We start from the raw sequence: 288,358 nt of genomic DNA, 5'->3' as shown, positions 1-288,358 counted from the left end.
GGAAGATTTTTGAGATTTTGCTAGCAAAACTTCCGTTCCTGGGCCAACGTGGACGTCGACCCAAGTGTGAGATCAATCAGCCTGCTGTCCTCAGAGAATACCTGCTACAGGTAAGTATCTTTGCTATATATGTGATAGCCAGTCACCCAATCATGTGTAATCAGGAAGTGCGGCAGAAGTATTGGATGCTGGGGAGCTCCATATGGTATGCCTAACAGAATTTATGGCTAACTGAGTTCGATTCCCACTTCAGGCACAGGCAGCTCCTTGTGACTCTGGGCAAGTCACTTAACCCTCCATTGCCCCATGTAAGCCGCATTGAGGCTGCCATGAGTGGGAAAGCGCGGGGTACAAATGTAACAAAAAATTAAAAAAATTAAAAAATTGTAATGTTGTGTATTATGTATTATATAAGGTCTCCTGATGAAGTAATAAAAAGAAACACAACCTGTGTTGGGACCAGAAAAAAAGTTATGGGACCGGAAGATATATAATATATGGTGGATGAAATAGATGCCAAGCATTCCACAGTTTTTCTTTTTTCTTGTTTCTTCTTTGGACTAATGAGTTCTTCTCGAAACCCAACAAAGGATTTGAAAGCAAGCTAAAGGAAGTGCTCTGTTTATTATTATGGGACATCTCTGATTCAGGCGAATAGAACAGAAAGACAGTGAGTGTTGAAATGGTTCATCATTTTGGAAATCTGGAACACTGTGAGATGAGCTACAGCTGGTTTTCGTTTGAATGGTACTGGGGATGAGCGATTTGGGAAATATATAATAGGGAGAAACTGCTGTGAGAGTGTGGGGCAGAGAGTATTTTATTGTTAGATTAGTGTGGTTTTCATAATAAAAATTGTTAAATTAAATGCACACAATGATGTGGGTGTAGTATAGTCAAATATTAAGAAGAAATATTGTATTAGTCAAACAATAGTGGCAATGAATATTCATGAGACATTTGCATGCACTGCCTCTGAGGTTTGGGTACCACTGGCCTATTCCATAAGAAAACTTAGGTGTACATGTTATATATAATACTAGTGAAAACCCACATCAACGTGATGTAGGCATGAACATTTATGACATCTATGGCTTCTGTAAATGTTAGCAGTTACATGCAACATTTACATGTGTAACTTACAGTATTCTGTACGTAGCCCATGTAAATGTTGCCCCTGCTTATGACCAGTCCATGCTGTCCCCTGTGGACACATGGCAATGCCATTTTAGCATGTAATTACAGAATACCGCTTGGGTGTGCTACTGCCATTTATGCACAGAAGTGGACACTTACCTGTGTGGATGACAGTATTCTATCCATTTAAGCACTCAAAAGATGCATAAATTTAGGTGAGAGTGTTGCTGCCTAGGTGAACACTTGAACCCAGGGTTGCAAAAGCACAGGCAAATTAGGCACATCCCATGGGCCCAAATATGTAGGGGGCCCTGCAAGATGTGCTTAGGACTCAGGAGGTTAAGTGACTATTTTCTGGAGTTTTTCAGGACTGTACAGCTTATTGCACTAATCTCTGACTGGCTGGTGTGCCTATGGCAAAATGCCTAGGACTGCCCAATGGTAGGGGCCACCTGAAGCTGCTCCTGCCTGCAGGACTGGCATCCCTACTTTCCTCTCTCCATCTCCACTTCTCTCCCCCCCCCCCCCCCAACCGGCCCAATATTTCTGCAACCCCTCCCCCCGTCTTCTCCCTGGTGTTGTGGCAGGTGGGCGGCAGTGACAGAGGTAGCCCTGAAAACTGGCTGTCTCCCGCTGGTTGGGCCTTTCCTCTGCTGCATCCTGCCTCGCTGATGCAACTTCCTGTGGGCAGGACGCGGAAGAGGAAAGCCCCCCCCCCCCCCCCCCAACTGGATACAGCTAGTTTTCAGTGCTGCTTCTACTGTTGCTGGCCACCCACTTGATTATACATCAATCAATAGAGCTGAAAAGGGAATATTATGCACCATACCATCTTTTTTCATTGTTGCACTGCACGATGGCTCAAATACCCCATCATCTTGGGCATAGTGTGCTATTAAGCCCATTACGAGACGTGTGAAGAGCCCTCGTTGAGAAAATGGGGGAGAACCCATATATTTCAGATCAACTAAACATTCGGGGGAATGGAGCATTTAGCCCGGGCTGGGATAACCTCCTGTTTAGGCTGTGGGAACAGAAGGGGATTTCCCTTTTGGAACATGTGTTAGGGAGAGAGGGTGAATTGCTTTCTTAGAGTCTCTGAAGGGTCAGACTAGCCATTCCTGCAGTGTCCATTTTGCTTATGCACAACATAAGTATTATGTGATGTCCCTGGACAGATCAAAGTTAAGGTTAAAGGTGGGTACCTTAGTCCGGAATTTTTTATGGAAGTTTCAGATCAGGGCCTTTCTGTATCGAGACTTTACAAGGCCCTGGCAAAACTCCATTCAGGTTAAGATTTTACTGATTTAAAGGCTAGATGGGAGTTAGATTCGGGAGTCTATTTGGGGAATTGGGATATGTTGGCTACTCTTAGGGGTTTCTTCAATCTGACTACTGAAGTGAGACTTAGGGAATGTGGGTATAGAGTGATCCTGAGAGTGTATATGCCCAAAGTGCAATTAGCTCATATGGGAAGCAACAGAGATTCCACGTGTTCCAAGTGTGGTCATCACAGACATACCTTTTTTCATGCAATCTGGGCGTGTCCTAAGGTTAAAAAATTTTGGGAACAGGTTAGGAGATTCTTGATACGTTTGTTTGACCAAGAAGTAAAGGGGTTCCTAGAGCAGCTGCTGCTGGATGTGCCTGAAGTGTCCCGGCCCTTGTCGAGACATGCTTGCTTGTTAAGCAGGAAGGTATGTTTGGTGGCTCGGAAAACCATTTTACAATATTGGATGATACCGGATCCTCCGGCGTTTTGGCATTGGAGGAATCAGGTGCATCTCTTGGCTACATGGGAGGCAAGAGAGGCAAAGGGCACTATCCATCGCAAAAAGCACTTTTTACTTGTCTGGGACCCGTATTTGAACTTACTGAACCCCCGAGGCCGCAGTCTCATAGTCAATAATTTATATAGCATCTAGGTTGTGTCTGCTCCGTTCGATATTAATTACACTCAGCTTCTTTGGGGAGTGGGGGAAGGAGGGAAGTTGGATTATTGTGTGAGGGCTGGATTTCACTTTTATAAGAGGTAGGGGGTAGAGGGGTGAGATGGGGGGGTCTTTAGGTTTGGTTTGGGGAGGGAGGTGGGTTGGAGGTTTCTGTTAGTGAATGAATTAGATTTGTTGGGTTTGGGGAAGTTTGGAAGAGGGTACTATGTTGTACAAGGCTATCCGAGGTGATGCACATTTTTTTTTTTTATAAAGTATGGTTTCTGAATGCCTGTACTTTCCTGTTGCTGAGAATTAGGTGAGGCTGGGTTAAGGGTGGTTTGGAGGGCAGGAATGTTAAAGCAAGATGATCTTCTTAGAGATATTTGGTGATTAGGGGTTGTTATCTATGATGCAGTTAATAAAGAATCCACAAAGCGTGGAGAACTCAAAGAAGACCCACGGATACTTTGTAAAACAAACAAAAAAGTGGGCACAAAACCACAAAACCAGGAGTCCCAGAGACTGGATCACAGTAAAGCTAAAACCAAATTTTATTAATTAGTATATTTGACTCGTATATTTGATGCATCATATATACACAAATGAATATGCTAATATGGAGGAAGGAAGGAAGGAAGGGAGAAAGCTGGCTTTTTTGGGATTAACTGTAATGGTTATTCCCAAAAAAGCCAGCTCTTTCTCCCTTCCTTCCTTCCTTCCTTCTTTCTTTCCTCCTTATCCAGCACTCCCTCTTCTTCTCCAGTAATATTTCCCCACCCCTTTCCCATGCCATGCCAGTGTTGACCTTAGAAATGCATAGGCTCTGTATGTAGATCCTTCAAGAGGTAGTGTGTCATGATTTACGCTCTAAAACCCTTTCTGATGTTTTGGTGCCACCTCAGTAAGGCCAATACATAATCTCTCCACTGCAAAACGCTATACACAAACTTGTGCAAAAACACACTCATAACCTTACCAAACCATAACAGCACTAATTCCAAACACAGGACAAGCTACAACCTTATACATGGAAAGGCAGCACTGTAATTACACTGGGCTCTAAAACACCAGTACACTACCTCGTGAAAAAAACAAAACAAAAAGGGCTGCAAATACTACACACTAGCAGAATACTGCACCTTGATCACACAGAATTCAAAAATGCGTGGGATAAACATAAAGGAATCCTGTTCAGAAGGAATGGATCCTCAGAAGCTTAGCGGAGATTGGATGGCAGAGCCGGTGGTGGGAGGCGGGGCTAGTGGTTGGGAGGCAGGGCTACTGCTGGGCAGACTTCTACGGTCTGTGCCCTGAAAATTGCAGATACAAATCAAGGTCAGGTATACATAATAAAGTAGCGCATATGAGTTTATCTTGTTGGGCAGACTGGATGGACCGTACAGGTCTTTCTCTGCTGTCATCTACTATGTTACTATCCAGCTTATTTTTGAAAGAGAAGGCCGACCATCTTCCGACACAAATCGGGAGATGGCCGGCCATCTCTCAAGGCCGGTGAAATCGGCATAATCGGAAGCCAATTTTGGCTGGCCTCAACTGCAGTCCGTTACGGAGCTGGCCAAACTTCAAGGGGGCATGTCAGAAGGGTAGCGAAGGCGGGACAGGGGCATGCCGGGGCATTTTTAAGAGATGGGCGCCCTCGGCCGATAATGGAAAAAAGAAACGTGTCCCTGGTGAGAATTTGGTCCACTTTATTTGGTCCCTTTTTTTTCAGGTCAAAGTCCCAAAAAAGTGCCCGAACTGACCAGATGACCACCAGAGGGAATCGGGGATCACCTCCCCTGACTTCCTCAGTGGTCACTAACCCCCTCCCACCCTCAAAAAAAACAACTTTAAAAACTTTTTTAGCCAGCCTCTATGCCAGCCTCAAATGTCATACTCAGGTCCATCGCAGCAGTATACAGGTCCCTGGAGCAGTTTTAGTGGGTGCAGTGGACTTCAGGCAGGCAGACCCAGGCCCATTCCCCCCTACCTGTTACACTTGTGATGGAAAATGGGAGCCCTTCAAAACCCACCCGCAACCCACTGTACCCACATGTAGGTGCCCCCCTTCACCCCTTAGGGCTATGGTAGTGGTGTATAGTTGTGGGGAGTGGGTTTTGGGGGTGCTCAGCACCCAAGGTAAGGGAGCTATGCACCTGGGACCAATTTGCGAAGTCCACTGTAGTGCCCCCTAGGGTGCCCGGTTGTTGCCCTGGCATGTGAGGGGGACCAGTGCACTATGAATCCTGGCCCCTCCCACGACCAAATGCCTTGATTTGTTTGTTTTTGAGATGGCCGGCTTCGGTTTCCATTATGGGTGAAAACCGAAGCTGGCCATCTCAACATTTATGTCGAGATTTGGCCGGCCCCAACCGTATTATCGAAAAAAAGATGGCCGGCCATCTTTTTCAAAAATACGGTTGGCTCCGCCCCTTCGTGGCGCCATCCTCGGAGATGGGCGTCCTTAGAGATGGGCGTCCCCGGTCGAAAATGCCCCTCCACATTACATGAAAAACACATGACACAAGGAACTAGAAATCAAAAAATATGAAGGCAAAATACTGAACTGGAAAGTTACCTCAAGAAGTCAGACTCGGCATGCAGCAATACTAGAGAAATTGAAACTTACATGCAAAATATCACAGATGCACATTTCCAAAAGCTGACATATTCCAATTAATACATTCTGAATAAAATACTTTTTTCTACCTTTGTTGTCTGATCATTTAGTTTTTCTATTCGCTTTGGTCCCAGTGTCTTCTGTTTTATGCAGTGTCTTCTTTCCATTTGATATTTTTTCGCTCATGTTCACCATCCTCCTGTGTCCTTATGCGTCCCTGTCTACCATCTGTAGCCCTGTCCCTATCCTTCCTCCAGTTTCAGCATCTGCTCTCAAAGTGTTCCAATCCAGCTCTTAAATTCAGCAGTTTTCCCTCCATCCATATCCAGCATTTCTGCACAACAGGAGATAGATTGGCCTTGAAGGGGGAGACAAACCAATTGTGTTTGAAATTTTTCCAGGTTATTGGACCCCTGCACACTAAAGTAAATTCTGACTTTAAAATAAAGTCCAAACTTCTCAACTTTCAGGCTAGAGGTTATTGGACCCCTGCACACTAAAGTAAATTCTGACTTTAAAATAAAGTCCAAACTTCTCAACTTTCAGGCTAGAGGTGAGATACCAGATTCTTCTCTTAAATTTAATGCTTATTGCTTAATTAATTAATTAATTAGCCCTGTGAAACCTTTTCTTTCTTTCTATCTTGTCCTGCCAAGCTCTGATTGATAGGAAGAGAGAGGAGAGGCTGTTAAAACAGCATTGAATTCATTTGAGACTCAAAAGTAACATTTTACACAGCTGTAATTATTGGGAATATTTAGATTAAAAAGTTATATTCTTAGCCAATTTTAAAGGTTAATTCAATTGGAAATTCTTTGGTCCTGGTCCCACCCAGCTAGAGAATTCCCTTGATAAAACAGCAGTTAGCTGACACTTGGGGACTTATTGTGAGACTAAAAGATACAACAAAACGCTATGTAGAAAATGATGAAGAAAAAGCCAATTTGCTAAATAGATACTTTTGCTCTGTTTTCACAGAAGAAAATCCTGGAGAAGGACTGCTAGGGACTGGCAAAAGTACACCTGAGAATGGAGCGGATAGAGCACCGTTCACGGAAGAGAGTGTTTATCAACAACTTGGAAAGCTAAAGGTGGACAAAGCCATGGGACCGGACGGGATCCACCCCAGGATATTGAGGGAGCTCAGAGAGGTTCTGGCGGGTCCTCTTAAAGATTTGTTTAATAAATCCTTGGAGACAGGAGAGGTTCCGAGGGACTGGAGAACGGCGGAGGTGATCCCTCTTCACAAAAGTGGTGATAGGGAAGAGGCTGGAAACTACAGGCCGGTAAGCCTCACTTCGGTTATTGGTAAAGTAATGGAAACGATGCTGAAGGAAAGGATAGTGAATTTCCTGGAAGCAAATAAGTTGCAAGATCCGAGACAACATGGTTTCACCAAAGGGAAATCGTGCCAAACGAATCTCATTGAATTCTTTGACTGGGTGACGGGAGAATTAAATTAAGGACGTGCTATGGACGTAATCTATTTAGATTTCAGCAAAGCTTTCGACACGGTTCCCCACAGGAGGCTCTTGAATAAACTAGATGGGCTGAAGATAGGACCCGAAGTGGTGAACTGGATTAGGAACTGGTTGACAGGCAGATGCCAGAGGGTGGTGGTGAATGGAGTTTGCTCGGAGGAGGGAAAGGTGGGTAGTGGAGTGCCTCAGGGATCGGTGCTGGGGCCGATTCTGTTCAATATATTTGTGAGTGACATTGCCGAAGGGTTACGAGGTAAAGTTTGCCTTTTTGCGGATGACACCAAGATTTGCAACAGAGTGGACACCCCGGAGGGAGTGGAAAACATGAAAAAAGATCTGAAGAAGCTAGAAGAATGGTCTAACGTTTGGCAATTAAAATTCAATGCGAAGAAATGCAAAGTGATGCACTTAGGGAGTAGAAATCCAAGGGAGACGTATGTGTTAGGTGGGGAGAGTCTGATTGGCACGGACGGGGAGAGGGATCTTGGGGTGATAGTATCCGAGGACCTGAAGGCGACCTGAAGGCGACGAAACAGTGTGACAAGGCGGTGGCCGTAGCTAGAAGATTGCTAGGCTGTATAGGGAGAGGTGTGACCAGCAGAAGAAGGGAGGTTTTAATGCCCCTGTAAAAGACGTTGGTGAGGCCCCACCTGGAGTACTGTGTTCAGTTTTGGAGGCCATACCTTGCGAAGGATGTCAAAAAAATGGAAGCGGTGCAAAGAAAAGCTACGAGGATGGTATGGGATTTGCGTTCCAAAACGTATGAAGAGAGACTTGCTGACCTGAACATGTATACCCTGGAGGAAAGGAGGAACAGGGGTGATATGATACAGACGTTCAAATATTTGAAAGGTATTAATCCGCAAACGAATCTTTTCCGGAGATGGGAAGGCGGTAGAACGAGAGGACATGAAATGAGATTGAAGGGGGGCAGACTCAGGAAAGATGTCAGGAAGTATTTTTTCACGGAGAGGGTGGTGGATGCTTGGAATGCCCTCCCGCGGGAGGTGGTGGCAATGAAAACGGTAACGGAATTCAAACATGCGTGGGATGTGCATAAAGGAATCCTGTGTAGAAGGAATGGATCCTCAGAAGCTTAGCTACAATTGGGTGGCAGAGCAGGTGGGGGGAAGAGGGGTTGGTGGTTGGGAGGCGAGGATAAGTACATAAGTACATAAGTACATAAGTAGTGCCATACTGGGAAAGACCAAAGGTCCATCTAGCCCAGCATCCTGTCACCAACAGTGGCCAATCCAGGTCAAGGGCACCTGGCACGCTCCCCAAACGTAAAAACATTCCAGACAAGTTATACCTAAAAATGCGGAATTTTTCCAAGTCCATTTAATAGCGGTCTATGGACTTGTCCTTTAGGAATCTATCTAACCCCTTTTTAAACTCCGTCAAGCTAACCGCCCGTACCACGTTCTCCGGCAACGAATTCCAGAGTCTAATTACACGTTGGGTGAAGAAAAATTTTCTCCGATTCGTTTTAAATTTACCACACTGTAGCTTCAACTCATGCCCTCTAGTCCTAGTATTTTTGGATAGCGTGAACAGTCGCTTCACATCCACCCGATCCATTCCACTCATTATTTTATACACTTCTATCATATCTCCCCTCAGCCGTCTCTTCTCCAAGAGCCAGAGCCGGTGATGGAAGGCGGGACATGTGGTTGGGAGGCAGGAAAAACTGCTGGGCAGACTTATACGGTCTGTGCCCTGAGAAAGACAGGTACAAATCAAGGTAAGGTATACACATGAGTTTATCTTGGGCAGACTGGATGGACCGTGCAGGTCTTTTTCTGCCGTCATCTACTATGTTACTATGTTACTATTTCTCCTCACTCCCCTCCCCTCCATCCATTTGCATGTACATCCTCTGTCTTCCCTCCCCTCCATTCATGTCCAGCATTTCTCCTCTCTCCCTTCTCCTCCATCCATGTGCATCTCCTTCATTTGCCTTTCCTTCCCTCCATCCATGTCCAGCATTTCTCCTCTCTTCCCTCCCCTCCATCCATGTGCATCTCCTTCCTGTCTTCCCTCCCTTCCATCCATCCATCCATCCATCCATCCATCCATGTCTAGCAACTCTCCATTCTCCCCTGCCCTCTCTTTCATCCATCCATATCCAGCAAATTTCCTCTCTCCCCTGCCCCCTCCATCCATCCATGTCCAGCGATTTCTCTTCTCTCCCTTGCTCTCCTCTCTATCCATTCATGTCCAGCAACTCCATTCTCTCCTGCCCTCTCCTTCATCCATCCATATCCAGCAAATTTCCTCTCTCCCCTGCCTCCTCCATCCATCCATGTCCAGCAATTCTCCTCTCTCCCCTGCCCTCCTCTCCATATCCAGCGATTTCTATTCTCTCCCCCTGCCCTCTCCTCCCATTCATGTCCAGTGATTTCTCTTCTCTCCCCTGCCCTCTCCTCCCATCCATGTCCAGCGATTCTCCTCTGCCCTCCCCCATCCATGTCCAACAATTCTGCTTTGACCCCTCCCCTCCCATCCATGTCAAGTGACTTCCCCAGTTCCCCCTTTTCAGCCCCTGAGTTCAGTTCCAACCCAGCTCCTCCTTCCCACCTTCAGCTCCCCGACAGCCCTCCTCTCCGTTCCTGCCGCACTGTGATTCAACCTTTTAATTTAAGTCGCAGCGAAGGCACTGGAAACAGCATAGCGGGCTCGCCTCCAGCCTTTCCCTTCCCTCTCAGTGTCCCGCCATCGTGGAAACAGGAAATACATCATCAGAGGAAGGCGGGATACTGAGAGGGAAGGGAAAGGCTGGAGGTGAGCCTGCTGTGCTGTTTGCAGTGCTGTCGCTGCAACTTAAAATAAAAGGTTGAATCGCAGAGTGGCAGGAACGGAGAGGAGGGCTGTCGGGGAGCTGAGAGAGGGGAAGGAGGGGCCGAGAGCTGCTTGCAGCCAGGTTGTGCTGGCCCTGCGTTTGGGGGGGGGCAATGCTCCCCCTTGCCCCCCCCCCCCCCCCATGCCCTGGCTTTAAAGTCCTTAGCCATATATGGGCAGCCATCTTCCTCGCAGTGTTACATCTTTTTACAAAATGATAAAGGGGCTGGAACTCCTCTCATATGAGTTAAGACAAAACAGGTTAGGGCTCTTCAGTTTGGAAAAGAGACGGCTGAGGGGGAATACGATTGAGGTCTATAAAATCTAGAGTGGTGTAGAATGGGCAGAAGTGAATTGAGTTTTCACTCTTTCAAAAAGTACAAAGACCAGGGGATACTCAATGAAATTACATGGCAATACTTTTAAAACAAATAGGAGGAAATATTTTTTCATTCAAAGAATAGTTAAGCTCTGAAACTCGCTGCCAGAAGATGTGGTAACAGCTTTTAGCATATCTGGGTTTAAAAAATGTTTGGACAAGTTCCTGGAGGAAAATTGCAAAGCCTGTTATTGAGATGGACATGGGGGAAGCCACTGCTTGCCTTGAGATTGGTAGTATGGAATGTTGCTACTAATTGGGTTTCTGCCAGGTACTTGTGACCTGGATTAGCCACTGTTGGAAGCAGGATACTGGGCTAGATGGACCATTGGTCTGACCCAGTATGGCTATTCTTATGTTCTTAGGTTCCTATAGTCCCTTTGCTCTTAGGCCTCACCTACTTTCAGGGCCTTAGGCTTTTCCTCAGTTTCCTGGTGTAGCATTCACTTTGGGGTCTTATTTGCCCCAGGTTGGGAAGCCAGTTTAATCCTCCTGGATATCCATGTCCACAGCTTCTTGGTCCAGCTTTCACTTTGGGGTCCTCTTTGCCTCAGGTTGGGCAGCCCACTTACTTCTGCTGGTCATCTGTGAGAGAGTTCCTTTCACTCACTGGAATGGGGCTTTTTCCTCTGGTTCCTCCTCCTTCTCTCTCCACCCCTTAGTTCCCTCCTTTCTACTGTAGGAGTTCTCAAACACTCCTCTTTTGGAACCCCTTCCTTCCCTTTATTGGCAGATAGGGGTTTAGGGAAATTAGAAGTTTCTCCCTTTAGGTGACTTCCCTGTTTCCTAGGGCAATGTTTCCCAACTCGGTCCTGGAATACCACCTTGCCAGTCAGGTTTTCAGGATATCCACAATGAATATACAGGAGATTGATTTGCATTCAATGGAGACAATAAATGCAAATCAATCTCATGCATGTTCATTCTGGATATCCTGAAAATCTGACTGGCAAAAGGGTACTCCAGGACTGACATGGGACACACTGTCCTAGGCAACATTAAACCCCTGCCAATCCTTGGGATTATGCACTGGGTTTTCTTCCCCTCCCTAGCTCTAAGTCCCTCCTAAGGCTCCTTTATACAACCCAAGTGGGGAGAAGTGAAATGGGTAAACTTTGACTGCTCATCCCAGCACCACAGTGAACATGTCAGAATATGTACAAGGAGAGTATGTGTATGCAAACACAGGGCATGTGTCTTTGGCCCTTATTTTAGAAGTTTTCCAACATTTAAATGGTAGTATTTAAACACCTTGAGAAGCTCAGATGTTTAAATTCCATTTTAGAATAAGGGCCTTTCAGATGTCAGGAAGACAAGTGCAGCCAGATGGCATGGGAGTGTGGGGACAGCAGGGAGAGGGTGTGGTCTGGATGGGATGACAATACAGATGAACATTCTCTATTTGTGTGCCAGAAGAAAGATGGGGTAGTAATGTGTTTTGGGCCACAGACAAGATAAACAGAAATCCCTTTTGGTTTATAGCACTTATGGGATGACCCTCAACCTCCACTGCATGCAAGTCTATCTCATGAATATTCATTGTGGATATCTTGAAAACCTGACTAGCTGGGGTGCCTCCAGGATCAGGTTTGGGAACCCGTTCTAGTACCTTAATAGAGCCACAAGAGGTCTCTGCTATCCTTATGGAGCAGAACCCAAGAGGTCTAGGGACTGTTTACCAGTGAAATAGAATATTACTTAGGGCTACCAAACAGGAGGAGCAACTATAGCAAGGAAAGAGGACATAATGGCCACATCACTTCCGGAGCCTACAACCACATAACCTCCAGAGCCCAATAAATCTGAAACCAGAGAGCCCAAAGAAACAACAACAAATGAAATGCAAATATCACCAACACCACACCCGAATTAGAATACTAAAAAAGTACCATTGAGGCTTACAGACTATCTGCCTGACATTTAAAACCATTTCAGGTATACATATGTTATACCACCTTGTATCACCTCATAACTTGTGTAATGAGTTTATCTCTTTGGGCAGACTGGATGGACTGTACAGGTCTTTATCTTCCATCATCTACTATATTATTATGTTTATATTTAATTGGCCAGAAATGGATCCTGGCCAGTTAAATGGCCCTTAACTGGCTATCCAGGAGTATTCACTTGGAGATAGCTGGTTATCTCCCACTGAATTTTGCCAGTTAATGCTTAGTGGATAGCCAGTTATATTGTGTGATATAACTGGCTATCCGTTAGCTACATTTGGCGGTCAAATTAGGCCACCGAAATAGCTGGAATATCTTTGGCCAGTTTAAACTTAACTGGCCAGCGCTGAATATTGACTTGGCCAGTTAAATTTATACTGGCCAAAAAAACACCCGGATATTCAATGCCAGTCACTGGAAATGGCCTGGCATTGAATATCCAGGCTCAGCACCGACTGTGGGAGGCAGCACGACTTCTTCCGCAGTCTGAATATCAGCCCCTATGTGTGCTAAAAGGTCTTGGTAGACATGTGTTTAGATTTGTCAGTTCTGACAGAGGATTCTAATAAGTTGTTAATTCTACAGGTTAATGTTACAGGCATAGTTAGAGAAAGTGTGCTCTGTTGCAGAAGTATTTGAAGGGAAGGGGCAACAATTTCCATTACAGAAAAAGGACTGTTTATGAGATTGGGATGATGTCACTGATAGTTGCTAAATCCCTATCCAAAGCTGGCCTAAACACTTTCATTTATGCTGATGAAATCACCATATTCATCCCTTTTCATTCCAACCTTGCTGAAATCTCTGATAAAGTATTCACTGGCATGAACATCCTAGCCTCCTGGGCCAATGCCCTCAAAATGAAACTGAATTAAGAAAAAACTCAAAGCTTAATCCTCTCTTCAAGACACTCCAATCCACTCCCAACCACCCTAGTCACCCCCGACATCACAATTCCAATATCTGACAACTTGAAAATCCTAGGAGTAACATTAGACAACCATCTAACTCTAGAAACTCACGCAAAAACAATCACGAAGAAGGTGTTCAACATGATGTGGGTATTGAAAAGAGTAAAACCATTCCTCCCCCAAAAAACATTCCGCAATCTGGTTCAATCAACAGTACTCACCCATGCGGACTACTGCAATAGTATCTTCATTGGTTGCAAAGCCCACATTCTAAAAAAACCTCCAAACTGCCCAAAACATGGCAGCCAGACTCATTTTCAGTAAATCACGATTCGAAAGTGCAACACCTCTCCGGGAAAAACTCCACTGGCTCCCCATTAAAGAACGAATACACTTCAAAGTCCACACACTGATCCACAAGATCCTCCACGGAGAATCTCCAAGTTACATGACCAACCTAATCGACCTTCCAGCCAGGAACAGGTCCAAATCCTCACGAACATATCTCAATCTTCACCTGCCTAATTGCAAAGGTCTCAAATACAAAACCTACTATGCATCCAACTTCTCAGTTTTAGGCAGTCAACTCTGGAACGCCATACCAAGATTCATCCGAACTACAACCGAACTTCTAAGCTTCCGAAAGCTGCTGAAAACATACCTCTTCAAACAAGCCTATCCAAACAACCCAACTTAAGTTATGACTCTAAACCACACCACTAACATTAAACATACCTCAATCCTTCCCCCACATCTCTTCCTTTTACCCTTCTCTACACAACTGTATTATCTAAATGACACTTTTTACCCATACATTGTATTACCTCTTTGATACTTTGTACCCTCAAATTGTGTTATCCCTGTGATACTCTGTACCTATACATTGTAAGCCGCACTGAGCCTGCTATCGAGTGGGAAAGAGCGGGGTAGAAATGCTATAAATAAATAGTTCCGCCATTACTGGCCATTTCTGACATTAGTACCGCTTTGTCTGTAATACTGTGGAATTGGAGCATATTTAAATAAAGCATTGAAAGGCCTGCAAGTAGAGAGTTGCACAATGTTGAAACTGATTGTGTAAAGACCTTCTCTCTGGTATTGGTGAAGCATTTAATCTTCAGCAGTAACAGTATTAGATGAACTTGGGACTTGCAGAGAGCAGAAAGATAATTAAGAGTTCAGATGATGGCTTAGATAGAACTGGGGCACAGTCACTGAGGGTTTTACAAGTCTGATCTATAATTTTGCTGCCTGATTTATATGGTAGTTTTGAAAAGAGACAGTAGTTACTGAATAATTTTATCCATATTACTGTCTTATTAAAGCCTAGGCACAGGAAAATAAATGTAATTCAGTGTTTTATAGGCTGGTAAATCAGGCAAAATAACACAGGGGTCCTTTTACTAAGGTGTGCTGAAAAATGGGCTGCGTGTTGTGGACGTGCACAGATCTATTTTTCAACTCACCTGTAAAAAAGGCCTTTTTAAAAATTTTGCCGAAAATGGACGTGCAGCAAAATAAAAATTGGTGCACGTCCATTTTAGGTCTGAGACCTTACCACCAGTCATTGACTTAGCGTTAAGGTCTCTCGCGTTATGCGGTAATTGCCTACACGCATCAAGTCAGAGTTACCGCCCAATTTTCACCACACGCCAGAAAATAAAATATATTTTCTGGTGCCTGTAGCACATCAAAAATGAAATTAATGGACGGGCCACGTGGTAGCTGGGCGATAACTCCAAATTGACGTGCATTGGGTGTGCATAAGCGCCTATGTGGCATAGTGAAAGGGCCCCACAGAACGAGGCACAAAATAGACATCACTACATACCAAGTTAAAAATACAGTCAATGTATATAATGACGACATGACACGTGTTATGTGACCCGTTACCAATAATGGGAACCACAATAAATAATGCATGTTACTGTGCATTAACGTACATTATACCTTGATAAATAGACCCCAACATGACAGACAGTAGATCACATAAGCAGTCAGTGGCAGAGTGGTAATCTCAGGAGCCTACCTGACACACAATTCATCTGAGTCCAAGGTCACTGAAAAAGAATGTTAAAAGAGAATTTGAAAAGAAGCTTGCCGTACAGACAAAAACTCATAGCAAAACCTTTTCAGGTACATTAGAAGCTGAAATTGTGTCAGGGAGTGAGTTGGGCCATTAAATCATCAAGAATTTGTTCTGATTTACTGAAAAACTTAAGGAGTTGCTGACAAAAATCAAATAACAGTGGAGTAAAAAGAATATTAATCAATTACAGGGCAATTCTATAACTGGGTGCATGCAGTTACACACAACTTGCTCACATAATTGGCATTTTAATTGGAAGGTTACATGTGCAAGTGCACCAAGCACTAATTTAGAATGGAACATTTAGGCACAATAACATGGAGTGGAGGACTAGCCTAATGGCTAGTGCAGTGGACTTTGATCCTAGTGACCTGGGTTCAAATCCCACTGCAGCTCCTTGTGATCTTGTGCAAGTCACTTAACTCTCCATTGCCCCAGGTACAAAACTTAGCCCTCTAGAGACAGAAAAAGTACCTTCATGTGCTGTGTAGCTCTAAGAGTGCTATAGAAACAATTAGTAGTATGTAACCATAAGGAGATATACACTTGGGTGGGAAACAGGCATGTCTCCTACTAGTGTGTACCTTATAAAAAAAACTGTAAGTTGTGCAGAGTTCCTCTTGTGTTTTTAAAGTTTATTTCTTTATTTATAATTATGCTCTTATAGGAATTTGTTATTAGATACTGAATGATTTTATTTTCATTTACAGTGACTCACTGCCCCTGATGCAGCCATTTTGTTCTGGCGAAACATGGCCATGTCAGACATTTTATGTTGAAATTCTGGGAGCTTTTAATCTTTTAATAAAAACTGTGTTTTTTTACAAGGTCTGCCTTGTTGTTTTATCTTCCATATCGGATTTAGCGGACCGCCTACCTTGCTGTTTTTTGATTATAGAATTGGTGCCAAGTTATAGAATTGCCCGCTTACAGTCTCAGCTTAGGCTTGGACTCTCCCTTACAGGTGACTCTTGCTGCACTTTAGTATTCAAGAAATGCTTCCTTTCTTCCTTTCTCCTTCACTCCTTGCCAGTGATGCACTACCTTATTCAGTCAACCTCCTTCTTCCTCAGTGGTGCTGATTCAAGCAAATTCTCCAAGTATACCTCTGTAGTTCAACAGCTTGGCCAGCCAAAGACTCTTTCCCCCCTTCTTTATAGTACAATGCCTGGGGGAGCCAAAGACAAAGATTATTCTGGGGATGGGGTTCTATACCAGTCCCAGTTTCCCTCAAAAAGGGATCTGCTTCTACAATTACCTCACTGGCCAGGAACGCCCCTTCCCATGTTATGGAAACTACAAGGGTGTAAACAGGTCACAGCACAGCACCTTAGTAGAACCACTAAAGGTCCCTTCTATCTAAGGGGCCCTTTTACTAAGCTGTGTAGGCGCCTATGCGTGCCCAACGTGCTCCATTTCGGAACTACCGCCCGGTTACCGTGTGTCCCGGGAGGTGATTTTATTTTTTACACACTTCCAGTACGTGCGCCAGAAAATATATTTTATTTTCTGTCGCACAGTGCTAACCGGGTGGCGGCAAGGTCTCAGGCCCAAAATGGACACATGCCAATTTTCATTTTGCTGCACATCCATTTTTTGTTTTAAAAAAAGGCCTTTTTTGCACGCATGCTGAAAAATGGACCTGCGCACATCCAATACACGCGTCTATAACAACACAGGCCATTTTTCGGTGCACCTTAGTAAAAGGACCCCTAAGTGTAGAGACCATTTGGGTTCTGCTCCATAAGGATAGCAGAGACCTCTAGTGGCTCTACTAAGGTACTGGACTGACTTGTAAATACTCCAGTAGTTTCTGGAACAGAATGAGTCCTCTCTTGTCCCTTGAAGTAATGGTAGGAGGAGACCCCTCTTTGAGGGAAACTGTAGGTGCTATATAACCCAAGTCCTGTTTGAATTTCTTTGTCTTTGGCTCCTCCCTCCTAAGCCATCGTACATTAGCAAAGGAAGAAGGGTCTTTGGCTAGCCCAGCCAATGCAGCTGGAGCAGAGAAGAGGAGAGAGCAGTAACAGAGCAGCAAGGGCATCTGCACTAGCCATTTGCCCCCTCATTCTATAACTTTAGTGCCTAAATGTAAGTGCTATTTGCACACTAAAATGATAGAATACCAACATTTACACAAGAGACTGTTAGTACTAGTTTGGTGCTATATCTTTAGCATGTAACATGCTTAGCACATAAGGAGGTGCATGGGCAAATCCCACATTTACACACGTAACTTACAGAACACTGTTATTCACTAAGATGTAACATTTAGGCCTATTATTGACAAGGCATGTGGGTATGCCCAAATGCTGGCTTGTAAATGCTGTTGTATGCTAGTACACTATAACAGAATCTGAGCACCCAGATGCTGATATAGAATTAGTGCTCAGAGCACTTCCTCCTAAGTGTAAACTGGAATGGGGAAACTAGCCCACCACCACTACTGTAAAGGAAGAAGCAGGGGTGTAGGCAGACCTGCCATTTTGGGTAGGCCCAGAGTTAACCTGGGTGGGCCCTTCCCACCCCCACTCCTACCCCTGTACATACGTATAATATAGTTTTTTTTTAATGACCCGACGTCTGCCCATTTCTCTCTGAACCCCCTCCCCCGGTCCTAACTCAGAGTCGTTGCCTGTCGCAATTCCTATAGGCAACCTGCGCTGGATCTGCAGACTTCTCTCTACTACATTCCCACCAAAGAAACAAGAAGTGACATAATTGAGGGCAGAACATGATAGAGAGAAGCCTGCAGGGCTGGCGCAGGATGCCTATAGGATGCCAGCTCTGAGGTAGACCGGGAGGGGGGATTTCAGAGAGAGACGGGCAGATCATTCTAAGCGAGGAACAAAAATTACATACTAAGTAAAAAAAAAAATCACAATACAAGACAACAAAATCTCTACTATAATAAAAGGCACCTTCAACGTTCTGAAGCTGACTCTGTGGCTTCAAGTGAAGGGTTCGTTAGGATCGTTAGGTTTGTCGCTCTGTCACCATTTCTGTTGGCCCTGCCCTCGCGCCTCTGATAGGTCCACCGCCCTCGACGTCATCACGTTTTGACGTCGAGGGCGGCGGACCTATCAGCGGCGCGAGGGCGGGGCCGACAGAGATGGTGACAGAGCAACGAACATGAAGAAAAAAAACCCCTTCACTTCAGCCACGGAGTCAGCTTCACCAAGTTGCAGGTGGGTGGCTGGAGGGGAGGGAAAGATAGGGGGCAACTACCCTGGAACAGGGAGGGAGGGAGAGAGGGGGGGAAATGATGCTGAAACTAACTTGGAGGGGGGCCAGACAGACACAGAACTGGGATGGAGAGGGGGAGGGAGGGGGGACCCAGAAACTGGGAGGGAGGGGGAGAGGGGGGGAAATTATCCTGGAACAGGGTGGGTGGGTGGGAGGGAGGGACAGTGGACCCTGGAACTTGGAGGGGGGGCGGACCCTGGAACTTGGAGGGGGGGCCGACCCTGGAACTTAGAGGGGGGCCAGGCGGACCCAGAAACTGGGATGGAGGGAGGGAGGGGGGACCCTGCAACTGGGGGAGGGGGGGAACGACCCTGGAACTGGGTGGGAGGGAGGGAGGGAGAGCAGACACTGGACCTTGTAGGGGGGGGCGGACCCTGGAACTGGGAGGGAGGGGGCCTCATTTCCTGTTTCTGCAAGGGCAGGACCAGAGCTGAGAGAGAGAGAAGGGTCGAGCCTGCATGCCTGTTACTGTTGCTGCCGACCGCCATAAACCCAACTTCGTAAGTGAAGTTGACTTTTAAAATTTGGAGGTAGGGGCCTGGAACTGGAAGGAAAGGAGGGAGGGAGGAAGGGAGGGACGACGACACCCTCATGCATGTGACGTCGCATTCCGTTGCCTGACAACTCTGCAGCATTCCTTTCCAGTGATTGGTCTTTACGAACACGGAAGTACTTGACGTCATTTCAGGAGATGGATAGAGCAGGAGCACGAATGCTTCAAGGTTTTACTTTCACGGAGTCAGCTTCAGAACGTTGGAGGTACTTTTTATTATATAGGATGTAGATGATAGCGTCACTAATCAAACCAACAACATTGCTCGTATATTAATTAACTACTTTCAAGGTCTTTATACAGACAAGATCTCTGTTCTTTCTTGGATAGAGTCCATTTGCCTAAGCTTGTCCTGGAGGTGGTGGAAGCACTTAATAAACGCATTTGGCTAAGGAATTACAATTAGCCATTAAGGGCCCCTTAAACCAAGCTGGGACAATTGGGGGCCTGCGCTGGCGTTGGTGTGTGTTTTTTATGTGTGCCGAGACCCCCTTTTACTGCAGTGGGTAAAAGGTAGGTCTTTCTTCTGGAAATGGCCGTGTGGCAAGCATGCAGCCCTGCCCAATCGTATATACTAGCACAGCACTACAAAAATAAAAATATTTTTGTAGTGCTGGATATGACAGTGCACTGGGGTGGTATTTCTTTTTTTTTCGAGCAGTAAGCCTGCGTAGGGCTTGCCACCACTTTGTAAAAGGGCCCCTAAGTCTCTCAAGGACTACTCGGCCCCAGGGAATGACGGTTATTCAGGGGAATTTTACAAATGTTTACACACACAACTAACGGGGCCCTTATTAGATTACTATGCAACGGTAGTGGAAGATGGGCACTTTCCCCTTCATGAAAATACTGCGATGATAACCCTGATTCCTAAACCACACAAACCTTGAGATAGGGCAGAGTTAAGTACATAAGTATTGCCATACTGGGAAAGACCAAAGGTCCATCAAGCCCAGCACTCTGTCTCCAACAGCGGCCAATCCAGGCCCCAAGAACCTGGCAAAAACCCAGAATTTAATAACGATCAATGGACTTTTCCTTCAGGAATCTGTCCAGACCCCCTTTAAACTCAGCAAGGCCAGCTGCCGTCACTACCTTCTCCGGCAATGAGTTCCAGAGTCTAACCACACGCTGAGTAAAGAAAAACTTTCTCCAATTTGTTTTAAACCTACCACATTCTAATTTCATCTTGTGTCCCCTGGTTCTATTATTGTTAGAAAGCGTAAACAAACGCTTCACATCTGTCCGCTCTACCCCACTCATTATTTTGTAGACCTCTATCATATCACCCCTCAGCCGCCTTTTCTCCAGGCTAAAGAGTCCTAGCCGTCTTAACCTCTCCTCATAAGGTAGTCGTCCCATCCCTTTTATCATTTCCGTCGCCCTTCTCTGCACCTTCTCCAATTCCTTTATATCTTTTTTGAGATGAGGCGACCAGACATTAGCTGGGACTTTTTGTTTAAGTCCAGTCCTGGAGTACCTCTTGCCAGTCAGGTTTTCAGGATTTTCACAATGAATATGCATGAACTTGATTTGCATATACTGCCTTCATTATATGCAAATCTCTTTGTATTATGCTGTGATTTACTATCAGGCTCATTTTCAAAAGAGAAAAACGTCCAAAAAGTGACATAAGTCTGTGTTTGAACGTTTATCTCACAAAAATGTCCAAATCAGTATTTTCAAAATCTGTTTTTAGATGTCTTTCTCTGAGGTCCGTCTGAAGGACGTCTAAATCTCAAGGGGGCGTGCCGGGGTGTGTGTGTTCAAGGCAGGACTTGGGCGTTGCTAAGATTTAGACGTCTTTCAGCCATAATGGAACAAAACAAAACGTCCAAGACTAAAACTTAGACGTTTTGAGCTAGACCTGTTTTTATAAAAAAAAATAGCTACAGTGGGAATTGAACCCACTTCCCCAGGATCAAAGTCTGCTGCACTGACCACTAGGCTACTCCTCTACTACACACAAGAAGTGCCCCAAGTGACCAGATGACCACTGGAGGGAATAGAGGATCACCTCCCCTTACTCCCCCAAATCAGAAAACATTTTTCCAAACAGCATTTTCAAAAGAAAAAGATAGACTTTCTTTTTGTAGAAAATGACCTTTCCAGTTCAGAATTTGGACGTTTTTGTAAAACGTCCAAATTCTGATTTAGACGTTCTATCGATAATGTCCATCTATGTATGTTAGTATCAGGCTCAATTTCAAAAGAGATAGATGTCCAAAGAGGGACATAAGTTGGCATTTGGACGTTTATCTCACAAAAAAAATAAGTAAATCAAAAATGAAAAAAATAATAATATTAATTATACTACCGTCTAGCGTTGAAAAACAATGAGAATATGGAAAGGTAAATACTAACATGTATATAGTCAAAATGGGTGAAACAGCATAAAGTATAAGATCATATAAAACATATTTTTGGAAAATTGCGTAGACAATAAAAAATTTGGGAAATCAACATAAAATTTAAAAAGGGGACAAAAATAACTAAAGATGAATAATAAAAATAATAAAAATAAACAAAAATAAAAAATAGGAAATAAAAAGACAAAATATATACCTGAAAACATAAAAAGACAAAATGTGCCTAAAAAATAACTTTTATATATATGTATTTTTATATACATGTTTTTTGCTCACTTTGTTGTATTTACCCATAGACCCCTGACGCAGGCCTCTGAGGCCGAAACATGACTCGTGTGGGGTCGTTATTATTGATTTGAATAAAGATCTTGTTCAAGAAACATCATCTGAGAGAGGAGTATTTTGGATCCACTGTTTGTTTGCTTGACTTTCTTTTCTCTCGTGGAGAGGTCACCTTCTGTAGGTGTTAAATACAAGGCAAGACCATGACTGCATTTATTCTAAAGCATGCAAAAATATGAGCAGATACAGTATCTTTGGAAAACAATAGAAAGAAACCTTATGAATAAGACGGATAGAAAAATTGACATTTTAAGGGCAGCAGAAGTCCTTCTGCTTGAATACATTACAATTATAATAAAGTACTTCATAGAAATCCACATGAGATTGCAGAGGAGCCAATTTAGGAATAATGTCAGGAAGTACTTTTTCACAGAGAGGGTGGTAAATACCTGGAATGCCCTTTCACTGGAGGTGGTGGAGATGAAAAAGGTAATGGAATTCAAAAATGCATGGGATAAACACAAAGCAATTCTGTATAGAAGGCATGGAACCAAAGGAGCTTAATGGTGATTAGATGGCAACAGCAGTAATTGGGAAGCAAAGCCAGTGCTGGGCAGACTTCTAAGGTCTGTGCCCTGATCATGGCTGGACTTCTGTGATCTGTGCCCTGATCATAGCTGGACAGATTCAGCTTCAGTAGCTGGAGACTTCTACAGTCTGTACGCTGATTACAGCTGGACAGATTTGGATGGACTGGAGCTTCAGTCACAATTTCAGAAATTGGAGAGCAAGGCCAGTGCTGGGCAGACTTCTATGGTCTGTGCCCTGAAAATGGCAAGGAAAAATCAGGATCAAGTATACATATACAATAAATCATCATACCTTATGCTATGAGTTTATCTTATTGGGCAGACAGGATGGACCGTACAGGTCTTTATCTGCCATCATCTACTAATATTACTATGATACCATGTCACATGTAAAAAATATCCATTTGCATGAAAAATCGTCTATATTAAAAATACTCCTGTGTCACAAAAAGAGAAATGTTCCCAAATCTGCATAAGGAATAACAAACGAACCGCAGAATTATAGAGAATAAGCATATATTTCTGTCTCACTGCATCACAGGGTGCATTTCTATCCCTTTGTCTCTCATGGTTACTGTATAGTAATGATTTCTCGTGTTTCCTGGGACTAATGCTGTAAGCCCACCATGGATCTGATAGGAAAGGTTTTGTTAATGCATTCCCCAGCTTCTGGCCACTGCCTACACAAACAGCTGCTGGTGTTATTTCTCTGCCATCTGTTTTAAGCTGACAACTTGTAGTGTGCCTGCAGCACTGGAGGGTTCATCTTTTTGTGGTTGCCCGAGTCTAGAATACCAGCTTCAAAACACAGCACTGATTCTTCCTCCCCCCCCCCCCCCCCCCCCCCAGATTTTCCCTCTCACTCTCCCTTTAATTTTCCCCTCCCAGTGGTGTTGGCTGGCATTCAGATAAGCACATGACTAATGATTACCATAAAAACATCAGTCCACATCCTGTGCCATTATGGCCTATACAATGACATTAAAACTGAGTAGCACCAAAGGCAGTGAGGGCTGCCTCTCACTGGAGGTTACTGAGGCTGATTTTTTATTAAGCTTTTGGTGTAATCATGGGCCCTGCTGTAATCTAAGGAATGCAGCTGCAATAAAAATTATACTGCCAACTTGGCTTTTTTAAAATGAAAACACAATAGATCATATTAACATGTCGTGCAATTAACAACTGTGATGAATGGTTTACTACTCTGCCAGTGATGATTACAGCTGTGTGCCTTTAAAAACTTGTCTACACAGTAAACACATTGCTAAAAATGCTTTTCCATCCCTGATGCCCACCCCACCCCCTTCCCAGAAGCAGATTTCTGTCAATTTTTTCTTCTGAACTTTGCCCCTTTTTTTTTCAGTTTTGTCTTACTTAGGTCCTGGTAGATTTGACTGGAGGAAGTCTGCAACCGTCTTGTTTCTCCCTAATTGATCCCACCCGTGGCCCTTCCACCTGGCTCTGAGCCAATACAAACCTGCATTCTGGAAAACAAAAAGAAAGTCTTGGCTACAAATTTATAAATAAACACAAAAACAGGACCAGCGTAACCATTAGGCAGTCACCTAGGGCAATAGCTTCTGAGAGGGTGCAAAGACCAGCAGTCAAAGCAAGCAACAGATCCCCACAGCCACTCTAACTCAACCAACCACTGGCACATCCTTTTACCTGCAGGGAGAGTGCATACAAAACAAAGATTAATCAATAACGGTGTGACATTTTACAAGAACTGTTCTGAGAGGGTTGGTGTTGGGAGGCTCATGATTCTTGAGTTTGATTATCGAAATCTCAGGGGTGGAGGGAACTAGGTAGGGCTTAAAAGTTAATTGAAGGGTGGGGGGAGGTGTAAGGCTGAGGATTTGTCTAAGACTCCTGCACATCCAATACCCATGCATTGGTTTGACTGGCAGCCACATTTAAATCATATGCAGGAAAATTATTTTTTGTAGGAATTCTAATAAAGCTATAGAGTGAAAGCATGTAGACTATTATCTAACCAAGAGGGGAAGAAGATTATGTTTCTGCAGTTAGGTATAGTTGTTTTACATAATTAATCCCACATGCTCTGGCATGAATTTTTCAATCCTTATCTATCTACTCTCTCCACATTTTGCCCCTCCTACCAGATGGAAGTGTACCATAATAGAAAACTTTATTCTTTGTGTATTGAGCAGTATGCAGCCTGTGTTGAGGGTGAGATGGCAAAGCGGTGACCACGGGCAGCCCCAGAATTGAATCTAGTTTTCTAGAAACTTCTATTGTTTGCAGTGAGTTTATCCTAAATTTTGAAAATAAAATAGGGATCTAGAATAAGAGACTTAACCAAGACAGCAAACAAAATAGGAAGAGAACCCTTTTCCAGCCACAGCAGTAATAATAATAAAAAAAAAGAAACCTGGAAATGTAACCAAGGAATAGGAACAGGCTGGTATAATGTTTGCCCAAAGGGGTTAGGAGGCTTCTACCCAAAGCATGGTATCTAGCTTCTGTTTATGTATTTTTAATCAGTCCTAAGCTGCTTACAAATATGCGTAATTACATCTTGTGCTTAGCTTTGCAATAAGATTTAATAACTCTGCTTTCATTTCCTCTGGCACATAGAGACTGCATTTATTCTGTTCCTTGGATACAGCGACTGTGTGCATTGCTAGACAAGTGGGGCTAGATTCTATATATGGCGCCTGAAAAATCCATGCGGAAAAAATACGCCTAGGCATATTCTCTATAACACGCCTATAATTTATTGAATGGGCTTAAATTTCCACATGGTATATTGAATACGCTGAACACTCTCCATGTGACCAGATTTGGTCATCTCCATTTAGGCCATGTTTCCCTTGCAGGCTTATTTTTGAAAGAGAAGGGCACCCATCTTTCAACGCAAATCGGGAGATGGGCGTCCTTCTCTCAGGGTCGCCCAAATCGGCATAATCGAAAGTCGATTTTGGGTGTCCCCAACTGCTTCCCATCGCAGGGATGACCAAAGTTCCCGGGGGGCATGTCGGAGGTGTAGCGAAGGCGGGATTGGGGCGTGCCTAACAGATGGGCGTCCTCGAGCAATAATGGAAAAAAGAAGGGCATCCCTGATGAGCACTTGGCCGACTTTACTTGGTCCATTTTTTGTTACGACCAAGCCTCAAAAAGGTGCCCAAACTGACCAGATGACCACCGGATGGAATCGAGGATGACCTCCCCTGACTCCCCCAGTGGTGACTAACCCCCTCACACCCTGAAAAAACAACTTTAAAAACTTTTTTTGCCAGCCTCAAATATCATACTCAGGTCCATCACAGCAGTATGCAGGTCCCTTGGGGGGAGGTGTGTGTGTGTCAGCGGAGGCATAGTGAAGGCATGGACATCCTTCTTTCAAACATTTTGGATATCCTGAACTGCCCCCCCCCCCCCCACAAGGATGGCCAAATTTCAAGGGAGTGGCATGGAGGAGTGGCCTAGTGGTTAGAGCACTGCTCTTGGAATCCAGAGATGGCCAGTTCAAATCCCACTGCTGCTACTTGTGATCCAAAATCCAAATAAATAAATAAATAAAGGGGGTGTCAGAGGCATAGCAAAGGCATGGACGTCTTTCTCACAGAAACATCCACATTTTGGACGTCCCATCGCAGGGACTGGATGTCCTTCACCCATACTCCAAAAAAAAAAAAGACGTCCCTGACGAGCACTTGGACGTTTTCACCTGGACTTGTGTTTTTTTAAGGTTGTAGATAGCTATTATACACGCACTGGCTTCCCGTCCTTAGGAAAGAAATCAAGCAGCTCATTTGCATGTGATTTCCTTCATGCATGCCCATTCCTTTCCGAATCGCTAAGGGATCGGAAAGGGAAGGGCTTTTTCCGTTCAGTTAGTGCATCAGTTAGTCCACTGCAGTGCCCCCTAGGGTGCCCGGTTGGTGTCCTGGCATGTCAGGGGGACCAGTGCACTATGAATGCTGGCTCCTCCCATGACCAAATGAGTTGGATTTGGTCGTTTTTCAGATGGGCTTCCTCGGTTTCCATTATGGCCGAAAACCGGGGACGACTATCTCTAAGGTTGACCATCTCAACATTTAGGTCGACCATCTCACAACGAGTGACACAGACTGCACATACTGCAGCAGGACATGTTTATCTACTCCTACCCTAGCTGAGATAACATTTAATCGTCTCTCTGATCTCATGTGCAACTTTCTTTAAATTAGTCACCTTATTTTCTAACTCCTCTTACTTGTCTTACCTATCTATAAGTTCCATCTTTTGCTTATACCCTATGCTGTCTATTAAAATGTGCTATTACATATTGTGTTGACATTGTAAGTAGTATACTATGCTATACTTTGTATTGTTATTTGAATATCTTTACTGCTGTAATTGTCTATTACTTATGTTTGATTTATTCTTACTGTACACTGCCTTGAGTGAATTCTTTCAAAAAGGCGGTAAATAAATCCTAATAAATAAATAAGTATTTAAACATAAGTAATAGACAATTACAGCAGTAAAAATATTTAAATATAAAATATAAATATATATATAAATAAGATTGACCAACATGGAATTTTTGTTTTCAATATAGCAATAGTAGGTGTGCAAGGGACTTGAGGCAGGGCATGAGGCAGAGCAAGGGATGGGCATTGAGCAAGAAGTCAGGATTTTCTCTGTAAAAAGTTGGCAACCCTAATGTGATCCCATTCTCTGATTGTCAGTACTTTTGGGTTAGTGATTTCTCGAGCGTGTGAGCCCATACCGCCTACATAGGGGCTCACGCACTAATGGGAAAATTACTGCATGGCTATTAATGGGGAAAATTGAAAAATCGGCCATTTTACCATGGTGGTAAAAATGGTCTTGGCGCATGGGAATGATGTGTAAAAATACGCTAAGGCAACGTTTTACTGCAGCTTGGTAAAAGGGCCTCCATACGTGTTCCCAATATAAAATGAGAACTTCACATATATTTTTCCAGCCTGCTCTAACCATGCTCCCTTGAAATCCCTGCTTCCAGGCCACCTTCATTAGCTTTCTGAAATCACCATTTAAAGGTGTTTGCGATCTACACATGAAAACGCCAGCACATCCTTGTGTAGATGCTTCTAGAATTACCTCCTTTATCTACGTACATATTTTCCCTCTCTGTCTTCTGGAATGTCATTTTTTCTTAAAGGATAGATATACCCATCTCTAAGGTCGACCTAAATGTTGAGATTTGGGTGTCCCCGACCGTATTATCGAAACAGAACGAAGCCACCTTGTTTCGATAATACGGGTTTCCCCGCCCCTTCGTGGGGACGTCCTGCGAGGATGCCCTCAGGAAAACTTGGGCGCCCCTGTTCGATTATGCCCCTCCACATGTAAATCCGGACACCTATATTAGGCGCAGAGCGTGTGTACACTATAATAATATGAATAGATTTTAGAAACGCCCATTCCACGCTCATAACCACTCCCCCCTTTCAATTATGTGACTTGGAATTTACACGCACCATGTCACAGAATACACTGAGGGCCCTGTTTACTAAGCCGTGTTATAGGTGCGTTAGCATTTTTTATGCAAGTGCAAGGTGCGTGTTATAGGTGCGTTAGCATTTATTATGCAAGTGCAAGGTGATGCATGTGGGAAAAAAGAACCCGAATTATAGCTACGTCATGCAAGGTTCCACGTTAGGAGTTACGAACCAAGAAAGGGATCTGGGTGTCGTCGCCGTCGTCGATAATACACTGAAACCTTCTGCTCAGTGTGCTGCTGCGGCTAGGAAAGCGAATAGAATGTTGGGTATTATTAGGAAAGGTATGGAAAACAGGTGTGAGGATGTTATAATGCCGTTGTATCGCTCCATGGTGTGACCACACCTTGAGTATTGTGCTCAATTCTGGTCGCCGCATCTCAAGAAAGATATAGTAGAATTGGAAAAGGTGCAGAGAAGGGCGACGAAAATGATAGCGGGGATGGGACGACTTCCCTATGAAGAAAGACTAAGGAGGCTAGGGCTTTTCAGCTTGGGGAAGAGACGGCTGAGGGGAGACATGATAGAGGTATATAAAATAATGAGTGGAGTGGAACAGGTGGATGTGAAGCGTCTGTTCACGCTTTCCAAAAATACTAGGACTAGGGGGCATGCGATGAAACTACAGTGTAGTAAATTTAAAACAAATCGGAGAAAATGTTTCTTCACCCAACGTATAATTAAACTCTGGAATTCGTTGCCGGAGAAAGTGGTGAAGGCGGTTAGCTTAGCAGAGTTTAAAAAGGGGTTGGACGGTTTCCTAAAGGACAAGTCCATAAACCGCTACTAAATGGACTTGGGAAAAATCCACAATTCCAGGAATAACATGTATAGAATGTTTGTACGTTTGGGAAGCTTGCCAGGTGCCCTTGGCCTGGATTGGCCGCTGTCATAGACAGGATGCTGGGCTCGATGGACCCTTGGTCTTTTCCCAGTATGGCATTACTTATGTACTAATGTACTAACCATGTACGTGCGTTAACAGTGTATACACCTACAATATCCTTATAGGTGCCTACACAGTTAGCATGCACACTAATTGTAGGCATGTTAAAAATGCTAATGTACCTTAGTAAACAGGGGCCTTAGTGAGTTGTGCACATAAATCATAACTAATGCCAGTTAGTGCTGATAATTGTTTGTTAACATCCAATTAACAATGCTGATTAGCTAGTTAACCAATTAGGGGCCCTTTTACAAAGGTGCATATGAGCCTACACACGTGCAGTGTGTGTCAAATCATCATTACTGCCCAGCTAGCATGTGCACTTGGTGGCAATTCTGAGTTTGGTGAGTGCTGAAAACATGCAGTAGAAAATAATTTTCTATTTGCTACTGCGGCGGTGTCCCTGGCAGTAATCGGCAGTTGGCACGCGCTGGATGGTTACCATGTGGGTAATGCATAAGTCCTTACCGCCAAGTCAATGGGTAGCATTAAGGGCTCAGGCTGTAAATAGATGTGCGCTGGTTTTCATTTTGCCGCACATGGACGTTGGGCAGACTGGATGGACCGTACAGGTCTTTATCTGCTGTCATTTACTATGTTACATCCATTTCCCGCCCCCCCCCCCAAACTTTTTTCTAGATGCGCTGGAGAAGTGGTCCAGCGATCGTCCAATACATGCGTCCACACTACCGCAGGCCACTTTTTGGCACACCTTTGTAAAAGGGCCCCACAATTACATACATTGTTATAGCATATGCTTCGATTTCTGTGCAGAAATTAAGGAGCAATATATAGAATTTTGGGGGTGGTGCTCACAGGGCATACACAAAAGGAGAGTCTTTTTTTCTCAAGTCAAATCGATGTAGTACGTGCAGTACTTCAGAATAAAAAATAAAGTCAAGATAAATAATTAGAAAGCAAAATGTTTTGTTTTAAATAAAGAAACTACAGTACTACATTAGGGTATTGAACCAGGTTTTAGGGGCCTTTTACTAAAGGGTTGACATGCGGCAACAGGCTTGCCACATGCCAATCCGGAACTACCGCCAGGCTACCGCAGGAGCCCGGCGGTAGTTCTCATGCCCAGCACATGCCATTTACAGTGCTGCAGGATTTTTTTTTGATTTTTGTACCGCCAGGATAGTGGGTGGCAGTAAGAGCTTCTCACCAAAATGGCTGTGCGGTAATGGTTCACTTTCCACACAGCCATTTCTTTTCCTCAGAAATGGACAACCTTTTACCCATTGTGGTAAAAGGGGGTCTGCACTAGCATCAGCATGTGTTTTTCATAGGCGCTGAGGACCCCTTTTACCGCAGCTTAATAAAAGGGGTTCACCAAGTGCGTAGCTACGTGGGGCCACGGGGGCCTGGACCCCCATAGATTTGGTCCTGGACCCCCCTGCCGATGACCCTCTCGACCCCCCTCCTCCCGCCAACCATCCCCCGCCATCGCTGTGGGCTACCTTTGCTGGTGGGAGACCCCAACCCCCGCCAGCCGAGGTCCTCTTGCTTCCCGTGGAAAGCTTCGTTCTGTTTCTGACCCACTGCAGTAAAAGGAGGTCTCAGCGCACATCAAAAACACACGCTAATGCAAGTGCAGACCACTTTTTACTGCAGCTTAGTAAAAGGGGCCCCTAATGTTTTAACCATTTTTATTTAGGAAAGAGGGGGAGAATTTGTTTTTAGAAGGCTCTGGTTGGGTAACTAAGACATTATCCAGCTAAATCTGATGGCTGAACATTGAAACCTGCTAATCACGAGATGGGTATATCTATCCTTTAAGAAAAAAATGACATTCCAGAAGACAGAGAGGGAAAATATGTACGTAGATAAAGGAGGTAATTCTAGAAGCATCTACACAAGGATGTGCTGGCGTTTTCATGTGTAGATCGCAAACACCTTTAAATGGTGATTTCAGAAAGCTAATGAAAGTGGCCTGGAAGCAGGGATTTCAAGGGAGCATGGTTAGAGCAGGCTGGAAAAATATATGTGAAGTTCTCATTTTATATTGGGAACACGTATGGAGGCCCTTTTACCAAGCTGCAGTAAAACGTTGCCTTAGCGTATTTTTACACATCATTCCCATGCGCCAAGACCATTTTTACCACCATGGTAAAATGGCCGATTTTTCAATTTTCCCCATTAATAGCCATGCAGTAATTTTCCCATTAGTGCGTGAGCCCCTATGTAGGCGGTATGGGCTCACACGCTCGAGAAATCACTAACCCAAAAGTACTGACAATCAGAGAATGGGATCACATTAGGGTTGCCAACTTTTTACAGAGAAAATCCTGACTTCTTGCTCAATGCCCATCTCTTGCTCTGCCTCATGCCCTGCCTCAAGTCCCTTGCACACCTACTATTGCTATATTGAAAACAAAAATTCCATGTTGGTCAATCTTATTTATATATATATTTATATTTTATATTTAAATATTTTTACTGCTGTAATTGTCTATTACTTATGTTTAAATACTTATTTATTTATTAGGATTTATTTACCGCCTTTTTGAAAGAATTCACTCAAGGCAGTGTACAGTAAGAATAAATCAAACATAAGTAATAGACAATTACAGCAGTAAAGATATTCAAATAACAATACAAAGTATAGCATAGTATACTACTTACAATGTCAACACAATATGTAATAGCACATTTTAATAGACAGCATAGGGTATAAGCAAAAGATGGAACTTATAGATAGGTAAGACAAGTAAGAGGAGTTAGAAAATAAGGTGACTAATTTAAAGAAAGTTGCACATGAGATCAGAGAGACGATTAAATGTTATCTCAGCTAGGGTAGGAGTAGATAAACATGTCCTGCTGCAGTATGTGCAGTCTGTGTCACTCGTTGTGTGTGTTTGTGAGACTAAGAAGTTAGTTACTTCTTCCATTAAAGGCCTGGTTGAAAAGCCAAGCTTTCACCTGCTTCCTGAAGTAAAGATAGTCTTATGTTAAGCGGAGCCTTTGAGGGAGTGCATTCCAGTCTAATGTCTTTCGGAGAGGGTGTGGTTAGGGAATACCTCTTGAGAGGACCATAGTGTCCTTGGAGGTGTGTAGAGGGTCATTCTGTTCTTCAAGTACTCGGGGCCATTTCCTTTGCCTTGAAGATCAGACAGAGTTTTAAATTTAGTCCTTTATTGTACTGAGAGCCAATGAATTTTTTGCAGAAATGGTGTGATGTGGTCACATCGCTTGCAACCTTCTATGAGTCTTGCTGCAGCATTCTGAATCAATTGGAGCTGGTGCAGACCCTTTGTTGTCAGACCTTGTAGAGTGCATTATAGTTATCCAGTCTTGCTGTTAACATGGCATGCGCAACTGGGATAAGATTTTCCTTCTCGATGTATGGAGAGAGGCAGCGTAGTTGTCGCAAATAGTAGAAGCAGCTCTTGAAGGTTGCTTAGATTTAGAAACATAGAAATATGATGTCAGATAAGGGCCAAATGGCCAATCCAGTCTGCCCTTCCTCAGTACCCACTAGCTTCTCCTTTTCCTAAGGGATCCCACATGCCTGTCCTACATTTTCCTAAACTCCGACACAGTCCTCTTCTCCACAACCTCCACCAGGAGGCCATATTACGCATCTACCACCCATTCCATGAAATAGTATTTTCTTAGATTCTTCCTAAGCCTATTTTTTTCTTAACTTCATTCTATGCCCTCTCATTCCAGAGTTTTCCTTCATTTGGAAAAGGCTCACCTCCTGTGCATTAACGCCACTGAGGTATTTAAACGTCATATCCTCTCTCTCTCTCACCTCTCTTTCAGCGCATACATGTTGAGGTCCATGAGCCTGTCCCCATATGTTTTATGACAGAGACCGTTTATCAGTTTGGTAGCCACCTTCTGGACTGACTCCATCCTGTTTATATCATTCCGTAGGTGCGGTCTCCAGAATTGCACCTAGTAGTCCAAATGGGGCCTCACCAGAGACTTATACAAGGGCACTATCACCTCTTTTTTCCTGCTGGTCATCCCTCTCCTTATATGCCCAAGCATCCTTCTGGCTTTGACCATCACCATTACCTGCTTTTTTTTTTTTTTGTTACATTTGTATCCCGCGCTTTCCCACTCATGGCAGGCTCAATGCGGCTTACATGGGGCAATGGAGGGTTAAGTGACTTGCCCAGAGTCACAAGGAGCTGCCTGTGCCGGGAATCGAACTCAGTTCCTCAGTTCCCCAGGACCAAAGTCCACCACCCTAACCACTAGGCCACTCCTCCACCTTAAGGTCTTCGGACACAACCATCACCAAGTCCCGTCCTTCTTCTGTATACAGAAGCACTTCACTCCCAATACTGCACTGTTCCCTTGGATTATTGTAATCCAAGTGCATGACCTACATTTCTTAGCATTAAATCTTAGTTGCCAATTTTCAGACCAGTCTTCAACTTCGCTAGATCCTTCCTCATACCATCCACACCCTCCAGGGTGTCCACCCTATTACAGATTATTACAGACAGCCCTTCTGAAATATCACTCATAAAGATGTTAAAAAGGGCCAGCCCGAGAACCAATCCCTGCGGCACACCACTGATAATATCCATTTCCACATAGCTAAAATCCAAGTACACCACATCTAGTGCCCCTCCCATGTCTACCTGTTGGGTCACCCAGTCAAATAAATCAATCAGATTCGTCTGACACGACCTGCCTCTAGTGAAGTCATGCTGCCTCTGGTCCTGCCATCCATTTGATTTGACTCATGATCCTTCATTTTAGAAGCATTTCCATTAGTTTACTTACCACTGAGGTCAGACTGACAGGTCTGTAATTTCCAACCTTCTCCTTACTTCCGCTCTTGTGCAGAAGGACCACATCCGCCCTTCTCCAGTCCTCGAGGACCACTCCAGACTCTAAGAAGGCATTGAAGAGGTCAGACAGTGGAGCCACCAGAACATCTCCAAGTTCCTTGAGCACCCTCAGATTTATCCCATCGGGCCCCATTGCTTTGTCTACTTTTAGTTTAGTTAGCTCCTCATGAACATAGTCTTATGGGAATCAGTCCTGGTCTAGCACACATCCATCCCCCTTAGCATTTGTTTTCTGCGGTTCTACCCCCAGTCTTTCATCCGTGAACACAGAACAGAAATAATTGTTAAGCAGTTTAGCTTTATCTTTATCGGCTTCTATATATTTCTCTCCCTCAGCTTTGAGCCTCGCAATGCTATTCTGGCACCTGCTCCTGTCACTTATATATCTGAAAAATGTCTTGTCCTCCAATTTTACTGTATTGGCTATCTTTTCTTTCATTTGTCACTTCACTTTCCTGACAACTTTTCCAGCTTCTCTTAGCTTTTTCAAGTATTTTTGCCTGTCTTCCTCTTTCTGAGTCTTCTTGTAACTTGTGAAAGCTAATCTTATTTCCCTTACCTTTTCAGCTACTGCATTCAAGAACCAGAGCAGCCTTCTTTTCCTCTTATTAATTATTAATTCTTAGGGAATTTTCCAATTTTTCAATTTTCCGTCTCATATTAGTTGTGTCCTTTATTATTGTTGTTTGAAAATCCTGAATTTGAGCAACATCTCTTCCTTGTGCCTCAATTTTGTCCATAGTTTGTTTCACCCCTGTATCTACTATTTCCATTTTCTCTTCTACTTTAGTTATTCGTGTATCCAATACTTGAATTCAAGAACATAAAGTCTTACCCAGGTTTGCAATCAAAGCCCACAAATTGTCAAGCGTAACTTCAGATGGTTTCTCCTCCAAAAAGCTAGGAATAAGTGGAATTTGTACCTCGTCAGTTGATATAGCTTCCCCTGTAGCCAAATGATCTCCCACAGCTTCAGTTGATTTCTCTGCCGCTTTAAGGAAATGAAAACATTTTCAGTTCCATCACTCACCAGCGTTTGTACTTGAGGACCCAGACGTTCCTTCTCAGCTTCAGTTCCCGATCGCAGAGATGACACCGCCGTCACCGGGGAGCTAGTACTACGGGGCTGTGGGGGAGGAGCTCTTTGGTCGGGGCTCAAGGTCACATCCAGCACTAGCGCGGCTCCTGGGTCTCCACTCACCCCTGCTGTCATCAACGTGCCACCTACCGACCCTCCAGACACTCCGGACCTCCGAAGAAACAGCTAATAGAGCCTGCCGCTGTAGAAGGAGGCCGGCCTGGAGTCCCCACGGCTGCCTGCTTCCCTCTACGTTTCGGCATTCACATGACTCGGGACAAAGTAAAAAACACTACCAATCCGGTACAGGTTCAATCCCGATCCCTTTGCTTCTAATCGACCCCGCAGCAGGGATGCCCCAATTGACGTTTGGCATATTAAAATCACCTATCAGTAATACTTCCGCTTTCCTAACTATCTTATGGATATCTTCAATTAAGTCTCTGTCTATTTCTTCTGACTTTGAAGGTGGCCTGTATATTACATCAATGTAAATATATTTTCCTTCCCTCTTACCAGTTTAACTCACAGCGTTTCTTCCTTACCCCATACATCCTGCAGTTCTGTCACTTGGATATTATTCTTAACATATAATGCCACTCCTCCACCCTTTTTCCCTACCCTGTTCTTCCTGAACAGATTATAGCCAGTTATAACTACATCCCAGTTATGGTTCTCCATGAACCACGTCTCTGTGACCGCCACTATATCCAAGTCGGCTTCTATCATTGCAACCTCTAGATCTAGGCATTTGTTTACCACACTACAGGCTTTTGTATGTAAGGCTCTCCAGATGCTACCCTGTTTTTCCCTTTCTACAAGGATATTTGATGTCTTACCTTCCTGAGGATTGCTAATGATTTTGGGGCTTCTCTCACCCACCCCAGCAAATTTAGTCTCTCTTCAGTACTTTAGCCAGCCTGTTATGAAGACACTTCGTCCCTTTCTTGAAAGATGGACACCATCACCGCTCAGTAGCTCAGGGAAAATCATCCCATGGTCAAGGAAACCGAAGCACTCATGTCGGCACCATCCACACAGCGACACAGCGACAAATGAGTTTCCCTCATTTGGCCTTTACTTTCAACAGGAAGAATCGATGAGAACACCACCTGTGCACCTAAGTGCTTTACCTTCTGACCCAGAGCCATGAAGTCACATTTGATATGTTCAGTAGGATACCTAGCAGTATCATTTGTGCCCACATGGATTAACAGCATAGGATAGTGGTCAGTAGGCTTTATGAGTCTAGGCAATCCTTCCTCTACATCTCCAATCTTGGCACCAGGCAGACAACACAACTCCCTGGACATCATGTCTGGTTGGCAGATGGGCGCCTTAGTACCCTGCAGAAGAGAATCACTGACCACCACTACCTTTCGCTTCTTATTGGCCACAGATCTGGTGGCCTTGGATTTTTGATTGTTGTTTCCTCCTGTTCCCGAAATGTTTTCAGTTCTTCTACCTCCAGGGCTGTGAACCAATTCTTCAGTTCAACAGAAGATAGAGTTGGGGGGGGGGGGGGGGGGGTTGATTTTGCAGGATTTGGTGACCTGTGTCCAGCTGTCCTCTTTCTGCACAAAATCTTCTCTCTGTTTGCTGGTGATCCTGAGTGTTTCATCATGCATCTCCAGGATGATTTTCTGGTTGTCACAGATGTGTCTTGGTTTTGCCATCTCCTCTCTTAGTTCATGTACTTCTTTCATGAGGGATTCAATGTGAATGCATCTATTGCATGAAACCAGAATGTTGTCTTGGGCCAAGCATTCAGTCTGGACAGAAGCAGGAGCTGTAATGACAGCCTCAGCTGTAAGGGAATGATGTTTCTTTGCCATACTACAATTGTAGGAGCTATTTGTACCTGTGGATACAAGAAATGGAGAGGCCTACCAAAGACCCAACCCTATTTTTTTCCTTCACCTGTTCAGTAAATTACTGGAAGCAGGTAGTTTAATTGTAAACTCTATAGAAATGAGTATGACTTCTTGCCCCCTTTTGAAGTGGGTAAGACATAAGACATAAGCATTGCTACACTGGGACAGACCAAAGGTCCATCTAGCCCAGCACCCTGCCTCCGACAGTGACCAATCCAGGTCACAATCACCCGGCAAGATCTACGGAGCAAAGCATTTTGTACTGCTTGTCCCAGGAATAGTTGATTTTTCCCTACGTCCATTTAATAACATTCTATGGCCTTTTCCTTCAGGAAGCCGTCCAAACCTTTCTTAAACTCTGCTAAGCTAACCGCCTAAACCACATTCTCCGGCAACGAATCCAGAGTCAAATTACGTGCTGAGTAAAGAAAAATGTCTTTTATTTGTTTTAAACTTACTGCACTCCAGGATAGCTTTCTTAGATCTACCTGCATAATAACTTTTTATGGACATATTCATTCTGCTATATTAGTTCGACCATACCCTCCAGCAACAGATTCCTCAACTTGTGTGCTGTGTAAAAACAAAAAAAAATTCTACAATTTGTTTTGAGTCTGCTAGCTGTTAATTTCATGGAGTGAGATTTCACTCTGCTCCCTCCATCCTTCTCACTCTCTTCAATCTTCAGGTGACTCCAGTCTCCTCTTTTTGCTATCTTGGAGTCATTCTATATTCCCAATTATCCTTTGAACAACAAATTTCTCAAGTCATTAGAGTAGGTTTTCTTTGGTTGCATCGCCTTCATTCAGTCAGTAAGCTTCTGGATTTCCCATCAATGCACACTCTTATTCACACATTTATCATCTCACTACTCGACTACTGCAATGCCGTTTATGTTGGTCTTCCTCATAACCAACTTTGCTGCCTCCAAACACTACAAAACTCTGCAGCTCGACTTTTACTGGAAGCTAAAAAGTTTGATCACATCACCCTTTTGTATGTGCAGCTCCATTGGTTACCTGTCCCTTACAGATATTGGTTTAAAATTCTGATATTGACCTATAAAACTCTACACTCTGGTTCTCCCCCCTACCTATCCTTTGTCATCATCCCCTATACCCTGGCTTGCGCTCTTCACTCCCTAGATGCATTTAGTTCTTCTCTCTACAAGATTAGCCCATGAAACACTAGATTCTTCCTTGCTCCTAAATTATGGAATAACCTTCCCTTCCTCTTAGATTGGAACGCTCCCTTTCTAGATTCAAATCTTGCCTGAAAATTCATTTTTTTCAATTAGGCCTTTAATGTACCTATAGATAGCTCCCATGATTGATGGATTGTGCGGTGATCCTGAGTTTACTCGATCTTGGACTGCTCTACTAATGCATAAGCTTGGATGACTGTTCTTCTGTGTGTTTGTTCTCTATCCTATCTGTGCCTGGAGTTCACTTTCTGCTTCTTTTTTAAACTCTTTAAAATTGTGAACCATCTTGACCTATCTAATGTAAAGGCAGTATGTCACATAATAAGTAAACATAAACATATTTTAGTGTTGTTTGAAAAGTTAAATGATCATCTCTTATTTTCCGTGGTTTAGCTAGGACTGAATGGATCTCAGGCGGAAAAATTTAAGATGGGTTCCTCTATAATGCCATCTCTTGGCAGTGGGGACCGGGGGTGGGGGTGGAGGAGGAGAAACCCCTTCAAAGCTCCAGTAAACAAACCCTGCAAAAAGCAAGCACATTCCATGTCTATCTAGCTATCTATAAACTGTCATAATACTAGAAATAGAAACTGAAATACAAGATATCAGAGATGCATATTTCCTAAAGCTCATGCATTATAGTTAATACTGTTTTCTACCTTTGTTGTTTCTCTGTCTCTTTTTCTCTGTTTTTTTTTTTCTCAACTCTTTCGAGGGTCTCCTGTCATTTTGATATTTCTTCTCTCTATGTCCACTATCCATCTTTTGTCTCTATCACTGTCCTCCCCCCCCCCCTCAGCACTTACCATCTCAGTGTCCTTATCCCTCCCCTGTGTCCAGCCTATCTTCTCTTTGTCCCTGTTCCCTCGCTTATCCAGCTTGTCATATCTCTCTTTTCCTTATTCCACACTCCCCACCCCAAGCTCAACGTCTCTCCCCCTTGCCCTCCACAGATTGGCATCACTCTCCCCCTCCACTGGTTCAGTGTCTCTCTCCTGCAGAGTCCAGTCTCTTTTCCCTCCATTTACTCCAAGGTCCAATTATCTCCCCACCCTACACCCACTTTCTGGTCTCTCTCTCTCTCTCTCTACTCACCCCCTTCTCTTACCTTTACTTTTCCAGGTCTCACTCTTCTCTCTGCCTCAACCCCCCCCCCCCCCCATCACCACCACCACGCAGGTTCTGGCATTTTTCCTCCTTTCCCATTCAGGTGTGGTATTGTCCTTCTCGCCCACAGGTCCTGGTTTCTCTGTATCCCACCCTCCTCCCCCTAGGGCTATCAAAATCCGCAACAGGCAGCCAGCAAAGGTTGCAAGGTAAACAGATTTCCTCCAGCCAGCACCACCTAGGTCTTTCCACTGCCGCATCCGGCTCACAGGAAGTGACAGCAGAGAGGCAGGATGTGGCAGTGAAAAGACCTAGGTGGTGCTGCCTGGAAACAGTCTGTTTACCTTGCTGCCTGCTGAGGATTTTGAGTGCCCCCCCCCCCTTGGGATGGGGATACTGGACCCAAGGGGGGGGGGAGACAGAAGGCGAGAAATGCCAGGACGTGCGAGATGCAGGAGGGGGGGAAGAGAGTGCAACAGCAGGTGGCCACTACCATTTGGCAGCCCTGGGCATTTTTGCCAGGCTTGCTCTATGGTAGCTATGCCTCTGCTTTTTTAACCATTCCACCTCAATAATGGGAAATACATGTTGACAGACATGCCAAGTCATACACATTGGCGTGTGACGCATGGATTTGAGTCCTATCTCCAGATAACACATTTGAATTCCCTGATCTCACACATTGGCTCCCACATCCCTGCTTCCTGGTGGTGGTTTGGCATTTTTCTGTTCACCCTTTCCTTCCTCTATTCCTGCGGTGAGGCCACTTTCATTTTCTCCACCCCCATGGTCCTCCAAACTTGCTTTAGACTGGTAACACTGCAGAGGCGCTGCTGCTTCCAGCCAACATGGGACCTTTCTTCTGCTCCATCTTGTCTCTTCTGATGCTATCTTCACTTTCTGGGGGAGGGACATGATAGAAAAAAGAATCCATGATTGTCGAAAGCAGCAGTGTCTGTGCAGCGTTACTGGTCACAAGCAAATTTTTGGAGGGTCATGGGGGCAGAGAAAGCAGGAGAAGCTGAGCTGCGGGAGAAGGGGGAAGGAAATGGAGAGAGAGAGAGAGAGAGAGTTGGGGGATAAGAGAGGAAGAGATGCCAGGATTGGGGGGGGGGGGAGCGAGAAGCTAGACCCACAAGGAAGGAAACACAATAGGATGGAGGTATGAGAGAGGAATACTTGTAAAACCCCTGGGAAGGAAGACAAGAGAGAGAGATATACTGGCTAAACCCCTGGGAGAGAGGACGAGAGAAGGAGAGATACTGGCTGGGAGGAAGGGGGAGGACAGGAGAGAATGAAGTGAGAGAGATGCTGGCCCAGGGGCAAGTGGGGGGGGGGGTATAGGGACACAGAGGGGTGATAGTGGACATGTGAAAGGGGATAGGTATACAGAAGGACGGACAGGGCAAGAATAGGGACTCATAGAGGGAAGATGCTCAATATGGCGGGAGGGTAGGGGCAGGTATAGACGCCAGCTCTGTGGGTGCCTGAGCACCCCCAATATTTTTTTATCTAAGTCTGTAGATTCTCCAGCCCATTTATGTGTTGTTATCATCAGTGGCTGAGATACCTTGTTTGACTCCTGAGGCAGGCACGGTTAGCGCCGAAATGCAGGACTGCATCGAGTCTTTGGATTTTATGCTTGAATAAACCTGCTGTTTGGATATACATTTGGTCTACCCCCTACTTCTTCTTTTTTTTGTACATTATATTTAATATCATGTTCAATTTGTATTTTACTGGTCTTGAAACTTAGAGGTCCTTTTACTAAGGTGCACTAACCGATTTAGCACGCGCTAACTATTAGCGTCTGCTAAATAAAAAATCCAGAGGAATATAATAGCATCTTATCATTTAGCGCATGCTAATCATTAGTGTGCTCTAAATCCATTAGCACACCTTAGTAAAAGGATCCCTAAGATTTTTCTTTTTTTCATTTCACATTCAGATGTTTTTCATTTTTCGCTTTTGTATTTTCGTTTTTGTTGTTTTTAATGTGTCACTTGTGGGGTGTGATGTCTTTTCTTTTTCTAAGAGTTTGTACTTGGTGTTAATCTCTATAAATAATTAATACATTTTGTATAGTTTGCGATGACAGTCCAGATGGCTTATGATACAGCACTGTATGTGAACGAGTCTTGGTTTTGTGCTAAATTGAGGCTGGTTTTTTGTCGCTATAGAAACATGTGGCACAATGAGGCTCGATTTTTCCAAATTGAGGCTTTGATTTCCCAGTGGTCAAAGGTGACATAGCCTTGTTTAAAACTACATCAGAAACTTTCAGGTTTTCAAAGACTGTTTGCTAGACCCACGCCGCACTCCATGTTGGTAGAAGTTTTAGGTAAGAATATTTGTTCCTATTTTTGGATTCACTGTTGCTTAATTGGGAATGTCTGCACTAGCTATTTTTTTAACTGTATATACCATTTTGAGTGATTTGATCGCTTACATAAACTCATTGCACCATGCTTCAATTTTACATATTAATACCTATATGGTACAGTTAATAGCTTTGTGATTCTTGCCCTTTGACAGCATTTATTTGCCATATGCCGCTATCCCAATGGAATTGAACATGGGCTCTTTCCTCTTTTTTCGATGTTTGATTTAGTGGCATATCTCGGTTTACCTTTTGGAATTGATGTTAGAACTATTCTCGATTTTGGTTAGGCTGTCTGTTGATTGATACTTTTTTTATCAATTCACTACACATTGAAGCATCTTTATTAATTGTCTTTTCTGTGTTTTCACTTTCAATTGACAAACCTTTCAGGCTAGGATTGCCTTCGGTTTATGACACTAGTATGCCTCCTTTTAGTGGACATTTCTCTGTTCGTTTCTTTTCCACAATTAGTTACTGTGATATAATCCACTTCTTCTCACTAGTTTGTTTGACATACACACCTTTTTTAGTTTATATTAAGTTCTTGAACATCCATTTCACTTGTCTTATATCATTTTACACGGGCATTTTTATATCATGCACACATGCAATAGTCAAAAGGAGAAGTGGCAAATGTTATAGGTGACTCTCAGAAAGAGACCAAGATGTGACATTGTTCAACATAAAACCTTGGTTAAGGGTACACATTGCATTAATGTTTAGCACAGGGATGACCAACCTGGGTCCTCAAGGGCCACAATCCAGTTAGGTTTTCAGGATTTTCTCAATAAATATGCATGAAATCTATTTGCATGCACTGCCTCCATTGTATGCAGAAGGATCTCATGCATATTCTTTGTGGAAATCCTGAAAACACGACCTTATGAAGGCCGAGGTTGGACACCCCCAGTTTAGCACATCAACTGCCCTGCTATAAAAATGTTACTGCACACCACTGCTTCCTAACTATTAAAAGAAAGGTCTTTGATTAGCACAGTCACTGACCCTGAAACAAGTCTCAGAGCCTGGAAAGCAGATGGAAAGCTACAAAAGAGTACAGGTACCGGACTCTGTCTTCCACCACTGCCTGTATGGAGCAGAATGAGGATCAGGAGAAGAAATGCTGCATAATCTAGCAGAAACAGAAGAACAATCAAGGTAAAGCTTCTCAACACCTGATATCCCTCTGGGGGAAACTAGTTTTACACTAAGAACTCTAACTAAACTAAGAGAATTATGAGTAGAGTTACTAAAATATGCTGCTGTTAACATGTATTTTACTACTGACTAACTCGTACTGTTTAATCATGGGTCCCTTTCTGTGTGGTGGGATCTAGTTATTAATATGTGTTATTTTACTACTAACCTGAATTATTAACAGTAGCACTTGTTAGTATATATAGCTCTTAGATAGGAGAATACTAAGGAGTGTCACTGTTGTTATTTTAGTTACATATTACTAACTGGCATATACTTTTCTGTAAATAATTATTTTGAAGCAATTATTCCAGTTGCCTAAAATCCAAGTTAGAGAATGACATGGGGATTGGCATAGGCGTAGACTGGGGGGGGCGAGGGGGGGCAGTGCCCCCCCAAACGACGCGAGGCGCTGCCGCGCCATTAGTTAAAAAAAAAAAAAAAAAGTTAAAAAAAAAACAAAAAACACATGCAGGCACGCGCTCCTCTCCGTCCGATTGGCTTCCCTGCCCTCTCTATCTGCGTCCCGCCTTCCTCTGACGTCATTTCCTTTCGGGCGGGACGCAGACAGAGAGGGCAGGGAAGCCAAGCGGACGGAGAGGAGCGTCTCCGTCTACTCCTCTCTCTTCCTCCCTCCCTCCGGCGCAGGCAGCAGTCTTTTCCAGCGTTCCTGGCAGCGGTAGCGTTGTACACGCTGCCTTTGGCTCTGCCCCGAAGCCTTCTCTTCAAGTTCCTGTTCCCGCATAGTTTATTTTATTCATAATTTATTAATTGAAATGTCAGCTTTTTGAAATGTGCATCTGTGATATTTTGCCTGTAAATTTCATTTCCTTCCTCCATATTAGCATATCATTTGCATATGTATATATGCAAATGATATGCTAATATGCTCCGCCCATTTTTTGCCCCCCCAAATGAAACAGTCAAACTACGCCTATGGGGATTGGGGACACATTTTGTCCCCGTCCCCATGGACACTGTCCTCGCCCCATCCCCATGGGATCTGTCATCATCTGCACAAGCCTCGAACACTTATGATTTTATATTTAAATCTCTTATTAAAGTATAAAAAGAACAATATTCTGTACAACTGTTGTTTATAAATCACAAACAGAAAACAATAATAACAATGAGCAACTGAAATAACCGCCCTCTCTCCACCACCCTCTACCCTTCCAACCCCAACAATATCTGACTTCTACAACCACAAGGAACCCTAATCCACCCTGTTAAAATGTCCAGGGGTACAAAATACAACCCGCTCTGTATGCGCTAGCGGGGGAGAAGTATGCACTATGAAGCACTATTATGATTTTTTAAATCTGTGGATGAATAATAAGTCATCAACAATCTCAGGATTTAGACTAGCTCCTGTGACTTTCACAGTCTTAGAAAATATCCTCTCAGAAGTTGTGTTAGTAGCAAGAATGCACAGGATCCCCAATGCAAGTTTTGACAGTGTTGGCCAGCACTTTTGCTTGTTTTTCCAAAAAATCAAACCATTGTCTTCTATATCACATGAACAAAAATAACTGCCCACTTCATTAACAGTAGCCTTCAAAGGAGGCGTTGTTCCATAAAAGTCACTCAGAAAACTGTTAACATCCATTTTCATTTTTTTTGGAGGGGGCTTTTCCACAGATGCGATGCTTTCTGGGAATGTGGATTGCGGAGATCCTGAGTTGTTGATGTTGATGGATTTGACCATTTTGATCTCGTTTTGGTACAACCTGGCTGAACAGGAAAATAAGTGTCAATTAGGTGTTGGAAATGCTCCTTGATGCCAGCAACAGTGGATGAATCTGTTGCAGTAACAGTACGATGATTGAGCAACTGGGCAGATGATGGAAGGATGTTGCAGATGGTAGGAGTCTGATCAGCAGACGAGACTTTTGGTGCTGTATCAAAGGCAGACAAGATACAAATGATGTCATTTAACAGTGCTTCATTTAAATCCAAGAGCAGCTTCTGCAGTTTTTTGTCATTGAATTCAGTTGCCAGTTGTCTAAGATGTGTTAAGTTTTCGTATATTGATACTTGCTGTTCCATCTAGTTGCAACAGCCAGGGCCACCGAGAGACTAGGCAAGGCCCCCCCGCCGCTGCCGCTCCGTCGCTCCACCCACCACTGCAGTCTGCGGTCTCACCTGCCTGCCTCCATGGCTCCGGGCCCCCTGCATTCAAAGCGGCAGTCGCAGATCGCCTCTCTTCTGGCCTTCCCTCCCTGTGTCCCGCCCTAGTCTGATGTAACTTCCGGTTTCCGCAAAGGCGGGACACAGGAAAGGAAGTCCCGAAGGGAGGTGATCTGTGACTGCCGCTTCGAATGCAGGGGGCCCGGAGCTGAGGAGGCAGGCAGGTGAGACTGAGGACTGCAGCGCCGGTGGCCTGACCCCGGCGCCGGCCCCCCCTTGGAAGCCCGGGCCCAGGGAATTTTGCCCCCCCCCCCTCGGCGGCCTTGGTAACACCCTGTTTAAGGCTAGTTTCAAGCATTTAGAGAATGACATGGGGCCAAAGTTTGTCCCTGTCTCACGAGCTCTGTCTCTGTCCCCGTGGGTTTTGTCCTAATCACACCCCGTCCCTGTGGTTAACTGCGTGTCCCCATCCCCATGTTATTCTCTAATCCAAATTGTGGAACATATTTATGTGGACTGATTTTTTGACTGTGAGACGTGCTCTGGGAGTTTAGATTAAAGTGCTAGCTGGCCTCCTTACCCTGATAGTCTAGGCCAGGGGTGGGAACCTCGGTCCTCAAGGGCCACAATCCAGTCAGGTTTTCAAGATTTCCCTAATGAATATGCATGAGATCCATGTGCATACAATGGAGGCACTGTATGCAAATAGATATCATGCATATTAATTGGGGAAATCTTGAAAAACTGACTGGATTGCGGCCCTTGAGGACCGAGGTTCCCACCCCTGGCCTAGACTATCAGGGTAAGGAGGCCAGCTGGCACTTTAATCTAAACTCCCAGAGCACGTCTCACAGTCAAAAAATCAGTCCACATAAATATGTTCCACAATTTGGATTAGAGAATAACATGGGGATGGGGACACGCAGTTAACCACAGGGACGGGGTGTGATTAGGACATTTGTACACGTCCTTTTGGAGAGGAGTAAAACCAGGTTGTTCCGTTTTTCAAAAAAATTTTTAAAAGAGAGAAGACCCAAGAGAGTTCCTTCTTATTACCTTCCTTGGAGTACACATCCCAAGCCATACTCTCTGAGGTTTTAAAGACCCCTGAGGCAGGCCTTTGGGCCGAAACACGGCCGTGTCGGGTCACTTTTAATGTTAATTACGTCATTTTTTATGTGAATAAATAAACTAATTGGTATCCTCGTCCACTCTCCTCACTTTTTGTTTTTATATCTCACGGTTCCGTGAGGATTTTACCTCCTTTTTGTTTTGTTTTATATTTCTTCAAAAAATAAAGGTCATTTTTGGTTGAGCCAAAAGTCTATGCTAAACTGTTAGGGCCTGTCTCTCTTCCCAGCATCATGCACTCTCCCTCAATGCTCCCTCACAGCCTTATCATACCTTCACAACTTTTGTCTTCCCCTCCAATTGTGATTCCCACCACACAGCTTCATTCATCTTCCCAAGCACTCCTCCATAGCCTCACTCATCTTCCCCTGTGATCCCAATATTCCTGCTTCATTTGTCCTCCCTGTGGCCTAAATGCACAGAAGGTGAGTCTCTTTCAATTGAAAGAAAACTCTGGAATGAGGGATAGACACGGAAGTAATCTAAGGAAATGCTTCTTTATGGAAAGAGTGTGAATTTGTGGAATGGCCTCCTGGTGGAGGTGGTAGAGACGAAGACTGTATCTGAATTCAAACAAGTTTGGGACAAGCATGATCTCTAAGGGAAAGGAAGGATAGTAGATGGCATGGAAGGCCAGATTGGATAGGCCATATGGAGGCATATTTTCAAAGCACTTTGGGAGGCTAAGTTCCATAGGTTTCTATGGAACTTTGGGAGGCTAAGTGCTTTGAAAATATGCCTCATGGTGTTTATCCACCTTAATTTTACTATGTTTTCTATGATCCTATTAAAGGGGAAGGGCGAGCAGTTGCACTGGGCTTCCATTTTCCAGAGGGCCCTAAACCTACCTGAACCTGAAGAAGACATTCCCCCTCCACAGTTGCTACCCTGGATCCCAGCATATCTAACACCGACCTTGCAAACAGTATGAATCTGCCACTGGCCAGAAGCATAACAGCATGGATTTGCTATAGGTGACAACAGGATGAGTCAGACGAGTAAAGCAGCATGGAGCCAGGAAGAGGATCATGTGGTAGTCTAGGAGTACACTAAAATAACAAACATATTTGGGTGTGGATATATAATCTCTAGATAAGAACACAAACAAAAATCCACAATATGAAAATGTTCAAAAAGGTATTGATGAAAAGAAGGAAAAAGCCTCAAAGAGCTCAAGAATCATATAGATTTGCAGACCTGAATGGATCAAAAGATCCTCTCTTCATCAGCGGCAAAAAACCTTCCACATTAATATCTTTTGAAAAATTAAATGTCTCTTTTTTATTATTGTTGCAAAGCTAATCCAAAACTTTTGCAAAATTAAATGTCTTGTACTAGCATCAACAGCACTTCTGGTTCTAAATGCCTGACACGTCAGCCAAAAATCCACAAAATGGCCCCCAATATATACTGGAACTGACGTCAGACGCTAATACTCTCTTGGCCTATCAAATTAGAAAAAAATGACACCACTCTATTTGTGCATTCAATCCAATCGGCTCAAGGGAGCGCAATCTGAAAATCCATTTCTGCTCTTGTTGTAACAAAACCTGCTGACGATCAATACCTTTTTGAACATTTTCATATTGTTGTCTAGGAGTAGCCAGCAAGTTGATAGAGGGGTGGCATCCCTATCTACTCCATATTTGCCTGCAGAATGGCCTGGTTGCCCAGTTTCAAGAAAGTGACTTTGAGGCTAGTCCTGGATTTGGAATTAGAAACTAAAGTGGAGGAGTGGCCTAGTGGTTTGGGTGGTGGACTTGGTCCTGGGGAACTGAGGGACTGAGTTCAATTCCCACTTCAGGCATAGGCAGCTCCTTGTCACTCTGGGCAAGTCTCTTAACCCTCCATTGCCCCATGTAAGCCGCATTGAGCCTGCCATGAGTGGGAAAGCGCGGGGTACAAATGTAACAAAAAAAAAAAAGCAGTGTGGTATTTGCAGTTTCTGATTCTACTCAATGCAATCAGTGTGGCAGGTTCCATAATGTGTCAGGATGGGGTTGTCAGAAATCCAGCCCTGGCTAAAAATCTCACTCCTGTAACTGGGTTGCTCTGTGCTTCTGTTTTGCATTGACCAAAGAAATGCACAAAACTCATAATTTTGTGGGATAAGAGGTTAAAAGCCATGAGTGACTCAAGTGTTCCTTTCAATGGCCTGAGCTTATTTGGCAGCTCTCTAAATATTGTATTGCTGTTTTCTTTATCTGACCATACAGGGCAAGCTCTGCCATTTCAATGTTTTTCCACTGATTTACCACAAGAGGTCAGTGTATTGCTATCTTGGAAGGTGGGTTACCTCAGCTGTGTAATTTCCTTGTACATTGAGTTCTGAATGTTTTAGTTCAATGGATGATTTTTATGCAGTTCCTTATTACTAATCAAAGAGCAGAGCAATTTATTTGAAAGCGTCCCATCTCTCTCTGTATAAAACGCACCTCCAACGTTCTAATGAAGCCGGAAGCCGGAAGTAGTGTGTAGTTGTGTAGATCGCTGTTTGCCCATGAGTGTCTGCCCCGCCCTCGCGTCACAACGTGATGATGTTGAGGGCGGAGCAATGACACCGAATCGCATCGCTCACCCTACGCACATCACACGCAACAGCTGACCAACCACAGGTGGGAGGGCGGGAGCACAGCGGCGAATTGATGGGGCAGGGGAGACAAAAGATTCGCCGGGTGCCAGGAAGGGGGGGGGGGGCACGGCCAAGGGAGAGAAGAGCATCGGTGGGGGCAAGGGAAAATGGAGAATCGCTGGGTGGCTGGAGGGGGGGCCACAGGAAAAACTAGAATCACTGGGTGTCTGGAGGGGGGCAGGGAAGAGAGGACAATCTCTGGGTGGCTGGAGGGGGGGTAGGGGAGAGAGGACAATTGCTGGGTGGCTGGAGGGGGAGCAGGGGACAGAGGAGACTTGCTGGGTGGTGGGAGGGGGGCAGGGGAGAGAAGAGCATCCCTGGGTGGATATGGGGGGGGGGGGCAAGAAAAAAGGATAATCGCTGGGTGGCTGCAGTTGGAGCAGGGGAGAGAGGAGAATCACTGGGTGTCTGTAGGGGGGGCAGGGGATAGAGCAGACACACTCGCACCCAGCAGTCTCACTCTGTCACAAACACATTCACTCTCTCTCTCACACACAGTCACTCTCAAACATACACACTCATTTGTGTCAGAAACGGGCCTTTTTTACTAGTGTGGATATAAATATCATGAAATCAAAACTGAATATCACTAAAACAGCTTCACAAATTATGTAGTTGGTGGAAACAGCAGTAATAAAGGCTGTATTTTGTGCTCATTTTTCTACACCGTTCAAATAAATTAAAAAGCTGTCAAATAAGTAAAAAATAAAAAAACATCTTTTGTCCTCCACCTTATAAGGCACTGCCTATCAAACCGGAACAGCTTTTGACTTTTCACAGATGGACCACACATAGGCAGTCCATTATTTCTAATAATCTTTTACTATACAGTAGAATACAGTAATACATGGCCAAATTCCAGTTTACTGATGGGTTCATTTTAGCTGTTGTTGTAATCTGCTCTGGGAAGCCTGGTGTTATAAAGGTATGAACTAAAAATTAAACTCTCTTTTCATTGGGGCACATGGAATCACATCTTCACCTTATCCCTTTTGTACAAATGGATTATTCTGTTTTGAGCAGATTTCAGGGACAAGTGTTTTTTATAAGTCAAAATAATAAAAATAAATATTTTCTTTCATGCAGATCTCTCATTTGTTTAAATGTAACTAAATGGACTATAAGTCCCTAATGCAGTCCATTGGTTTTCTTATATTTTGTCCTTGTGATGACTTACACTGTGCCAAAACTGGAAATACAGTGAGACAGGATAACAGAATTCAGTAACATCCAAAATGTATTAATTAACATTATAATTGTGTTCGCATTTGGGTAATAACTGAGAAAATGCTGTTGAAAACTGACTTGAAGAAGAAATAAATATATATCACAGAACTGGACAATGTTGGCACATTTAGACTGACTCTGGACTTCTGCATGAAGGTAGCTCTGCCCTCATTATTTAATATCTTTCTTTTAAAATAGTAGTAATAAACAATATTAAGTGCATTTTTATAAAATACCACTGCATTCCACAAGACTTAAGGAGCAAGTTCCCACAAACCATCTTTCTCTTTTGATCTAGGTAAAGGGAAAAAAAGGATTTTAAATGCTCCCATGTTTCAACCTAATTGATGTTTAATGTGGGATATAACTGCCATAAATAAATAAATAAACAGATTTTGAGCACCTGATTCTCATAACATGATATCTGTTTTAGTGGCCTTTCAACATGAGAAAAAATCTCTGCACAAATATATCACATGCTAGGGTGTCCCCTCCAAATGACACACATTACGATTTATAACAAATTACTACTCTACTTATGAAAAGTTATTCTGTTATTATACTTCCTCTGTGTACATCCGTATGCTGCACAAGCTGGCATGTTTGAAAGTATAAGTGAGATTAAATAAAAATGCTTCCAACAATAAAGAATGACAACATGGATGCAGCAGCTCATAGGTTTGTTTGCTTTGTTTTGAGTGTACGCAGAATGACAACTGCGCAGGGAAGAGGAAACATAGACTAATCTAAGTGGCTTCAACTTTTTGACATCATGTCATCTCCTGTCAAACCTCCTTGACACTAGAGATCCCATGCTACTTTGGGATTTATTTATCACATTTGTACCCCACATTTTCCCACCTATTTGCAGGCTCAATGTGGCTTACATCAAACCGTAGAGGCAATCGCCAAATCGGTAAATATACAAATACAATATAGTGTAGTGATCAGGGAGCATCAAAAGAACAGGGTATACAGGGAAAAAGGAGGGAAGGTTAAGAGTGTCCAAAATGGTCCATTAATTTGCTGTGTTGCAGGATGTAGGGACGTATATATATTGAATCCTTGGAATAGGCCTTTCAAAAGGGCTGCTATTATAAAAGGAGGCAAATTGAAAAAAAAATGAAAATGAGCAGTTGCAAAGGCTGAGTTTAAATCAGGAAGTTGAAATCCATAACCCCATTCCATAACCAAGAAGCAGATGTAAGTTCAAGACCAGAACTGGCCACAATGTCTCCAGTTTGGAGCTGAGTAACTTGGCATCTCTGAACCCTTTTCATTATCATCTCGCATTCAAGTAACTTGGGAACTGCAGATCCTCATCAAACCTACTGATGCATGTAAAGCCTGAATACAGCACTGAGGACTGGATTATCATCAACATTCCATGCAGGTGTTACATTTGATACATGTATAGATACAATACAGGCAGTTGAATCATGGATTGTGATCAGAACCCATACAGGTATCATACTGATGGGTGCATTGGGGGTGGCAAACCCATATGATTTGTCCCTCCCTGGAAACAATGAAGAAGCTTGCTCAATATTGGGGGTGCTCAGCACCCACAGAGTTGGCTGCTATGAATGCATGTACAGCATGAATACAGCACTGACAGCTGAGGAGGGGATTCTCTTCAGAGCTGTGGTATGTGAAATCAGGTGAACTATAGCTCACCTCTGATGCCAATTTCAAAACAGAACAGACATTACCAAAAATCCAGGATTAACTGGGTTTCAGGACTAACCTGGGGTCTCCCTCCTTCCTTTCCCTGCCCTCTCCCCAGCGTAGAACCAGAGTCTCCTGAATCAAAAGAAAAGACTATCAAATTTAAAATTTTACTAAGTGAAAAATGACTCCCAGGGATCCCAGTTGAAAGCCTACCATTTCAAACTTTTAAATATTTTATTATGTATTTTAAATAATTGTTAACAAAGAAATCTTATCTTACCTGAATTTGTGGTGTAGTGTGCTAGAAATATGTCTGCCTTAAGCAGTCAGTTCCAGGTGGGAGATTTTAGCAGCCCTGGATTGTTGCGAAAGCTAACCTGCAAGCAGCACTAATTTCAGTGGGTAGAATTTAGGAATAATGAACACCACACTGCTGTGGGATGTAAGTTCAAAAACAGGAGTAGCTGAAAAGTCTCTCTCCTGGAACTATGTAATTTGGTAGCATTTGATTCTCACTTTTTTGAAATAAACTTTTTCCATGAAAAGAAAGAAAGGCACTTCATTTTGGTTGTTGTTTTTTAAAAAAATTTTTAAAAATTGAAAATAGAAGCACCTTTCACTTCCCAGCAAACTTTAGTAGAATTATGGAAACAAAGCTGAAGGGGTGTTTTACTAAAGCTTAGCTCAGTTATCTGCAGCAGGGCCCATTTTATTCCTATGGGCTGTGCTACAGATAACTCGAGCTAAGCTTTAGTAAAACACCCCCTAAAACAGTGAAACCATGTAGGGATAAATTTCTCTGTGGCTGCTATTTTAAAAGTAGACAAATCGTGTAGGGGAAAGCCTGTGTATTGCTGCTGAACTGCTTGTCCCTTTAAGACAACTTCAAACTTTCTCCAGAAACACCCCTGGCTGGGTCACATTACATCCTTTTCTGCTGCTGGGAAGTGTGTGTGTAAATATGTGACTAAGAAGGTTAGCTGTTCATTCCTATAAGAGCTCCGGGCAGCTTGTTTCTAAGTTTTCTAGGGCTGGATATGTTTTTGTTCTGTGTTTGCTTAAATTTTTACATGATTAATTTAAAGGAGAGCATTAATGTTTCTCAGAAATCAGCATCAATGTCTTGACAATTTGGAAATCAAATGAATTGAAAGGCCTGTGCTTTTGGTAGGTTTTTAGGGGGGGGGGTGTTCTAAGGGTCTTACTGCCAGAATGAAGCTACTCTGGACTTTGGGCTACTTCCTCGTCTTGATGGGAATTGGCTGTGATGCCCAAATTGTCTTCCCCTTGAAGATGTCATCAGCCATGGTGAAACAGCCCTGGAGACTTGTGCCTGTGAACTCATCCCAGCAGCACGAAGCTGGGGGTTTATCTCTGGCCCTGGAACCTGGAGCCAAAATCAACTTTTTAGTTATGGTGGACAATCTACAGGGAGATTCGGGGAGAGGGTACTACCTGGAGATGCTGATAGGAACTCCACCTCAAAAGGTATGCAAGGGATGTGGTGGGGTTGGGATGACTGAGAACTTATATAGGGGAGAGGGGGTCTTTACAAATAGCTACATAACACTTTGCATTATTGTACTTCAGTTCCTTAGGTAGTGAGGAGACCTCCTTTAAAATACTTTTTCAGAGGTATTTGTTATATCTGTTGTCTGAGACCAGAGAGAGGAAGTAATGAGATCTCTAGGCTCTGTGTAAAGGTCTCACCCATTCCTCCTTCATTTGCCTTGGAACAGGTGTGTGTTTGTTGGTTTGTTTCTTTTAAGAAGGGGGGATGGGTCTGTGGTTGATGTTCTTTATAAAGATTCTCCAAAGATTTCTTTCTTGTCTTATGAGAGCTGAAAAGATTCAGAGTCGATGTGAAATGAGCCAGGTTGTAATGTAGTAACTTTTTTTTTTTTTTTTATTGTTGTTCCCCCAAACCTTTTGGATGGCCTTGGTAAGCCAAGGAGTTTCAGGAAAGGCCCCAGAGGAGGTCCAGAAGGGGGTTATTGCTATCCCGGGATGGGTATTGTGAGGTCCAGACTGGAAATAACAGTGGGGGTACCTGGTTTCTGACTTTAGCTCTCTCCTGTTTCTTCATTCCCGCTTCCCTTTTAGTTCCTGTGTAAACAAGCTCTGTTTTTACATCCTCCACCCCAATAACAGAGCCCAGAAAGAGAGAACCAAATTAACTTTACTGCTTTGGAAACACAGCTTCTCCTTATAGGTCAGGGGTGCTTAATCCTATCCTTGGAACACACCTAGCCAGGCAGGTTTTCTGGATATCCACAATGAATATGCATGAGATAAATTTGCATGCACTACCTCCAATCTATGCAAACCTCTCTCATGCATATATATTGTGGGTCTCCTGTAAACCTGACCGGCAAGGTGTGTCTTGAGGACTGGGTTGAAAGCCCCTGCTATAAGTGTTACACACCCTGTGGTAACTCATAGGCTATGGCTCCCAGTCCTGTACACTCACTCTGGCCCTGCCTTGACATGTGGGTTGGGGGAGGGAGATGATTGGAGGGATGCATGTATATGTATGCACAGTTGTCCTTGGAAGCTGTGTGTTTATCTCTCATATTGTTACTGTGTCATGAATCAATATACTTGTTTTAGGACTGGTAAAATGAAAGGAACTGTATGTTGAAGATGGGAAGAGATGAGTCAGTAGATAAACTGAAAAGTTCTAAATGACTAGGTCCTGAGTGGGGGGTTGCCATATCAGTCCACATGAATATGTAGAAACAAAGGTGAACAAACCAAGTGGTAGGAGTGGACTTTGCACTGCTAATGCCCCTGATGTGGCATCAGGCCAGCTAGCCAGTGGGAGACTGCCTATCCCACTTGTCACTTTTAGTTTTCCTTTCAGTGCTTGAGCTGACAATTTGCCAACATTTTCTGCTGCCTTATTAACACCAAGGAGGGAGGATTTGCAAGTGAAATAGTTAAGCTCTGGAACTCATTGCCAGAGGATGTGATAACAGTGGTTAATGTATCTGGGTTTAAAAAAAAGGTTTGGACAAATTCCTGGAGGAAAAGTCCATAGTCTGCTATTGAGACAAACATGGGAAGAAACAGTTTCTGGAGGGAACATAAAAGTAGCCATATTGGGTCAGACCAATGGTCCATCTAGCCCAGTATCCTGTTTTCCAAATAGTGGCCAAGCCAGGTCACAAGTACCTGGCAGAAATCCAAATCGTGACAACACTCCATACTACAAATCCCAGGGCAAGCAGTTGCTTCCCATGTTTGTCTCAATAGCAGACTATGGACTTTTCCTCCAGGAATTTGTCCAAACCTTTTTTTTAAACCCAGATACATTAACCACTGTTACCACATCCTCTGGCAATGAGTTCCAGAGCTTAACTATTTGTTGAGTGAAAAAATATTTCCTCCTATTTGTTTTAAAAGTATTTCCATGCAACTTCCTCAAGTGTCCCATAGTATTTGTACATTTGGAATGAGTAAAATATCGATTTACTTGTACTCTTTCTACACCTCTCAGGACTTTGTAGACATCAGTCATATCCCTCCTCATCCGTCTCTTTTCCAAGCTAAAGAGCCATAACCTCTTTAACCTTTCCTCATACGAGAGGAGTTCCATCCCCTTTATCATTTTGGTCGCTCTTTGAACCTTTAGGAGTGGAGGAGTAACCTAATGGTTAGTGCAGTGGGCTTTGATCTTGGCAACCTGGGTTCAGTTCTCATTGCAAACTCCTTGTGACCTTGGACAAGTCACTTAACCCTCAATTGCCCCAGGTACAAAAATGTAGATTGTGAGCCCTCTAGGAATAGAAAAAGTACCTGCATATAATGTGTACAACGCTGTGTACATTCAGTTGCGTTATACAAATGATTAGTAGTAGTAGTAGGCCAGAGGTCTCAACCCAGTTCTCAGGACACATCCTGCTAGTCCAGTTTTCAGAATACAAATAATGACTGTGCATCAGAGAGATTTGCATACAATGGAGGTAGTGTATGCAAAGTTATCTCATGCATATTCATTGTGGATGCCTTGAAAACCAGACTGGTTTGATGTGTCCCAAGAATTGGATTGAGAACCTCCTGCTTTTTTCATTCTGGTACCTCAGTGGTTCCCAAACCTGTCCTGGGGGAACCCCCAGTCAGTCAGGTTTTCAGGATATCTATATTAAGTATTCATGAGAGAGATCTGCATGCAGTGGAAGAAATGCATGCAGATCTCTCTCATGAATATTCATTGCGGATATCCTGAAAACCAGGTTTGGGAACCACTGTGGGACTTCCTAGGATTTTAACTTGATGGCCGTATTTGGGGTGTGGAAGAAATATTAATTGCTGTTGAGTTGGTAACCCAACTGTACAAGAAAAACTACAGGATATCTGTAGCTAAGAACAACAAAGGAGAGCTGTTAGGCAAACATTTAGAAGATATGGTAAGCCTCTGGTCTACTTTTGGCTTAACGAACCATGCAATTTATATTTATTTATATCCATTTGTAATGGAAAAACTTGCCATGTTATGAGATCAGGCTGTCAAACAATCCTAGTTTCTCCCCTATTTTAAAACCCTTCCTTTTCCAAAAGCCAACTAATGTTCAGTGTCTCCAAATGGGTTATTTTTGTGCCTGCCATGACGATAATGACCCTCACTCATAAGCCAGGAAATGATGTCATTCTCAAATTTACTGCTAACATTCACCGTCATTCTAACATTGTGCCATAGAGAGTTTTCTTCTGGAGCTCATAAGATATTACATGTATAGGCTACTTATCCAGGTGTGTTTGAATTTCTTTTTATTTTGATCAGGTCTGTGGCACCCAAGCTGTTGGGAAATATTTCTGCATCCTTCTGCCACATTTTCTTGGTCTTGGACTGCATTTCTTGGCTCTTGAGGATCTTTTCTGTCCGTCCACAATTCAGAGTAATTACTTGGGACTGATCTCTCTGATTAGTGCCATTCTGGTGCCTTTTCCCTTTTTATTACTATGTTCTGTTTCTTCACATCTAGTGTTTTATTTGTAGGAATGGGGATGCGATCATAAATTAATTTCCCATAATTCTTTTAGGGTCATCATCCCAGTGATTTTCTGGTACAGCAATATTATAATGTTTCCAAAAGATTGCCACCTTGGCATTTTGTATAGAAATTGTATGTCATCAGAACTTCACTGCAGTCTACAAGATGACTATTTCCAGCACTTAGTTACATAATTTACAGATGTCTGTTTTACCAGGGTTTTTTTTTTTAATGCTTCCTGTAAACAATTTCACTTTAATATGCTCAGTCACTCATCCTTAGGATTCAATTCACTCTCTTTAACCATTCATGGGTCCAGTTTTGATCAAGTTCCTGGAGTAACACTTTGCATTTGCCACTTGGTTTTTCCTCATTTACTGATCTGATTCCTTGAAGAGCTTTTTCTCTTCCTTCACCAATTTTGTTGCTTCCTTGCCTTTTGGTTCTGGTGCATTCTCATTCATTCCTCATCGGAATGCTTAAGTTCAGTGATGGAGATCAATTCTGGATGCTTATTTTCATATTTCAAAGCCTTTTGTGCATTTGGATGTGATGTCACTGTTAAGTAAGCATGGGAGCCTATGATTTTAGCTCAGGAAGTATAATCATTTCTAGAAGACCCATTTCTCTTTTGACTCGGGGAATGTACAGTCGTGGCATAAACAGATTCTTATAAATGACCTTGTGGGCATGGGTGTTTTCATATTTGTACATCTAGTTGTTCAAGGTCTTTAAGAGGCCATTCTGCAATTTCAAAGCTGTATAAGAGGGCAGAAATTGCCATCTGATTAATGGCTTCTATGTTATTCAGTGATATTAAAACACTCTTCAATATCAATTTTAGTCTCCTGTAGTATTCTTTATTGATCTTTTCTCTCAGTGATATATGCTTGATTGTTAATTCTTTCTCCACTCCTAGATATTTATACACACCTTCCTGTTCACGTTTCTTTATTTCACAGTGTTCAATCAAAAGGATGTTTTCCTCTAAAGAAAGTTGTATTAGCACATTTGTCCAAACCAAAAGTCATATTTGTGTCATCTGAGAACCGTTTTGCTACTTGGAGTTGTTCTGCTAATAATTATAAATTACGTGAAGGCAGCTCTATGGTTCCATTGACCAACAGTAGGTGTGACGTAACCTCTGGATTGTTGCCATCTTTAGGAATAAGACTTAGGTGTTGTTCAGTGATGGTTGAGGCTCCTTCTGCTCTATTGGGGCTAGAGGGAATGGAAGTGAAGTGAAGTGAAGTTCATCACATGACAGTGTGCAATGCTTGTCACCAAGTCACTGGGTTGACCCCCCCAGTCCTGTTTTTTTTTTTTTAACAAAATCCAAATTAGAAGTCCATATGTGCAGTGGAGTAAACCCAGGACTGAACTAATTTAGCATTGTTCTTCCCAACCTTTTATCCATCATTATGCCATTTAACGCTTAAAATTTCCATGGCCCTAGCCTAGACTGACCCCAGATAATAAAGACAAAATAACACATCACCATTCATTTTCTTTTCCTCCTTAAATTCCCCCCCCAACTTACTAGTTACCCAAAACATGGAGACAGCAGCAGCAGTGGTTGTAACAGGACAGCAGTCACCACAGGATCCCATATATCAGTTTGCACTCACAGACCCTGATTCTATTCATAGACGTTCCATCTAACAAAAAGCCCATACAGTTCACTGACTTACAGGTCTTTTGACTGGGCATAGGTCACAGTGGGAGTCCAGAGGGAGGCAGAGTAGCCCTTGTATCTGTGATGCCATTTGGGGTCCCAACCCATGTTTGGGAACCACTGGTTTAGCCTACCCCCGCTGACATAGAATTGGTGGCAATCCTATGAGATACCAATGTGAAGAACACAGGAGAGAATCCTGGGGTGATATCCTGCTGCCTCTACAATCCAATAATCTCAAAGTTGCCAAACAGAGTAACATAGCAATAGCCAAGGTCAGAAGGATGCTAGAAAACATGAGAAGGGGAATCACCAGCAGCGAAAGGGGAAGAGACTTCAGATGTATGGGCAGGAGGGTAGGGTGTTGAGGATTTGAGTAAATGGGGGAGGGAGGAGAGGGCCATAATACCTGTATTTCAATTCCACCCCACCCACTTTTGTGTACATGCACGTGCTCCCCACCCCTCACTGCACTCATATACTTGCAGCCAGCTCATCCTCTCCACACACACACTGTATATATGTACTGTATATACATACATATATACACACACACACTTGCAGCTAATTGGCCATATCCCCCATGTACACTTCCAGCCAGCCAACTGGCTATGACCTTCTCCCCACATCAGTGGCATAGTCGCAGGTGGGCACAGGCCCACCCAGTGGTGGTGGAGAACCTCTGCTTTGGCTGGTGGGGATCACCAAGCTTGTCAGCTAAAGATTCTTGGCATCTCTTCCTCCCCTCCCATGCTGGTGATCCAAAGTCTCACACCCTCTTCTCCCTCCTGGCCAGTTTATACCTTTTAAACACTTCAGTTCTTTGCTGGCAGCGAGCAGCAACTCATACATGCTGCTGCACTTGCCTCAGAGCCTTCACTCTGATGCAGCTTCCTTTTTCCACCTAAGTAGGACCACATCAGAGGGAAGGCTATTGTATTTTCAGCTGAAAACAAAGCATGACTGAAGCCAAAACCTAAATTTGGTTGGCCTATATCCCCCCCACACACACACATAAACTTGCAGCCAGCCAGCCACACTTCCATTGGCATGGCTAGGACTGATTGGGCCCCAGGCAAAAATTTAAGATGGGCCTATAATAACACCATCTCTCCCAAGGTAGTGGGGATCAGGGGGTGGTAAGGAGGAACCTTTTCTGAGCTCCAGTAAACAAACCATGCAAAAAATAAACACATTCAAGGCCTATTTAGAAAACCTGCCGTAGTAATAGAAAGAGAAATGCAAGCTATCAGGCTCATTTCCCAAAGCTGACAAATTACAATTGATAGATTCAGGAAAAAAAATGCTTTTTTTCTACCTTTGTGAGCATGGGGGGGGGGGGGGGGGGGGGGGGGGGGGGGGAAGGGAAAGGGGATGGTACTTGATATACCACCTTTCTATGGTTTTTGCAACTACATTCAAAGCAGCTTATATAATATATACAGGTACTTATTTGTACCTGGGGCAATGGAGGGTTAAGTGACTTACCCATTACTTTAGACCCAGTGTCTTTTCAGTTTATTCTTAACTCTGTTTCCTGTGTCTCCGTTCCCTTTGAAATTTCTTCTCTTTCTAGGTCCACCATCCATCTTCTTTCCTTATTAGTCCTGTCCAGAAACTCATCTGTGTCCCTGTCCCTATCCTATCCCATATTCAACATCTGCCATCTGTAGCCCTATTTTCCTCCCATATTTAGAATATCTTCTCTCTGTACCTATCTTTAGTTTGTCTAGCATCTCTTCTCTTGTGTTTCTGTCTCTCCCCATGTTCAGCTTCACACCAACACATCAGGGCCAGCATTTCTCTCTCTCTCTCTCACTCTGACCCCCTCACTCCATTGGTCCAGCATCTCTTCCTTTCATTTCCCTTTCCCCTTTTGGTCCAGAGGTCTTCCTTTCAAGACCAGCATCTCTCCATCTCCATTTCGCATGGATCTGGCATCTCTCCCTTTCTCCCCTCTCCGCATGAGTCCAGTGTCTCTAGCTCCCCCTCCCCCACATTCTTCCAAACCTGTGCCAGTGGTGAAAACAGTAAGTCTCTGGCTAGCCACCAGGGCTTTTCTTCTCCTGCGGCCTGCCCACAGGAAGTTGCACCGGAGGAGGTGGGGCGTGGCAGAGGAATGGCCCTGGTGGGGTTGGCCGGAGGCTTACCTAGTTTTTATTTGTGGGTTTGGAAGACTGGGAGTTAGGGATTGGGTCTAGAGAGATGCTGGGTTCACAAGATTGGGGAGGGGGGTAGAGGAAGGGAGAGAGTGATGCCAGACTGCAGGGTCAGAACACAGAGGGCACTTGCCTCCTATGATTGGGCGGCCCCGGGCTTTTTGCTGGGATTGCTCAATGGTACCTATACTCCTGTACCCATCCTCCACTGAAGAGAGACCAATATACACACAAAATCACTTACAGAGGAGCTACATGGCCACTGGTGCCTTAATGAAACCTTACTATGTGCCTTCACATCCAATTTCCCCGCACAAACATTCATCAGTTGGCAAAGAGAGGAAAGAGGAAACTCGACATTTTGCCACACTGTGTGCACTTTTCAACTTGTTTTAACCTATTTTACCTTCTGCCACATCAGCTCAGTCAGAGCCTGCCCTGCTCACTCCCTGCCAGTAATAACCTGGGAGTTCCAGCAGGCTGACGCTCCATGGCCCTTCATTTCTATAGGGGATTGTCATCTATTGAGTCCTATTCTGCTCATAGCAGGACAGCCCTTGGTAGGGGGTCTGCTGTTAGGATTAGGATTCATGCCTATCACATTCCAGTCTGGTGCTATCTCCATTGCTAGATGGCTGAGATACCCTACAACCTTAGGAGATGTATTCACAGCCTGGGCCATCGCAAGAAAAAGGAGGTTAGTGTGAGTGTCTGAAGCCTCATGGCACTGATTTATGACCTTATTTGTGCTGAATACAGGGTGGTTGTACTCAGTTTAGTAGCGCTATAGAAATGATTAGTAGTAGTAGTAGCAGCATCCAACATGGGAAATGACATGGCACAAAAAGCCCAGGCCACTCTTTTGAGCTCCTGACAGAGTTTTTCTGCTGTATAGGGGGGTGGTGTTTGTAGCCTGAAGACTTGAATGCTCACTAGAATAGGGGCATACCTGTTTATAGCTGATGGAAGAGGAAGGTGTGGTATTTCTTACTGACAGAACTATTTGATCTCTAAAAATATAAACTGCAGGATGAGGAAACTTTTGTCAGTGGTTAGTGAAAGTAGTCATTAAGATTCCCCCTATCTGATTCTATGTTTTATTCTAGGCGATATCTCAAAATGTTGAAAGTTAGCTGCTTTCACTATTTATGGAACAAAACGAATCAGGGGCACTGTTATCCTGTTTGTTATCGGAGCCCCCTCCAGGCGTAAAGCAGGAACAACCCAGATAGCTGAAGAGCAGATTCATAAAAGGAGATTTATAAACAAGGTGTGTACAGTGTGCCAGTTGTAGATGGGATACCCTTCTATCATCAATAATGTAAAACTATAAGAGGATTTGTTTATTTTATTTTTGCTACAGCTAATACTGGGGGAAGTGGAGCAAAATGCTGCCAAACGTTCGACTGTGTGAATTGCAGCAGTTGGCTCTGAGCTCACCACAACTTGGAGGATGTTCTATTCTGAGATTTCTATTCCGCTTTTAACTTGCGATTCAAAGTGGATTACAGAGCAAAGAGATATCTCAACTGGATAGAATTACATTAAAATCAATAATCTAATCTTAATTTTAAAAAATCCATCTAAGTAATTTTGATAAAACATAACATTAAGAAGCGAACAAATAAGTTTTTAAGATCTTTCGAAAAGAACTGTAAGGAGTAGTTAAGCGAACTGTTGTAGGTAGACTGTACCATGTTTTTGTGCCTTGGAAGGCAAAAGAATGTTCCTAAACAGACTTCAGTTGCATGGGTTTTACATAAAGGACATCAAGAGGCAGATTTTTTTAGAATTCCTTAGATGCCCTCTATGACTTGGGAATATAAGCAAGTTTCTTCCCATAACTGAATTGGCACCATAAGCACATTTATAGACCAGACAGGCTATTTTAAATTGAATTTGAGGTTCTAATCTTAGCCAATGTAAGTTTTTTTCAACAGGGGGCTAACTTTACAAAACCTGCCTGATCCAAAGATTAATCTAGCAGCTGTATTCTGCAGAAGTTGGAGTCGCCACATTTGTTTTGTTTATGCCACAATATAAATAATTACAATAATCCAATAATGGAAGCAAAATTGCCGGTGCTATTGTTCGAAATCCACCAGGGCTTAAGGATACCCTAATACAGGGCCGCCGAAGGGGGGGACAGGGGGGACAAAAGGGCCCGAGCCTCCGCAGTCAGGCCCGCCTGCCGTCGCTCCCGAACTAACTAACCTTAAACGCCTCCTTCCTTTCCTTTCACCACCTTTGCGGCAAGCAGCAGCAGGGCAGGCCACTCCTTCCTTCCGTGTCCCGCCCTCGCCTGACGTAACGTCCGTGAGGGCAGAGCACGGAAGGAAGGAGAGGTCTGCCCTGCTGCTGCTTGCCGCGAAGGTGGTGAAAGGAAAGGAAGGAGGCGTTTAAGGTTAGTTCAGGGCCCGGTAGCGGGTGGAGGGGGGGCCCGGCGACCTCAGGTGGGGGGGGGGCCGGCGGCGACAATGACCTCGGGTGGGGTGGGGGTGGCCTTGTCCCGGGCCCGGCTCTGGCTCTCGGCGGCCCTGCCCTAATAGCTCTCAATTTCCTTGGATGAAAAAAGAATCTCCTTACCAAAGCATTAATCTGGTAAAATAGCTTAAAAAATCAAACGTTCTTGGTATAATTCTATCAAATTTTAAAGAAGTACCTGAGGAAAGATTTATTATTTCAGAAGAGACCTTCTTCTGGTGAACAAACCATACTAACTTTGTTTTCTGCGTATTAAGTTTGAGCATCATTCGGGATATCCTCCTGGGTGGATGGTTCTGTATCACAACCTATGAAATACTTAACTTTTGACCAAGTTGACTGTTCAACTTGTGCTTCAGTTTAAGACTGCAGAGATTCAAAACGTTCTGGGTGCGGTCCATGCCTTAGGCCCAAAGGAATAGGTCAAGCTAAAGGGATACCATGAGGCAACAGAATGATGCAATGGACCTGGGTGTTGCCTTAATTTTGCATTAGGAAGGATTGTGGTTTAAATTTGGGCAGGGGTTGTCAACGAAGTCCTCAGGACATACCTATTTTCAGGGTATCCTCAATGAATATGCATGAAATACATGCATATTCAATCTCGTGCATATTCATCGTGGATATCCTGAAAATCTGGCAGGGCGTGCCGTGTCCCAAGGACTGGGTTGAGAACCCCTGAATTAGGGAAATTTTAAGAGGAGTGGAGGGAGGAGATGGAGAGGGAGGGAGGAGACGGGAAGGGGAGAGGGTCTTGTGCAATAAGACTAGAATGATTATGTGCATTTTTGGTTGTTTTTATTTTATTTTTTTTATTATTCCTGTTTGTATAAGATTATTGTTCATGAGGATCTTCTTGTACAAACATTCTGTTTGTTGCTCAGCTTTTCAATAAAAATATGTTTCTAAAAAAATAAAATAGTTGATAAAAATAAAGTATGAAAAATGTAAGAAATAGCATGCTAGGGCAAAAAGAGATGAATTTGAAATAAAACTAGCAACAATACAGGGGAGCCTAGAAGCAGGCAAATTGCACTTTTTGAATTGTCGGGCTGTACATGTCTGTAGTAACATAACGTCATGGAGCAATATGAGCAGATGATGCAGATTTAATTTTAGATCAGTAAAGATTTGAACCAGCAGCCAAAAACTTCTTTGAAAAGCTTATTTTCTTGAGACCCTGATGCCTGTCATGGGATATCATGTGATACTTTAGTGGACTTGCTTAAGGAGGCGGTAAAGTGTCAGCTGAGCAGGGGCACACTTTTCCTTTCCCTTCTTCTCTCTACAGTACTGAGTGTACGTGGCTGATGAAGGATTTAGTGCAAAGTCCTATGATACATCCCATCTGTCAGCCAGAGACCAGTTGCCTGCAAGATTTTTCCTTAACCAGGTTGCTTTTTTTTTAATGTTGTCTTTTGTGCTCTATATTTAGGCACAAAATCTGTAATACCTAAATCGCAAGCAATACTGATGTGTCTGTTGCCTGAGCCTTTGATCTCCTAGGTCCCCTATGAAACTTTCCACACAGATCCACTTCTTAAACCCTCCCATCTTCATTTGACAGGGTGTATGTTCCATTGCTGGGAAGTAGATTGCCCAGAACAAGAGAGGTATCTTTTAAGTTCCTACAGGAAGACAACTTGGGTTTAGCCCTCACTGTTATATTTAGGGTGAATCCAAGAATCATTCATGGGGTGGTAATAGATGTAAGAGACTACGTGGGAGATTGCAGGGGCGGGATCAAGGAGGGTGGTGGAACTACTTTTGGGAGGTGGAGATGATGAAAAGCTGAACAGCTGAGAGTTTGAGTGATCCAAAGTCTTTTGCATGATATTTGTATAGATGAACTATATCAGAAACCTTAAAGGCTGAAAGAACACCCTGTGAGTTTCAAAGAAGGAAACCAGGAGCTAGGGGAACTGATAGGACCCTTGGAGTTTTTTCCACAACTGGTAAACAGAAGACCTTTTGGAAGAGAGAGCCCTCACCCTGAGAGGAAAAGGGGCTATTAGACAGGATTCTCTGGCAGAGGGGAGCCAAAAGGGAAGAGTGATCTCTCTTTGGGAGTGAAAAGGTATCGGCTTGCACTTTCGGCAAGCGGCACTTTGGGTATGGGAGATTTGGCTTACACCGTAAGCAAGCGATGCTCTGGATCTCTCGGCCTACATTTTCAGATAGGCAGTGCGGGAAAACACTTCAGTAGGACTTATAGTTGTTATGAAACTTGGAGGACACTGGATTCTTTGGAGTTTGTGATAGCTGCACTGGAGCAGTGTAATCTGGGGATGTAATACATAAGATTGAGAGCACAGGAAGTGTGCATCTCATCTTTTCAATGCTTTCTCTAGGAAACATGGGGGACTGCCAACACCTTTCTTTCTGCCACATGCAGTCCAGCAAGGCACTCTGCACAGTGCAGCTGGAGTGTGCCTGGCAGGGGGAAGAACGTTGACTAGCCTCTGTTCACTTTGGAACAGGGGTTCTCCACCCAGTCCTTGGAATACACCCAGCCAGATTTTCATGATCATCTACCCTTCCACTCCACTCAACATTTTATAGACCTCTATTGTATCTCCTCTCAGATGTCTTCTGTTCTTCTCCAAGCTGAAGAGCTGTAGCTTTTATAACCATTCCTTATAGGGAAATTGCCTCACCTATTTATTATTTTTACCGCCCTTCTCTGTTCCTTTTTCTAATTCCATTATATCTTATTTGAAATGTAGTGACGAGAATTGCACACGATATTCAAGGTGTGGTCGCACCTTGGAGGGATACAAAGGCGTTATAATATTCTCAGGTTTGTTCTCCATTCTGTTTGCTTTCTTAGCTGCTGCTGCTGCACACTTAGCAGAAGGTTTTAACGTATTAACAATGATTTGGATGGGATGGAGTAGAGCTGTTCAGGGGCTTTGTTGTTAACTTCAGAAATGTTATTTATTTATTTATTTTAGGCCATTTATACCCCGCCTTTTGCCACAGTTTTGCAGCCCCAAAGCGGCTTACAATGAACTATTAAATAAATACAATACAGTGCATAGTGAAGTCAGGTACAGTTACAATACATTAGGAAGAGCAAAGGAGCAGGGTAAGAAGGGAAAGGAACTAAGATGGATGGCAGAAATCTAGGTGAGCCAAGAGGGATGATGAAGAACCAGGTGAAACAGAGTGGCTCGATCAGGTCCGGCAAGGCGATCCAAACGGGACCTGCAGCAATGTCCAGGTAGCACAGACAAGGCACTGAAGAGACAGCAGTAGCTTGCGGCAACAATCACCAGAGTTAATGGGCAGGATCCAAGATGGTGGTTCAAACGGACCTCCTCCGCCGCACCAACCAGAACAAGGACAGTGCTGGGCAGACTTATACAGGTCTATGCCCTGAAATGGCAAGGATAAATCAAGACAAAATCTACATATGAAGTATCACATACCACATCTAATGAGTTTATCTTGTTGGACAGACTAGATGTGACCGTAGTGTACTTTATCTGCCATCATCTACTGTGCTATTATGTCACTTCATTAGGGGTCCCGACCCATATTTTGGGAATCCCAACCCTAGGTGAACTTTGAGCTGTGCATTTCCCCTTCTGCCCCCCCTCCATGTCCAGCATCTCTCCCATATCATCCTTGTCTCTTACCTCTGCCACCACTACTACCCTTCTTCCGTCTAGTTGCCCTGAAGTCCTGTAGAGCAGAGTGGATGGTGCAGGATATCTGAGCACAGGCACATACTCAAGCTCTGCTAAGTCCTGCTCCCTCTAGCAATATTGGAGGGGGCGGGACCCAGCAGAGCTTGAGCATGTGTCTGTGCTCAGAGGCTGTGGGCTGTGCAGGCTGCTTTACAGGGCTTTAGGACAGCAGGGGGTAGAGAGAGAGGGTGCCAGCGGCAACAGTGGCAGAGGGGAGCAAGTCCTTTCATGCCAGGTTGCCACTTCCTGAACTTTTCCATCCTAGGCAGATGCCTAATCCATCTATTGGCCATGCTGGCCCTGCGCTGAAGTGGAGGGATGGAGAAGGTATCAGAAAGTTTATGACATAGTGTCTAGGTTTACCAACTATGTCTTAACTTTCGGGACAGATGACCTAGTCTGGTTTTACCCTACTGGTTGTCAAAATGGAAGAAAAATGATGATAGTTGACCACCAGTATAGCAGAAGAAACTTTATTGAGAAACAGTAACTCAATGCGGCCACATTTTGGCAGATGCCAGCATCAGGGCTGTAATTTCTAAAAATAGATATACAAATAAAAATATATCAAATAATTATAGAAATAAAAATATACATGTATTACAAACATATCTATAATATAAACTGTTAAATAGTGGATAAAATATTGAATACAAAGCCATAGTGGTGAACAAAAAGATATCACAGATAAAAGCAATCAAGTATTGTTTTACCCCACTGCCTGCATTGCTTTTCTATGTAAATCAACAGTGAGCATGAGAACTAACAGTCTATGCAGATCATGGGATATAACCCGGATAGGATGTACCTCATTTTTCATGTCTGGGTTTCTAAAAATTAACTCTACCAGGGATTTTTAAGTTGGGTCTTTGAGACTTTCAACCAGGTTTTGTTTAAATTAATGCAGGTGCAGCAGAAAATCATTTTGCTTGGGAAGGCCAAACAAACCAAGCTCAGTCCTGGCTCTCTCATCTCTCTGGCTGCTGATGCTGTGGGGTTCAAAAATTTGGTCGGGCCATGGACCCTATGGCCCATGCTGTTCCATTGCGTATGGGTTAATGGAAATATGAAATTAATCTTCTCCTAAATCATGAGTATACTGATGTTTCACAGCTATTTACTAGAACTGTCTGGGATATTGATGGGAGATGAGATTGCCATGATATTTCATGAAACTGTAGGTAAATCTTCATCCTTGGTGACTTTAGTTTCAGGTCCCTAGGTCCTTCTCCCCCCCCCCCCCCCCCCCCCCACCCCTCCATCACACTTCTTTGAACGATTCTATAAATATACATATTTTAGATGACATACTTTTATGTTTAAATCATCTTTATTGAATAAGTTATGCACAAGAAAATATATCACAATTCAAACTGTCCCTAATCTTCAGGGTCATGCATGAGTGAAACATTGAACAAACAATAGTTCTCAAGAGAAAGCAAAATCCTCCTCACTCTACCTACACTGCTGGCGATCCAAATAATGAGACACAAGATTAGAGGAAAGAGACATCATTGAATGAGGATCCTGCTGCATGCATCTGGCTGTAGAGTTGCCTAAAATCACTCCCAAATATGTTAAAACTTCTCCCCCTTCATGGAAGCAATGTTAGCAACACCCAGATGTTCCAGCACCAACAGGGATTATGCCACTTTTCCAATGTTGGGGCGGTAGGCTCCTACCAACAAAGTAATACTATTGTCTTCCCAATCAACATGGCTTGGCGGAGAACATTCTTCATGCCTGCAGGCATGGGAGACGGGACTGCAAAACACATCAAAGAGAACCAATGGATTGAGGGGAACTCCTACATCACCACTCGGCAGAAATAGACTGTAGCTTCTGGGAACAAAATTGCAAGACCCGGGAGCAAGTCTAAAACATATATGACTCAGGGACACCAGGTCCTCGTGACATTTCAGGCAATCCTCATAAGAACAAAAGGAGGCTTTATAGGCCAGATGAGGCCAGAGAAATATAGTGTCTCAGCACAAAGTTATATTGTAATTCCCAGAGCAGAACATTTGCAAGCAAACGTTGAACCCTCAGAACACAAGCTTTCACCTGAGTAGGCGTTACTTCCTTTGCCAGTTCTGTAAACCACTTTGTCGCCATTTAGTATAGTCGAGGTCCTCTGTGGTGTCCTGCAGATACCTGTGATGGTACGACAAAGGGACAGGATTCTGAGAACCCAAAGTAAGCACTGAATTGAGAGTATCTTGCATGTCCTTACAGAGATTTACCCAACCTAAGCTGCGAATGTAATAGATCAGCTGAGAATATGCAAAACAGTCTGTAGGTGGTAATGAATAAGCAGTTTGTAACTCCATAAAGGGTTTCAATTTGCCATCATCTGTCGAGAGTTGATTGAGGTAATGAATACCCAAAGATCACCAATGGGTGAACACTCTAGATTCCGTGTCAGGTGGGAAATTTGGGTTCTGAAAAATGGTGAGATAAGGAGTCACAGCAGAAGAGAAAGGATGTTACTTACAAAGCCACCGCCAGGTGGCATGGTCCGAAACCTGAATCAGATTCCCTCTTAAAACACTGGAGGATTTTCTGGGCATAGTATGCAGCAACCAGCTGAAATGTTTAGTGGAAGAAAAAGAAATTTCTAGAGAAGTAACAGAAATTCTCAACTCCATGAAACCAGTCATTAATTTGTCTCATCACAGTTAGATATCTCAAATTTAGAAGCCCCAAACCCCCATGAGCTCTAGGTTTCTACAACACCGTAACTTGAAGTTGGGTACGCCTGCCCTGACAAAGAAAAAGTTGGAGTGCCTGATGGAATGAGCGTTTGTCTTTAGCTTTCAAGTAAAGTGTCAACCAGCAAGGAACCAGCATCATGTTGAACAAATGAATCCGTCCAAGCAAAGTGATAGGATAGGCGCACCACGGTTGTAACAATTGCTTTGTAATGTGAAACCATTATTAGTCAATTTACAGCTTAGACAAATCAGAGGGGATACAGACTCCCAAATATTTAAACTGATCATCTGCCCAATGAAGCGGGAATATACCCACCCAGTACAAACATCTGGAGAAAGTGGAAGTGTTAGGGATTTGGTGAGATTTAGATGAAAAGATGCCACAGTGGTCAATGAGGTGGAGCAGATGAGGTAAGAATCATTGCAGCTCCCCCAAAATCAATAAGAAATCGTCAGCGTAGTCTAGTATTTTAATCATTTGCCCATGCACCTGGACACCAGAATTCCTCCGAATTATGAAGTACACATAGTAGTAGTTCAAGGGATAACAAAAACAATAACGGGGAGAGGGGACACTCCTGTCTTGTGCCATGCTGTATGGGAAAGGAGGAAATGCAGACACCATTAACCAAGAGAGCTGCCTGGGGATCCGAATACAGAGCAAGGACCGCATGCAAAAACCAATCCTGAATGCCAACATAGCGCAAGGTGTGAGCAAGAAAAGGCCAGTGCCCTTGGTCAAACGCCTGTTCCACATCCAGGCTGGTCAGCAAAAGAGGCTCACCTGTCAGTCGCCCCTGCATCATATCTAACAAAACTTTCCACACATTAATGACCAACTGACGACCCCTAACAAAGCCTACTTATCACCACAGATAACAGAAGGTAACAAGGGCGCCAAGCAGTCAGCCAGAATCTGATAGGATTTTTATATCAACGTTAATCAATGAGATTGGGCGTTAGGCCTCAGGCATTCAAGCCTGTCACCCTGGTTTTAAGTAAAAGGCAAATATTGAAATGTTGTGGGAACTGGCGGACAGCAATGACTGAGTTATAGTAATATAATAAGGGGTCATTCAGTTGACACTGTAGTAGCTAATAGATTCCCCAGTAAAACCATCTGGACCTGGGGTAGAACAAAGTTTCAGGGCATGAATGGCCCCTTGAAGTTCTTTAGCCATCAAAGGGTGGTTCAAGATGACATAGTTTTAAATAACAAACTTTATTTTGTATAAAAATCAGACAAAAGATTGCAGATTAATACTGTCAAGTACTAAGCATGATGTAAATAGGAACAACAAACATAGTTTGAAATGTCTATATGCGAATGCCTGGAGCCTAAGAAATAAGATGGAAGAGTTAGAATATATTGCACTAAATGAAAAATTAGATATAATAGGCATCTCTGAGACCTGGTGGAAGGAGGATAACCAGGGGGACACTGTTATACCATGGTATAAATTATATCGTAGTGATAGGGTGGATCGAATTGGTGGAGGGGGTAGTATTGTATATTAATAAGAGCCTTGAATCAAATAGATTGAAAATTTTACAGGAAACGAAACACTTCTTGGAATCACTGTAGATTGAAATTCCATGTGTAAAGGGGAAAAGGATAGTGATAGGAGTGTACTACTGTCTGCCTGGCCAGGATGAACAGATGGATACAGAAATGTTAAAGGAAATTAGGGACTCAAACAAACTGGGGAACACAATAAAAATGGGTGATTTCAATTACCCCGATATTGACTGGGTAAATGTAACATCGGGGCATGCTAGGGAGGTAAAGTTCCTTGGAGGAAATCAAGGACAGCTTTATGGAGGCGACGAGAGGGAAAAATTCTAGACCTAGTCCTTAGTGGAGCACATGATCTGGTGCGGGAGGTAATGGTGCTGGGGCTGCTTGATAACAGTGATGATAATATGATCGGATTTGATATTAGCTTTGAAGTAAGTATATATAGGAAATCAAATACGTTAGCGTTTAACTTTTAAAAAGGAGACTATGATAAAATGAGAAGAACAGTGAAAAAAGAAACTTAGAGGAGTGACTGCGAGGGTCAAAAATTTACATCAGGCATGGATGCTGTTCAAAACACCATCCTGGAAGCCCAGGCCAAATATATTCCGCGTATTAAAAAAGAAGGACGGAAGACCAAACGACAGCCGGCGTGGTTAAAAAGTGAGGTGAAGGAAGCTATTAGAGCTAAAAGAAAATCCTTCCGAAAATGGAAGAAGGAACCGACTGAAAATAATAAGAAACAGCATATGGAATGTCAAGTCAAATGCAAAGCGCTGATAAGGAAGGCTAAGAGGGACTTCGAAAAAAAGATGTGTTGGAGGCAAAAACACGTAAAATTTTTAAAGGCATATTAAAAGCAGGAAGCCGGCAAAAAAATTGGTTGGACCGCTAGATGACCGAGGAGTAAAAGGGGTGATCAGGGAAGACAAAGCCGTAGTGGAGAGATTAAATGAATTCTTTGCTTCAGTCTTCACCGAGGAAGATTTGGGTGGGATGCTGGTGCCGGAAATGACATTCAAAGCTGATGATTCGGAGAAACTTAATGAATTCTCTGTAAACCTGGAGGATGTAATGGGGCAGTTTTACAAACTGAAGAGTAGCATATCTCCTGGACTGGATGGTATTCATCCCAGAGTACTGATAGAACTGAAAAATGAGCTTGCAGAGCCATTGTTAGTAATATGTAATTTATACTTAAAATCGAGCGTGGTACCGGAAGATTGGAGAGTGGCCAATGTAACGCCGAATTTTTAAAAAGTTTCCAAAGGGGATCCGGGAAATTATAGACCGGTGATTCTGATGTCGGTGCCGGGCAAAATGGTAGAGACTATTATTAAGAACAAAATTACAGAGCATATTCAAAAGCATGGATTAATGAGACAAAGTCAACATGGATTTAGTGAAGGGAAATCTTGCCTCACCAATCTACTACATTTCTTTGAAGGGGTGAACAAACATGTGGATAAAGGTGAGCCAGTTGATATTGTGTATCTGGATTTTCAGAAGGCGTTTGACAAAGTTCCTCATTAAATACTCCAGAGGAAATTGGAGAGTCATGGGATAGGAGGTAGTGTTCTATTGTGAATTAAAAACTGGTTAAAAGATAGAAAACAGAGAGTAGGGTTAAATGGTTAGTATTCTCAATGGAGAAGGGTAGTTAGTGGGGTTCCCCAGGGGTCTGTGCTGGGACCGCTGCTTTTTAACATATTTATAAATGACCTAGAGATGGGAGTAACTAGTGAGGTAATTAAATTTGCTGATGACACAAGTTATTCAAAGTCGTTAAATCACAGGAGGATTGTGAAAAATTACAAGAGGACCTTAAGGGACTGGGAAACTGGGCGTCTAAATGGCAGATGATGTTTAATGTGAATAAGTGCAAAGTGATGCATGTGGGAAAGAGGAACCCGAATTATAGCTACGTCATGCAAGGTTCCACGTTAGGAGTCACGGACCAAGAAAGGGGTCTAGGTGTCGTCGTTGATGATAAATTGAAACCTTCTGCTCAGTGTGCTGCTGTGGCTAAGAAAGCAAATAGAATGTTAGGTATTATTAGGAAAGGAATGGAAAACAAAAATGAGGATGTTATAATGCCTTTGTATCGCTCCATGGTGCGACTGCACCTCGAATATTGTGTTCAATTCTGGTCGCCGCATCTCAAAAAAGATATAGTGGAATTAGAAAAGGTGCAGAGAAGGTTGACAAAAATGATAAAGGGGATGGGACGACTTCCCTATGAGGAAAGGCTAAAGCGGCTAGGTCTCTTCAGCTTGGAGAAAAGGCGGCTGAGGGGAGATATGATAGAGGTCTATAAAATAATGAGTGGAGTTGAAGCATCTGTTTAAGCATTCCAAAAATACTAGGACTAGGGGGCATGCGATGAAGATACAATGTAGTAAATTGAAAACGAATCGGAGAAAGGCTTTCTTCACTCAACGTGTAATTAAACTCTGGAATTCGTTGCCAGAGAATGTGGTAAAGGCTGTTAGCGGAGTTTTAAAAAGGTTTGGATGGCTTAATAAAGGAAAAGTCCATATACCGTTATTAAATGGACTTGAGGAAAATCCACTATTTCTTGGATAAGCAGTATAAAATGTTTTGTACTTTTTTGGGATCTTTCCAGGTATTTGTGACCTGGATTGGCCACTGTTGGAAACAGGATGCTGGGCTTGATGAACCTTTAGTCTTTCCCAGTATGGCAATACTTATGTACTTATCTATATATGTGTAACAACTGTAGGGCCAGTTGCCTTTGTCTGTTGCTGGTGAGGACCAAACCAAGCAGATCGTAAAGAAACAGCAACACAGAGGAACATGAAACAATAATAGTGTAGAGGGCCACAGATAAAACTAGGTGGAGCCAGAATAAGGAGGAAGCAACTTTATTCAAAGACCCGACAAGGCTTGTGTTTTGGCAAATGTATGCGTCAGGGGTCAGGATGTTGTTAGGACAATAAAAGCCTTTCTGTATAGGTTCCACAATCACAATGGTAAAAAGTCATTACCCTCCATAAGTAAGACTTCTTTTAAGCTCCTTCTCTGAGAGTCATTAACGTTACTTGATGATTACTGCAGGTGAGGACTGCTAGCAGCAACCACCAGCTCCCTTTGATTAGAGTAGAGATTCTAAGTTGCCCAGATCAAGGCTGGAGACTTTGGGACAGTTCTGGATTTCTGACCACGTCATCATGATACATTATGGAATTTGGAGCACTGATTTCAATGGGCAGGATCAGGCACTACAAATCCCACGCTGCTTTAGGATTTAAGTTCAAAACCAGGACTGGCAAAAATAGTCTCCAGCGTAGAACTGGGTAACTTGGCATCTCTTTTAGAGCAGCTGCTGGTGGTTGTTGCTAGCAGTCCTTACCTGCAGCAATTATCAAGTAACATTGCTGACTCCCAGAGAATGAGTTTAAAAGAAGTCTTAGTCTAGAGTGTATTGACTTTTTACCACTGGGTTTGTGGAGCCTATACCAGAAGACTTTAAGGGGGCCTTTTACTAAAGGTTAGCTTGAGTTATCTGCAGCATGGCCCATAGGAATAAAATGGGCCCTGCTGCAGATAACTCAAGCTAATCTTTAGTAAAAAAAACAAAAAAACCTTAATTGTCTTAACTACAACCCGACCCTGACAAAGGCATTCACCGAAACACAGGCCATGTCAGGTCCTTGAATAATGTTGCTGGTGAGGGACAGATAATGGTGGATGGAACACCACCATGGAAGCATGTGAGCTGTGGAGACCATGGGAGTTGCGGAGTGGACAGATATAATTTCGTGGGGATAGGGAAGCAAGAAAGTGTCCTCTCTCATTGCAAGATCCTGTGACTTAAAATATGTAACTGCGCCTTTAAATATAAGTTTGCAGCACAAAAAAACTGTGTATTTTTAAGGCTTATTGATGGTAACGTACCACATAGCACCCTAGTAAATGTAGGCATCTTTTGCTTTCCCCTCTAATGTTCTGTCTGCTGGAAGTTTTGTGGAACGTGGGTGACACCAGTCAAGCCTACAGAAATGTTATCATGACATAGACTGTGCTTATAGAAACAGAGAATATGATGGCATATAAGAAACAGAAGGTCAGTTTATTGCCAAAATTCAATCATGCCCAAATTCATTCCTGCTGAAATGCCACAGACATTAAAGTGTCCTTTTCTAGTACAGTTAATCTGTTCCCCTCTAACCTGTCAAATGGTGTTTTTTTTTTTTTACTATTCTGTTGTGTGCAGGATAGATGGTTCTTCATGGGCTAAATTTAGCACTATTTGGCTTGGTCTTATTTTCTAATACTTTCAGCACCTGTATTTTATATTTTGTTGGAATTTCTAGTGTTTTCAGTACAAGAAAGTCCATCTAGTCGAGTGTTCCCAAACGATCTTCATGCCTCTATTTGCCCAATCTTTCAGGGTAACCCTGAAGAATATTCATATGAGATTTGCTTGCACTGTCTCAGTATATTCAAATTCTATGCATATTCATTAGGGCAGTGGTTTCCAAAGCTGTACTGGGCGCCCTCTAGCCAGTCAGGTTTTCAGGATATCCACAATGAATATTCATGAGAGAGATTTGCATGAAGTAGAGTCAGTGCCTGCAAATCCTTCATGAATATTCATGGCTGGAGAGCCCCCAGGACAGGTTTGGGAACAAGTGCACTAGGGATATTTTGATAATAGATTGTCTTGAGGGATGGGGTGAGGTCCAGAGACTGGTATGGGATCCCCATCTGAGCTTCAAACACAGGCACTACTTCTGTGAAGTCCTAGAATATCTTTAGTAGAGCTGAGGAAATTCCTATTGAGTTCCACATTCAAAGGGGAAAACAGCAAGAAAATAAAGAAGAAAAGGTGCTAGAGAGATGTTCAAACAGACCTCCATATATCTCTCCTTAACAGATGAACAGCCAGTCTCTTGCCTGGGAGTGAAGAAGAGCAATCCACTTCAGACTGACTGACTGGTTTTCTGGTGGTAGAAATTCTGTTTAACTGAAATTATTTCCGTTTTGTTCAAAAAACATATGCTGGTGCAGACAAGCACTGTGTCTCACCAGAAGGTGCCAAAAGAGCCTGATTAGCAAGATGTGTGCCAATAATAACATGCAATAACTGTGTGAAAACATGGCATCGGCACAGCTCGAAAATCTCTTCTTTGGCTGCAAGCACTTCTCAGCAGATGGGCTGCTAATGTAATTAGGAGCCTTTGAGTTAAATGAGGCATTATTTAAATCGGCTGCTAATTTTCCCATCTATTAACCTGCTAAATAAAAAGCTAGACTTGGCCAAGTGATTTTTGGCTGTTAATCACTAAGCAGCAGAGAGAGAAGCTGTTTGAATTTTATTGCTTGGATGTAAACATCTAGTGAATTGCTTTGGGTAAAGTTTATTATCACTGGCAGGTGCCTGCCTGCTCCAAAAGCGGGGATGAATATGGGCAATCAGCTTTCTTAAACCTTTTGGGTGGGTGATGAATTTATGCTGGCCCTGGATCAGATTTTGAGAGAAGCCAAGTGTAGCCCATCCCAAAAGAGAGATATTTACTGTCCCAATGAATGAGGTTGAAGGTCAAAGACTGAGATATTTCTGATAGTGTATCCGGAGTATAAATCTTCAACCTGTCACTATCAACTGGCCCCATGGCTTTTGGCCTTAATCTGTGAGGGGATCTACAGAACACTGCCCCTCTCCCTTAAGGAAAGTCCCTCTGATAGCCTGGGCCACCTTAAGAGCAGTGCCTCCAATAGCTTGGACCACCTTAAGAGTACAAAACCCACCCTAGGAGGAGGTAAGCTGGTAGGGGTGGAGCCGATGCCCATTGCCTGGGAGTATAGAAAGAGCCAGGTTGGGGTTAAGGAGGCCCAGGGAAGGAAGAATGTAAGCTTCAGTCTATGCTCTGACTGAATACATCTAGTTACTGTGACTTGGCTGAGGTAAGCCAACCTGGTGCTTTTGTTAAGGCTTGCAAGCTTTACTGCGATCTAGCTGGAGCCAGACCTGGATCTCTGAGGGAAAAAAAGAACTATAGGCTGTGTTTGTGGCAACCCTGGCAGTCACAACTTGTGTTAGGCCTTCTGCTAGAGGCTTGCTTAATAACTGTGTTTCCTAAACAACAGAGGTTTACCCATACTGTCTTGGGCCCTGTGAAGGAACAGACCCAGGGAGTTCTGTAAGTAAATGCCTATTTTGTGTTCAGCCCTTTTGTCCGGCTGCATTATTTCTTCAGCCCACTCCCAACCCTCGCTCGGGGTCTTACACTGTCCTTCCCCCAAGAATCACCCACAGTTTGGCCTTTATGTTACCCCACCTCCCCTCACAGCAGTCCATTGTTTGGCCTCCCTCCTTACCTCATGTTCCCCCTTTTCAGCAGTGCAGCTCCCGGTGGCGGGACCTGTGCTGTCCTTGCAGCTCTGTCTTATCTTTGGCTCCTTGCTGAGGCTCTTGAATGTGTGAGAAGAGGGGCTCACTGCATGTGTGTGAAATCCCCTTCCTAATGCGTGTCTCTTGTGTACAATGTGTGATACCAGGGCCGCCGGAAAGGGGGACAAAATTCCCCAGGCCCGGGGAGGAGCAGATGCACTGACGCAGGAAGGTAGGGGCTGGCTGTGGCGTTCCTGCACCTGGCCCGACTCTGTCTCTCGGCGGTCCTGTGTGATGCCAATAATTTAGTCTGACACATAGGTGAATGATGTCATCCCGTGACATTGGGACAAAACAGGTCTCCTGGATCTCAGAACTCAATGTAAAGTTTGTCAGCATGCATGGCCCTTCTTACATGCCACAGTCTCTGTTTTGTGTCTTTCCACTCTGTTGATCAGATGTGAAAATGAGGTGTTCTTATTTACATTTAATTTATAACACTCACTTTTTCCAAATCCGAGCTCAAATTAAATTACATTCAGGTATATACATTTATCTCCCCGCCCAAGTGAGCGTACAAGCTCAGGGTCGCTGAGAGGGAGGTGTGGGGGGGCAAGAGTCCCTGGGTCCGGTCTCCAAAGTGGGGCCGCAAGGCTTCCGGAGGTAGGCAGAAGGTTCTGCTCTCTCGGTCTGTCTCTGTCCTGCTCCTGTGTATTAGGACCCAGGTGATTCTGTTAACTCAATAAAGCAGGACCTGGCACACAGGAACAGGAGAGTGACAGACTGAGGGAGGAACAGACACAGGAAGGCAAGGGGGACGGGACGGGGGCAGTGGCCTGAGTGTAGGGGGGGAGGACGGCCCTGCCTTGGACCCAGCTCTGTCTTGTGTCGGCCTTGTACAAGCTAAGTTGTACCTAAGTCAATGGAGGGTGAAGTGACTAGCCCAAGGTTGCAAAGAGTGAAAGTAAGAGAAGTGGGACTAAAATTCTACATTTGGGACCTGATAAAAGCTGGACTGCCAGATTCAGATCAATTCCGCTTAAATAGGATGTACGGTGGATCCACCTTTAATCTGTCTGCTTGTGCAGCTGTTGCTTCAGAGCTGCCTATATGATAGCCACAGGGAACCCACTGGCAAAACTCAGCTTCATTAAAAGAACGTAAAATATTAAAGTTTATATGCACTGGAAAAAAATCAAGACCCAGTCAGCATGCCTAGAATCAATAATTTACTCTCAAAAACATTAGGGACTGGGTAAAAGCCGGCTTCTTCTGATATGTTGCCCTGGCTGCGTTCTCCTTTCCCGAGCAGGCAAATATTTTTGAGTATTTACTTGTGCTGCCCCTGCTATGAGCTTTGAGTTTTGTTTTCTTAACATTTAAGTTGGATCCTGAGATTTTCTCCAGATCTCCAGGATATACCTTCCTTTCTCAGAAGCAACCTGCGCTGGGCCATTCAGAGGCAGGGAAGGAAGGAAGGAGTACTGCCAGTGTCAGCTGCTGTCTGGTCCAATCAGTGGTGTGCTGGTAAATGTTTAACAACAGGCTCTCTCCATGGTCCCCCTCTGTGCCCCCCCTCAAATTGCAGAGCTGGCTATGGCCGGGGAGAGAGCCTGGGGGAGGGGGTGGCAATGCATTCCTCCAGGAAAAAAAAAAACTTTTAATGTTGAGCACCTGATTCTCAAAGTGAACATATTCCAAACACTCACTAATGAAAATAAAATGATTTTTTTTCTACCTTTGTTGTCTGGTGACTGTTTTTCTGATCATGCTGGCCCAGTATCCGATTCTGCTGCTATCTGTCCTCTTAACTCCATTTCCAGGGCTTCCTTTCCATTTATTTCTTTCTTTCCTTTCCGCCTTTCTTCTTCATTTCTGGTCCTCAGCTTCTGCCTATTTTCTTCATCTATGTGCAGTTTTTCTCCTCTCTTCCTTTTCCCTCATCTCATCTCCTTCCTCACTCTTCTCTCCCCTCCATCCATGTCCAGCATTTCTTCTCTCTCCCCTCCTCTCCCCTTCCCTCCATCCACCCATGCCCAGCAGTGACTCCCTTTTCCCCCCTGCCACCCCCTCCCGAGTTGTTTGGCGAATTCTCCTCCCTCTCTCCCTCCCGATCCGGTCCCTCATCGCCTCACCAACCGCTTGTTCTTCGAATTCTTCGGGGCAGGCAGTCTTGCCTGCCCGCTTCCAGCGCTGACTGTCCCCCGCTGCAGATTCGTGCTTCAAAATGGCTGCCGAGACTTCAGCAGAAGTCTTGCGAGGCCGCCTCTGGAAGTCTCGGCGACCATTTTTAAAGCGTGAACCGGCAGCGGGGGACAGTCAGCGCTGGAAGCAGGCAGGCAAGACTGCCTGCCCCGAAGAATTCGAAGAACAAGCGGTTGGTGAGGCGGTGAGGGACCGGATGAGGAAGGAGGGAGGGAGGAGAGCCAGAGCCGGCTTGCTATTTTCAACAACCGGCTCACAAGCCAGAAGAAAATTTAACAACTGGCTTTTGCGAGCCGGTGCGAGCCGGCTCCAGCACACCACTGGGTCCAATCTACATGCTGTGGTTGCAAAATATCTGCTCAGTGGTCTCCTTTCTCCCTCCTCATCTTTTCCCTACTTGAAGCATGGGATTACCCACTTATAATAACCAGATCATCAGTCATTTTAACTCTCTGCATAGAAAAGACTTATTTTACTGAGGGCAAACTGGTTTAAAAATATAATACCTCATCCAACCTCTTCCAGGCTATACTTGCAAAGCTAAACAGGGTGTTTGGATGGAAGACTATCAGCCTCATTTTTGAAAGAGATAGACGTCCAAAAAGTGACGTCAGCATTTGGACGTCCATCTCACAGAAATGTCCAAATCAGTATAATCGAAACCGTCAGAAGGACGTCCAAATCTCAAGAGGGTGTATCGGGACGTGTTCAAGGCGGGACTTGGGCATTCCTAAAACTTGGACGTCTTTCAGCCATAATGGAACAAAGCAAAACCTTCCAGCACTAAAACGTAGACGTTTTGAGCTAGACCTGTTTTTATTACGAATAAGGCACAAAAAGGTGCCCCAAATGACCAGATGACCACTGGAGGGAATCAGGGATGACTTCCTCTTACTCCCCCAGTGGTCACTAACCCCCTCCCACCCCCAAAAAGTGTGTTGAAGAACATTACTTGTCAGCCTCTATGCCAGCCTCAGATGTCATACTCAGGTGCATTACAGCAGCATGCAGGTCCCTGGAGTAGTTTAGTAGTAGGTGCAGTGCACTTCAGACAGGTGGACCCAGGCCCATACCCCCCACTACCTGTTCACTTGTGGAGGGAACTGTGAGTCCTCCAAAACTCACCGGAAACCCACTGTACCCACATATAGGTGCCCTCTTCACCCGTAAGGGCTATGGTAGTGGTGTACAGTTGGGGGTAGTGGGTTTTGGGGGGCTCAGCACACAAGGTAAGGGAACAATGGTCAGATATGTACCTGGGAGCATTTTACGAAATTCACTGCAGTGCCCCCTAGGGTGCCCTATTGCTATCCTGGGATGTCAGGGGGACCATTCTACTAAAAATGCTGGCTCCTCCTATGCTCCAATGGCTTGATTTTGGACATTTTACACTTTGACGTTTTTTTCCCGAAAATGGCCGAAAAACAAAGACGTCCAAATAAAAAAACTTCCAAATCACAGGACGTCCATAGTATTTTCGAACACAAAAGCTAGACGTCCATCTTTTTCGAAAATGATCTTCTTTCCTGTTCGGAATTTGGGAGTCTTTTGTAAAACGTACAAAAACTGATTTAGACGTTTCTTTCAAAAATGCCCCTCTATTTGTCATAGACAGCCCAAAAATGTTTAATTGTTATTTAGGGTTTTTTTTTCTTGTGTCTCAAATGGGTTGTAAACTGTAGAAATGATAGCACATTATCTAATCTAATCCATATCTTATATACCTTGCTTGTCATGAAACTGCTGACTTTTTGGAGGAAAACAGAGCTGTCCCATATAGCACTACAATTGGCTACATTATCTACTCAGAAATTCAGTGACTTTGTAGGAAGACTAAACATTCCTGTACTATCGCCATGAGTTTTCCATTATTTTGTAGGAGGATTGAGTTTCTGTTTAGGGTAATTTGGTGTTGGTTGCATCCCAACCCTTCATGTTATGGTAAATTTGGGGGGTGTGGGTACCACCAGATACAATGAGAGATTCCTTCATTCTCGCTTTCTTGCCAGCCTTATACTGCTGTCAGAGCTTACGACACAAAGAAGCTGGCATACCAGATGAGACATAATGGGACCCTGTCAGTTATAATTAAAAAAAAAAAAAAACAATAGTCACAAGTGTTATTGTGAGAGGGACAATAAGCCAGTGTCTGCACAGAGTTTCTGAGTCTGGTTAAGCAAAGAGGCAGTGAGTATGGCTGGATGGCCTCTGAATGTTCCTATTGGTTTACTGGGAGAGAGTGGGTAGTGTATGTATTTGTGCAATATGCAGTTTTCCAAGTAGACAATTGCCCACTTCTTCACTGCATACCACAGATGTGGGTAGCATGAATAAGCTTACAGCATGGTTTGTGTCAAGACTTTTTTGCCAACTAGTCACCATCCCTGTCCTGAGGCTACGAGCCAGTTCTGTTTTTCTCTCAACTATGTGTGGTCCAGAATGCAGTGAGATGGTAGTAAGACAGCATCTCTTCAGGAATTCATTCCTCTCCTTATCGTTAGTTCATTCTGTGTCAACATGGTATACACTCTAAGAAGCATGGTATCATGGAGGGAGTTAAACTCTAGAAAGTAAACAATGTGTTTCTCTGTACACTTTGCATTGCTGATAATCAGGTGAAAATATAGGGTAGCAACAACAAAAAAAAGTATTGTTAAGGCTTTTATTTTATTTCTTTAAGTGTTTATAAATTGTAAATTTTATATCTTTATTTTACAGATCATTAGGTATGCTGCAAGAGTATGAAAAATTAATGTGTGTGTGTTTTCATGGCCGAAGGCCTAGTGCTTGGTCCCTTTTCAGGTTGAATCGATTGTACAGCTTTGAAGTTGTCAGCAGAGAAAGAATCCAAAGTAGGCAAAAAGGATAACAGAGTATTCAGGAAGTGGTGTTTTTTTGGTATTTAGCATGCACTATTGGGCACTTAGCATATGCTAAGCTTTAGTAAAAGGGCCCCTTAATTTTTTGTTCCTGGCCGTCTTAGAACACATGTTCTAATATCCAGGCAGTATAACCTCACACTAGAGAACGACACGGGGATGGGTTCATGCGGTTATAGGTACAGGGGCGGGGACAAACGTTTGTCCCTGTGTCATTCTCTATTGTGCATTCCTGCTACCCGCACGTCTTCTGAGAGGACATTTTCTATTGCAGGAAGGATTGTGGAAGACAGGAGATCTAGACTAAATCCTGAGATTGTTGATGATTTATTCATCCACAGATTAAAATATCATAACAGTGCTTCATAGGGCATATTTCTCTCCCACTAGGGCATACAGAGTGGGTTGTATTTTGTCCTCCTGGATATTTTAACAGGGTGGATTAGGGTTCCTTGGGATAGTAGAAGTCAGATATTGTTGGATTTGGAAGGATAGAGGATGGTTGGGGAGGTGTGTGTGTGTGGGGGGGGGGGGGGGGTTATTTCAGTTGCTTGCTGTTATTTTCTATTTTGTGATTTATAAACAACAATTGTATAGAATATTGTTCCTTTTTATACTTTAATAAAAGATTTAAATATAAAATCATAAGTGTTCAAGGCTTGTGAAGATGTGGACAGAGCCCATGGGGACAAACTTTGTCCCATTGTCATTCTCTAATGCACAGGATCCCCCGTGCAAGTTTTGGCGAGCACTTTTGCTTATTTTTCAAAAAATCTGAAGATCGTCGTTGCATCACTTGAACATAAATAACTGTCCAATTCATTAACAGTAGCCTTCAAATGGAGGCATTGTTACATAAAAGTCACTCATAAAACTGCTAACATCCATTTTCATTCTTTTGTAGAGGGCCACATATTCGATGCTTTCTGAGAATGTGGCTTGTGGGCAGTGGTGTGCTGGTATATGTTTAACAGACTCTCTCTCCAAAAAAATGAAAATAACAAAACCCGAACACCCATAGATATGTATATAACTGTATTATACATTCTATTGGTAGAAATTATATAATGCAGGCAGCAACCAATTTACAAATAATATTAAAACATACAATATTTTTTTACTGTAAATTCCAAATGGCCAATTGATTTTCACCGCACTATGTATCTGTAGCCAACCTATGTTTGCTATTCATCCCAATCTAATAATTCTTTTCACAGGCTGTTTCTCATCTTATATACCAATATACCCACTACTGGGAAACTGGAACAAGCTGGACTGTTACACATTCCTACGTGGGCACTATATTCCAGCACAGTCCTTCACCTCAATCGCACATGCAGAACATGGACAGACCCTCCACTGATACAAAATAGGGGGCCACAAGAAACATGCAGACAAAAACTAGAGACCCCCCCCCCCCCCCCCCCCCCCCAAGAAAGCCAGATTCTATGAGTAGTGGAAATACTGGTAAAAATAACAGAAATGCATTTTCTTCCATACTCTGCTAAATACAAAATTAGAAAAGATATATATTTGCAAAAAAAGCAAACAACCATGAGCAGTATATCCCCCTTTCATTTCCCTCCCATCCATTGGGAGCATGTCCCCCTCTCCTCTCCATTCATTTCTATGTGCTACATTTCTCCCTTTTCCCTTCCCTCCATGTACGATATGTCTCCCTCTCGTCCACACGCAGCTTGTCACCTTGTCTCGCCCTCTCGTCCACATGCACCTTTGGTGCTTGTCGTAAGAAGATAAGTGTTGCTATATTGGGACAGACCGAAGGTCCATCAAGCCCAACATCCCGCCCCCAACAGTGGTCAACCCAAGCTGCAAGCACCTGACAAGATCCCAAAACAGTAAAATAGACACTTGACAGGTCATGAGGCTTAAGGAAGCTGGCCACTCAAATATCATCATTCTTACTAGTTTTGATTGCAGTCTAGATTATTAACGGTAAAACAAGGTAGAAGGGTCACATGTTGATTTGGATTAAGGAAAAAAAAAAGATCTATTCTGGAAGGTTTGAAACCCATAAGGAAAAACTGAGGAGTCAAGTTTTTCAGCTAGTAGGTGGATATATCCTTGCACTACAGAGATAACTGGTCTAACTAGATAAGTCAATGGATCTTTTTTGCCATCACTTTTGTTACCAAGAAGCCCAGTTGACTTCATATACCACCACAATCTATTTTAAAAGGGTTTTTTTCTTGAATATAAATGGACTCCCCCTCCTCTAGTTAGATAAAATTTAAGCTGTGTACAATCAAGCAGAAACATCACCATCTGCCCCATGTGTTATGTGAATAAACTGCTTACTTACATGGTGAGTTCGCTCTTACTTCCCGCCAGTGGCATAGCGAGACCTAATATTTTGGATGGGCCCAGAGCTAACTTAGATGGGCCCTTGCATGACATGGCACTCCACTCCCCCCCCCCCCCCCCCCGGAGATATAAAGAAATTATCAACATTACTATTACTTATCACTACTTATCATTTCTATAGTGCTTCTAGATGTACACAGTGCTGTACACTTGAACATGAAGAGACAGTCCCTGCTTGACAGAGCTTACAATCTAATTAGGCATCTGCCCGCCCATCGCTGAATCCTGTCCCTCCCTGGTGTACCTTATAGGCGTCCCTGGCACCTGCAGTGATTCAATTATTGCTACCTGCGTTGGCCCTGCAGGCTTCCATCGGCTGGGTCCCGCCCTGGTTTTCATCATTTTCTGTCTGGCGTGTCCTGGCTGATGGAAGCCTGCAGGGCCAATGCAGGCAGCAATAACTGTGCCCACCTAGCTACGCCACTGCTTTCTGCCAGCCACAAAAGTAGGTGGCCGCAAGGCCAGACACTGCATCACGCCTGCTAGCCATGAAGGCAACAGCAGGCTGCATTCTTCTGGGAGGCAGGACTCCACATCCTAGGCCCCAGTTCTGCAGCACTAAGACCTCGGCTGAAGGATGAAAAAGATTTGCCAAGCGCATGCCATATGAACTTATCACCACTGCCACCATCATCCTCTGTCACTTCCCTGGCATCTTGGCCAAGGAAAGCACGCCCTTTCCCACAATATCTAGCTGAGTGCGAGCCGTCTGGCTTACTTCACTCACCCATCCTGTCCTAGGCTGCGTTTGGATGCCATTCTCTAAACAACTTATGACATTTTATAAAATATTATAGAAAAATGTACAGGAATTAGAGAGAATTGAAAGTCTTTAATTACTCACCCACCATCACAGCATCAGTTATCAGTTGTTATGTTATAACAAACTTACAAAATCTAACATCAGTACCTCTTATAAGTAATTAGACTAATTATTTAAAGAAGAGAAAAAGAAGGAAGGAAAGAGTTTGTTCCTCATACAAAGGTCACAGAACAGAGAGAAAGCAGAGAAAGAATGAATGAATGAAAGAAAGATGCTTAGATATAGAGAATTAGTTTCTATGACGGGGGCAGAGCACCCCTTCGGGAAAAACCATAGGCCATTGGACGGATCTGAAACTCTCTCTCCAAGCATGCCTAGTTTTTCAGAGTTCCTTTGTCTGCAGCATGGTTTTATAGGCTGTGGTGAGCATCCACCTCTCCTCTACCCTGGACCAATCATAGGTGCTGCATGTGGGCTGGAGACTTGTAATTGGAACTTTCATATGTGCTGGAGGCTTGCAATTGGTCCTTGCCATTCTTCTTCTCAGTAAATTACTTTTGTAACAGGATATACCAGGTATCTGAGTTGTCTTAGCAACATGAGACCCAATCAGAGCAAGTGACCAGCCAGAAATTCCTTCATGTGGCTGATAGGAAAAGAAAGATGGAGGATGGGAAATAATGCAGTATACATGAAGTAAAACTTTATAGCTTATAGCTAAAATTATAGACAATCCACATTCACTCACTTCTTGCTGCATATGTAATCATCCCAAGTCTAACCGGTGCCTTTTGGACATCATTGTTCATGCAGCCATCGCCGCCACCTTTGTCTCTCCATTTCTTTCCTTTCCTTCTTATTTTCTTCCCCAGCTAAGCGCCTCTCAGCCGCTGGATCGTCCAACGTACACCCACCTTGGGAACTGCAGCATGAACCTTTCCTGCTGGGAAACAAGCCGGCCGGCCTACCTACCTACCAACTGAGGAAGCTTGTCCCTTCTCTCTCTCATCCACGCAGCTTGTCTTCCTTCTCTCCCTCTCTCATCCACGCAGCTTGTCCCCTTCCTTCATTTCCTCTCATCCATGCAGCTTGTCTACCTTGTGCAGCATGTTTTTCAACCCCCCCCCCCCGCCTCCCGCTCCTACCTTACAAAGCCCTGGTAGTTCAGTGGTCAGCTGGGGCAAGAGTGATCCTCCCATGCTCCTGCCCATGCAGTCTCCACTGTCTGTACAGAAAATGGCTGCCATGCGTTCCCGCAGCAATCTTGCGAGACTGCTGCGAGTTCCTACGTCAATCTCGTAAGACTGTCACTGAAATGTATAGCGGTCACTTACGGAGAGTGGAGATTGTATGGGCAGGAGCGTAGTAGGATTGCTCCTGCCCCAGCTGATCTTGCACAACAACGGTCTTGCAAAATTTGAGAAAAAACAACCACCGGCTCTCACAAGCCAATGCGAGCCAGCTCCAGCACACCACTGGTTGTGGAGGATCCTGAGTTGTTGATGTTGATGGACTTAAGCCTTCCATTTCGATCTGGTTTTGGTACATCTCTTCTCAGAGATTCGGTTGCCTGTGTTTTTACATCATCTATGAAAATAATTGGATTGTCTTTCAGACATATGTGTGTGTAGAAGAGAAGAAACACTGTGTAGTGGATGAATACGGAAATAAGTGTCAAGTATTGGAAATGCTCCTTGATTCCAGCAACAATAGATGAATGTGTTTGCTAGGATGCTTGAGCAACTGGGCATATGAGGGAAGGACATTGTAGATGATAGGAGTCTGATCAGCAGACAAGACTCTTGTTGCTACATCAAAGGTTGTCAAGACACATATGATGTAATTTAACAGTACCTCATTTAAGTCCAAAAGCAGTTTCTTTAGTTTTTTTTTTTATTGTAACCCCAAAAGGTTAAAATTGTTTTATTTGCCTGGGGCGCTCAATTGAAGAAGCAGAGCCGGTTCCTAAATTGGAGGTGAGATGGCGTGGGACAGAGGAGAAGTGCTCCTGTGCACTCTCCTGGCGTTTTTTGTTTTGTTTTGTGCCGGACGGGCCAGGGGAATGTGGTGCTTCGCACGCCTGTAGCAGAGGCGGGAGGAGAAGAGATGGCAAAAGACAGATGCTGGCTCGTGGTAGAGCCGTTCATCAGGCGCGTGCTCAGGAATAAAAGAAGATATTTGTGAAATAAAAGAAAAAGAGTTATGAAAAAATGCTTAGTTTATGCTGTATTGAAGTGTATGTTTTTGAAATGTCAAAGGTGTTGTAAAACTGCATTTTCATGTTGTTTGAGTTGGTTTAGTGCAGAGGCTCATGGCTCTTGGCTTGAGACAGAGAGTGACATGGAGAGTGTTCTAAACTGTTGATTTTGGCAGTTGGGTGAGTATTTAGTTACTGGAAGGACCTATGTCGAGAGAGTTCGTCCAGAAAACTTAAAATAAATAGCTTAAAATTTCAGGAAAATTTTAATTTGAGATTTGAATTGGTGTGTCTGTATGAGGACTGGTTATACTTAAGTTAAAAGAGCCCCGCAGTTCATTTTGGCTCTGAGATGTGTGGTTGAGAGACTGAGCTTGAGGTAGCCTACTGAATTTAAATTATTTCTATGTTACTGTAACTCAGTTATAGAGGGCTCAGAATAAAGAAAAATTATTTGTTTGAATCTGGTGTGACTATAATCTCCATAACACACCTTCAGAAAATAATCAGAGTACAGAGGAGCTTTAAAGGTGACATCTGACTCTGTTTATTAACATTGAAGTCTGCTGATCTCCTCTGAGAAAAAAAAATTACTTACTTTTAGAGTAATTAAATTGAAGCAAACATCAGGTAGTGATGTGCTATTAAAATCTCAGAGATAATCAAAGATTTTTAATGCCTGGATTCTGTAAATTTGGGGGTCTGGTGTAAATAAAAAAATATATACTTATTCAAAAAGTTGGTTTCATATATTTAAGTAACTATTGAGGTGCCAACTTTGACTTTTTTAAAATTCATTTTGTGACAACTAATTGAGGGTGGGTTCTAGCTTAGGGATTTCTAATTATTAATTCATTTTATTGGGGTAGCTAGCTTAAAAGGAAGTCAAGTGCTAGTTTATATATTAGGGAATAGGTTCTTTCCATTTGAGTTCTTTGAGATTAGTGTAGTAGGTGTCTGGATCAGATCTACTATCAAGTCTGTATGAAAAGGAAGCGATGGTACCCAACTGAAAGGAAGGCCAAGAAAGAAGACTAATTCAAGAAAGCTGGAAGATCTCAGCTAAGTTATCATCAGAATTTAAGAGTAATAAAAGAATAAAAAACAAAAGACTGTGAAAGTAATTCTGCAGTAGTAGAGAAGGGGAGATGATAAAAATATATATATATACTCACCCGCTTCAGCTGAAGTAGCTGGAACTAACTGGAAAAAAAATATATACACAAAGTATCATTCTTATGATCTAATTTTAATTCAAATAACATTAATTGGATAAATTTTATGTAGAACATTGCTATACTTCTCTGATAAAAGTTTCTTTGTGGAAAATTTCGTAATTATCTTGTTTCACTGCAAATTGATACAGTGGGGGAAATAAGTATTTGATCCCTTGCTGATTTTGTAAGTTTGCCCACTGACAAAGACATGAGCAGCCCATAATTGAAGGGTAGGTTATTGGTAACAGTGAGAGATAGCACATCACAAATTAAATCCGGAAAATCCCATTGTGGAAAGTATATGAATTTATTTGCATTCTGCAGAGGGAAATAAGTATTTGATCCCCCACCAACCAGTAAGAGATCTGGCCCCTACAGACCAGGTAGATGCTCCAAATCAACTCGTTACCTGCATGACAGACAGCTGTCGGCAATGGTCACCTGTATGAAAGACACCTGTCCACAGACTCAGTGAATCAGTCAGACTCTAACCTCTACAAAATGGCCAAGAGCAAGGAGCTGTCTAAGGATGTCAGGGACAAGATCATACACCTGCACAAGGCTGGAATGGGCTACAAAACCATCAGTAAGACGCTGGGCAAGAAGGAGACAACTGTTGGTGCCATAGTAAGAAAATGGAAGAAGTACAAAATGACTGTCAATCGACAAAGATCTGGGGCTCCACGCAAAATCTCACCTCGTGGGGTATCCTTGATCATGAGGAAGGTTAGAAATCAGCCTACAACTACAAGGGGGGAACTTGTCAATGATCTCAAGGCAGCTGGGACCACTGTCACCACGAAAACCATTGGTAACACATTACGACATAACGGATTGCAATCCTGCAGTGCCCGCAAGGTCCCCCTGCTCCGGAAGGCACATGTGACGGCCCGTCTGAAGTTTGCCAGTGAACACCTGGATGATGCCGAGAGTGATTGGGAGAAGGTGCTGTGGTCAGATGAGACAAAAATTGAGCTCTTTGGCATGAACTCAACTCGCCGTGTTTGGAGGAAGAGAAATGCTGCCTATGACCCAAAGAACACCGTCCCCACTGTCAAGCATGGAGGCGGAAATGTTATGTTTTGGGGGTGTTTCTCTGCTAAGGGCACAGGACTACTTCACCGCATCAATGGGAGAATGGATGGGGCCATGTACCGTACAATTCTGAGTGACAACCTCCTTCCCTCCGCCAGGGCCTTAAAAATGGGTCGTGGCTGGGTCTTCCAGCACGACAATGACCCAAAACATACAGCCAAGGCAACAAAGGAGTGGCTCAGGAAGAAGCACATTAGGGTCATGGAGTGGCCTAGCCAGTCACCAGACCTTAATCCCATTGAAAACTTATGGAGGGAGCTGAAGCTGCGAGTTGCCAAGCGACAGCCCAGAACTCTTAATGATTTAGAGATGATCTGCAAAGAGGAGTGGACCAAAATTCCTCCTGACATGTGTGCAAACCTCATCATCAACTACAGAAGACGTCTGACCGCTGTGCTTGCCAACAAGGGTTTTGCCACCAAGTATTAGGTCTTGTTTGCCAGAGGGATCAAATACTTATTTCCCTCTGCAGAATGCAAATAAATTCATATACTTTCCACAATGGGATTTTCCGGATTTAATTTGTGATGTGCTATCTCTCACTGTTACCAATAACCTACCCTTCAATTATGGGCTGCTCATGTCTTTGTCAGTGGGCAAACTTACAAAATCAGCAAGGGATCAAATACTTATTTCCCCCACTGTATCTGTAAAGAACAATAAATGCTAAATCTTACTATTTAACTCATTTTTATTTCTGAGTTAAAAATTTTTTTTTGAAAATTTCCTACCCTATTTATTAGGAATAGAGGTATGGAGGGGTTAGTTTAATACTTGTGTACTTTATCTCCCATTTAGTTTAAACTCATCTGAGGTATGTATTGGGTAAAGTAGGGTGAGTTTGAACTCTTGAGAGTGAGGTGACATTATCATTGAATTCAGTTGTCAGTTGTCTAAAATGTGTTAAGTTTTTGATACTAGCATTTTAAAGATGCTGTTTCATCTAGTTGGAACAGCCTGTTTAAGTACATACATAAGTGCATAAGGCCAGCATCCTGTTTCCAACAGTGGCCAATCTAGGTCACAAGTACCTGGCAAGATCTCAAAAAAGTACAAGATCCCAAAAAAGTACAATACATTTTATGCTGCTTATCCTAGAAATAAGCAGTGGATTTTCCCCAAGTCCATTTTAATAGTGGTCTATGGACTTTTCCTTTCGGAAGCCTTCCAAACCTTTTTTAAACCCTGCTAAGCCAACTGCTTTTACTACATTCTCTGGCATTTCTGGCAACAAATTCCAGAGTTTAATTACATGTTGAGTGAAGAAAACTTTTCTCTGATTCATTTTAAATTTACTACTCTGTAGCTTCATTGTGTGCCCCCTAGTCTAGTATTTTGGGAAAGAGTAAACAAGCAATTCACATCTACCCGTTCCACTCCACTCATTATTTTATAGACCTCTATCATATTTCCCCTCAGCCGTCTTATCTCCAAGCTGTAGAGCCCTAGCTGCTTTAGTTTTTCCTCGTAGGGAAGTCATCCCATCCCCTTTATCATTTTTGTCGCCTTTCTCTGTACCTGTTCTAATTCTACCCTATCTCTTTTGAGATGCGGTGACCAGAATTGAATATAATATTCAAGGTGTGGTAGCACCATGGAGCGATACAAAGGCATTATAATATCCTCCTTTCTGTTTTCCATAACTTTCCTAATAATACCTAAAAGCTGACATATTTCAATTAATAAATTCTGAATAAAATACTTTTTATTTACCTTTTGTTGTCTGATCATTTACTTTTTCTATTCGCTTTGGTCCCAGTGTCTTCTGTTTTATGCAGTGTCTTCTTTCCAGTAGGCTTCCCTCTGCTCCCCACCCTCCCAGTCCCATCCATCTCTTGCTCCTTCCCTCTGCTCCCCACCCCTCCCAGTCCCATCCATCTGTTGTTCCTTCCCTCTGCTCCCCACCCCTCCCAGTCTCATCCATCTTCCCTCTGCTCCCCACCCCTCCCAGTCCCAACCATCTCTTGCTCCTTCCCTCTGCTCCCCCCCCCCCCCCCGGCGAGGTCCAAGATCGTGACTCCGTGTAGCCCCCTCTCTTCCTCCCTCCCTCCGGCGCAGGCAACAGTCTTCTTCAGCTTTTCTGTGTTCCTGGCAGCGGTAGCAATGTACATGCTGCCTTTGGTCTGCCCCGGAAGCCTTCTCTTCAAGTTCCTGTTCCCACCTATGCGGGAACAGGAACTTGAAGAGAAGGCTTCGGGACAGAGCCGAAGGCAGCATGTATGTCGCTACCGCTGCCAGGAATGCTGAAAAAGACTGCTGCCTGCACCGGAGGGAGGGAGGAAGAGAGGGGGGTAGACGGACACTCTCCTCTCCGTCCGCTTGGCTTCCCTGCCCTCTCTGCGTCCTGCCCGAAAGGAAATGATGTCAGAGGAAGGCAGGACGCAGACAGAGAGGGCAGGGAAGCCAAGCGGACGGAGAGGAGCTCGTGCCTGCTTGTTTGTTTGGTTTTTTTAACTACTGGCGCGGCGGCGCCTCGTCGTCATTTGGGGGGGCATTGCCCCCCTTGCCCCCCCCCCCCCCCAGTCTACGCCCATGGTTTCAACGTATCATCAACAATGACACCGAGATCCCTTTCCTGGTCGGTGGAACCTTGCATTATGTAGCTATAAATTGGGTTCCTCTTTCCCACATGCATCACTTTGCAATTGCTCACATTAAACATCATCTGCCATTTAGATACCTAGCCTCCCAGTCTCGTGAGGTCCTCTTGTAATTTTTCACAAATTTTTCACAAACCTCTTGCGATTTAACAACTTTGAATAACTTTTGTGTCAGCAAATTTAATTACCTCACTAGTTACTCCCTTCTCTAGATTATTTATAAACTAGTAAAAAAGGCCCGTTTCTGACACAAATGAAACGGGCGCTAGCAAGGTTTTCCTCGGAGTGTGTATGTTTGGGAGAGTGTATGTGAGAGTGACTGTGTGAGAGTCAGAGTGAAAGTGTGAGTGTGTGTGTGTGAGAGAGAGAGTGAGTCTGGGTGTGAGTGTGTTTGTGAGAGAGTGTGTGTGTGAGAATGAGAGTGTGTGCAAGTGTATATGTGAGACACAGTGTGAGAGAGAGTGTGTGTGTGTGTGCGAGAGAGAGAGAGAGTGTGTGTGAGACACAGATTCTCTGTGAGAGTGAGTGTATGAGACCAAGCGAGTGTGTGAGTGACTGTGTGGCACATAGAGAGTGAATGTGATACAGTGTGAGACAGAGTGTGTGAGAGTAAGAGTCAGAAAGACATTGTATATGAGAGAGAGAGAGTGTGAGCCCTGCCCTCCCAATCCATGCCCATCTGTCCCCTGCCCCCTCCATTCATCCTTTTCCAGCGTCCCCTCTCTCCCTGAGCCCTGCCCTCCCAATCCATGCCCATCCATGCTCCTCTGTCACCTGCCCCTCCATTCATCAATATCCAGCAATTCCCCTCTCTCCCTGAGCCCTGCCCTGCAATCCATATCCATCCATGCCCATCTGTCTCCTCCATTCATCCCTATCCAGCAATTCCCCTCTCTCCCTGAGCCCTGCCCTCCCAATCCATGCCCATCCATGCTCCTCTTTTGATTGTTTAAAACCTAAATTCAGATGCCTTCATTATAATGTACATTATTTCAATAAAGTAGTACTTATACTAAGAACTGGGACAATACGGTGACAAATTAATTTTCTTTGAATTCAGCATTGCCATTGTAAATGAACTTAGGTGAGTTTTCCTGTTACTACCCTGTCTTGGTGAGGTGGGTGCTTAGGTGTGGGAGAAGGAGAGGGTGAGAAGAGTGCCCAGTGAACATAGAATCCCTGGAACAAAAGTTTAACTACCTTGTTCCTCTGGGTAAAGCCCTAGGGGAAAAACAAGATACATCATCATGTCCCTGCTGATACATCATTGGGGAGCTAATGCCCCAGGCCTTATGCAGAGATTAATCCACAAACAAGTGAAAAAAATTTTTTGTCAGTATTTGGTGCAGACAGGAACATTGCAATAACACTCTTTTTGATGCTCCTTCAGAGGAAATGAAGCCATTCACATTCTTTATAGAATACTAACATTTATTCGTGTTAATTCCCAAGTGTGGAATTATGCATGTAAATGGCAGTAATGTGACCAACTACTGTTTACTTTACTTTATTTCTTATCTTATGAGTTGCTATTATTCCCATAGAAGAGTTCAATGCAACTTCCATAGAAGAAGTCAAGCAAATATCACAGATGCATCTACTGTTTAAACTTTTCCTAAAACATATTTCCTAAATAAATGAGCCTTCAAAGATTTCCAAAACACATCCTAAGATGGTACAGATCTTATATAAATTGGTAAGTCATTCCCGTATTTTGCTGATAAATATGTCAGTGTCATTACAAGCAGTGTCTTAGACCTTCAGGTGGGGGAACAGCTAAATCCAAATAATTCTTCTATTCCTCATTTTAGGCAATAAAAATCCATTGATTTATATAACCAGGCAATTCTCCATTCATAAACAAATAAATCATTATACACAGTTTAAAAATCCCTCTAGCCTCTACCAGAAGCCAATACAGAGTAACATACAAAGGAGTCACTCTATCACATTTAGACTTTGCTAGAATCAGTCTAGCTGCTACATTTTGTATTGTCTGTAGTCTTTTGATAAACATAGTATACATACATAAGTACATAAGTAATGCCACACTGGGAAAAGACCAAGGGTCCATCGAGCCCAGCATCCTATCCACGACAGCGGCCAATCCAAGGCAAGCTTCCCAAACGTACAAACATTCTATACATGTTATTCCTGGAATTGTGGATTTTTCCCAAGTCTATTTAGTAGTGGTTTATGGACTAGTCCTTTAGGAAACCGTCTAACCCCTTTTTAAACGCTGCCAAGCTAACTGCCTTCACCACGTTCTCCGGCAACGAATTCCAGAGTTTAATTACGCGTTGGGTGAAGAAAAATTTTCTACGATTTGTTTTAAATTTACTACACTGTAGTTTCATCGCATGCCCCCTAGTCCTAGTATTTTTGGAAAGCATGTACAGACGCTTCATATCCACCTGTTCCATTTCACTCATTATTTTATATACCTCTATCATGTCTCCCCTCAGCCGTCTCTTTTCCAAGCTGAAAAGCTGTAGCCTCTTTAGTCTTTCTTCATAGGGAAGTCGTCCCATCCCCGCTATCATTTTAGTCGCCCTTCACTGCACCTTTTCCAGTTCCACTATATCTTTCTTGAGATGCGGCGACCAGAATTGAACACAATACTCAAGTTGCGGTCGCACCATGGAGCGATACAGCGGCATTATAACATCTTCACAGCTGTTTTCCATACCTTTCCTAATAATACCCAACATTCTATTCGCTTTCTGAGCCGCAGCAGCACACTGAGCAGAAGATTTCAGTGCATTATCGACGACGACACCCAGATCCCTTTCTTGGTCCGTAACTCCTAACGTGGAACCTTGCATGACATAGCTATAATTCGGGTTCTTTTTCCCCACATGCATCACCTTGCACTTGCTCACATTAAACATCATCTGCCATCTAGCTGCCCAGTCTCCCAGTCTCGTAAAGTTCTTCTGTAATTTTTCACAATCCTGTCGTGAGTTAACGACTTTGAATAACTTTGTGTCATCAGCAAATGTAATTACCTCGCTAGTTACTCCCATCTCTAAATCATTTATAAATATATTAAAAAGCAGCGGTCCTAGCACAGACCCCTGAGGAACCCCACTAACTACCCTTCTCCATTGTGAATACTGCCCATTTAACCCCACTCTCTGTTTCCTATCCTTCAACCAGTTTTTAATCCATAATAGGACTTTTCCTCCTATCCCATGACCCTCCAATTTCCTCTGTAGCCTTTCATGAGGTACCTTGTCAAACGCCTTTTGAAAATCCAGATACACAATATCAACCGGCTCCCCTTTGTCCACATGTTTGTTTACTCCTTCAAACAATTGAAGTAAATTGGTCAGGCAAGATTTCCCCACACAAAAGGCGTGCTGACTCGGTCTCAGTAATCCATGTCCTTGGATGTGCTCTGCAATTTTGTTTTTAATAATAGCCTCTACCATTTTCCCCGGCACCAACGTCAGACTCACCGGTCTATAATTTCCCAGATCTCCACTGGAACCTTTTATAAAAATGGGCGTTCCTTCTCATCAAGCAGATGAAGCCATTACGTATGGGTTGTGTCCATCAACCAGCAGGGGGAGATAGAGAGCACTCAAATTTCACAGTGCCACATGGTCAGCTAGCTCCACTGCCTCTTCAGTATTCTCTATCTCCCCAAGCAGGGTGGTTGCAGCTTGATCAAGCTCCTTAAAAAAATCTGCCTGGGGGTGGCTCCTGGCTTGCCAGTTGTTAGCCGGGGTGTTAGAGGCTATAGCAGCTTCACTTTAAAGGCACATAGGTTAACCCTTTCCCTGCCTTACCCATCCTCCCAGTGGATGTGAGCACATTAGTTTCACTTTTCCCTGCTCTTTCCCACTCTATACTTGGTGGATGCAGGCACATTGGTTCGCCTTTCCCTGCCTTTCCCACTGTTCTGTACCTCCAGAGTTGATTTGATTGCCTCTTTTGCTGTTTTCTCTACTTTCCTCACAGCATTAAAAAAAAAAAGCAAGAGGTTTTCTTCAGTTTCTACAGCATGACCGGAGCTTGTATACTCGGTCCAGTGAGGTAAGAGTGTTTTCTGACTCCTCCGGGGAGGGCCCGCGATTGGGACATTTTTGGCGCAAAGCCGCCATTTTGAATTTTCCGCAATTTTTCGGCAATGGCTGCAGAGAGTGTTAAGCGCTGTTCCAAGTGTGGCAAGCGCAGATCAGCAGCGGGGCTCTGTAAAATATGCTGTTCCGGCATAAGAGCCGGCCCGAGCATGGCGAGCGATGATTCCCGCTCGGTGGAGCTGGCAGCGGGCGCCATTTTGAAAGCACCACATGGCACGACCCCCGCTGAGGCGAAGGGTCTGGAGACTGGAGGGGGCCCTCGAATTGAGGCTGGCCAAAGAGCTACTATCCCCGGACTGGAACCGGGTTCCCAGGGCGAGTTTTTCTCCCCTGACTTTGTATTATTGCTTCATGATGCATATATGCTTAAAAGAGCTCAGCCACAGGGGTTTTCTACGGCCCCCCTTATTGCCCCTCCGATGGATGCAGGCCTGGGTTGCCCTCTGAGGTGTTTTTCCCTGATAGCTGGCTGCAAAAGAAAAGCGCAGAAGGGTAAATTCCCCTTCAGAGAGTGGCGCACCCCCCCCCCCCCCCCCGTGGTCGGGATGTGGTGACTCTGAGGGGTCTGGCAGGCCCTTGTGGCCAGAAGAAACAGAGGAAGGTGCAGAAGGGCCACTGGATCCAGATGATCCATCCGCGGTGAGGATTTTCCACCGCGAGGAGCTGCCAGCGCTTATTTCAGATTGTCTTACAGGTCCTCTCTATTGAAGATCCTGGGAGTGGCATGGCCTCCTCTGGAAATCTGAGGATGGCAAGTACCAAAAAGCCTGCTCGAGCCTTTCCTTTGCATGACTCCATCCAAGAGCTTATTTCAGCTCAATGGGCTGACCCCGAAGGACCTTTGAAAGTTTCCAGGGCTATGGGGCAATTATTCCCTCTGAGTGAGGAGCATTTGGCTCGCTTTGCAATGCCTAAGGTGGATGCCCTAGTCACAGCTGTGACAAAGAGAACTACCCTCCCGGTTGAAGGAGGTGTTGCCCTGAAGGACATGCAAGACCGTAGACTGGAATCAGCACTTAAACGGTCCTTTGAAATTGCTGGTCTTACTTTTCGAGTGTCTGCATGCAGTTGTTATGCTGCTGGAGCCTGCCTGGCATGGTTGCAACAGGCAGTGGAACAGCCCGGTGATGGAGCGGAGCCCTTGTCTGAAGTGGCTCCACGAATGGAGTCGGCCTTGTCCTTTTTGGCTGACGCCCTTTATGATATTGTCAGAGCTTTGGCTAAACAGATGGCTGTAGCAGTGGCAGCTCGCCGTCTTCTGTGGCTACGGCATTGGGCGGCGGACATGGCCTCTAAGCAAAGGTTGGTGAAGTTGCCCTTTCAAGGCCTTCTCCTGTTGGGTGAGGAGTTGGAGAAAATTGTGAAAGGCCTGGGAGATGCTAAACCCCAGCGCTTACCCGAGGATAGGCCGTGGCCTCCCTCCAAGGGTCAGGCGGTTCACTCCTCTTATAGACCGTGCTTCCGTGAAGCTAGAAGGTACCACCCGGGGCATTCTGCTGGGTCCACTTCTCGTGGCTGGTTTTCAGCAGAGGAACTCCTTTCGCTCGGACAAACGTTCCGCAGCAGCAGGCTCAAGACCTGGAGTGCAAGGGCGACCCTCTCAATGAGGGTGCGCTGGAGGACGTCTTTCCCTCTTTCTCGAGGAGTGGGCCAAGATTACCTCAGATCAGTGGGTCTTGGACCTGATCAGAGAAGGATACCGAATAGAATTCGATGCCCCGATAAGGGACGTGTTTGTGGAGTCCCGATGCGGTTCGGCCGCCAAACGGGAGGCGGTAGAGGAGACCTTACAAGGTTGATTCACATTGGGGCGGTTTCCCCCCGTGCCTCCCGCCGATTTCGGCTGCGGCCACTACTCCATTTACTTTGTGGTGCCATGAAAAGGTGGGTCTTTTCGCCCTATTCTGGACTTAAAAGAATTAAACAAGGCGGCACGACGGAGATCCAAGATGGCGACGGTTTTACGTGTGCTTACGGACACACTATCAATTGTGCTCGAATGGTATCTGGAAAGAGTTCCTTTACCTGTCGTTTCGATGGGAAAGCGGCGAGGAAAAGTCAGGGATGTTCCCTCCGACCCTGGCGGAAAGCCTCAACTCGTACAGCAGACGCTCGAGCATTTTGGAATTGCATCCGGCTCTGGACTAACTTCTACTCCTGCAGCTGGTGTCAGCGTTTCAGTCCTGACCGACAGTGGCGACGGGGCTTCCCTAAGCCCTGTGATACGTGCAGCGCCCCCTCAACCAGGAAGAGATAGCTACCAGGCGAGTCCTGCCCCTTCCAGCCGAAGTGGTGAAGGGAGTGAGCAGGGAGGGAGCTTGCAGGCACAGGAACATCGTTTGAGCGATTGAATGACCCAGAGAAGAAAACAGCTCCAGTTGTGGTTTCTACAATTGTGAGTATCCTGGAACAAATTGCTCAAACACCTCCCCTGGTTTCTATTGAAGGGATACTTGGAAAACCTGCTGTAGTGACTTTGGAGTCACTTTGGGACCTGAACTCCACTACTCTCTCTACTTTCCAGTCTGCTATTTCAAAGAATACTGAAACTATTAAAGTTTTGGCTGAGACTGCACTTAAACAATTGCATATGAATGAGCTCCAGGCAGTTGAAGTAAAAGGCCTCTCTGAAAAGGTTGAAAAAATGGCACTTGTGGAAAAATCATTGATTAAAGAAAGGAACTTTGCTTCTAGATGCATGGAATATTTGGAGAATCAGTCTAAGAGACTTAATCTTCGTATTATAAATTTTCCAAAATCACCATTGCTGTCTTCTGTACAAATGATTAAGAAATATCTTGTTGATATTTTGGGAATAGCCGAGAATTCATTGCCTCCAATTACAAGAGCATATTATATTCAAATTCCTGGGCAAGTTCCAGAAAATTTAAACCCTCAAAATGCAATTAATTTGACGGCCTTCCTGGAATCATCATTGGAGGTAGTTACGCAAAGGACTACTTTGTTAGTGACCTTTGCACTAGAACTAGATAGAGATGCAGTGCTCAGATTATCCTTAAGGCACTTAAATTCTTTATTTTTGGGTTCAAAGATAAGGGTTTTCCCGGATTTATCTAGGGAAACTCAGAAACGACGTAAGTCATTTCTTGCTTTGCGTCCTAGGGTTATAGCCCTGGGAGCAAATTTTCTTTTGAAATTTCCTTGTGTGTGTAGGATATTATTACACACAAAACAATATCAATTCTTTGAACCCCAACAGTTGGATGATTTTTTAAAAGGAAAAGAGAGTATAATTGTGAAAGTTTAGACCCGAATGTAACACTGTAAAGCAGCTTGGAGTTAGTTAGCAGAGCAAGGCACAGTCTTTGGTTTAATAGAGTTAAAAACTGGATATTGATATTGATTGATAGTAGTTGTGTATTTTCGAATTCTTGGATCATTTCTTTAACTTCGTGGTCGATTAGCAATCTTGTCATTTTCTTGGTTATTTTATTTCCTTATATTTTTCAAGTATTGTGTATTATTATTCTTGAATGAATATTATGTAAACTAAAATGCTTATAAATAATTAAAAAAAAAAGAAGAATTAAACAAGTCCCTAAGAGTGCGGCATTTTCACATGGAAACCCTGCGCTCCGTCAGTGCGGCGGTAAAGCCAGGAGAGTTTCTCACGTCTCTGGACCTGAAAGAAGCTTACTTGCACATTCCAATTTGGCCCCCGCACCAGAAGTTTCTGCGGTTTGCGGTGATGGGAAAACATTTCCAGTTTCGGGCCTTGCCTTTTGGCCTTGCCACAGCTCCCCGAACCTTTTCCAAGGTAATGGTGGTAGTAGCTGCTTTTCTCAGGCGAGAAGGTATCCGGGTTCACCCGTACCTAGACAACTGGCTCATCAGAGCGGACTCCGCAACAGAGAGCCATCAAGCTACAGCCAGAGTGGTCTCAGTACTGCAATCTCTGGGCTGGGTCGTCAATGTAGCCAAATGTCACCTGACGCCCTCGCAATCTCTAGAATATTTGGGGGCACGGTTAGACACAGACTCAGGATATGTATTCCTACCCGAGCAAAGGCGGTGCAAGCTTCAGAATCAGGTCCGTCTGCTCCTGAGGATGCCCCGCCCGCGACTTGGGACATTGTCCAGCTGTTGGGATCGATGACGGCCACCTTGGATTTGGTGCCCTGGGCGAGAGCGCACCTGAGACCTCTACAGTATTCCCTGCTTTAACGATGGTCTCCAGTATCTCAGGATTATCAATGCAGACTCTCTTGGCTCCTTGCGGCCCGACTCAACATGGAGTGGTGGCTCTCAGACAGCATGCTGCGGCGAGGAATACCGCTGGCGCTCCCCGATTGGTGCCTAGTGGTGACAGATGCCAGCCTGAAGGGCTGGGGCACACATTGCAAGCGGAAGAATGCCCAGGGTCTTTGGACACCCGACGAGTCGGAGTGGTCCATCAATCGCCTAGAGTTGAAAGCGGTGTTTCAGGCGCTTCTGGTCTTTCAAGTGACCCTGGAAGGATTGGCTGTCGGAGTGATGTTGGACAACACGACAACAGTGGCCTACATAAACCGACAAGGCGGCACTCAGTGCAGAGCGCTGGCCGCGCAGGCCGAACAGATTTGCCACTGGGCCGAGCTGCATCTACAGTTTCTGTCGGCAGCTCACATTGCAGGTCAGAGCAACGTGCAAGCCGATTATCTAAGCAGGCATCAAATCGATCCAGCGGAATGGGAACTGGCAGACGAAGTATTCCTGCAGATATGTGCCAAATGGGGCAAGCCCGTAATGGATCTTATGGCGACAAGCTCAACTGCCAAAGTTCCGTGCTTTTCAGCAGACGGAGAGATCCTCGCTCAGCCGGGTTAGATGCCTTGGCTCAACCCTGGCCTCTGGGCCTCTGGTATGTGTTCCTTCCGTGGCCCTTGATAGGGCGTGTGCTCCTGCGGGTTCGGCTTCACCCAGGAGAAGTGGTTCTCATCGCCCCGGATTGGCCCAGGGGGCCTTGGTATGCGGACCTCTGACAGATGCTAGTGGAGGCTCCCCTTCCTTTACCTCTGGTACCGAACCTGTTGTTGCAGGGACCGGTGGCCATGGAGGACGCCTGCCGTTTTGGTCTTACGGCATGGCTATTGAGAGGGCGCAATTGAGAGGCAAAGGCTATTCCAATAATGTTATTTCCACTCTCCTGCAGGCCCGCAAGCGGTCCACTTCCGTGGCTTATGCCAGGATCTGGCGCCAGCTTGAGGCTTGGTGTGTTTCAAAAGCGATCACACCCATGCGGGCTCCTGTCTCGCCAATTCTGGACTTTTTGCAGGATGGTGTACAAAAAGGCTTGGCCTATAATTCCCTGCGGGTGCAAGTGGCAGCACTGGCCTCCCTTCATGGTAAGGTTGCAGGCGTGTCTTTAGCTGCTCATCCAGATGTGGCACGGTTTCTTAGAGGGGTGCTTCGGCTCCATCCTCCGGTGCGGGCACCTTGTCCAGCTTAGAACCTGGGGCTAGTTTTGAAGGCTCTGCAGGGTTCTCCTTTTGCGCCGCTATGGCGAGCTTCAGAGAAAGATTTGACACTAAAGGCCGTTTTTCTGGTGGCCATTACTTCGGCAAGACGGGTGTCAGAACTCCAGACGCTGTCCTGTCAAGACCCATTTCTGCAATTTTCAGAGTCCGGGGTCACGGTTCGTACCGTGCCTTCCTTCATGCCTAAGGTGGTTTTAGCGTTTCACCTAAACAGCCTATTTTTCTACCCTCTTTTGTTAAGGAGGAGTTTCCAGAATCCTTTGGGCAGTTGCACCTGTTGGATGTGCGCAGGACTCTGTTGTAGTATCTGCGAGTTACTAATTCTTTCAGGACCTCTGATCATTTGTTTGTTTTACTATCAGGTTCTCGCAGAGGGTCTCCAGCATCTAAAGCCACTATTGCCCGCTGGCTCAAAGAAGCTATCTTTTCAGCTTATCTGTTTGCCGGCCGGCCTCCGCCTGTAGCCTTTAAGGCACATTCTACAAGAGCGATTTCTTCCTCTTGGGCTGAAACTGAAGCACTCTCTCTTCATGAGATTTGCAGTGCAGCAACATGGGCTTTGAAGCTCTCATTTGCCCAACATTACAGGCTGGATGTGGCTGCTAGGAGGGATGCGTGTTTTGGAGCACAAGTGCTAGCGTGTGGTGTGACTTGTTCCCACCCTATATAGGGATTGCTTTGATACATCCCATACGTAATGGCTTCATCTGCTTGATGACAAGGAAGGGAAAATTAGGTTCTTACCTTGGTAATTTTCTTTCCTTTAGTCATAGCAGATGAAGCCATGAGCCCTCCCTATATGATTGTATGATGTGAATCTGTTTCAGGTTCTGTTCTTGTTTCCTGAAGTTCTAATCCTTCCTTTGGAGAAAGTTGGAAAACAGTCTTCAGGATTCTTGTTCACTTATAGGATGATGAGTTCATTCCCTCCAGTTCATGTGTAGGAGGTTGAGTTCATTCCCTCCAGGAGGATGTGTGTATTCCCTCCATAAATACAAAGAGGAGGACGAGTTTATTCCCTCCAGGAGGATGTGTTCATTCCCTCCTTTTGAGTTCATGCCCTTGTTATGGGGCATCATTCGCTGTGAGGAAAGTTCATGTTATTCCCATTGCGGTTTGTTGTACTGCTTTGGAAGCTTCAAATACTGAAGAGGCAGGGAGCTAGCTGACCGTGTGGCACTGTGAAATTTGAGTGCTCTCTATCTCCCCCTGCTGGTTGATGGACACAACCCATACGTAATGGCTTCATCTGCTATGACTAAAGGAAAGAAAATTACCAAGGTAAGAACCTAATTTTCCCTTACATTGGCCACTCTCCAATCTTCCGGTACCACGCTCGATTTTAAGGATAAATTGCACATCACTAGCAGTAGCTCTACAAGCTCATTTTTCAGTTCTATCTGTACTCTAGGATGAATACCATCCGGTCCAGGAGATTTGCTACTGTTCAGTTTGCCGAACTGCCCCATTACGTCCTCCAGGTTTACCGTGAAGTCAGTAAGTTTCTCCGACTCGCCCGCTTGAAATATCATTTCCGACACAGGTATCCCACCCAATCTTCCTCGGTGAAGACCGAAGCAAAGAATTCATTCAATCTCTCCGCTACGTCTTTGTCTTCCTTGATCGCCCCTTTTACCCCTCGGTCATCCAGCGGCCCAACCGATTCTTTTGCCGGCTTCCTGCTTTTAATATACTGAAAAAAATTTCTACTATGTTTTTTTGCCTCTAATGCTATCTTTTTTTCATAATCCCTCTTGGCCTTCTTTATCTGTGCCTTGCATTTGCTTTGACACTCCTTATGCTGCTTCTTGTTATTTTCAGACGGTTCCTTCTTCCATTTTCTGAAGGCATTTCTTTTAGCCCTAATAGCTTCCTTCACCTCACTTTTCAACCAGGCCGGCTGTCTTTTGGAGTTCCATCTTTCTTTTGTAATTAGTGGAATATGCCTAATTAGTGGAATATGCCTCCAGGATGGTATTTTTGAACAGCGTCCATGCCTGTTGTGCAGTTTTTACCCTCTCAGTTGTCCACCGTTCTTCTCATTTTATCATAGTCTCCTTTTTTAAAGTTAAATGCTAACGTATTTGACTTCCTGTGTATAGTTACTTCAAGGTTGATATTAAAACTGATCATATTATGATCACTGTTATCAAGCGGCCCCAGTACCATAATGTCCCTCACCAGATCACGCGCTCCACTAAGGACCAAGTCTAGAATTGTTTCTTCTCTCGTCGGCTCCTGCACCAGCTGCTCCATAAAGCTGTCCTTGATTTCATCAAGGAATTGTACCTCTCTAGCGTGTCCCGATGTTACATTTACCCAGTCTATATTTGGATAATTGAAGTCACCCATTATTATCACATTGCCCATTTTGTTTGCGTCTCTGATAGAAACATGATGGCAGATAAGGGCCAAAAAGCTCATCTAATCTGCCCTTCCTCAGTCAGCCCTTCTTTAAAGAAGTCGTGCAGCCTACATATAACACGGTACAATAGTCAATTTGTGATAAAATAAGAGCTTGAACTAACAATCTAAAATTGTCATTGCTAAAACAATACCGTATCTGCTTTAATTTCTTAAGTACCCCAAAAACCTTATTTTACCAACAGTTGACAATGTTTATATAGTTTTAAACGCAGATCAATTATGATCCCCCAAACCTTCAATTCTGTTTTAAACTTCAAATAGACTATAATAACACACTAAAATGGCTTAGTGACCCTTAAGTTTAGCGCATACTAATGGACATGGGCGTGTGCTAAGTGCCACATGGCCCCATAGATATAAAATAGTGCACACTAACTGCTGTATTCTATAGCGTGCCCCTAGGGTTCTGTGCCAAAATCTAAGCATATTCCATAACAATGTGCGGAACTTAATTAGCTTACAAGCTAATCAGCGTTGATAACAGCACTAAACAAGCAATAATGAGCACTAATTGGCAATAATTAGAATTTATGCACATAACTTGCTAAGAGTATTCGGTAACGTATTGTGCCTAAATTCTAATGTGCGTAGTTCAGAAGGGGTGTGGTCATGGGCAGGGAAATGGCATTTTGTTGACTTTCTAAAATTTATGCATGTTATAGAATTTGGCCCTCTGTGCCTAAATCTACGATGGTATGTATGCCTTAATTTCCTTGGTCTAAATGGAGGAGCATAGATTTAGGAGCTGGAATATCAACTAAGTGTATTCTATATACCGCGCCTAAATATAGGAGCCACTTATAGAATACGCTTAGCCGGAATTGTTTTCCACATGGATATTTTAGGCACCATATATAGCATTTGGCCCTAAATGCTGAGCATCCTAACGTCCACCAGCATGTGCTAACCCTTGGTAAAAAGGTCTCTTAGTCCATTATTGTAATGGGGGCCTTCACAAGGGAGGGACATGGGCAGGGCTGATATTTTATGCATTTAACGTATAGAATACAATAAATTTACAGATGTAAATAGTAACCTAGTAGATGATGGCAGAGAAAGACCTGTATGGTCCATCTAGTCTGCCCAACAAGATAAACTCGTATGTGCTACTGTATGTGTATACCTGACCTTGATTTGTATCTGCCATTTTCAGAGCTCAGACCGTAGAAGTCTGCCCAGCAATAGCCCTGCCTCCCACCACCAGCTCTGCCACCCAATCTCCGCTAAGCTTCTGAGGATCCATTCCTTCTGAACAGGATTCCTTTATGTTTATCCCATGCATTTTTGAATTCCATTACCATTTTCATCTCCACCATCTCCCACGGGAGGGCATTCCAAGTATTCACCACTCTCTCCATGAAAAAATACTTCCTGACATTTTTCTTGAGTCTGCCCCCCTTCAATCTCTTTTCATGTCCTCTAGTTCTACCGCCTTCCCATCTACAGAAAAGGTTCGTTTGCAGATTAATACCTTTCAAATATTTGAACGTCTGTATCATATCACCCCTGTTTCTCCTTTCATCCAGGGTATACATGTTCAGGTCAGCAAGTCTCTCCTCATACATCTTGTAATGCAAATCCCATACCATTTTTGTAGCTTTTCTTTGCACCGCTTCAATTCTTTTTACATCCTTAGCAAGATACGGCCTCCAAAACTGAACACAATACTCCAGGTGGGCCTCACCAACGACTTACACAGGGGCATTAAAACCTCTTTTCTTCTGCTGGTCACACCTCTCTCTATACAGCCTAACAACCTTCTAGCTGTGGCCACCGCCTTGTCACACTATTTCGTCGTCTTCAGATCCTCAGATACTATCACCCAAAGATCCCTCTCCCCGTCTGTACATATCAGACTCTCACCGCCTAACACATACGTCTCCCGTGGATTTCTACTCCCTAAGTGCATCACTTTGCATTTCTTCGCATTGAATTTTAATTGCTAAACCTTAGACCATTTTTCTAGCTTCTGCAAATCATTTTTAATGTTTTCCACTCCCTCCCGGGTGTCCACTCTGTTACAAATCGTATCATCCGCAAAAAGGCAAACTTTTACCTTCTAACCTTTCGGCAATATTACTCACAAATATATTGAACAGAATCGGCCCCAGCACCGATCCCTGAGGCACTCCACTACTCACCTTTCCCTCATCCGAGTGAATTCCATTAACCACCACCCTCTGGCGTCTGTCCGTCAACCAGTTCCTAATCCAGTTCACCATGTCGGGTCCTATCTTCAGCCTGTCAAGTTTATTCAAGAGCCTCCTGTGGGGAACCGTGTCAAAAGCTTTGCTGAAATCTAAGTAGATTACATCTATAGCACGTCCATGATTCAATTCTCCGGTCACCCAGTCAAAGAATTCAATGAGATTCGTTTGGCACGATTTACCTTTGGTAAAACCAGGTTGTCTTGGATTTTGCAACTTACTGGCTTCCAGGATATTCACTATCCTTTCCTTCAGCATCACTTTCATTACTTTTCCAGTGTTGCATTTAGTCACTAACGTGCGCCAGCTGTAGACCTGGCATAAATATTAATGCCTAAATGTAGGTACTTTGGTGCCAACTTAAGCTAGTATTCTGCAATGGCAATTACACACGTAAGCGCCTTATAGACTAGGCTCACAGCCCATGTAACGTGGATGTTTAAATTGTGGTCCTAGTTATAGAATTGCCCCCCTGGTGTTTTGTCTTTACTATTTCTTTCAATTGATTACAGACTTTTCCAGGATTCTGATTTTCTGTACTCTTATGTTCAGTCTGGCTTTCAAGAGGGCAGTTGGTTCTGGTGGAGATGTTAGATGACTTAAGATGTGATCCTAATCCAAGGGGAGGTCCCATTGGTGCTGTTGGGGCTCTTGGTGGTGGTTCCACTAGATTATTCTATTCTGCTGTAAAGGCTAGCTGCACTTGGCTTTGGCGATAGGATCCTTGCCTTGTTTCAGTTATTTCTTTTTGTCTTGATTGCAGTGAGTAGTCATGATGGACTTTACTTGCAGAAGTTTATTTAATTTTTATATGGTCCTAGGTGTTTTACCTAGTTTTTCTTGTTTGTGATCCACTTTGAACTCATTGGGTATTAGCAGAATACAAGAACAGAGTGTAATGTAATGTAAAAAGATGTAAATGAAGTGTGGTGTACCTCAGTGCTGTACACTCCCCCCTACTTTTATTCCTGGAAGTTGGGTTTGTTATAACTACTACAGTGATGACGATCAGCTGTCTCCCAGTAGGGCAGGACCAGAGAGCTGTGACTGGGGGGTATTATCAGCAGTTGAAGCACAGATATATGAGAACAAGCTGAAGCTAAAACTAAGCATATATAAGGCTGAAGGTAATAGGCTGAAAAATTCACATTCTCATAATCTCTGTATTCTCCCAGAGCTGTTGACTCTGATGTTGATAGTCTTGGTAAGATCCTTGACCTGTGGATGAAATATGGAACTTCTGGGCTTTTGCCAAACTCTGACTTATGCGACAGCTCCAGCCCTATGTGGAACCTTTCAGATTTCAGAACCATTGTTATAAGCATTAGTAACCTCATACTTGGATTACTGTAAAGTATTATGTCTGACCTATAACAGATTGTGAGGGGGTTTATAGAACACTGCCCCTCACTCTTAAGAAAAGTCCCTCTCTAAGTAGCTTGGGCCACCTTAAGAGCACCGATCCTGCCCCAGGAGGAAGTGAGCCAGGAGTCAATACCTGGGAATTTTAAAACACAGGGCCAGGCTGAGGTTAAGGAGGCCCAGGGAAGGAAGAAATTAAGCCCAAGTTTGCGCCTTTACTGAATACGTTTAGCTGCTGTAACCAGGCTGAGGTAAGCCGACTTTGCTTCTTGTTAAGACTTGCAAGCCTTGCTGAGGTCTGGCTAGGGCCAGACCTGAGTCTCAGAAGACTGGAGAGCTTACAAGCTGTGTTTGGGGTGGGGCAGCCCCACCAGCCACAGACTGCTTGGTCTACTAGCCAGAGGCCTATTCAAGACTATTACTAAATAAGAGAAACTGTTGCACCTGATTTTCCTGGCCTGTGAAGCAACAAGTCCCAGGGCTCAGGTGAATAAAACATTTATTTTCACATTTCTACCACTTGTCTGGCTGAGTTATTCACAGGGCTACTCCATTACCCCACCCAGGGTATTACACCGATGTTATCCATAGATAGCAGGATTGATCAGGCACCTAAATGGAGGTAATTCCTTTCGTGCACAACTGCTAGAGAGTATGGATGTGGTTGGGGCATGCCTGGCACTTGTATGCTGAGGTTATAGGATGTGTTGAGTTATGCACCTAAGTGCTCGCAGGCGCAAGCATTTTTACCAGCCATTGAGCTAGTATAGGTGCTCATGCCTAAAGTTAGGTGCATAACTGCAGTCTTACACTTGGCACTAATTACATTTAGTTGGAACTTATGCACATAAATTTTACATGTGATCTGTAAAAAGGGGTGCAGAAATGAGCAGGTCATGGACGGAATGGGGGCATTCCTAAAATTAATGCACGTTGTTATAGAGTAATGGGGATACATGCTTAATTTAGACGTATACGTTTGCATGACATTTCACTTGGTTCAAATGGCTGCACCTAAGTTAGATGCTTTTCTTGGGTGTAAGCGCTATTCTATAAACCACACCTAACTTTAAGTGTGACTTATAGAATAGCGCTTTTTTCAGCGCTGATTTTTTTGGGTTCCATATATAGAATGTAGCCCATAGTGTGCACACTTTTAGGGGTAATTCTCAAAAGTTTGGCTAAAGTAGGGTGCCGGGATGTTGCATGCAGATTCTATAACAGCAGCTGGACGCACAGTTGCCATTATAGCATTAGTTCATATTTACACACCCAACTTTAGGCACGAGCACTTACGCTAGCCAAGTGGCTGGTATAAATGCTCTCATCTAACTGTAGGCAGTTAGGCACGTGCATGCAGGTAGTGTATAACCCATGTACGCAACTGCCAGATATGTCCCTGACCTGCTCATGCCACTCCTAGGTCCACATACCCTTGCAGTTGAGTGTTCTGGAATTGGAATGTTTATATTAAAATTCGTAATATACTGCTACTTCTACAGGAAGATTGCAGCAGTTCACAATAAAAATACCATTAAAACAGAAGGGAACTCCATGATTTGATAGGACAGAATTGTTCACACAAGAGCAAACAAACAGACTTGCGAATTTGACTGGTCAACTGAGCAGGTAGCTGATGACCAACAACTACCACTAAGATGCTGGGAGTAAAAAAAACCAAATGCGAGAGTAAAAAAGTGAGTTTTCAAAAGAACTTTAAAGCGTGTAAAAGGCAGAACCAGACAATGAGAATCAAGCGATCGGAGAACACATGCAGGTGTATAAGGAGTGATAGAATCAGACCTGTGAGCTTTACTAAGGGGACGGATGGCAGCTTTCTACAAAGTTTGTAGTCAGGGAAGTTGTGATGATGGTAATCCAGCATAAACCACACTGGTATAGTCAAGGTGGGAAATTTCAAAAGCATGAATCAAGGTATGTAAGTCAGAATACTCAAGAAATTTAGAGATAGACCAGAGACACCTAAGGGAGAAAATCCATGCTGTAGAACAGAGGAGACTTCCGAGGGAGAAAGGAATGAGCTGAATCAATGGTAGGTACAGGAGAATTAAAAAGCACTGGGACTAGAGAAGGAGGAGTAAAAGGACCCGAAATCTAACAGGTGACAGTTTTTGAAGTGCTCAAAACTAGATGATTATCAGAAAGCCAACAAGAAACAGCAGCAGGACATGATTGAAGACCACTAAGGTCTGGGTGAGAGGGGTGTAGGGAAAAGTGAAAGAATGTCGTAACTGCCCCTAGTTGGTATTCTATAACTGCTCATTATTTTTATTTATTTATGGCATTTATATCCCGCTCTTTTGCGCTCAACAGCAGGTTCAGTGCGGCTTACAAGGTATGGTACAAAGTATCACAGAGATAACACGAAGTGTGGTACAAAGAATCAAGAGATGATCCAGTTATAAAGAGTAGGGCAGTAGGGAGAGATGTGGGGGAGAGGATTGGAGTATGAGTAGTGCTAGTGTTGTGTATTAAGTTCGAGAATTAAGTTGGGTTGTTTGGGTAAGCTTGTTTGAAGAGGTAAGTTTTCAGCAGCTTTCAGAAGGGAAGGTGTACATTGGTTGTTTGGATATGTCGAGGTATTGCGTTCCAGAGTTGTCTGCCTGTAACGGAGAAGTTGGATGCATAGTAGGTTTTGTATTTGAGGCCTTTGCAATTGGGAAGATGAAGATTGAGGTATGTACGAGAAGATTTGGACCTGTTCCTGGCTGGAAAATCGATCAGTTTGGTCATGTAGCTTGGCACAAATTAATATTAAATATAGCCAATAATTTGTCATTAACATCAATTAGCAGCTTGTTAGATGCATAACTGACCCTATTCTATAAATTGTATGTGCAATGTTGCACTAGTTGCAAAGTTGGTTGCACAGCTTCATAGAATTAGGGGGACGGTGTCAAGCAAAGCAAACTCAAGGAGAGCCATAGTAGTTCCAGTGGTTCTGGTTAGAGTAACCGTTTATAACAGAATTATACTTCTATATTAACATTCACTTATCGAGCAGTGAAATTATGGAATAGCTTTCCTTTTGAGCTAAGATTAATGTCTAGTTACAATTTTATTTAAGAAGTATTTGAAAGCTTTCTTGTTTCAAAAATATGTTTTAACTAAAATGTAAGATGTGATGATTTGCTTGGGAATTAGTTATACTTCCTAGGAATGTCAAGTTTCTTGCTTGTATCCCTCATTGAACTATGTGAGGCATATGTAATATATAAGAAATATATTCATATTGATATATTGATTTGCTTGCCAATTTACCAAGGTTTGCTTGGCTACTGGAATACCAACTCTTTTTTGGGGTAGGAGGAGACAAACTGCGCAGATCTTGTGAGAATGGAAGACTGGGCATCCAAATGACAGATGAAATTTAACGTGGACAAGTGCAAAGTGATGGCATATAGGGAAGACTCTAATTATAGTTAAATGATGCTAGATTCCACATTATCGTGGACAATAAGTTGAAATCTTCTGCTTTTTATGTGGCAGCAGCCCAAAATCAAACAGAATGTTAGGAATTCTTAAGAAAGAAACAAATATCATAATGTCTCTGTATTGCTTCATGGTGTGACTGTATCTTGAGAACTGTGTGTAATTGTTCTCACTGCATATCAAAAAAGAAATAGTGGAATGAGAAATAGTATGGAGAAAGGCTACATACTATTTGATTTCATTTATTGAAACTTAATTGATTGTCTTTCGTCACAGGGATAACAAGGCAATGTACGTAATAACTAAAATAAGAGAAAACTTGGACAAGGAATACCATCAAATTAATGGACAGAGAGAAGAGGGAAACTTGAGACAGGAAGCTAGTGGATTTGGTGGGAACCGTCTGGGCCTGGGCGAATGGAAAAGCCATCTCAAATAAGTGGGTCTTTAAAAGAGTCTTAAATTTTAGGGTAGGAGCGTTCTAGGTGAATTGGGGTTTGTAAAGAATTCCAAAGGGAAGGAGCTAGCCAGAAGAAGGCTTGAGAGCAGGTGGAGTCATGATGAGCCTCTTTTAGAGGCAGGATTCGGAGGCAATTGTTGTGAAGTGAATGAAGGAGTCTGGGTGGAGTGTAAGAGATCAAAGAAGAAGAGAGGTAGGATGGGAAACCTGAATAGAAGAATTTCAGGCTTATTTTCGAAAGAGAAGGACGCCCATCTTTAGACACAAATCGCAAGCTGGGCGTCCTCACAGGGTCGCCCTAATTGGTATAATGGAAAGCCGATTTTGGGCGTCCCCCAACTGCTTTCCATCGCAGGGACGACCAAAGTTCCCAGGGGCGTGTTAGAGGCATAGCGAAGGCGGGACTTGGGTGTGCTAACACATGGGCGTCCTCGACCCATAATGGAAAAAAATGGCGTCCCTGATGAACACTCTAACGACTTTACCTGGTCCTTTTTTTCTTATGACCAAGCCACAAAAAGGTGCCCGAACTGACCAGATAACCACTGGAGGGAATCGGGGATGACCTCCCCTTACTCCCCCAGTGGTTACTAACCCCCTCCCACCCTCAAAAAAATTTTTTTTTAAATATTTTTGTCAGCCTCAAATATCATACCCAGTTCCATGACAGCAGTATGCAGGTCCCTGAAGCAGTTTTAGTGGGTGCAGTGCATTTCAGGCATTCAGGCAGGCGGACCCAGGTCCATCCCCCCCCCTACCTGTTACACTTATGGTGGTAACTGTGAGCCTTTCAGAACCCACCAGAAACCCACTGTACCCACATCTAGGTGCCCCCTTCGCCCATAAGTGCTATGGTAGTGGTGTACAGTTGTGGGTAGTGGGTTTTGGGGGGCTCAGTACACAAGGTAAGGGAGCTGTGTACCTGGGAGCTTTTTCTGAAGTCCACTGCAGTGCTCCCTAGGGTGCCCGGTTGGTGTCCTGGAATGTCAGGGGGACCAGTGCACTATGAATGCTGGCTCCGCCCACGACCAAATGGCTTGGATTTGGTCGTTTCTGAGATGGGCATCCTCGGTTTCCATTATCGCTGAAAATCGGGGACGAACATCTCTAAGGTCAACCTAAATATTGAGATTTGGGCATTCCCAACCATATTATCGAAACGAAAGATGAACGCCCATCTTATTTCGATAATACGGGTTTCCCCACCCCTTCGCCAGGACGGCCTGCGAGGATGTTGTCAGGAAAACTTGGACACCCCTTTCAATTATGCCCCTCTTTGTGTGACAGCACCAGAATTTTATAATGGATACTAGTGGAGGTGAACAAGAGGGGCATAACCCGATCAAATCTCAATGCATATAAAAGAATCCTAGCTGCAGTGTTCTGAATTGTTTGAAGTCTACAAATAGTGTTGTGGAAGACCAACATAGATGGTATTACAGTATTCAAGACTATGAAGTTATAAGGTCATACATTTAAAAACAAATATTATTATTATTAACATTTGTATAGCGCTACCAGACGCATGCAGCGCTGAACACCTGACGCAGAGAGATAGTCCCTGCTCGATAGAGCTTACAATCTAAAAATACAGACAGACAAGACAAGGGCGAGGAAAGTACTGGGTGAGAAGGAACAAGGATAGGGGAATTGAGTAGTGGTTAGGAGCCAAAAGCAGTGGTAGGAGAAAATATTTTTTTCACTGAACAGGTTCTAGAATTTATTTCTAGTTGACGTGGTTAAAACAGTGTAGCTAGATTTTAAAAAGGTTTGGAGAAATTCCTGGAAGAAATATCCAAAAGCTGTTAAGGTAAACCTGGAGAAAGTTCCTATTTAATCCTTGGGGTAAATAGTATAGCAGGATGCCATTTGTACCTTCCTATGCAGGTGCAGGAGGAGTATTCTGGTAGAGCCTAACTGAAACCAATATCTTTGGTTTTAGCCACTCAGTTTCAACCGAAAACAAAAATGGTCTGGCCTCGGTCCCGCCCCCTACCTGACCAAAAAAAGACCCCTGCTTTGACACCCCTGCTGGCGATGGGCACCTCCTGGGCCTATCTTTGCTTTGGTGTGGTAGTGGGTGCAAGAGTGATCCACTTGCTCCCGCACAGGGCCGGCTCCTCCTTCATAATAGTTGCACAGATATTTTCAGCTGAAACTGAAATACGGTTGACCACCTACATTCTGAGTCCCTGCTCCAGGTTAGTGCCAATAAGTATATTGATGGAAGTGGTCCATTCTGTGGAAGTAGCCTAACAGAATTAAAGCTTTGGAAGGAAATATAAAATCTAGAACTAAGGGAGGGTTTTAGGCTTTTTACCGTCTGGAGGAGTTCAGTAAGGAAGGTGTAACAACTACACACAGTGGGTTCCCCATTTTGGGGTTCATCACTAGCCTTGATTTCCTTCCATAGAGAAGTGAGAAGGAGGAAGAACAGGGGTTACCAATCTTGTTCAGAGCTGTTACCTGAGGCACAAAGTTCTATAAAGAGGAAGAGAGAGAGATCGGTGGGGAGATCTGGCCCCATCTTCAGAAGAGAGAGAGGGAAATGGTGAAAGTGAAGCTGCTAATAGTCCACAGTCCTAACAGGAAAAGAATTGGAAGCTGGAGAGTAGTAGATCTGGTGAGTGCTTGAGTCTCCAATTTTGAGAGAGGGCAAGCACTGGGGAACTTGGAGCAGCATATCTTTTAGAGTGGTGAGAATTCAATTAGAACAAAAAGTAACCACTATCCACCTAGACTGAGAGGAGTTAAAACCTGTGCCTAGTCTATGCCTTACTAGTGAAGTGGAGTGTAAGAGATCAAAGAAGAGAAGAGGTAGATGGGAAACCTGAATAAATGACTTTGTGAGACAGCAAAATAATTTTATAATGGATATGGAAGGAGATGGATAACCAGTGAATTAATGTTACAAGGGAGATTTTGTGTCAGGCAGAGTGGCTGCTAACCATCCAGAGACTAAAGGCATTTATAGAGAAGAGGGATGCAACAACGATTCAGTACAGAAGGAGGGAGAAGGATACTTGAGAACCTAGGAGAGAGCAAAATTCAGAGCCTACGATTTTCTAATATTGGACATGTCTTTGATACCTTTTGCAACTATTTTATTTTGCTTTTTATGGACCGTCATTGTTTTCATATTTCTGTTGCCGTACATATTTTTCTTTTGGGAGTATTGTTATAGTTCCTGCTTACAGCATCATTCTAAATTAAATAAACAGCTTTCAGAGGATCCTTTGACTAGTTCATGAGCTTGGGAGAAGGACATTGAGGATTTGGTGTGTATTGGCTACAGCCACTTCTAAAATTTGTTTGGGTAGCTGCCTCTGGGGTCAACCCTCAGCCACATCATCTGAGAGATCTACTACAATAGCATGGATGTTATCTACCTGTCAAGTATTTTTGATCCATATTGGCTGCTGTTGGAAGCAGTATACTGGGCTTGAGACCTTTGCTCTGACCCTGTGTGACAATTGTTATATTCTAGACTTTCTAATGGATTCATTTTTCTTGAGATAGTAAGCCAGAGCCCTTTTTGCAGTCCAAAGTGTGGAAGAATTTCTGCGTGGATTCTTGTAAGATTTTGAACAAGACATAAGGAGCACCATTTCCTTATTTACATGAAAAGGAAGGCTACCTTTGGCAAGAATTAAGGATGAGTAAGAGGCTTGAAGTTTATTTAGGGGCTCATTTTCAAAAGAGAAAAACGTCCAAAAAGTGGCATAAACTGGCAGATGGACATTATTCTCACAAAAACGTCTAAATCGCTATTTTCAAAACCCATTTTTAGACATTTTTCTATGTTGTTCATATGTAGTGCATCCAAATCACAAGAGGGCATGTCAGGGGTGTGTTAATGGCAGGATTTGGGTGCTCCTAACACTTGGACATTTTTCCTGCCATATTGGAACAAAGCAAAAATGTCCAGGGCTAAAAGTTGGATGTTTTGGTCTAGGCCTGTTTTAATAATGACTAAGTCATAATAAAGTGGCCTACATGACCAGATGACCACTGGAGGAATAAAGGAATGACACCCTCTTACTCCCCCAGTGGTCAAAGATCACCTTCTACTCCCCCCCCCCAAAGATATGAATAAAACAGTAAATATCAGCCTCTATAACAGCTTTAGATATTATGGCCAGTCCTATTAGAGAAGCAAGCAGGTCCCTGAAGCAGCCTAGTGGTTGGTACAGTGCACTGTAGAGAGAGGAACCCAGGCTGATAATCCACTCTAACTGTTACACTTGTGGAGAAAAGTGTCAGCCCCCCCCCCCCCCAAACCCTAATTTACCCATATATAGTTGATACCTGCAACCAAAAGGGCTATTGTAGTGGTCAATAGTTGGCTACAAGTAAGTCTTTGGTGGGTTTTAGAGGGCTCACTATCCTATATAATAAAATGCACCTCCAACATTCTGAAGCTGACTGCATGGCTGAGGCATTCCTGCTCTCTGTATCCATCTCCTGAATTGACATCACATACTTCCGGGTTTGTCACAAGCAGAAGTGACCAACCACACGAGGTTTCTCGGCTTCAGAATGTTGGAGGTGCATTCTATTAATTAGGATTGGTCAGTTCCTTGAAGTACAGCCAGAGCTCACCATCCTGCACAGTAACGCCCCAACACCAGAGAGAGGGAGGGAGGGAGGGGGTCTGACACCAGAGGGGGGGTATCTCTGTCACACACACACACACTCTCTTACACACTCTCTCTCTCTCTCTCACAGTCAATGTCTTTCTCTCTCTCACTCTCACACACTGTCTCTCACACACTGTATGTCTCACACTGTATCACATTCACTCTCTATGAGGCTTATTTTCGAAAGAGAAAAACGCCCAAATTCCGACCTAAATCGGGAGATGGACGTCTTTCTCTTGTGGGTGCCCAAATCGGTATAATCGAAAGCTGATTTTGGGCGTTTCAAAACTGCACTCCGTCGCGGGAACGCATAAAGTTGACGGGGGCGTGTCGGAGGCGTGGTGAAGGCGGGACTGAGGCGTGGTTATCGGCTGAGCAGAGATGTGCATGCTCGGCCGATAATGGAAAAAAGAAAGGCGTTTTCAGAGAGAATTTAGGTCACTTTTGTTGGACCCGTTTTTTTTCACGAACAGGTCCCAAAAAAGTGCCCTAAATGACCAGATGACCACCGGAGGGAACCGGGGATGACCTCCCCTGACTCCCCCAGTGGTCACTAACCCCCTCCCACAAAAAAAAAAACGAATGTTAAACACTTTTTTCCCAACTTGTAAGCCAGCCTCAAATGTCATCCCCAGCTCCATGACAGCAGTATGCAGGTCCCCGAAGTAATTTTAGTTTAGTTAGTGCTGTGCGGGACCCATGCAGAGAGGTAAAATCGGAAGAAAAAAAAAAAAACAAGCAAGTGCAGTCAGGGACGTCTAAATTACCAGGATAGTAAAAGGGGGAATCGAACCAGCAACCTTCTGATTACAAGCTCAGTGCTCTAGCCAGTGCACCACTGATTAGAATTCCTTCCCTTTCCATTAATTCTCTCCAAGTTTCTGTCAGCCAATCACCGCTGTTTAGCTGACACAGATGTCAGCTAAATGAGCTGTGATTGGCTGACAGAAACTTGGAGAGACTTAATGGAAAGGGAAGGAGGTCTAGTCAGTGGTGCACTGGCTAGAGCACTGAGCTTGTAACCAAAAGGTTGCTGGTTGAATTCCCCCTTTTACTATCTTTTAATTTGGACGTCCCTGACTGCACTTGCTTGCTTGTTTTTTTTTTTCTTCCGATTTTTCCTCTCTGCATGGGTCCCGCGCAGCACCAACTAAAGTAAAATTGCTCTGGGGACCTGCATACTACTGTCATGGAGCTAGGTATGATATTTGAGGCTGGCATAGAGGCATCTCAGGGGGACCAGTGCACTACGAATGCTGGCCCCTCCCACAACCAAATGCCTTGGATTTGGTCGTTTTTGAGCTGGGACGCTTCGGTTTCCATTATCGCTAAAAAACAAAAACGCCCAGCTCAAAAAACGCCCTAATCCAATGTATTTTCGAAAAAAAAGATGGACGTCCATTTTTTTCGAAAATACAGTTCGGCCTGCCCCTTCACGGACCCGTTCTCGGAGATGGATGTTTTTACAAATGGGCGTTCGTGTTCGATTATGCCCCTCAATGTGTCACACAGTCACTCACACACTCTTTTGGTCTCATACACTCAGTCTCCCAGAGAGTCTGTGTCTCACACACACTCTCTCTCTCTCGCTCACACTGTATCTGTGTGAAACACACACTCTCTCTCTCACACTGTGTCTCACATATGCACTTGCACACACTCTCATTCTCACACACACACTCTCTCTCTCACACACACACTTGCACCCAGACTCACTCTCTCTCTCTCACACACACACACACACTCGCACATTCACTCTCTCTCTCTCTCACAAACAGTCACTCTCACATACACTCTCTCAAACATACACATTCCGAGGAAAATCTTGCTAGCGCCCGTTTCATTTGTGTCAGAAACGGGCCTTTTTTTACTAGTACAATATAAGGGGGTAATGGTGAGAATGTGTACCTGGGACTTTTTATGTGATATTCACTGCAGTGCCCCCCTAGAGTGCCCCACTGCTCTGCTGTGATATCTGTGTGGCCAGGCTACTAAGAATGCTGGCTCTGCCTACATCCCAATGGCTTGATTTTGTGTGTTTTTCACTTTGGTTTTTTTTTTTAATGGTCCAAGAAGATAGACACACTAAGTATAAAACATCTAGAAAGCGTCTAGGAAATGGCCATTTTTTAAGAAAAAACATTTTTCAGCTTCAAAAATGGTCATGTTTGCTAATTGATTTTTGGATATTTTTTTGCAAAATCAAAGTCAGATTTAGACATCGTGACGCAAATGGGCCTCTTAATCTCTTATCCCAGTGGCATACAAGCTTTTTCAACAGTGGGTATTCTGACTTAACATAGCTTATTATAGTAGCCTCTTATTGTTTAGTGCAGCAGCATACTGTTGATTTTAGTCTCAGTCTAGTAAGTGTTTTGTTTTTTTTAGCATGGAAAAAAATCAGAAACGAAACCACTCTGCTAAACAGTAGTGGTTTTCTCCCTTTGTAGTGCTAAATGTTTACTTCAGCTCATGGCTGGAGCCCTTCACCTCAGATGGCCCTGTTCAGCCAAGATTCCTGATATCCCAGTGGACTCTGTATCCCATCAACAATTTCACCCCATAAAACATGCCTGGAGCCCAAGTTGGCCAATGCTTCAACCCCCCACCCACCGTGGAGTTGAGAGGCAGGAGCAATGTCTACTTGTTCCTGCCTCCATTGCTGGCATCTTCCAAAATGGTGGCACCTGACCCTTAGCAGCATTGTGGATCAACCTGTCCAATAAGAGCACACTCCCTATATTGTGTAAACTGAACTGTAGCAGGGTATTCAGCTAGGGGTCAGGCAGCACCGTCTGAAAAGACAGCAACAGCAAGAAGACACTACCACTGGTCACCTTTCTGGGACCACATCAGTATTGGCCCACAGCACTGAGATTGAGTACCTAGCTCAAGGAGGTCCTCAGGCAAGGGATGCCCTGGACCAGGTAGCCCTGGGGGAGGGGGAGAAGTCTTTATTTTTTCTTTTTATTTGGCAATTTGTCCCCTAATGGTGGATCAGGATAGCAGTGCTGGAGACAGAGCGAGTTGGCATTATCCAAACTACACCTCTAGGAATGTCTGCGCATTTACCCCCGGATTCTATATAGGTCACCCAAAGTTGGTGCAGAAATTTGGGCGTGGATCCCATATCCGAGCATAAACTAATTAATGATCCATTAACAATCAATAATTGGTGTTAATTGGCAGTCATTTGGATTTATGCACGGATCTGCCCTACACCTTATTCTATAAAATGCGCTCCTAAGTTTTATAGCATGCAACTCAAAAGGGGGCATAGCCATGGAAGGAGTGTAGGTGGGTCAGGAGCATTCCCAGAGGTTAGATGTGATGTTATAGAATAGGGTCGTTTATGCACCTAACTGCCATTAGTTATGCAGCAGCATTTACACCAGGCTTCAGCAGGCGTAAGTGCCGTGACCAAAATTAAGTGTGAGATCCACGCTAATTTAGCATTCTGTCAATGCTCGTACTTTTAAACCAGTCAGAAGTTTATAATAGGTCATGCACATGCAATGTGGCCACATGTACATGAAAATGACTTTGTAATATCGTCCCTAAAATGTCTATTTCTTTTGCAGTCTCAAATGCCGTACTTTAACCAGAAGCCCTAACAGAAAACAAGGTCTGAGAAATGCACCTTAATATTCATGAATATGTCTTTGTTTACTTTCTGCAGCTGAACGTTCTAGTTGACACCGGGAGCAGTAATTTTGCAGTGGCTGGTGCACCAGACCCTGATATAACAACCTATTTTGATATAACAAAGTAAGTATTGCATCGCAAAGCCCAACACATTTTTTGAGCAAATCAAACTACCCAAACTTTTCAATGCAGGTTAGTAAGAATGAGAATAGTACGCTAGAATTTGTACTGCATCTTTCATTCAGCCATCACATGATATACATATAGGAGGACACAAATCTGCATGCAAAGACTGAATCAGAAGCAGGGCTGTGGAGTCAGTACACCAAACCTTCGACTCTGAATCCTCTGTTTTTCTACCATCTGACTCCAACTTCAACTACTGATATTAGGCTTTAAATTGTTTATTCATAAGTATATAAGTACATAATAAGTACATAAGTACCACCATACTGGGAAAAGACCAAGGGGCCATCAAGCCCAGCATCCTGTCTCTGACAGCGGCCAATCCAGGCTTAAAGTACTGGTAAATTTACAATTTTACTACTTCTAACCCACAATTTGCCCTGAAGGGTTCAATGCAGTTTACAACAAGAAAAGCTAGGCATACCCAGTGAGATACATCAAAGAGAAAAATGAAAGACAAATAAACTTTTACAGACATTTTAGCAACAGAGGGAAATTCCTATAACTGGTATTCATTGTAGGAACTTGCTAAATAGAAAAGTCTTTCTGATTTTTCTAAATCGGAAATAATTCTGCTTAGATCTTAAGACAGAGGTAACAAGTTCCACCAAAAAGTAGCTTGATAAGAGAAGCAAGATGCAAAAATTCTTTTATATCTAACCTTGAAATGAGGATAGTGTAGCATCATAAAAGATCTTACAGAAGCTTTAGAATTTCTGGTGGGTAAATCAATCAGTTGAAATTAGGTGCTAGACCGGGTACTATTGGATGAATCAAAAAAGACAACACGGGCTCTAACTGATAACCAGTGAAGTTTCACAAAAAATAGTGTTACCCTTTTAGACGTAGAAGATCTGTAAATCAATCACATCGCTGTATTTTGCAGTGTTTGTAGTGTTTTAAGAATTTGATCATTTGCCCCTATAAAAATCAAGTTAAAATAGTCTAGGTAAGCAAGCACAGTGGATTGTACAATCAACCTAAATGAAGAGTGATCTAAATTAGCTCTGTTTCTTAGTTTACGCAACAGATGGAAAACTTTAGTAGATATAGCAGATAGCTGTGGTTCGAAGTAAGATAACTGTTCAAAATTACTCCCAATATTTTAAGATTGGCTTCAACTTTGAAAGTCATTGCCTTTCTGTTCAAACTCTGGCATATAGTTTTCGTACATGGGCTTCCCAAATTCAGGAACTCTGTCTTGTGCCCATTTAGTTTCAATCTAAAATATTTAGCCCATTGTTTCAGGACATCTAATCCCAGCTCTATAGATTTTTTGTATATCATCATCAAAGGAGGTAAAGATGGTATTATCATCTGTGTAGATGAAATTACGAAAACCCTTTTTTGAGAGCTTTAAGCCTAGTTGTGCCATTAGCACATTAAATAGTATAGGGGAAAAGGGCGAACCTTGGGGAACCCCACAATTAGGGACCCAAGGTTTTGGCATGCCATGCATTTTGACCTGGTAGGTACGATTCTTCAAAAAACCTGCAAACTATTTAAGAACTACTTCAGCCAGTCCATAAAAGGCTAGGAGATCCAAAAGTAAAGTATGATCCACCAGGTCAAATATGCATGACATGTCGAACTGCATAACAAGTACTCATCTCGTCTCCCTACAATGATTTGTTTTTTAATCTCGGATAAAAGAGTACTCATTACTGTCTTGGTACTGAAACGTCTTCTGAATCCTGATTGTGTATTAGATAATATATCATGATCTTCCAAATAGTTTGTTAATTGTTCCACCACAATACCCTCAATTGTCTTTGGTCAGTAAAGGATCCAGGACAAAGATATAAGTATAAAATGATACATTTTACCATATATTATGATGATGTAAGTTTTTATTTACAACATCATATTGAAGCTGCAGTTGGTACATTTTCACCATCTCGACTTTGACTTCCCAAAATTCCTTCCAAATCCACAGCCCTGATCAGAAGAACTAGTATTACCCAACTTCTCAGTAAAGCACAGAGAGATAAAGTATGATGTGACTCACCCAGTAACAAAGCCTTAAGACTTTAGTAGAAGGAGGAAGAGCATTGCAGTTTTGTACTTAGCTTTATCAGTGTTACTGCATGGACTTTCGGACATCTTAAATCAGTAAACTTAGCCAAATAAACTCTCCTTCTCCTGGGAGCTGGAGACGTGCATATGCACATCATCTCCTGCTGCTGGGCCAAATCATGCTGCTCTTATCCCAAGATGTGTCATGGCAGCAGAAGATTATGCATTTTAAACTTTTCTTCAGCTGCCAGGAGTAAGAAGGTGTGTTTGTTTAATTTTATTGAATGAAGATGTCAGGAGACCTTTTAGCAGTACAGTTAAATGTTACTCTGTTTCCCTCCCTGCATTGTGGGAGTCACTAGGCTACTTAACTGGGCCTCTCTCACATTGTGGTGCCTGTTTGAGTGGTATTTATACAACTGAATATAATGAAGATGATGCAGAGCCAGGATTTGACTGACCTGAATTTTCTATGGCTGGAGATCAAATAATGGATTTGGGAATTTGATGCTAGGGGTTTGAAATATATGGATCCCTTTGGGGAGAGTTTGAGGGAGAGAAGGAGGTGAGAAAAGGTATGGCTTTGTCTGTCATGGGGTGATAAGACACACATATTCCTATTTGCAGGGGCTAGAGGATGATAGATATTCCTGTGTTGGGGTACAGGTTCAGTTGTATGGATTCTCTTGTCTTTGGAGGGGGCAGATGTATGTGGGGTTCACAGTAGTTAAAGCACAAGTAAACTGTAAGGAATTACAGGAGGTCCTTTCAAAACTAGGCACATGACATGGAATTTCATCTTCCATTTAGATACCAACAACTGGAAAGTGATAGGGAAAAAAATCCTAAATCTAGTTATGCAATGCTGAATTTCACAGTAGGAACATGAATTGATGTGCCTACATTTAGGTGCGACCATTAATGCCAGGTCAATGGCAGGTGTAAATGGGCATAACCTATAGTATTCTAGTCACGTAAGACTAGATTAACTATATGGCACTGAAAATAAAGCACACACGGGTATTCTATAAGCCACGCCTAAAATTAGACATGGTTTATAGAATTAGCACTTATAGCCGGGAACTTATAGAATTGGTACTTATGGCCTTACTTTAGGCGCAGCCATTTTCACCAACTGAAATGTGGTGCACATCCTCACACCTAAACTAGGCATGCTGCCCCCTTATCCTATAAATTACATGCATAAATTCTCAGAAAAACCTCAAACTGCCCATGATCCTCCCATTTCTACACCCCCGTTAGACTTTTGCTTAAAATGTAGGTGTGCACACTTTAATTAAAACCAATTAGTGCTAATAATTGCTTATTAGGATACCAATTAGTGGCAATTGGTTCGTTATTCAATTAAATTGCATGCTAATTGGGCGTGTGCACCATATATAGAATCAGGGGGATACAAAATTGAATACTGATACATATTGGAAGTATGGTACATTTTGAAGAGTGGCCTTTGTACAATAAACATAAAATAAACTAATTTTTGGACATTTCACATAGGCACCCAGTTTTTATTATTATCTTCCTCTGAAGAAGCTCCTTTATTTGATATCCAAGAGACTTTTCAACAAGACTGTCGGGGGGGGGGGGGGGGGGGGGGAGGGGGTACAAAATTTAGATTGTGAGCCCTCTAAGGACAGGGAAATACACAGTGTACCTGAATGTAACTCACCTTGAGCTATTACCGAAAAAGGTGTGAGCAAAATCTAAATAAAGATATAATTACGACTGGCACCCAATTATAGAATTGCCCTTATAAGGGTGTACCTACACATGTACACCTTCGACGCAGTTAACCAGGATTCATTGTATGAGCCTATTTGAGACAAGCATATAGGGGGTAATCCTATAAGGAGCCACCTTGATATAGCTGGAAAGAACACACACAAATGCCAGTATTCTAGACACATGTACACCTATGAACACATGCAACATAAATGATCAGTTTCTGGCTTAGTGCTATTCTGTCAGGATGCACCAGTATGCGATGGTGCGTGCCTCACAGGTGGCGTTCACATGGGTGGAGTTTGGGTGGAGCATGGGTAAGCTCACATTAACACATGTAGAGATAGTAAGATACTGTAATCTACATGTGTTTTTTTAAAATAATCTAACTGCTGGCATTTTCATCAGCTCCATGGCTGGTAAGTATTGGCACTTAAAATAGAGGTGTGTTTTTGACCTGTGTGTGTGGTTTTTTTTTTTTGTAATTATCTTTATTGAATGCAGGACAAACCATATATTAGAAAAACAATGCAAGTGCATATACAGTATTTAACAGCTGAGAGCATTGTATGTTATGGGTTCTACTATTACTACTACTTATTATTTCTATAGTGCTAGTTATGAACTATGAAATATGAACCATGATTAAGACCTGTAAAAGCAAAGGCTCAACAGAGCATATAGGCTGACAGGCCTGTCTCTTAGTTGACCTCTTTACTGAATCAGAGCTCATGCTAGCACCTAAGTAAACACTATAAACTTAGTTGTCCACCCTAGAGCGGAGTCAAAAGGGGCAAAGGCCATAAATCGTGAGGCTCAGGGACTTATGATCTGATAAGATATTCCTATGTGCAAACGGGCCTGGGAAAGGTGCAATTATGGATGAACAGAAGAATGTGAGATTTAGTGACGTGGGATAGATGGTATGAATAGAAGACAGAATGATTTCTCAGGAAAATAAGTGCTAAAGCCTTGCTTAACACAAAAGGTATATAAACAGCTGTATCAGAGCATTACGTTGGGGAGAGGCGGAGGTAGACCACTTTTTTGGGTCCCCTGCGCTCCCCATGAGAAACTAGCATTTGTAATTGTAAATTACTCGTGGTAAATAATAAAAAAAGAATTGCCTTTCTCATTATCTTGTAGTTTTGGTTTCTTTCACTCCTCCCAGTTGATAATGGCTGGTTTATGCTCATTTGGGAGGGGATATAAGCAGCCTAAAAACAGCATTACAGAGAAAATACACCTGTGCTCCCATTCCAAATGCATAGAGCATCCTGCCCATTTTCCATTACCCAACAGACAAACCTCTCCCCCCTTCCCCCCCTCCCCCCGAGAGCTAAAAGAAATCACCTCATATAAGTGCCAAAGGGATCTATATGCTTGGCAAAGCTTCCTACAAGAAGATTGAAGCCTCTGCTTTTCCCATCGGGTCATCTGAATCATCTTTGCATTCCAGTGCTGTAGGGGTAGCGTACTCTCTTCCACCCAGTATGTAAACCTGAATCATCCCCCAAAAGTAACACTCGATAAGACCACTCAACAGGCATGTCAAGCACACACTTCAAAGAGTCAAGCACTCAAAACAAAAATTCTTGCAACTTCACGCATTCCAAAAATGATGAATCAGGGTGTCTTCCTTACATTTGCAGTGCACACATTTATCATCATCCCAAAGACCCATTCGCTTTCCCCTAGATCTAGTGATATAAGCACCATGCAGAAGCTTTAGCTGCATCTCTTGCAGATTAGCACTGGGAGAGACTGTAGAGGACAGCACAAAGCATGCTGACACATCCGCCTCGGACACCTCCTCTCCCAACTGCTCCCCCCACCATTGTGCCATGTAAACAGAACTAGGAGAGGGGTGGTGCTCCCTGCCCAATGCATACCACACTGCTAATTTGTTTGCCTGGGCAGGCACCTGGCAAAAAAGCTTATCCATATGAGTGAAGACTAGGCCTGACTCCTTAGAGGAAGTCAGAGATGCACAATAGTGTCTCAGCTGCAAAAAAGAAAAAAAGTCTGAGTGTGACAGCCGCCACTGCTCTTTCGCTTGCTCAATTGATGGAAAGGCATCCTCTTCCGGAGCTATGATATGACCCACATACCTGCAACCCCCCTTTACCCAGGTGCGAAATCTGGTCACACCCTGCCCTGCAGGGAAGCAGGGGTTGTCAACCGCTGACAAGAAAAGGGAAGGACCTGAGGCCCCCCAATGTGGCATCTCCACCACATCCATGCCTTGTGCAATGGGCGGAGTAGACAATGCAACCTTCTCCCCCACACCTCAGACAGTTGTAATAGATTGAGAGCGGAATAAGGGTACGAACAATCTTCTCAAATATATTGTGGCGCGTACCCCCATATGTAGTTCATGAATCCATCTAAGCAGTGCTGCCACATATAAAGACGCAAGTCTGGCAAGTTAAGCCCCCCCCCCCCCCGTCCCGAGATCGGGTTAACTTAGCGTAGCCAATCCGCGCCGTATGCCCCGCCTAGATAAAGGACCCTATGACCCCTCTGTATACTCCTTCCTCGCATTTGGTTATCCATATAGGCAACATCTGCAAAGAATATAAGATCTTAGGGAGCATAATCATTTTTACCAATGCCACTCTGCCTAGCAACGACAGTGGTAAGTCTTTCCAGCGACAATCTCTGCTATATTTTGCGTGATTTCTTTGATCGCTGCCTCCTGCAGCGCAGTCACCTGTGGTGAGTGAGCCTTCCCTGTCGCACCATGCTTCAACGCCATCTTGGCCACGTGGCTGCCTCTGCACTCCCTGGCAGGCTGTGGAGTCTTTGCAGGCATAACCAGGTCACCACCCTTCCTGAGCGCCGCAGCTTCTCCACACGGTACCCTGTTTCTTGACAACAAAATCTTGGATCCGGTGGGGGAGGAGGGGGAATATATTAAAGCCGATTTTTATAACAGGAGTGGGGAGAGCAGCCGGCAGGCGTCCGCTCAGGTCGGAGCCATCATGTGACCCCCGTTTTTGACCTGTTAAGCTAGTATTTTGTATAGATAAAAGTCACCTAGTTTTCTTTATAGAATAGGCTCCAAATAGGAGCACTCTTAGTGCTAAAAAGTAGATGTCCCTTAATAGTATTACTCTCATAGGTGTTTATCCAGCTCATGTTCTAAAGTGATTGCCGGCCATCTTCTGACGCAAATCGGGAGATGGCCGTGATCTCCTGAAACCGGCCAAATCGGTATAATCGAAAGCTGATTTTGGCCGGATTCAACTGCTTTCCATCGCGGAGCCAGCAAAACATCAAGGGAGCGTGTCAGTAGGGTAGTGAAGGCAGGATGGGGGCGGGACGGGGGCATGGTTACGAGATGGCCGGCTTCGCCTGAAAAAAAAAGCCAAGCTTGACGAGCATTTCGCCGGGTTTACTTGGTCCCTTTTTTTTCACGACCAAGCTTCAAAAAGGAGCCCCAACTGACCAAATGACCACCGGAGGGAATCGGGGATCGCCTCCCCTTACTCCCCCAGTCGTCACCACCTCCCTCCCACCCAAAAAACAAAAAAAAAACTTTTTTGCCAGCCTCTATGCCAGCCTGAAATGTCATACCCAGCTCCCTGACAGCAGTATGCAAGTCTCTGGAGCAGGTTTTAGTGGGTGCAGTGCACTTCAGGCAGGTGGGCCCAGGCCCATCCCCCCTACCTGTTACACTTGTGGTGGTAAATATTGAGCTCTACAACCCCCCCCCCCCCCCAAAAAAAAAAACCACTGTACCCACATCTAGGTGCCCCCCTTCACCCATAAGGGCTATGGTAATGGTGTAGAGTTGTAGGGAGTGGGTTTTGGGGGGGGGGGATTTGGGGGGGTCAGTACCCAAGGTAAGGGAGCTATGCACCTGGGAGCTATTTTTATTTTTACTTTTTAGAAGTGCCCCCTAGGATACCCGGTTGGTGTCCTGGCATGTGAGGGGGGCCAGTGCACTACAAATGCTGGCTCCTCCCACGACCAAAAGGCTTGCACTTCCTCGGGTTTGAGATGGCCGGGCCCGGTTTCCATCATGGCCAAAAAATGCAGCCGGCCATCTGTAAACCCGGCGATCTCAATATTTGACCTAAATGTTGAGATTTAGCCGGCGCCAAGCGTATTATCGAAGGAAAAGATGGCTGGCCATCTTTTTCGATAATACGGTTTGCACCGCCCCTTTACGGCACCGGCCCCGAAGATGGCCGGCCATCCATTTGGCCGGCGCCGTTCGATTATGCCCCTCCATGTTACATTTATAAAATAAAAATTAAGAAAAAAAATCTAAAAGAAGTGAATTAAAAATACCACTCTTCAGAGCACACTTCCATTTGCATCAATATTCCAATGACACTTAACATATTCTAGTAAGTGGGAAAAATGAATAAATTATCTCTGTCTAGGACTATCATACACAAGGCAGGGACTAGCATAGCTAATTACATGGAGGGGAATTTTAGAACGGGGACGACCATCTCTAAGGGCGCCCAACTCTAAGGACGGTGCTGCAAAGGGGCGGGGCAACGTGTATTATCGAAACAAGATGGATGTCCATCTTTCATTTTGATAATACGGTCGGGGACGCCCAAATCTTGACATTTAGGTCGACCTTAGAGATGGTCGTCCTCGGTTTTCGACGATAATGGAAACCAAAGACGTCTATCTCAAAAACGTCCAAATCCAAGCCGTTTGGTCATGGGAGGAGCCAGCATTTGTAGTGCACTGGTCCCCCTCACATGCCAGGACACCAACCGGGCACCCTAGGGGGCACTGCAGTGGACTTCAGAAATTGCTCCCAGGTGCATAGCTCCCTTACCTTGGATGCTGAGCCCCCCAAACCCCCCCTCCCGGTCCGCCTGCCTGAAGTACACTGCACCCACTACAACTGCTCCAGGGACCTGTATACTGCTGCGATGGACATAAGTACATAAGTACATAAGTAGTGCCATACTGGGAAAGACCAAAGGTCCATCTAGCCCAGCATCCTGTCACCGACAGTGGCCAATCCAGGTCAAGGGCACCTGGCACGCTCCCCAAACGTAAAAACATTCCAGACAAGTTATACCTAAAAATGCGGAATTTTTCCAAGTCCATTTAATAGCGGTCTATGGACTTGTCCTTTAGGAATCTATCTAACCCCTTTTTAAACTCCGTCAAGCTAACCGCCCGTACCACGTTCTCCGGCAACGAATTCCAGAGTCTAATTACACGTTGGGTGAAGAAAACTTTTCTCCGATTCGTTTTAAATTTACCACACTGTAGCTTCAACTCATGCCCTCTAGTCCTAGTATTTTTGGATAGCGTGAACAGTCGCTTCACATCCACCCGATCCATTCCACTCATTATTTTATACACTTCTATCATATCTCCCCTCAGCCATCTCTTCTCCAAGCTGAAAAGCCCTAGCCTTCTCAGCCTCTCTTCATAGGAAAGTCGTCCCATCCCCACTATCATTTTCGTCGCCCTTCGCTGTACCTTTTCCAATTCTACTATATCTTTTTTGAGATACGGAGACCAGTACTGAACACAATACTCCAGGTGCGGTCGCACCATGGAGCGATACAACGGCATTATAACATCCGCACACCTGGACTCCATACCCTTCCTAATAACACCCAACATTCTATTCGCTTTCCTAGCCGCAGCAGCACACTGAGCAGAAGGTTTCAGCGTATCATCGACGACGACACCCAGATCCCTTTCTTGATCCGTAACTCCTAACGCGGAACCTTGCAAGACGTAGCTATAATTCGGGTTCCTCTTACCCACATGCATCACTTTGCACTTGTCAACATTGAACTTCATCTGCCACTTGCACGCCCATTCTCCCAGTCTCGCAAGGTCCTCCTGTAATCGTTCACATTCCTCCTGCGACTTGACGACCCTGAATAATTTTGTGTCATCGGCGAATTTAATTACCTCACTAGTTATTCCCATCTCTAGGTCATTTATAAATACATTAAAAAGCAACGGACCCAGCACAGACCCCTGCGGGACCCCACTAACTACCCTCCTCCACTGAGAATACTGGCCACGCAATCCTACTCTCTGCTTCCTATCTTTCAACCAGTTCTTAATCCATAATAATACCCTACCTCCGATTCCATGGCTCTGCAATTTCTTCAGGAGTCTTTCGTGCGGCACTTTGTCAAACGCCTTCTGAAAATCCAGATATACAATATCAACCGGCTCCCCATTGTCCACATGTTTGCTTACCCCCTCAAAAAAATGCATTAGATTGGTGAGGCAAGACTTCCCTTCACTAAATCCGTGCTGACTTTGTCTCATCAGTCCATGTTTTTGTATATGCTCTGCAATTTTATTCTTGATAATAGCCTCCACCATCTTGCCCGGCACCGACGTCAGACTCACCGGTCTATAATTTCCCGGATCTCCTCTGGAACCCTTCTTAAAAATCGGAGTAACATTGGCTACCCTCCAGTCTTCCGGTACTACACTCGATTTTAGGGACCTGAGTATTGTATTTGAGGCTGGCATAGAGGCTGGCAAAAAAGTATTTTTAAATTTGTTTTTTATGGTGGGAGGGGGTTAGTGACCACTGGGGGAGTAAGGGGAGGTCATCCCCGATTCCCTCTGGTGGTCATCTGGTCAGTTGGGGCACCTTTTTGAGGCTTGGTCATGAAAAAAAATGGACCAAGTAAAGTTGACCAAATGCTCATCAGGGACACCCTTCTTTTTTCCATTATCGGCTGAGGATGCTCATCTCTTAAGCACGCCCCAGTCCCACCTTTGCTGCGCCTCCGGCACGCCCCCATGAACTTTGGTCATCCCCGCGATGGAAAGCAGTCGAGGGTGTCAAAAAATCGGCTTTCGATTATGCCGATTTGGACGACTTTGCGAGAAGGACGCCCATCTCCCGATTTGTGTTGAAAGATGGGCGTCCTTCTCTTTCGAAAATAAGCATGATTGTAACTTAGTAGATGGCAACAGATAGACCTGTACTGTCCATCCAGTGTGCCCAACTCATAGCATAACATATGATGTGATACTACATATGTATACTTGATCTTCATTTCTCTCTGCCATTTTCAGGGCACAGACTGTAGAAGTCTGCCCGGCACTAGCCTTGTTCTCCAACTCCTGAAGTTGTCATTGAAAGCCCATCCACATATATCAAGCCAAGCCACTGGCACTGGCCTATCTTTCCAGTTATTGAGGTTGTCATTGAAGCCCCACTCCAGCCCATCCAAATCTGTCCATTCACATTCAGGGTACAGATCGTAGGCCAGTGCCGGGCAGACTTCTATCTGTGCAGCTACTGAGGCAGAATCTGTCTAGCCATGATCAGGGCACAGCCCATAGAAGTCTGCTCAGTACTGGATTTGCTTCCCAATTACTGGTGTTACCATCTAATCACCGCTAAGCTTGTTTGGTTCCATGCTTTCTATACCAGATTCCTTTGTGTTTATCCCACGTGTTTTTCAATTCCGTTACCGGAATATTGGCTTCTCACAGTGCCTTTAAATTGCCAGTTCTGGGGCATGTGATTATAATTAACGATGTTGTGGAAAGCCAGTGAATTAATTGTGCCAGCTCCCTACCTTTTATATGGTAGTCCTAGATAGAGATAATTTATTCATTTTTCACACTTAGTGGAATTTTTGAAGTGTCATTGGAATACTGATACGTTTTGGAAGTGTGTTTGGAAGACTGACCTTTGTAAAATAAACATAAAATAATTTAATTTTTGGATATTTCACGTGGAGGGGAATAATCAAACGGCGCCAGCCAAATACATGGCCGGCCATCTGTTTTGGCAGCGCTGCAAACAGCTGGCCGAACCGTCTTTTTGAAAAAGATGGCCGGCCATCTTTTGTTTCGATAATACGGTTGGAACCGGCCAAATGCATTGGATTTGGCTGGGGTTTGAGATGGCCGGTTTCGTTTTTTAGCAATAATGGAAAGTTATGTCGGCCATCTCAAATCTGGCCAAATCCAAGGCATTTGGCCATGGGAGGAGGCAGCATTTTTAGTGCACTGGCCCCCCTGACATGCCAGGACACCAACCGGGCACCCTAGGGGGCACTGCGGTGGACTTCAGAAAAGCTCCCACGTGCATAGCTCCCTTACTTTGGAAGCTGAGCCCCCCAACCCCCCACCAAAACCCATTACCCACAAATGTACTGCACCCACTAAAACTGCTCCAGGGACCTGCATACAGCCTCTAGGACTTATTGCTGCTGTATAACTTTGGCACACCAGTTCACACCTGAAGACTAATCTCTCTGAAAAAGTCCTTTCTTGGAATAGCCACTTTTACTCACAGTTAACTGCAGATCAGAGGTTGTGCCCCACTGGCAAAGTGTTCCCTGGTACTAAGATGAGCAGTAGGTCAGAGCTGGCACAATGGTGTACAATGCCCTCTTTCAGCACCATTCAAGGTAAGAACTACGTTCTCTAACGTGGGTAACACAGGAAAGGGATCTAAAACTGTCTTACAAAAATGGCCACTACCGCATGGATTACAACAGGAAACAAAACAGGGCACACTCTGACCCAGTAAGCAGGGGGAAAGCACCAGGGGAGTAGAGCCTACCAACTACCAATACCTACACCCACCACAATGCATTGCTGATGTGACTCTGCAGTGCAAATAACAGAAAAGGTGTCACACTCACCCCAGAGCCACATCACAAGCAGGCAAAGGCTGTCGGAGGACAGAACACATTCTGCTGTCATGGAGGTGGGTACGGCATTTGAGGCTGGCATACAGGCTGGAAAAAAAATGTTTAAAGTGGGGGTTTTTTTTGGTGGGAGGGGGTTAGTGACCACTGGGGGAGTACGGGGAGGTCATCTCCGCTTCCTTCCGGTGGTCATGTGGTCAGTTCGGGCACCTTTTTGAAGCTTGGACTGGAAAAAAAAGGGTCCAAGTAAAAGCGGCCAAATGCTCTTCATCGCCGCCTTTTTCTTCCATTATGGGCTAAAGCCGGCCATTTCTTAACCCCAGCCATGCCCCACCTTCGCTTCATGGCCAACACACCCCCTTGAACTTTGGCCGGCTCTGCAATGCGAAAGCGGCGATGGTGTCAAAATAGCGGCTTTCGATTATACCGATTTGGCCGGTTTTAGGAGATGGCCGGCCACCTCCCGATTTGTGTCGGAAGTTGGCCGGCGATCACTTTCGATTATAAGCTGGATAGGCACCCAGTTTTTATTATCTACCTCAGAGGAAGCACCTTTATTTGATTCCCAACAAGACTTTCAGCACTGGGGGCAATATTCAGAGCCACAGTCGCTGCATAAAGATAAATGGATAAGTGCTCTGTTAACATTCGGACTACTATTTGTGTGGCCTCCTAAACAGATAAAGCCAGTCAGGTTTTCAGGATTTCCTCAATGTGTGAGAGAAATTTGCATTTGCTGGGTCTCCTGTATATGCAGATATATGTCATGCATATTCATTGTGGATGTTCAGAAAACCTAGCTGGCTGTGCGGTTTCCAAGACAGATTGGGAAACTCTGATCTAGAATGCTGCTGAATTACTGCTATCTGGGTCATTTTTGAGTCTCGCCCTCAAAATCCTCCTGACTCCTTCTAAATTTAAATGCATATATTTTCTGACAAGACTTGGGGAAAATCCACTTCTTATTTCTAGGATAAATAGCATAAAATATATTGTACTGTTTTGGGATCTTGCCAGGTACTTGTAGCCTGGATTGGCCACTGTTGGAAACAGGATGCTGTGCTTGATGGCCCTTCAGTCTGTCCTAGTATGGCAATGCTTATGTTCATCAATGTATCAGATTGCTGGCCAGAATTAAACATTAAAAAAAAATCCACTTATGTGATGAGCATCAGCTCCTGACCACAAAAGTACTTTTGAACATTGATCTCAATGTCTCATTAAAATTAACCTCCATACATATGATTCCCGTCAGCTCTAAGTATCCTGAACAGTCCTTCACATAAAGCTAAGTGTGGCCTTTTGAGTACAGTACTTATATCATTTTATATATCTGTTACCTCTTCTCTGCAGTGAATGTCCTACATCTTTCTAGTCACCCTAGACATGCTAAAAATTCTATTCTTCTTTTTAATCCCAAGTGCTGTCGTCATAACCAGGTTGAGTGACAGTCTAAGCACTTTATATATATGATCTAACTAGACCTTTCTGATGAAGAATTTGCTTCAGTACACTTAGCCCAAGGTTGGCTAGACACAGTGGATCTGTGAGAAGTGAAAGGACTGTTACAAACCAAGGACAGACTTTCAGTTGCAGATGGCCTTTTAATCTCTCCTGTTGATAAATTATCTTGGAGTCCTTCAAGAGAAAAAACTGGTCTTTCAGATGTTTCAGACATTGACAAGAGATCTGTTTTTTGGAAGCAGATGACATGGGCTGGCCGGCTGCCTCTAGGCTACATTGCTATATACATTGCTTGAATCTGACTAAATAAAAAAAGAAGGAAAACGTCCTCCATGCATAAAATGAGCTACAAAACAAGAAAAGAAGTGGAGTCCACAATAAGATATGGGAACCAGGAAACTCTTTTATTACCAGCATTCAATCATTACCCGACACAGCTGTGTTTCGGCATAAACATATGCCTGCATTAGGGGTCACCAGACAAACTTTCTTAGGATATCAAAAACTGCTGATAGTTTGATCCTGTCCCACATCAGTCTTTGTTCCACCTCTGGAATAGAATGCCGACACACTTGCGTCTTCAGTAAATTTTCATAAACGAAACACAGCTGTGTCAGGTCCTGATTGAATGCTGGTAATAAAAGAGTTTCCTGGTTCCCATATCTTCTTGTGGAGTCCACTTCTGTTTTTTTGAATCTGATTGTCATGACCAGTTGGGCCTGGGTGCTCTAGTCAAGGGTGAACTGAGAGAGATGCGGGGGCCATGTACAAAATAAAAGGGGGTAGGACCAGCTCAATCCACCATGGTAGTGTGATCATGCCTGAGAAAGGAGGGAAGATGGCTGCAACTGCCAGTCAAGGAGCAGTGCTGAGGATGGCTTACCGAGCGGCCCAGACATAATAGATGGGGAGGGAGCCGCTACTGGGGAGAAAAAGAAAAAATGACTATTTCTGAAAAAAAGAACCCCCAGATTATTTTGTGCAGTGGGCACCCTTGCAAACTTCTGCTCTCTAGATTCTATCTCCTAGCCCTGGCCTACCTTATCTCAGATTTATAATGTACCCTAGCTGAGATAATATTCAAGCAACTTTCTGACTTTATGTACAACTTTCTTTAATTAGTGCCCTTATTTTTAAACTCATATTACTCTGTATATATGTTTTATCTTTGCTTACACCCTCTGCTGTCTATTAAAATGTTTGATTGCGTATTGTATTGATATATTAATGTAGCATACTATGCCACATCTTATATTGTTGTTTGAATATTTTTACTGCTGTAATAGTCTATTGCCTATTTATTTATTTGTTTATTTCCAAACTCTTTATATACTGCAAATTAAGCCCTAAGTGGTTCACAATGGTTAAAAACAGGTTCTTTCTGAACTGCTGGTGAGGGAAGGGGGACTTATTTTTGCTAAACACCACCTTGAGTGAATTTCTTCAAATAGGCAGTAAATAAATCCTAATAAATAAATAATGTCTCATTTCATCATCCAGATTCCTATAGGATTGCTGTTTAAGGACCTGAAATTCAAAGAAATTCAATCCATTCCCCTCTCTTCCCCTCTATGTACAGAGGTGTGGTAGGAACTGCAGGACTTTTAAAGCTTCGGTATTACTTACAATATCAGTAATCATTTCCGAATTCCACCTCAAAAAGAAGCTCACCTGGAATCTGCCCATTCCTGTGCTTTTTTTCTGGCTTGCCCCCTTCCCTCTAGAAATCTCTTCCTTCCCCTATTCGCCTTGAGCAGCCCTATCTTAAATTTAAGACCCTTTTGAAGTCCTACTATTTTGAAAAAGTTTTTTCCATTTTCCCCTGGCCCAGCTGGCTCCCACCGAATCCACTAGCCGCCAGCCTGATAGTCCCTCCCTCCTTCGTTAGCTGTATCTTTCCTTTTTATTTACTGGCATTCCTTTCTAAACTCTGATTTAAATTACTGTGAACATCACCTTGTTATCTTTGCAATGAAAAGCAATTAATTAAATGTCAATAAATCAAATCATCCTATCTGTTCCTTAGGATCCTAGTAAATAACAACAGATAAAAGCCCAAACATACTGTTTTATTTATTTATTTATTTATTATATTTGTATCCCACACTTTCCCACTAAAAGCACTTTGGATGTAATAAATAGAAATAAAACAAACCAAAAAGCTTTTTTTTTTTAATTGGACTAACAACACATTTTGGCGGCAGTTCTCTATAGGTCACCTAAAATTAGGCACCTTAATTATGTATGCTAAGCATAAATTCTATAATGGCAAGCACATAAGCATATACCCCTGGATTCTGTATAGCATGCCTAGAGATCTTCGCCGAAATCCAAGTGTATTCTATAATGATGCCATAACTTAATTGACTTAACAAGGTAATCAGCATTGATAACAGCTCTTAACCAATAATGAGCACTAATTACCACCAATTAGAATTTATGCACACAACTCACTAAGCATATTCTGTAATGCAGTGTGCCTAACTTCTAATGCACGCAGTCAAAAATGGGTGTGGTGGGTGGGGAAATGGGCATTCCAAAATTTACAGACGTAGTTATAGAATATAGCCCAGTGCGCCTAAATCTAAACGCTGGAATGTACACCACATTTTTGTTGGTGTAAATGGAGCTGCGTAGTTTTAGGTGCTGAGAGATCAACTAAGAATATTCTATATACCCTGCCTAAATCTAGACGTTGCTTATAGAATGCGCTTAGTCGGCACTGATTTCCGCCCCAGTTTTTTTAGGCATTATATATAGAATCTCCCCCATAATTTCCATTATAGAATCCTAGTGTAAGTTCTCATTTACGCAAGTAACCTTAGGTGCAAGCACTTACATGAGCTCTATGGCAGGCATAAATGCTTGCTTCAATAACAATGAAGAAGGAAAAGAAACCTCATGTGATCTTCAAGGAAGAAAAACAGTGAGGAAATATAATCCGAAGCAGGAGGCAACAAAGAACCATATGTCTTTAAAAGTTTATTAATATCCACAAAGGCACAATAACATCCATCAACTCAAGTACATATGCTTGTGACAAAAATGGGCTTGGGATTCGACACAGCCATGTTTCAGCAATGATGCCTGTGTCAGGAGTTGCTCATTCTAAAGAGAGAAAAATATTTACCCCATAAATACATTCATGTAAGTACATAAATATTAATAAACTACTAAAACCTCATCAGCAAAAATGTACAATCGTAACCAATAAAAGGTAATTCGTAAAATATTGCAAATTAAAAAATTTATATAATACAATAACAGAGTAGAGACTCGGACAACTAAAAACCAATACTTGATGTTTCAAATGAAAGACTAAATACATAAAGTATTAAAGCTAGCACAAGTAAAAAGCTTTGGACAGTATATGTGGGTAATAAATAATTCTATAATACCTGATAATCAGAACATACACATGATAGCTGCTAAGTTATTAAAAACAAGTGCAGAATATACACGTGATGACAACTAAATAATTAAAAACATCAAGTGCCAGATCTTAACTTTCCAGTGTACTGTCTAAAAATGTCTACTGCTGGTTAAAGCAAGGGAGATTACAAAAATATTATATACCCAATAGTGTTGTAGTGAACAGCAAACACAGCAAACAACAGCAGAGGTGACCAAAAGAGGACCTCACATCAAAGGTGTCCAAGGAGGGATTAGGAGAGGTTGCCCCCTGAATCCCCCAATGGTTTTTTGCCCCCCTCCAAATGCACTGGCTGTCTGGTGCCATTGATGCCTAAGGGGTAAATTCTGTAAGTAGCATCTAAATATCGGCGCTGAAAATTTAACGCACTTAGCGAGATTCTATAAAGAGTATGCGTCCTTTATAGAATCACAGGGCATAAACCATGCCTAACTGTTGGTGCCTGCTATAAGCAGGATTACATGTCAGTGCCTAAATTAGGCGCAGTTTGGCCATATTCTATATGTACGCACGTAATATCTAGGAATGCTCTCGGAACACCCTTAACCACGCCCCAAAATAGGTATATCGGTATAGACTATGATATGCGCATAAATCCTAATTATTGCCAATTAGTGCTGATAATTGGTTGTTAGCCATTTATCAGCGCTGATTGACTAATTACTCAAGTTACGTGCGTAAGTTGGGAAAGCATATGCAACTCACCGCGCTATATATAGAATCTGGCTCTAAGAGCATAATTACAAATTAGTGCCAGTTAACTCTATTGCTGATTATTAGTTGTTAGTGCCAATTCATGTCTAAATAGGCAATTGACTTACATACATAAATGCCTGCTATTCTATAACATACACATGCAAGTGCAATTCCAAATCCCAAACCTGCTTAATAGCAGGTGTAACTCCCGATGTCAGTCTTTTAGGACATAGGTATTTAGAAGAGAAGAACGTCTAAAAAGTGGCATAAAGCAGCATTTGGAGGTTTATCTCACAAAAACGTCCAAAGCGGTATTTTTGAAATCTATTTTTCAGATGTTTTTCTATGCTGTTCGTCTGCAGTGCATTCAAATCTCAAGGGTGTGTGTTGGGGGCATATTAAGGGCGGAATTTGGGCATTCCGAAGACTTGGATGTTTTTCAGCCATAATGAAATAAAACAAAACCGTGCAAGAGTAAAAACAGAGACATTTTGAGCTAGACTTGTTTTTAGAATGAATAAGGCACAAAAAGGTGCCCTAAATGAGCAGATGACCACTGGAGGTAATCAGGGATGACTTCCCCCCCCCAAAAGGAAAATGTGATAGCAGCCTCTATGCCAGCCTCAGATGTCATACTCGGGTCCATTAGAGCAGCATGCAGGTCCCTGGGGTAGTGTAGTGGTTGGTGCTGTGCACTGTAGACAAGTGGACCCAGGCCCATACCTCCCCCTACCTGTTACACTTGTGGTGGAAACTGTGAGCTCTCTAAAACTCACCAGAGACCTACTGTACCCACATATAGGTGCCCCCAACCCATAAGGGCTTTTGTAGTGGTGTACAGTTGGGGATAGTGGGCTTTGGGGGCTCAGCAGACAAGATATGGGAGCAACAGTGAGATGTGTAATGAGGAGCATTATTTTGAAGTCCACTGCAGTGCCCCCTAGGGTGCCCCATTGCTCTCCTGGGATAGATGGTGGACCAGTCTGCTAAAAATGCTGGCCCCTCCTACATCCCAATGGCTTGATTTTCTACATTTTTCACTTGGACGTGGGGGTTTTTTTTTTAAATGGTATTTTGGGAAAAAAAAGATAGACGTTTTCCTTTTTTCAAAAATGGCCGCCTTTACTATTTGGATTTTGGACATTTTGTGCAAAATGTCCAAAGTCGGACTTAGATGTCATATCGAAAATGCCCCTCTTAGCCCCCTTCTGAAATGGGGAAAAATGTCTATGAAAGCTTGGTTCCCAAACATGGTCCTGAATGTACCCCAGCCAGTCAGGTTTCCAGGATATCCACAATGAATATTCATGAAAGAGATTTGCATGTACTACCTCCACTGTATTCAGATCTGGATGTCCTAAAAACCTGATTGGCAGGGGTGCCTCCAAGACCAGGTTTGGGGACCACTGGTCTATCAACTTGCCATGCCCTTGTTCCACCCAAAACACATCCAGAACACACCCTCTTGCTATTTTGTATGCACTTGGTTTGGGACATGTATGTCCCAGCTTTGTAAAATGGGGATTTAGGTCTTTATGCAAGATAAATGTTTTAAGTGCTCACTTTTTGGGGTAGCCTAAATTGTTTATTATTTTCCTTTGGGCCTGCAACTGAATCATGTCTGTGGTGCCACAGTCTTTCATTTGCAGTTTGGCACAGTTATTACAGTCTTGTCTGAGAGTCATGCACTGGGACTCACTCTAGAACCCTGGAGTCATGGGCTCTAAATCTAGCTATTAGATGTCACCATTGTGTGCATAAGAACATAAGTGTTGCCATACTGGGACAGACCAAAGGTCCATCAAGCCCAGTATACTGTTTTCCAACAGTGGTCAATCCAGGTCACAAGTACCTGGCAAGATCCCAGAACAGAAAAACAGATTTTGTGTTGCTTTATTCTAGAAATAAGTGGTGGATTTGCCTAAATTCATGTTAATAATAGCTTATGGACTTTTCTTTTAGGAAATTATCCAAACCTTTTTAAACCCTGCTAAGCTAACTACTTTTACCAAATTGTGTGGCAACAAATTACGCGTTGAGTTTAATTACACGTTGAGTGAAAAAATATTTTCTCTGATTTGTTTTATGTTTGCTACTTAGTAGCTTCATTGCATGCCCCCTAGTCCTAGTATTTTTGGAAAGAGTAAACAACCAATTTACGTCTACTCGTTCCACTCCCCTTAGTATTTTATAGATAGACTTGGGAATCCCTCTCGCTAGAGGCAAAGATGCTCATTTTCAAAGAACTTAGACTTACAAAGTTACATAATAACCTATGTAACTTTGTATGTCTATGTGCTTTGAAAATGAACCTCAAAGTGTGCCACCTCTACAGCATTCCCAGCCTTGGCTGGCACAGGGATCAGAGTTCCCTGACACAGGACCTTAGCATAGTGTGGGGTCTGTACGTATATGATGTGGTCCTAAGTAATATTACATGAAGAAGAAAAATTACAGTGCAGTTTTATAACTATGCCCCTACACTTGAAGGGATAATTGGCACTTATATGTGTAAGTGCTCTAGAGACTGTTCTGCAGGGCCGCCAAGAGGGGGGGTTGGGGTGTCAAGATTCCCCTGGGCCTGATCTCTAAGGGGGGTCCAGCGCCAACAAAGCTTCCAGTGGCAGGCAGGCAGGCACACAGGCAGAAGGTTCTGCTCCCTTGATCTGTGTGCCAGGACCTGGGTTATTGTGTTAATACATTAACTATGGTCTGCTACCACAGATCCTTCTTCCTGCCTCCTCCTGTGTGAAGTTCTTCCTGTTTCAACATAGGCAGGAGGGTACTTGGCAGGAAAAAGACCTGTGGTGTCAGAGCTGTGTTAACGTGATAAGCCAGGTCCCAGCACACAGGAGGAGCAGGAGAGAGACAGACCAAGGGAGAGAGCGGACGTAGTAAATGACTGGGAGGGGGGAGAGCAGCCCTGCCTTGGGCCTGGCTTTGTCTCTTGGTGGCCTTGATAATTTTTAAGGGTGTGTGTAAGTGCAGTAGCACGCAAATGCAAAGGGGGCATATGTATGAGCGGGGCATGGATAGGAGATGGGTGTGCCTCCCACAAATGCTCATATTTATAAGTTGTTTGTGAGCTGGCCAGGGCCAAAGTTAGGGGGTGGCAAACAGGACAGTTGCCCTGGTTCCCCATACTACAAGGGTTCCCCCAAACCTGCCTCAAGCTAAAGAAGGCATAGACTGAAGACCAGCTTTGGGGCCCCCTTCCCAGTTTCTGCCCTGGGCGCCTGAATGTCTAACACCAGCCCTGAAGCTGGCATACCTGGGTGTGCCTACATTTAGCTGCACCAGTGTGGGTTTACAGTAGAATTCTATAATGGATTCTGGGCACCTAGATATCATTAAAGAATAGGCATTCCCTACGCTGCATTGAGATGCCTCTTATATAGAATTGCCACCTTACTAAACTGTGTACAGAAAGAACAGGTAAAGAATTAACACAAGCATATTTTACTTTTTTACCTGATCTCAACTACTTTGAGAATGGGAGCAAAGAGTAAGAAATGGGAATGAAAAATGAGAGAGCTGCTTATGACAGATAGCTTTATGATTGCTACCGAGCTGATTGATATTGCTTTAGATATAGCTGTATAAGGGTGCTTGGAACTTGGAGCCAGATGCACTAACTCAACAGATAGAGCCCTTCCCTTACCGATCCCTTAGCGAATCGGTAAAAAACGGGCATGCATGAAGGAAATTGCATGCAAATGAGCTGCTCGCTGGTAGCTCATTTGCACGTGATTTCCTTCCTAAGGAGAGGAAGCCAGTCGGCCAGCTGAGCATGCGCAGAGCAGCCAAGCGTTATACTGGCTGCTCTGCGCATGCCAAAGACGGCTTCATACACGCAGACAAACTGCGTGTATAATAGACGTCAATAAATTGCCGGGCATTTTGTGCAGCAGAGGGAGAGAGCGGGACCCTAGAAAGAGAGACCTGTAGATCATTTGCATTCCGTTTTCGTTAGCTGCTACCGTGACAGGAAAATGGCTCAGAGAACCCTTTTGTGCATGTCTTGTTTTAATAGTTGCTCACTAGACTGGCTAGAACTGGTTTAAAAACCAGTTGCTGGCTCGTTAAGTTTAGTGCATCTGGCCCTTGGTCTCCTGGGAAGTTGGCTTGTAAGGGAAATGCTTGTTTACCTTGGGCAGATCTGAAGATCAAAGTCCTTGCATTGTTTGTCAATGTCATTCAGGTGGTGTGAGGGAGACAGGGCCCTTTGGTTAGAGGGATGAGCTGGGACCCAGGGAAACCGGTGTTCCAATCATGCTTTTCTCAGTAACATTCATGATAAACTCCTTGTGGCAGGGACTTGTTATGTCTGAAATGTACCAACAATATACAGCAATGAATGTGTTTATTATTGTTTTATTATTTATTGGGATTTCTTTGACATCTTTTTGAACAGTGTGGTGAAGAGCAAGTATAGGAAAAACACACAGTGGATCCAAAAAAGTCCTCTCACAATGAGTGTCTTCCTGAACAAGGTCTTTATTAATAGTAGCAGAATTGACCCGACACGTGACGTGTTTCGGCCGTAAGGCCTGCGTCAGGGGTCTAGTATATCTGTAGAGAACAGTGCCTCGTAGGTCAAGTAAAGAAACAGCACTAAAACTGCTAAAAACGATATCCCAGGTTTTTTAGCCTGCTTCTCTCCCTCTAGGACATCTCCTCAGGCTTCCGGGCATTGCAGGTCCCCCTATCTTCTCCTTCGGGCCCGAAGGAGAAGATAGGGGGACCTGCAACGCCCGGAAGCCTGAGGAGATGTCCTAGAGGGAGAGAAGCAGGCTAAAAAACCTGGGATATCGTTTTTAGCAGTTTTAGTGCTGTTTCTTTACTTGACCTACGAGGCACTGTTCTCTACAGATATACTAGACCCCTGACGCAGGCCTTACGGCCGAAACACGTCACGTGTCGGGTCAATTCTGCTACTATTAATAAAGACCTTGTTCAGGAAGACACTCATTGTGAGAGGACTTTTTTGGATCCACTGTGTGTTTTTCCTATCGTTGGTTTCCTTGTGGAGAGCTCACCTTCTGTGGGTGTTTGCTTCGAAGAGCAAGTATAACCTTGACGTAGGCAATAATTATTGCAGTAAAAATATTTAAAAAAAAGTATATGTTATGGCATAGTATGGTACTTTGGCAACCAACAAGGGAAGAGGTGGTCCAGGGAAGGAGGAAAAGCTAGAGTAGTCACACACCCAAGTTTATTAGAAAAAGACCCAACTTGGCTACGTTTTGGCTACAGCTTGCATCAGGGGTCATCAGATTCTCAAAAGTCAGTAATGAGTAATAGTATAGCAATAATCACTCACTCACAGAAAATCAGCGTCTGCTGTCAATTGCCGGTCAAAATTTGAACAAATTTACCCATGGTGGTGAACAGCAAGTATAACCTTGGCATAGGCAATAATTACTGCAGTAAAAATACTAAAATAACACTACATGTTATGGTATAGAATGATACTTACTACTACTACTTAGCATTTCTATAGCGCTGCCAGGGTTACACAGCGCTGTACAAGTTTAACATGGGGAAGGACCGTCCCTGCTCAAAAGAGCTTACAATCTAAAGGTTACAAACTATGTAGTCAGTGTAGGTATCATGAGTGGGGAAGGTGGTTATGCGCCAAAAGCAAGGGAGAAGAGATGGGCTTTGAGTAAGGACTTGAAGATGGGCAGGGAGGGCGCATGACGTATGGGCTCGGGAAGGCTGTTCCAGGCATATGGTGATGCGAGGCAGAAGGGGCGGAGTCTGGAGTTAGCGGTGGTGGAGAAGGGTACAGAATGATACTTAAAATGTTTGTCTTTATAAGATAATCTCTCAGAACTGTCCCAAAGAGCGTACAAATGCTTTCACACAAATATACACCTTGATGAGGGCAGGGGTAAATGTGTGTCTGTATTGTGAAGATAATTTTATAATGGGCCACCTAGGTTGGAGGACCAAGTAAAATGCTTATTTTGGGGTGCTTATGTGATTTTACAAAATACTAGAAAATAAGAACATAAGGGCGATTCCCACACGGCAAATGCTGCTGTGGCTAAGAAAGCAAATAGAATGTTAGGTATTAAAAGGAAAGGAATGGAAAACAAAAATGAGGATGTTATATTGCCTTTGTATCGCACCATGGTGCGACCGCATCTTGAATGTTGTGTTCAGTTCTGGTCGCCGTATCTCAAAAAAGATATAGTGGAATTAGAAAAGTTGCAGAGAAGGGCGACGAAAATGATAAAGGGGATGGGACGACTTCCCTATGAGGAAAGGCTAAAGCGGCTATGGCTCTTCAGCTTGGAGAAAAGGCGGCTAAGGGGAGATATGATAGAGGTCTATAAAATAATGAGTGGAGTTGAACGGGTAGATGTGAAGCGTCTGTTTACGCTTTCCAAAAATACTAGGACTAGGGGGATGCGATGAAGCTACAATGTAGTAAATTTAAAACGAATCGGAGAAAATATTTCTTCACTCAACTTGTAATTAAACTCTGGAATTCGTTGCCAGAGAATGTGGTAAAGGCGGTTAGCTTAGCGGAGTTTAAAAAAGAAAAAGTCCATAGACCATTATTAAATGAACTTGGGGAGAATCCATTATTTCTGGGATTAGCAGTATAGAATGTTTTGTACTTTTTTGGGATCTTGCCAGGTATTTGTGACCTGGAATGGCCACTGTTGGAAACAGGATGCTGGGCTTGATGGACCTTTGGTCTTTCCCAGTATGGCAATACTTATGTACTTATGTATGTACTTATGAGAGGAAGCCCATAGGAATTGAATGGGCTTCCTGTCATTTGCCGCACCGAGAATTGGTTGGGCGGCTTTGAGGCCTTCAGTGTTGCCACACTGGATAGACCGAAGGTTCATCAAGCCCATTATCCTGTTTCCAACAGTGGCCACTCCAGGTCCAAGAACATGGCAAGATCCCAGAACAATAAAACAGATTTTGTTCTGCTTATCCAAGAAATAAGCAGAGGATTTCCCCATCTTAATAACAGCTTATGGACTTTTCTCTTAGGAAATTATCCAAACCTTTTTATGTTTCAACGTTTTTTATTGATGATAAACATTGTGAACATAAGCAATAAAGTCAAACACTTTGTTAGCGTAATAACATGTCACGGTTGTATACATACATCTTAACTGCATCTTCAATATTTTTTTACATCATTTTCTCCCCCTTCACCCCCCCCCCCCCCCCCCCCCCCGTTTAACATCATCATTATCCAAACCTTTTTTAAACCCTGCTAGGCTAATTGCATTTACCACATTCTCTGGCAGCAAATTCCAGAGTTTAATTACACATTGAGTGAAGAAATATTTTCTCTGGTTTGTTTTAAACTTACTACTTAGTTACTTCATTGCGTGCCCCCTAATCCTAGTATTTTTGGAAAGCGTAAAGAAGCAATTCACATCCACCTGTTCTACTCCACCCAGTATTTTATAGACCTGTATCATGTTTCCCCTCACTAACTTTGATGCCTAGCTTTCCTTCTTTCTTGAACCTTCATCTCCTTTCCTCATTCTTGGAGATTTTAACATTCATGCTAATGATCCCTCTGACTCATGCTTTTTGTTTTTTTTGCTGTGAACATCTTCTTTCAGTCTTCAACTGTGCTCCACTACCCCCACTCACCAGAATGGCCACTGTCTTGATCTTATCTTCTTCTCAAATTGCTCTCTCTCTCCAGTTTCTGCGCCTCATCTCTTCCCCTGTCTGACCATCATCTGATAACTTTCATGCTTAAACACCCTTCCCCCAGTCCCGTCAAATCTCATCAATACATTTAGGAATCTTCAGGCTATTGACCCTTCTTCTCTGTCCTCCAGTGTTTCAAATCTCTTCTCAACCACTATGTTATCCAAATCTGTCAATGAGTAATTGACCTCATCAAGCACTAATCGGCACTAATTACTGGTGACAGTATGGCTGCATATATTACTCCTGCTGGAGCAGTCGCACAGAATTTGCGCAGAATTCAACATTTCTGTGCAGAATCTGTGCTTGCTGCCATCTGCCCACCCGCTTGCTACTTCCCGGCCTACCTGTTCACTGCACACTCTGGTGGTCTAGTGGCCTCTTTGGGGGCAGGAAAGAATCTCACTCTTTCCTGCCCCACTGCCATCTCACTGGTGCCATGCTTTTTGAAAATGACTGCCGAGATTTCAAGTGGGGCTGCAAAAAAGGGGGATGCTGTGTGTGGGGGATGGAGGGACTGTAAAGAAAAAAAAGGGGGATGCTATGGGTGGGAGGGGGCTGCAAAAAAGGGAGATGCTATGTGTGAGGGAGGGAGGGGCTGAAAAAAGGGGGATGTTATGTGTGGGTGCAGGGAGAAAGGGGAGCTGTAGAAAAAGGTGGATTCTATGGGTGCTGGGAAAAATATGGAGGGAGAAGGGGCTGTAATATTGGCTAAATTCTGCCAAATATACTTACAGAATTTGCAAATTTTGTGCACAGAATTTTGCAGAATTTGCAAACTTTGTGCTCAGAATTTGAACTCCTCCCCCAAGTATACCTATACATGACTTGTGTACAAGTATTTGTATAACGTGTACTTGTATGCATGGGGTAATTTTGTAAAACACAAAGGAAGTACCAAGAGCCTTCAAAAACGGGATAAGTCCTTTTAGTCCACAGAGTAGATCAATCTTTTACATCAGTGGCTCAATCATGTACGTCTGTGACCCGACACGAGCAGTGTTTCGGCACACAGCGCCTGCATCAGGGGTCATTTGTTATCAAAGTCCAATGAAAACTTGTCCAGCCTAACTGTTAGAGACAAAATGATAGGAACCTGGTCCCGACACTAATGAGCATATGCCAAGACATTTGGAATAGTGTCGGGGGCCAGGTTCCTATCATTTATGCATGTATCCTGGCATATGTGCAAAAAAATCCCTTATAATATTACACTCTATGGGGGGAGTTCTTTAAATGATGCTTAAAATTAGGCATTAAGCTAGCATTCTATAACATCAGAGTTTGCCAAACTGTAGACATGGCCACTGTGGCTGGTGTAAATGCTGGCACTTAAATGAGCAGTTTGGTGTGTAAATGCAACTGTTCTATAAAGACTGCAAGAATAGTCAGAACACTCCAGACCATGCCCCTCCTACGTTAATTCCCCTTTGCAGTCGCACTCGAGAGAAGTTAGGCACTTACTGCTGGATTCTATATATGGCGCCTTAATTTTTGCACGGAAATCAAAGCGTATTCTATAACAATGTGCATAACTTAATTGGTTAACTAGCTAATCAGTGCTGTCAATTGGATATTAAGCAATTAGCACTAACTGACATTAAGATTTATGCACAGAACTCACTAAGTATATTATGTACCGTGGTCTGTGTAAATTCTAAGTCTCATATTTGGGGTGCAGCCATGGGCAGGGCGTGGATATTTCTAAAATCTATGTGCGTTGTTATAGAATACACCCACTCTAGGGGGAGTTTCACATTATGGCACCTAAAAAAATCCATGTGGAAAACATTTTCACCTAAATGTATTCTATAAGTGGCACCTAGATTTTGGTGCGGTATATAGAATACAATTTGTTGACATCCATACGCCTAAAACTACGTGCATCCATTTACACCTATGAAAACATGGCGTAAATCCTGGCACATAGATTTAGGTGCACTAGGGCATATTCTATAACTATGTTCGTAAATTTTAGAATGGCCACGAAACTGGAAACTCTCCACACTCCAAGTTCACAGGCTAAACTGATCTAAGAATGAAAGTAAGAATAAAAAAAGTATTGTAAATGTAAATGAACGAACAAGAATAGGTGTACATACAGTACTGCATAAACCTGATTGTGCACAAGAATCTTACCATGGTTCCATTTCTGCAAAAACACAGTCTTGGATTAAAAATGGTTCCCTGGCAGCAAAAGCAAAGTCTCAGCTCAAAACTTCTTTAATGGTTCCCTCGCTGCAAAAGTGGGGTCCCAGGTCCAAAAATTGCTGCATATACAGTACAGTACTAGAAAACTGGAAGAGAAGCCGTGCACTTCTTAACAGTGATGAGGAGTGGATGAAGGAGTATCAGCAGCAAAGCATGGTTCCCTTGCAGAGAAGCACAGTCTCAGCCAGTGGCGTAGCCAGAAGTCAATTTTTGGGTGGGCCAACAGGTTGGATGGGTGGGCACTAGACAGTGGTGTGCTGGTAAATGTTTAACAACAGGCTCTCTCCCCGGTACACCTCTGCGCCCCCCCCCCCCCCCGTCCACCTCCCCTCAAAATTGCAGAGCTGGCTATAGCCAGGGAGAGAGCCTGGGGGGGGGGGGGGGCAATGCATTACTGTCTCCAGGAAAAAAAAAATTAAATGATCCCAGGTTCCAATTCAATTCATGTTTAATGTGGGATAAAATGCCATAAATAAGTAAATAAATATAAACTTTTAATGTTGAGCACCTGATTCTCAAAGTGGACATATTCCAAACACTATAATGAAAATAAAATGATTTTTTTCTACCTTTGTTGTCTGGTGACTGTTTTTCTGATCATGCTGGCCCAGTATCCGATTCTGCTGCTATCTGTCCTCTTAACTCCGTTTCCAGGGCTTCCTTTCCATTTATTTCTTTACTTTCCTCCTTTCTTCTTCATTTCTTGCTCTATATCCATAAGTAAAAGCTGGGTCCTCTGCAGACTTGACTGTCTAGTGGATCCAGCTTCTGCCTATTTTCTTCATCCATGTGCAGTTTTTCTCCTCTCTTCCTTTTCCCTCATCTCATCTCCTACCTCATTCTTCCATCCCCTCCATCCATGTCCAGCATTTCTTCTCTCTCCCTTCCCTCTCTTCCATCCATGTCCAGCAACCCTCCTCTCCCCTTCTTCCACCATGTCCAGCAACTCTCCTCTCCCCTTCCCTCCATCCAGCAACCCTCCTCCCCCCTGCCCTCTCCTCTCCCCTTCTTCCACCATGTCCAGCAACCCTCCTCTCCCCTTCCCTCCATCCAGCAACCCTCCTCTCCCCTTCTTCCACCATGTCCAGCAACCCTCCTCTCCCCTTCCCTCCATCCAGCAACCCTCCTCTCCCCTTCTTCCACCATGTCCCGCAACCCTCCTCTCCCCTTCCCTCCATCCAGCAACCCTCCTCTCCCCTTCTTCCACCATGTCCAGCAACCCTCCTCTCCCCTTCCCTCCATCCAGCAACCCTCCTCTCCCCTGCCCTCTCCTCTCCCCTTCTTCCACCATGTCCAGCAACCCTCCTCTCCCCTTCCCTCCATCCAGCAACCCTCCTCTCCCCTTCTTCCACCATGTCCAGCAACTCTCCTCTCCCCTTCCCTCCATCCAGCAACCCTCCTCTCCCCTGCCCTCTCCTCTCCCCTTCTTCCACCATGTCCAGCAACCCTCCTCTCCCCTTCCCTCCATCCAGCAACCCTCCTCTCCCCTTCTTCCACCATGTGCAGCAACCCTCCTCTCCCGTCTGCCCTGTTTCCTTCCTGCCCCCCCCCCCGTACCTTTAAATATTATAGTTTTGCTGGAGTCGCGGGCAGCCGGCATTGAAGACATCGGCAGGCTTACGCCGGTTCCAGCAGCCTTCCCTTCCCTCGTTGCAAGTCGGATGATGGCTCCGCCCTCGTAGAAACAGGAAATACGTCAGAAAAGGGCGGAGCCATCATCCGACTTGCAACGAGGGAAGGGAAGGCTGCTGGAACCGGCGTAAGCCTGCCGATGTCTTCAATGCCGGCTGCCCGCGACTCCAGCAAAACTGTAATATTTAAAGGTACGGCGGCGGCGGGGCAGTGGCGGGCTGGGGAGGCAGATGCGGAATCGGAGCTCAGCCTGCTCCCTCCGCTCCGCTGCCTCCACTGCTGGGTGGGCCTGAACCAAAACTGGGTGGGCCTGGGCCCACCCAGGCCCACCCGTGGCTACGCCCCTGGTCTCAGCTCAAACATGGTTTCCTTGCAGCATGTGAAACCGGATTAACAGGAAGAGAAGCCGCGCACTTCTTAACGGCAATGCGATTATGTCACTGGGAGGGTGTCGGGGTGTCTGTCGGATATGCTGGATTGTCAGATTAGCGAAAGTCAGATAATCGAAACTATACTGTATCTTGTACAATGGCTGAATGGAATACACAGTATGTTTACTCTCTAATAGGAATTACTTCCAGAGAAAGGAACTCCCTCACTAGTACTGTGAAAAGAAGTTGTACTAAATAAAATTGTCTTATCCCACAGTTGACTCTGGCAAGCCCTTGACAAAAGCAGGACCACTGCTGAGTTTTCAGTCAAGCAACAACTCAATAGCAGTGCTGCCCTTGCATTTTATTGCAGAAATGTTTCCAGTAAGTATAATGGGGGTAATTTTATAAGCGTTGTGAGTGTGTAGAATAGTGTTCTATGTGCTCTTGAAGGCTTTTATAAACTTGCTTATATTCTAAAATGTAGCAGCTGCTTTTACACTTATCCCTCATTCTAACCTAGCACCTAAATGTAAGTGAAAGTTTTTACGCTTGAATTATAGAATATAAGCATTTAAATTGATAAGGGTACACTTACCCCTGGATTCTTTTATTTTAGTTTATTTTTATTGTAATTTGTAACCTAATCCAAAGTATAAACACTTAGAAGGAAATACAGAAATATTTATAAGGAAACTAGGTCAAAGCCAACTTAATTAGGAAATAATTAACTTAAATACAGTCCACAACACTGTGAGGAGGAATACAAGAGGAATTTAAGAAGAAATAAAGATAACTGTGTCAAAAAAAAACATGACATTGATATCATATTATGCAAAAGCAGAAACAAAGTAGCAAACTTCAGAAATTACTAAATTAATGTGAATCAATAGGAACTGCCATAGCTGGAGAACTAGACATAGCTCTCTTATCACTGAAAAGGCCGAGAGCTGTAAAGGTTCAAAAAAACCCCCAAAACATATTGCACTGATTTCCACTTAACACATTAACAAGGATATTTCAAGAAAAAAAGAGCTCCCAACTGGAGAACAGCTGGTTTAAGAAGAAGAAAACTCTTCCTTCTCTTTTGAGTCTCTTTAGTCAAGTCAGGGAAAATCCTGACTTGACAACCCAAGAAGGGAACATTTCTTTTTTTTTGAAGAAAAGTTTTAACAGCCATTCACGATCAGATGATAGAGCCAGTAATACTATCAAAATGACAGAGGAAACAGCCTCAGAGTCCGAAGTCTCCAATAACTCTGATATATTTAATCCGTCAGTTTCAGGATCAGAGGCTAAGCCCTCATCCTGGGCAGCTTGTATAGTTCCTTCTTAGCCTGAGGCAAATGATAAGTACGAGTTGGTGGAGGCGTTGCTTCTTGTGAAACCTGGAGTACTTCTTTCAAGTACCGTTGAAACATATCTCTAGCAGACACCAGAGGAAGTTTAGGAAAATTGTTCAATCTTAAATTTGAAAATCTCACAGAGTTTTCCAAAAATTCGACTTACCCCCGGATTCAATAAAGTTGCACCCAAATTTGTAACTTGTGTGCTAATTTGGGTACAGTAGTTATGGAATAGTGCCAGTTGTGTGCCTAACTTCTTAAATTATTCGCCAGTTGGTGTTACGTACCAACAATAGCCCGTAAGCATGGGCGTAGATTGGGGGGGCCAAACGAGTGGCACCGGCGAACTGGCGGGGCTTAATTGTGTCTTCCCCGCCGGCGTTGCCTCGGTCTCTGACTCCCTGCAGCATTTTTGTCTTCACCCGTCCTGTACCCGTCGCCGTCAGCGAAGCCATTCATTCTCACATGCAGCCTCGTTCCCGCTCCCCTTTGCCCCGTCCACTCCTCCGACCGGCTCTCTCTGATGCACTTCCTGTTAAACAGGAAGTGCATCAGAGAGAGCCGGAGGACGCGGCAAAGGGGAGCGGGAACAAGGCTGCCTGTGAGAATGAATGGCAGCGCTGACGGCGATGGGTACAGGACGGGTGAAGACAAAAATGCTGCAGGGAGTCAGAGACCGAGGCAGCGCCGGCGGGGAAGACCGAGGCAGCATGCTGGCTGGTGGCATGGAGACAGGGAGAGACAGTCACAGGAGCACTGTTGAGGTGATAGGGTAATGCTAGGTAGAGGTGAGCGAGAGAGGTGGGGAATGTTGGTGGGGGGAGATGCATGGGGGAGAGAGAGGGAGAAATAATACTGGATGTGGAGGAGGAGGGAGGGACAGCAAGAGAAAAGGGGAAATGTTGGAACATGGAAGTGGGAGGGAGGGAGACAGAGAGAGATGCTGTATGGGGATGGGAGATATGCTAAAAGGGGAAGGAAGAGAACAAAAGAGATAGATGTTGAGCCCAGGTTGCAAGGATGGGAGATACTGAGAGTGATGTGGGCAGTGAGAGAGAAGAAGGAGGGAAGAGAGGTTGTACATGGGGATGGATGAGAGGGAGGGATAGATATACACTAGAGGGGAAAGAGAAAAAGAGGGAGATTGTGGATCCAGGGACAGAAGGGAGTGAGGGAGAAATGCTGGACAATTGGAGGGAGGGAAGAAATGCTGGACCACAGGGAAGGGGGGGCTGGAAGATGCTGGGGTGTGGGTGTGTGTGTGGAAGGGACAGGGAGATATTAGGCTACAATGGGAGAAAGGGAGCAGGCGTGCTGGGCTAGAAGGTTGGAGGGAGGAAGATGCTGCAAATGGTGGAACTATTTGGGAGAGGCCAAAGGGGAGGTGGGAAGGAAACAAATGAGAGGATGATAGTGATGGGGGGGGGGGGGCAGAAATGTGGTAATAGAGAGTTGATTAAAGATGAAAGGAAATGAAAGGTTGGAGGAAGGACTGAGAAGAGGAATGGGGCAGCTAGTGGGTGAGAGAAAGAAATGGAATTTGATAGCTGAAAACTAAAAAGGAGAAGGATGAGGACGAGGGTGAAATTTAAGTGAACAGAGAGGCAGTAAAGAAACAAAACAGAGAGGAAAGAGCTAAAAAAGAAATAATGTGTCAAAGGTAGGTGTAGTGAAGGAATGGAATAAGACAGGAGAGAAGAGAAAAGACAAATGGACAGCAAGCAGTTGAAGGAGAATTAGCAGAAAGACAGAAAAAGAGGAAACTGGAACCAGCATGATTGAACAGTAAAATGTCCAGACAACAAAGGTACAAAAAAGTATTTTATTTTGAATCTATTAAATGGAATATCAAATGGAAAGAAGGCACTGCATAAAACAGAAGACACTGGGACCAAAGCGAATAGAAAAACTAAATGATCAGACAACAAAGGTAGAAAAAAGTATTTTATTCAGAATTTATTAATTGGAATATGTCAGTTTTCTGTGAAATTTTGCATGTAAGTTTAAATTTTTCTGGTATTGCTGCATGCTGAGTCTGACTTCTTGAGTTAACTTTCCAGTTCAGTATTTTGCCTTCATATTTTTTGCTTTCTAGTTCCTTGTGTCATGTCTGTTGTGTCATGTGTTTTTCACGAGGTAGTGTATTGGTGTTTTAGAGCGTGGTGTAATTACAGTTCTGCCTTTTCACGCATAAGGTTGCAGCTCGTCCTGTCCTTGGAATTAGTGCTGTTATGGTTTAGTAAGGTTATGAGTATGTTTTTCCACAAGTTTGTGTATAGTGTGTTGCAGTGGAGAGATTGTGTGTTGGCTTTACTGAGGTGGCACCAAAACATCAGAAAGGGTGTAGAGCCTAAATCATGACACACTACCTCTTGAAGGATCTACCTATAGAGCTTATGCATTTCTAAGGTCAACACTGGCATGGTATGGGAAAAGGGGTGGGGAAATACTACTGGAGTGGAAGAAGGAAAGAAGGAAGGAAGGGAGAAAGAGCTGGCTTGATATCTCATACATATTCATTATGGTTATTCCCAAAAAAAGCCAGCTTTTTTCCCTTCCTTCCTTCCTTCCTCCATATTAGCATATTCATTTGCATATGTATATATGCAAATGAATATGCTAATATGCTCCGCCCCATCCTTTGCCCCCCCCCCAAATGAAACAAACTACGCCTATGCCCGTAAGTGGCGTTAATTTGTGCTGATTGGCAGCAATTTGTGGTTAACGTGTAAATGCACTTAGGTGCTATTCTGTAAACTTAGGGCCTGATATTGAGACTGTGAGAGGCAGCCCACATAAGTGCCGTGATCGGCCTACCTCGAATATTCAATTCCGGTCCATTTCTGATGACATTGAATATCCAAGAGGGGGGGGGGTTCCGGCTTAAACTTAACCGGTTATGTGAATCTTCAGCACTTGCTGGTTAAGTTTATAGCAGCTAAAGATAGGACTGCTATTTAGGAGGTCTGATTTGACCATTAAACACTGCCAGCCAGCATTTGCATATTTGTGGATAGCCAACTATATCATGCAATATAGTCGGTTAGCCACTAACCCCCAGATTGTATATAGTGTGCCTAGAGATCCGTGCCAAAATCCAAGCATATTCTATAACAATACGCGTAACTTAATTGGCTTAAGCAAATCAGCGTTGATCACAGCTCTTAATTAACAAACAATAATAAGCACTAATTGGCAATAATTAGAATTTACACGCACAGCTGCTAAGTGCATTCTGTAATGCTGTGCGCCTAACTTCGAATGCGTGCATCAAAAAGGGGAGTGGTTATTGGTGGGGAAGTGGGCATTTCATGGGCGTTCCGAAATTTACCCTCGTAGTTATAGAATTTGGCCCAGTGTGCCTAAATCTACACGCTGGATTTTACGTCACATTTTCATTGGTGTAAATGGAGGTGCGTAGTTTTAGACTCTATAACAACTAAGTATATTCTGTATACTACGCCTAAATCTAGGTGCCGCTTATAGAATCTGCTTAGTCGGCATTTATGTCTGAGTCAATTTTTTTTGTTTTTTTTGGTGCCATATATAGAATCTCCCACTAAGTGCTAATATTCAGCGGAGATAACCGGCTATGCAATCCAGAGGTGGCCGGTTCAAATCCCACTGCTGCTCCTTGTGATCTTGGGCAAGTCACTTAACCCTCTATTGCCTCAGGTACAAACTTAGATTGTGAGCCCTCCTGGGACAGAGAAATATCCAGTGTACCTGAATTTAAGTCACCTTGAGCTACTACTGAAAAAGGTGTGAGCAAAGTCTAAACAGCCCAAAATACTGCAGCCAGACTCATATTTGGTAAAACAAAATATGAAAGTGCCACACCCCTAAGAGAAAAACTTAATTGGCTCCTACTTAGGGAACGTATTACGTTCAAGGTTTGCACCCTGATTCATAAAATTTATGGAGATGCCCCGTCTACATGTCAGACCTTATTGACTTACCACCCAGGAACACTAAAAGATCTTCACGCACATTCCTAGATCTTCACTTCCCCAGCTGCAAAGGACTAAAATATAAATTAATACATGCATCCAGTTTTTCCTACATTACCACTTGATGTGAAATAATGAGCGACCTTATCAATTTTCGGAAATCACTGAAGACCTATCTCTTCAATAGAACATACCACAACGATCCATCATTTGAACTTTAGTACATTACTGCTTTAACTGTCATTTCTTTTATGATCTTGATATACCTAATGCTTTATCCCAATATGTTACTCAAGTTCTTATGTAATTATTAATTGTATCTCTGCTATGGCGATGCCAGGGCGGAATATTGTAAGCCACTTTGAGCTGCAAATAGGTGGGAAAATGTCGGATACAAATGCAACAAATAAATAAATAATAATCTTGTGCTGAATATTAGCACTTAGCCAGCTAAGTGCTATTTAACAGACAGGAGCCGTTCCTGGCTGGTTAAATAGCGCTGAATATCTGTCAGTTAGTGCCTGAGGTCCAGATGCATCAAACAAACGTAACAAACTCTAAAACGTTAAAGTCCCTAACGATTTTTTAAAAACGAAGAATGCACCAAAAAAACAAGTCGCACAAGTTCGGTGCGGTACTGTAAAATACAATGCACCAAACCTGTGTAATCCCCATCCGTGATCGGCCCCTAAAGCATGCGCAGAGCAGCCAAGCATTATGCTGGCTGCTCTGCGCATGCCACAAATGTCAAAACTACAAAAAAAACCCCCAAAACACAAACACAAACATGTGTTTTGGGAGGGGGCAAAGGCGCTCGTCAAGAGTGTCCTTCACGTACGTGCTTGCCCCCGCCCATCCCCACCCGAGTATGCCAGTGCTCCCCGCTTCCCCCCTGCATCCAAACCAATCATCAATTCAAAATAAAAAGCACTAACGTTTTGGGATTTTTAGAAACTTTCAGGCTGCCCCGGCACCCCTCCTTTCCCTTCCTGTTTCCCAGCTCCGCCTCCCACCATTCTCCGCCCCCGTGCTCCGCCCCCCCCCCCCCCCGAGATCATGGCCGCCGCTCCCCCCCTCCATCGGGCCCCCCTCCTTCCTACCGGGCCCACGCAGCGCCTTTCAACTCTCTAAGGCGCTGCACGGGCAAGAAGAACGCCGAGTTGTTGCATCTTCACTGTCTTCGCGTCTCCTTTGCTGCTGGGCTCGCCCCCTGTCTGACTTAAGTAACCTACGTCAGACGGGGGCGGGCCCAGCAGCAAAGGAGACGCGAAGACAGTGAAGATGCAACAACTCGGCGTTCTTCTTGCCCGTGCAGTGCCTTAGAGAGTTGAAAGGCGCTGCGCGGGCCCAGTAGGAAGGAGGGGGGGGGGGAGCGGTGGCCACGATCTCGGGAGGGGGCGGAGCATGGGGGCGGAGACGGAGAATGGTGGGAGGCGGAGCTGGGAAACAGGAAGGGAAAGGAGGGGTGCCGGGGCAGCCTGAAAGTTTCTAAAAATCCCAAAAAGTTTGTGCTTTTTATTTTGAATTGATGATTGGTTTGGATGCAGGGGGGAAGCTGGGAGCACTGGCATATTCGGGTGGGGATGGGCGGGGGCAAGCACGTCCGTGAAGGACGCTCTTGACGAGCGCCTTTGCCTTTTTTGATTTTATTTTCTTTCCGTTTCTTTTTTTAAGCAGGAAGGAGGGGGGGAGCCACGTTTTGTGTTTTTTATTTTGTTGTTGTACATGCCAGCATAGAATTTAAGGTGCAGGGGTAAGCGGGGAGATGACAGCTCAGGCCTTAACGACAAGTCTGAGCTCACGTAAAATTTCAGACGGTAAGTGATTCGTTGTAATCGTCGGTATGGTTAGTGCATTGCTAATTGTTCACGTTTGAATTGGAAGTGACTAGTTTGCATTCCGTTTTCGTTATCTGCTAGCGGCTTCCGAAAAAGGCCTATAATGCATGCAACGATGGAAATTTTCATCGTTAAAGGGTCATTAAAGGGTCGTTAGTGTTTAGTGCATCTGGGCCTAAATGCTATAGTGCACAACTACAAAGGAGGTGCAAACGTGGCTGGGTCAGGGGTGTGTCTTGTAGTTGCATGTGTGAGTTATAGAAAACTAGCCGTTGAGCCCGTGAAAACGGGCTACTTTTGGAATGGGGGGGGTTCCGAGCCCCCCCCCCCCCCCCGAGGTCGGAGTCGCCGCCGCCGCCCCTCCACCCGGCCCGAGCAGCACTGTAAACTTATATCATTCAGCACGCAGCAGTAAGCACATCAGCAAAGCTGCCGTCAGGGCGGGCTTCCTTCTCTGCCTGTGTCCCGCCCTCGTGTGACGTAACGTCGGCGAGGACGGGACAAAGGCAGAGAAGGAAGCCTGACGGCAGCTTTGCTGATGTGCCTGCTGCTGCGTGGTGATGTAAGTTGACAGTGCTCGGGCCAGATGGAGGGGCGGAGGGGGAGCGGTTCCGACGTCTGCAGCATGCCAGTAAAGACTTCCCTCTCTGTCCCGCCCCCATCATCATGTATTGACGTGGGGGCGGGGCAGAGAGGGAAGTCTCTACTGCGCATTTGCGAGTGAGTACGGTCACTTGCCGTTTATATGTTTGATGATTACTTGCTCGAAACTTGCAACTTTAGGCCCAAGCATTTACACTAGCCTTTGACATGGCTTCAGTGCTTGTGCCTAGAGTATTCATGCCAGCTTACGCACCATTTTATAATGGCAAGTTCTTGTGCAGTTGCTGTTACACAATTGGTGCTCAGCTCCCATATTTTGGGGGCCTAATTTTTGGCACACTTTCAGGAGTCTATCCCTTAACGTGCAAGTGCTAGGTGCGTACTCAGTGTATGTCGTGTAGAAGCCAACTTTCACAGCTTAATAAAAGGGTCCCTTAGATGTGAGGATTTATACCAGTGTCTACAGTTAGGCGCCAATCCCAGCACTAAGTGTATTCTGTAACTTTTTCAACACCGTTTATAGAATAGCGCTTAGTGCATTTTTTTCTCTGTACCCAGGTCCTTGGAGCCTGAGATGACTGGTCTGTGTAGTTTGATTTCCCATAAGAGAAGCAGGATTGCATTTCTGTGTATGCAGCAGGAGTAAAGCAACTGCTGTAGAATACATGGTGCCACCTGATGACACTGTTCAGACAGGACAGCTTCAGGAGGGGGCTTAGGGTTTTGCAAAGCAGTAGTATAACTAATAGGAACAGAATTTGGCACTAACATTTTAGCAGTGCTGCAGGCTAGGTACTCATACCTTTGAAGTACTGCTTTTCCCTGGGTTTGAGAATGAAGGACTAGATCTCCTTTAGGACCTTGCCAGGTAGATTCGATCTAGACTGGCCACTGTTAGAGACCTTCAATCTAACCCAGTATGGAATTTATTCATATGAATGATGACATACATTGCATTTAATGCTGGTACAGTCCAGTCAGAAAATAAGTCAATCCAAAAATTCCCCAGCGCTTATAGGAAACCGGCGTGCACTAGGGGTTTGCTTCCCACTAAATTAGGCACCAGTGGGAGGCAGACCCCCTCCAGACCAGCAGCAGCAGTGTCAAAACAAGGTAAAGGCATCATGGAGCTGCTCTCTGCCTAGGTGCAGCTGCTGGTGGCCTTGGAACAGGAAGGAGACATTGGAGGGGACAGAAAATTCTCTGAGACGCTCCACAGCAGTCTAGAAAATGGCTGTGGGCACAAGGCAGTAATGTGAGCATCCCCAAGTTTATGCAGAGATGCCATGATAGAACTATAACTGAGGCACATTTGAATGGTAGCCTAATGGTTAGTGCAGTGGGCTGAGAACTTGGGGAATTGGGTTCAATTCGCATTGTGGCTCCTTGTGACTCTGGGCAAGACACTTAACCCTCCTTGCCCAAAGGAACAAAAACTTAGATTAGGGACAGAGAAAGTACCTGCATTAAACCACTTTGATTGTACCACAGAAAGGCGGCATATCAAGTCCGTGACTCTTTACTCTTCACAGGAAGATAGTGACTTGTCCTGTCCAGAGTCAAAGTTGGTGGCAGAGGGTAGTCTTCAATATGTTTTGTTCCAAGATTTCCCATGAATCATAACCCAATGCTCTAACCACTATTCCCTTCCTTTCTTATTAGTTGACACTTAATTTCTATAATGTATGACAGAGGTTTCTCCCTTTATTATGTTATTTCTGGTGTTATGTGTTGTAATACCAGCAAAGTCCAATGAAATGGTGCTGGTGAAATGAAGAGAGGCCATGAAGTTCTCATATCAGGGTCTCAAAACACAGCCTCAAGGGCCACAAACCAGCCAGGTTTTAAGGGTATATCTAAAGACTATGCAGTAAAGGCAGTAGGGGTGCAAGTTTATCTCATTCATATTCATTATGGATATCTTGAAAACCTAAATGGCTTGAGGTTTGAGTCTCTTGCTGCAGTGTCAATCTGGTGAACATATCAGTTACAGGACGCAAGAAACCTGGAAACATCCTCTGCAGCCGTGCTGCGTAATGCAGCTATTTTCTAAGGATGACTTGACAGAAACATGATTTTAGAAAGCTGTCACTTCAAACTAGGCTTGCCAGCTTGGGGAGGGGGGAGACACTTTGGAGGCCTGGGCTCAGGTTCCTTCTAGAATTGCAGCACCCCTTTACCTTTGCTAGTGAGTATGCCGAAGCCCTGCCAGCCAAATAAATACAGTGCCTCCACGCCCCTCCTTCTCAGCTGTTTCCTTCCTACAGATGCCAGTGGAGTGCCTTCAACCACTGACTCCGGGACTTTTCACACGAGAAGCCCCAGTGCCGCCAATGTCCGCAGGAAAGAAGCAGCCAAGAAGGAGGAGAGTGGAGACATTGTAATTTATTTGGCTGGCTGATCTCAGCATCCCTGCCAGCAAAGGTATGGTTAGCACGCATAAGGAGGAGGGAGAGAGGACAGCGTTGTCCTCCCAGTTCACCCCGGGCACCCCCAAATTGGAAGATTGGCTACACTCCTGGCCAATAGGACAGTTTGAGTAAAGAGAAGCCAGTAGCTATGTGCTGGCAATTCTCCCCTCCCCTCCCATGCTCACTGCTACTATCACATAGTTGCTGATGCTGCAGACACCTGGGCAGCAACAATTCTGGGACAAAGATACAGGAAAGCTGAGATCACAGCTGAAGTTGTAGGAAGCCTAGGTGGGGGATAGCGATTTTTTTCGGGGCACAGTTGGCAAACTTGTTGGGGGGAGGGGAGTGGATTAGAGAAAAAGAATGCATTGGTGAAGTCTGTAGAAGGAGGGGGGTTGGCTGTTACTTCACACTATGAAATACTTGTATAGATAGGAATGTATTTGAAATTGTAAACATAAGACCAGGAAACACTGACTGTAGAACAATGGTGCATCTGTATTGAGGAAGAGTGGTACTTTGCTCCTCTCACTTCTAAGTCAGTGCGGGAGTAGGGAACTGCTTTAACTCTTTGGTGTCTAAAGGTTTTTAACTCTTAGCAATAATTCTACAGGTCTACAAAATCCTGAGTGGAGTCTTGAGAATGGGTAAATTGTGAATTAAGTGTTTACTCCTTCAAACAGTACAAAGACTAGGGGACACTTCATGAACTTACATGGTGATACTTAAAATGAATTGAAAATATCTTTTCCACTCAACAATTAGTTAAGCTCTGGAATTCATTGCTGGAGGATATGGTAACTGCAGATAGCATATCTGGGTTTTAAAAAAGGTTTGGACAAGTTCCTGGAGAAAAATTCTATAATTTACTATTAAGATAGACATGGGGAAAGCCATTACTTAACCCTGGGATTGGTAGCATGGAATGTTGCTCGGTTTTGGGATTCTGCCAGGTATTTGTGACCTGGATTAGTCACTGTTGGATAGCAGGATACACAGCTAGGCAAATTGTGTTCACTGATCACCAGCGAACCCATCATTTATTTTGAATATTGGCCCAGAAATTCTAATGGATGTTTGGGGAGTCCAAAAGAGTTCAGGAGATACAATTGTACCTGTGTAAAGAACATAAGAGGTTAAAGAAAATAGGAGTAAACATTGTCAGACCAGAATGGTTCCAGGAACACACAATCTCTTCTAGGCTATTTTCTGCAATGGAAGAGAGGTGACCCCATACTTTCAAAGCCTCATGGAATCATTCCAAATTGTCTCTGTAAAGATGAAAAATCTGACTAGAGGATCTCCCTTAAGAATATTCCAGATCAGAGATTTCCAATCTAGGTTTTCTTTTCTGTCTTCTGGGTTGTGTGAATAGTAACGTGGAGGGGCATAATCGAACGGTGCCGGTCATCTATATGGCCGATGCTGCAAATGGCAGTCCCCAACCATATTATCGAAAAAGATGGCCGACCATCTTTCATTTCGATAATATGGTTGGGGCCGGCCAAATGTCAGAGATGGCCGGGTTTGAGATGGCCGGCATCGATTTTCGCCGATAATGGAAACCGATGCCGGCCATCTCAAACCTAGCCAAATCCAAGGCATTTGGTCATGGGAGGGGCCAGCATTTGTAGTGCATTGGTCCCCCTGACATGCCAGGACACCAGCCGGGCACCCTAGGGGGCACTGCAGTGAGCTTCAAAAATTGCTCCCAGGTGCATACCTCCCTTACCTTGTGTACTGAGCCCCCCAAATCCCCCCCCAAAACCCACCCCCCCACAACTCTACACCATTACCATAGCCCTTATGGGTGAAGGGGGGCACCTACATGTGGGTACAGGGGGGTTTGAAGGGCTCTCATTTACCACCACAAGTGTAATAGGTAGGGGGAATGGGCCTGGGTCCACCTGCCTGAAGTGCACTGCACCCACAAAAAAACTGCTGCAGGCACCTGCATACTGCTGTCAGGGAACTGGGTATGACATTTGAGGCTGGCATAGAGGCTGCCAAAAATGTTTTTTGGTTTTTTTTTTTAGTGTGGGAGGGGGTTGGTGACCACTGGGGGAGTAAGGGGAGGTGATCCCCGATTCCCTCCAGTGGTCAATTGGGGCACTTTTTTGAGACTTGGTCCTAAAAATAAATGGACCAAGTGAAGCTGGCGAGATGCTCCTCAAAGCTGGCCTTTTTTCCATTATCAGCTGAAGCCGGCCATGTCTTAACAATGCCCCCGTCCCGCCTTCCATACCCTGCAGAAACGCCCTCTTTAACTTAGTGGCCGCCCTCCACTTCAGCTGTTATATCAAACCAAGCTGTTTGATGGTCACTGCTGCCCAGGTGGGCACCCACTCGGATATTGGCAAATGGACATTGGTGAATGGCAAAAACAATTTGACATATGGGCCTAGTATGAGGGAAGAAATGGTATTATGCCTCATGATATCATTTATTTCTTTACTTATCTTATTCTCAGTGATATCATTAGCTCATGATCATTTGTTTTTCAGGAACTGAGGTTTGGGAAGGTGTAATGAAGGGTTGGGCACTGCTATCTTCAGAACCACAAACAGGTCTTCTTTTTAGGTTGATCAACATATGCAAATTAGCAGTGTTCCGAGACCATGCTTCTGCCAATATGACTATTTGACATCCTGAAAACTGGATGGGGGGAGGGGAAAGGTGTTCTTGAGGGCCCCAGTAAATAAATCTAGGGTGGGAAGAGAAAGAGAGCTGTTCTGATAATTCACTTCTGATTAAAAATAACTAAATCGCCTAAGTTCCAACATATGATCAAAGTGATTTATAACTAAAAACTGCCTTGAGTGAATTCCTTCAAAAAGGCAGTAAATAAATCCAAAGTAAGAAAGACAGAAAAACAGTGATTAAATGTAAATAATACTAAACCCTAAACAGGGCTCCAATGGCCCCATATCTGTAGTATTATTTATTTATTTATTTATTATATTTGTATCCTGCACTTTCCCACTAAAAGCAGGCTCAATGCGGCTTACATAGTAATAGGTAACACAGAATTTTGTTATGTAAAGTAGGAAATTAAGTATAATAGAAGGATGGATGGGTAGTAATAGGATGGGTAGGTAGGTAGAGACAGGTGATAGAGAGAGGAGGGTAAGGTGGGAGATAGATTCTGGGTCAATGTCGTTTTCTCTTCAGTATATATAAGGTAGATGGGTTCATGAGATTAATCTGGGTCTTTTGGGTAGGCTTGTTTGAATAGATGGGTTTTTAGTGCTTTTCTGAATGGTAGGTGGTCATGGATTGCTCAGATAGGTCTAGGGAGAGCGTTCCATAGACGGCTGCCCAGGAAAGAGAAATTGGATCCATAATAAGTTTTGTACTTGAGACCCTTACAGCTGGGGTAGTGCAGGTTGAAGTACTTTCGTGAGGATACAGACATGTTCTTGCTGGAAGGTTGACCAGATTTATCATACAGTTCAGAGATTCTCCGTGTATTATCTTGTGGATTAAAGTCTGAGCTTTGAAATTGATACGTTCTTTAATTGGGAGCCAGAGCAGTCTTGCACGGAGAGGAGTTGCATACATAAAACCATACATAAAACACATCACAAGATTTCAGTAAAAAAAAACATCTACAACAAAACCATACATCAAACAAGCAATGCAGGTGATGAGGAGGGGAAGAGGAGTCCCAACAATTGCACCACAGCAGCAACTAGTGGCCAGACTTAAGAGTACATTCAGAGAGCAAAGGTCTGTGGCCAGTGTTCCCTTTAAGCTGTGTGCGCACAACGTTTTGCTGGCTTTCTACATTGTGAACACAAGACAAAAACTTGTGCACAAAATGTTTTTCATGCACACAGCGGCCTGCAAAAATTAGAGAGAATATTGTGACCCGTGGGCTAGCACTGTTACTGCAATGGTTTCCTAGATGAGAAAGGATTAATATGGAGAAAAGGCCTGGGGCACCTCCAGATGATGGCTGATAGCAATGTAGCCCCAGTGGAAACCAGTTTTCATTGAGCTGGAAGCAGGAGTGGGCTGACAGTGATCTTGGCCCCTGGAGCAATAAGGGTCATGGGTCCCTAACCACCCATTTGACATATTATTGGTTAATGCTGGTAAGGGGAGAGTGGGCCCCTGACTTGTGGACCCTTGGGCACTGCCCTGTTAATAGACTGGTCAGTCCACCCCTGGCTGGAAGCTCAAAGGAGCAGAAGGAACCTTCCAGATCACCCCTCCCCCTATCCCAATAAAGGAATATAGAACTCTAAGGGGAGTATAAAGGCAAACAGAAACTTTTATTTTGAAACCTCTACCCAAGACTCTTTGAATTGCAGCAGAGTGAGAAACCACTAATACAAGGAACCAGGTCATGACCTAATATTTAAGCCCTGAATATTGGGAGTTTGACTTTTTTTCACTGCTGATACTGATAGACAAACATGATGGCTGTACTTAAAGTTAGCATTGGTCTGTTGTAACTGGCCACAGAAAGCACTTTCTAAAATAAATGAAATCTTTCCTGTTTTTATTTTAATTGTAAGTTTGTCTTCTGGATGGAATAAAGCTAGCTTCAACCCACTAACATTCACTGTTTCTCTTCAGGTCAAGCACATACCAGTCTCTGGACATCGATGTGGGTGTGCGGTATACACAAGGGAGCTGGGAAGGGGTCCTTGGCATGGATGTGATCACTGTGCATAAAGGTCTTGTTGACAACATCACCGTCAGCATTGCCACTATCTTGGAATCGAAGGATTTCTTCGTGCCAGGGATTAACTGGCAGGGAATCCTGGGACTGGCATATAATACACTCTCCAAGGTATGGTGACTCTTCCTTAAAACAGAGATGACAGAAAAGTTTTGAGTTACTGATTTTGCTATGAAATTAACTTTGGTTTCTTAAGGGCAGGACTTGTTTTGAGGGGGTACTGAGTACCAGCACCTTTTCGATTGTCTGCTAAAATTGACCCATGGTCCCCAAAGTTTAATGAAAGAGCTCAGACTCTACATACCAGTTCTGCCTTGTCATAGATTCTGTGACTGGCTGCAGGGGGCCTGGCTATTGTGGGGTGGGTCCCTCAGTAATCACCCCAACCCTGAAGGCTGGCCTGGCATTTGAATACTGGCACCTTTTTTTGCTAGAAAAAACACAGTGCTTAAGGGTAGATGTTCAAAATGATTTAAATGACCAGAAATAGTTTCTGCCTGTTTAAATCACTTGTATGGGGCTAATGAGGCATACTTAGCAGTGCTTAACCGGACAGTGCCACTGAAAATGCCCAATTAGCGCCTAAGCTGCAACTGGCTATTTTGTGGGTGTTTCCAGGGTGGAGTCGGCACTTAGCTGGTGAAGTGCTGATATATTCAGCATTTAATATCAATATCAATACAGTACTTATAAATTGCTAATTTCCTTAAAAAGGGTTCATTGTGGTATACAGAAATTAACCAACAATACAAATCATACTTCAGTACATACACCAACAAAAAAAAACAAACAAACAGTCTATTAAATCATTATTACATCTTAAAAACGCTCAAATAAAAAAGTCTTAACCTTCTTCCAGAAAGCTAAATAGCATTATTCAGTTCCAATATATGAAGGAAAAGAGTTCCAAAGAGAAACTCCCATAAACGAGAAAAATGAGTTAACAACTCTACAAAAATGAATATTGCAGAAGATCGGCGGGCAAAGTATCATCTGATTGCTTTAACGGCATGATAATCTTGGGAGAGTAACGATAACTATATTTATCACCAGTTCAGATGTGGTACTGTTCAATATCTGAAAAAGCAAACAAGAAGTTTTAAATAAAATTTGTTTGTGAATCAGGAGCCAATGAAGTTTGGCAGTGTAAGAAGATACACTGCTATTTTGCACTTAACCAACTATTGTTTCGCAGTCTGTGAATACCCGGAAATTCAATGCCACAGCCTGGACATGAACTGGCATTGAATTTCTGGAGATAATGCCAGCGACGGTCAGCATAACTCTGAGTGCCCCCGGCTGAGTATCTTCCCTTAAAGTACAAATTGTTCATGAAATCAATGAAACAGAAATTGTCGACAGATAATTATGTTTGCTTAATAAGTTGAAGTCCTTGATTCCAGCTGAGGATTTTAAGGCAGTACTGCAAAGTATGATGCTTTCTAAACTCAATTACTGTAACCCATTATGGGGTCCTTTTACAAAGCCATGGTTAAAAATGGCCTGCGGTGGTATGGGCCATCTTTTAGGCACGATCTGGGCCATTTTTTTACCATGGCTGGGAAAAAGACTATTTTTTTAATGGGCCGGGAAATGTGCTTGTGCTAATATTATGTGTCCATTTACAGCCTGAGCCCTTACCGCCACCCATTAAGGGCTCACGCGCTACCTGCATGGTAATCATGCAGTGCCCACCAACGTAGGTGCACTGCCAGTTACCACTGGGAACGCCCCCCCTCCCCCCCCCATGGTAGAAAATACCAGAATCACTGCCAGGTGAACATGCTACCCCAGTGGTACTGCCAGTTGGGCACACGCTACCCACACGTTACCCCTCCCGCACCTTTGTTAAAGGGCCCCTACATGTTGTTTTGCCATCGTTCAGTTTACAGTCCCTACAGGTGATCCAAAATTCTGCTGCGCGGTTGCTTATAAGGCCTTTGTTATACCCTCATATTACACCTTACCTAGCTAAATTACATTGGCTTCCAATTGAATGCTGAATAATATTTAACATTTTACTTCTAATTCATAAGGCTATGCAGCAGGATGTCCCATTTTAAAAGTCTAGTATAGACGCTCAAGTTCATTATGCTCTGAGGATGTGATGTTCGCGACAATTCTTTCATTACATATGATACACTTTGAAGAACCTAGAGTCTGTGCATTTTCAATTGCAGGCCTTAGAGAGTGGAAACTCAAGTTTCAATCAGGATGTTTACGGAGACTTAGGGGCAGATGATCAAAACTCTGGCGCTATTCTGAATAGCACCATGAAAGTAGTGCCGGAACAGCATAGAAGAACAACGCCCTAATGCTGAAACTAATGAAATGCAAATATAGGCGCGCTCATAACTTTGAGAATTAGGGAGTTCGGTGGGAGGATTGTGATTGGTGCATGCGTAGAAGAGTTCAGCGATAAGCTCAGCTCCTGTGCACTTGCGCCTGGAAAATTCTGAACGTGAAGCACACATTGGCATATGTTTTGTGCAGCCTAAATATAAGCATTTTTTTTCTGAATGCTTATATTTAGATGCAAGTAACAGACGCCAATGTGTGCATTTTTTAAAATTATTTTTGTATTTTTAAGCATGGTCATTTTAAATTAAATTTAGATGCAGGACAAAAAATCTAGTGTAAGGGCTCGCACAGGCTTCCTTCTACTTGCAAAAGCAATCAAAACCGGTAGATTTTGCAGAAACAATCAAGAGAGAAGCATGACAATCATGGGAAATCCTCTCTTCCAACACCATAACACCTGCTTGGACCTGGCGTTATTTTTTACAGCGGTAAGGCACCTTTGTTTCGGGTGCTCTTTTCTGATCATTGGGAGGAATACAAAATGGCCTCATTTAGGGGGTTGTTTACTAAAGCTTAGCTCCAGTTATCTGCAGTGGGGTCCATTTTATTCCTATGGGCCCTGCTGCAGGTAACTCAAGCTAAGCTTTAGTAAACAACCCCCTTAATGAGCTTGAGCACATTTGCATGCTATCTGCGCTAGGGCTTGGCACACTCGTTTGCTGCGGAAGACTTGTCTGATCATTCTGCGCTGGTAAATGCGGCCTCTAGTGCTCGCGTTTGCTTTTGATCATCAGGGCCTAAGACATTTAAGACCAAGTTGAAATGTCACTTTTTTTACAGCAGCATTTAGGAGCTCATGCCTGTCAGGGAACACCTAGAGCCTTTGAAAGGTCTTTTAATACAATGAATTCTCTTTAGCTGTTGAATCAGGCAGTTACAAACATTTATTAGTCTGGGAGAAGGAGTATATGGAAGAAAATGAGTCCAATGCCTGAGCTCTTTGTATTGTGGGTTATATGTACTTGGCCCAAAATTTTATATTCTGTTTGTTTTGATTGGTTTTAATGATATTGGTTTTTATCATTATATATGGCATTTTGTCATCTGCCTCGGCTAAGGCAGGCTATAAATGAATAAAAATGGGAGTGGAGGAGTGGCCTAGTGGTTACAGCACCAGTCTTGACATCCAGAGGTGGCTGGTTCAAATCCCACTGCTGCTCCTTTTGATCTTGGGCAAGTCACTTAACTTTCCATTGCCTCAGGTACAAACTTAGATTGTGAGCCCTCCTAGAACAGGGAACTACCCAGTGTACCTGAATGAACTCACCTTGAGCTACTACTGAAAAAGGTGTAAGCAAAATCCAAATATTAAACAAAATCGTAAGTACCACAAGATCCATCAACTTTGTCTTGTTCCCTATCGTCAATAATTCTGGCTCAGCCTATCAGCATATATCGTCTGTTTTATCATGGTCCATCCCAAGTTCCAAAATCTGTTTTGTATATACTGCTTTCATCAAGATCTATTCCACACTAAATGAATTTTTAACTTTAAATGATTTTTCTCATTGATCTAATCCTTATAAACATTTGAGCTCTAATGTTCTCACCTCTAGTTGTTTTGTGGAAGACATGTTTTTTTTGTGCCTGTGTAGTATGTTTTTACCTTTCGGTTAAGAAAATCTTCAAGAATTTGCTATAGAAAATCTTCAAGGGTTGCTATAGAAACTAGTTAATTTTCACTGAGGAATTTTTGCAGTTCAAATGTTAAAAATGTATTATGTGTGGAGTAGTTTTTTTTTCTTAGCCCTTCTTTTACTGGGTCCTTTTAGATTGTGCATGATTGGATCTCCAGGTCTTAATTTCTCAGGGCATTTCCTGGAGCTATCCCTGCCTCATCTTCCTCTCAGTCTAGTCCCTTTTCTCAAATCCTCTCAGTCTTGTTTCACTTCTTTCATTCATTCTTCACCCACACTTTATCAATTGACCAGCAGGGTGAGGAGATATAGCAGAACAGCCTCCCTCATGGCGGCAAATGCTGCTGTTTGAGGGTGTGCTAAATAAAGCATGAAAGCTCAACTAGCAGCTGGCTAAAGGAAGGTTCCTCTGATTTTCTTACTCTCTGCTAAATAGTAATGGGTATAGGACCATGGTGGGAGAGAGGGCAGGAGGTAGCTGGAACAAGATGGGGAGAGTAATGGGGTTGGGATGAATGTGATCTCTGAGAGTGCCGATCTCAGGCAGACTACACTAAAAAAGAATTTGGAGGGTCATTGCTCACTTCAGTCATGAGTCTGTGCAGCAACTTCTTTTTCTTTCTCCCTGAAGTTGAAGTCCGCAGTGTAGACGAGGCCTAGATCAAGGTTTGGAAATATTTACTAGAATTGTACTCTCTGTTCAGCTCTGGCTGAATTTAAGTTTTGCTTTTATTGTTATCACAAGCTCTGTGTGAAGAGAGTGAATGGTTTAGTGGGATGACATTTTTTAAGTTTTAGAGTTTCTTGCTATCGCCAGGTTTGAAACAATGAAAGAATCTTATTTTCTGTTGCTGAACTGATCATAGATGCCCAGTGTTTTGGCATATTTCCCTCGATTACAACCTAGAAAGTGCTGTCAGGCAGCCCAGAAAAGATTGTATTCCTTAGGGCTTTCCCAAATCATTGTCTGTTATAAAATCTCCTTTGAAAACGAGGCCCGACATATTGAGTCTTTTCGCTATAAGAGTGTTTCCCAAGTCGGTCCTGGACCCCCATGCCACTCAGGTTTTCAGGATATCCACAGTGCCTTTGATACTGTTGATCATAATCTTTTAAACATTCTTGACTATTACAGAATCTGTGGCGTTGTCCTGAAATGGATTTCTGGCTTCTTAAGATCTAGGTCGTATCAAGTCAAACAATCAGGTACTTTCTTCCACTTGGTCTCCTGGCTTTGAGGTCCCTCAGGGTTCCCTTCTTTTCCCCCATCTTGTTTAACATTATGATGATATCTCTTGGTCATCTTTTAGAAAAACATGGTCTTTTGACATACATATTTGTTGATGATGTCACCATTTATATCCCATTCTCTAAGGAATTACTTGGCATAACTCACATGATTAGTCTAGGGATAAAACTTATGGAATCATGGGCTTCTAATTTCAAACTAGACCTTAACACAGATAAAACTAAGTTTCTAATTATAACTAACCCTCACCATCATATGAATCTTAGTAACTTTAGGGCCCTTTTACCAAGCTGTGGGAAAAAGGGCCCTAGGTTGGCATCAGGGGCCATTTTTCCCACTCGCCAGGGCCCTTTTTACCACAATGGGTAAAAAAGCCCCCAGCACACATGGCCATGCAATAAGAGAACTCTTACCGCATGGCCATGTGAGGGGGAGCCCTTACCGCCATCCATTGAGGTGGCGATAAGGGCTCCTGTGTTAACCTGGCAGTAACTGGGCAGCACACGCTGATGCCCAATTACTGCCAGGTTACTGCCACACAAGCTGTTTTGGGGGGTTTTCTTTTTCCCCCGCAAATGGTGCACGCTTGGGGCGGGACTGCTGCCAGCGGCCTTGGGCCGGCGGTAGTCCTGAAAGATTGAGCGGTAAGCCCGCGTTGGGCTTACCACCGCTCTGTAAAAGGGCCTCTTGTGTCATCAATGAAAACCTTGGGAGTCACAATAGATTGTTTCCTCACCCTTGAAAACCAAGTCTCTAAGTTGACCTCAAGTGTCTTTTACTTACTTTGGAAGCTAAAGAGATTGAGGCCATGTTTCTCTAAATCTGTCTTTCGTACTTTGGTTCAATCCCTTGTTCTCACCAAATTTGACTATTGCAATTCCATCTGTGCTGGTCTTAATGGTAGTCTTCCCAAAAAATTACAAACAGCTCAAAATGTTGCTGCTTGTCTTATATGTAGATCTCCTCGCTTTGCCAAAGTCACTCCTCTTTTATATGAGCTACATTAGTTACCAATAAGAGAGAGAATATCTTCAAAATTATGCATTTTCATTCACCAAATCCTGCTTAGCCAAGCCCCATCATATATGAATAATCTTATTCAATTACCCCTTCGTAATGCTGTTTAACCATCTAGAGAATATCTTGTCTTACATTTCCCTATCTGTAAGAATATCCTGTATAATAATTCTCACCTCCAACGTTCTGTGCTTGGGACCGTGGCTCCCTGGCTGGAGGTGGTCTGCGAGGCAGACACGCACGGACGTCACTGACGTCAAGACAGATGATTCCAAGGCAAGGGGAGGAGTAGGGAAACGCGCAGCGTGTTTCCCTACTCCTCCTACTGCCTCGGAATCATCTGTCACCACCCTGCACTACGGCCCCCTCGAACCCCCCCTTCCGTGAACCTTTCGATCCCCCCCGGACCGCCGAAAAATGCTCCCCCCCCCTGCCGTTGTGCACTACCTGTGTTGACAGCCCAAGTGTTGTTCTGCCATTCGCGTAGGTTACTCAATCATCTTCACTGAAAGTTTATCTGCATGCGTCTGACGTCAGACGCCAGACGCACGCAGAGGAACTTCCAGAGATGATTGAGGAAACTACGCAAAGGGCAGAACAACACTTCGGCTGTAAGCACAGGTAGCACAACAACGGGGGGGGGGGGGGGGGGGCGGTTTTCGCCGGCACGGGGGGGGGGGGGAGTCGACAGGTTTGCAGAAGGGGGGGTTCAAGGGGGCTGTAGCGCGGAGGGGGGGGGAAATTTGCCTGCCTAAGGCCCGTTTCCTTGCCTGCAGAAACGGGCCTTTTTTACTAGTGATATATAAAACAATTCACTCTAATTTCTCCTATCAAGGCACCAAAATGTGGAATTCTCTTCCTAAATCAATGAAGTTTACAGATGATACCTAACTTTTAGAAGTCTTTTTAAAAACACATTTCTTCAGTCTGGTCTTTCTGAATACAAAGAACTCTATTTGAATTTTACCCACACCTTTTTCTTACTCTCATTTCCCATCTAGACCTGCCTAATTATGCTCTCATCTATCCACCCTTAATTATTTGTTTGTCCTTGGATAGTCTAAATCCCTGGTTACTGACTGCACATGCATTAATTTGCTTCTTGAAATTATTGTAATTTGTTATATTCTGTACATTATTATGTTTTAGTCACTTTATTGTTTGTTTGTAAGGCACATTGAACTTGAGTCTATTTCGGGCTAATATGGGATATAAATGTCATGAATAAATAAATATGCATGAAAGAGATTTGCATACAATGGAGGCAGTATATGCTAATCAACCTCATGCATATTCATTGTGAATATTCTTAAAACCTGACTGGAAAGGGGGTACTTAAGGACCGACTTGGGAAATACTGCTCTATAATAATTTTGCCTTTGCTATTATGATTGAGCATGTGGGTAACATAAGTTATTCCACACTCTTGTGAGTTCAGATATAAGAATGTAAGTGTTGCCATACTGGAACAGACCAAAAGTCTATCAAGCCCATTATCCTATTTCCAACAGTGGCCAATCCAGGTTACAAGTACTTGGCAAGATCCCAAAACAGTAAAATAGATTTTATGCTGCTTAACCTAGAAATAAGCAGTGGATCCTCAAGTCCATCTTCATAATGGCTTATGGACTTTTTCTTTAGGTAGTTATTCAAACCTTTTTAAAACCCTGCTAAGCTAACTTCTTATACCACATTCTCTGGCAATGAATTCCAGAGTTTAATTACACATTGAGTGAAGAAATATTTTCTCCGATTTGTTTTAAATTTACTAGTTAATAGCTTAATTGCATGCCCCCTAGTCCTAGTATTTTTGGATAGAGTAAACAAGCAATTCACATCCACCCATTCCATTCTACTCATTATTTCATAGATCTCTATCGTATCTCCCCTCAGCCGTCTCTTCTCCAAGCTAGTCACTTTATCCTTTCCTCATAGGGAAGTCGTCCCATCCCCTTTATCATTTTCATTGCCTCTCTCTATACCTTTTCTAATTCAACTATATCTTTATTGAGATGCAGTGACCAGAATTGCACACAGTACTCAAGGTGTGGTCGTACCATGGAGTGATACAAAGGCATTATAACATTCTCATTTTTGCTTTCCATTCCATTCCTAATAATACCTAACATTCTATTTGCTTTCTTATCTGCCACCACTTCATTATTAATAAGTAAAAATACAGCATAAGACATATTGGTGCCTTTCAATCACAAATCTGCCACAAGATTAAACAGAGCATTAACCCTAAAACTACAAAGGCTACAGCATTATAAGTATAATTCAACTGACAGTAACACACAATGGACTTAGTAGCATTTTATCAACCAATGGCATCTTCAGTGCTCAATAAGATTTGAGCTATTGCAGTTTCAATAGGTTAATAGTTTCCATATCTTCAATATTGTTCTCATTCTGTTTTTTTCAGCAGCTATTAGCTCATAGTTATGAAATAAACACACTGTATTCCACCAGAGCAACCCAGTTGTTGGGATAAACCGAGCCAGTTGGATTCTCAAGACATCCAAAATGAATATATGTGAGATAAATTTGTATGTACTGCCTCCATTGTATGCTGATCTATTTCACGCATATTCACTGTGGATTCCCTGAAATCCAGACTGGGTCTGTCCCGACAACTGGGTTAAGAACCCTGCACCAGAGTGTTACATTATTCAGTGAATGCACTTTCCAGTTGCCTAGAATATGTTGCAGTGCAATTGCTATTAAGATATCTAATAACCAAGCTTCAGCTGCTAGAAGGTGGAGATCTGAGCCAGTGGACTGCATGATTAATATTCTTGGGGATAGGCTCTCAGTGATATGCAAAATATTTGTAATCTCTTTCCATTCACCTTCCCAAAAAGAAAAGATATGTGGTTATTCTATGAGTGTGGGTAGTAATATCCCCAATGACTTTCCATCTATGCCAACATACATTAATCTCTGCGAGGCCAGCTCTGTATAACCTACAGGGGACTGTGTGAGTCTATAAGGCTTGAAATATAAAGATTGGTGAACACTAGATGTCAAAGTGGGACAGTTTACTTGGTTCTAGAACCCTTCCCAACATGGTTCATTTGGTGGTTGCCCATTGTCAGTTTCCTATAACTTTTGTAGTCCAACACAGCCACCGTATATTTGATTCTATTGTATTTTATGTGATGATGCACTGTGGTGTTTATTTTCGAAGCACATAGTTGTCTCAAAATAGTAAAAAAAAAGTCCATCTGCCAAAAATGTCTAAATCATGATTTTTGACATGCAGAGTTGGGGCATTTTGTACTGCAGTTCATCCAGATAGTAAGGGGGCATGTTGGAGGCATGTTTTGGGCGGGACCAGGGTGGATCCAAAATTTGGATGTCTTTCAGAGTAAGAAGAAATATCCAAGGACATTTTTATCTAGACCTGTTTCAATCACATCTGAGTTACAAAAAGGTGCTCTGACTAACCAGCTGACCAGTGGAGGGATTAAGGGTTGACCCCTGCCTTAATCCCCTAGTGGATGCTGTCCCCGTCCCATCCCCCTAAGAACTGAAAGGGGATGCCAAGCACTATGATGGCATCAGGTATTATGGACATACCCAACAGGGCAGCAAACAGATCCCAGGAGTATCTAGTGGGCAGTGTAATGGACTGTGAACAAGAGGAACTAGTTCCAAATCCCACTCTACCTAGTACATTTGTGGTGGAAATTGTGTGCCCTCCAAAACCACCAAATTATCTACTGTACCTAAATATAGGAAGAGAAAGGGAAACGGGACTTGATATACCGCCTTTCTGAGGTTTTTGCAACTACATTCAAAGCGGTTTACATATATTCAGGTACTTTTTTTGTACCAGGGGCAATGGAGGGTTAAGTGACTTGCCCACAAGGAGCTGCAGTGGGAATTGAACTCAGTTCCCCAGAATCAAAGTCCACTGCACTAACCACTAGGCTACTCCTCCAGGTTTTATTCTGTTCCTGGAAGGCTCATAATTTTAAATAAAGGAGTTATGATGGGATTTGTACCTGGGTGCCATTGTTTAGTCCACTGCACTGACCACTAGGCTGCCCCTCTGATCTGCAGGGACATCTGTGTAACTATTTCTCTCAAAATTATGCTAGTCAGTCATCTTGTGCCTGGTTTTTGGCATTCATAAGTTGGAAGTTTCAGTTTAGAAAATGGCTCTTCTTTTTAGACGTATTCTGTGCAAAAATATCAGTCTTTGAGCCATTTTTGAAAGGGGAACCTAGATATTTTTCCTGTTTGAACACATCCCAATTCAGACTTGGACTACTTATCAAAAATGCCTCTCCACATCTCCCGGATTGATAGTCTTGTACTAAATTTAAGATGTCAGATTCAGAAGTTGTATATAAGTCCCAGAGAGAAATCTCCAGAGATAAAGAAATAATTGTAACCTTAGCTAGTATTTAGAATATAGGAGACAATATTGCTATTTCAATTCTTGAAAGGACTATAAGAAAGCAACTAGACACTCATATGATACCAGTCTGGTCAACATATCATTTTCTTCACAATTTTGAAACATGAATTGTGCCTAATCAAAGCTGGAAGAATATCACTCCATGTTTTGTTTAATAAGCTGTCAAGATTTCTAAGAATTTTACTAGTATTTGCAATTCTGTAGCTGCATTTTAGTTTTGAGGGAAGTTTTCTGCATAAAGCCATTTTGGAATATTCTCCCCCTCCTCCAGAGAATTGGCTAACCAGATCATCCTGTAATAGACGATAAAGGCCTTATGATACATAAAGAAGTTGGGAAAACCCAGCTGTTGTTTAACTTTAGATGCCTTTAATTTTTTCACTGAAATTTTTTGCTGCCCTGTCTTTTTATAAATACTGGAGCAAGCTTTGTTCACATTTCCTATAAATTGATTGAGGGAACAAACACAGGAACGTGCTTAAAATAAGTTAATCTGGGGCATCATCACTTTTTTTTAAGAGAATCCATTCTTCTCCACTAGGACAAAGATAAGGGGCCTATAAGGTAGCTGCCTTATTAATTATCAGCACAACTTTGCTATACTACATTGTATGATTTCCAGATTACTGGAAATATTTAATCCTTCAGGTGCCCACTGAAAATTATAATTCATTTTCTGCTCTTGAGAATGATTGTTCATTGGCATAATTTCAGATTTACGCCAATTTAATTTTAAAAACAGCAAATGGAGAAAATGCATCAATTAATTATACTAGAGGTTCTAAAACAGATGAGGCTCCCTTGAGAAAATAATCAAATTATCAGTGTATGTGACTAATTTACAAGTAAGGTTTCCAATATTTAGTCCATGAACATCTGGACTGTCAAGAATGGAGGTTAGGGCTGCAACTGCTGCTCCATCCAGGTTACCACCCCCCTCCCAACTTCATCGTCTTATGAAACAGTCATTTCCCTACTGTTTAGGGCCTCTTCCACCTCCCCCATATTTCATACAATTTCTTTGGATTTCTGTACTCTAAATACAATACTGTGAAGTTTAACGAGGTAATTCTATAAATTGTATGTGCCACATATGTACATCATAGACAATAGGGGTTCTAGTGTGATATTACAGAGTAAGAGGGGTAATGAACAGTCTTGCCTAGTTCCTTGAGCCAGAAAAACCTTATCAGATAATTGATTGTTATCTAACAATTGCGAATTAGGGAATTAGGAGATGACTATACAGTACTCAAACCATGTCTATAAAATGGTTCCCACAGGCACTTTAAACACAGGCTCATTTAATCCAGTCAAAAGCCTTTTTTGCATTAAGGGACAAGGCTACTAATGGAAAATCATAATTTTGTGCAAGAATTAGGATTATTATTATTATTTATTGCATTTGTATCCCACATTCCCCCACCTATTTGCAGGCTCAGTGTGGCTTACATAGATTTGTTAACATTGGGATAGATAATCAGGGCAAAACTTGAGAAAGGCACCCTGCTAATACTTTAGCATATAGCTTATAATCAGTGTTTAAAGGGAAAATAGGTCTGTGATTAGAAACATCAGTAGGTTCACGTCCTGGTTTCTCCATTAACAAAATAATTGCTTGGGCAAAACTATTTGTAGCTCAACTTTTATGCTGAATAATATGTAAATAGTTTATACAGCTTAGCACAGAGATCATTCAACATGACTTTATAAAATTTGGCTAGTAAGCCATTGGGCTTTGGGGCTTTGCAGCTTGGGAGGGAGTAAATAGCCTGAATTATCTGTGACTTGAACACTGGACAGTTTAACATTTCCTCTGAAAAACCATTAGCTTAGGTTTCTGAATATGTGCCAAAAAAAGATGTTAACCAACAGGGACCTAGAGGCCTCCTCTGAAGAATAGAACTAGGAATAGAAATTATGAATCCCTAACCATTCCCTCACCTGTCTCAAGCATTGCATTGTTTCCCTTCCTTTTCTCCCCTATTTGTCCTCCAGGTCCTTTTAGTTTTATGTTGTAACCCACTTTGCAACACCTGGTGTGTGACTAGTGGTATATAAAGCCTGTGTCAATAAATAAAATTGCAAAATAATATCTTTCTGAGCAGTCAGTATTCTACCCTTAAGCCATATATCATTAAACACAATTGCGTGGTCTTCAAATAGAGATAGTTAACGAAAAGTGTAATCAACCCTTACCTTTGCGTTGACTTACTGTATATTAATGCTATTGTAAGTTTGCCTTGCATTCTAGAGTATGAAATAAACAGGTACAGAGCCAGGCCTGGAATTGAATTTGGAACAGATAACAGCTGCAGCACTGGCAGGAGTAAAAGTTGCTTAACCTGTTGGGAGATGTAACAGATGTTGGCACACTCATTAGTAGCCAATCATTACCACATAACTTCTTGTTAAACAGAAGACAGGACTGCATCTCATCTAACAGATTCCTTTCTTCACCTTTTTTTTTAGCCTTCCTCCTCTGTAGAAACGTTTTTCGATTCTCTTGTGAGACAGGAGAATATTCCCAACATCTTCTCTTTACAGATGTGTGGGGTGGGACAGCCTGTAGCTGGTAGTGGGACCAACAGAGGCAGTCTGGTGAGTATCTGCTAAAAGTTAATTGTTTGAGGCCCCAGAATTCACTGTTCTAGTGTACCAAAAATTAATTGTTCTTTGAAGACAGGCAGGATATGCAGCCTTCACAAGTAGAGTGAAAACATCCAGTGGAGCCTGGTCTTGAGTAAGCATAGGCTAAGCTCTAAGAGTTTTCTAGAGTGCTGCACCATGTATGTGCAGGACGTCCCACATCAGCAACATTGACAAGTCCAGAGAGACTGCAAGGACCACTCTGCCTCCATCTAATACACGTGGACTCCCTTCCAGAAGGCAGTTAAAATAGTTTGAGAACCGTGGCCTAGTCTAAATCTGGAGTGACAAGGATGGAGAATACACAGGACAGAGAGGAGAGACGGGGTTGGAGAGTAGAAATAAGTAGACAGAGACATGAAGAAACCTAGGAAGCGGAAGGGGGAAAGAGGAGAGGATAACCAGAAGAAACAGCAAGGAAGGGTAGAGACATGCATGGAAGGTAAATAGTCACAAATAAAAAAAAAATGCTCTTTTCTTAAGAAAATAGCTAAAAAGAAATACAATAAAATCAGGTCTCTGGTTATTATCCTGACAGGACGAGATAGGCATCAAGGGAAGGGATGGTTCAGAATAACTGGAGCGGCCAGAAGAGAGAGCAATAGGGTCCTGATGAGGATCAGTGGCAGTTAAAGGTCCTGGGAAGCTAGGGGTAATGCCCCTTGGGAATAGTTTACAATTTGAGCACTGCATGAGAAAGAAGAGAAATGGAACATCTCAGTTGGGACTAAAAGAGAAAATTAAGATGATCAAATAACATGAAAAAAATTTGAAGGACTTTAAAAACACATTGCTTTCTTTCTCTAATAACAAAAATAATCTTGCTATTTCTCTGTTAGTCATAGCTCCTCTTCTACCCTTTGTCTTCCCCTCTACCCCACCCCCTTTTTACTCTAATCCACCATTGAAAATCTGTGAGTTACATGTATATTTGGACAGTTGATTTGCTCATTTCATTTTCACCTAATGAAGAGCGCATAGCTCTCAAAACTTTTTCAGAATTGCATTTAGTCCAAGGAAGGGTATCTCATATAGCTTTGTTGTTGACCTCTGTTAACTGTACATACAAATCTTGGCAAGTTCTCTTTTAGCACTGCTCTAGTGTTGGCAAAACAAAGCTGGCTGTTGTATTGATTATCTGTTCTTCTGTGTCTCCAGGTCTTGGGTGGGATTGAACCTAGTTTGTACACGGGTAAGATTTGGTACACCCCTATAAAAGAGGAATGGTATTACCAGGTGGAAGTGCTAAAGCTGGAGGTTGGAGGTCGAAACCTGAACTTGGACTGCACTGTGGTATGTATACCAAAAAATCCTCCACATTTCCTACACTTTGGTTGATATCAGATATTGGTATGAAAGAGTCCAAATACTAATATCTTAAAAGTCTAGTTTTTTTTTTATAATTTAACATTTTTACTGAATAATAGAAAACAGACAACTACAAAACATCATGCAGCATCCAAAAATTTTCAAGTCGATATTCAGCAAGTGGCAGTCAGTGGTTTTCAAATGCTGATCATCGCTGGTTAGATTAGCCCCCCATATTCAGTGTCAGGGCATGTGTGGACTCCAGCACTGAATATTAAGGGCTAAATGTTGCTGCGCTGGCTGCCAGAGCTTATGTGGGTCATGGCCGATATTCAGCTGGAGCCTGCATAAGACAGTTAATTGTGCTATGGCTGAATATCAACCAGGACCCGCATACCTTTGCAGGGCCATTAGCAGCCTTCCCTGCCTCGTCGGGCCTACCCTGAAATATCTCCTCTCAATCCTTCCCCTCTCCTGGCCTGCAAACAAAAGTATGACCCCCCCAACACCCATCTCAGGACCCCTGGGCCTACCTTCAAGTCCTGGTGGTCTAGTGGGTACCACGTCTGCCGTGAGAGGTCGCATCAGCCATTTTCCAGATGCTGCCACTAGGGGCAGGAGCAAAGGGATTTGCTCCTGCCCCCATCACCTCTACTACACTACCAGGGCTTGAAGGTAGGCCCAGGGGGCCCACTGAGACAGGGTAAGTGGGGGGATCATTGATGGGGAGGGAAGGAATGTGCTTATGTTCGTGGGCAAGGGGTCAGAGAAGGATGGGAGGGGACTATTTCAGGGGGGCTCAAGGGGGCTCGGAGGATGATAATGGCCCTGCTAAGGTAACTGGGCACCGGCTGATATTCAGACCGGTGGCTGGTTGCCTTCACCACATAAGGATAGAACAGCCTTTGTCTGTCCTAACTTTATGCAGTTGCTTAGCCAGTTAGCACACTGAAAATCGCTGCTAACTGGCTAGCTTTCCACACCATCCTATCTCCGTCCTAGATCCACTGCCGCACTGGCCACCAACTAGCCGTTTTTGGCTTTGGTGGTCAGAGGGGATATTCAGTAGCACTATCTGGTTAAGTGCTGCTGAATATCCCTGGTTAGCCCTGGACATGTGATTTAAGCAGCCAAGAGCCTCTCCTTGCTGTTTAAATTACTTTAAATGTCGACCATTTTTTGTTTTATACATTAACAACTCCCTCCTTATTCACCCACCCCACACCTAAGATTCCCTTCTCACTATCCCCCCCCCCCCCCTCACACCAACAAGCAACCATGAAGGACTCTTATAGTCCTCCATGACTTTACAGGGTCAAGCCTTGATATTATACATTTAGAATTTGATAGGAAAACATTTTTTTTTTAATTTCATATTTCATTGAGTTTGTAAATTCACTCATCTGCTCACATTTCCAAGTGCACACCCAACTTATAGAATACTGTCAGTTACGCACAACATTTGGTGCATGTAGGCACACCCATTTAAACCTGCCATTGAGATGGCATAAATGGTCATGCTTACACTGCGGTGTGCCCATACCAACTTACGCTAGTATTCTATAATGGTATAAATATAAATGGAGGCACCAATTTATAGAATTGCCTCCTAAATGCCAAGTATTTGACCATTCCTAGGTGTTTTTAGAGCACCTATAATTTTGTCTTCTTCTTCAGGGATGGCCATTCCATTGCAGATTTTATTGTCATCTGAAAAAAAAATCAAATTTTACCATGTAACCCTTCTACGATATCACCTGCATACGCTGCAGAATGGGGCAGATCACCAGAATCGCAGCCCAACCTACTTTTGCCCCTCAAAGCATGAGCAACTAGAATACTGGTTGGGTTAGAGGTGGGAGCACGGATAGAAGTTGGTTTATTTGCTACCACTTGTGTCACCCATCTTGGCCTGTAGTTTCCAACCTACTCTCTGTTACCGCTTTTGAGAAGAGAGACTATATACACCTGTCTTCAAAGCCATAGATCTACTATTGTTTCTTAAGATTTATGTTTCGACATTTTTTATTGATGGGTCAACCAAAGATATACAACCATTAAACTTCCAATACATTACATCAATTCTTCCAATATACATTGGTGTAAGCTATGTAAAATCTACCATCAACAAGTTTTCCATATTTTCTCCCCCCCCCCAAAGCCCCATCAGGAACAGGACTCACTTATAATCAGGTTATCTGGAAACAAATCACAAATGGTTGAGCAATAAACTTGTTCCTCGTGGGCTCAGCCCTTGTATATATTGACCCCATATTTGCATGAAGATTTTTTTTCCGTTTTGGGTTGCCTCTCGCCTCTCTAGCTTCCCAGGTTGCCATTTCATGTATTTGGTTCTGCCAATGCCAATATGCAGGTGGATCCTGGGATATCCATTTTTGTAATATGGTCTTACGAGCTATCAGGCAGACCTTACAGCACCACAGCCTAGGTCCTTTCACCTGTGAGTTAAACGCAGACTGTGTGTCCAGCACATAATGGTCCCACGTCCCCCCTGCCAGTCTCTGTACCGTTTTAATCAGGAAGCATTGAATTTGCCTCCAGAATGCACGAATGCTCGGGCAAGCCCAAAAGGCATGAAATAATGTGGGAGCTACATTGTCACATTTAGCACATTTCGCATCCCTGGTAGGATTCATATGTCCCCATTGTTGCCCTGAGATATAGGCTCGCATTGTCACTCTATATCCGCTCTCTCTGAGCCCTCTCGTCTGTGGTGAGCTTTGGAATGCGTCTCAACGTAGCCTCGACATCCCAGTTCCCCAAATGCCCCCTCGAGTCTTGTTCCCACTTGTGTTTAATGTATCCTAAGTCTTTGGTGGGGCCCCTTTTCTCCAGTGCACGTTTTATAGTGGACACTTGTCATTCCTACCACCTCCAGGGCCTGAAAAAAAGTTTGTATCTGAGCGCCAATTTTCGATCGTAGTGTCGTTTGGTTAAGACTCAAAATGTAATGTTTGACTTGCACATATGCAAAATAGTCCCCCCATGCGTTTCCTATCTTATTTTGTAAATCCTTGAATTTGATAATGTCCCCCTCTCTACTGAGCAAATGTTCCACCTTAGTGATTCCCTGCTTCTCCCACCTATGAAAGGCCTGGTTTGTTTGTCCAGGTTCAAAACTCAGGTTCCCTCTAATCTTTAGGAGTTCTGATGTTCCTGGTGTGCCCCCATAGTCCTAATTAGTAACTCCCATGCCTTGTGCATAGGCTGCAACAAATGACAGTGTTTGAATGGTGCCGGGATTTGTCCTTTATCTAAATGTAACAGTGTAATGACATCATATGGGGTAAAATATTCCCGTTCCAGTTCTAGTGGCGTAAATGCGTTGGATTGGCTTACCCAATCTCCTATATGTCTAAGTAGACATGCTTGATTATTTATGGCTAAATCTGGCATTCCCAAGCCCCCTCTATTCCATCCTCCCTTCATTATTTTGGCCTGTATTTGAGGTTTCTTTTTTGCCCAGCAAAACCTGCTGAGAATTCTGTTAATGTGTGCTAAATCTTGTTTCTTAAGATTTATTGAACACATGGGATCCTAAAGAACCTCTCCGAGCTCACTTAGTGTCCTGTGCAGTCGTTGGACTCTTTGCTGAGAATGTCAGCAATAATGACAGTTGGTGATGCTGGATTTAGTGATGAAGACACCTGTACTGACATATTAACGGTTAATACTGACCTGAGCTAGTGACCTACAGGTGACTTACTAAATCTATGCCAGCATTTTTGAACCCCCCTCCCCCCAATTTAGCTATAGGCAAAACCAATCTCAGTAGTTAAAAGAAGGATTAGTTTTCCAGTCCAGGGACCTTTCAGAATCTGTCAGATCTTTGGTTCCAGGGTAGTTGATGTATACTTACTTCAAAGCTAATATCAAATCTGATCATATTATGATCACTGTTATCAAGCGGCCACAGCACCATTACCTCCCGCACCAGATCATGCGCTCCACTAGGGACTAGGTCTAGAATTTTTCCTTCTCTCATCGGCTCCTGTACCAGCTGCTCCATAGAGCTGTCCTTGATTTCATCAAGGAATTTTACTTCCCTAGCGTGCCCCGATGTTACAGTTACCCAGTCAAAATCGGGGTAATTGAAATCACCCATTATTATTGAGTTGCCCAGTTTGTTTGCGTCCCTAATTTCCTTTAACATTTATGCATCCGTCTGTTCATCCTGGCCAGGTGGATGGTAGTACACTCCTATCACTATCCTTTTCCCCTTTACACATGGAATTTCAATCACAGTGATTCCAAGAAGTGTTTTGTTTCCTGCAGAATTTTCAATCTATTTGATTCAAGGCTCTCGTTAATATACAATGCTACCCCTCCACAAATTTGATCCACCCTGTCAATACGATATAATTTGTACCCCGGTATGACAGTGTCCCACTGGTTATCCTCCTTCCACCAGGTCTCAGAGATGCCTATTATATCTAATTTTTCATTTAGTGCAATATATTATAACTCTCCCATCTTATTTCTTATGCTCCTGGCATTCGCATATAGACATTTCAAACTATGTTTGTTGTTCCTATTTACATCATGCTTAGTACTTGACAGTATTAATTTGCAATCTTTTATCTGATTTTTATTTTTATTTAAGGACACCTGATCTACTACGGTCTCTTTTGCAACCTCACTCTCAGGATACCCTATCTTCTCTGTTTTGGTGATATCTTTGAAAGATACCTTATCCCAAACCATGTGCATTTGAGCGACTGTCGGCCTTCCCCCGTTTCTAGTTTAAAAGCTGCTCTATCTCCTTTTTAAATGCTGATGCCAGCAGCCTGGTCCCACCCTGGTTAAGGTGGAGCCCATCCTTTCGGAATAGGCTCCCCCTTCTCCAGAATGTTGCCCAGTTCCTAACAAATCTAAAACCCTCCTCCCTGCACCATCGTCTCATCCATGCATTGAGACTCCGGAGCTCTGCCTGTCTCTTGGGCCCTGTGCGTGGAACGGGTAGCATTTCAGAAAATGCTACCCTAGAGGATCTGGATTTGAGCTTTCTACATAAGAGCCTAAATTTGGCTTCCAGAACCTCTCTCCTACATTTTCCTATGTCATTGGTACCCACATGTACCTAGACAGCTGGCTTCTCCTCACCACTATCTAAAATCCTATCTAGGTGACGCGTGAGGTCCGCCACCTTCGCACCAGGCAGGCAAGTCACCAGGTGATCCTCACGTCCACCAGCCACCCAGCTATCTATATGCCTAATGATTGAATCACCAGCTACAGCAGCTGTCCTAACCCTTCCTTCCCGGGCAGCACTTGGAGACATATCCTCGGTGCGAGAGAATAGTACATCCCCTGGTGGGCAGGTCCTGGCTACAGGAGTACTTGCTACTTCACCAGGGTGATGCTGTCCTTCTAGGAGACCTACCTCCTCCAAGGTAGCACAGGGGTTACCAGACTGGAGGTGGGACTTCTCTACAACATCCCTGTAGGTCTCCTCTATGTACCTCTGTCTCCCTCAGCTCCACCAAGTCTGCTACTCTAGGCTCAAGAGCACGGACATGTTCTCTGAGAGCTAAGAGCTCTTTGCATCAGGAGCGAGAGCCGGTGGTGGGAGGCAAGACTGGTGGTTGGGAGGCGGGGATAGTGCTGGGCAGACTTATACGGTCTGTGCCAGAGCCAATGGTGGGAGGCAGGGCTGGTGGTTGGGAGGCGGGGATAGTGCTGGGCAGACTTATAAGGTCTGTGCCAGAGCCGGTGGTGGGAGGCAGGACTGGTGGTTGGGAGGCGGAGATAGTGCTGGACAGACTTATACGGTCTGTGCCCTGAAGAGGACAGGTACAAATCAAGGTAGGGTATACACAAAAAGTAGCACATGAGTTTATCTTGTTGGGTAGACTGGATGGACCGTGCAGGTCTTTCTTTGCCGTCATCTACTATGTTACTATATGACATCTCACCAACTGGGAGATAATCATACATGTGACACTCAATGCAAAAGACTGGATAGCACCCCTCTCGCTGCTGGACTGCTGACTCCATCTTAGTGTTTTTGAGTTTTTCAATAATTTAAAGCTTGCTACAGTATTAAGGATATTAGCCTAATATAAAAATGTCTTTTAATTTATATAGTATATTGTACGATTTATTTAGTATTTCCTTCTTAGATGGTAATGAAATATATTTAAAACTCTGTAAGAGCACTCCTTGCTTGTTACCCTAATTACAATAACTGACTATGAATGAAGAGTTATCCTAGGGGTGGGCGGGAAGACTAAACGAGATCCTGCAGTGCCTGCTACATTCTATCTGTTAATGTTGTGGTACAAAGTTTTTAAAACTAAGTGGAAAAGACTATGGAGATTAGATGACAAAATTTGCTTTTTATATTTTTATTTTGCCTATCACTAATCTACAATTCCTCCTTTAAACCCCAATCTTTAAGTTCCCAAAGCACAAAGCAAAATAGCGTTCACTTACCAGAGAAATGTCCTCTTCTCTCGGAAGTTCTCAGAAAGAAAGTTTAGTGGGACCTTTCCTCTGGGAAGGACAATGAGGGTAGATAGAAAGCTAGAAGAGGGTTGAGATGGAGGTGGGAGAAGGCTTGGGTGGGAAATTGTTGCAGGTAGAATTTGGGACCTAATCTGCTGTCTTCTTTACTGTTCTTAGTGACCCAGAGGACCATGGGGGCTATACATTTTCTGCTTCCTGCTCTGTGTCTGTTATCCTAGTAGCCTGTAAGACTGAAGTACATGGGAATAGTAGCTCAGACTGACTGCAGGGCCAGACACTGCCTGTTTCCAGCTGTCATGGAACCAAAGGTCCACTACCTTCCACTGCCAGAACCATGAAGTGAAGTGAGCCATTGCCATAAGGTCCAAGGAGAAAGGAAGGGAGGCATGCTGGCACTGTAAATACACAGGGAGAAATGAAACAATTGAAGGTCCCTAGAGGTAGCACTGGAGGGGGAGGTCTTTGGAAAGAAGTTCTGGGGAAGCAGTGACAGGGGTCCAAGAAAGGCTGGCATTTCATTGATGGCAAAGGGGAATAGAGGAAGTGGTCTGGTAAGATGAAATCCTTTTATTTTCTGCAAGTGTCTTTTTTTTCACTCTGTTTACTTTTGAAACTTCTGTTATAACTCAGGAACCTGCAATCTTTTATTCCTCCTGTATTCTGATGTATCACTCTTTGCTTTGTAGTACAATGCAGATAAAGCAATAGTGGACAGCGGCACCACCCTCCTTCGCCTGCCCCAGATAGTCTTTGATGCCGTAGTGAATGCTATTATACATTTGTCTCTGGTAAGGTGCCTTACTTTATTACTGGGATTGTTTCATATTAAAGTTGCCTTTTGGTGCTAAATATTACAGTGTAAATGCTTGTCATTTTTGGGCTGCCTGTGTGCCAGTGCTGTTGGGCCAGCTGGGTTCTGTTCAGGTCACTGTTTAAAATCACATGTTACACTCTGAAGTGCTGCACAGAAAATATGGAATACAAAGCAAAGTCTGTGTTTGCTTCTAATAGTTATTAACAATGTGTTTAGACAGTGTGCCCCACTGACATCAGATATAAGATATTACGATCTTTGTAGTCCTTGTCTGTATGGAGAAACACTTGGTATATCCAGTGTGAATATATTAAAGACTAGGAAAAAATGGCCGTTTCTGAGCGCAATGAAACGGGCGCTAGCAAGGGGCCCCCTCCCTCCATCCCTCCGAGCTACTTGCCTTGTTCGCTGTGGCGTTTCCGTTTTGGCCCTCGTCGAGTGTCATAGCTCCGCCCTCGACGTCATGACGTTTTGACGCGAGGGCAGTGCAGACACTCCAGTGCACACCGGATATCTCGGGCACCTCAACTTCCGTGGAGGCTTCAGAACGTTGGGGTTGCCTTTTATATAGAGAGATGTCCTTCGGAGAGAATTCCACAAGACATGAAGTATGAATTAAACGCGAAGGAAATGAGACCCAAACAGTGAAGAAGACAGACTAATGTCTGGAGAAATGTGGCTATTTGAATAATAGTAACAGAGGGAAAAAGGGAAAAAATGAAACTGAGGAGGCTTACAAGTTCTTTAGTGGAAGCACTGCAGGGCATGCTGCTTTTCTAGCACACCTTTATATTCTCTGGCACCATATCCATTCTGGCTGCTAGAATACCTCTGCACCTCAGCTGCAGCATGGCAGGGATGTTTGTTTAGGAAGGGTGGATATTGGTTGTACATCACCTGATTTGTTTTTTATTTTTTACATGCTATAACTGTCTCAGAAGAATTGCCCTGCATGACGTGAAATAATCAAATCATAAAGGACAAGCTTTCAGTGCAGAGGCCCAGTTGCACCAAGAAAAGACTTGGCCCAGATGCATCAACCATATGTAAAAAAATTACAAACGTTAAAGTCCGAACCAAATTTAAAAAAACGAACAATGCTCAAAAAAAAACAATTTGCACAAGTTCGGTGCGGATTAAAAAAGTACAATGTATCAATGCTGTTCGGTAATCGGCCCTTAAATCATGCGCAGAGCAGCCAAGCGTTATGCTGGCTGCTCTGCGCATGCCAGAACCGTCAGAACAACAACAACAACAAAACCCCCACAAACACGTGGCTCCTCGCTCCCCGCTGCATCCCTGAAAAATAAACATACCTTAAAAAAGGATCGGGAGGGGACAAAGGCGCTCTTCAGAAGCGTCCTGTATGGACGGCCTTGCCCCCCCCCCAGATCGCCGCTGTTCCACGCTTCCGCCCTTCACTAAATTAAAAACTGAAAATAAAAAGTTAAACTTTAGCAGCGCCGGGCCCCCCTCCCTTCCTGTGTTCATCTTCTTCTTTTCCCAACACTGCTCCGCCTCCCGCCATCCTCCGCCCCTTGCTCCGCCCCCCCCCGAGTTCGTCGCCACCATTCCCCCCCTCCAAAGAACCCCCCTCCGCCTTACGGTCCGTGCAGCGCCTCTCACCTTTGTGTGAAGGCGCTGCACGAGATGAAACAACGGATCGTCGCTCCCTTCTGCCTCCACCGACGTCTCTCTCCTTCTTCCTCATGTGCACGCCCTCCTCTGACGTACATACACCTTTGCCCCCTCCCGATCCTTTTTTAAGGTATGTTAATTTTTTTAGTAATGCAGGGGAAAGCGGGGAGCCAGTGTTTGTGGTGTTTTTATTTTTTTTTCTCACTTTTCATGTTTAAACATGCCAGCTTTGATTTTTCTGGTACAGGGGGCAGTGGGGAGATGACAGCTCAGGCCTTTACGACTGGTCTGACCACACGTTAAATATGTTGCGGAAAATGATTCGGTGTAATCGTCGGTATTGTTAGTGCATCCCGAATCGCCCACATTACAATGGTAGTTACTCCATTTTCGTTAGCTGCTTGCTTCGTTGGAAAAAGACCTTTAATGCATGCAACGGTTGGGAATTTCGTTCGTTAAAGGGTTGTTAGAGGGTTGTTAAGGTTTAGTGCATCTAGCCCCTTAGGTTTTGTTCCTGGCTTCAAGATTCTTCTCGGTCTAACTGGGGCTGAGAGTATTTATGCCAAGTTTTACTTTGCGTAAATGGATGTGTCTAGAGTTAGGTGCAGGCATGGCCACTGGGCATATTTTATAAACCATGCCTAAATCTGGGAATGGTTTACAGAATACACCTAAGCGGAAATATTTTTGGCATAAATTTTTCAGGCGCCATATATAGAATCTAGTCCTTAGTGTTTACTAAAACAACAGTATTGGGAGTAGCTCAACAGTGAGCTGCATCCTGCTGTTAGCCAGAAGAGGGTGATATCACCATGCTTGGCTTTACTCTAGAGGATCTGTAGGAGAAGAGAGGGAAAATACTGGCCATATATGATGGTTCCTTGAGGAGAGTCAGAGGGGAAGGAGTAAGAGATTGTGTACATGAGGGTAAGCAGTGAAATGGTAAGACGTGTATCAGAAAGACCATATAAAATTTTGTTTTTAGTTGCAATATCTTCTGTCTCCCTAGATTAAAGACTTCACCGCTGATTTCTGGGCTGGTTCTCAACTCGCCTGCTGGAATAAAGCGGAAACTCCATGGCTTTACTTTCCAGATCTTTCTATCTACTTGCGGGATGTGAACACCAGCAGGTCATTTTGCCTCACCATCCAGCCTCAGGTCAGTGCATTGTGTGGCTGTCATAGTTTTATTCTGAAACAGGAACAGTGGGAAGTGGACCAGGCACTCCGGGAACAAAATGAGGACACTTCAGGTTCTCAATTCAACAAAGTTTATTGATAGAAAACTCGACACAGCACTGTGTTTTGGCTAAAGGCCTGCCTCGGGAGTCTTTCTATATAATCTGTTGCAATTTTAACGCAGAAGTAATTTGCATGCTCATTAGTTTGCTGCACTAATTTCAAGGTAGAATGAGGTCTGTACTGTGAACCTTTGAGCAGCAGCCTCTCAGAGCCTGTGTTACACAGGCAAAAACTGAGGAATGGGCCTCGCCAATGCCCAGCACCTTAACATTCTGACTCAGTAACGTTACTCAGCTTTGCCATGGAGGCTCTGTGGTGCAGAGCCACAGGTAAGTGACCTGCTTGCTCAGCCCTTAAACTAGCCAAGTCCTCACATTGTCTGTCTGCATTCTCTTTGGTGTCTCTAGTGCCTCCAGTTTATTCTTGGTATATCTGTGAGCTACTGAGTCTTGTCACTCATACCCTCTGGTTTGTGATTGTTCTGTCTGTAAGTTGCTGTCTTTGTCTCTTTTTATCAGATGTACCTGCAGCCTATGCTGAAGGTTGAGGAAACCTTGGAATGTTATCGTTTTGGAATCTCTCCCTCCAGCAACGCTCTGGTGATAGGTGCCACAGTCATGGAGGGCTTCTATGTGATTTTTGACAGAGCTGAGAAGAGGGTGGGCTTTGCAGTGAGCTCTTGCGCAGGTAAGTGAAGGATATAGGAATGTGCAATACTTGTCATATGAATGGTAAAATGCATATTTGTTTAGTTTCATCACAAACTAACCAATCCCACAAACCTGCAGCTTTTCACAAACTGCCATCCATTTTCGTCTTAGGTGCATAACCACTACCAGACATGCTGGAGCCATTCTGGAAGGGAGAAAGGGGAGGGGAGATAGGAGACAAGCCAGAAGCATGAGGCAGTTCAGCCAATCACGTTAGAGCATTTTCACAGATGGCCAAGGGAGCCTATCCTTGACTGACTTATTGGAATCCCATGGGCAATGATGTCACAGCTGGCTGCAGAAACCAAGGAGGTTTAATGGCAGGAAATGGCATGATGTCTAAGAGCTGAAGCCGGTTCCTCCAAAACAAACTATCAGCTGCTGCATCCATGTTGTCATTGTGCATTGTTTTATCTTAGTTATATTTAGAAACGTGCCGGCTTGGGCAGCATAGGGATGTACACAGAGGAACAGCATACGGGAAGATTTCAAATAAATAAAAAAGCTGTCAGAGAGCACGTGGAGTTATGAAAGGCTTCCAGGAGGCAGGGGGTTCTGCGTGCGAAACAATGAGTAGAGTCATGGAGAGAGAGGAAGATAAAAACTTGCTGGTCAGTATTCAGCCCGCACCACATCGCTTTGCATCAGGCGGTTGGAGTCAAATCCTGGGATAGACAGAGGCACCTAGGACATGGGTTGCTGAGATTTAAGAAAAAAAAAAATGTATATAGCGCAGAAATGAAATCCGCAATACAGCATTGCAAATAAGAAAGGGGGCTCACCACATTTGACTTTTTAAGGAGTACAAGAATGCTACGGGACAGCAGGAGAGTCCAGGAGAATAGTCCACAGCGTTAAAAACATCTAAAGATATTGTTTTTTAAAACCCCAAAGGGGAATATATGTAAAAAGTCTGCATCTCAACGATTGTGGAACAAAATAGTGAACTTTTAAAGGTTTGCTGCTCTGGAGCACTGACAAAAGCATTAACCCTCCCCCACTTCACAGACTCCTTAAACACTCTCCAAACCCCCTCCCACTCCCCTTACATCCCCTCCTAACAGAGAGAATGGAAAATCTAGGAGGTTTAATAAAACAATATAAACATCACAAATTTGCTGCTGTTTTGAACAAACCAATATGTCAGCAAGCTCCGCCCACTGGCTTCAGTCCAGGTAATGAGCCAGATAGGCTCATGCCATCTGCTGTCATTAAACCTCCATGGGAGAGACACATTTTGTCTCAGAGAGGGAGTTTTGGGTAGTTAGTAGTAGTTTCAGTAACTTAAAATAAAAGCAGTGAAAACAAATGCCAGGAAAGAAAATCTTGCACAGGCTACAGTATAGTGCCAGAGACAGACAGGCAGGCAAGCCACACACAACACCAAGCACATCTGCAGAGAAAAATCTGCTGTTTGTGTTTTTACTTGAGGGTAGGCTTGGAGGGAAAATGTGCAGGAGGAGGTCAGGAATGTGCTGGGTAGAGGGCAAGGTTGGAGAAGAATTAATTTCAGCTTTTGTTTGCTGCTAGTGTACTGTTTATTATCTAACTTTCCAAGAGATGGCAGCTATCATGGAGGCAGGCAGTAGGTAATTGGAATGTTGTGTGTGGGGAACTGGTCACATACAAAGGGCTGTGTGATGTGACAGTATATCAGCTTTTAAGGGAACCTTAGCCCAAATATCTGACAAACCATAGAAGGGGGTTACATGTTTTCTTGATTCCAAGAAGGCTACTGGGTTATGCACTTTTATGCAGTCCGATATGGCAGTTAAGTGCTGTGATCTGACTTGACTCTACTCATAAATTACAAAAAATCAGGAAGATCAAATTCAACCAACCAAGTTAAACCTTAAACTCACTATAGTAAACTTGGGTTCAGAATAATTTATCTTTTTATATATATACAGTGGGGGAAATAAGTATTTGATCCCTTGCTGATTTTGTAAGTGTGCCCACTGACAAAGACATGAGCAGCCCATAATTGAAGGGTAGGTTATTGGTAACAGTGAGAGATAGCACATCACAAATTAAATCCGGAAAATCACATTGTGGAAAGTATATGAATTTATTTGCATTCTGCAGAGGGAAATAAGTATTTGATCCCCCACCAACCAGTAAGAGATCTGGCCCCTACAGACCAGGTAGATGCTCCAAATCAACTCGTTACCTGCATGACAGACAGCTGTCGGCAATGGTCACCTGTATGAAAGACACCTGTCCACAGACTCAGTGAATCAGTCAGACTCTAACCTCTACAAAATGGCCAAGAGCAAGGAGCTGTCTAAGGATGTCAGGGACAAGATCATACACCTGCACAAGGCTGGAATGGGCTACAAAACCATCAGTAAGACGCTGGGCGAGAAGGAGACAACTGTTGGTGCCATAGTAAGAAAATGGAAGAAGTACAAAATGACTGTCAATCGACAAAGATCTGGGGCTCCACGCAAAATCTCACCTCGTGGGGTATCCTTGATCATGAGGAAGGTTAGAAATCAGCCTACAACTACAAGGGGGGAACTTGTCAATGATCTCAAGGCAGCTGGGACCACTGTCACCACGAAAACCATTGGTAACACATTACGACATAACGGATTGCAATCCTGCAGTGCCCGCAAGGTCCCCCTGCTCCGGAAGGCACATGTGACGGCCCGTCTGAAGTTTACCAGTGAACACCTGGATGATGCCGAGAGTGATTGGGAGAAGGTGCTGTGGTCAGATGAGACAAAAATTGAGCTCTTTGGCATGAACTCAACTCGCCGTGTTTGGAGGAAGAGAAATGCTGCCTATGACCCAAAGAACACCGTCCCCACTGTCAAGCATGGAGGTGGAAATGTTATGTTTTGGGGGTGTTTCTCTGCTAAGGGCACAGGACTACTTCACCGCATCAATGGGAGAATGGATGGGGCCATGTACCGTACAATTCTGAGTGACAACCTCCTTCCCTCCGCCAGGGCCTTAAAAATGGGTCGTGGCTGGGTCTTCCAGCACGACAATGACCCAAAACATACAGCCAAGGCAACAAAGGAGTGGCTCAGGAAGAAGCACATTAGGGTCATGGAGTGGCCTAGCCAGTCACCAGACCTTAATCCCATTGAAAACTTATGGAGGGAGCTGAAGCTGCGAGTTGCCAAGCGACAGCCCAGAACTCTTAATGATTTAGAGATGATCTGCAAAGAGGAGTGGACCAAAATTCCTCCTGACATGTGTGCAAACCTCATCATCAACTACAGAAGACGTCTGACCGCTGTGCTTGCCAACAAGGGTTTTGCCACCAAGTATTAGGTCTTGTTTGCCAGAGGGATTAAATACTTATTTCCCTCTGCAGAATGCAAATAAATTCATATACTTTCCACAATGTGATTTTCCGGATTTAATTTGTGATGTGCTATCTCTCACTGTTACCAATAACCTACCCTTCAATTATGGGCTGCTCATGTCTTTGTCAGTGGGCACACTTACAAAATCAGCAAGGGATCAAATACTTATTTCCCCCACTGTATGTATGCACTTTAAAAAAATGCTAAAGTGTTTTAAATTGTTTTAAATGTGCTCAGACCATACCATTTACACCCATTATATCCCCAAGAGGAATATGTGGTGGTGTCACAATGGAACCATCATTGCACATATGATGTTCCACCTCCTAATGTTTGTGTATGTACATACAGCTGCGCCCAAGTAGATCTTACTCACCAATGTATGCGTATATCTATAATACTCTACTCATGCCTTTGCTACAGTGTTAGTTATACTGGTCCTAAACTCTGGAATTCACTGCCTTTTCATCTCCGCTCTGAACCGTCCTACTGTAATTTCATATTGGCTCTGAAAACCCACTTCTTCATCCTTGCCTGTTCTGCTACTCACTGATTTGACTTCTTCTCTTTCTAGCAGCTTGTTTTTTTGTCTTGTAAACTGCTTCTAAGCCATATTTCGACCTTTGCAAAATATCTACCCCTCAAATAGCCTGCTTTCAGTTTATTTATTTATTTATTTTACATTTGTACCCCGCACTTTCCCACTCATGGCAGGCTCAATGCCGCGGGCAATGGAGGGTTAAATGACTTGCCCAGAGTCACAAGGAGCTGCCTGTGCCGGGAATCGAACTCAGTTCTTCAGTTCCCCAGGACCAAAGTCCACCACCCTAACCACTAGGCCACTCCTCCACTTAATGGTCTGTGGTGATATTCAGCAGTGCTGACTGGTTAAGTGCTGCTGAATATCAGCAGATAGCCCTGCAGAAGCGAGGTAACCAACCAGGAGCTGTTTCTGGTTGGTTAAATTGCTTTAACTATCAACCCCTTCCTTTTCAGGTGCTTTTCTCTGTTGCTGCTGCTGCCTGTGCCAATTGCTTCATTTTCCTTTCTTTCAGTGCTTTGTGGTCCTCATGCCACTGCTGTTGTGCCCATTGCCCCTCTTCTGCTAATGTGGATGGTTCAGGCCACCCTTCCTTCTGTGTTGCTTTGAAACCTGTGTCCTTTGAGGTTTTACTTTTTTGCCTTCTGCTTTTTATGTCTTGGATATTTGTTGCCATTTTTCTTGCTGCATTGCTTTGTGATCATTTCTTTTAAATTTATCTCATATCTTATTTTCAGTTGTAGCTGAAAATAAATTACATTCAAGTACAGTAGGCATTTTCATGACCCTGGAGGGCTTGCAATCTTAAGTTTGTACCTGAGGCAATGGAGGGTTAAGTGACACACAAAGCCGCAGTGGGATTTCCCTAGTTCTCAGCCCATTGTTCTGTTAGGCTATTCCTCCATGCCTAGTGAGTTAATGTAATCTTCCTCCTTTTCCTGTTCTGCAACTTTCTGTATTATCTAGAATCTTAATTGCACTGCCACAGCCCTTACTATCCAGGTTGTTGCTGCAGCTTTTTCCCCCACACCTATAGCACTGGTTTTCTTATGAAGAGATACCAGGGTTTTTTTCTCCATGTCAGAAGTCCTTGGTGCCTATCATTCTCGGCCTTTTGGCTAAGATCAAGTGTAGAAGTCCTTGGTCCTTTCAGGTATTCCCATTCAGGTGGGTGGAGTCTGTGTTGCCTCTTCAGGTGTTCTTGGGCCTTCCAGCCTGTCTTGGCACTCGTCAGATGTTTTAGGACTTTGCAGTTCCTTTGGTTCTGTGCGAGTTCTCTTTGGATGTTCTACCACTGACTTTGGGCTGCGGTTCCAAACAATTTTACTCAAGAAAACCTGAACATGCTGGGAAAGTGGGAAACTACCAACCTAACACCTGATAAACCTTGAACTCTCTCTTCAAAGTTTTTTTTTTTTTATTTCAAATATCCATTCCTGTACTTGTTAGCTTTGACCTGCTCTGAGAATGTTGTTTTTTCATAGTTCTTTAAAAGTGCTTTTTTTCGGTGACTGAAGTCCATTCCATGATGTTTTCAGCCTATATTCCTGCTGTGTTGGCTCTTCTCTTCTGTTCTACACGTTCCCAGTTAGTGATGCTGCTCCTTCCACCCACTCTACTGCTTTTGGGGACTTAGAGTTTCATTCTCTGCTACCTAAATCTCACAGAATCTCATTCCAAGCCAGCTGTGAACTCTTTCCCCAGCTTGGAGGATCTTTACCACTTGTTCCTATGCTCAGACTGAAGTCTTCGGTGCCAGGACTCTAGTTTTCACTTCTTAGCTGACTTCATTCCATTTCCTCTGTCTGGCTCTACAGATGTTTAGGGCTTTCCAGCCTATTTTGGTGTTACATTTAAGTTGGAAGGCACTAAAACACCTAGTCTCACTGCTGTGTTAGCCTCTTCAGATGTCTTAGGGCCTTGCAGCTGATCCAGATGTTGCATTGGCCCTCTTCTGATGTCCTTCTTGCATCTTCCAGCCAATGCTAATGCTGATTTATCCCATTCCTGCAGCCTTGGGGATCAGCCAGTGTTGCTGCTTTATCCTTCTGTGTGTTCCCTGGGGTGCTCTTGCCAATGCTGGTGCTGTTTTACCTTTCTCAAGGTGTCTTGTTCTGTCCTCTTCTGTTCTCTTGGGGTATTCATTTTGCTCTTTGTGCTATTTTGCTCTTCTGATGATTTTTTTTTTTTTTTAGTCTCCCTGCCTTTATCTTTGTCCTTAGGCCCACTTACTTACTCTATCTATCTATGTATAGCCTACCTATTAACTAGGTGGGTTACAAGAAAAACAAACACACTAATATGACAAAATCACAAACAAAAACCATAATTGTCATAGAAATCCTTCATCTTCATAAAATACAGAAACACTGGGTCAGAACCCAAAATATGCCTGTGCAAATAAGAATACCTTAAGCTGTTTCTTAAAAATGTTAAACTTCTTCAGCAGACAAAATCTGAGTGGTAAATCATTCCACCCACTGGGGCCAGCAGGCACTTAAATGATGGAACAATCAAGCGTAATTTCAGAGCGTAATACTCGTGTAGGGTTGTAACACTGCAATCCTTCCGAAAGTATTCAGGACACACACCTCCCCTTCAACAAGCTGTGTCCATCATAAAGTTTTTGCAGCTGCTGCCAGCTCTTTTCCTCAGCCTGCAGCAGCCCCCTCACACTTTTACCCATCCATCTCACATTCCTACCCCATCTTAGCAACCCTTTCTCCAGGACATTCGCTGGCTCCATCAGATCTCTCCAGGAGTTTCCTCTCGGCTCATCCTCTCCTATCACTAGTGTAGCTTTTCAGTGCTTCCATCCCCAGTGCCTTCATGTCTAGATCCAACCCTGAGTCTCTTACTAGTGACAGTGGAAGCAGGCAAGGTAGGCTCACTGACATTGGGGGATGATTGGAGAGCTGCAGATACAGGTCTAAACTTTGAATGAATGTTTTTTATACATTTTAGTCGTTCTGGCTTCTGCTCATTAATGCAAAAACCTTGCCATCCTAAAAAAGAAAGCCTGACAGTTGACAGTCATAAGCCTCTTGAGTCCTGAGCACATCTGACTGGGTCCCCGGCATGTGCCTTGTTTATGCTTTAACCTGGCCTTAGTCAGCTGGCATTCCCTTGTACTGAGCTCTTCCTAAGCTTTCCCAAAGCCTTAGTTTAACCATTGAATTGAGAGAGCTTCAACAGGATGGAGCAGTAAACTGAAGAGTATTTAATTTTCCACAGCGACTTATAAGACTAAAAGAACACATTAATTTATGTAGGATCTTTGTCTGTTAAAAGGACATTTTCTTTGAATGAAGAAATACAAACACTGTCCTTCATGGAATAATGGTGACACTTAGTGGTAGATCTGTTGAATTGTAGATATACATTTTCCTCATCACTTTGCTGTACATTTTCAAGTACAATTTGAAAAACAAAAAGAGGACACGCTGAGTTCAGGATGAACAATTAACCACTTAGATGAAAATATCTCTTTTGCTATGAAGGATGTTTTAGAATGAAGAGGATTATAACCTAGTTGACCTTGAAAAATACTTTTAACTAATGTTGAGAAAATCTATTTTATGAATTGGCAATAGAGTAGTGATGCCAACATGCCTCAGCCAGTTCTGGGAAATGGTAACATCACTGATGGATTTGTCTTTAAAAACAGTACCATGGAACCTGTAGGGCAGCTTGCCAGGTATTATACATACCTAAAGAGTTTCATGTCTTAATACAGAATCATCTTATCTGAAGGGAGATAAGGACCTTAAGACCTATATGCCCACTGTGTTTCCTGATGCAGTGCTAGTTGATCTTTGACTTTCTCTTCCCTTTTCACAACTAGGATCCTCTGTGCATATCACAAGCTTTTTTGAATTCCAGGTCTGTTTTTGCCTTCACCATTTCCTTTTGTGCAGCCACCATGTTTTCTTAAAGAAGTATTTTCTGATATCATTCCTATAACTAATTTTTGGAACCTCATAGAGTGGCCTAATGTTCTAGAACTTTCTTTAACCAGAGTTTAATTTCTAGGGGAACGGCCTGGAACTCGGTTTCACCACTTTTTTCAAACTCCTGAGCAGCAGGGTGTCTGGCTCCAGCCTCTCCCTTCCAGGAAACCTGTAGAGAAGAGGAGGGGGAGCTTGGAGCAGAGCACAGAATGGTCACTGATTTTCTTAATCCAGCGAGGGCCGCCGAGAGACAAAGCCGGGCCAGGGGCAAACACCCCCCTTCCGGGCCTGCCACCCCCTTTCTGACCTGCTTACTTGTCTCCTCTCCTGCTCCGTTCTGCTGCACAGGTCCTTCTTCCTGCCACGTCCAAACAGGAAGTACTTCACACAGGACAGGAGGTGGGATGCAGCAGGAAGAAGGACCTGTGGCCAGCAGAGCACAGTTAACGCGATAGCATGATAACTGTGGTCTGTGGTGCACAGAAGCCGGAGAGCCATGCCAGCCCCCCTTGGACGCTGGACCCTAAGAAAATTTGCTCCCCCTGCTCTCAAAGATAGATGGAAAGGAGGAATAGAGAGTGAAGAAACAAAATGGAAATGAGATCCTTAAAGAGAACTTAGGAGAAACTAGGAAGAGAAAGTGATAGAGAGAGAGACCAGGATCAACCCAATTGAAAAATGTAAATGATCAGACAACAATGGTATATTCTAGTTTGAGGCCATTTTCACAGTATGAGCCCTGACATTGGCATAGTTCATATTACAATACTGGTCCTAAGATGGGGATACAAAAGCAAAACTTTGCTCAAGGTGCAAAAACCCCTTGCACTGGTTCTGACTGAGACATTACACATTGACCTCTAGATTTCCATGGGTTGACTGTGACTGGCATCTGTTTGGCCTATTTAAACTATCCACTCCTGAGGTGGTTGCATGCTCGATTCTGAAGCACCATATTGATCTGAATATAAGGTGATTCCACCCTCCCCCCAAAGCGATTGGAGAAAAAATATTAGAACACATAGAATATGCTTCTTTAAAAAAACAAACACGAGCAGCAGTTTTTTCGCACCTTGCATTATGAAAAGCTAAAGAAGTTGCATGTGGGTAAGAGGAACCCGAATTATAGCTACGTCTTGCAAGGTTCCGCGTTAGGAGTTACGGATCAAGAAAGGGATCTGGGTGTCGTCGTCGATGATACGCTGAAACCTTCTGCTCAGTGTGCTGCTGCGGCTAGGAAAGCGAATAGAATGTTGGGTGTTATTAAGAAGGGTATGGAGTCCAGGTGTGCGGATGTTATAATGCCGTTGTATCGCTCCATGGTGCGACCGCACCTGGAGTATTGTGTTCAGTACTGGTCTCCGTATCTCAAAAAAGATATAGTAGAATTGGAAAAGGTACAGCGAAGGGCGACGAAAATGATAGTGGGGATGGGACGACTTTCCTATGAAGAGAGGCTGAGAAGGCTAGGGCTTTTCAGCTTGGAGAAGAGACGGCTGAGGGGAGATATGATAGAAGTGTATAAAATAATGAGTGGAATGGATCGGGTGGATGTGAAGCGACTGTTCACGCTATCCAAAAATACTAGGACTAGAGGGCATGAGTTGAAGCTACAGTGTGGTAAATTTAAAACGAATCGGAGAAAATTTTTCTTCACCCAACGTGTAATTAGACTCTGGAATTCATTGCCGGAGAACGTGGTACGGGCGGTTAGCTTGACGGAGTTTAAAAAGGGGTTAGATAGATTCCTAAAGGACAAGTCCATAGACCGCTATTAAATGGACTGGAAAAATTCCTCATTTTTAGGTATAACTTGTCTGGAATGTTTTTACGTTTGGGGAGCGTGCCAGGTGCCCTTGACCTGGATTGGCCACTGTCGGTGACAGGATGCTGGGCTAGATGGACCTTTGGTCTTTCCCAGTATGGCACTACTTATGTACTTATGTACTTATGTAAGTTAAGGCTCTTCAGCTTGGAAAAGAGATGGCTGAGGGAGTCCCTTTCATCCTTTCTCAGTGACTTTGACGCCAGGCTTGCCTTCTTCCATGATCCTTCCTCCCCCTCTCTCATCCTTGGTGACTTTAATATTCCTGCTAATGATCCTTCCAACTCTTATATTTCCAAGTTACTCGCTTTAACGTCATCCTTTAATCTCCAACTATGTTCCACCTCCCCCACTCATCAAAATGGTCACTGTCTTGATCTCATCTTCTCCTCCAACTGTTCACCTTCTAGTTTCCTTGCCTCTGATCATCCCTCCTCTGATCACCATCTTATAACTTTCACACTTAAATCTCCTCCCTCCCAGTCCCGTCCTATCCTATCTAATTTATCTAGGAATCTTCACGATAGTGACCCTTCATCTCTATCCTCCCATGTTTCAAACCTCCTCTCTACTGTGGCACCATCCACGTCTGTCAACGAGGCTGTTTCTTCTTACAACAATACTCTATCCTCTGCCTTAGACACTCTTGCACCTTTGATGACCCGCCCTGTAAGGCGTACAAACCCCAACCTTGGCTGACTTCTAATATCCGCTACCTACGTTCCTGTACCCGCTCCGCCGAACGCCTCTGGCGGAAATCTCGGGCCCTTGCTGATTTCTTACACTTTAAGTTCATGCTGACCTCCTTCCAATCTGCTCTTTTACGTGCCAAACAGGATTATTATATCCAACTGACCAACTCTCTTGGCTCTAATCCTCGACTTCTCTTCACCACATTGAACTCTCTCCTCAAGGTGCCCCCTCCTCCAACTCCCACCTCATTATCTCCTCAGACCCTTGCTGAATTCTTTCACAACAAGGTTCAAAAGATAAACCTTGCTTTCTCTACCTCACCAGCTCTCCCTCCACTAGTCCGTTCCCCTCTCTCTCCTTCCCCTCATTCCCTTTCCTCCTTTCCTGAAGTTACTATTGAGGAAACTACACTTCTCCTTTCTTCCTCAAAATGTACCACCTGTTCCTCTGATCCCATTCCCACCCACCTTCTTAATGCCATCTCTCCTACTCTTATTCCTTTTATCTGTCACATTCTCAACCTCTCACTTTCCACTGCGACTGTCCCTGCTGCCTTTAAACATGCTGTGGTCACACCTCTCCTTAAGAAGCCTTCACTTGACCCTACTTGTCCCTCTAATTACCGACCCATCTCCCTCCTTCCTTTTCTCTCCAAATTACTTGAGCGTGCTGTTCACCGCCGCTGCCTTGATTTTCTCTCCTCACATGCTATTCTTGACCCACTACAATCTGGTTTTCGCCCTCTCCACTCAACCGAAACTGCGCTTACTAAAGTCTCCAATGACCTATTACTGGCTAAATCCAGAGGTCAATATTCCATCCTCATTCTTCTTGATCTTTCCGCTGCTTTTGACACTGTCGATCACAGCATACGTCTCGATACCCTGTCCTCACTTGGATTCCAGGGCTCTGTCCTTTCCTGGTTCTCTTCCTACCTCTCCCTCCGCACCTTTAGTGTTCACTCTGGTGGATCCTCTTCTACCTCTATCCCTCTGCCTGTCGGCGTACCTCAGGGTTCTGTTCTTGGTCCCCTCCTCTTTTCTATCTACACTTCTTCCCTTGGTTCATTAATCTCATCCCATGGCTTTTCCTACCACCTCTATGCTGATGACTCCCAAATCTACCTTTCTACCCCTGATATCTCACCTTGCATCCAAACCAAAGTTTCAGCGTGCTTGTCTGACATTGCTGCCTGGATGTCTCAACGCCACCTGAAATTAAATATGACCAAAACCGAGCTTCTCATTTTCCCCCCCAAACCCACCTCCCCGCTCCCCCCGTTTTCTTTTTCTGTTGATGGCTCTCTCATTCTCCCTGTCTCCTCAGCTCGAAACCTTGGGGTCATCTTTGACTCTTCTCTCTCCTTCTCTGCTCATATCCAGCAGACCGCCAAGACCTGTCGTTTCTTTCTTTACAACATCCGTAAAATCCGCCCCTTTCTTTCCGAGCACTCTACCAAAACCCTCATCCACACCCTTGTCACCTCTCGTTTAGACTACTGCAATCTGCTTCTTGCTGGCCTCCCACTTAGTCACCTCTCCCCTCTCCAGTCGGTTCAAAACTCCGCTGCCCGTCTCATCTTCCGCCAGGGTCGCTTTACTCATACTACCCCTCTCCTCAAGACCATTCACTGGCTCCCTATCCGTTTTCGCATCCTGTTCAAACTTCTTCTACTAACCTATAAATGTATTCACTCTGCTGCTCCCCAGTATCTCTCCACACTCGTCCTTCCCTACACCCCTTCCCGTGCACTCCGCTCCATGGATAAATCCTTCTTATCTGTTCCCTTCTCCACTACTGCCAACTCCAGACTTCGCGCCTTCTGTCTCGCTGCACCCTACGCCTGGAATAAACTTCCTGAGCCCCTACGTCTTGCCCCATCCTTGGCCACCTTTAAATCTAGGCTGAAAGCCCACCTCTTTAACATTGCTTTTGACTCGTAACCACTCGCCTCCACCTACCCTCCTCTCTTCCTTCCCGATCACATTAATTGATTTGATTTGCTTACTTTATTTATTTTTTGTCTATTAGATTGTAAGCTCTTTGAGCAGGGACTGTCTTTCTTCTATGTTTGTGCAGCGCTGCATATGCCTTGTAGCGCTATAGAAATGCTAAATAGTAGTAGTAGTAGAGGTCTACAAAATTCTGAGTGGTGTGGAGGTGAATCGATTTTTCATTCATTCAGAAAGTACAAAGACCAGGGGGATCCTCAATGAAATTACATGGGAATACATTTAAAACAAATAGGACAAAATATTTTTTTCGCTCAAAGAATAGTTAAGCTCTGGAACTGGTAACAGATGTTAGTGTATCTGGGTTTAAAAAAGGTTTGGATAAGTTCCTGAAGGAAAAGGCCATAGTCTGTTATTGGTAATGGACATGGGGGAAGCCACAGCTTGCCGTGGGATTAGTAGCATGGAATGTTACTACAAATTGGGTTTCTGCCAGGTACTTGTGACCTGGATTGGTCACTGCTGGAAGCAGGATACTGGGCTAAATGGACCATTGATCTGACCCAGTAATTATTTATTTGTGACATTTATATCCCACATTGTCCCAAACAAGTTTGAGTTCAATGTGGCTTACAATAAACAGTATATGATCCATAACAAACAATAATGCATAAGAAAGTAATTTGTTAGAATCCAATTTTACAATACAGTATCATAAAGTACTGGAATAGCTATGGATGTATAACATTTAGAAAATCTATTATGAATGACAAATTGTACATGAAGCAAAGAGAAGGTTAATGGTAAATAGAGTAATAACCAATTCAGGTAATAATTAGTAGTTTGAGATATGGTTGTTCTTTGTGAGGGTTTGTTTGAATAGGAATGATTTGAGGATTTTGCAGAATCTAGTGTTTGGCTATTCTTATGTTCTTATGTCATTAATTTGGGGGTCACTTTGTACTAGGAGAGCTTTGTGGCTGCCTGCAACCTTTGATTGTAACATAGTAGATGACGGCAGAAAAAGATCTGCACAGTCCATCCGGTCTGCCCAACAAGATAAACTCATATGTGCTACTTTTTGTATATACCTTACCTTGATTTGTATCTGCCATTTTCAGGGCACAGACTGTAGAAGTCTGCCCAGCACTAGCCCCGCCTCCCACCACCGGTTCTGCCACCCAATCTCGGCTAAGCTTCTGAGGATCCATGCGTTCTGAACAGGATTCCTTTATGTTTATCCCACGCATGTTTGAATTCCGTTACCGTTTTCATCTCCACCATCTCCCGCGGGAGGGCATTCCAAGTATTCACCACTCTTTCCGTGAAAAAATACTTCCTGACATTTTTCTTGAGTCTGCCCCCCTTCAATCTCATTTCATGTCCTCTAGTTCTACCGCCTTCCCATCTCCGGAAAAGGTTCATTTGCGGATTAATACCTTTCAAATATTTGAACGTCTGTATCATATCACCCCTGTTTCTCCTTTCCTCCAGGGTATACATGTTCAGGTCAGCAAGTCTCTCCTCATACGTCAGCCTGACAGTGGTTCTTGGTAAAATAGTAGAGATTACTATAAAGAACAGAATTGCTGAATATATATGTAGGCATGGTTTTAAAGATTCAAAGCCAACATGGTTTTAGCAAAGAGAAGTCTTGCTTCGCTAATTTGATGCATTTTTTTGTTAAGGTATGAATAAAGGCGAGCCTGTTCATATAGTGTATCTGGATTTTCAAAAAGCATTTGATAAATTCTCTCATGAGAGACTCCTAAGGAAAATTAAAAAGTCATGGGCTAGGAGAACTGGTTAAAACAGAAAGCAGAGCTAAATGGTCAATATTCTCTGTGGAAATTGGTAAATAGTGAGGTTCCTCAGGGATATGTGCTGAGGCCGCTGCTTTGTAACATTTTTATAAATGACCTGGAATCAGTGAGGTGATCAAAGTTGCTGATGACCCAAAATTATTCAAAGCTGTTGAATCCTAAGAGGGTGGTGAGAAATTGCAAAAGAACCTTACAATTCTGCGAGACTGGGCATCCAAATAGCAGATGAAAATTAGTGTGAGACAGTGCGAAGTAATACACGTGAGGAGCAACCCAAAATTTATGCAACACAATGCAAGGTTCCACATTAGGAGATACCACCCAGGCAAAAGATCTAGATGTCATTGTTGATATTATATTGAAATCCTCTGCTCAGTGTGAAGTGGTGGCCAAGAAAGCAAAAAGAATATTAGGAATTATTAGGAAAGGAATGGAGAATAAAACAGAGAATATCTTTAGCTTCTATATTGCTCCATGGTGCAACTGAACCTTGAATATTGTGTGAAATTCTGATCACAGCATCTCAAAAAAAGAGATAAAGGGGGAGATTCTATATATAGCGCCTAAAAAAAAATTGGCACTAAAATCAGTGCCTACTAAGCGTATTCTATAATCAGATTATAGAATAAGCTTAGTTGATATCTCAGCACCTAAAACTACAAGCATCCATTAACACCAATGAAAATGTGATGTAAATCCCAGCACATAGATTTATGCGCACTGGGTCATATTCTATAACTACAAACTTACAATAACAATGTGAATCATATGTAGGAAATTAATTTTTAAATGTAGTGGGAAGATTGGGAAGTAGGGCAGTGAGCCAGGGAGCAGGATTGTTTATGACAGGAGGAATAGTGGGGTACCTGACAGTAAGAATGGTGAGGCAGTTTTAACAAAGATGTAGAAACTTTGGCAGTGAGCTGGTAGGGATGGGAACAGCAAGCCAATTTAAGTTAACAAGAGAACACAGTGGGTTTGGAATGGATGAAACAATTGGCCATGATTTGTAAGACAAAGAAGCATGAAAAACATCCTTTATCTTATAATTGGGCCATTATGTGATCAATGTGGACCATGTTAAAATTCTGCTAGGTATTGTGGACAAGAGGTGCGCCATGCTTCTCTTGCGGTCACCTTTCTTCCCAGAGCAATCAGGCCCAGATGCTCAAAACTTTGGTGGTGTTCCGAAAAGCACTGGAAAAATACCACCCAATCAGCGCTACAATACAGCTCCCTAATGTTCAGCGCTAATGACATGCAAATTTAGGTGTGATGTTGGTGCTGAGCATTAGGGAGCTGTTTTCAGTTCTGTGGGAGAATTGTATCTGGGCAGGGCGCCACCTTTTCAGGAGGAGGGTGTCCTAGTCCCTCCTCCGAGGTGGGGGGGGGGGGTTGTGGGACTTCTAGCCCACTAGAGCTAGCCATCAGGGGGAGGGGAGGACAGACAAGGGTTTCACTGGACCACCAGGTTTTATGTATTTTCAGGTGGAGGGTCTGTCCTCACATCTTTGGGGGGGGGGGAGACCCCAGGGTCCACTGGACCATCAGACCCTCATGTCTTCAGGGAGGCAGAGGGGGGCCTTTACACTCCAATGCCCTGGCAAACCGCAACGCCAGCTCTGAGCTGGCATAGGGTTTGCTGCAGGAGGAGAACCCTTATTTGGCGCGCTCCCGCTGAGCATTGGGGAGGAATAGGTAATGACCTGTTTAACATGCATTTGCATGCTCATTGCATTTAGAGCTGGTTATTTCATGTGCTCACCGGCTCTGAACATTTGGTGGCAGCAAATACGGGTAGTAGCCTGGTGCTAGTAGCCTCTAGTGCCCACATTTACATCTGAGCATCGGGGCACCAGTGTCTAGATCTCAGGATAAAAAGTGAAAATGATTCTTAACCTGTTGTCTTAGCAGGCCTCTGTCCAGAGCTCAGTTCTGTTGTATAATTAATTTGATTTTTAACCTCCTTGTTAATAAAATTTCTTACAGTCAATATATACAGTAGGATAGAATGTTTACTCCTAGGGGAATTCGGCACAAAAAAATAGAAAATTCAGCAACATATCTGCACACTTTGTAATTTTTTTGCACAGAATTCCCCCACTATGTCGGCTGGCACCTCCCCCCAGGCATGAAATAACCCCCCCCCCCCCTACCTCCACAGGAGTTTCTCATGCACCTTCCTGCAGACCTCCACCCTATTCCCATGGCACGCACACACATACCTCATCAACCTTTTTCCAGCCCCCTCCCCACACACTCCATCCATCTTTTATCCAACCCCCTCACACACTCCATCCTCCTTTTTTCCAGCCCCCTTCCTGCACACACATACACCATCCACCTTTATTCTAGTCCCCTACATGCTCCATCTAAATTTTTTCCAGATTCCCCCCCCCCCCCACACACACACACACACATTCACTTCCTGCCCCCACCTTCTCCAACATGGCACAAGGAGGAGCAGCACAGCCACACATCAGGCTGCTTCCTGTTCCTCTGCCATCATGGGCCCAACTGTTCTTTTGAGCCTCACAGGCCTCTGTACAGCTGCGCAGCTTAAGGGAACCGCTAGACACCAAGGCAGTGGAGGAAGCAGCCCGACCTGCAACTGTGCAGCTTCTCCTTTTGCCATGTTGGAGCAGTAAGTGTACTGGGAGGCAGACAGCTGGAAAGCGAGTGTGACATAAAAGCTGACTGCACAGAATTCTGCACGGAAAAGGCAGAATTCTGTGCAGTCTGTGGAGGTGGGGAATTCTGAGGAAATTCTGCATTGTGCAGTAGCGCAGAATTTCCTCAGGAGTAAATGTTGGAAAATGAAAAAAAAAAAAAATACTACAGGCTGTATGTGGAGGCTCCTTTATGAGAAACAAGTGAAAAGGAGAATGAAGAGAACACATGCAGAGGATGACAAAACTTTTAAAAAACGTAACTTAGAGGAATCCAAGATGGCATCAGAGTAAGAAGACGTGCCCGACTCTGCACCCAAAACGCCACGGATATACATTCGTACCCACCCAATGTGAGTGCTGAGATCGCGATCGATTAAGGACTGAGCTGTCAGTGGCCTCGAGGAGCGGGGAGGATCAGGTGATCGAGCCCGTGCCTGCACGTAACGGGCACAGCAGACCTGCGATCCCGGGAGCGTGGTGCTGCCACTGCAGATGGGAGAGTACAGCATCCCTCACGAGGCAGGAACGGTGGACCGGTGAGGGGGAAGGCAGCCGCTGCAGAGACTGTGAGACGCGGTGGGCGGCGGCATCTGAGGGCTGTTGCCGGGCGCTCTCGGAGTGTTGGGGCCCGGCGTCATCGGTGTCTTCCTTTGGGGCAGAGGCCCAACCCGGGTGGCTGGGCGGAGAGAGGAGGAGAATCGCCGTTCCTGCAGAGAGGCCAGCTAGGACACTGCTGGGAGAGGAGCTGCAAATTACGGAGACTTGTGTTTTGAGGTAGTGCAGTTCTCTGCATAGAATCTCATAACAACAGCGCAGCTTTGAAAATAATACTGCCTGCAGCCGGTTCTTAGCTGCTTTGGCCCCCGCCTGGCTCCTTCCCTTAGAGGGGATTGATCTTTTGAAGAAGAGCGTGTGCAGGCTGAGTGAAAGAAAGGAAGAGACTGGAAAAGACAGAAATAGTTCTGTGGAGTGCCTGCTGGTCACGGACTGAGATGATAGCTTAAGCGCAGAGCTCCGTTGGGGCATTGATCAGAGTGAGTGAATCCCATAGAGTTAAGTGGCATCCTGAAGGGTGCCTTGAAGGGGAAAGGTCCCTGAGGAATGCCACCAAAGAAGGGATTGGAGTGATTCCGTTTTTCAACAGAGCAAGGCAAAAAAACCTTGGTGGCGTCGGCGGGGACAGAGAGGAGTGGAGCAAAGATGGCGGTGGCCGGGTAGGAAAAAATAAAAAAGGTGGGAATATGAGCCAGGCTACCCAAAGAATGGAACCAAATTATGTTTAAGAAAATAAAGTTTAATAATTTCCAAGTAAATGGTAATAAAACAATACATAAAAAATGACCCGACACAACGTTGTGTTTCGGCCAAACAGGCCTACATCAGGAGTCTATAAACATAAACAAACCATAAACAAATTAAACAAAAAAACAATAAGAAATATGATAATAATAATAATATGCAGAAATAAATCTTTAAACATGAATAAATCTTTAAACATGAGCAAACTATAAACCAACTGAGCAAAAAAAATATATTAAAAATAAAGAGTATAATGATAATAATATGCAGCAAAGAAATTTTTGATAACATACAACAAAAATAATTTTTTATATATAATGATATACATATACTAAAAGAGGAACATGTATAAATTATCCAAAAAATGTGAATTCAAAAAATAGATTGCTAATAGCAAAAAAATGAATTCAGGACTGTATATCTATATGAACATATCAAATAACATGTCAAACAAACAAACTGAAAACAGTAGCATCAAAAAAAGAGGGAGAAGGATTTACAAAATAATAAAGCCAGGACATCATATTTCTTATTGTTTTTTTGTTTAATTTGTTTATGGTTTGTTTATGTTTATAGACTCCTGATGTAGGCCTGTTTGGCCGAAACACAACGTTGTGTCGGGTCATTTTTTATGTATTGTTTTATTACCATTTACTTGGAAATTATTAAACTTTATTTTCTTAAACATAATTTGGTTCCATTCTTTGGGTAGCCTGGCTCATATTCCCACCTTTTTTATTTTTTCTATTTCACGCACCGTGGGATCTATTGAGTTCTCCACTTGTTGTGGATTCTCTTTAGACTATAGGTGGCCGGGTAGGAGCAGGCTAAGAAGGGCCCTGAAACTGGTGAAATCACGAAACGGGAGATGGTGACTTAGTTTCAAGACCTGAAGGCTGATTTGGCAGGGGTCCGACAGGATATACAAACTGTCCTGAGAGAAATTAGGGCTGAAATTTGCGATTTGGAGATACGTGTTGGTGAGATGGAGGAGGGGATGGAGACTTTCAAGCAAGACATGGGGAAACTGCATAAAGTGGTGAATGCAGATATGCAGGAATTACAACAACTCAGGGAGCAGGTGGAGGACCTGGAGAATAGGCCGTGCTGCAACAACCTGCGATTTAAGGGAATTCCTGAATCTGACATATTTAGCAATTGCGAAGCAGTGATTCGAGAACTGTGTGGGTTCATTTTGAATGCAGAGGATGGAGGCCAATTGCCAGACCTTAGAATTCAGAGAGCGCACAGAGTGGCCTGCAGCAGGACAATCGCCAGATGGACATTGTGGTGTGTTTTGCTGATTTCCCCATGAAGGAGAAGATATTGACCAAAGCAAGGCAACAAAAAGAAATTATTTGGAAAAACTGTAAGATTGGAGTGTTCCAAGATCTGGCCTGGACTACACTGCAAAAGCGTCTATCCTTCCGAGAAGCCACGATATATATGAGGTCAAAGGGGATCCGGTACAAGTGGCTATTCCCATTTGGGATGTGGCTAACAGTGGACGGTAAATCGTGTAAAGTCAAGACCCCGGAAGAGGCATGGGCACCACTGCGCTCTTTGGGGTGCAGAGATGTTCCCATTCAGAAGGAGTTGCGGGAGACCGCCAGGGAACCCAGAGTGGATTCGGTGTGGCAGAAGGTGGTGGAGCGGGGGAAGACTTCTAACAAGCAAGCTTCCTGAAGGAACACGGATTTGTGTGGACTGGTGGTGAAATGCTTGAATCAGTGGGGAGGTTGTATGGAGGAATGTGGGTTGCATGAATGTAATGGATGTGGGTGTAAGTAGGGTGATGGGAGAGATAGGGATTAGCGTTGGAGAGGTCAAAGTCCTGGGAGAGTGTGTTGATTCCTCATGGGATGGCTGATTTACTGACAGAGAGATCAGCTACAGGGAAGGGGAGGATGGGGGAGGATTTGGGGATAAGTTGGAGCAGAGGAGTGTGGGTTTGGAGCAGGGGGGAGGGCAGAGATTGCCTGTGGGGAAGGAGAGGGGAGGGAGGGGTGGGGGAGGGGAAGGGAGCAACCTTATTGGTGGGTACATGGAATGTAAACGGGCTAAATAATCAGGGGAAGCGCAGTATTTAAGGAGTTGGGTAGGCTGAAATGGGATGTGACGTTTTTGCAAGAAACACACTTAAGACCAAGGGATGCTCACCTGCTGCGTCGTAGGCCTTTTCAGGAAGTGGTGGTACATCAGGGAATAGGGCCAAAACGGATGGGGGGAGTGGCTATTTTGATAAGACAAAGTTGTGGAATTGTGATTAAAGAGGTGTTTCGAGATACTAGTGGGTGTTGTGTGGGCCTCAGAGGGTGGTTGCAGGGGAAGGAGATGACATTGATTAACATTTATGCGCCAAATGTGGGGCAGAGGGACTTCTTTCAAACATTAAAAGAAGAAATCTCGGGATTTGTAGGCGGGCAGGTTGTGGTAGGGGGGGATTTTAATATTGCCCCGGATGCAAGGCTAGATCATTCGACAGGAGGAAGGCAGCAATGGCCCTGGGAGGAAAGCATTGTTACAATTTTTGAAAGGGTTGGAGGTGGTGGACTGCTGGAGGTTGTTACATGGGGTGCAGTGGAATTACACCTTTTACTCGCGTGCAGCACAGACTTATTCCTGGATAGATGGGTTATGGGTGCATCGCAATGGATGGCATATGGTGGGGGCTGCTGAGATAGAGACCATTTGTGTTTCTGATCATGCGCCAATGTGGATTAAATTAATTGGGTTGGGCCAATGCAAGTGACAAGGAGTCTGGCGACTCAGTGAGTCACTGCTTGGGGATAAGAAAGTGCGGGAAGATATTCAGCATACTATTCAAGAATACCGACGCTTTAATGACAATGGGGAAGTAACAGATGGGGTGTTATGGGATGTGCTGAAGGTAGTGGTGAGGGGTGCTTTGATTAAATGGGGGTCGCGCAAGAAAAGGGAAAAAGGGCAGCACTCGCTGACTTTGCAGAAGAGGTTATTGCATTTAGAACAGCGGCACAAAAGAAACCCTACACCGCAGGTATGGGCAGACCTTAAGCAAGTGTTACGCTCTGCTACACTCCTCCAGAGGTGCAGCCTGCTTGCGCAGGGTATGGGCATTCGAGGATGCGGCGGCCATCTTGGATGTGGGTATCTCCAGGTTAGGGCGGCCATCGGGATGGGCGTATCAGGTGGTGGCAGCCATCTTGGAGTTGGGCAGTTTCAGGAAGGAAGCCCATATTTGGGCGTAGAGCATCTCCTCTGATGGGGGCAGCCATCTTGGATCAGCTGCACATGTTTGAGCCTAATTCCTAAACTATTTAAAGCCCTGCCTCCAGTCCTTCCATGCTTCAGCTTCTATTTGTGTAGAGGTCGTGGTCTACCTCTGTGTTCCACAGCCGGCTATCAGCGTTCCAGTGTTTTCCTGTGTACCTGACCTCGGACTGCTTCTCAACTTCGCGCTGTGTTGCTGCCTGCCCAGACCTTGGACTGTTTCCTGTTTTCAATGCACCGCTGACTCCTTGCTCCGGGACTGTGTCTGCTCGTCCGCCTGTCGGGTCAGTGGCCGTGGAACCCCGCCGGTTCCGGAAGTCCTGGTGGCCGCCTGCACCTGGGGGCTCAACTCTCGGGGAACAGCGGTCGCTTCCCAGGTGAAGCTAAGGATTGTCTGGCTGCCTGACCGAGTGCGGTGTCCCTCCATCTTCGCCGTGCTCAGTCGGAGCACTAGGGCTCACATCCCCAGTCATAACAGTAAGCCGAAGCCATGAGCTCGCCAGATAAGACCGAGCTTTCCAACCTGGCTCAGGTTCTACACCAGCAGCAGGTTCAATTAACTCGCTTGTCCAGCGTCTTGCAGGATGTCTGCAACCAGTTACCAGCGCTCCAACAACAGGGCTCTGCGGCTCCTCCGGTCCTTAGGATGGAGGCTTCCGCTGCACGGTTACAACTTCCAGATTCTCCAAGGTTCGACGGGACCCCTTCAGCATGCCGGGGCTTTCTCAACCAGTGCCAAATCCTGTTTGAGCTGCAATCGGAGGCTTTTCCTTCTGACAAAGTAAAGGTGACCTACATCATCTCCCTGCTTTCTGGTGCCGCCTTGGCCTGGGCGTCCCCGCTGTGGGAGCAGCGGAGTCCGATTCTGGCGGACCTTGATGAGTTCCTACAGCAGTTGCGGATGGTATTCGATGTGCCTGGCCGACCTTCTTCTGCTTCTGGGGAGCTGCTGCAGATCCAGCAGGGCTCCGGGTCGGTCAGGGCATATGCCGTCCGGTTCCGTACCCTAGCCACAGAACTCCGGTGGAACCAGGAGGCCTTAACGGCCATATTCTGGCAGGGTCTGGACGGCAGGATCAAGGACGAACTGGTGGTTAGAGAGATTCCCGTAACTCTGGATCCGCTTATTGCCCTCTGCACCAGGATTGACGGTCCGGTTCCAGGAACGAGCCCAGGAGAGGGCTACTCAGCAGGCCGTTCAGAGACCCAGGTTTTTCCGCACCGACCGGAGATGCCTTGGGTTCTTGAGGAAGGTTCGGAAAGAACTGGAGAGGAGCCCATGGTAATGGGACGGCATCAGTTATCCAGACAAGAGAGGGCGTACCGCCGGAGGAACCATCTGTGCCTATACTGTGGCCAACCGGGCACCTGATGGATGCCTGCCCAAATAAGCCTGGAGAGTCGGGAAATGCTCCGACCTGAGCCCCGTGAAGGGAGTGGCTCTGGGTCGGTTGGCATCCCTTCCTGACAACTTACTCTCTGTTCCCGTACTGCTCCAAGGAGAAGGGCGCCAGGTTCATACGAGGGCCTTGCTGGACTCCAGGGCCGGAGGAAACTTCATTGATGCTGAGTTCCTGTCGCAGTTGGGTGGCTCCACTGTGCCCTGCCAACCAGTGCTCCGGGTCACCTCCATCCAGGGGCAGTGGCGTGCCAAGGAGGGGGTGGTGGGGGTGGTCCACCCCGGGTGCACGCCGCTGGGGGGGTGCCGTGCGCCGGTCAACGGCATTGGTTTCCATGCTCCCTCTGCCCCGGAACAGGAAGTAACCTGTTCCGGGGCAGAGGGAGCATGGAAACCAATGACGCTGACCGGCGTGCACCTGGCGGGTTCTTTCTCCAGGGTGAGGGGGTGTCCCTTCGCCAGGGGGGGCGCGCTGCCCGGGGGGCACGGCGCATCGGCGATCTGCCCCGGGTGTCAGCGCCCCTCGGAACGCCACTGTCCAGGGGGATAGTCTTCCCCGGACCATCACCCGGATCACCTCACCCCTGCAGGTGGGGGCGGTACATCAGGAGGAGATGCAGTTCCTGGTGGTTGCGCGAGCCATTCACCCGGTGATCCTTGGGTTGCCTTGGCTTTGACTGCATGCTCCGGTTCTCGACTGGTCCATCCGAGAGATCGCACAATGGAGTTCCCAGTGTGCCCAGAGCTGTCTCCAGCAGGTCAAGCCTCCCATGCCTCTCTGCTCTGCTCAGCTCCAGACCTCTCAGGAAGGGTCGCCCGGGCTGGCTAAGGACTATCAAGATTTCCATGATGCTTTCAGTGCCTGGGCGGCTGACACGCTTCCTCCTCATCGGTCTTTCGACTGTGCCATTGATCTTCTGCCTGGAACCAATCCACCCCTAGGACGCCTATACACCTTGTCCCGTGAGGAGTCCCGGGCCATGAGGGCATATATCCAGGATAATCTCCTCAAGGGGTTCATCCGAGCTTCTTCTCCTGCAGGGGCCGGATTATTCTTTGTTTCAAAGAAGGACGGGTCGCTTCGTCCTTGCATTGACTACCGGGGTTGGAACAAGATCACAGTAAAGAACCAGTATCCGCTTCCACTCATCCCCAAGTTGTTCGACCGTCTACAAGGGGCTAAGATTTTCACGAAGCTGGACTTGCGGGGAGCCTATAACCTGGTAGGAATCAGGGAGGGGGATGAGTGGAAAACAGCTTTCAACACCCATGAGGGACACTTCGAATATCGGGTGATGCCGTTCGGGCTCTGTAATGCTCCAGCAGTGTTTCAGAATTTTGTTAACTTCATATTCCCGGACCTGATTTACTCCTCGGTGATCATGTACCTGGACGACATCCTGATTTTTTCCTCCTCATTGTCACAACATGTTACATCCGCACAGTGCTCCAGCACCTGCGGCAACATCGGCTGTATGCCAAGTTGGAGAAGTGTTTGTTCCACCAACAGAGTCTGCCTTCCTGGGGTATATCATTTCCTCCATCGGGTTACAGATGGATCCCGGTAAATTGACAGCGATCCGAGACTGGCCGGTTCCCCAGGGTCTGCGGGCCTTGCAGAGGTTCCTGGGGTTCACGAACTACTACCGGCAGTTCATCCAGGATTACTCTCTCATCACGGCTCCTCTGACAGCCCTCAAGAGGAAGGGGGCCGATGCAAAGAACTGGACGTCGGAGGCTTTCACTGCATTCACCACATTGAAGAAGGCCTTCCTCTTTGCCCCGGTACTCCGCAGTCCAGATCCTACTCAGCCTTTCCTGGTGGAAGTGGACACCTCATCCCTGGGAGTAGGGGAAGTACTCTCTCAGACAACGGCATCTGGGAAAAAGCATCCCTGCTTCTTCTTCTCCCGTAAGTTCACCCCTGCAGAGCGAAATTATACGGTGGAGGATCGGGAGCTTCTGGCGCTCAAATTAGCTTTTGAGGAGTGGCGATACTTACTGGAGGGAGCAGCACATCCAGTGACTGTAATAACCGACCAGAAGAACCTTCTGTACCTGCAAAATGCCACCAGACTAAATCCTCGCCAGGCCCGGTGGTCTCTGTTTTTTGCCCGATTTGACTTCCATCTGATCTTCAGACCGGGCGAAAAGAATGTCCAGGCGGATGCCCTGTCCCGCAGTTTTGAGGCTCCTGAGGACCAGGAGGAGCCCTATCCGATGTTGAATCCTGCATGTATTCCTTCCATGTCCGGGGCCAGTGCCGCCTGCCAGTAGGCCGTTCCTGTGGGTCTCCGTAGGAGAGTGCTGCGCTGGGGGCACGCATCCGAATTTGCCAGACATTTCGGGTTCCACAAGACCCTACATCTTATTTCCTGGTCTTATTGGTGGCCTTGGATGGCACAGGATGTACTGCCTTAATATTTTGCACTGTACATAGAGCCGCTGGAAGTAATGATACGTCAGCATCCAGATTATCAGGGTATTAGGGTAGGGGGGATGAAACATCGTATTGCTTTGTTTTTGGATGATGTGCTATTTTACGTGATGGATCCTGAGCAGACATTACCAGCGGTGTTGGAGATTTTTTTGGAAATTTGAACGATATGCTGGCCTAAGGATTAACATGGATAAAAGTGAGATATTGGGGATTTCTCTGAAACAGGGGGGAAAAAGGTAGATTGAGGGTATTGTTTGCATTTAAGTGGGCCAATCATCACATTCGGTATCTGGGGATTCAGATTCCTAGGGACTTGGGCAGGGTGTATAGTCTCAATTATGGGAAGATAATAGACCAAATTCGGGAGGAGCTGTCCCAGTGGAAGGGATTGTGGCTCTCGTGGCGGGGGCGTATGGCAGTGGTGAAGATGAATGTTCTGCCTAGATTGTTATTTTTGTTTCAGGTGCTGCCAGTGGCGGTTCCAAAACAGACACTTAAACAATTGCAGGGTTTTGTGTCACAGTTTAATAGGGGGAGGGGGTTAGACATCCCCGTTTGGCTGGAGAGGGGGGTAGAACGGTGCCCAATATTGAATAGTATTATGTTGCTGCCCAACTGAGGATGATTATGGACTGGGAGAGGGGGATAACTGAGCTCGCTAGCCAGTTGGAGCAAACATATAGCTTTACAGGCCGATGAGCTCTTATTTATGGACTAGTGAAGGAGTGGAAGTGATCTTGGCTGGGATACAGAATCCATATGTGAGGCATTTGGTGGAATTGTGGGGAGAAGTGCGGAGGAAATGGGGACAGTTTGGTAGGGTATTGACACTGTTTGGTAGGGTATTGACCTTTGATATGGGAGCCAAAATTTGGGACAGGGAGAGAAAGTGCCATTTTTGTGCGGTAGGAACAAGCAGGCATTGTGAATTTCTGGGCTGTGCTGCAGGGGGGGAGGGTGAAGAGTTTTGATATGCTGTGCTTCATGTATAGTTTGCCGGGGGGGAGACAATTTTCCCTCTATACAGATTCATCATTTTGTGGGGACATTGGGTTGGAAGGGGGGGAACCCTCAGGAGACGGAAAGTTTGGAAAATCTCTGGCTTTTGTTGAGGAGGGTGCCCAGACCAGTATCAGTGAAATATAGATTTTTTAGGGGGTATGATCCCAGACCATTTGGTTTTCAGGGGGCTTGGGAGGAAGATTTAAATTGCCACTTTTCTGATCAGGAGTGGGAAATTATTTGTGGGGAGGTTCAGAAAGCTTCGGTATGTGTTTTGGTGCAGGAAAATGCATATAAAGTCTTATCCAGATGGTATTACACACCCGAGAGATTGAAGAGGATGTACCCTGGTACATCAGACCTATGCTGGAGGTGTAATTCACAAAGTGGTTCATTTATACACATATGGTGGGCATGCTCCAGGGTGGTGCCCTTTTGGCATGCTGTTATGAAAGCGCTAGTAAAGTTGATTGGATCGTCTTTGGAATGCAGCCCTTTGGTGTGTCTCTTGGGTTTATATAATGGGAGGAGTGGAAATGGGTGCGCTTGAGGTTGGCAGCAGCTAAGTGCCTCATAGCACAGTATTGGAAGAGGGCGGACCCCCCAACGTTGGGTGACTGGAAATGTAAGTTGGGTCAGTTAATACAAATGGAGCGACTAACGGCATACCGCAGGAAGGGGGGCAATGCGACATAAGGGTGGATGAGCTCGATTACAACAGCGACTGACATGTATTTAGGATCATGGAGTATTATAGGAGGGGGGTGGGGGGGGAGGGGAAGGGGAGAGAGAGAGTGTCCCAAAGAACCAGGGGGCGTTCTTAAGTTGAGTTGGGGTTGGAGATGGTTAGAGGGGTGGGGAAGGGGATGTTGTATATTAGGGGTGCACGGTTTAGTTAGGAAGTGAATACTGTTTATGGGACTATTTTGATACCATGAGTTTTGGAGTAGTATACATAGTAGATAAGTTAGTTCCAGATGTAGTAGTTCAGTATTTAAGGGGCCCTGTGTGGGCAAATGTGAGCAGGATGTGCTCTTTGCGAAATTGACTGTTGCAGATTTATTATAATAAAAATTTTAAGTGGAAAAAAAACATAAAAGAAATCTAACATTGCCACATACTAGTGAAAAATTTCCTGGATAATGAATTTCCTGTGGTAATTTTGGCCGGGTCATTAGGGAGTAATGGGGGAAAAGCAATAACAAGGATCTCCTCTTTTTGCTAGATCTTTGGTATCATTGTTTATTACTTGTCGCATTGCTCCCCTCCCTGCGGTATGCTCCACCTCCCCCACTCATCAAAATAGTCACTGTCTTGATCTCATCTTCTCCTCCAACTGTTCACCCTCTAGTTTCCTTGTCTCTGATCTTCCCCTCTCTGATCACCATCTTATAACTTTCACACTTAAATCTCCTCCCTCCCAGTCCCGTCCTATTATATCTAATTTATCTAGGAATCTTCACGATATTGACCCTTCATCTCTATCCTCCCATGTTTCAAACCTCCTCTCTACTGTGGCACCATCCACGTCTGTCAACGAGGCTGTTTCTTCTTACAACAATACTCTATCCTCTGCCTTAGACACTCTTGCACCTTTGATGACCCGCCCTATAAGGCACACAAAACCCCAACCTTGGCTGACTTCTAATATCCGCTACCTACGTTCCTGTACCCGCTCCGCCGAACGCCTCTGGCGGAAATCTCGGGCCCTTGCTGATTTCCTACACTTTAAGTTCATGCTGACCTCCTTCCAATCTGCTCTTTTACGCGCCAAACAGGATTATTATATCCAACTGACCAACTCTCTTGGCTCTAACCCTCGACTTCTCTTCACCACATTGAACTCTGTCCTCAAGGTCCCCCCTCCCCCAACTCCCCCTTCATTATCTCCTCAGACCCTTGCTGAATTCTTTCACGACAAGGTTCAAAAGATAAACCTTGAATTCTCTACCTCGCCACCTCTCCCTCCACTAGTCCGTTCCCCTCTCTCTCCTTCCCCTCATTCTTTTTCCTCCTTTCCTGAAGTTACTATAGAAGAAACTACACTTCTCCTTTTTTCCTCAAAATGTACCACCCGTTCCTCTGATCCCATTCCCACCCACCTTCTTAATGCCATCTCACCTGCTCTTATTCCTTTTATCTGTCACATTCTCAACCTCTCACTTTCCACTGCAACTGTCCCTGCTGCCTTTAAACATGCTGTGGTCACACCTCTCCTTAAGAAGCCTTCACTCGACCCTACTTGTCCCTCTAATTACCGACCCATCTCCCTCCTCCCTTTTCTCTCCAAATTACTTGAGCGTGCTGTTCACTGCCGCTGCCTTGATTTTCTCTCCTCACATGCTATTCTTGACCCACTACAATCTGGTTTTCACCCTCTCCACTCAACCGAAACTGCTCTTACTAAAGTCTCCAATGACCTATTACTGGCTAAATCCAGAGGTCTCTATTCCATCCTCATTCTTCTTGATCTTTCCGCTGCTTTTGACACTATTGATCACAGCATACTCCTCGATATCCTGTCCTCACTTGGATTCCAGGGCTCTGTCCTTTTCTGGTTCTCTTCCTACCTCTCCCTCCGCACCTTCAGTGTTCACTCTGGTGGATCCTCTTCTACTTCTACCCCTCTGCCTGTCGGCGTACCTCAGGGTTCTGTTCTTGGTCCCCTCCTCTTTTCTATCTACACTTCTTCCCTTGGTTCATTAATCTCATCCCATGGCTTTTCCTACCATCTCTATGCTGATGACTCCCAAATCTACCTTTCTACCCCTGATATCTCACCTTGCATCCAAACCAAAATTTCAGCGTGCTTGTCTGACATTGCTGTCTGGACGTCTCAAAGCCACCTGAAATTAAACATGACCAAAACCGAACGTCTCATTTTTCCCCCCAAACCCACCTCCCCACTCCCCCCATTTTCTATTTCTGTTGATGGCTCTCTCATTCTCCCTGTCTCCTCGGCTCGAAACCTTGGGGTCATCTTTGACTCTTCTCTTTCCTTCTCTGCTCACATCCAGCAGACCGCCAAGACCTGTCGTTTCTTTCTTTACAACATCCGTAAAATCCGCCCCTTTCTTTCCGAGCACTCTACCAAAACCCTCATCCACACCCTTGTCACCTCTCGTTTAGACTACTGCAATCTGCTTCTTGCTGGCCTCCCACTTAGTCACCTCTCTCCTCTCCAATCGGTTCAAAACTCTGCTGCCCGTCTCGTCTTCCGCCAGGGTCGCTTTACTCATACTACCCCTCTCCTCAAGTCGCTTCAGTGGCTCCCTATCCGTTTTTGCATCCTGTTCAAACTTCTTCTACTAACCTATAAATGTACTCACTCTACTGCTCCCCAGTATCTCTCCACACTCGTCCTTCCCTACACCCCTTCCCGTGCACTCCGCTCCATGGATAAATCCTTCTTATCTGTTCCCTTCACTCCTGCCAACTCCAGACTTCGCGCCTTCTGTCTCGCTGCACCCTACGCCTGGAATAAACTTCCTGAGCCCCTACGTCCTGCCCCTTCCTTGGCCACCTTTAAATCTAGACTGAAAGCCCACCTCTTTAACATTGCTTTTGACTCGTAACCACTTGCCTCCACCTACCCTCCTCCTTCCTGTACACAATAATTGATTCGATTTGCTTACTTTATTTTTTGTCTATTAGATTGTAAGCTCTTTGAGCAGGGACTGTCTTTCTTCTATGTTTGTGCAGCGCTGTGTATGCCTTGTAGCGCTATAGAAATGCTAAATAGTAGTAGTAGTAGTTGTATATCTCCAATGCTCTTATTTAGTTGGACTGCTTCCCTTTCGTTTTGAGGTCTTCTTAGTCTCTTAAGACTATGTTTTTTTTCTTCTCCTAATTATTGCTTTATATATTTCTTCTTTACCAAGGCTGTATTGCTTTATAAAGTGTTTATGTTGGAAGTATAATTTGATGAAAATTGCATTAAAAAACAAATGAGAATGTTTAATTATTAAACAAAAATGTCACATGAGGGAAACATCATTTTTAAAAAAGTAGTTATAAAAAAAACATAACTTTAAAAAAAGTGTCTCTCTTATGTGTCTCCAGAGGTATCCGGTTCTGTTGTGTCTGCAATCTCAGGTCCATTCACCACAAAGGACGTTTCCAGCAATTGCATCTTCACAAGCCCTCTCCGGGAGCCAATCCTGTGGATTATCTGCTATGCCCTAATGAGTATTTGTGGACTTATTCTCCTAACCCTCATCTTCCTGCTACTGCTTCCTCAGCGGCAGCGGCGGCACAGCATAGAAGGGGTTAACGATGCATCCTCCCTGGTGCGACACCGCTGGAAGTGAAGGTGGAGAGGAGTCTCTCACAAAAAGCATAAAACCACAAGGGGGTCCCACACTGCACTCACAGACAGGAATTCCTTCCTGCTCATGTGCCACAACTTTTACTTTGTAGTGCTGATTTGGAAGAACAGAGTTCCGAGTACTGTACTGTAACCAGTGTTCAAGATCTGCTAGACACAACTGTCTTCCTTCTTTTCTTAAAAGCTATGTGTTTTGTAAAAATGAGAAATAAAGCATCTGTTCCTCCTGGCCGTGTGCCCTGCAGTGTCTGTTCTCTGCTGGGGTTGCTTTAGAGGGGTAAAGGGAGCATTTGCTGCCTCTCTCTTTATGAGGTTTAATAGGTGCATGACATGTGAGTTTGGTTCCGCAGGTCTCATCAGACAACAGAGGAAGCCAAAGTTGATTTGCAGCATCTACAAGGGGACCCAGTCATAAGACACAAAGAAGGAGATGAAATTTGGTTTTAATACCAAACCAACTTTAGTATCTGGTTGCTGTAGTCAACCAGTTGCTGCAGGAGGTTGCAGCACTGCGGCTGCCAGCAGACGCATAGCCATCTGATGCTGCTCATATTAGAGCTATTAAGAAGCCATTTGGAGGGACAGGAGAGGGGTAAAATTTTGTTGGGAGGGGAGAGAATGATTTTTTTTTTTTTGGGGGGGGGGAGAGAGATTGTAAATAGTTTTTGTTGGTATATAGTTTAAATACAATTTGACACTTTTGGCACTGACCAGGGTCTGTGTGTGTACTTTGTGCACTACATATGTGTTATCAAAATGCTGGGGTTGATGTGAGAGGAGTCAGCATTCTGGGTTGCATGACAGGTGAACTGTGACAGAGAAACTTTGGTACATGTGTGATAAGTGTGGCCATACAGAAGGTCATCTGCTCCTTCCAAACTGCATAACTGTATGGTAAGGGGGAGGGGGCTTGGTGGGCATGTCTGTTGAGGAACAGAAATGCCCATCCAGCCTCTCCCCCCCCCCCCCCTTTACCATAGAGCCCCAAAGCACAGAGTTGTGTAAATAATAGATATGTTGTCTAGCACTAGTGGTCTGCCAAGTAGAAACTTGCAGATAACCATAGGTAGCGCATAGACGGTGTTTGCTCTCTGATCACCAGACACCCTTACCCACAACCAAACCAGCCAGGTTTGAGGGCCAGGATGGAGCTACAAACAGCTGGGTCATCTTTTCACATTGAATGTATCAGCAATGGTATATAGTGCTGAGGAGAAAAGGGAAAACGAGGGTAAAAGCATTAGATGGATGTTTACTTCATCACAATTGCAATATAATACATCAGGTACAGAAGGGCACAGGCTAGGGGAATTATATAGGCACCAGGCTGTAGCCACCTGCAGGTAATTTAGAATAGGAACTGTAACCAGACCCCCCCCCCCCCCCACCATGACTTAAGGGCTCAAGGCTGTGGTAGGCACGCACCTGTGGCCACCTTGAAAATAGTTTGCAGGATAGAATTTAGAAATGTTGTTCCATAACTATGGAGGATTGTAGGACTGTTCATAGGCGCCCCGTATAAGAGGCTTGGGGAGGCTAAGCCTCCCCAGCCCAATCGTGGACTTCCTTTGGCTGCTGCCCTCACAAACGCAGCGCTTTTGTCAGATAGCTCTCCCTCCTTCCTTCCCACTCTCACCAGCTTCCCGATCGGCAGCCCTCCTCCTCCCTTCCCCCCCCCCATGCGCGCTTGCACGCGTTTTAACCTTTTACATTCCGTGGCAGAGACGTCAATCAAGAAAAAGGCACTACAGGCTCGCCTCCAGCTCCAGCTTGAAGAGTTATGCTAGCCCTTGCTCTCAGTAAAATACAGGCCAATGGCTCATAATAAGAGCTAGGCTTCTTAAAATCAGATTCATCTCTGATACAAAAGAGAACTAGCTTGTAAAAATCAGAGATCACCTTTGACACAGTTACATTTCACTGTGGCAAGTGCTGAACTGGCAAGGGTGGGGGCAATCTACTCTATAAACAATCCTGAGATTGGCACCTGCAAGACGTCATAAGCAAGTTGCTATGGTTACGTAGAGATAGTGCTGGGTCAGCTGCACCCCGGGTGAGAACATCCAAAGGGGGGGCTACAGGAAGGTTTGGGAATATGTGAAGTCATTCTGATCAACTGATAAGGACTAGGAGCCCTGTTGAGACAGCTGGGGTCCATTGAAATGAATAGGGCCAAAATTGTATATAAGCAGCAGTTTGAGGAGTATTAGTTCAGTCGAGACGAGACGAGATGAGAAGAAGAAGGAGATGAGAGGAGAAGACGAACAGAGAAGGGAGACTCCAGAAGGCTAGAGAGAGAGGACGTGCCATGATATGTGGTTCCATTATGTGAATGCTTAACCTACCTGTATTACCATTGGTAAGATTGTAATAAACTATCTTATTATATCTACTACATACTGGGTTCCTTTCTAATTACAAGAGTCCATACTGCCTGATGGTGTAAGCCTGTCATGAGCAGATTCAAGGTTGGGAAAGCTAGATATTTGGAGGGCATATGTAACTTTGCCCAGAGAGAGATGAGACGGGCCACTGCTTCCGCTGCTTGATTAGCAAAGGCAGATTCAGAGAAAATAAACAAGCTTCTCCCTTCACACAGTGTCCCGCCTTCTGCGATGATGCATTTCCTGTTTCCACGAAGGTGGGACACTGTGTGAAGGGAGAAGCTGGAGGCGAGCCTGTAATGCCTTTTTCATGATTGACTTCGCTGCCATGGTCACTTTTTGGTTTGTGGCCACTTTTTGGTTTGTGGCTGTTGCCTTCACTACCTTCTCTTCGTGCTGACAGTCTTCTGCTGGCTTCCACCTCAACCACACAGCTACAGAGCAACCTCCAAAGCCAGTTGTGCTCCCAGGGTTCTCTCTCTTGCTAGCCATCCTTCAAAAAAAATTGCAGCTATCAGAAGGACAGTAACTTTTTTTCCCTCTTTTTTTATTAAACCTCTGATTACACAGGGATGAAAAGAAGGAGGCAGAGGGCTATTAAGAGGGTAAGAGACAAACAAAAGTGAGAAGTCATTGATGGAGGTGTGAGAGGTTAGAAATGGGGAAGTAAAAGTGGGGTAGGAGTGTAGATAAGGGGTGTGAAGGGATGAGAGGCAGATGAATGTAGATGAGTCTAGGAAGAGGATAAGCACAAAGAGTGGAAATGGGGAACTAAAAAGTAGCTGAAAGACAAGGGAATAGGAGGCTGACAAAGAATGAGAGACATGAAAATGGGAGGACTAGAGAGGTAAGTGGAGGGAGACTGAGGACTGGAGGAGGGATAAAAACATAGATGAGAAACAAAGATCAGTGTCAGAGACAGATATAGGAGAAGAGAGAAAGGAAAAGAAAGGAGTTGGGCGTCATGAAGAAACAAAATGGAAATAAGATCTTGAAAAAGGACATGGTGAGAGAAAAAATATCAAATGGAAAGAAGACACTGCATAAAACAGAAGACTAATAGAAAAACTAAATGCTCAGACAGCAAAGGTAGAAAACATTTTTTATTCAGAATTTATTAATTGGAATATGTCAACTTTTGGAATTGTGCATCTGTGATATTTTGCATGTAAGTTTCAATTTTTGTAGTATTGCTGCATGCTGAGTCCGACTTCTTGAGGTAACTTTCCAGTTCAGTATTTTGCCTTCATATCTGTTGTGTCATGTGTATTTCATGTGTGATCAAGGTGCAGTATTCTGCTAGCATGTAGCATTTGCAGCCCTTTTTGTTTTTTTTTTTGTTTCACTAGGTGTTTCACTAGGTGTTTTAGATCCCGATGTAATTACAGTGCTGCCTTTCAATGCATAAGGTAGCTCGTCCTGTGCTTGGAATTAGTGCTGTTATGGTTTGGTAAGGTTATGAGTGTGTTTTTGCACAAGTTTGTGTATAGTGTTTTGCGGTGGAGAGATTGTGTATTGGCCTGTGTGGTGCCACTGAGGTGGCACCAAAACATCAGAAAGGGTTTTAGAGCCTAAATCATGACACACTACCTCTTGAAGGATCTACATATGGCCGTTAATAAAAGGAGCTCATTGTGAACACTATCCACCCTAAAAGGATGTTCAATGGCTCTACATGAGAATTGTGATATCATGATCCCTTGTTTCATATTGTTGACGGTCTGCATTTTCCGTATGGGTGGTATATTGGTGTATTAGGTTCTGCCCAGTGTAATATTTATGGTACAGTAAGGTTCTGAGTGTGTTTTTGCACAATGTTGTGCATAGTGTTTTGCAGTTGAGCAATTGTGGTTAGTATATGCTTTGAGCAACCACTTCATTCTTTGACATATGATTCATATCTAATATTTAAATTTAATAAAAGGTATTAATTGTGACTATTATTTTTACTTATTTTTTTCTGTGTGTTGTCAGACATTTATGGCGGTAAGCTCCGCCCCTGGCCCCACCCTTAATCCCGCCCCTTTAGCCTCCCCAAACAGTTGGGCCACCGACCGCCTATGACTGTGTTGAATAATGTGGAAAAGACATTCAATGCATATATGCTTCCCCCCCCTCCCCACCCCCAACAACCGTGAGAATGGGTGGGCACTTCATAAAAGGGGACTGGAGTTCACCACATAAAGAAGGATGGAACCTAGCGGGGAGACACATGAGGTGGAAAGCAGGAGAAAAACTTTCTGCTGCGGATACCCGTGAGCCTGTTGAAAATAGAGGTAAGATTTGAATGCAGAGAACATAGAGAGAATGGTGAGCCCTTGACCATGAGTATAGGCGTAGTTTGACTGTTTCATTTGGGGGGGCAAAGAATGGGCGGAGCATATTAGCATATCATTTGCATATATACATATGCAAATGAATATGCTAATGTGGAGGAAGGAATTGAAATTTACAGGCAAAATATCACAGATGCACATTTCAAAAAGCTGACACATTTCAATTAATAAATTATGAATAAAATACTTTTATCTACCTTTGTTGTCTGATCATTTAGTTTTTCTTTTCGCTTTGGTCCCAGTGTCTTCTGTTTTATGCAGTGTCTTCTTTCCAGTAGGCTTCCCTCTGCTCCCCACCCCTCCCAGTCCCATCCATCTTCTGTTCCTTCCCTCTGCTCACCATCCCTCCGTCCCATCCATCTTCTGTTCCTTCCCTCTGCTGTGCCTGACCTCTCCCAATCCCATCCATCTCCTGGTCCTTCCCTCTGCTCCCCACCCCTCCCAGTCCCATCCATCTTCTGCTCCTTCCCTCTGCTGTGCCTGACCTCTCCCAATCCCATCCATCTCCTGGTCCATCCCTCTGCTCCCCACCCCTCCCAGTCCCATCCATCTCTTGCTCCTTCCCTCTGCTCCCCACCCCTCCCAGTACCATCCATTTTCCCTCTGCTCCCCACCCCTCCCAGTTCCATCCATCTTCCTTCTACTGCCCCCCCCCCCCCGCGAGGTCCAAGATCGTGACTCCGTTTACCCCCTCTCGTCCTCCCTCCCTCCGGCGCAGGCAACAGTCTTCAGCTTTTTCAGCATTCCTGGCAGCGGTAGCGATGTACACGCTGCCTTCGGTCTGCCCCGGAAGCCTTCTCTTCAAGTTCCACCTATGCAGGAACAGGAACTTGAAGAGAAGGCTTTGGGGCAGAGCCGAAGGCAGCGTGTACATCGCTACCGCTGCCAGGAACGCTGAAAAAGACTGCTGCCTGCGCTGGAGGGAGGGAGGAAGAGAGAGGGGTAGACGGACACGCTCCTCTCCGTCCGTTTGGCTTCCCTGCCCTCTCTGTCTGCGTCTCGCCTTCCTCTGACGTCAGAGGAAGGCGGGACGCAGACAGAGAGGGCAGGGAAGCCAAGCGGATGGAGAGGAGCGCGTGCCTGCATGTGTTTTTTTTTAAACTAATGGCGCGGCGGTGCCTCGTCGTCGTTTGGGGGGGCATTGCCCCCCCCCCCAGTCTATGCCTATGACCATGAGAGATGCACACATCCATTCTCACGGCATCTCCCCCACCCCACAGGCAGCCACAACTGAGTTTGTCCAATAGAGAACAAGACATCAGTACAATGAATTGGGTAGAAACAATCATGGCTCTCAGAGTGCAGTGTATTACAGTCCATTGCTGTCTCTTGCAATCCTCTTGACCAGCTGTCCTGCAAGATGCAAGAAATGTTTGTTTAGCACCTACATAGCAGAAAGGAAAGAGGTGGCTGAGAGGTATGAGCTTACCTTGAACTTGTGGTACAAGATTCTTTGCATCGCATTGGTACAATGGCACCAAAGCAACCACCCAGCCGCAAGGGTAATTTCAGCAACCCTGAAATTGAACTGCTGGTTCAGAAAAATCCAGAGGAGCCACATGTATTTCTTTGCTCCCATGGGCCAGAGGCTGGCTGCTACAACGAAGCGGAGAGAAAGGGAGGCAATAATGGACCGGCTCAACCGTTCTTCCACTGTGGCAGGAATGTGGAAGACTGAAAACGGAAATGGCAGTGATGTCAGGGGGAAGGCTGGCGCCAACCCCCCCAACAGATTCGACAAAAAAAAAAACCCCAAAAAACAAAGGTGTACAAAAGCATACAGTGGCAAAAACAAGATTTACTATAACTGAAGCTAAACCGCTTTGAAATGCCACCCCATAATAATAAAAAAAACCTCTAAAGTGCAAGCACAGAGAAAGCCGTTTTAAAGAGGCGCCAGTAAAGGGAATGCAAACTTCCAAATGGGAAGAGCAGCTGGGGACGTTTATCATTATCACCCATAATCAAAACCAGGACGCCGAAAACACAGAGCAGCTGGGGACGCCCGTAGTTTATTTATTTATTTATTGCATTTGTATTCCACATTTTCCCACCTCTTTGCAGGCTCAATGTGGCTTACAATACATCATGAGTGGTGGAAATGTGTTAGAAAATAGACATTTAGTGTTATAGAAGGATCTTGGACAACATGATAATGAAAAAACATAATAGTAGTATAGCAAGAAGGATTTTGGGTAACATGATGATGATATAACGTGATAGTAGTATAGTAAGCAGTTATTGTAAGACAGTTCTGGATGTATGTGAAGGAGCTGTGTATATTCACATTGGTTGATCTGCTGGGGACGTTTAGGGATTTTGTCAATTATCAAAATTAGAACACCCATCTCAGGGATGCCCATCGCATTCTCACATGGGCGTCCCTGAGAGAGTATTTAAGTGCCCTTCTCTATATTTTTGATTCTTTGCATCGCATTGGTACAATGGCACCAAAGCAACCACTCACCCACAAGAGTAATTACACCGATGCAGAAATTGAACTGCTGGTTCAAGAAATCCAGAGGATGTACATGCATCTCTTTGCTCCCACAGGCCAGAGGCTAGCTGCTACAACGAAGCAAAGAAAATGGGAGACAGTAAGGGACCAGCTCAACGCGGTCTTCCACTCTGGCAGGGATGTGGAAGACTGCAAAAGGAAGTGGCACCGGCTGAGGCGTGATGTCAGGAGGAAGTCTGGTGCCAACCCCCCAGCAGATGACACCACTAACTTCACCCCCATTGAGCGAATCATTCATGGGCTCTTGCCCCAGGAGGAGATCCATGGCATTGGGCCCCTTGATACATCAGTACAGCCTGACGGCTCAGGTAGGTTCACCATTAGGAAGCTGGGGTATCTGTTGTGCTGCACTACACTCTCTGTTACACAAGTGGGGGACAGTGTAGTGCTCCTCAGTAGGGGAAGGGGTGAGAACACCACTTGCAATACAAATCACTTCATTACAGACCATGACACAGGGAGTGGTTGGGGGATGGGGGGGAGGGTTTCCAGCAATGTATGTATGTAGATTACCACTGTTTCACAGCTTTGGGGGCCTTCCCCATCACCAAACTCTGCATATCTCCTTCCCACACCACTGTGCTGTAGCCACTGTGTCCTCTGCACTCCTTCCACAGTTCTATGTCTACTCACCTGCCTGTGTAGCTCTCTTCCACATCAGTCTCTGTAGTACACTGCTCTCCTTGTCTTTAACTCTGTACGATGTACAATGACATCTGTGGCTTGCCTGCCAATCCCACTCCTCACCATCTCTTTTCTGGGTCTTTGCCTGTGGGGCTATGGATATGAATGCTGAAAAACAAAAGTAGGTTATTTTGACCAACACACTTCCTCCCCTTTTGCTATGCAGGTGATGACAGCCAGTCAGAGGAAGAAGCTGGTCCTTGTGGCCACCAGCCCCAGCACACAGAGCACCAAACCAATGGGCCTGCACAAGAAACCACACAGGACCATGGGGTGGAACCACAGGACCTAGCAGCAGCACCGCTGGCTCTCCCTCTACCACCCACAGCAGAGGCTCTCCCTCTACCACTCTCAGCCTTTGCCGATGGTGGCACTGAAGAAGCAGAAGATGCAGAAGGGGGGGCACCTCCTCAGCAGAGGCCATCCAGCCAGAGGAGGCAGCTACTTTGCCTGGCCACACAATTGCTGGGCCAGAATGTGCAGATGGAAGACTACTGGCGCCAGAAATTGGGGCTGCAACGGGAAGCGCTCAAGGTGCAACGTGAAGCGGTACAGGCCCAACGTGATGTGGTACAGCAGCTCCAATGGCTGGAGCACAGCATCGAGGGCCTATGCCGTGACCTGAAAGCACCTAGTACAGCCCTGATGCAGCAACAACAACTGGCGTGTACTTCCACCACGGCACCACTAAGAAGAGGAGCTTGAGATTCTCAGCCTCCCCAGCCACTGGTCCAGCAGCCACCACATCAGCTCCCCTTCTGGGTCTTGTGCCCAGGTTGCAGGGCAAGCCACAGACCGCAAGGTGGCCGGACTTCCACAGGGCAGCCGAGGCAGCAGGCTGTCTTGTGGACACAGAGGAGGAGAGTGGGAGCTCATCAGAGGACTCTCAACAGAGTTCCCCTGCAGCACCAGCTGCAAAGGAGCACAGTGGGAGGGGTAGGAGGGGGAGGGGACGGGGCCAGGGGAGGGGGCGGGGAAAGTGATGGGACATGATGGGGGGGGGGGTGGGGGTGAGGGTTGGCGGGAGGGAGGGGAATATGCACATAGCGGGTGATGGTGGTGGGAGGGGGGTGGTAGTGGTGGTGTGTAAATACTATGTGATAGAAATAAATGTCAACTTACTCTCACACAAAACTTGTCTCAGTCAGTCTTTGCCTGGCTCTGACCCCCAGCTGGTGTGCACTCTGCTCTGCTCTGTGGGTGGGAGGTGGAGGGGGCTCCTCATCCTGTTCATCTGGGGCCTGCTGCTGTGGTGGCTGTGGCTCTTCTGGGAGAGCCTGTCCTCTGTGCATTGCCAAATTATGTAGCATGCAGCAGGCCAGGAATATCTTTGCCACCTTTTGGAGGCTGAACAGGAGCTCCCCTCCAGAACAGTCCAGACATCGGAACCTGTTCTTAAGTTGTCAGAAGATGTGCTCAATGATGCCACCGGTGGTCCGATGTCTACTGTTGTAGTTCTCCTCTGATCCTATTTGTGGATGCACTATGGGGGTCATGAGCCAACTCCACTGTGGGTAGCCTCTGAGGCATATTTTCAAAGCACTTAGCCTTCCAAAGTTCCATAGGTTTCTATGGAACTTTGGAAGGCTAAGTGCTTTGAAAATATGCCTCTCTGTCACCTTTGGGGAGAAGCAGGATGAGAAAGATGTGTGTATTGTTTGGAGCGGGTACCTTGTGGAGGTTGGGGGGAATAGTGGGTTGTGGAGTAAGCTGGAGGGAGATGGTGCTGAGGGTTGCCCGGTGGAGGGGGTATAGTTTGGGCAGATCCATGCTGCACTTACCTAGGAGCCATCCACCGGTGATCGGCCCTCACTCCTCAAACCTGCGGAAGATTTCTGAGTGCTGCAATATATAGGCGTCATGGGTGGAATCTGGGTATCGGGCACACACATCTAGAATCTCCTCCTGGGCGTCACACACAACTTGCATATCGAGTGAGTGGAATGCTTTCCTGTACCTATAAGTGGACTTTCGTGCCCTGGGGGGTCTGAGTGCGACGTGTGCAGTCAATGGTGCCTATGACCGAGGGGAAGTGAGCTACGGCATAGGAGTCAGCCATGTTGTTCTGCAGGGCCTGGGGAAGGTGATGTACTCAGAGGTGTGGGTAAGGAAGGCATCAAGAAACTGGGTGAGGCAGTTAGAAATGGAAGCCTGGGTGAGACCCGTGTTCACAGATAGGACAGACTGGAAACTTCCAGTGGCCAGAAAAGATAGAGAAGCAGTGATCTTTAGGTGCACAGGGATGGGGTTGTTCCTACGGGTCCTTGGCTGCAGGAGGGGTTGGAGCTGGTCACAAAGGTGCTGAATGGCAGCCCTATCAAAGCGGTACCTAGTGAGACACTGCAGGTCAGTGAGGTCTAGGAAACTGCTTCGGGGCCTGAAAACTCTGGGCCGTGAGTACCTCCTGCATTGCCTCCCCTCTTCCTCCAGCATGTAAGCCATCTGTGCATTTACTGCCTCCATTTCCCCACACTACAGGTGCAATGCAGTGCCACCAGTGCTCACCTCTCCCTACCAACTTGGTGAAACACAGGAGCAACAAACAGAAGCTGCCACTCACTCTCCCACCACCGACAAACATTGCGGTCACACATAGCAGAGACACACTGCAAGCGCACTCTGACCCACTACAAACTCTCCTGCCACACCCTCTAGACACTCACTCTCCAAGCAGCAAACGACAGTCTTCACAAACACGCTGCAGCAGTACACAGGACAAAGACAAACAGAGACTACAAACAGGTAAGGGAATGAATTATGAACTTGGGGACAGTGAATGGAGAGGGGATAGGGAGAGGAGATGGGGGAGATAGAGGAAGGAGTAGTGGTGTCTGGGTTTGGGGGCTAGAAGGGGTAGGGAAAGCTGAAAAAGTAAAACACAAATGAGGCAGGTGAGGGTGAAACAGATCCGACTACGGCACACAAAGGTAACAGGTACTGAACAAACTCTCAGCTTTCTCTCCCAACAACGCTCTTGCCACTCTCCAACTGCACAAGACGACTTCCCCCTTACCCTGGTCGCTTTTATTTCAGGTCTAACTAAGGACGCCCATATTCCGACCCATGCGAAACCATTTTGCAAGCCGTTATACGCTGGAGGCGCCCATCTTATAACACCGCCCATAACATGCCCCTAACACACACCCCCTGTGGGGACGGCCATAGATGGGCATCCTCGCACTGAGGACGCCCTTACGGCCCAGTTTTGATTATTGGATTTGGGCGACCTTCTTTCACGGGGACGCCGATGTGCCTTTTGTGTCGCTTTTTGGATGCCCTTTTCTTTTGAAAATGTGCCTGACTGTGTACAAACCCTTTTCCCATAGGTTTAAACTGAAATTTTCTCTAGAAATAGGCATTTTCCCCGTAGTTTTAAACTGAAACATTTTCTAGAGATAGAAACTAAACAGCCAAAAACTCTTGTTCTAAAAGGCAGTTATTTTCTGTTCCTTGGCTGCTGTAAAAAAGGCTCCTTGGATTCAAAACTATATAAAGAGGAAAGGTCCAACTGAACTTTTTTTCTGAGAAGTTCCAAGAGAAGAGGACATTTCTCTGGTAAGTGAACGCTATTTTGCTTTGTGCTTTGGGAACTTAAAGATTGGGGTTTAAAGGAGGAATTGTAGGTTAGTGTTAGGCAAAATAAAAATATAAAAAGCAAATTTTATCAACTAATCTCCATAGCCTTTTCCACTTAGTTTTAAAAACTCTGTACCACAGCATTAACAGATAGAATCTAGCAGACACTGCAGGATCTAGTTTAGTATTAAGGGGGAATAAAAGAGAGAGAGAGAGAGGGAAAAGCAAGCAGGACCTATTTTCGTATTAATGGGGGAATAAAAAGAGAGAGAAAAGCAAGCATCATTAACTAGTTGTCATAGTGTACAAACCCTTTTCCCATAGTTTTAAACTGAAATTTTCTCTAGAAATAGGCATTTTCGCCATAGTTTTAAACTGAAACCTTTTCTAGAGGTAGAAACTAAACAGCCCAAAACTCTTGTTCTAAAAGGCAGTTATTTTCTCTTCCTTGGCTGCTGGAGAGGTAGCTCATCCAGCGACCTCAATTAAGTGTTAATTAAGGTGTGGGGAAGTAGAATACTTGCATAGGTTGCTGAGTCAGCTTCAAAGAGCCTGCTTAAAAAAGGCTTCTTAGATTCAAAACTATATAAAGAGGAAAGGTCCCACTGAATTTTCTTTCTGAGAAGTTCCAAGAGAAGAGGACATTTCTCTGGTAAGTGAACGCTATTTTGCTTTGTGAATTTAAAGATTGGGGTTTAAAGGAGGAATTGTAGGTTAGTGTTAGGCAAAATAAAAATATAAAAAGCAAATTTTATCAACTAATCTCCTTAGTCTTTTCCACTTAGTTTTAAAAACTTTGTACCACAGCATTAACAGATAGAATCTAGCAGGCACTGCAGGATCTAGTTTAGTCTTCCCACCCACCCCTAGGACAACTCTTCATTTATAGTCAGTTATTGTAATTAGGGTAACAAGCAAGGAGTGCTCTTACAGAGTTTTAAATACATTTCATTACCATCTAAGAAGGAAACACTAAATAAATCATACAATATACTATATAAACTAAAAGACACTTTTATATTAGGCTAATATCCTTAATACTATAGCAAGTTTTAAATTATTGAAAAACTCAAAAACACTAAGATGGAGTCAGCAGTCTAGCAGCGAGAGCGGTGCTATCCAGTCTTTTGCATTGAGTGTCACATGTATGAGTATCTCCCAGTTGGTGAGATGTCATATGTGTGTACCTGATGCAAAGAGCTCCTAGCTCTCAGAGAACGTGTCCGTTCTCTTGAGGCTAGAGTAGCAGACTTGGTGGAGCTGAGGGAGACAGAGAGGTACATAGAGGAGACCTACAGGGATGTTGTAGAGAAGTCCCTCCTCCAGTCTGGTAGCCCCTGTGCTACCTTGGAGGTCTCCTAGAAGGAGAGCATCACCCTGGTGAAGTAGAAAGTACTCCTGTAGCCAGGACCTGCCCACCAGGGGATGCACTGTCCTCTCGCACCAAGGATATGTCTCTAAATGCTAACCGGGAGGGAAAGGTTAGGACAGCTGTTGTAGTTGGTGATTCGATCATTAGTCGTATAGATAGCTGGGTGGCTGGTGGACGTGAGGATCGCCTGGTGACTTGCCTGCCTGGTGCGAAGGTGGTGGACCTCACACGTCAACTAGATAGGATTTTAGATAGTGCTGAGGAGGAGCCGGCTGTCTTGGTACATGTGGGTACCAAATGTGGGAGAGAGGTTCTGGAAGCCAAATTTAGGCTCTTAGGTAGAAAGCTCAACTCCAGATCCTCTAGGGTAGCATTTTCTGAAATGCTACCTGTTCCATGCGTAGGGCCCAAGAGACAGGCAGAGCTCCGGAGTCTCAATGCGTGGATGAGACGATGGTGCAGGGAGGAGGGTTTTAGATTTGTTAGGAACTGGACAACATTCTGGGGAAGGGGGAGCCTATTCTGAAAGGATGGGCTCCACCTTAACCAGGGTGGGACCAGGCTGCTGGCATTGGCATTTAAAAAGGAGATAGAGCAGTTTTTAAACTAGAAACGGGGGGGGGGGGGGGGGGGGGGAGAGGCCGACAGTCACCCAAAAGCACATGGTTCAGGATAAGGTATCTTTTGAAGATATCACCAAAACAGGGAAGATAGGGTATCCTGATAGGTTGCAAAACAGACCATAGTAGATCAGGTGTCCTTAAACAAAAATCAGACAAAAGGTTGAAAATTAATACTGTCAAGTACTAAGCATGATGTAACTAGGAACAACAAACATAGTTTGAAATGTCTATATTGTAAGGGGTTTGAGAGAAGACTGCTTCAAGGAGGGCGAAGGCAGAGACAGGAGGGAAGTGTGCTCGGAAGGAAGAGTAAATGTCATTCATAGGTTCCTTATAGACATGGAATTCACCCCCTAGTGGCCAAAAGGCCGACCAGAATAATAACTAAGGATAGGGACTAACATTCCCACAAACCACCAGACCCTATGCAGGACTCACAGGAAATAGAGGGGGAGGGACAGGATTGGGAGATGGTTTCTAATCAGGGAGATGGGGAGCAGCTGGGAGAGCCCTGTGGGGAGGAGGAGGATATGGAATGGGATAAAATGGAGGCAGGGGAGGAGATAGAAGAGGAGTGTATGGAGGTGTCAGCATTGGCACAGGCTCTGGATGGCAAGGTGAGAGGTTTCCTAGCTGCAGTATTACCTCAACTGTTTAAAATTGGGGAAACAAAACTGGTGCAGTTGGGGAGGGACCTGTGGAGGAGAGTAACTCAGCAGATTCACTGTGCACCGAAGGGAGTGCCTTGAAAGGTTGCACTGTGACTAAAATCTCCATAGAGGAGGAGGTTGAAGCTATGTTAATGAAATGAACTGTTTGTGAAAAGTGAAAGTAGCCAGTAAACTACCTGAGAACAGAAGGTAGTGCCAAGAGAAACTGGGCTGTGGTTAAAACATCTTGAGACAGGAACTTGAATTATATTGTTGAGGTGGAATAAATGTAAGAGACTTGAGATGAAGAACTGTCCTGTAATGATGAAGTTGAAACTAGAATAGTGGAGTGGAGGATAGAATAGTAGTGGAGGAGTGGCCTAGTGGTTAGGGTGGTGGACTTTGGTCCTGGGGAACTGAGGAACTGAGTTCGATTCCTGGCACAGGCAGCTCCTTGTGACTCTGGGCAAGTCACTTAACCCTCCATTGCCTGCCACATTGAGCCTGCCATGAGTGGGAAAGCGCTGAGTACAAATGTAACAAAAAAAAAGTCTCTGTGACTGGACCGGTGTAAAATAACAAACCCTTTACCTATAAAAGTGTTGGAGTTGCTGCATGTTTGTTGAACTACTACCTTAAGGACTGCTTGAGGAACAGTTACCCAAAGGAGCTGCAGGAGCTGGGGGTATGGAATAAGGACAAGCTCATAGTCCGAAGGTCCGGGCCTACATTGGAGCCTACAGGCTAAGCAGGGTTGACACTGGCCGAAGGGGGACCAGCTGACAATATGTGAATGCCAGGAGCCTAAGAAATAAGATGGGAGAGTTAGAATATATTGCACTAAATGAAAAGTTAGATATAATAGGCAACTCTGAGACCTGGTGGAAGGAGGATAACCAGTGGGACACTGTCATACCGGGGTACAAATTATATCATAGTGATAGGGTGGAACGAATTGGTGGAGGGGTAGCATTGTATATTAACAAAACACTTCTTAGAATCACTGTGGATTGAAATTCCATGTGTAAAGGAGAAAAGAATAGTGATAGGAGTGTACTACCGTCCGCCTGGCCAGGATGAACAGACGGATGCAGAAATGTTAAAGAAATTAGGGACGCAAACAAACTGGGCAACACAATAATAATGGGTGATTTCAGTTACCCCGATATTGACTGGGTAAATGTAACATTGGGGCATGCTAGTGAGGTAAAATTCCTTTAATGAAATCAAGGACAGCTTTATGGAGAAGCAAGTACAGGAGCCGACGAGGGAAGGAAAAATTCTAGACCTAGTCCTTAGTGGAGCACATGATCTGGTGCAGAAGGTAATGGTGCTGTGGCCGCTTGATAACAGTGATCATAATATGATCGGATTTGATATTAGCTTTGAAGTAAGTATACATAGGAAATCAAATACGTTAGCGTTTAACTTTAAAAAAGGAGACTATGATAAAATGAGTAAAACGGTGAAAAACAACTTAGAGGAGCGACTGCAAGGGTCAAAAATTTACATCAGGTGTGGATGCTGTTTAAAATTTGGCCTGGAAGCCCAGGCCAAATATATTCCTCGTATTAAAAAAGGAGGACGGAAGACCAAACGACAGCCGGTGTGGTTAAAAGGTGAGATGTAGGAAGCTATTAGAGCTAAAAGAAAATCCTTCAGAAATAGGAAGAAGGAACCGACTGAAAATAAGAAACAGCATAAGGAATGTCAAGTCAAATGCAAAGCGCTGATAAGGAAGGCTAAGAGGCACTTCGAAAAAAAGATTGCGTTGGAGGTAAAAACACATAGTAAAAACTTTTTTTTAGGTATATTAAAAGCAGGAAGCCGGCAAAAGAATCAGACCACTGGATGACCAAGGAGTAAAAGGGGCGATCAGGGAAGACAAAGCCGTAGCAGAGAGATTAAATTAATTCTGTGCTTTGGTCTTCAACCAGGAAGATTTGGGTAGTATACCGGTGCCAGAAATGGTATTCGAAGCTGACGAGTCAGAGAAACTTAATGAATTCTCTGTAAACCTGGAGGATGTAATGGGGCAGTTTTACAAACTGAAGAGTAGCAAATCTCCTGGACTGGATGGTTTTCATCCCAGAGTACTGCTAGAACTGAAAAATGAGCTTGCGGAGCTATTGTTGGTAATATGTAATTTATCCTTCAAATTGACCGTGGTACCAGAAGATTGGAGAGTGGCCAATGTAACGCCGATTTTTAAAAATTTTCCAGAGGAGATCCGGGAAATTATAGACCGGTGAGTCTGACATCAGTGCTGGGCAAAATGGTTAGAGACTATTATTAAGAACAAAATTACAGAGCATACTCAAAAGCATGGATTAATGAGACGTGGAGGGGCATAATCGAACGCGAACGCCTATCTCCATGGGCGTCTATGTCCGAAAACGGGTACGTGAAGAGGAGGGACAGACCGTATTTTTGAAAAAATGGACGTTTTTCAGCTGGGCGTTTGTTTTTTCTTAGCGATAATGGACACTAAGAACGCCCAGCTCAAAAACATCCTAATCCGAGCCAATTGGTCGTGGGAGGGGCCACGATTCGTAGTACACTCGCCCCCCCTGACATGCCAGGACACCAACTGGGCACCCTAGAGGTCAGTGCGGTGGACTTCTGACAACGCTCCCACATGCATAGCTCCCTTACCACGGGTGCTGAGCACCCAACCCCCTCCCCCAAAACCCACTACCCACAAATGTACAACACTACCATAGCTCTTAGGGGTGAAGGGGGCACCTACATGTAGGTACAGTGGGTTTTGAAGACCTCCCATTTACCAGCACAAGTGTTACAGGTAGGGGGGATGGGCCTGGGTCCACCTGGCTGAAGTGCACTGCGGTACCCACTAAAAGTGCTCCAGGGATCTGCATACCCGCAGGCCTCTAGGACTTGTTGCTGCTATATAACATTGGCACACCAGTTGACACCTGAAGACTAATCTCTCTGAAAACGTCCTTTATTGGAATAAGCACGCTTACTCACAGTTAACTGCAGATCAGAGGTTGTGCCCCACTGGCAACGAGTCTCCCTGGTACTGAGATAAGCAGTAGGTCAGAGCTGGCAGAATGGTGTACAATGCCCTCTTTCAGCCACATTCAAGGTAATAACTAAGTTCTGTAACGTGGCTAACACGTGAAAGGGATCTAAAACTGGCTTACAAAAATGGCCACTACCTCATGGACTACCAGAAACAAAACAGGGCACACTCTGACCCAGTAAGCAGAGGGAAAAGCACCATGGGAGTAGAGCCTACCAACAACGTGAGCATTTGCCACAAGCTAGTGGAATCACGGAGCCCAATACCCTACACCCACCACAATGCATTGCTGATGTGACTCTGCAGTGTGCATAACAGAAAAGGTGTCACACTCACCCGAGAGCCACATCAGAACCAGGGAAAGGCTGTCAGAGGATAGAAGGCAGCTCCTTGTGACTCTGGGCAAGTCACTTAACCCTCCATTGCCAAACCTTAGACCATTCTTCTAGCTTCCTCAGATCCTTTTTCATGTTTTCCCTCCCTCCCGGGTGTCCACTCTGTTACAGATCTTAGTATCATCCGCAAATAGGCAAACTTTACCTTCTAACCCTACGGCAATGTCACTCACAAATATATTGAACAGAATCGGCCCCAGCACCAATCCCTGAGGCACTCCACTACTCACCTTTCCCTCCTCCGAGCGAACTCCATTTACCACCACCCTCTGTCGTCTGTCCGTCAACCAGTTCCTAATCCAGTTCACCACTTCGGGACCTATCTTCAGCCCATCGAGTTTATTTAAGAGCCTCCTGTGGGGAACCGTTTCAAAAGCTTTGCTGAAATCTAAGTAGATTACGTCTATAGCACGTCGATATTTCTTCTGTAAGTGCATCATTCATTTTTTCTCTGCATCTCTAGTCACCCCTGTCCAGTATTTCCCATCTGTGTCCTGCTCCTATCCTCTATGTTGAGCATCTCCCTTCTCCATTATTCTTGCCTTATCTCCTCTCTATCTATATCTCTCCCCTACTGCCCAGCATTGCCCGTGTCCTTAGCCTTCCCCATTTCCAGCTTCTCCTCTCACACCTATAATCCCCCAGCCCCAGGAACAGCATTTCTCTTTGTTCCTCCTTGTCCCAGTCTCTGGGGACCAGCCTCTCTTCCTTCCCTCCAGCACCCTTCCCCGGAGCCCACCTCTCCCTTCCCTCCTGCCCCCCCCCCCACCCAATCCCCTAAATCCAAAATCTATCTTCTTTCCCTTGTGTTCCCCTCCCTGGAAACCAGCATCTATTTTCCTTCTTTTATCCCCCTGTGATCCAGCATCTCTGTTCTTCCATCCTGACTCCCCTCAAGGGTTAACATCTCTTCTCATTCTCCTTCCCCCAAGCCTTAGTATCTCTTCCTCTTCCCCTCAGACCAACCAGTGTTCCTCCCTCTGCCCACACCCCATTCTGCCTCCTACCTCTTAAGTCCCCACATCTCTTCCTCCCCTCCTGCGGCCTGGCATCTCTCACTCTCCACCCACCGCCCCCTTCCCAGCCTAGACTGGCATCATTTACTTTTCCCACTGACCCTGCCGCAGACCACAAACCTTCCTTATATAGCTGCCAGCATCAAAGACACACTGCCTTAAACTGTTCCATGCACCCATTCCCCTGCTGCATCCCACCTCTTCTGACACAACTTCCTTTTGCATTAGAGGAAGGACAAAGCAGAGGAAAAGATGCCTTTGCTGACTGAACGCAATAGCGCTTTAAAGCTGGTGACTAGGTAAGGTTTGCAGTCTGCTCGGGGGGGGGGGGGGGGGGAGATGCCGGGCTGGGGATGCAGAATTAAAGGGAGCAAAGTCATGCCAGTCTGCACAGGTGGGGGAGCAGCCACATCAATGTGTGAAAAGCTCCTTTAGGCATGTGAGCTGGAGAAGGGACCCAAATGTGTGTGGCACATGCCAAATGTTTTACTTCTGAAGGCGACTAGCTTCAGGGCACATTCAGAGCAGGAGTAGGAATTATTCATCTGACTTCTAGGATCAAACATTATAAAGAAGTGTCACATGGTGGCAGTGTAACACAAATGTACATAATGTGGGCTGCATGAACAGAATAACTTAATTGCCATACCGGGAAAGACAAAAGGTCCATCAATCCCAGCATCCTGTTTCCAACAATGGCTAATCCAAATCACAAATACCTGGCAAGATCCCAAAAAAGTACAAAACATTTTATACTGCTAATCCCAGAAATAGTGGATTTTCCCCAAGTCCATTTAATAACGGTCTATGGACTTTTCCTTTAGGAAGCCATCCAAACCTTTTTTGAACTCCGCTAAGCTAACCGCCTTTACCACATTCTCTGGCAACAAATTCCAGAGTTTAATTACACGTTGAGTGAAGAAACATTTTCTCCGATTCGTTTTAAATTTACTACATTGTATCTTCATCACATGCCCCCTAGTCCTAGTATTTTTGGAAAGCGTAAACAGACGCTTCACATCTACCCGTTCAACTCCACTCATTTTTTATAGACCTCTATCATATCTCCCCTCAGCCACCTTTTCTCCAAGCTGAAGAGCCCTAGCTGCTTTAGCCTTTCCTCATAGGGAAGTCGTCCTATCCCCTTTATCATTTTTGTCGCTGCACCTTTTCTAATTCCACTATATCTTATTTGAGATGCAGGGGCATAGCCAGATGGCCAATTTTGGGTGGGCCTGAGCCCAAGGTGGGTGGGCATGGAATTCGTCCTCCCAGCCCCCTCTGGTTTGCTCCTCTCTCCACGCTTCCCTGCCCACAAACCCCAAATATTAAATACTTGAACTGGCGGGGATCCCCAAACCCTGCCAGCTGAAGCTTTCCTCCTCCTCCTCGAGCAGCCAGCACTCTTCCAAACAGCAGCCAACAGCACTTGCCTCAAACTGATGTTGCTGCCGGCAGGCCGTGCATGCTCATTGCTTTTGCATGTGCGAAAACTGAGCATGTGTGGAAGGGCCGGTCTCAGCCATCAGCTCAAGGCAAGTGCTGCTGGCTGACATTTGGAAGGAAAGAAAATCTTCAGCTGGCAAGGTTTGGGGATCCCCACCAGCCACAGCAAGTGTCACAATTTTGGGTGGGCCTGAGTCGAAAGTGGGTGGGCCCTGGCCCACCTGTGGCTACGCCACTGGCGGCGACCAGAACTGAACACAATATTCAAGGTGCAGTCGCACCATGGAGCGATACAAAGGCATTATAACATTCTCATTTTTGTTTTCCATTCCTTTCCTAATAATACCTAACATTCTATTTGCTTTGTTAGCCGCAGCAGCACACTGAGCAGAAGGTTTCAACGTATCATCAACGATGACACCTAGATCCCTTTCTTGGTCCGTGACTCCTAACGTGGAACCTTACATGACGTAGCTATAATTCGGGTTCCTCTTTCCCACATGCATCACTTTGCACTTGCTCACATTAAACGTCATCTGTCATTTAGACGCCCAGTTTCACAGTCTCGTAAGATCCTCTTTCAATTTTTCACAATCCTCCTGCGATTTAACGACTTTGAATAATTTTGTGTCATCAGCAAATTTAATTACCTTGCTAGTTACTCCCATCTCCAGGTCATTTATAAATATGTTAAAAAGCAGCGGTCCCAGCACAGACCCATGGGGAACCCCACTAACTACCCTTCTCCATTGAGAATACTGACCATTTAACCCTACTCTCTGTTTTCTATCTTTTAACTAGTTTTTAATCCACAATAGAACACTACCTCCTATCCCATGACTCTCCAATTTCCTCTGGAGTCTTTCATGAGGTACTTTGTCAAATGGCTTCTGAAAATCCAGATACACAATATCAACTGGCTCACCTTTATCCACATGTTTGTTCACCCCTTCAAAGAAATATAGTAGATTGGTGAGGCAAGATTTCCCTTCACTAAATCCACGTTGACTTTCCTGCTTATAATCGAAAGAGAAAAACCCCTATATTGCGTCCCAAATCGGGAGATGGGCGTCTTTCTCCCGTGGGCACCCAAATCTGTATAATTGAAAGCCGATTTTGGGCGTTTCTAACTGCAATCTGTCACGGAAATGGGTAAGGTTGACGGGGGCGTGTCGGAGGCGTGGTGAAGGCGGAACTGGAGCGTGGTTATCGGCCGAGGAGAGATGGGCGTCTTTAGCTGATAATCGAAAAAAAGGTGTTTTTACCGCGATTTTGGGTCACTTTGAGTCACATTGAGTTCTTTGATTGGGTGACAGGAGAATTGAATCAGGGACGAGCTATGGACGTAATCTACTTAGATTTCAGCAAAGCTTTTGACACGGTTCCCCACAGGAGGCTCTTAAATAAACTGGAGGGGCTGAAGATAGGACCTGAAGTGGTGAACTGGATTAGGAACTGGTTGACGGACAGACGCCAGAGGGTGGTGGTAAATGGAGTTCGCTCGGAGGAGGGAAAGGTGAGTAGTGGAGTGCCTCAGGGATTGGTGCTGGGGCCGATTCTGTTCAATATATTTGTGAGTGACATTGCCGTAGGGTTAGAAGGTAAAGTTTGCCTATTTGCGGATGATACTAAGATTTGCAACAGAGTGGACACTCGGGAGGGAGTGGAAAGCACGAAAAAGGATCTGAGGAAGCTAGAAGAATGGTCTAAGGTTTTGCAATTAAAATTCAATGCGAAGAAATGCAAAGTGATGCACTTAGGGAGGAGAGACTTGCTGACCTGAACATGTATACCCTGGAGGAAAGGAGGAACAGGGGTGATATGATACAGACGTTCAAATATTTGAAAGGTATTAATCCGCAAGCAAATCTTTTCCAGAGATGGGAAGGCGGTAGAACGAGAGGACATGAAATGAGGTTGAAGGGGGGGCAGCCTCAGGAAAGATGTCAGGAAGTATTTTTTCACGGAGAGGGTGGTGGATGCTTGGAATGCACTCCCGCAGGAGGTGGTGGAGATGAAAACGGTAACGGAATTCAAACATGCGTGGGATATGCATAAAGGAATCCTGTGCAGAAGGAATGGATCCTCAGAAGCTTAGCCGAAATTGGGTGGCGGAGCAGGTGGGGGGAAGAGGGGTTGGTGGTTGGGAGGCAAAGATAGTGGAGGGCAGACTTATACGGTCTGTGCCAGAGCCGGTGATGGGAGGCGGAACTGGTGGTTGGGAGGCGGGAAGTACTGCTGCGCTGACTTGTACAGTCTGTGCCCTGAATAAGGCAGGTACAAATCAAGGTAAGGTTTACACATATGTTTGTCTTGTTGGGCAGACTGGATGGACCGTGCAGATCTTTTTCTGCCGTCATCTACTATGTTACTATGTATATGCCTCTTCATGTTCAAGTGTACAGCGCTGCGTACGTCTAGTAGCGCTTTAGAAATGATAAGTAGTAGTATATGGACAAGGAGACTGGCAAGAGAACTGAGGAAAGGAGAAACAAGAGACTGTGAGCAACACAATTATAAAAATAAAATGACCAGAAAATAAAAAAGGAATTTTATTTTCTGTTTATTGATTAGGCTGTTGTTCAATTCTTAATGTCACCAGTTGTCATGACTCTTGGAGCTTGGTAATTAGAAGCCCCAATATCATGGAGTATAACCCTGGCACAGCAATCAGCTGAAGTATCTATTATTTTATGAAGTCTTTTTTTATTGAATAAATCACAGATAATTTACTCACAGATAGATGTTCAGGATACAGAGACTTCTTAATCTGGAGGCTGTGGGAGGTGGAGATCTGAAGAGAGGTAGTTGTATTGCAGGGGGAGGGGAAGGTAGTTGAACAGGTAGAAATAGTCCAAAGTTGGGTGACTGGAACGTGCGATATCTCATTTGGAAGGAGATATTCTCAGGGTAAAAATCCAGGTTCTTTACAGGGAGTTCTCAGCAGGACAGAGCTGTCTGGAGCAAGATGGTGTTAGCGCCATGTCCCTGGCTAGATGATGTTGGAATGCCTCGTGGCTGAAAGGACAAAGAGGTATTGGGGCTTTCCACAGGCTCAGGGAGGAGCAGATAGAGGCCAATGGGAACAGAGCCTGCTATCGGGTAGCAAGGGGTAGTCCTAGAGATAGGAGGGAAAGGTCATACCTGGCTGACCTCTGAGGACAGAGATAGTAAGACTGAACAGGAAGTGACAGCAGGAAGACAAAAGAGCCAAGCTTGGCAGAGAGAGAGAGAAGGTCTGGGCAGCCTCACAACCAGTGGTAACAGTTCTTACACAGCCAAACAAGTGTGGTTGCACTGCCTGTGAACTACATTACCCACAGTGCATTGCTCATGTATTTTTTGCAGTGAGAAACTGCAGCAATGATAGTCCTTGGAACTGAGAATAACAGTAAAAGCATTACACACATTTTAGGATCACGTTATAAACTAGTGCGAGGCTGTCGGAGGACAGAAGACTCCCCGCCTGGTATCGGTAGATACCACTATCCTTATTATCACACTTTATCAAATTAATCACATGCAAGGTCCATTATTGACATTCAGGCTGTCCACCGGCTGTCACGAACCCAGGCTTCCAACAAACAGTCGCAAACTCTGGAACAATGTGAGTCCTTGGCCTATTGTCGTCAAACGGCAGCAGGAGGCAAATCTCCTGAGCAGAACTGGACTAACAAGCTTGGTTTGGCTGGAACCAGTTTCTGGGATGGACTTGGTTTAGCAGGAACAGGATTCAGGATGCTGGAACCAGGTTCAGGATACTCGAACAAGCTGGACGGGAACAGGATTCAGGATGCTGGAACAAACTTGGCAGGAACGGGAGCTGAAAGCAAACAGAGCAGAGACGAGCAGGCAGGGGACTGGAGCCGAAGACAACCAGGACAGACACAAGCAGGATACAAAGCTAACCCTCACAGACAAACAACAGAGCTAAGGCTGAAGCTAAGGTAGAGGGGGACTAGGACAAGCAAGGCTGACTAGGCAGGACACAAAGCTGACCTACTCAGACAAACAAAACTACGGCTGAAGGCTGAACCTAGCACACAGGCAGACTGACTGGAACAGAAGCAGAAGTGCCCACAGGCACACAGACTATGAACGAGGGAGAAGTGCTACACTTCCTTATAGATAGGACAGAGGCAGGAAATACACAGAACTCAAGGTGAGGCTTGACACACACGGGGGAGAGACAACACAGACAGTAGCCAGCACAGCAGCTGCCCTCGGGACAAAGGGTGAATCAGAGAGGGATCACGACCACAGTTGGGACACTGGCTATAGGGTCGTCTTCTTCATCGCACAGGAGCTGAAACGAGAGACAGACAACAACAACAACACTAGATAACACAAAAGAGAGAGTCTTTGAGTCTTTGGTCTTCATGGGAGGATGGCGACTCTCTGTGCTTGTGCTTCTTCGGGTGGTCCAGGAAGCGAAATCTTGGTGGTGGATCATACGGGCTATTCATTGTAGACAGGATGCTTCGTTGGGTGCGCTGTTGCAGCTGGGTGGAGACCCAAAAGGTGAATTCCCAGCTTAGGCCAAGGCGGTGTTGAAATGAGGGTCTGTCCACACCCAAGTCTAGGTCCTTCAGGTTTCTGGTATGGTCCACTGAAGGGAATGACTCATCTTTACTGAATTCTGTACTCATTATGTTCAGAAACACTTTATCTTTTACGGAGAAGGCAGGTTTGCCTCCATCTTCGGTGGTCTGGAACACTGAGCTTCCCAGGTGTTCTCCTAGGTCTGCTGGAGAGACTGTTTTGTAGAGCGTTGGAACAATGCTCTTTTTCTTCTGGGCAGGAGCTTCTTTGGTGGTTAAGTGGTTGGTCCATGGCTCGAACAAGGAAGAGCGCCCGCTGTCTAGGACATTGGTGTGAAGTACCTTGACATTTGACTTTCTTGTTCGCTTGAGGCAGGCATCGCCTACTGTTGTCCAACCCAAGTTGGGTGGGTGTGCATAGAGAGCACTGCGTGGGCTCTTGCATGATTCACGGATGTCCAGGGGTTCTGGTACATCTCTGTCCGGCAAGCGTGAGATCTCAGCATCTGGATTCAAGTGTGCAAGTTGGTCAGTTGTGGGCCTCAGGTAGGGGTGATTCCGGGCAGCCTTGTCATCTGGTATCTGGTCGCGTTCAGCTTGTGGGGGTGACTGTGGTGTGGTGTCGCCATTCACAACCTCTATCGCATAACCACTTGCTGCTTGCCCTGCTGTCTGTATGGCCCTTGCACAAGTTTGATGCTGTCTGGGGAGTAGTTTTGGTGGGTGACGAATAGGTCATGGCGCTCTGATCTTGCGAGAGGCCTGTTGCTCTTCTCATCTATGACAACGTACGTTTGGCTGCTTTGTCACGTTGTCCTTCAAGGTGCACTTCGGTCAAGCATGTCTTGGTGTGGCATCTACCTTTGCGGTTTCCTTCATACACCTTCGTGCATCTCGGATTGGCTTGGAATGTTGGTGCCTTCTCCTCCTCCGTTTCCCTGCCATGATTCGACGCGGGGTTAGAACTCGGTTCGGCATCATCTGGGTGTACGGCATAGACGCTCTGGTCATTGCCATATTCTGTACCCTTGATAGGTACTTTGCCGTTTTTGGCAGGATGATCTGAATTCAATTCTTCTATACGTGCGGCTGTTTCCTTTCTCAGCCTGTGCAGCATCGTGTGCTTCTCTTGCTTAGGAGTAAGCTTCATACTTGCTATGGCATCCTCGGAATCAGATTTCTCCGTCCTGTGGCGCTCAGGGCGGTCATTGGACTGGGTAAGCTCTGCGCTCCCCAGATCTTTGCTGGTCAGATACTCTGCTGGCTCCTCTCTTGCTGTGGCTTCAAGTCGAGCAGCTGACATCACTGCCAGTTGGCTGGCTTGCGCCTTTCCGATGCCTGATGCGGAGTGTGGCTGTCCAGCTCCCTCTGGTTTAGACTAAGGGAGTTCAGCCAATATTCTGCTTGAGAGCGACTGCTCCGGTCTCTTTCGCTTCCACCCTGTGCGAGAGCTCAGACTTTGTGATGAGCGTTCTAGCTCGTTTCCCTTTTGCTTCCGCCCTATGTGAGGGCTCACACTCTGCGGTGAGCGTTCTTGCTCGTGTCTCTCCTGCCCCCAGTCTGCGTGAAGGCTCGGACTCTGCGGTGAGCATTCTTGCTCATTTCCCCTTTGCTTCCGCCCTGTGTGAGGGCTCAGACTCTGCGGCGAGCATTCTTGCTCGTGTCTCTCTTGCCCCCAGTCTGCTTGAAGGCTCGGGCTCTGCGGTGAGCGTTCTTGCTCGTTTCCCTTTTGCTTCCACCCTGTGTGGGGGCTCAGACTTTGCGATGAGCATTCTTGCTCGTTTCTCTTTTGCTTCTGCCCTGTGTGAGGGCTCAGACTCTGCAGTGAGCGTTCTTGCTCGTGTCTCCTGCCCCCAGTCTGTGTGAAGGCTCAGACTCTGTTGCTGAGATGAAGCGTCTCCGTTAGCGCATCTTTCTGGAGCGAGTGCTAGTGGTAGTGCATCCGTGTGCATGCTTGCTTGTGGATCACTGTCATACGAGCTTGCCTCCGTAGGGTGCTCTGCTTTAGGTTCATTCATCTCGGGTGCATTAAACTCTGACGAAAGTAGATCAGGTTCCTCGGTATATGAGGGTTCTTCTGACTCGAGTTGCTTTAATGTGCTAGTAGGTGATGGGGTGTGTGCCATCGCATGAGTTTTGGCTCGAGGGGCGTAGTCTTCAGAGGCAAGGCGGCTGAGTCTGTTCTTTCCATGGTTCCGACCCACGGCAGCTTCTAAGACCTTGGCCTTTGCCTCAAGTGCTGCTACCTCTCCCTCGTGTTGGAGTGCTTCCATCATGATGTCCAGCTCAGCAATTTTATATGCATCCTCAGCCTCTCTATGTGCTTCATTGGCCTCTAGCGCAGCTCGTTTTAACTTCAGGGCGGTTTCTTGTTCAATGAGGGCCCTAATTTGGTGGAAGGCTGCCTCGCTGGTTTTCGAATGGTTGGAGCGATTTGTTGTACGTGACCTGGAGGATCTTGCGTCATTGTCTGCCCCTGCTTTTGCAGCGCTACGTATACTTTCTTCCACTTCCTCCCAGCGCTCGATTAGTTTCTCACTGTACTTTTCCTGCCTTGCTTGATAACTTCCAGGAATTTCTGGGTTAACTGACAAGTTCTTCTGCCCTTGAACCCTGCACTGCCCTCTGGCTGTTTCTGCATGCTTGGTGCAGGGGACACTTCATCTGGTCTTGTCTGTAAGGCATTAAGTTCTGCCATCCTGCACTGGTTTGCTTCTCTGTCTTTATTAAATGAAAAGTCAGCTCTTGTGTGCAGGGCAGGGTTGCCAGGTGGAAAATTTTTTTCCAGCCCACTGGAGCCCAAAAAACAGCCCAAAAACCGCCCAAACACAAACCCCGCCCCTGACACCCCCGCCCCCGCGTCATCACCCCCGCCCCCGCCGTCATCAACCCCGCCCCCGCCGTCACCGGCCCCGCCTCCCACGTCACCGGCCCCGCCTCCCCGTCATCGGCCCCGCCTCTCACGTCATCGGCCCCGCCTCCCCGTCATCGGCCCCGCCTCCCACGTCATCGGCCCGCCTCCCACGTCACTAACCCCGCCCAAAACGTCATTAACCCCACCCAAAAACGTCATTAACCCCGCCCCCCCGCGGCCGAAAAAAACCGCCCGAAGTACAAAAACCAGCCCAAAAAACCGCAACCCGCCCCGGGCAAAAATTTCCCGCGGCGGGTCGCGGAAAACCGCCCAATTGGGCGGTAAAACCGCCCACCTGGCAACACTGGTGCAGGGGGACTGGGGATGTAAGGATTACTCAGTGTGAAGCTGTGCTGAAAATGTGCTAGTGGCGTCTCTCTTCTGTGCTGGGTCAGGTTTCACTGCTAAGTTAATGGACAGAGAAGGAGGGAGGGGGGAGTAGTCCTCCCTCAGTTAGTCTCTTAGCAACTGATTGCTTCAACCGGTTTGCGGGACATCTTTAGGGCTCAGAGTTCTGACTGAGCTTGGTGCAGAGAAGAGGGGGGGGGGGGAGAGCTTCAAAGCTCTTTCAAGGTAATTTAACATGGAGGTGTGACACGGGCAACACAAAGCACTGAAGTTGGGAGATTCTTTCTCTGGTTGTCTTTGATCCCCGATGACCCAGAGGGGAGGGGGCGCTTTCCGAGCAGGGAGGGTACTTTTGACTTAATGGCTCTCTGGAATGTGACCCAGTGCTAGCAAAGTCTTCTCAAAGCTTTTGGTTTTTAAACCTCTGCAAATTTTCTGCTTTTTCACAACTTAGCTTTTCTGACAAATGCATTTTAAACTTTAAACCATCCACGTTGCTTTATGGCTTCACTCAAATGCAGATCAATTAACATCCAGACATAGGCGGTCGGTGGCCCAACTGTTTGGGGAGGCTAATGGGGGTGGGGTTATGGGTGGGGCCAGGGGTGGAGCTTACATCCATAATTGTCTGACAACACACAGAAAAAAAAGTAAAAATAATAGTCACAATTAATACCTTTTATTAAATTTAGATATTAGATATGTATCATATGTCAAAGAATAAAGTGGCTGCTCAAAGTATATGCTAACCACAATCGCTCAACTGCAAAACACTATGCACAAACTTGTTCAAAAACACACTCAGAACCTTACTCTACCATAAATATTATACTGGGCAGACCCTAATTCACCAATATACCACCCATACGGACAACATCACAGACCGTTGACAATATGAAACAAGGAATCATATCACAATTCTCATGTACAGCCACAAAACATCATTTTAGGGTGGATGGTATTCACAATGAGCTCCTTTTATTAACGACCAGTTTTCAAATTTCTATTTTGGCACAGTATAAGTCATCAAAAACACACAGAACACAGATACATCCTCACCAAGTATAGAATAAGTAACCACAAACTAAAATAGAAATATATAGACAAAAATTAAACTGAACCCCCAAGAGGCCAGATTCCACATTCAATGCAATACCACAGAAACAGTGATGCATATACCTAGTACTGTGCAAAATATAAAGATAGCAGACGTAAATTTGAAAAAACTGACAAATACCAATCACCACTTTTCAAATTAAAAAATAGAAATAAAACAAAACAGAGAAAATAAGTTAATACCATTTTATTGGACTAATACTTTTTCAATTAGCATTCAGAGGCCAAAACCTCCTTCCTCAGGTCAGTACTGCTGTTACGGGCCTGTCCTGACCTAAGGATGCTGCGGGGAGAGAGATACAGCACTAGTCGGGGGGGAGATGCTGGGACACCCCATGCAGGACCGCACCAGTTGGGGGCGGGGCAGGGGAAGACGTCAATGGATGGCAGCACCGGAGCACCCGCACCCCCTAACCAGACCGAGACCGCCCCCACCAGTACACCACTGCCCATAGGTCCCGACTCCCACCCCTGCGTGCACAGAGTTGATGGTGTCAATCGCTGGCTACCTCTTTCGTGTCCGGGCTCCAGGTGCACCCAGCCCTCCCTCCCCAATTTATGCTATGTTTACTGTACATTCTATACTGTCGCAGCTTTGGCGGGGTAACCAAGCCTGATGGTGTAAGCTAAGCAGCTGGGGCAGCTGCGAGTATGGTGGAGCTCCCTTGCTAGACGGCGAGGAGCTCAGGTTACGATTGGTCAGTCCTGCTAGGACGGCGGACTGAGGATGGACATTGAGACAGAGGCTGTGGGAGGCTTGGGTATACCCATATGTGAGATGTTTGTATATAAATAAAGCTGCGCCGAGTTATACCAGATTAAATACATTGTGTCTTGTGATGATTAATGCTGTTACGGCTATAAAATTGTAAACCGAGGTCTCTCGGCTGCCTATGTTATTGTTTATTCCACATATACCACCTTTGTCCTTCTCACGCTTCCTGTCCTCCAATTGTATTTTGAATCGGGGCCGTTAGGCAGCCGGGCCGGGAGGCCTGTTCTGGTATGCGGCTGTAATCTGCTGTCATCAAGGCTGCTCCTGCAGGCTGATAGCTCTAGCCTTCCCCACTCTCACATAAAGTCTGCTCCCTGCAGCTCAGTCACACAGAGCCTGCCGGCCCTGCCCCTCCTCCACAGCCTGTGCACACACAGCCTGCCCATGCACACCGATCTTCGATCTTCGGGATTCCCCTGTACCAGGCAGACAGAGTGTGAGCACTGAGCAGCCCCTAGAACCCGGAATCCCATGTGCACATTCATTAGGACCTCATTGGGGGCAATAGATCTCTATAGGAAGCTTATGACTAGGTAACAAAAATGTTTTAATTTGTGTAATACCAGGTTTAAACAAAAATGTTGTGTATTTAATGTTGGTGGGTTTCTGGGTGGGGGTGGGCTCTGTAGTGCCAAGGACGTTAAAAAAAGGTTCATCTATAAAACTTTTTTTAAAACTTGGGCACAGCAGAGACCACCCCCTACCGAGAAACCCATCAACATTAAATATAAATGTTGGTGGGTTTTATATTTAATGCTGGTGTGCATCAGGATGGGGGGGAGAGATTGGGAAGGGTAGGGGAGATGGCTACAAGGATGATGGGGGGAGGGGAAGGTAGGGCTGATGCCAGGCTACAGAGATGGATGGGGGTAGGGAAGGGCAGGGCTGATGCCAGGCTACAGAGAGGGATGGGGGTAGGGAAGGGCAGGGTTGATGCTGAGCTACAGGCCAATTTCAAATTTTTGGTCCTCTAGTCTCAATTGATGAGGGTTAATCTGTGTTCTGTATGTGACCCAGGTGAGAGATTCTGCTGGCATATGGTTTGTATGGGATCTGTATCAGTCTGACTTGTCTGTTTTTTCCAATGGAACACATATTGCTGTTGTGTATGTTTACTGCTGCCTTTTTAAAGGTGCTGTTGTTGGCATTTGTGTGTTCAGAACTGGTGGTGGTAAGGTTTGCAACATAGGTTCCAAGTATGGATGTGGTTTATGTTGATGCAGCACAACTGTTGGGCAGACTGTTTATTAAAAATCTGTCATCAAGTGCACTCTAAGGCATTATTTAGGAGTGTCCCAAGAAACACTACTCACACCCATATACATAGTGCCCACCCATATTAGCTCTGGGCCCACCCAAAATGTTAGGTCTGGTTAAGCCACTGAGATACTCTGAATGTTATATATACTGTAAACATTTATAGGAGAATGAAACTTATCTTGATTGGCGATGTGCGCTGACTGTGGCACCTCCAGACACCATAAAACTAGTGCTTTGTGATTAAATGCTGACTCCATAATAATCCCCAACGTGGAGCCACATTTCACTTCAAAGTTTTGTCGAGGGAATTAATCTTCAATCTATCAAGAAACAGGGGAGATATCTAAATGTGCTCCTCCCTGCTTTAACTGCAGGGAGGAGCACATTTAGATATCTCCCCTGTTTCTTGATAGATTGATACTGGTGACATTAAGAATTAAACGATATCCAACACCAGGTTTATTGCTTCAATCCCATACTTGATTAAGTATTGATTAGGCTGTGTCAGTTTTTGGAATGTACATATGCTAGAACTAGTTTAACACATGGCTGAGGCTGCGAGAGAAATCCCACTCATTGACCTTAAAGCTCCAGCATAGCAGTGGTAAATCTCCAGTTTTGGGATGGGTCACCCTTAGCATCTCTGTTGTGGAATGTTCTTCACTCTAAACCAGTGGCGTAGCCAGACCTGAGATTTTGGGTGGGCCCAGAGCTAATATGGGTGGGCACGCACTGTCTATATAAGTATGAGCAGTGTCTCTTGGGATCCTACAAAATAATGCCTTAGAATTCACTTGATGATGGATTTCTAAGTAGTCTGCCCAAAAGCTGCCCTGCATCAGAATAACCACATACATACTTAATGGAAAAATTGATATTTTTAAATATAATTACATTATCCCACAATCGCTCCACTGCAAAATGCTATACACAAACTTGTGCAAAAACGCACTCATATCCTTACTAAACCATAACAGCACTAATTCCAAGGACAGGACGAGCTACAACCTTATGCTTGAAAAGGCAGAACTGTAATTACACTAGGCTCTAAAACACCAATACACTACCTCGTGAAAAAAAAAAGCAAAACAAAAAGGGCTGCAAATACTACACGCTATCAGAATACTGCACCTTGAACACACATGAAAAACACATGACACAACGGACATGACACAAGGAACTAGAAATCAAAAAATATGAAGGCAAAATACTGAACTGGAAAGTTAACTCAAGAAGTCAGACTCAGCATGCAGCAATACCAGAAAAATTGAAATTTACATGCAAAATATCACAGATGTACATTTCCAAAAGCTGACATATTCCAATTAATAAATTTTGAATAAAATACTTTTTTCTACCTTTGTTGTCTGATCTATTTGCTTTGGTCCCAGTGTCTTCTGTTTCATGCAGTGTCTTCTTTCCATCTGATATTTTTTCTCTCACCATGTCCACCATCCTCTTGTGTCCTTATGTGTCCTGTCTACCATCTGTAGCCCTGTCCCTATCCTTCCTCAACTCAGCAGTTTTCCCTCCATCCATGTCCAGCATTTCTCCTCACTCCCCTCCATCCATGTGCATCTACTTCCTCTGTCTTCCCTCCCCTCCATCCATGAGCATCTCCTTCCTTTGTCTTTCCTTCCCTCCATCCTTGTCCAACATTTTTCCTCTCTTCCCTGCCCTCCACTCATCCACGTCCAGCATTTCTCCTCTCTTCCCTCCCCTCCATCCACGTCCAGCATTTCTCCTCTCTTCCCTCCCCTCCATCCATGTGCATCTCCTCCCTGACTTCTCTCCCCTCCCTCCATCCATCAACTCTCCATTCTCCCCTGCCCTCTCCTCCATGCACCCATATCCAGCAAATGTCCTCTGTTCCCTGCCCCCTCCATTCATCCATCCATGTTCAGCAAGTCTCCTCTTTCCTTTTCCCTGCCCTCCCCTCCATCCATCCATTCTCTCCTACCCTCTCCTCCATCCATCCATCTCCAGCAAATTTCCTCTCTCCTGCCCTCTCCTCCATCCACCCATATCCAACAAATTTCCTCTCTCCCCTTTCCCCTCCATCCATGCATGCCCAGCAATTCTCCTCCTTCCCCTACCCTCCGCTCCATGTCCAGCAACTCTCCATTCCCCTGCCTTCTCCTCCAACCAACTCCAGCAAATTTTCTCTCTCCCCTTTCCCCTCCATCCATGCATGCCCAGCAATTCTCCTCCTTCCCCTGCCCTCCGCCATGTCCAGCAACTCTCTATTCCCCTGCCTTCTCCTCCATCCAACTCCAGCAAATTTCCTCTCTTCCCTGCCCTCCGCCATGTCCAGCAACTCTCCATTCCCCTGCCTTCTCCTCCATCCATCTCCAGCAAATTTCCTCTCCCCTTTCCCCTCCATCCATGCATGCCCAGCAATTCTCCTCCTTCCCCTGCCCTCCACTCCATGTCCAGCAACTCTCCATTCCCCTGCCTTCTCCTTCATCCAACTCCAGCAAATTTCCTCTCTCCCCTTTCCCCTCCATCCATGCATGCCCAGCAATTCTCCTCCTTCCCCTACCCTCCGCTCCATGTCCAGCAACTCTCCATTCCCCTGCCTTCTCCTCCATCCAACTCCAGCAAATTTCCTCTCTCCCCTTTCCCCTCCATCCATGCATGCCCAGCAATTCTCCTCCTTCCCCTGCCCTCCGCCATGTCCAGCAACTCTCTATTCCCCTGCCTTCTCCTCCATCCAACTCCAGCAAATTTCCTCTCTCCCCTGCCCTCCGCCATGTCCAGCAACTCTCCATTCCCCTGCCTTCTCCTCCATCCATCTCCAGCAAATTTCCTCTCCCCTTTCCCCTCCATCCATGCATGCCCAGCAATTATCCTCCTTCCCCTGCCCTCCACTCCATGTCCAGCAACTCTCCATTCCCCTGCCTTCTCCTCCATCCATCTTCAGCAAATTTCCTCTCTCCCATGTCCCCTCTAGCAATCCCTGTTGTCCAGCAATTCTCCTCTCTCCCCTGCCCATCCTGTTTCTATCCATCCCCTTCCCCATTCTATCCAGCATCTCCCTCCCCCTTCACAGCATCTCCCATTTGTCTCAATAAAGAACGACAACGTGGATGCAGCTTGCAGCAGCTCACAGGTTTGCCTGCTTTAACTTGCCTGAACGGCGACGGCTGCTCGAGGGAGTGGAATAGATAGGCTGCTGGCTCACTTCCACTCCACTCCCCAAGTCGCAGCGGCGAACGGGCGGCCCTAAAAGCAGCAAGCAACCAGGCTCGTTGACTCCGTCCTTCCTTCGCTTCCTGCCCTCTCTGCGTGCGTCCCGCCTTCCTCTGATGTCATTTCCTTTCGAGCGGGCGGGACGCTGAGAGGGCAGGAAGCGAAGGAAGGATAGAGTCGACGAGCCTGGCTGCTTGCTGCTTTTAGGGCCACCCGTTCGCCGCTGCGGGTACAAAATAAATAACATCAGAGCTGCGATTGGCTCGCAGACTAGGACTGGGTGGGCCTGAGCCAAGAATGGGTGGGCCTGGGCCCACCCAGGCCCACCCGTAGCTACGCCCCTGTCGCAGACTAGGACTGGGTGGGCCTGAGCCAAGAATGGGTGGGCCTGGGCCCACCCAGGCCCACCTGTAGCTACGCCCCTGCTCTAAACAGTAAATCTCCATTACAGATAAAGGATTCTGAGCTGACCCTTGCAGCCACTCTCTGTGAGCCTCAAGAACACATTACCTTTTCACATTGAATTCAGGTGTACAGAGAATATATCATGTTTGTATGGAACCAGACATTGTATAGCTACCATTTCATCTTACAATAAGTTATTTGTTTATTCAATTGCTCTGTATCTTAATTGTTTTGGAAGAAACAACTTGCTGAATATTTGAAATTGAGCCAGGTATTTAATTGTGTGTCATAACTGCATACCAACACGTGGAGTGAGTGCAGAACAGAAGGGAAAAAAACACGATAGAGCATTCAAATGTCCAGCTTACTTTACTTCCATAGGGCATATGAAAGCAATTTTCATAGAAGAAACAGGCCAAGGACAATGGGTTGTAATACAGTGTTAGTGGGTGGAGAGCCCAGATGAGATGTGAGGAACCAGCTGGTCCTGGGGAATTACTTGAAACCTAATCCTCAGTGGAGTAATGCAGGACCTGGTCCAAAAGGTGGTGGAGCCGTCTGGCAATTGTAATCATGATGTAATTAAATTTGACCTAATTACTGAAGGGAGGACATTAAGGCAAACTACTGCAGTAGTGTGCTTTCATTACGAAAGTTGCCAAATAAAATGGTACCTGCATACACTTGTGCTTAATTTTATGAAGGTATTTTTAGAGCTAAAATGATGTGTGTGCTTTTGAAAATCCAAATTGGGTGTGTCACTGAAATCCTTATCCCCATGAATGTCTCCAAAAATGTGGGTTAAAACTACAGAGATGGGTTAGAACTACCCACACACAGGAAGGGCAGTTTTCCAAAAAAAAAAAAAAAAAAAAGCCCATTTGTGTGGTTAAAATAAAGTTCCACCCCTAGGAATGGTTTTGAAAACTGCTCTCATAATGTTAAAAATCTCCCATTTTTTAGTAATCTGTGAAACACAAAGATATTTGTGAACTATCCAACTTTAATGTTTTGTTTTGTTTTTATTTTTAGAGGCCTTTTTATTAGAAGCTCAAGTCAGCATTACAAAGAAATGGCAATATACATCAAACATAAGAAGCAAAAATATACACTATCAGGCTTATTTTCGGAAGAGAAGGGCGCCCATCTTTCGACACAAAATGGGAGATGGGCGTCCTTCTCACAGGGTCGCCCAAATCGGCATAATTGAAAGCTGATTTTGGGTGTCCTCGACTGCTTTCCGTCGCGGGGACGACCAAAGTTCACGGGGGCGTGTCGGAAGCATAGCAAAGGTGGGACTGGGAGGCGGGCATCCCTGACGAGCACTTGGCCGACTTTACTTGGTCCTTTTTTTTACGACCAAGCCACAAAACTGTACCCTAAATGACCAGATGACCACCAGAGGGAATCGGGGATGACCTCCCCTTACTCCTCCAGTGGTCACTAACCCCCTCCCACCCTCAAAAAAAAATTTTTTTAATATTTTTTCCAGCCTCTATGTCAGTCTCAAATATCATACCCAGCACCATGACAGCAGTATGCAGGTCCCTGGAGCAGTTTTAGTGGGTGCAGTGCACTTCAGGCAGGTGGACCCAGGCCCATCCCCAGGGCCGGTCAAATCCAGTAAGCGGGGTAAGCACCACAGGGGGACACCTGCCTTCAAGGGCGCCGCTGCGGCGCCATACCGCGCCGCCCTTGGTGCTTTAAATCTTTAATTTACCTCAGTTCCAGCAGCCGTGTCATTTGAAAGCCCTGCCCCGTCTCTAGCCTTCCCTCCCTTTGTGAGTTCATTCTGCAGTCCCGCCTTCTGACGTCATTTCCTGGAGGGCGAGACTCTGAGGGAACGAACTCACAAAGGGAGGGAAGGCTAGAGATGGGGCAGGGCTTTCAAATGACGTGGCTGCTGGAATGGAGGTAAATTAAAGATTTAAAGCACCAAGGGCGGCGGGGGATGGGGCGAAGGAGAATCGCTGGACAGGGGCAGGGTGGGAGAAGAGAGAAAGGAGGTGCTGGGGGGGGGCGCGGGCACCAACTCATGGTCTGCAGGGGGGCACCAGAGACCCTAGGAGCGGCCCTGCCCATCCCCCCCCCACCTGTTACACTTGTAGTGGTAAATGTAAGCCCTCCAAAACTCACCACAAACCCACTATACCCGCATGTAGGTGCCCCCCTTCATCCCTAAGGGCTATGGTAGTAGTGTATGGTAGTGGTGTAGTGAGGAGGGGGGGGTTGGGGGGGCTCAGCACACAAGGTAAGGGAGCTATGCACCTGGGACCTTTTCTTGAAGTCCACTGCAGTGCCCCCTAGGGTGCCCGGTTGGTGTCCTGGCATGTCAGGGGGACCAGTGCACTACGAATGCTGGCTCCTCCCATGACCAAATGGCTTGGATTTAGTCGTTTTTGAGATGGGCGTCCTCGGTTTCCATTATCGCCGAAAACCGGGGATGACCATCTCTAAGGTCGACCTAAATGTTGAGATTTGGGCATCCCGGACCGTATTATCGAAATGAAAGATGGACACTCATCTTGTTTCGATAATATGAGTTTCCCCATCCCTTTGCGGCAATGTCCTGCAAGGACATCCTCAGGAAAACTTGGGCGCCCTGTTCGATCATGCCCCTCCATGTAAAACAAATCACTTCTCAAACATAAAGGCCCAAACAGGAACCTCAGATTTTAGAGAGATATATAACCCCCCCCCACACACACACACACACACACACACACACACACACACACACACTTGTTCTTCAACCCCTCCCCCCAATCCCCTCTCTCCTCCACCAGACTATACAATAAAAGAAATGAGCAATGAATGCCCATAAACAATTTCTATGAGCAATGAGTAATAAGGAAGAGTTCCCATATGCATTCCCATTTAGCCAGGGTTTTGCTATACTGTGCTATGACCTTTTCTGTATTAGCTATAAATCAAAGTTTTGTAATCTATTTATAGGCAGGTGGAAGAGTTTCCGATTTTCCAGCAGTAGCCAGAGTGCTTCGTGCTGCATTAAGACAATATTGGATAAGACAGCAGTTCCCAAACTGTGCTCTGCGGCACTCAGCAGTGCCATGGCAAATCCTGTCCTCCCTCCTGCTGCCACCTGAACCCATCCCTGTTGCTGCCGCTTCTCTAGTTGAGCAGCAGCAGCAGCGGTAAAACAAACTGCAGCTACATGGGGCCGGACTCTTCATATACGCGCTGAAGATCCTGACCCCTGTTCCGAGGCACAGCTGGCAGCATTTGTATGGAAAGTCCAGTCCTGCATGACTGAAGCTTGTTTGCCATCGCTGCTGCTCATCTAGAGAAGAAGCAGCAGCAATGGCAGGGAGCCTGAAGTGGAGCTGAAGACTGCAGAGGAGCCCCCCCACACACACCCTCAGGACTGTTCCAGGTGAAGGTGAGCAGTGGAAAAACATGTGGTGGAGGGGGGGGGGGGCAGTAGAGAACTGTGTGGCTGGTGAGGTGAAGACTTCTGTGGCCGGGGTGGGGGTGCCGTGAAAACTTGATCAGATACTAAGGGTGCCGTGAACCAAAAACGTTTGGGAACCACTGGGATAAGATAGTGCAGTCTCAAGCATGAATCCAGAACCAGTCTATTAAGGAAGTAGATCCCCAGGTCCCATGGTATCTCAAGATCCAACCAAGATTGCAACTTATACTGTACCATCTTCCAATAAGTATGGACCTTGAGAGAAAGTCACCAAATATATAAGTACATAAGTATTGCCATACTGGGAAAGACCAAAGGTCCATCAAACCCAGCATCCTGTTTCCAACAGTGGCCAATCCAGATCACAAATACCTGGCAAGATCCCAAAAAGTACAAAACATTTTATACTGCTTATCCCAGAAATAATGGATTTTCCCCAAGTCCTTTTAATAACGGTCTATGGACTTTTCCTTTAGGAAGCCTTCCAAACCTTTTTTAAACTCCACTAAGCTAACCACCTTTACCACATTCTCTGGCAATGAATTCCAGAGTTTAATTACATGTTGAGTGAAGAAATATTTTCTCCGATTCGTTTTAAATTTCCTACATTGTAGCTTCATCACATGCCCCCTAGTCCTAGTATTTTTGGAAAGCGTGAACAGAAGCTTCACATCTACCCGTTCAACTCCACTCATTATTTTATAGACCTCTATCATATCTCCCCTCAGCTGCCTTTTCTCCAAGCTGAAGAGCCCTAGCCGCTTTAGCCTTTCCTCATAGGGAAGTCATCCCATCCCTTTTATCATTTTCGTCGCCCTTCTCTGCACCTTGTCTAATTCCACTATATCTTTTTTGAGATACGGCGACCAGAATTGAACACAATATTCGAGGTGCGGTCGCACCATGGAGCGATACACAGGCATTATAACATCCTCATTTTTGTTTTCCATTCCTTTCCTAATAATACCTAACATTCTATTTGCTTTCTTAGCTGCAGCAGAACACTGAGCAGAAGGTTTCAACGTATCATCAATAACGACACCTAGATCCCTTTCATGGTCCGTGACTCCTAACGTGGAACCTTGCATGACGTAGCTATAATTCAGGTTCCTCTTTCCCACATGCATCACTTTGCACTTGCTCACATTAAACGTCATGTGCCATTTAGACACCCAGTCTCGTAAGGTCATCTTGTAATTTTTCACAATCCTCCCGCGATTTAATGACTTTGAATAACTTTGTGTTATCAGCAAATTTAATTACCTCACTAGTTACTCCCATCTCTAGGTCATTTATAAATATGTTAAAAAGCAGCGGTCCCAGCACAGAGCCCTGGGGAACCACACTAACTACCCTTCTCCATTGAGAATACTGACCATTTAACCCTACTCTCTGTTTTCTATCTTTTAACCAGTTTTTAATCCACAATAGAACACTACCTCCTAGCCCATGACTCTCCAATTTCCTCTGGAGTCTTTCATGAGGTACTTTGTGAAACGCCTTCTGAAAATCCAGATACACAATATCAACCGGCTCCCCTTTATCCATATGTTTGTTCACCCCTTCAAAGAAATGTAGTAACATAGTAGATGACTGCAGAAAAAGACCTGCACGGTCCATCCAGTCTGCCCAACAAGATAAACTCATATGTGCTACTTTTTGTGTATACCCTACCTTGATTTGTACCTGTCCTCTTCAGGGCACAGACCGTATAAGTCTGCCCAGCACTGAATGTACTAGAGAGGCCAAATTGCATCAACAAAATTTGCTGACTGTGAAGAAACAGTGTTTTAAGCCTGTAAAATATATTTTCCTGCATTGATTATGTTCTAAAGTGTATTTCCAACCACACACTGTGGACAATGTTATATATACTCTTGTAGTGTTAACACGATCAGTATTCCCCAGATCTTTTCTGTTTTAAGGGTTTTACATTTTTTCATTAGAAGGAAAAAAAAAAAGGAAGCCTACCATGCTCAGTGCCGTAGCACAGACAGTTTTTAGCAATAAATAGATACACAGCTCGATCATGGGTCAAAAACCTCCATTTTTTTCTTTTTTCTTTGCAATTAAAATATCAAAATAGAACTTATTTTATCAAGCACAAATAGCCAGCACTTAACTTCTTGCAGCAATCCCGACTGAGTCCTGTTTCGCCACCGGCTTTTTCGAGAGAACTGCCTGCTTTTATGTTGTGCCTGTACCCCATCTGCCATTATCTCAGCAGCATGTTCAGCTTGTAGCAGGTTGTAGTGCCCTAGACCAACATTTCTTTTTTGCATCCCCCCTACCTTGGGGCCAACGTGGGGATATGAGTTGCACAAATTCCTTCCTCACCACCCCCTTCCCCCCCCCCCCCCCCCCACATAGCAATTTTCACAATTTTGTCTTCACCTCTCTCACGCACACACAGCATTTTTCACAATTCTTCTTCACAATTCCGTCCTCACCCCCCACATCAATTTTCACAATTCTTCCTTCATCCCCAACCCCACAGAAATTTTTAAAAATCTGCACATACCCCCAACATCAGCAATCAGCAGGTTCCTCATTGCTCCCTTACCCCTCCCCACCACAGTAATATTCAATATTCCACCCTCCCTTCCTCCTTCCAGCAGTCAGCAAGACAAGCATCTAAGTTCCTCCCTCATCCCCACAACAGAAGCTTCGACGGTTCCACCCTCCTCGGGACTCTGAACAAGATTGGGCCCCTTGTCTTCCGGAAATGCTGCCTCTCCAGTCATCTTCCCCAGGTCCAGGTAGCAGCCCTGATTGATAATGTTTAATGTTTAAAAGAGGCTTGATATACTGCCTTTCTTAACAGAAAACCAAAGAAGTGTACAATTCTAATATGGAGAAAAGGGAAAGGAACTACAATATCAAAGGAAAGGACAGAGTAGAGAGAGAGAGAATAAAGTACCATTGTGCTACCAAACTGTTTCCCAGATCGATGATCTAGCTGCCTAAGGGGAAGGCAAGAGAAAATAAATGCGTTTGGATTGGTAAGACAAGATTTCCCTTCACTAAATCCATGTTGACTTTGTCTCATTAATCCATGCTTTTGAATATGCTCTGTAATTTTGTTCTTAATAATAGTCTCTACCATTTTGCCCGGCACCGACGTAAGACTCACCAGTCTATAATGTATCCCATAGTTCTTCTCTTCCCCACATTTTCTCCAACAAAGCACCAAAACAGGAGGAAAAATGTGATGGAGTCTGACAGGAGTAAGAAACCAATGATAACTTTCAAGACAATGGGGTTCAATTAATGTAATAGCTCTAGACAACTGTGGCAATGCTGCTTTCTTTGCCTTCCAATCACACTCCTCATGTCAAGTACCTAGCTCAGTTTCCCATTTTGCTCTCTGACACAGATCAAGGGGCAGTCTATCCCTAGGATAACGATACAACACTGAAGTTAATTTACGAACGTTATGAAAATCTTCATATAAAATCTTTCAGGAAAGTGTTTTTCCACATGACAACAGGCTTAATAGATTTTGAAGTTAAGAAATGAGGGGGCATTTTTACTAAGCGGCTGTAAGACCACCGTGGGCTTACCATATGCCAATCTGGTGCTACAGCAGGCCCAATGCGGGCAAATCCATGAAGACAGGAGGAGCCTCCACGAAGAGTCAAAGCAAAACAGCAAAAGTAGAGGCTGACAAATGAGCAAACCAATAGGGAGATAATATAAAAAAAAACAGTTTATTCAGAATATTCATATCAAGGACCCGACATGGTCCATGTTTCAGTGCCAAAGCGCCTGCCTCAGGGGTCACAAACAACTTTCTCTGAGAAGAAGCTGATTGGCTTGAATAATTCCTTTATGTATGCACGTGGTTATAAAAACAAGTTAATCCACAGAGAGAACAAAAGACCAGCCAATGAAGGCACCAGCAGTAGCTCCACCCCAGCATGCAGCATTTCCAGCGCTAGCAGAAATATTAAAAAAACATTTCTGCAGGGCGTTACCTGGCAGTAATCGGGTAGTGCCATGTGCTATCTGGTTACAGCCGGGTTAACACTGGAGCCCTTACTGCCACCTCAATCAGTGACAGTAAGTTCTCCACCCCACATGGCCAAGCAGTAAGAGCAATCTTACCACATGGCCATGTCTTTTTTTGTCTGCTGCGGTAAAAAGGGCCTCAGTGTGCAGCAAAAATGGCCTCCGTCACTTGCCCACGGCCCTTTTTACTGCATGGTAGTAAAAGGGCCCCTGAGTGAGCTGCAGATAATCAAAACGATGACTTGGCAATTGATAGTCCAAGATCTTTCTATAACACTAAATGTCTATTTTCTAACATATTTCCACCACTCATGATGTATTGATGCCACATTGAGCCTGCAAAGAGGTGGGAAAATGTGGGATACAAATGCAATAAATAAATAAAATAGTCACGAGTCAGCTCTTCAGTGTCTTCAAAATTTGCCCCTAATGTTTTTTTTTTTTTTGAGCTTTTTCAAAACCTAATCTTTATCATAGTGAGAATAGTTATAAATAAATTATAAATATAAGACTTACTGTAATTGCAAATCTGGATTAAAAATCCATTTGCATTGTTTACTGCCATTGTTTGGTCTGTAGGAAGGTGGAATAATTCTTAGTATTTTTTTTAACAAACAAGGAAATTCCTCTTTCAAAATTATTGGACAGTAGAGCAGTATATTTCAGTTTAATAGATCTACTAAATTGATCTTTCACTCCATTTGGGAGATTTAATGAGCCTTAAATGTTTAGCAGGAGCTTGATTTATAATATTTTCATTATTTGTTTTATTTGCAAATTTATTTCCAATTACAAACAAAATTACCAGACACAGAAGAAAATTATTCACATAGTAATCTATGATCTTTGCTAGGAGAAAAGAAAACAAAACAGAAGTAAGCAAGAATACAAACATGGGACGTGTGAACACTTTAACTTGCCATAAAAGGAGAAGTAGATACTGCCATTAAAAAAAAAAAAAAAAAAACTTAAAAAGAAGGAAACAAATGCACCCACGCTAAAAATTAATATGACCTCCCACTACTTGCTAATCTGCATTCTCACTTGGGCTGACACTGTTACTGGGGGCTTTACTCTAGAGCAGTGGTTCTTTTTTTCATTTGGGACATACCTGACAGACGATGCTCATTTACGTGACACACTACATACAGACCTTTGATCTGATACAGTATGGCAATTCTTGTGAATTAAATGTACACATGTTCTGCATCCAATAAAACCCTGTCTCCCCCCACAGAAGTGCAGATCATAACTAGTACATTTTCTCCATGTAAGTTACCATATAAATAGATCTATCTATCCACCCATCCATCCATCCTGATTCTCATGTCATCTGGGAAATAGCAACATAAAATCTTTCCATTACTAGGCACATTGTAAAGAAAAAAAAAATACAAAACCTGAATGTAGCTTCGAGTCTCAGAAGGCCCTGCTATTACCCGTAACTGAATACCTCAAGCTTGCAGTTCACCTCTGAGCTCAGAGACAAACTAACCTTGTCTCCAAAGTTCTAAACTATGGAGAGGAAAGGAAACTAAAAGGATTTTAAGACCCAGTAACCAGACAGATAGTAAGTACAAGTTACAAGTTTTTTATTTAAACCCAATTTGGGGGTATAGAAAATGTGGTGTTGTTAACACATTAGATTCTTTTGTTGCATAAACATACATTTAAACATAAACTAACAACTGAAATGTTTCTAACGTGCAGTAGTATTGCTTAGGAACAACAGTGAAACCATCAGATAAGTATTGACCAAATTATCTTATTGCTATCTCTTACTCTATAGTTATAACTTTCCTTTGTAGTGTATGTCTCAAGAATTGATTCTTTTTGAACTAATTTATGTATTTCAGGTGTGAACACCCAGATCCAGTCTCTAGAACAGGTAAGTTAGATTAAACTCAGTGACTTCTCGGTGTCCTTTCCTTAGCTGTGCATGGAAGTGCAGACTTATCTTTACTTTGGTCTTTCTTGGAGCTTCTTTCTTCTCCTTGCTTGAACGTTGGAGCTCAGACTCTTTTTTTCCAGTTCAGGAACCTACTGCCTCACACTTTAAAGAAAATCAACAGCATAAAAGACTTTCTTCCTGTCTTAACACCAATAACAGCCCTAGCTAGGGTACAGGGATAACTGTGGCTTTCTAGCTGACAAAATAAATAATAATTTTGCAACCTTAAATAGTTCTTCTGTTTTTTTTTTTTTTTTACTTTTTTTACTGTGTACCCTAAGGAAGGGCACTCATTCAATCCTGCAGTCACACTGCTCACAGCAACTCAGTCTCTCCAAAAGCATGCAATCTCCCACACTAACACACCAGCAGATCATGCAGAACACACAAACTGCAAGACTACAAAAATTTTTAAACAGCACACAAGTAACAAAAAAGAAAATCAGTTTTAGATTTTTTTTTCTCTGCTCAAATCCAACACCTTTCACTTCCAGCTCATTTCACCTTCACTCAGTGCTCAAACACTTGCAGAAAAACTCATTTTCAAATACTTGCTGGCTCAGAAATCCTATCATACAGTCAGAGTTCCCTCATACACATCCTCACTCCGGTGTCTTCAGCCCCTCTCTCCACTCCCAGGCCAACTGTTGCTAAGGGAGATGGTGACTGAGTCACCAGCTGATCTCTGCTAGCCAATCAGGTCTCAGAACACAGGATGTTTGCAGCATGGACCCTATTGAACATTTTTCACAGTCTCCATTTGGAAAATAATTTCTTCATAGAAAATAATAGAAAAATTACATTTTTAGAAAAACATACCATAAAAATTACTATACAATTTGATCAAAATATCCTATAACCATTAATGCATCGAACTACACATATAGTACATTTTTCATAAATGTGAACACACATTTAAAGATGTTTACATATTTTTGTAATAAATCTCTATCAGAACTTCTATGAAACCAGAGATGTTCACTCTAATAAAAGTCTACATCGCCCCACGCACACCCTCAAGTGACGCTTGCTCAAAAAAAAAACAAATACAAAGATCAGAAGTAGCCCAAACTAAAACCTTCTCAATTAACCCCAAAAGTAATTTTTTTGTAAAGTTTAAAAGTACTAGGCCACCTAAAGAGATTCTCAGGGACCCAAAATTACCATTAGAATCCCTCAAAAAGTAACCACTAAAATGCTAGCCCAACAGGACCAAAAAATACATTAAAAAAATTAAGCAATTTCTTGGGCCACCAGATCCCTTAACTGATCCCCAGAAGGGTCCTTACTTGTCCTACACCACAGGTCCGGGTCCCTCTGCAGCCGCAGCAAACCACTGCAATTTACTGCGGTAGCCACAGAACTCCTGTCGGGGCACTTCAAAAATCGAGGCCCTGGCTTCATTTCGGGCTTAGTGGCAATCCGGGAGTGCTACTGTGCATACGCTGACACCTGCCATTTTTCAGCTCACGCCCGGCTGGGACGCAGTGCTCCTCAGCTGAGCAGCATTGCCTCAAGCCGTGGACAGCACAGTTCTGCTCCGGAAGCCCAGGACTGCCTCCAGAGCCACAGCACTAGCCACCAACGACACTGCCTGTGCCAGGAGCCCCCCTGGATCCAGCAAAAGGACCCTAGACCCCAGGTAAAATTTAAAAAAATCTAACCCACTGGGTTACATGAAGAAATACTAACTCAACGTACATGAGTTCTACACAGAAACTACATGCAAAACACAGAGGAACCCTCACCAAATACAGAGCAAGGGATCACAAATTAGAAACAGAAATATAAAGATAAAATTGAACTGGGAACCCCAAGAAGTCAAACTAGGTATATACCAAAACATACACACAGTAACAGTAAATAACAGTAGATAAAGACCTGCATGGTCCATCCAGTCTGCCCAACAGAATGGCCAGAGCTGTAACAGTCACTCAGTGCGGGCCACAGCCACTATGCTTAAACACTGGTTGGCAAGCTTCTACCATGCCAACCACATATAGGCAGCCAAACATTGGTTATAACCATATATATGTTTATGTTTATTAAAAATAGAAAACCTTGTTATACTATATGTACCAAACCAGTGGATCCAAGCAGTGTACAAAACTAAATAAAAGCCAAGAAAGGAACACCATTAAAAAATAAGAAACACCACAACATCATATCCAAAAAGCAGCAAGACAATCAATCATTCTAGAAAAACTCATACATACCAAACAGTAATAACAACAAAAAACATTCAGCCCATGAGGACAAGGATCCAGGCGACCACCTCCCAAGAAAGAATTGCTGACAGTATTTGACTTATCAGTCACAATATCTTACCCTCCCCTCTGAGCTGCACAGCACCCTCACTTGCAGCATGTGACGATAAAGTAATATACAACCTGTCTTTTGCTATTTGTGGGACATAGACCATAGCAGTCTGTCTGGCATTGGCCTGCTGCACTATCTTTGATGGGCAGGGGTTGATGGAGCAGGTAGTTGGTCGAAGGTCTCTTAGGATTTTGCTAAGGCTCTCCTCTGTCATTGGGTTAAAAGTGTCCCATCTGTCTCTGTCAGGAGGGGGCGAGTTTGTGCACCCATGGTTGACTGGGTGGGATTGCCTGTAAATCGTGGCAGAGACTTTTAATTTTGTTGGCAAAGAATGCAGCAAAATCATGCAGTTCAGTTTAGACTGGGCAGTGTTTTTATTGACCCTCTGTAGACCCCCGTCTGAGTTTTCCACACGGAGGTGTACAGAGGGTCTGTTCTCTTATGATCTTATAGACCGCCTCCCTGAATTCCTGAGACACCTGGGGAGGCATTAGAAGGCTTAGTTCACATCCAATTCCCATGACCACAGCTCTCTGTCTATTAGGATGTAGATAGATCTTTGGCCATTTATGTTCCCACATATATTCTATTGAAAGTCAACCCAAATTAGTTCAGAGACAGAGTACTACTTATGTGTGGATTACCTTGCAGAACAAATGATAAGTAGAGAGTAAATAGAAATATAGAAATATAGAAATAAAGACAAGGATAGTTGTCAGAAATAGGATTTTGTTTATTCTTACCAAAATAAAGTCTTCTATTCAATACATTCATCAGACAGGTTCTGGGTTCAATGGAACAGAGCTTCTGTTCTCCAAGACAAGTTGGGGAATGTTCCAATGATCTGCCAAAATCTCATCTCTTTTATAGGCGCAGATCTCAATACAAGTCAATGGTAAGAGCTTTTTTTTTTCAATATTTCACAACCTCTAAATCATTTTTTTCTCTTTTCCGGCAGATGTCCATCTGTACCTTTTGTACCATCTCCCTTCCTGTTCTAGCTATTTTGAAACATTTCCGCTATTGTAAACAACAAGTTATTTCTTACAAAAATATCTTGCACCTGTTTCCGCTTTTGTCAACATCTTCTTTTTACAAAAATATCTTATTATTGACATCTCAGTTTCATATCAGCTTTCATATGCTCTTATGATCTGAGTACCACAAACTTCATTTTAAAAACCAGATTTTATCCATTTTAGTCCATTATTCAATCATCATATGTGCTACATTCAATTTATAAGGTGTACCAAGTTTTATTAAGACTCATCATATAGTCCTGCTTTCGCAGGTTCTCAACTGTAATGCCATTAGTGGGTTATCAGGCCTAGTCAAGGCTTCTCAGCTGACCAAAGTCCTGTAACTTGGCCTACCACCATTCCAGTGGATAGGCCTCAAGCTACAACACATATTAACAGCAGGCTGGTTCTGTTGTGGGGGTTGCAGTAGGCTGTTTACTATACTGAACAACTGCTTGGTTGAATTGGCAGCCTGTGCAATGCATTGAGAGGAATACTGTTTTTTGGTTGCTGTTAAAGCTTGGCGGTACTTTGCCATGTGCTTTCTACAGTTTAGCCTGTCTTCATTCAGGTGAGATTTGTGCCATTTCCTTTCCAGTTTTCGTCCTTCGCGTTTAAGGAGCCGAAGTTCTGGAGAAAGCCAAGGTGAGCGTTTGTGCATGGGGCATAAGACCTTTTTTAGTGGTTCTGTTTTCCCTAAGATCTTGGCTAAGTGTGTATTCCAGATGTCAACTTGTTCTGACACTGTTGTTGTCTTTTCATCCACATGTGGATAGTCCAAGGTTTCGAGGAAATTCTCAGTGGTCAGCTTTTTATTGTCTCTGATCTCCTTCCAAACTCTGGGAGGTGCCATTTGTTTCAGATGGTCAGTTAGGGAGAATTTAATTAGAAAATGATCTGACCATGATAGGGGTGTTATTTCAATACTGTTATCCCAGAATTCTGGGATATCCACCCCTTTGTAGAATACCAGGTCTAGTATGTGACCCTTTTCGTGGGTTGGAGAATTGATCACCTGTGTAAATCCTAGTGCTGTCATCGTGTCCAGAAAGGCAGCTGTGGTAGTATCTGGGGTTTCGATGTGTAGATTGAAGTCTCCCATGATGACCAGCCTAGGGTAATTCAGGGTCACTTGAGTAATCAGGTCTAGGAGTTCTTGCACAGATCATGTGTTGTTACGAGGTGCTCTGTACATAGGTGCCAACTCCGTGGGTGCTGTGGGTGCTTGAGCACCCCCAATATTTCACCCACCGGAAGTTCGTTCCCTCTCTCCTCCCTTCGAGTTCCAGGCCCCCTCCTAAATTTTAAAAGTCATTTATTTTATCTCGTCAGGGTTAGGGCGGCAGCAGTGAAAAAAAGCATGCAGGCTCGGCTTGGTGCTTAGTTCAGTTTTCTTTTCTCTCTCTCTCAGCTCTGGTCCCGCCCTCATTTCCTGTTTCCTCAAGGGTGGGGCCAGAGCTGAGAGAGAGAGAGAGAAGGGAAAACTGAACTAAGCATCGAGCCGAGCCTGCATGCTTTTTTTCGCTGTGCCGCCCTAACCCCGACGAGGTAAAATAAATGACTTTTAAAATTCGGAGGGAGGGGGCCTGGAACTCGAAGGGAGGGAGGGAGAAAGGGAGGGAACGACAACCCTAGAACTGGAAGGGAGGGAGGGGGGACGGACCCTGGAACTGGGAGGGAGGGGGGACCCTGGAACTCAGAGGGAGGGAGGGAGGGAGAGGGGCCTGGAACAGAGGGAGATGTAGGGGGGACGAGGGACAGGGATGAGGGGGAGGGGTCAAGGGGGAGAGGAGACAGGAGGGAGAGGGAGGGGGGATGAGGGGAAGGGGGAATGCACCACCTGTAAAAAAAAAAATTTCAGCACCCCCAATCATTTTGAAAAGTTGGCTCCTATGGCTCTGTATACCATGAGTAGCCAGATTGGTTTCTCTTCTTCAAGTTGGATTAAGAGATTCTGATTCATGTAGTTTGGAAATGTACTGCTACCCCTCCACCCCTGTCTTCCTGGTCTTGGTTGATGTTGGATGTTGAAACCTGTTGGGCATATTTCAGCCAGTGGTAAACCCCCACTTTCATCTAGCCAGGTTTCACTTATTCCTAGGATGTCAAGATGCTGTTCATTTATGGCATCATAGATCACTGAGGATTTCTTTGCAGCTGATCAGGCATTCACCCAGTGGCATAGCAAGGGGGGGGCGGGAGGGGCGGTCCGCCCCGGGTGTCAGCTCGGGGGGGGGGTGATCCCTACCAACTCCCCCCCCCTCGGCGCATTGACACCCCCCCCAGTGCCCACCCTCCTCCGTCCAACCAGCTCCCCCTACCTTTAAAAAAATATCGGAATCCGAAGCGAGGCGCAGCGCCTCGCGCCTGCATGTAAAAGAAATGTGCAGCGTCTCATCGGGCCTTCTCTCGCTCTGTCTGTCCCGCCCTCGTGGAAATAGGAAGTTGCGTCAGTGGAGGGCGGGACAGACAGAGCGAGGGAAGGCCCAATGAGACGCTGCACATTTTTTTTACGTGGAGGTGCGAGGCGCTGCGCCTCGCTTCGGATTCCGATATTTTTTTAAAGGTAGGGAGCTGGTTGGACGGAAGAGGGTGGGCACTGGGTCGGGGGGGTGTCGATGCGCCAAGGGGGGGGGGTATGTCATTGTGCTGCACCCGGGGGGGTGCAACGGCGAACCGCCCCACCCCGGGTGGCAGCCCCCCTCGCTATGCCACTGCATTCACCAGTCCTATAGTTCCCAAGGGGGGTGCTGGGGGTAGCTTTGGTGTGGCAATGAGGTGATCTTTTAAGTACTGTTATGTAGGTGTTTGACCTCTTGCACGTTTGCCTTCTCTTTGGTTGGTGGGGATTATAGTTTCCTCTCCCACACACCACTGGGATGCTCACATGGTCTTTGGGACCAATGCCTATTTTTGTGTCAGAAGCTAATTAGGCAAAATTTCACTGGGTAGCACTGCAGTCCATTTTGTGGCGTTCATCCTGTAGATCAGCAAACTTACTAGTTGGCAATGCAGGGTTAAAGCTTTAAATGATCTAAAAGAACAGACCTTTTTAAAGTTGTAAATTCAGACCAGGCCTGTGAGATCAAAGGCTTCAAGTAATAGAGAAACAAATGGCTGTACTTAGCACTTCTATGTGAAATTTCTTTGTAGAGGCATTGATAGTTGCCTTCCATCCAGTGTCTTTCCTCCACTGCTGCTTCTCTCGATGTTCAGGCGCATACTGTTAACACTGCCAGTCCTCTGCCCCCTCTGATGTCAATTCCTGTTCCAGGGCAGGGGACCGGCAGAGCCAACAGTGCACACCTGAACACTGCATCCCCGCACCTGCTTCTTCTTGGTTTGCTGCTGCTCATCAGGAGAAGCAGGAACAGTTACGGCGTTGTGGTGGTGGCAGTGGCTCAACGGGAGAATTTCCCACTTTTGCAGGAATGTGGGAGATGACCCGCCAAAGTTGGAAGTCTTCTGCTGAAAGCAGGAGACTTGGCAGGTCTGATCTATAGCAGCGAAAAAGACCTGTTACTCTGGAAGATCTTGATAAAACCCTGCTAAGGGTAGATTCAGTATTGGCAGGCTGTGCTTCGCAATTCTGTTCTTTCTCTAAGAGAGCAGTGTTTTGAACAAATATACGACTGGTATAAAATAAAGGACTGTTCTACCCAACCAGCTGCTCTAGAATCTGTGAATAAAGCTCCAAAACAGGGATTCTCAACCCAGTCCTTGGGATACATCCAGCCAGCCAGATTTTCAATATGCATGAGATACATTTGCATGCGCTATCTCCACTGTATGCAAATTTATCTTATGCATGTTCATGGTGGGTATCCTGAAACCCTAACTGGCTAGGTGTGCACCAAGGACTGAGTTGAGAATCCCCAGTCTATAACAATCTGCTTCTGCGTTATCATATTGTCAAACTGAAAACAGAGTCTGATATAGGAATCTTGCAATGATTAACTTTCTCAAATCAAGGCTTTTCTCTCCCTACAAGATGAACAAGCAGTAAATCCATGAGGTTTTGAATATGGATCCTCAAACAATACCACCCTTGGTTAATGTTTTTTCCCTTTCAGTTAAGAAATCGGAACAACAAGTGTAGATGCCCATAATATTCCTTAGTAAGCAGGTCCCTAGGTGTATCACTCTTCCACCTTCCACTGAAATCTCAAATAGCTGCAGTGATTTGAAAATGATGGATCAAATTAAAACTAACATGACAACTGAGATCGCATTTGTGACTGTAAGATTTGTGTACTATAGTTAAGTTGCTTGTTTTAAGTCACCTTGACTACTGTGACATTGTTTACTTGGGCCTCCCCAAACAGGTCCCCTCTCTTGGAAAATATGACTAAAGTTACTAGGCTTTGGTCAAGTTTTCCTAGAGACAGTCACAAGTATGATTAAAACAAACAAACAAAACAAAACGTTGTACTGAATTCAAAATTTTGCAGTCAATATAGTTATATATGGGATAGAGTTGGGCCATTATTTCATGTGCTGTGCTGGTTGCCTATGAAAGATAGAATTTAAATAAAAAAAAAAAATCAAAACTTCAGTGTGTGTGTGACCTTTTTAAGGCCATTCATGGGATAGGACCTGATTATCTGTATAGAAAATTGAAGTCATGTCCCAAAGAGATGATTGCATTATAGTGGGATGCTGGATATATTATTACTCCCAGTTAGGGAGTTTAGACTTGAAAAGATCTGTTATCTTGTATTTTTAGTAGCAGTATTGGGGATCTGAAATTTACCAGAAGATTAAAAACAAATTTAAGGAGTACCTGAGTTTCAGAAAGCAACTAAAGACTTGGGCGGGAGTGCTATTTTACTGGGCAGAAGAGATTCCTGTCCGGTTAAAGTGCTGTGCATAGAACAGGCATTGGTACCGACAGCTTTTGTTTAAAATGTGGGGAAGATTTGGTCAGTTTGGGCTACCTTTTTTGTACCTGTGCAAAGAGACAACATTGGCAACATGTCAAAACTCCCTGCCAGAAAGGTTTGAAAAAAATAAAATTATATATGTATATATACATACAACAACAAAATTGCAAGCGGGTTTTTCAAAATAGGTTCACTGCTTGAATGAGAAAGGCGGAAAGGACCTCAGACAAGTGACGTACAGCGAACGCACTGAAATATTATGCTCACATGAGCGTCACTACATATCAATCATTGGTCACTCTCCAACCTTCCTCCACTGTGCTGGTTAAATATCAAAAAAATCTTTAATTTACAAAACTTCAACCAAGTATGTCCGCAATATCAAGCTCCATGTTACTTAGCTGTAAAGCGGTTGCAATCAGGCGGCCCGTTTCGCCCCACAACCGGGGCTTCTTCAGGGGAAAAACACAGGGAGACCTACAGCATACCCCGCTTGAGCAACTGGACAATCCTTCAATTGGCGTCCCCACAGCTAACTCCACCTACGGGAACTCAAACAGCTGTAGGTGGAGTTAGCTGTGGGGACGCCAATTGAAGGATTGTCCAGTTGCTCCAGCGGCGTATGCTGTAGGTCTCCCTGTGTGTTTCCCCTGAAGAAGTCCCGGTTGTGGGGCGAAACGGGCCGTTGGGCAGGGCCGCCTGATTGAAACCGCTTTACAGCTAAGTAACATGGAGCTTGATATTGCGGACATACATGGTTGAAGTTTTGTAAATTAAAGATTTTTTTGATATTTAACCAGCACAGTGGAGGAAGGTTGGAGAGTGACCAATGATTGGTATGTAGTGACGCTCATGTGAGCATAATATTTCAGCACGTTCGCTGTACGTCACTTGTCTGAGGTCCTTTCCGCCGTTCTCATTCAAGCTTTTGAAAAACCCGCTTGCAATTTTGTTGTCGTTATCATTTTTTCAAGCGGGAGTTCCCCGTTTGTATATTGTTACCTGGGTATATATACATACATACATACAGTGCACTTCATTTAAGTGCACATCGGATAAGCGCATGCTCTGTTTAACTGCATGCCGTACTTCGGTCCCGTTTTTGGCACCATCAATTTCTATGGGGACAAACTTCAGTTTAGCGCACCACTGATAAGTGCAAGACTCGCTTATATGCAAGGTTCAAGACCGCTCCTCTGCAGAAAAGACTCCGCATAAGTGCATGCATGGAATATGGAAGCCTATTGGCGTGTGACAATCAACAAGATTTCAAATTTACTGCCTCTTTAACTGCCACAGGCAGAATAAGCGAAAGAATGTTGTTAGGGTGTACACCGGGGTCGTCGTCGCGGCAGAACTGTAAGACTTTAACACTGGCTGAACGAATAGAAGTTCTTAAAAAATTTGAAAACAAACAAAGTCAAGCATCTATTGCTAAAGAATATGGTGTCAATCCCAGCTTCTGGAAGACTGGCAAAACAATACAAATCCACAATGGAAACGAAAACAGGCGGGAAAAGCTGAGGAGGTAGAAGATGCTCTTCGGTGGTTTTCTCAAGTCAGGAGCAGACAGTTTCCTGTCAGTGATCCACTGCTTATGGAGAAAGCTAACCAGCTAGCAGAAAGTCTTGGACTAACTGAATTCAAAGCCACTGTTGGATAGTTGGAAAGATGGAAGGAGAGGAACAGCATAAAATTCAAGAAACAGTATGGTGAGAAACAAGACTCTGATGACTTTGGTGCTGAAAATTGTGTTGTTTCAGTTCTTCCTATACATGTTGAACGAGTTTGCACCTCTTGACATTTTCAATGCTGATGAAAACGGTCTCTACTGGCGAGCGATTCCTGATGGAACACTTGCATTCAAACATGCCAAAACTACTGGAGGTAAAACATCGAAGGACCGACTGACAATCCTCCTTTGCTGCAATATGGATGGGAGTGAGAAGATGGAACCCCTCATTGGAAAGAGCAAACAGCCCTGTTGCTTCAAGAAAGTTAAGCGACTTCCTGTGTCATACGAGGCTAACGCAAATTAATGGATGACTGGGGAAATTTGGAAGCAGTGGCTAAAGAAGTTAGACACTAGAACGCGGGCACAAAAGCGTCAGATTTTGCTGCTTTGTGATAACTGTGCTGCACACAGGGATGATGTCAGGCTGTCTAATGTCAAGGTGGTCTTCCTGCCACCAAACACTACCTCTCTGATCCAACCTATGGATCAGGGCATAATAGCCAATTTCAAACAACATTATCAGGCTCTTGTGCTACGTTGTCTGATGAGCTTTATGGATGACCAGACTGGCAGGGATAAATGTGCTGTTGAACTGGCTCATAATCTATCACTGTTGGATTCCCTACATATGCAGAAAGAAGCCTGGAATCATGCTACACAGGCAACCATTGTGAACTGCTACAAGCGGGCAAGTTTTGTTATGGATGTGGAGAAGGACGAAACAGATGCAGCTGTTGCAAACGCGTCAGATGAAGAGGTTAGTGACATCCGAGCCGGTGTTACTGAAGAGGAGTTCCATCGCTACGTAGCTGTTGATTACGATCTACAAACAGCTGAAGACAGGACTGATGTCGAGATATGCGCCTACACACAGGCAACAATGGCTGATGATGAAATAGATGAAGAAATGAGCAGCGAGGCACATGCTGACGAAATTCAACAACCTCCTCCTGTCACTTTCGCAAGAGCGATGGAGAGTCTCAACACCGTGTGGGCCTATCTGGAGGCCACTGGATGTCAGTGCTATGACAGTTTTTATCGTCTGGCATACGTAGTCTATGGAACTCACAGACCCAAGAGTGTACAGAGGACTATAACTGATTACTTCAAGCAAGCCTAATGTCAGTTAACTGAGACTATATACTGTACGTATAATAATAAACAGTACTGTGCATATATTTATCAGATGTCAAGCTTCTTTGGGTCACAACTGTTAAGTGCATGCTCTGGTTAACTGCATACATTTCTTTGGTCCCAGACCCTTGCACTTAAGTGGATTGCACTGTATATATATATACATATATATATATACACACACACACACACACACACACACACACACACACACACATATATATATATATATATATATATATATATATATATATATATATATATATATATATATATATATAATTTATTATGTTTCTACATATTGTTTTGAAATAAGGTGTGTTTTGCTTTTTATAATTCTGTATTCTTCCCTGAACCTGACTCCAGCTGCTTATGCTGCATTCAGCTTTTATCATCTCCATAGGGGTTATGATATGCAACAGCACCCCAATTTATTTTGTGTTGGAAATTAAATTAAAATCAGGATGAAGAGAAGGGCTGGGACCTGGATCTTTTTTTTTTTTTTTTAATTGCCAATGAAACTATGTAGACTTTTGAAAATGGGGAGCCAGCGGTGGCTTAGTCTTGCATGGACTGTCATATGAACTGAGCCACTGGCAACATTCCACATGGAGCTGTAAAGAGTGACGGTACACTAGGTCCTTACTTCATTTGCTCTACCACTGACTAAATGTTTTAACCTGGCACTGAATTCAGGTTAAAATCAGACCCCATGCATTTAGAGGATTATTTAAAAAAAACCTGTACCCTGCTGTATTGCTGTTATATATTTCCATGCAGTTATAATTACTGCATAGGAACAGTTTAACTGATTTTTTTTCCTTTGGTTGGGTGGTCAAGAGTAGGGAGTTTAGATAAGTGGCAGCTTAAAGGCAGGGGGAGATGGAGGCAGCAGAACCTGGACCATTCCTTCCTATTGGCACAGAGAGATGCAGGGGATGGGGCCGGGGGGGGGGGGGGGGGGGGGGGGGGCAATGATCTTTATTGCCCAAGGGCCCAGATTACACTCAGTCCGCCCCTGACACAGTCTATGATTGGTTTAGCTGCCTGGAAAATGCATATTAAAGCACATAAACAAATTATTCAGGCAGCAAAGGATTGTATCAATGGAGTGGTGAATAGAATGGGAGATGGAGATTCTAAGGGCTCCGATTACTAAGCCGTGTTATAGGCGCACTAGCATTTTTAGCATGCACTAACGCTAGAGACACCTATATATTCCGTGCTAATTTTTAGTGGGCGCTAAAAATGCTATCACACTTTAGTAAACAGGGCCCTAATTCTTTATTTTTGTAAGTTAGGAAGTGGTCTAACCATCTTTCAAAGAAGTTAGAGATGGGTGGTAAGAGTTAGGGGTAGAAGAATTTGCTACATTTTTTTTATAATAAAATTTTCTCCTTGGTGAGAGAGTGGGATAAGGAGGATTCTGGGGATGGGATTCAAGAGATAAGAGAAATGGATAAAGACGTTGAGAGTGCAGGCAAATGCTAAAGAGAGGGTGGGTAACAAGATGGAGTTTGATTTAGTTGCCAAGGAAGAAATGTGCAAAGCTCTTCAGGATGTCAGGCTTACTAGTTACTACTGATCCAATGGATCCCCGTCCTTCTCTACTGGTGAGAGCATTGGGGCCAAAAATTGTTGATAAACTGAATGCTTTGGTGAATAGCTCCTTGCCTCAGGGGATAGCAGCTGTAGAAGTTAAACATGCCATGATGCACCTTCTATTGAAGAAGGATAATTTTAGATATACTGCATATAGAGAATTATAGGCTTTTGTCAAATTTACCATTCCTGAGTAAGCTACTGGAGAAGTCGATAGCTAGACAACTAGTGAATGTTATGAATGCTCAGGTTTTGGATCAGTACCATTCAGGGTTTCATATTGGTTATGGTATTGAGATAATGTTAATGTCTATGTTGAATCTAATCTTATAAAGTTTTTTTATATGCCACTTACAAGTTAATAAAAACAATCAAAGCAGTGTAGAAACAACAACACATTGTGCACATATGAAAATAAATATTAGAAAAACACACAAGAAAAAAACAACCAGCCTCTCCCTGCAACCACCTCCCTCTTTCCCATACACAATATAGCATACAATTATACCCCCAAAATTAAAAACCCTAAAAATCATTAAAAATTAGTTCCTTATTCCCCGTTTTGAGTTAAGTCTTGTGCAGGGGTTAAAGGGGAGGAGCTATCCTCCTCTTTAGATATAATATCTACTTTTAACACAGTTTATTACCAGATTTTAGTAGATTGGCTCAGGGACTTTGGGGGGGGGGGGTTGCAGGGTTGTTCAAAGTACTAGGTCAAAGTACTTAAGTAAAAGTAAAAATAAATGTATATTTTAATACTTAAGTAAAAGTACAGCGAAGAACACATTAAAAAATTTACTTAAGTGAAAGTAAAAAAGTTATTCCCTCATATAATACTTTTTGAATAAAAAGTAAAAGTACCGCAACTAGAATGAATGCAACTATTGTTAGCATTTTTCCCCAACAATTTTATTGCAATACAAAACTTGGATGTTTTTATGCCATAATGGAACAAATCAAAAACGTCCAGGGCTAAAAATTAGATGTTTGATCTAGACCTGTTTCAATCATGGCCAAGTCACAAACAGATGCCCTAAATGACCCCCCCCCCTTTACTCCCCCAGTGGTCACTGACCCCTCCTACCCTGAAAGAAACAGTACATACCAGTTTCTATGACAGCTTCAGATGTTATGGCCAGTCCTATTAGAGCAGCAAGCAAGTCCCTGGAGTAGCCTAGTGGTCAGTGCAGTGCACTGTAGTGAAGGAGATGCAGGCCCATGTCCCACTCTTACACTTGTGGTGGAAAGTGTGAGCCATCCACAACTCACCCAAAACCTCCTGTACCCACATATAGGTGGCACCTGCAGCCATAGGGGCTATTGTAGTGGTGCACAGGAGGTTTTTGGTGAGTTTTGGAGGGCTCACCATACAATATAAGGGGGTAATGGTGAGATGTGTACCTCGGACCTTTATGTGAAGTTCACTGCAGTGCCTCATAGGGTGGCCCCGTGCTCTGCTTGGATGTCTGTGTGGCCGGTCTACTAAGAATGCTGGCTCCCCCATACATCCAAATGGCTTGTTTTTGTGTATTTTTCCCTTGGATTTTTTTTTTCCCGAAAATGGTCCACCAAGATAGTCACACTGAGCACAAAAACATCTAGCAAATTACCAGTTTTGAAACAAAAGACGTTTTTCTGGTTCAGAAAAGGCTGTGTTTGCCATTTGATTTTTGGATGTTTTCAGTAAAACATCCTAAATCGAATTTAGGCCAAGATGCATCAACCAAACGTAAAAGAAAGTAAAATGTAAAAGTTCTTACCGAATTTGAAAAAAAGAAGAATGCACTAAAAAACACCTCAAAAATGTTCGGTGCTGTATTCAAAAGTCAGATGCATAAATACCTTCGGTAAAGGGTCGATACGTAAAAAAAAAAAGTGCCTATGCATGTCCGTTATGGACGTCCTTCCCCCCCCCCCCCCGCCCGAGGTCGCCGCTGCTCCCCGCTTCCCCCTGCATTAAAAAAATCGTGGGCCCTGGACGAAAGGAGGGACGTCCGAAGACTCTTCAGCGAAGAGGATCAGCTGTTCTTGACTTCACAGTGCCTTCACACAGAGGTGAGAGGCACTGCGAGGGTCCGGTAAGATGGAGGGGGGGCCCGGTGGAGGGGGGAGTGGCGGCGACAACCTCAGGGGGGGCGGCGGGGGCGGGGCACGGGGCGGAGGATGGCGGGAGCTGTTTAGAAAGAGAGAGAGGAAGGAAGGAAGGGAGGGGGGGCCGACATTTTACCGAAGGTATTCATGCATCCGACTTTTGAATACCACACCGAACATTTCTGAAGTGCTTTTTTTAGTGCATTCTTCGTTTTTTTCAACTTCGGTAAGAACTTTTACGTTTTACTTTCTTTTACGTTTGGTTGATGCATCGTGGCCTGAGTCGGTGCAATCGTCGTTATGGTTAGTGCATCCCGAATCGTCCACATTACAATGGTAGTTACTCGTTTGTATTCCATTTTCGTTACCTGCTACCACCGTCGGAAAAAACTGTTTAGTGCATGTTCGTTAATGGCTCGTTATTGGCTCGTTAAAGTTTAGTGCATCTGGTCCTTAGACTTCATATTGAAAATGCCCCTCTAATGGCCCCAGATGTGAGCGAGGTCATCTTTAAACTCCTCGCAGGTACACCTTTTCAGTGGCAGCTCTGCTTTTGTGGTACTGTTTCTTATAGGAAATTAGGTTGCTTATGGACACTTTAGCCTTCTATAAACAAGCTAAGGTTTGCTTTTTAGGCAAATCTTTGAGAGTTCAGGAGGTCTGGGTTGAGAGGGTTAGTCAGTAGGAGGGCAGTCAGTCCTGTGAATGAGAGTTGTGAGACCTTTTGTTGCTTGCAGTGGTGTTCCTAAGGGGGCGGACACCCGGGGTGGCGCCCCGCCCCCCGGGTGCAGCGCCCCCCCGATGCAGCGCGGACCCCCCGCCCCCCCGGGTACATGCCGCTGGGGAGGGGGTGCCGCAGCGCACGCCTGCTGCGAGTTTACTAACTTTGCTCATTCGCTGCAGCTCCCTATGCCCCGGAACAGGAAGTAACCTGTTCCAGGGCAGAGGGAGCTTCAGCGAACGAGAGAAGTTAGCGAACTCTCGCAGCAGGCGCGCGCCGCGGCACCCCCCAGCGGCGTGCACCCGGGGCGGACCGCCCCCCCCCCCCCCCTGGTACGCCACTGGTTGCTTGTTTCTAGTTTGTATGTTATTTCAATCTTTACAGCATGAGAGTCTAAAATTTAATGAAATGAAACCCTAATAAGCCAGACTTTGCAGGTAGTGCAACACTGGAGAAACAGGAACAGAAACAAATTTCCTCCCGTACGATGCAAAATACAAAGGCAGAAGAGATGCACGTTTCCCAAAACTAGCAGAGAAAATCAAAGACTTTCCACAAGACAAGGAGCACAAAAAATTCTCTTTAATCCTGAGGGAAAATAACACAGCAGCAGAGCAGCAAAATATGTTGTATACTTCCTCTAGGCCAGAAATGTAATCTGAACAGGAAATATATAGTTCAGCACCAAAAACCAGGACTTCCTTGGTTAGGCTTATATTTGGAAAAACGTGTTTTGACAGCGCCAAACCACTCCGAGAAAAACTACGTTGGCTACCAACTAAAGAACGTATCACTTTCAAAATCAGCATGACTGTTCATAAAATTATTTACGGTGGGGCACCGGGATACATAACAGACCTTATCAACCTGCCAACCAGAAACACCACAAAATCTGCACGGTCATACCTAAATCTCCACTACCCAAGCAACAAAGAACTCAAATACAAATCCACCTATACATCCAGCTTTCCCTACTTAAGCGCACAACTGTGGAACACACTGCCAAAGGCAGTAAAAACTACGCTCGACCACCTTAATTTCCAGAAAGCACTAAAGACAGAATTGTTCAGAAGAGCATACCCCACTGACCCAACATAAAATACCGGACACTTGCGACACAATGTAACCAAGGACCATAATGGACATTACTTGACTCTTCCTCCCCTCTCCCTCTCTAAGTTCTTCCGATTGTACATACCTTACATGTACCTCATTCTACCACAATTCAATTTGTATTCATTCAAACCATGTATTTGTTCAGACCGAAATCGGCTAACGCCGATAACGGTAATATGTAAGCCACATTGAACCTGCAAAAAGGTGGGAAAATGTGGGATACAAATGCAACAAATAAATAAATAAATTTCTCTTCTGTGCTTTTAATTTTTTCTTTTTACTGAGTGGTGTAACTAGGAAGGGGTGATCAGGGCAGCTGGCCAGAATGGCACATGGTAGAAGTTGAAGCAATAAATGATGAGGAGGAACAGATGGGAAAAATGATAAGGAGCAAATGAGGTGTATGTGTACAGCAGGTGGGTTACAAAATGATGTCACGGTCCCAGGCTTTAAACAAACAGTCACGGACTCTGGAACAATGTGAGCCCTTGGCCTACTGTCATCGAGCGGGAGCAGGAGGCAAAACCCCCAACCAGGACTGGACTAACAAGCAAGAATGGAGCTAAGCTGTAGGCAGGCAATGCTGGAACAGGATTCAGGATGCTCAAGCAGGATTCAGGATTCTCAAACTGGAACAGGATTCAGGATACTCAAGCAGGATTCAGGATTCTCAAACAGGCTTGGCTGGAACAGGATTCAGGATACTCAAGCAGGATTCAGGATTCTCAAACAGGACTGGAGCTGAAGCTGAAGGTAGAGGGGACTAGAGCAAGCAAGGCAGACTAGGCAGGACACAAAGCTGACCCACACAGACAAACAGAGAAGAACAGAAGCAGAAGTGCACACAGGCACCCTAAACAAGAAATCAAGACAGAAGTGCCCACAGGTACAAAGACTTTGAACAAGGTAACAAGAAATCAAGACAGAAGTGCCCACGAGCAAACAGACTAGGAAGAAGGCAACATGAAATCAAGACAGAAGTGCCCATGGGCACACAGACTAAGAACAAGGCAGAAGTGCTTCACTGCACACGGACTAACCTAGAGACCTTTGGCATTGCAAAGGCCCTGAATGAAAGTCCACCACTTCCTTATAAATCGGAGAGAGGCAGGAAACACACTGAGCACCAAATTGAGGCTTGAAACACACAGGAAGTGGAAACCTTACAGGACAGAGGCAGGAAACACACTGAACACCAAACTGAGGCTTGAAACACACAGGAAAGAAACAACAATGCAGACAGGAGCCAGCTCAGAAGCTGACCATCGGGAAATAAGGTGAGTCAAGGAGGGATCATGACCACAGTGGTGACAAATGATAATAGTAGTTATTTGTCCAGGTTCCCCGGTGCCACTGATAGCTGAGTTCAACTTCTGGACACTAACTCTCCTGCAGGATGAGGCACAGCACAGTAAGATACTAACCCTATTTCAATTTTGTGATTCTTGAGGGCTTTCTTGTCTGAACAGCTTGTTTCAGGTCTTGCTATTTTACTTCATCAGCACCTACAAACAAGAATAGTTGATGTTCATCTATTTGAACTGGATTACAAGATCACTTCTAACCATTTGGGGCTCCATTCAACCACTGTCAAAGACAAATAGTCGCCAAATGGAAGAAGCAGACAACTGTGGTGACTGTACCCAAGAGTGGCCATACTGCCAAGATCACTACCTGCAAACCAAAAAAAACTCATCCACAAAGCCTAATAATTCCCCAGACTAACATTTATAGATCTGAAGGCCTCTCTTGCTGTGACTGATGTGAGGTTCAAATATTAATCCTCAGGGAAAAAAATAAATGGGAATGGTGTTCATAAAAGGATAGCTACAAAGAAACCACTATACTCTAAAAAGAATGCTGCTGCCCACATCAGGTTTACCAAACACCATTGGATGACCTACAAGATTTCTGGAAAGATGTTCTATTAACAGGTGAGTCACAATAACAAATGTTTTATTTGGCAAAAAAACAAACAAACATTGCCTTCCACAGTAAGAACTTAATCCTATCTGTCAACTATGGTGGAAAAGGTACCATGGGGTGGGGACTACTTTGCTGCATCTGGATCTGATGGCTTGCCAAAATTGATGAAACTATGAATTCTGCTTTATATTGGAAAACTGTCCAAGCCATCTGTTTGTGAACTGTATAATGAGTTATTCAGCGAGACAGCAAACCTAATTTCGTATTTTGAATTAGCCAAGTCAAAGTCTCAACCTAAACCCTATTTAACTGTTATAGCAAGATCTGAAGCAAGCTGTTCATAAAAGAAAACCCTCAGAGTTAAAAAATCTTTCATATGAAAGAATAGGCCAAAATTCCTTAAGCAGGATGGGATAGACTGATTAACAGTTAAAGTTGCAGTAGGCTACCGAAATGTGCCTTTCTGTTTAGTTGCAGGAAGAACATTCTGAACCCTTGGTTAAAGAAGGTGCCCATCAAAATTGAATTGGTGGGGGGCGGGGAAAGTGGCCAATAGAATTGAAATGTAAGCTTTTGGAAGGAAGTATAAAACTCTGATTCAAGAAAGGAGTTTGTTTCTTTCCCCCCTGATAGGAAGTCCAGTAAGGAGAAGACATAAAGCTGTAGTGAGTGGGTATTTCACTCTGGGGCCCAATGAGCTTTGGCTCTCTGCTCTAAGGGCTAAAGAGAAGGCGAGAAAAGCACATTGGTTGCCAGTCTGATCCACAGCGTCTAGTTCAGTGGTGGGCAGCCTCGGACCTCAAGGGCCTCAACCCAGTCGGGTTTTCAGGATTTCCCCAAATAATATGCATGAAATCTATTTGCATACCTGCCTCCATTGTATCCAAATAGATCCCATGCATACTCATTGGGAAAATCCTGAAAATCCGACTGGGTTGCGACCCTCGAGGACCAAGGTTGCCCACCCCTGGTGTAGTTAGTCTTATGGGGGAGCCACAGAGTGCCACATATAAAAGAAGAGTGATGTGGTCATAAGACACACCTAATCTTGATCCTCAGAAATAGCGAGCAACAGAGTAAAGCTGCGGCCAAAGGACAGTCCTTATTGGGGAAAAGTTCTGAAAGCTGGAAGCAGTGGAGCTGGTGATTACTGATATTTTAATATGACAGGAAATAGAACTTAGTCAGGATCTGTCAATCTGCCTATCCAGATAGAAGAGAATACACACTAGGGAACAAAAAGCTACAAAGGAATAAGAGCAGATACTAGTGTGAGTGAAACCCAGAGGAACTGTTTGCTCCCGAAAGAGAGAAAAATTAAATACTTGGCTAAACCAATGTTCAAAAGACCATTGTAACTGGTAAAAAAGGAAGGTTATTCACTAACACCAAGGAGTATAAGGGCACCACACAGAAGAGTATTCAAATATCCAATCTGGAAGCCAGGTGAGAAAAATGCTTAGTCTGAAGCAGAGAGTACTGCTCAGAGGAGACCAAGAGGCATATTTTCAAAGCACTTAGCCTTCCAAAGTTCCATAGAAGCCTATGGAACTTTGTAAGGCTAAGTGCTTTGAAAATACGCCTCCAAGTGAGACTTTTTGATTCTTTTTGTAACTATTCCCCCTTGTATTTATGGACTATTTATCTTATTGTTTTTCTATCCTTACTTTTGTGTATACTTGTATATTATTGGAGAGCCCAAAAGAACCATCTCTTAGTTAACTTTTTGCTTTGAAGCTATTCTATTATGTCTATCTATTATTATCAGCTTTTAAGCCTGCCATTAGGGGATCTTTATTAGTTTGTGGGCATGGTGAAAGAAGGTTTGGGAGAAGTGGAGTGCATAATTTTTGCAATAGACTTTTAAATGGTGAAAATTGTTCTTGCCTGTTAATTTCCATTCCTTGAAACCTGCTACACCAGTCCAGACAAGTGGATTATATCCTCCAACCAGCAGATGGAGGCAGAGAACAATGACAATTCAATGGCATCATCATCAGTAGAAGAGATAGTGCAGCCCTGGAACTTGCCAGTATAATATTAACAAAGCAGATCTGAATCACTTGAACATTATAGGCTCAACCTTATAGATTAACATTACTGCTAAAGCTGATGAGCCAAATTCATAGATCAATATAATATAGGAACAAAAAGAAATAGCATTATGAATTAACTTCATAGGCCTACTTAAATAGCAACATTATAGAATAGAATAGTATTGCAATGCAGCACTATTATACAGCAGCATTGCAAAAAAACAATACAGAGCCACATTATAAGGCAACCTTATAGGGTAACATTCTAAAGCAACAACAATTCAATGTTATAGCTCCATAACATGGATAAACAGCATAGGCCAATCATAACTAAATCCAGGCTTCTGACTTCCTCAGGAACAGGAACAGGCTGGTTCTTACCTGGAGCCACCAACACAATAAGCTCAACTATTATCTGGCCTCAGGCTACAAAGAAACTTTCTGGTATAGCTGAGCCTGCCAATCAACCCTGAGGGGAATTTCCAAGTGCAGTATTCCAGGGTGGATACTGCACTAGTCTAGCAGGATTCAAGAAAAGAAAATTAGCAGGTAATAACAAACTTTACCTTTCTTATCATCCTGTTAGACCAGTCCAGACAAGTGGGACATACCAAAGCTGTTAGACCAGTGGTGGGAGAAAGATAGGAACCCTCTGGACATTACCATTCCATGGTTGTAGCCCTCTCCCCTTAAATTCTACCTTATGATAGGTAATGCAAGGAGTTTGGGAAGCCAGAAATGCCCACCAGTTGACACCCAACCCGGAACTGCAGTCCACAGAACCTCAATCTTGGCTGAAAGCATCAACTAAGCTAACATGGAGCAGGGCACACCAGTGCCTGCAGTGCTCTAACCCATGCAAACCTATTGGCCCTATTTCCTAGAGCTTAGGAGGTTTTCTTGTATCTAAGCCATAGCATGGTCTTCTTCCTTTTCATCTCTATCTGTTTGGCACTGATCTTTATGGGGTTTTCCCCCTTTTCTCTTCTTTGCCTTTATATCCATTCCTTTATGATTTTACCCCTCATTCTCCCTTTTTTCCATATCATTCTTTTCACCCCTCATCTCCCTACCAGCTTTTCCTCTATCCTTCCCATCCACTCTTCAGGACTCCCATTGCCCCCTCTGTCTCTTTTTTCATCTTCTACCCATTCCCTAGACCCCCCCCCCCCATTTCTGTCCCCTGTACTCATCCTCACTGCTCTCATCTACTCTCCAATGCCTCTAATCTAATACTACTACTACTACTTATCATTTCTATAGCGCTACTAGACGTAAGCAGCGCTGTACACTTGAAAGCCCCAGCCCAATCCCTGTCTCTCCTTCCTTTTCTCCCTTACCCCCAGGCCATTCTTCTATCTCCTATTACCTCTCTTTCACCATCTTTTTAATCTAATTTCCTTCCTCATTCAACCCCTTTAAAGACTCACCCCTCTTCATCTCTCATACCCTTCCACAGTATCCCCATACCTTTTCAATATGTCTCATTCTCACTCCAGTCCTCCAGGTCATTACTACTTCTTAACCTCTCCCTATACTTCATCCCCTTTTACTTACCCCCATCTCACATGTTCACTCATACTACTAACCCATTTAACACAACCCCATTAATATCTCACCCCTAGAAATTCCTATCAGTCTCACCATTCCCTAACACACACCTACCTTCTCTTCTCCTACTATTCTTTTTCTCTATGTGTGAATGTCTCTTTACTATCTTAAATGGCAGTGGCGTACCAAGGGGGGGGCGGTGGGGGCGGTCCGCCCCGGGTGTCAGCGGGTGGGGGGTGCTCCGCGAGAGCCGGCAGTTTTTTTTTTAAATCCATGCAGCGATCGCCGATGCAGGCAGCGCCTCGCGTCTGCCGTGCATGAACTGAAAAGAGGAAATCGCTTTGCTGACGTCGGGCCTTTCCTCGCTTGTTGTCCCGCCCTCGAGGAAATAGGAAGTTACCTCAAAAGAGGGCGGGACAACAAGCGAGGGAAGGCCCGACGTCAGCAAAGCAATTTCCTCTTTTCAGTTCATGCACGGCAGACGCGAGGCGCTGCCTGCATCGCTGCACGGATTAAAAAAAAAAAAGCAGGGTGGTGGCTTTAGGGTGAAGAGGGCTCAGGCCTCTCGACGGAGGGGGGGCTCAGATGGGAGAGGGGGGGCTCAGAGGGGAGAAGGGGATTGGTGAGGGTACTCAGAGGGAAGAAGGGGATTGGGGAGGGTGGTCATAGGGGAGAAGGGGATTGGGGAGGGTGGGGGTGCTCATAGGGGAGAAGGGGATTGGGGAGGGTGCTCAGAGGGGAGAAGGGGATTGGAGAGGGTGGGGGTGCTCATACCGTAGGGGAGAAGGGGATTGGGTAGGGTGCTCATAGGGGAGAAGGGGATTGGAGAGGGTGGGGGTGCTCATAGGGGAGAAGGGGATTGGGGAGGGTGCTTAGAGGGGAGAAGGGGATTGGGGAGCTCAGAGGGGAGAAGGGGATTGGGGAGGGTGAGGGTGCTCAGAGGGAAGAAGGGGATTGGGGAGGGTGGGGGTGCTCATAGGGGAGAAGGGGATTGGGGAGGGGAGTGCTCAGATGGGAGAAGGGGTCTGGGGGTCTGACAAGGGGGCAGGAGGGAAAATGGGTCCATGCCTGGGGCAGGTGGGAGAATGGGTCTGGGGCTGAAAAGGGGAGATGCAAGGCATGTGGTGGATGAAGGGGGCTGGAACTGGGGGCTGAAAAGGAGGGTATTTGGGATAAGGGGGCTAGTACTGGAACTGGGGGCTGAAACGGGGCAGGGGCTGAAACTGGGGGCTTTAAAGGGGACAGGGAGAACTGGCTGGGGCTGAAGCTCGGGACTGATGGGAGAAAAGGGCTG

General features: G+C 44.5%; 1 protein-coding gene and 1 long non-coding RNA gene across 2 annotated transcripts in view; both read left to right on the top strand.

Moving 5' to 3' along the window:
- LOC115470323 overlaps positions 1-11,256 on the top strand; it is a 13,402-nt gene extending 2,146 nt beyond the window's left edge. The window contains exons 2-4 of the long non-coding RNA XR_003942183.1: positions 6,367-6,378; positions 6,751-6,755; positions 11,183-11,256. This is a non-coding gene — a long non-coding RNA (uncharacterized LOC115470323). The remainder of the gene's footprint in view (positions 1-6,366; positions 6,379-6,750; positions 6,756-11,182) is intronic.
- A 40,933-nt stretch (positions 11,257-52,189) lies between these two features.
- On the top strand, positions 52,190-221,168 carry BACE2 (beta-secretase 2). The gene is made up of 9 exons (XM_030203823.1): positions 52,190-52,764; positions 120,006-120,094; positions 164,796-165,012; positions 178,067-178,195; positions 179,402-179,536; positions 186,727-186,828; positions 189,502-189,651; positions 190,253-190,421; positions 220,675-221,168. Exons 1-9 carry the CDS (start codon positions 52,489-52,491, stop codon positions 220,920-220,922), a joined length of 1,515 nt encoding a protein of 504 aa, XP_030059683.1. The 5' UTR covers positions 52,190-52,488; the 3' UTR covers positions 220,923-221,168.
- The last annotated feature ends 67,190 nt before the right edge of the window (positions 221,169-288,358 follow it).

Source organism: Microcaecilia unicolor, chromosome 5, assembly GCF_901765095.1.
Source record: "Microcaecilia unicolor chromosome 5, aMicUni1.1, whole genome shotgun sequence".
In the NCBI taxonomy this organism is placed as follows: domain Eukaryota; kingdom Metazoa; phylum Chordata; class Amphibia; order Gymnophiona; family Siphonopidae; genus Microcaecilia; species Microcaecilia unicolor.
The sequence above is the reverse complement of the archived record's forward strand: the minus strand, read 5'-3'. Positions and strand labels throughout refer to the sequence as shown.

Bases quoted from the DNA above. Each gene is read 5' to 3' on its own strand.
- BACE2 (XM_030203823.1), top strand. From the start codon at position 52,489: ATGAAGCTACTCTGGACTTTGGGCTACTTCCTCGTCTTGATGGGAATT. The intron at 52,765-120,005 runs GTATGCAAGGGA...TACTTTCTGCAG, and splicing joins TAGGAACTCCACCTCAAAAG to CTGAACGTTCTAGTTGACAC. The intron at 178,196-179,401 runs GTGAGTATCTGC...CTGTGTCTCCAG, and splicing joins GGACCAACAGAGGCAGTCTG to GTCTTGGGTGGGATTGAACC.